General features: G+C 41.7%; 2 protein-coding genes and 6 non-coding genes across 10 annotated transcripts; 4 read left to right on the forward strand and 4 right to left on the reverse strand.

Moving 5' to 3' along the window:
• Nucleotides 1-45,685: 45,685 nt before the first annotated feature.
• On the reverse strand, nucleotides 45,686-151,835 carry ZBBX (zinc finger B-box domain containing). Of its 3 annotated transcripts, XM_029067858.2 has the most exons (21): nucleotides 151,740-151,835; nucleotides 140,560-140,626; nucleotides 137,184-137,309; nucleotides 136,818-136,931; nucleotides 135,013-135,103; nucleotides 124,235-124,283; nucleotides 121,996-122,105; nucleotides 114,418-114,513; nucleotides 99,159-99,314; nucleotides 95,614-95,794; nucleotides 93,920-94,040; nucleotides 87,437-87,531; nucleotides 86,993-87,093; nucleotides 82,033-82,112; nucleotides 78,935-79,104; nucleotides 75,387-75,703; nucleotides 73,350-73,512; nucleotides 61,487-61,603; nucleotides 53,382-53,639; nucleotides 47,780-47,918; nucleotides 45,686-45,947 (listed from the first exon to the last, which is right to left on the reverse strand). In XM_029067858.2, exons 3-21 carry the CDS (start codon nucleotides 137,249-137,251, stop codon nucleotides 45,836-45,838), a joined length of 2,538 nt encoding a protein of 845 aa, XP_028923691.1. In that variant the 5' UTR covers nucleotides 137,252-137,309; nucleotides 140,560-140,626; nucleotides 151,740-151,835; the 3' UTR covers nucleotides 45,686-45,835. The 3 variants fall into 3 exon arrangements, with proteins under 3 accessions (XP_028923691.1, XP_039769208.1, XP_039769209.1); XM_039913274.1 differs by lacking the exon at nucleotides 140,560-140,626; XM_039913275.1 differs by lacking the exons at nucleotides 135,013-135,103; nucleotides 136,818-136,931; nucleotides 137,184-137,309; nucleotides 140,560-140,626; nucleotides 151,740-151,835 and adding an exon at nucleotides 126,618-126,704.
• On the forward strand, nucleotides 79,938-80,075 carry LOC114817262. Its single transcript, XR_003765115.1, has one exon. It is a non-coding gene; the product is annotated as a small nucleolar RNA SNORA7 (small nucleolar RNA).
• On the forward strand, nucleotides 121,164-121,301 carry LOC114816266. Its single transcript, XR_003764030.1, has one exon. It is a non-coding gene; the product is annotated as a small nucleolar RNA SNORA7 (small nucleolar RNA).
• Nucleotides 122,192-122,329, forward strand: LOC114815489. Its single transcript, XR_003763268.1, has one exon. It is a non-coding gene; the product is annotated as a small nucleolar RNA SNORA7 (small nucleolar RNA).
• Nucleotides 132,331-132,468, reverse strand: LOC114816272. The gene has a single exon (XR_003764037.1). It is a non-coding gene; the product is annotated as a small nucleolar RNA SNORA7 (small nucleolar RNA).
• A 17,435-nt stretch (nucleotides 151,836-169,270) lies between the features above and the next one.
• On the forward strand, nucleotides 169,271-169,406 carry LOC114816525. The gene has a single exon (XR_003764313.1). It is a non-coding gene; the product is annotated as a small nucleolar RNA SNORA7 (small nucleolar RNA).
• A 15,902-nt stretch (nucleotides 169,407-185,308) lies between these two features.
• Nucleotides 185,309-219,366, reverse strand: SERPINI2 (serpin family I member 2). Its single transcript, XM_029062898.2, has 9 exons — nucleotides 219,279-219,366; nucleotides 217,634-217,852; nucleotides 210,928-211,158; nucleotides 208,958-209,152; nucleotides 208,680-208,872; nucleotides 202,733-202,830; nucleotides 197,558-197,644; nucleotides 193,500-193,589; nucleotides 185,309-185,599 (listed from the first exon to the last, which is right to left on the reverse strand). Exons 1-9 carry the CDS (start codon nucleotides 219,364-219,366, stop codon nucleotides 185,523-185,525), a joined length of 1,278 nt encoding a protein of 425 aa, XP_028918731.1. The 3' UTR covers nucleotides 185,309-185,522.
• LOC114816110 lies at nucleotides 187,706-187,842 on the reverse strand. Its single transcript, XR_003763894.1, has one exon. It is a non-coding gene; the product is annotated as a small nucleolar RNA SNORA7 (small nucleolar RNA).
• Nucleotides 219,367-236,432: the final 17,066 nt, after the last annotated feature.

The raw sequence follows: 236,432 nt of genomic DNA on the forward strand, positions 1-236,432 counted from the left end.
CAGCTCTCCCCCACCGACCTAACCTTGCTACTCTCCCCCTATAACCCAGCACTTCACCCTTCCAAAACCAACCTACTCTCTCTACTTCAATATAGTTTTTCTCACTCTCGACCCCTTGTTCAGCTCCTCCTTCCTTCCTGGAACTCCTTTCCCCTTCATGTCTGACAGACCACAACACTTCCTACTTTTAAAACCCTACTAAAATCTTATCTACTCTGCAGACCTTTCCAGCTTAGCCTCTCATCTCCACCCCTTATTCTCCTATGCTTCTGTGACATCTTTGCAGTGGTGTCTCTGTCCACTAATCTTTCCAATACTCCACCACCAGGCCCTTAGCACTTAAGCCATATCCTTATATTCTGCAGTTTCTTCTACCTGTAGTATATTTTAATGCCTGTCTCATCCAAGAGGTTGCAAATTCTCTGTGGGCAGGGATGGTCCCTACCAATTGCGTTTCACTGTACTCACCCAGGTGTTTAGTAGAGTGCTTTACACACAGCAAATGCCTGATAAATAGCATTAAACATTTGACTGATTGATTCATTCCCCTGCTAGAATTTACCTTCTAACTGTTCTGCAATTTTCCATATGCTTTGAAGAGAGAGTAAGCACAAAATTTTGTTTCTGTGACAGGTTCAATCTGCAGCTTCCAGTTTGAATGTTAATTTTTCTAGTGCTACCACAACACAATCTTGTGGAACTGGGAGCTGAAGGGAGAGCGGACTGGGAAAAAAGCTCAAAGGTTTGGCCCATTTCCGGACTGTGTATTTATTTATTTCAGCAGATTGGCCAAGGGACGCAAAAATATCCCGATACCAAATAAATTGCTTCCCATAAAATGACTATATTTAAATGAATCAGTCAGAGTTAATAAATGCTGCATTCCCCCCTTCAAAATGTTAAGTTCATTATTTATTGTTGAAGTTGTAAAAGGCTCCTAAATTATTTGGCAGGTTTACTGCTGGAAAATGATATTAAAATGAAAATTCCAGCTATTTGTGGATTTTTTTCATTCATTCATTCATTAAATCATATTTATCAGGTGCTGACTGTGTGCAGAGCACTGTACTAAGTGCTTGGGAAAGTATAATACAATAATAAATCGTGACATTCTCTGCCCACAGTGAGCTCATAGTCTAGAGTGGGGAGGCAGACATCAATATAAATAAATAAAATTACAGATGTATACAAAAGTTCTGTGGGGCTGGTTCCGGTTCTCTATTGGAAAATATTCTTTCCGATTCACCTGTGGATTTACACATTTCAAAGTGTCATGGCTGTCTTAATAAGTGAGCCTACAGGGTAGGCTTTGATGAATCCTCTGTTTTTTTCTTAAGGCAGGTCCAAAAAAAAATTACTAGTGCTTTCAGTGAACATAGTAGTAATTGAGCACTGCTGTGTATTTACCATTTAACATGTCATTTGGGAATGGATGACAGATTATGGCAATAATAAGATATCCAGATCAAATCAAAGATCTATAAAGACGTAGCAATGGCTTATATTGAAGAATTCTAAGACTGGCACCTTTCACTTCTCCAGTACTTCCATCAACAAATGTCCAAGCCATACCTACAATGCCAACATCAGAGATAAGGACAGGAACACAACAGTGAAGTCCTAAACCTAGAGAAGCAGGGTTGCCTAGTGGAAAGAGCACAGGCCTTGGCGTCAAAGGACGTGGGTTCTAATCCTGACTCCTCCACTTGTCTACTGTGTGACCTTGGGCAAGTTGCTTAACTTTTCTGTGCCTCAGTTACCTCATCTGTAAAAGGGGATTAAAATGCTGAGCCAGATGTAGGGCAGGGACTATGTTCAACCCAATTATCTCCCCCAGTACTTAGGACAGTGCCTGGCACGACCTAAGATCTTAGCAAATACCACAATTATTATCGTTATTTGTAAATCCACCAACAATTATCACCAAGCTTCGTAGATCAGGGGAAATTAAAAGTTAGGTGCTAGGTGAATACATTAGCAGCTGCTATATGGAAAATTTGCATGGAGCCTAGAGAAGAACCATCTTTTAATGGCACAGTGAAGGGACCAATTTTTGCTTCTGGTGGGTTTCCCAAATTTCTAGTACCATACACTAAACCCAGAGGGTGCTCAGTAAATGTTGATGAGAATAATCATAAAACCTACCCCCTTATCCAAGTCCTACAGCTCTTGGACAGGATATTGTTACTCTTTATCAGCAACTAGGCAGAATATCTGGGAAGACACAAATATTTGTACTTTTCTGACTGGTTGGTAAAGATCAGCTGTTAGAACAGTGCTTGGCACATAGTAAGCGCTTAACAAATGCCATCATTATTATTGTTATTATTATTTGACCCCATTCCAGGAATAATCTATTCATCAACTCATTTAATAGTCATCAGCAAGTAAACTGGAGCCTTAATAACCATTACATTTTTACTGGCTACTACTTAGAATTACACAGGAAAAGATAACATATTATTGGAAATCCAGTGAGAAATAAAGGTTAAGAATTATATCTCTTGTCCAGATATCTGCACCCTCAGAAAGCTGTCAAAAGAAAATGCTGTCTCAGAAGCCAAAGTAATCCAGAGGCTAATCAGCTTAAACACATGACAAAAGTCTTTGACAACCCAAGTACTAATAATGTTAACTAATTTTGTAGCCTGCCAAGAAACCAGAAATCACTGCCAGAATAAAATAATGGTTCCTCTGTTTGGCTTTTAGATTTCATATTTTTTTCCCTGACACGGGAGGAGGCATATAAATTAATTTAGAGCTACCTTTGTGGATAACATAAGAATGATCCATCTTATGAGAGAATCCATAAAACTTTGCTGGCTTGTGTACCTAGAAAGTACTGCTGAAATAAAAATATGTGCATTTGGAAGTCTGTAGTTTTTTTCTAAACTGAAACCTTTTATTGCTCAAAATTTACTTATTTAAGGAATAACCTCTCCTTTCTGAGTGCTGAATTGGCTTTTTAAATGTAAAACTCATAAAGGCTTACCTTACCTATAGTTATCTCTTGTATCTTCTCCAATCACTTTATAGTATGATGCAGTTAGAGAACAAGAAGGAATTAAGAAGTCTATGAGTCATTACAGTGGTATAATTGTTTTCCTCTCTTGCTGCTTCAATGACAGACATCATCAGTTAAGTTTGACTGCTTCTTTTTTCTTTTCTGATAGTATTTGCAACGAGATCAAGACATCACAGTCCCTTCTCTGAATGGGATATTACGTTTCTGGGGCTTTGTGGGATGCTAGATGTGTTGTATTTTACATTTATATTCTGCTGGAGGTTGAGCTTTTACCTTTGTGACTTTTTAAAATACTATCTGCCTTCTCAAATTATTTAAAGTGTTAGGAGAAAATCCTGAAGGACTATTTCATAAGATGATACCAGAGCCTTTGGCCCTTTGATATTCACCTCACCTTCCACCCCACAGCACTTATATGCATATCTTTAAATTATGTATTATGATTTATTTACTTATATTGATGTTTGTCTCCCTCTAGACTGTACATTTCTTGGGAGGGATCAGTTGTATTGTATTCTCCCTAGCACTTAGTACTGTGCCCTGCATAAAGAAAGCACCCAATAATTACCATTGATGATAACGATAGATTCTAAGATCTTTGTGAGCCGGGAACAAGTCTACCCACTCTGTAATGTACTTTCCTAAATGCTTAGTACAGTGGTCTGCATACAGTAAGCACTCAAAAAAATACCACTTATTGATCAATTGAAGACATTCCCTTCTAAACTTTTCTTGGGTCAGGTTCATCTTGATGAATATTCATGTCTCTTGAACAAGATCACCCTTTTACTTTTTGTAGTTATTTACAGATAACTCCTATTTTTACAAACATGTTGACCTTTGTATGGCATCCGCAGTTTCAAATATTAATGAATACCAGAGATGGATTGATTGATTTTAGAGCATTTTAATTTTATCTCAGTATTGGGATTCATGGGCACCCATTAACTCTACTGTTCAGGAGAATCACTCTTTGCTAAGTTGATGTGAGCATGATATGATGTGAAACCCATGTGGGATAGAAACTGTATTCAGCCTAAGTTGTATATTCTTCACACATAAAAAGTGCTAACAAATACCATAATAATAGTAATAGCATGATCATCTTTTCTACCTGAGGGGAAAGATCTGCATCTTTTGATATATATCTCATATATACATATATATGTAAAGCAGCATGGCTCAGTGGAAAGCCCAGGCTTGGGAGTCAGAGGTCATGGGTTCAAATCTTGGCTCAGCCACTTGTCAGCTGTGTGACTTTGGGCAAGTCACTTAACTTCTCTGGGCCTCAATTACCCCATCTGTAAAATGAGGATTAAGATTATGAGCCCCCTGTGGGACAACCTGATCACCTTGTATCCTCCCCAGCGCTTAGAACAGTGCTTTGCACATAGTAAGCACTCAACAAATGCCAACATTATTATTATTACCATTATACATATCTAAATATGTACACATATATACATCTATTCATATATTCAATTATTATCCATACCCTATTAATATTAATGTCAGAACCTATTAAGCTCCTTGACTTAGAGGATGAATTGGATTAAATCAGCTTCCCCATAAATTGCCTGGGTTTGAAAAAGAATAGAATCTTAAGGATGTAAAATGTGCTCATTTCTGCCAAATGCATTTGAACTATTGAGAGGGCAACAGATACTGTATTTGTATCTTCAGAAAGCTGTCAAAAGAAAATGCTGTCTCAGAAGCCAAAGTAATCCAGAGGCTAATCACCTTGAACACATCACAAAAGTTTTAGACAACTCAAGTACTAGTAATATTAACTAATTCTAAAGTTGTTTTAAAGTTGGGCCTGGGAGAGGTAGATTTTGGAGTCTTTGGAGAGAAATAGTATTTGAAGCCTTGGGAGTGAATGAGTTCTCCAATAATAATTATGATGTCTCTTAAGCACTTATTATATGCTAAGCACTGTATTAATAGCTGGTGTGGTACAAGAAAAACAGGTTGGATTCATTCTCTCTGCCACATGGGGTTTTCAGTCTAAGGGGGAGGGAGAAGGTATTGGGGTCCCCATTTTACAGATGAGGAAACTGAGGCATAGAGAGACATTAAGTGACTTGTCCACGGTCACACAACAGGTAAAGGTGGGATTAGAACCCAGGACCCCCTGATTCATTTAATCATATTTATACAGATCTGTGTGCAAAGCACTGTAGGAAGCACTTGGGAGAGTACAATATAACAATAAACACATTCCCTGACTACAACAACCTTACAGTCTAGACGATAAGCTCAATGTCTAGATGACAAGTTTACATTCTAGTCCTGTGCTTTTATCACTAGATCAGGTTGCTATATGTATTTAATGTGACTAATATATAATTTTTTCAAAACATGTTTTTATCAAATACATTCTACATCTAGAACAACAAGGTGATAAACCCATCAATTTATTCTATCTTCAAAACATTCTCTCTGCAGCATCTTTAACTTTGCAAAGGCTTTTCCACTGGATTTGCAGACCATGTTTTCAATCATATATACAGATGCTTCTGCTTCTTGGATCCCAGCCTAACATGTCAGAGATGCATTTGTGGTGCTGTCCATAAACTACAGGATTTAGCCATCTTCATCTTGCCTCTTAGCTCGCGCTACATCGTTGATCTTTTTACCGTACCTTATTTCTTCATTTGCAATTTGTACTGGCTGTAGGGTTTTAATATAATTCCCTCAATTGATCAGGTGATAGAGTCATGCTGATATTCCAAACACTTGTTGGTCTCCTAAATTTTAATCTACCCGATGAAGGCAATGATGGGATTTCCCATTAGATCCAAGATCAAAACCTCAGCTCCAAGACTATAGGAACAAGAAAGTATATGAAAGAATGGATTAAAGTGATTTTTTTGTGTATGAAGTGCCACTTCCTAACCCTGCCAGTTATTTTGTATTCTCTGAAGGGCTTAGTACAGTGCTCTGCACAGAGTCAGCACTCAATAAATACAACTGACTGACTGACTGCCAGTCAAGTTACCTCTGAAGCTAGAAATGCAACAAGTGAGTAGTTGGGGAGAGGTGCAACAAGTTCAGAAGTGTACAATAAAGTTTTTCAATTAATCATTTGAAAATACTATCGAGTATTCATTTACTTTGGACAGGGGCTATGTACTTTAGTTAACACGTACATAACAAAGCGGGTAAGATACATACTTAAGTTCTCAGGATGCCGTGAAGGGTTATTTGGTTTGTAGATTCAGAAGTCCTAATGTGGCAGGGGGAAGGATTAAAACTGATGAAGTAGATGAGATCATTGACAATGAGTAGGTTGACATTAATGGAGTGAAGTGTTTGGGCTGGATTGCAGTAGGAAATCAGAGAAGTAAAATAGGAGGGAATGAAGTAATTGAGTGTTTTAAAGCCAATGGTAAGGAATTTCTGTTTGATGCAGAAGTGGATGGGTAGCCACTGGAGGTTCTTGAGGAGAGGGGAAACATGGACCTAACCTTTGTTTTTGAAGAATGATATAGGCAGCTTAGTGTGGAGAGGGGAGAGGCAGGGAAGTCAGCAAGGAGGCTGATGTAGTAAACAATGTGGGATAGGATAAATGCTTGGATTGACATGTAGCAGTTTGGACGGAGAGGAAATAGAGTAGGAAGATATAATCTCTTCCTTCAAGGAGCTTACTTACAGTCTAGTTGTGGGAACTCGAATAAAAAAAAAATCTTTTTCGCAGGGCATGCTCAGTGGAAAGATCACGGGCTGAGGAGTCAGAGGTCGTGGGTTCAAATCCTGGTTCTGCCACTTGTCAGCTGTGTGACCTTGGGCAAGTCATTTAATTTTTCTGGCCCTCAGGTACCGCATCTGTAAAATGGGGATTAAGACTGTGAGCCCCACGTGGGACAACTTGATCAGCTTATATCCTCCCCAGCGCTTAGAACTGTGCTTTGTGCATAGTAAGCGCTTAACAAATGCCATCATTATTATTATTACTCTCAACTATCAGGGATGCCCTAATTTCATTTAAAATGATTCCTGTTGATTTGCTTCTTTCCTTCTTGATTTACCATTAAGTGTTTTTGCCTTGTTCATTTCTTGGTGGATGTAGATACAGCTTTCTTCTTCTCGAATTGCTTAATATTTTTTAAAATGGTATTCATAAAGAGCTTACTATGTACCAGGTACTGTACTAAGTGCTGGGCTAGATACAAATTAATCAGGTTAGACACAGATCCTATCCCACTTAGGGCTCACAGTCTAAGTCCCCATTTTACAGATGTGGTACCTGAGGGCCAGAAAAATTAAATGACTTGCCCAAGGTCACAGCACACAACTGGTGGAGCCAGGATTATTCATTCAATAGTATTTATTGAGCGCTTACTATGTGCAGAGCACTGTACTAAGCGCTTGGGATGAACAAGTCGGCAACAGATAGAGACAGTCCCTGCCGTTTGACGGGCTTACAGTCTAATCGGGGGAGACGGACAGACAAGAACAATGGCACTAAACAGCGTCAAGGGGAAGAACATCTCGTAAAAACAATGGCAACTAAATAGAATCAAGGCGATGTACAATTCATTAACAAAATAAATAGGGTAACGAAAATATATACAGTTGAGCGGACAAGTACAGTGCTGTGGGGATGGGAAGGGAGAGGTGGAGGAGCAGAGGGAAAAGGGGAAAATGAGGCTTTAGCTGCGGAGACGTAAAGGGGGGATGGCAGAGGGAGTAGAGGGGGAAGAGGAGCTCAGTCTGGGAACGCCTCTTAGATTAGAGGATTAGAACCCAGGCCCCTGCTCTATCCACCAGGACACACTGCTTCTGTATTTACAAGAATGGTCCCTTCTAAGTAATATATATTAAGCTTTCATTTTGCTTTAGAGAAAGTTATATTTCTATTAGGTCGTGCAACTGAAGGTGTAGCAGGAATAGTAGAATGTTGGCATTTATTATGTGCCTCTGGGTGTAACGCAGTGGGATATAAAACTCAGCGTGGCTTAGTGGAAAGACCCCGGGCTTGGGAGTCAGAGGTCATGGGTTCTAATCCCGGCTCTGCCGCTTGTCAGCTGTGTGACCTTGGGCAAGGCACTTCACTTCCCTGTGCCTCAATTACCTCGTCTGTAAAATGGGGATGAAGACTGTGAGCCCTACGTGGGACAACCTGCTGGCCCTGTATCTCCCCCAATGCTTAGAACAGTGTTTGGCACATAATAAGCACTTAACAAACACCAATATTATTATTATATGACACATATTTCCTACCTACAAGGAGCTTACATTCAAACAGGCTAATTCTGTTTTTTCCTTTCTAATCTTGCAGAATCAATTGCAAATATAATAATGTTGGTATTTGTTAAGCACTTATGATGTGCAGAGCACTGTTCTAAGCGCTGGGGTAGATACAGGGGAATGAGGTTGTCCCACGTGAGGCTCCCAGTCTTCATCCTCATTTTACAGATGAGGGAACTGAGGCACAGAGAAGTTAAGTGACTTGCCCACAGTCACACAGCTGACAAGGGGCAGAGTCGGGATTCAAACCCATGACCTCTGACCCCAAGCCCGGGCTCTTTCCACTGAGCCACACTGCTTCTCTGTCATTATCAAAGAGGAGTCTTCTTAGATTCTTATTAGTGTTTTGCAATGAATCTGTTGAATAGCAACACTAATATATGTCTGAGAACAACTCTGTTGACACTGTATTTCTTTGCTTGACACATCTGCATATGTTTTTACAATATGGACTGTTGAACATAGTGATTTCATTATGCAGTTGCAGATTATCGCCCCTAGGAGAGTTACATATAATGAATTGATTTGAGTTTCGCTCAGCAAATTGGAAAAAGAGTTGAATTTCAACAAGACAAACATTCTTACAGTTGATAAACAAGAGGGACACTGAGATTTCAAATTCTCATCTATTCATGTTAAGGATTTGGTCCATAGTTGAGAGTCCTAAAAAGAATCTGGCCTCTACTTTACAAATGTATTCATTCGTGGTAGCTCCTGAGGCTGATTAAAGACTCTTGGCTTTTAGGCATTCAATCAGTTCTCTCCCTCCTACCTTTCCTCACTGATCTCTTCCTAGAACCCAACCCACATACTTGGCTCCTCAAAAGCCATCCTACTCTCTGCTCCTCAGCCTTGTCTATCTCGCTGCCAACCCCTTACTCACATCATGGAATTTCCCTCTCCATAACCGACAGACCACCACACTTTCCATCTTCAAAGCCTCCCTGAAGAGGTCATGCCCAGTCAATCCTTTATTTCCCTTACTCGCCCTGTCTTCTGCATCATCTATGCACTTGGATCTATACTAGTAAGCTAATATTCACCCCAACCTCAACCCTACAGCATATATGTACATGGTCTTAACTCCTTGATTTCCCTTATCAGAAATGTATTTTAATATCTGTCTCATCCTCTAGACTGTAAACTCCTTGTGGGCAGGAATCTTGTCTACTAACTCTATTGTATTGTACTTCCCCAAGCATTGAATACAGTCTTCTGCACATGCGAAGTACCTAGTAAATTTTGTTGATTGATTTGGAATGCCTAGTGGTGACTTTGTGCATTAGGATGAGTTATGAAGATTCTCAATTTCTGTACTAATTCAAGCATTTATCCTCTCCTGTCCATCTTGATCATTGTATCGACCTCCTTGCTGACCTCCCCGCCTTTCCCCACTCCAGCCTATATTTCACTCTGTTGCCCAGTTCATTTTTCTACAAAAACCTTCAGTCCGTGTTTTCCCACTACTCAAGAACTTCCAGTGGTTGCCAAATCCAATTCCACGTCAAACAGAAACTCCTTAGCATCAGGTTTAAAAAAATCAATCAACTTGCCCCCTCCTACATAACCTCAATGCTCTCCTAAAAAAAAAAATTTGGTACTTATAAGTGCTTACTATGTGCCAAGCACTGCTTTAAGTGCTGGAGTAGATACAAGTTAATCAGGTGGGTTGCAGTCCCTGTTCCCCATGGGGCTCACACTCTTAATCCCTATTTTATAGACAAGGGAACTGAGGCCCAGAGAAGTTAAGTGAGTTGCCCAAGGTCACACAGCAGAGATGTGGCAGATTAAGGATTAGAACCCAGGTCCTTCGACTCTCAGGCCCATGCTTTATCCACTAAGTCATGCTGCTTCCTTAGCCATGTGATTTCTCCTACTATAACCCAGCCCACACACTTTGTTTCCTTAATGGCAATCTACTCCTTGTACCTTGATCTCATCTATATAATAATGATGTTGAGATTTGTTAAGTGCTCACTCTGTGCAGAGCACTGTTCTAAGTGTTGGAGTAGATACAGGATGATCAAGTTGTCTCACATGAGGCTCACAGTCTTAATTCCCATTTTACAGATGAGGGAACTGAGGCATAGAGAAGTTAAGTGACTTGCCCACAGTCACACAGCTGACAAGTGGCAGAGCGGGATTTGAACCCATAACCTCTGACTCCCAAGCCCGTGCTCTTTCCACTGAGCCACACTACTTCTCCACTGACCTCTTGCCCACATCCTACCTCTTGCCAGGAATGCCCTCCCACTTTATATCCAACAGACGATGTCTCTCTCCACCTTTAAAGCCTTATTGAAGGCACACCTCCTCCAAGATGCCTTTTCAGACTAAGCCCCTCCTTTCCTCTTCTCCCACTCCCTCTGCATTACATTTCCACTTGGAAGCAGCATGGCTCAATGGAAAGAGCACGGGCTTGGGAGTCAGAGGTACTGGGTTCTAATTCTGACTCCACCACATGTCAGCTGTGTGACTTTGGGCAAGTCATTTAATTCTCTGTTCCTCAGTTTGCTTATCCATAAAATGAGGATGAAAATTGCTAGCCCCTCCTGGGACAAACTGAACACCTTGTATTTCCCCCAGCCCTTAGAACAGTGCTTCACATATAGTAAGTGCTCAACAAATGCCATCATTATTATTATTATTATTGGCTCCCTTTATTAACTTCTCCCTCAGCCCCACAGCACTTATGTAGATCTCCATATTTGATTCAGTTATATTAATATCTGTCTCCCAACTAGGCCATAAGCTCGCAGTGAGCAAGGAATGTATCTATTACCTCTGTTATACTGTACTCTTCTGAGCTCAGTATAGTATTCTGAACACAGTAAGAACTCAGTACATACAACTCAATCACGGGCACATAGTGTGGTGTGGTGTGGGAAGGGTGACATTTTGATTCTGGGAGCAGCTGTGGCAGCTCTGAAGGGAACAGTGCTCCTCACCTCTTCTACCTCTGTGCTTCTGTCCTTTTCCTCATGGTGTTGACCACAACTTCAAGTCCAAAAGGGAAGGGGTTGTGACGGTGACATGTGCATCTGCAGCAATAGCTTTTGCTGTGATTGAAGTTAAAAAAATGGAAAAAAAGACTGGATCATGAGAATGGGATAGAAACTTAGGAGACAAGGAAGAGACAGTGATACGCAGTGCTGAAAAGCTTCAGAGAATCGGGGAGGGCGTGACATGAGAAGAAGAGCTCAGGGCAGGAAATGATGTACCACCAGAGGATGCATGTAATGTTGGGGCAGATTGCTATGCCTGCTGAGGTACGTCAGCCAATAGTGCAGGATGCATCTTTGGGGGCTTCTGGGATTGACTCTGCAATCACTCTACAGATGTTTTGAGTCACTGTGAAATTTAAAACACATTCCATTCATCCCGATTCTGTTTATTGTCTTCTCTCTCTTTTCATCTTTTAGAATTCAGCAATTACGCTTCATTCTAGTACATGTTTTGATATTTTTCTAGTTCTCTTTAATTTCCACTATGAGTTCATCTTGCTACTGAATTCTTCACAGTCTGAAAAAAATCATGTGACTAGTAATACTGGCTCAGTGGAAAGAGCACGGGCTTTGGAGTCAGGGCTCATGAGTTCGAATCCCAGCTCTGCCACTTGTCGGCTGTGTGACTGTGGGCAAGTCACAACTTCTCTGTGCCTCAGTTCCCTCATCTGTAAAATGGGGATTAAGACTGTGAGCCCCACGTGGGACAACCTGATTCCTCTATGTCTATCCCAGCGCTTAGAACAGTGCTCGGCACATAGTAAGCGCTTAACAAATACCAACATTATTAATAGTATTCATTAGGTGCTTATTGAGCACAAAGCAGTGCACTAAATGTTGGGAAAGTATACAGTGGTGGGAATCAAATGCTGCTTTTGGCCCTCAAGGGGTTTGCACTCTGTATTATTTAGATCTTTTTTTTTTTGGCTATCTTGAGTCTCCCTCTCATTATCATTTGTAAGGTTTTCACACTGTCCCTTTGTTTCTTGCTTGGGATTATTTTTGCTTTTACCTCATTTTTTGATAAGTTGATTTGTGTAAGTTATGTGTAGAATTATTCAGGTGTATGCTGATGGATATTATTATTGTTGTTATAATTATTATATTGATGTGTTTATTAAGTATTTTGTACTATTCACTGTTCTAAGTACTGGAGTAGAAATGGGATAACCGGTCCTTGTCCCACATGGGTATCACAGTCTAAGTTATAGAGACAACTGGTATTGAATCCCTATTCTACAGATGAGGAAGCTATGGAAGTGAGAAGTTAAGTGACTTGCCCAGGATCACACAGCAAGCAAGTGGAGGAGTCAGGATTAGAACCCAGGTCCTCTGACTCCCAGGCCTGTGCTCGTTCCACTAGAACTTGATGCTTCAATCTTCATTTTCAGTTCATATACTTAAGCTAACTCCTCAAGCAATTTCTTATTTTTTGCCTGACTTCTATGTGTCTCAAGAACATAGCTCTCAGCATACAGTAGTTCCTAAATGACTGTCTCAAAAATATTTAATGACATTTGTAACCTGTTGATTTGGAAGAGAACCTCAATGACTGTTTCAGAAACTTTTGATAATATGCACAGGAAATTGTTAGAAGCATATTCTGCCTTTTTGCATCCTCAAGCAAGGTATCATGAAATTGACTGAACAACAATGAACTCTCCATAACCATAACACAGCCAATAATTATTTCAGTAACCCCCAAAGACCCAACCACCCACAATGGTAACCAATTTTCAGGATTCTTATCTCATGGAATTCTCTTTCTACTAGGTCATGCTACTTCTCACTGTGTTCTTTACACTGAACCAATAGCAGGGCTATGTGTGGTTATCGGAATCAGTGCCCACTGCCCAAAGCACATATCTCTAACTTCAAAGAAATGGTATCAGAGATTTATAAAAGAGGCAACCCATTCTACCTCATAACAAATCCACCTCTTACTTCCTGGCTCCGCCATTCTCTTCCTTACCAAGGAAAGTAGTACATTCACATTATATCTACTGAGAAACAAGCTATTTAGATTTCATTTCTCATATCCTGTTAACTTTAATCTTTCTTTCTTCAAAATGCAGGAGTCTACAACAAGTGCACCTGATGATAGAATTTTCGATTGTGGGTGTACACGTATATTTTGTAAATTATTGTCTTTATCCAATTTATTTTGATCAGACTAAAAAGACAGGTATTTCTCAGGCTGATGCAAATATCCTCTACTGTTTTCATGGATTTTATTAATTTTCATATTTTTACATACTTTTGGTACAGTATTCAGTTGCCCACTGAGAGGAGCAAGGACAGGACTCTTTTGTCTCCGCCTACCCCATCTCTTGCTCCTAATGACCTTGCCAATTATTTAATCTATAAAATTGAAACCCTCAGGCATGATTTCCCTAAAATCTCCCCTACACCCCTCCAGGCCCACCCTCCTCCGATCCCCTCTTCAACTCTTCCATCCTTTCCACCAATATCAAATCTCCCATCTCCTTTCAAATTTTACCTGCACCTCCAACTCCACCTTTTTGCATGTTATCAAAGTTTTCTCCCTTCCTTCTTCCATCCCTGATCATCATATCTGTTGCCGACTTGTTCATCCCAAGCGCTTAGTACAGTGCTCTGCACATAGTAAGCACTCAATAAATACTATTGAATGAATATACAACAATTCACTCTCCAATAGCTCCTTCACTACTGGTGATTTCCTATTGCAACACAACTCTGCTTGTCTAACAGAAAATTATTCTCTATTCCTTGATCTCATCTATCTTGCCACTGTTCATTGTCCAAATCTTCCCTCAGGCATGGAACCTCTGGCCCTCTCCCTTCATAGCTGATAATCCACAAATCTCCCTACCTTGAAAGCCTTACTAAAATTCTATCTCCTCCAAGAGGCTTTCTTTCACTAAGCCCTTTATTTCCCTTATCCACCCACTGCTCTGTGTCGCCTATGCACTTGGTTGCCTACCCCTTGTCTGTCCGTCTCCCCCGATTAGACTGTAAGCCCGTCAAATGGCAGGGACTGTCTCTATCTGTTGCCGACTTGTTCATTCCAAGCGCTGTGGGCGAGTCACTTAACTTCTCTGTGCCTCAGTTCCCTCATCTGTAAAATGGGGATGAAGACTGTGAGCCCCACGTGGGACAACCTGATTCCCCTGTGTCTACCCCAGCGCTTAGAACAGTGCTCTGCACATAGTAAGCGCTTAACAAATACCAACATTATTATTATTAGTACAGTGCTCTGCACATAGTAAGCGCTCAATAAATACTATTGAATACCCCTTAAGCACTGTGATATTCACCTCAATACCACAGTATTGATGAAAATATTACTCCTTGCCACCATTTCCACTATCTGTAATCTACTTAGTGTGTGCCCTTCCCTTGTAGACTAAAAGCTCTTTGTGGGCAGGGATGACATCTACCAACTCTGTTGTATTGTACTTTTCCAAGGACTTAGTACAGTGCTTAATAAATACCTTTGATTGTTTGATTGCTTTCTAACACAACTAACCTTAAAAAAACCCATCTTAGACTCTACAGCACCCCCAAATTATCATCTCATCTCCTTACTACTATTCCTGTCCAAACTCCTCAAATGAGCTGTTTACTCTCCTCCATACCTACCTGACCCACTGCAATCTACTTTCTGCCCTCTTCCCTCCATCGAATTGATACTCTATAAGGTTCCCAGTGGATTCCTTCTTGCCAAATCCAACAGACTCTACTCCATCTTCATTCTTCTGTATCCCTTAGTGACCTTCCACAGCTTTAAATAATAGATTTACTGATTCATTTCCTGCAGCCCTGTGGATGCACAAGCTAACCTTAGCTTCAGTGACACTGTCCTCTCCTGGTTCAGCTCCTATCTTTCTAGCTGCTTTTTCTCAGTCTCTTTTACAGGTTGCTCCTCTGTCTCCCATCCCCTTACTGTGGGTGTCACTCAAGGCTCCATTCTGGTCCATCTACACTCAGTCATTCCCACGGTTTCAATTACCACCTCTACATGGACGATTCTCAGTGCTACCTTTTCAGCCCTGACCTTGCTCCTTCTCTGCAGTTTCACATTTCCACCTGCCTTCAGGGACCGCTCTACTTGGATGGCCCACAGACACCTCAAACTAAACATGGCCTAAGCGGAACTCCTCATCTTCCCACACAAAACCTTTCTCCCCTTGTCTTTCCCATCACTTTGGACAGCACCCCATCTCCCATAATAATAGTAGTGTCATTTGGTAAGCTTTTACTATGTGCCAAGCACCGCATTAAGCACTAGGGTGGATACAAGCAAATCGGGTTGGACATAGTCCTTGCCCCACATGGGGCTCACAGTCTTAATCCCCTTTTTGTACAGATGAGGTAATAGAGGCACAGAGAAGTTAAGTGACTTGCACAAAGTCACACAGCAGACAAGTAGTGGAGCCAGGCATAGAACCCAGATCTTTGTGACTCCCAGGCCAATTCTGTATCCTCTAGACTGTGCTTTTTCTCCCAAATCCTTAACCTTGAGATTACCCAAGACCCAACTCTCTCATTCAACACACACATTCAAACTCTCATGAAATCCTGTGGTATCTTATCCCCATTTTTGTAGATGCAGAAACTAAAGCACAGAGAAGTTAAGGGACTCATTGAAGATCACACAGCAGGCAAATGGTGGAAGGAGGGATTAGAACCAGTTCTCCTCACCATATCCCACCTGTGTCATCCTCTTTGCTGACCTACTGGGTTCCAGCCTCTCCCTAGTCATACATTCATTCATTCAATCATATTCATTCCCACTTCAATCACACTTAATTCTGCTCTCCAGATCATTTTTCTAAAAAAAAAAATTACTGCAAACGTCTTCTGACTCCACAAATACCTTCAGCAGTTGTCCAACCACCACCACATTAATCAGAAATTCCTTACCATCAGCTCTTATCCACTCAATCAGGCCTCCGCCTGCCTACCTTACCTCACTGATTCCCTATTATAACCCAGCCCACACTATTCACTCCTCCCTTGCCAACCTATTCACTCTACCTGGATCTTATCTCTCTTAATAATGTTGATATTTGTTAAGCGCTTACTATGTGCAGAGCACCGCTCTAAGTGCTGGGGTAGATACAGGGTCATCAGGTTGTCCCACGTGAGGCTCACAGTTAATCCCCATTTTACAGATTAGGTAACTGAGGCACAGAGAAGTGAAGTGACTTGCCCACAGTCACACAGCTGACAAGTGGCAGAGCCGGGAGTCGATCCCATGACCTCTGACTCTGAAGCCCCGGCTCTTTCCACTGAGCCACGCTGCCACCAACCCCTTGCTCACATCCTCCCTTCTTCCTGAAACTCCCTTCCCCTTCATCTGTAACAGAGTACAACTCTCTGCATCTTCAAGGCTCTACTAATATCACTTCTCCTCCAAGAAGCCTTCCCTGACTAACTTCTCATCCCTCACCTATTTTCCTTCCCTTCTGTGGCACCTAGGCACTTATTTATATAGTCTTAAGCACTTTGATATTCACCCACAACACCCTTAGCACTTTATGTACATAACCTTATACTCTGCTATTTCCTCTATTTATATTTTAATGTTTGTATCCTCATTAGATTGTAAATTCCTTATGGGTAGTGATTGAATTGCATTATACCTTCCCAGTGCTTACTACAGTACACTGCACCCAGTAGGTGCTCAAAAAATACCAATGACTGATGATTGATTGTCAGCCCTCATGCCCTATGACTACATATTCCCTCCACTTCTTCCAGGTTGATCCATGGATTATGGATGCACTATTAGCAGAGCCCAGCAGTGAGATTAGAGCCCTCCAAATTAGAGCTCTCCAAGGTGGGTGCTGTGGGTAAGGCAGCTTGGCCTGGGGAAGAAGATGGAAAAATGGGGTGAGAAGTTGAAAACTCTTCTGCTGCAAAATCTTAATTCAAAATCAATAATAGAAACCGTACTTGGACTTGTCCATCTCCATGTCCTCCAAAGACCCAGTGTGATGGTCTGGCCTCCATGTTATTGAGGCCATGAAAAAGGATCATGTTTGGCCCAAATACTGTTGAGTCACATCTGGCCTTTACAAAAGGCACAGGGGAGATCCTGAAGTAAGATCCTACTGGCTGTTGCCTGAAAGGGGATTTCTTGCATTACTGCCTCAAAAACATGACCTGGGGCCTGGGAGGCATTTAAAGCCCTCCTGGGTGTAAGCTCTTTATGGTCAGGGAACATGTCTCTCAACTTTGTTACACTGTGCTTTCCTAAGCGCTTAGTTCAGTGCCCTGCACACAGTAAGCACTCAATAAATCGTGGCTTAGTGGAAAGAGCATGGGCTTGGGAGTCAGAGATCGTGGGTTCTAATCCCGGCTCTGTCATTTCTTTGCTGTGTGACTTGGGGCAAGTCGCTTAACTTCTCTGTGCCTCATCTGCAAAATGGGGATTAAGACTGTGAGCTCCACGTGGAACAACCTGATTACCTCCCATCTACCCCAGTGCTTAGAACAGTGCTTGGCACAGAGTAAGCGCTTAACAAATACCATCATTATTATCATAATAATTAATAAGTACCATTGATTGATTGGATTGATTGATAATTAGATAATCCTCACCACTGGCTTTAAAGCACTCAATCACCTTGTCCCACCTACCTCACCTCTACAACCCAGCCCACATACTTTGCTCCTCTAATGCTAATCTTCTCACTGTGCCTCCATCTCTTCTAACTCACTGCCAATCCCTCGGCCACATCCTGCCTCTGGCCCGGAACTCTGTCCCCCTTCATATCCGATGGACAATTACTCTCCCCCACTTCAAAGCCTTATAGAAGGCACATTTCCTCCAACAGACTTTCCCTAAGCCCCCTTTTCCTCTTTCACTCCCTTCTTCATTACGCTGATTTGTTGTATTTATTCATCCCCCTCCCAGCCCCACAGCATTTATGTACATATCCATAATTTATTTACTTATATGAACATCTGTCTCCCCCTCTAGGCTGTAAGCTTCTTGTGGGCAGGGAATGTGTCTATTTATCATTATATTGAACTCTCCCAAGAGCTTAGTACAGTGCTCTGTACAGGTAAGCATTTAATAAATACATCATTATTTCATTTCCTACCTCCCTGGGTCCTTGTTTGAGACTTCACAGTCTAGTTGGACTTTCCAGAACTTGTTTTACTCTGTACTTAGACACTGAGCACCTCTTCACATCCATCTCAACACTGAAGTAGATAGGCGGGATTCTGTGGAGGACTGTGATTGTTTAATAGGTTTTAAATCATGATATTCGCAGAGGGAAAATCACCACTCTGTTTGTCAGCTTCATTAAAATTGTAATGCTGAACAACTTCTAGGTGACACTAACTTAATATTCCAAGTGTTCACTGGGCAAAATGATTTTGAATTTCAAAACAGACCCATCTCATTCAGCATATGAAATTTCAGTTGGTGATGCTTATCTAAGGCAGTTAGGAGAATTTTAATTTGCTTTTGAGAAATCAAATGGCATAAAAGACACAAGGTTGTTTTTTGAAGTCTTGCAACATCTGACAAAAACACGCTTTCAGAGTATCACATTGAATAATATGCACTCATGACTGTTACCATAGTTTTTGATCAAGTAACCAATTTAGTTCTCCAAATTATCAACCTTGATTTAGAATAGTCACATTGATCTATTTGTTGTTTTGTTTTTAATGGTACTTGTTAAGTGCTGATTTTGTGCCAGGTACTGTATTAAACACTGGGGTAGGTCTTGACTGTGAACCCGTTGTTGGGTAGGGTTTGTCTCTATTTGTTGCCGAATTGTACTATCCCAAGGGTTTAGTACATTGCTCTGCACACAGTAAGTGCTCACTAAATACGATTGAATAAATGAAAACTAGACAGTCAGGTTGAACCTAGTCCCTGCCTCATTTGGGCATTTCAGAAAAGGTGTTCTTGAATTAACTTGAACTTTAGCAAAGTGAAAAAATGAAATAATTTTATAATTTTAAATCCTCAAAACATATTCAGATGAATTTCTTGATCTCATTTTCTTATGTTTATTCCCAAAGAACAAAACTAAATATTTCTTGGTGTTTTTTCCTTCATTTGTGAAACAAAAAGACTATGATAATTAGCAAAGATATCTGTAGTAATTGATTGCTAAAGACCATCCTATAAAACTGCCTTAGTACTACAAATGTCAGTATTCACCAGGGCATTTCATCTCTTTTAATCAGCGCAATTTCTATTTTTTTTTTTAGAATATACTCATAAGCCTAATTAAAATCTGTCTTCCTGCATTGAGACTCTCAGTGAAATCAGAAGGAGTTCAGTATGCAAAAGGACACAGTCTGTAGTTTATAAACATACATATATATTTGTTACGGAATGTTCGAAAGAAATTGTCTAGACAGAAACCAATTTAAGAGCAAGCCCACTAATTGGATTACTGAAACTAGCCAGAAAAATAGAGGTTTCCAGAAAAATCTCAGCATTATAGAAAAACCATTTTTCCATTTTGGTTTTTTGCCAGTTTCAAAATGGTAAAGGAGGTCTTCCAACACTTCAGGTATCAAATAGTGAGCAGAGAGAAATAGCCCACCAGAGAAACAGAAGAACTTCAGGGATGATTTTGGCCATTCTGACAGTCACTCAAGCTATCTCTGCACTTAGAAAAATTGTTGGGCAAAACTCGAAGTTGCTAGAATAGTTAAAAATGTACTCTTCAGGACTCCCTCCTTTAGGGAAAAGCTATTGATTTATGGTATGTATTAAATGCTTACTTTGTGTCCAGCTCTATACTAAATGTTGAGGTAGCCACAAGAAAAACAGATTGGTCACAGCCACTGTCCCATATGCAGCTCACAGTCTTAGCAGGAGGAAGTAGGACCTAATCTCTATTTTACAGATGAGGAAACCGAGTCACAAAGAATTAAGCAACTTGGCTAAGGTCAGTCGCACAGCAAACAAGTGGTGGAGCTGGGATTAAAACACCAATCCTCTGACTCCCAGGCCTGTGCTTTTTCAACTTTGCATGAAAACCAGGAATTTACTTGGTAGCCTACCAGGAACAAAGTCAGTCATAGAGAATTTTGGGGAATGAAGTGGAATGGCTAAATCAGGGAGAAATGGCTAATTTGAGGGGGTTGGACCTGAACAGTCCTTGGGACAAGATGTCAGAAAAGCAGTGTGGCCTAGTGGAAACCACCACTCACCTGCTGTGTGACCTATGTCATGTGCCATTACTTATCTGTGCCTTAGTTTCCTCATATTCAAAAGGGGGAATAAGATATCTGGTCTTCCTCGCCGTTGGACTGAAAGTCACATACATTCCACTTTAACCACATTGCTAAAATCCACACTTTCCTCTCCATCCAAACTGCTACTACACTGATCCAAGTACTTACCCTAGCCTGTCTTGATTACCATATCTGCCTCCTCATTGATCTCCCATACTCCTCTATCTCCCCAATTAAGTCCCTACTTCACTCTTCCGTCTGGATCGTTTTTCCAAAAAAAATTAGTCCATGTCTCACCACTCCCCAAGAACCTCATGTTCTTGGACTGTCCACCTCCACTTCCAACAGAAATGGCTCACCATCAGATATATCACCATCAGGGGTTGCCTGTCCCCCCTTCCATCTCACTGAACTCCTAGTACATGGTAGCCCACACAATTCACTCCTCTAGGTGCCAACTTGCTCTCTGTTGCACTGATCTCATCTATTTCTCTGCCGACCCTTTCCCAGGTCTTCCTTCAGGCCTGGAATTCTCTCCCTGTCCATGAACGCCAGACCACAACTATGCCCACCTTCCAAGCCTTATTAAGATCACACTTCTTCCAGGAGATCTTCCCGTTAAGTCCTCTTTTCCCCAACTCCTTCTCCCTTCTGCATTTTGCACAGGCATATGGATCTGTATCATCTAGGCACCTGATGATATTCACCCCTTTGTACACATCTGTAAGCTCATTATATATACTAATGTCTGTCTCCCCTCCTGACTGTTAGCTTCATGTGGGCAAAAAATGTGCCTACCAAATCTGTTATTTTTGCACTCTCCCAAGTGCAGTGCTCTGCACACAGGAGGAGCTCAATAAATACCATTGATTAATTGATGAATTAATTATTGGGAAATGAAGCACACTCATAGTAAGCAGAAAAATTGATCATATTCTTTTACAAGAAATTTTAAGCATTTTTCTAAGGTAAATATCTTTATTTAAAACAGGAATGAAAAGATCATTCTCTTTTCTTCTTCTTCTTCTTCGTCAAATGGCATCGAGTCATTTCCTACCCATAGTGACTCCATGTACCACACCCCCCAGCCCCGCTCATCATTATTAAATACAGAAGGTAAAGGAAACATATAGGATGAGTCAAACATAATAGTTCTATAGTTTCAGATTTGATTCTGTATATTATAAATTATTTATTCATATAAATGTCTGTCCCTCTAGACTGTAAGCTCATTATGGGAAAGGGAATGCTAATTCTGTTGTATTTTCCCAAGAGCTTAGTAGAGTGTTCTGCACATAGTAAATGCTCAATAAATATGATTGATTGATTGAAGTCTGTGAAATATATAGAATCCTAAATTGGAAAAGGAATCTGAATGTCTAACTGATCAAATTAAGATTGCTTTAAATCTTTTGGCATTCACTAGCCCATTCCTTGGCTTTCAAGAAAGATCATATTCATACAGATAAGAATCTTTGCTATTTTTAAAGACCTCCTACAATCCACATCCTCCCACCTCTACTGTCAGGAAATTCTCGCTTCTAATTAACCAAATTCCTCCTGATGCAGTTAAAACATTTTGCCTTATGTTCTGTCCTCAGTGGAAATGCAGAGCAGCTGCTCATCATTATCTTAGCTCACTATTTATATAACCCTAATGATATTAGACTCTATTTTTAGCTTTAATACTACAATTGAATTTGATACCCTGCCCTTTCTCTCTCCTTTTTTTTGTTACCCACTTTCCAAATCCACGACATTTTCAATTATTACAGTTTATACCGAACTCTTCATATGCCCTCCCAAATCATCCCTTTCACCTAACTTGCCCATCATTCATTCATTCACTCATTCAATCATATTTATTGAGCACTCACTGTGTGCAGAACACTGTAATCAGCACTTGGGAGAGTACAGTACAACAATAAAGAGACACATTCCCTTCCCATAATGATGTCTGGGGAGGCAGACATCAATACAAATAAAAAAATTATAGATATGTACATAAGTGTTGTGGGGCTGGGGGAAGAGAAGAACAAAGGGAGCAAGTCAGGGAATGCAGAAGGGAATGGGAGAAGAGGAAAGGAGGGGCTTTGTCTGGGATTACCTCCTAGAGGAGATGCACCCTCAATAAGGCTTTGAAGCGGGGGGAGAGTAATTGTCTGTCAGATTTAAGGAGAGACAGTCTATATGCAGTCTACTGTCATGTCTTGCTGTTTTTTTCTTTCACAATATTTCCAGGATCCACAAATTCTTCTTTACCCAAATGGCTACCAAACCGGTTCCAGAACTTGTCCTATCCCAGTTTGACATAGTGCATCAGCTTCCTCAGTGGTCTTCTTGCCTCCAGCTTCTCACCTCTTCAATCCACATTTCACAGAACCCAGGCTTAGGAGTCAGCAGATCAAGCGTTCTAATCACGGCTCCCCCAAATGTCTGCTGTGTGACCTTGGGCAAATCATCTCACTTCTCTGGGCCTCAGTTACCCCATCTGTAAAATGGGGATTAATGACTGTGATTCCCACATGGGACCACCTGATTACCTTGTATCTATCCCAGGGCTTAGAACAGTGCTTGGCACATGGTAAGCATTTAACAAATACTATCATTATTATTATTAAAATATCATTCTGCAAATCTCCCCTCTCCTCTAAAATAGTGATTACCCACTCCTCTACAGCAAGCGGAAACTCCTGACTATTGTATTTAAGACACACAGTCAGCTCTTCCTCCTAATTATTGAATCCCTTCACCCACTACATCCTAGCTTGTCCTCAATCCTCTAGAATTAACCTCCTCACTGTGCCTTCTTCTCATTCATTCATTCAATCCTATTTACTGATCACTTACTGTGTTCAGAGCACTGTACTAAGTGCTTGAGAGAGTACCATATAACAATAAGCAGACACATTCCCTGCCCACCAAAGAGCTTGTGGTCCAGTCTCTCCTCTTACTTGAGAAGCAGCGTGGCTCAGTGGAAAGAGCATGGGCTTTGGAGTCAGAGGTCATGAGTTCGAATCCCAGCTCTGCCACTTGTCAGCTATGTGACTGTGGGCAAGTCACTTAACTTCTCTGTGCCTCAGTTACCTCATCTGTAAAATGGGGATTAAGATTGTGAGCCCCATGTGGGACAACCTGATTCCCCTGTGTCTACCCCAGCGCTTAGAACAGTGCTCTGCACATAGTAAGCGCTTAACAAATACCAACGTTAACAAATACCAACGTTACTGACTCTTCTCTCTTCTTCAGATTCTTCCCTTGGCCTGGAACTCCTTCTCCCTCTAAACCCATCAGATCACAACTCTCCTCAACTTCAAAGACCTTCTGAAATCACACCTCTTAAAGAGGTCCATCCCAGTCGATATATTTTCCCCTGAGATCATGTCCCCCCCGTAACCACTATAGAATGTCCATGTGCAAATTCTGCACCTGTATACTCACAACCACCTATAGCAATGCTGCAAATATCAACTAACATCAATTACTGCTTCAACACTAACTCACACACTTGTTCTTACTTCTATAATAATAATGATGCAGCTTGGCTTATTGGAAAGAGCATGGGCTTGGGAGTCAGAGGTCATGAGTTCTAATCCTGCCTCTGCTACTTGTCAGCTGTGTGAATTTGGGCAAGTCACTTAACATCTCAGTTCCTCAATTACCTAATCTGTAAAATGGGAATTAATACTGTGAGTCCCACGTGGGACAACCTGATGACCTTGTATCCACCCAAGTGCTTAGAACAATGTTTGGCACATAGTAAGCTCTTAAAAATACCATTATTATTATTATTATTAATAATGATGATAAAAGTATTTATAAGGTGTTTTCTATGTGACAGTGGTGAGCCAAAGAATGGGACAGATACAAGGTAATCAGATTGGATGCATATCTTTCCCACATGAGGACCACCGTCTAAGTGGAATGCAGAGCAGGTATCCCTATCTTACATATTAGCTAATCAGTCAGTCAATCAATCGGTGGTATTTATTGAACACTTACTTTGTCCAAGTGCTTAGTACGGTGCTCTGAACACAGTAAGTGCTCAATAAAAATGATTGAAGGAATGAATGCAGAGCACTGTACTAAATACTTGGGAGAGTAGAGTACAAAAGAGTTAGTAGACACATTCCATGCCTATAATGAGGTTACAGTCCAGTGGGGGAGACAGACAGTGATATAAATACAGATGATGAAACTGAATCAGATACAGGCCACCAAGCAAGCCTCGACTGGGAGTATAACTGAGGTCTCCTAATAGACCCACCACAGAATTTCCACTAAACCACACTGCCATTCTGTAAATTATTTAATGTCTTTCTTTTCCCCTATTGATGATCACCCTCTTGAGGGCAGGATCATTGCTAATAACAGGATCATTGCTAATAACTCTATCATACTCTCCCAAATGCTTAATAGAGTAGTGAGGGCCTGCTGGATCTCTGTAACATGGTAGACATTCCACAGGCATTATTGATTAATTAATGCTTCAGAGCATGTTTGCAGGCTGGCTTCCTAGCTAAGATCTAGTCAGTTCTCCTAGAACATATGTATACACTCTGTTTTTCAAATACAATGTCATGGCAAAATTGGGGAATGTCTTAATGGATTACAAAGTAACACCATTTCAGAAAAAAAAAATGTGTTCATATGTGCAGTGCAGACATGGTTTGAGTATCATAAAGCAAGTTAATTATATTTTTTTAACATTGGGTTTGTCAAGAACATAGCCTCAAAGTTATAAGAGGAGAGTAGCCTAGTAAAATAATTGGGGGCTTGGGAAGCAGAGGACCTGGGTTCCAATCACAGCCCTTCTAATTACCTGATGTATGACCTTGGACAAGTCACTTAACTTCTCCATGCCTTGGATTCCTTATATGTAAAATGGATATCAATAACTCTTCTCCCTCCTCTTTAGAATGTGAGTCCAAATGGAGCAGGGACTGTGTCCAGCCTGATTAACTTGTATCTACCCCAGAGCTTAGAATAGATAATAGGTTGACAGATAATAGGTGCTTAACCAATATTATGATAACAGTAATAATAATATTGACAATACTATGATGTGAAGAGAAATGAAAATAAAATATTGGAAAAATATTTTCAAATAGTCAAAAGACAGCTTCTTTCTCACTGAGACAATTAAGTTGACTGCCATTTTTCCCCTTGATTGAAATATCACCAATTGTTCCTACGTAAAGGACATTTTAAACTCTAAGGGAGAAAAAATTGTAATCTCCTGCTGGCATGCTTTATTAGTCAATGAATCTTGGCTTTGAAGACAACTTTTTTGTGCTACCAAATAGTAGACACTTTTTATTTTTCCCATCTTGATATGAGGTATCAAACCTTTAGAACATTTTTCTCTGAGGCATTTGATTTGTCAAGTGAGATGAAAAATGTGACAAGGGCAGTGGGAGTACTGAGAAATCCATAATCAAACCCCATCAATGGTTGAAGGTTTGGCAGGAACAAATACAATACTAACAATCTGTTCTCCCAAACCATTTCTGCTCTGATCTTGGGGCTTGTCTACTCACTGCCCTTGTAAACATTACCTTCTGTAGCAACTGGGGAATAGGATTCCAAGTAACATTTTTTTAATAGTATTTATTGAGCTCTTACTATGTGCAGAGCACTGTACTAAATGCTTGGAATGTACAAATCGGCAAGAGATAGAGACAGTCCCTGCCCTTTGACGGGCTTACAGTCTAATCGGGGGAGACAGGCAGACAAGAACAATGGTAATAAAAAGAGTCAAGGGGAAGAACATCTCATAAAAACAATGGCAAATAAATAGAATCAGGGTGATGTACATCTCATTAAACAAAATAAATAGGGTGATGAAGATATTTACAGTTGAGCGGACGAGTACAGTGCTGAGGGGATGGGACGGGAGAGGGGGAGGAGCAGAGGGAAAGAGGAGAGAAGAGGGCTTAGTTGCGGAGAGGGGAAGGGGGGGGGTAGAGGGAGCAGAGGGAAAAAGGGGGGAGCTCAGTCTGGGAAGGCCTCTTGGAGGTGAGCTTTAAGTAGGGATTTGAAGAAGGGAAGAGAATTAGATTGTCGGAGGTGAGGAGGGAGGGCATTCCAGGACTACGGGAGGACGTGGCCCAGGGGTCGATGGTGGCGGGATAGGTGAGACCGAGGGACGGTGAGGAGGTGGGCGGCAGAGGAGCGGAGCATGCGGGGTGGGCAGTATAAAGAGAGAAGGGAGAAGAGGTAGGAGGGGGCAAGGTGATGGAGAGCCTTGAAGCCTAGAGTGAGAAGTTTTTGTTTTGTGCGGAGGTTGATAGGCAACCACTGGAGGTTTTTAAGAAGGGGAGTGTCATGCCCAGAGAATTTCTGCAGGAAACATTTGGAAAATCAGCTTTGTCATACATCTCTAATTAACATGTGGGTAACTCTAAATAGACAAAATGAATTCCAAATGGAAAAAGCCTGACACAGACTAGCAGTGGTACAATACGTTTAAACGTATTACAATTCAGGGGGATGTGCAATGTAAGATCATTTTGAAGTCGAACACAAGATTTTCCAGAACTTGATTTATTACTATTCATGTAATATGGAAAGTGACTCACGGTTTGACTCTTGCACACTGAACCACACACAATTCACACTCTATTATGGCAGGACTTCATTAGCATAAACATAGAATTACATCAATAAAACTGGAAGATATACTTAGAGGGTGCAGAGACCAAACTCTTTTTAGTCTCCCAGGTCTTTTGTGGATCATACCTTCCCTGCCACATCCAGACTATCACCATAGCAATATCCCGCTCCTCCACTTGTGTGCTGTGTGACCTTGGGCAAGTCACTTCACTTCTCTGTGCCTTAGTTACCTCATCTATAAAATGGGGATTGAGATTGTGAGCCCCACAGGGGACAGGGATTGTGTCCAACCCACTTTGCTTGTATTCACCCCAGTGTTTTTTACAGTGCCTGACACATAGAAAAGTGCTCATCAAATACAATAATAATAATAATATTGATGTATGCCTAAATTAATTAAAAAATAAATATGCCCTATCCCCTGTCACTGTCCTGGCCACACCAAATCCATCCCAGCTCTTGTTGATCCAGTTCCCCAAATCCATGGAATAATAACAACAATGATGATAATTGTGGTATTTGTTAAGTGGTTAATTTGCATTACCTACTGTACTAAGCACTGTAGATAAAATATAATCAGGTTAGACACTGTCCCTTACCCACATGGGGATCACAGTCAAAGTAGGAGGGAGAACAGATATGTAATCCCCATTTTACCCCAGAGGAAACTGTGGATCAGAGAAGTTAAGTGACTTGCCATGGGTCACACAGCTGACAAATGGCAGAGCTGGGATTAGAAGCCACATCTTCTAACTCCCACCCAGGCTGGTGCTCTCTTTACTAGGCCATGTTGCAGGTCCCTTCCCCATGTGTGGCCCACAGTCCAAGGCAGAAGGGAAAGGACTACAGACATCCCTTTTCCTGCCTCTCGGATCTTGTCTGTGGCTTCTCACTAAAGACGATTGCAACAGCTAGAAACTAGCAAATCCAACCCTCCAACATGGTAATGAGGAGAAAAACTAGGTAGGAAAGAGTCAGCTACTGGAGAGCCTGGCAGTAATAGTTAAGAGATCAGGGAGAAACAGATCTTTTTCTTCTTCTTTCACCCCTTCCCACTATAAACCAAAGTTGGAGAGACAAGAGGAAAGAGAGAGACCAGGGGAAGGAGATATTGCAAGGTAAATTGAGTGATACATTTATGGGATGGGATTTGGTGGGGAAGTTGCTCAGTGTTTTAAATTGCTTTGAATTCAGATTGTAAACTCCAGGGCAAGGATCATGCCTGCCAATTCTATTTTATTCTCCCAAGTCCTTAGTACACCTCCGCATCAAAGAGAAACTCCTTACTATTGGCTTTAGAGAATCGGCGTGATTTAGTGGAAAGAGCACAGACTTTGGAGTCAGAGGTAGTGATTTCTAATCCCAGCTCTGCCACTTGTCAGCTGTGTGACTTTGGACAAATCACTTAACTTCTCTGTGCCTCAGTAACCTCATCTGTAAAATGGGGATTAAGACTGTGAACCCCATGTGAGACAACCTGATTACCTGGTGTCTCCCCCAGTGCTTAGAACAGTGCTTGATACATAGTAAGCACTTAACAAATGCCATCATTATTACTTAAAGCACCCAATCACCTTCCCCCCTCCTACCTTAACTCACTGCTTTCCTACTGTAACCCAGCCCTGACAATTCACTCCTCTAATACCAACCTACTTCACTGAAAAAGAGGCCAGAAATAGTGGTGGTAAACCTGGAAAGGTGATGGTAAAACCAAGATTAAAAAGGATTAAAAAGTTGTCCATGTATCAGAGGAGCTGAAATAGCAAGGAAGAGTAGGATAAAGTTGATTCTATTTAGTTGCCATTGTTTTTACGAGATGTTCTTCCCCTTGACTCTATTTATTGCCATTGTTCTTGTCTGTCTCCCCGGATTAGACTGTAAGCCCATCAAATGGCAGGGACTGTCTCTATCTGTTGCTGACTTGTTCATTCCAAGCGCTTAGTACACTTCTCTGCACATAGTAAGCTCTCAATAAATACTATTGAATACTACTGAATAAAGTAGAGATCATTAGATTTGCCAAAGTGGAAATCATTGGTGACCTCAGAAACTGCAATCTCAGTGGAATGAAAGGTGTGAAACCAAATTGGAGTGGGTCAAGAAAAAGGCTGGCAAATATCAGCAAATGCATTCAATTCTTTTGAGAAGTTTGAACAGAAAGTGAGCAAGGAAATGAGGCAGTTGATCAATGGTACTTACTGAGCATTTTTTCTGGACAGAGTACTGGATTTAGCACTTGGGAGAGTAGAGTTGGAGATAATAATAATAATAATTGAACTTGGAAATCGCTCACTGTGTACCAAGCACTGTTCTAAGCACTGGGATACATATAAGTTCATTCATTCATTCAATAGTATTTATTGAGCGCTTACTATGTGCAGAGCATTGTACTAAGCACTTGGAATGTACAAATTGGTAACAGAGACAGTCCCTGCCCTTTGATGGGCTTACAGTCTAATTGGGGGAGACGGACAGACAACAACAATAGCAATAAATAGAATCAAGATAGCAATAAATAGAATCAAGGCAATAAGTAGAATCAAGAAACAAGAATCAGGATTAAGTTAATCATATTGGACACAGTCCCTATTCCTCAGGGGCCCACACTTTTAATTCTCATTTTACAGATCAGGTAACTGAGACTCAGAGAAACTAAGTGACTTGCCCAAGGACACACAGCAGACAAGTGGTGGAACCGGCACTAGAATTCAGGTCCTTCTGACTCCCAGGCCCCTGCTCTATCCAAGCCATGCTGCTAGATTTCTGCCCTCAGTAGCTGGAACCTGCTCTGTGGGGTTGACAGAATGTTTATCTAGTACGGGGGAAACTTGAGTGATACTGTGTGCAGAGCACTATACTAAGTGCTTGGAAAGTGCAATTCCACAACAAATAGAGACAATTCCTACACAACGGGCTCACGGGGGAGACAGACAACAAAACAAAACAAAGAAAAGGAAAGACATCAATAACATCAATATAAATAAATGGGATTATAAATGGGGAGGAGAGAAGGGGCAGAGGGAAAGAGAGGGAAGGCCTCCTGGAAGAGGTGAGCTCTCACTAGGGCTTTGAAGGGGGAAAGTGTGCTAGGATGGCGGAGGTGAGAAAGGAAAGCATTCTAGGCCAGAGGTAGGTCAATGGGGGGACAGGCGAGAATGAGTCACAATGAGGAGATTAGCGGCAGAGGAGCAGAGTGTGCATAAAGACCGGTGGAGGGAGGCAAAAGGAAAAAAGCCATTAGAGAGTGTGTGTAGTTAAAGTTTATTGTTAGGAGGAAAGAAGCAGTGTTTTTAGAAGGTGAAAAGGAATGGGGTCAGGGGTACAAAAAGAGGGGGTGGTAAATTTTGAAAGCATTTGGAAATCACTTGAATGACAAATGGGAAGGATTTTAATTGGTCACAGTGAACAGAAATCAGGAGTGTATTAGATGAATATTTCTTTCTTTCCTTGATGTTTAAGAGGTCTTTTCTTCATATTCTCTTTCTCTATGAGCCATATTCTTTATTATGGGTAACCAGGTAACCGGCTGCGTGAGCAAATTCTTTCTGAAAACTTGCTGCTGTAAATATGTAGCAGCATTTTGGGTTGTTTAATATCACCATTGTTTTCTTTCAAAATAACTCAGTAAATGGATCTAATAAATATAATCAAACCTCAGTCCATGAAATCCTACTTGAAAATCCAAAGCATTTAGAATTTCAGAAGCTGAAGACGCTTAATGAAATTAGTAAGCCTCTGCTAGCAATCCTTTTCTGAAGCACTATTGAAATTCAAAGCAAGCCGCGGAGAATGCTCAGAATTAAATCTTAAAAAAATAAAGACACCAAACAGATTCCATCCATTCAAAATTTCGGTTCAAATCAAGCCTTAATGGTCATGTTTTGAAGCTCAGAAAATAGAGGTTCATAATGGAAATGCTGACAGGCCTTTAACTGTCACAGAAATAAAAAAATCAATGCAATGAAGAATTGTTTTCACTTGAATATTTAATATCTTTCTCACCATTTCTGTTTGGAATAAACCATGTCATTATCATTATGCTCCAGATGATCAATTCTTTCTTTGCCGGCTTAGATGATCTTAAAGATATTCAAATTTCACAGCTACTTTGGAAAAAGCATAAGATGGACAGTCAGGAGAACACCACTCTGTGTTCTTGGGCAAGTCACCTGACTAACCCTTCTGGACCTCCAATTTCTCTTCTGTAAAGTGGAGACAGATCATGGCCATGAGGTTGATTAGAGATTTAACTCCAAGCACACGCAAAAAGTTCTCTCTGTTTTTCTTCCTTGATCTGTGGACTTAGAGTTGCAGATCTGTCTGCCATTCTCCTTTCTGCATTCTTTCCAATCCAATCTTTGAATGAAATATTGTTAGCAAGTACTTTTGAGTATGACTGCTCTTCAACAGATTTAAACAGGGTGCTGAATGAATAACCAATCAACCAATAGTATTCATTGAACACTCACTCTGTGCAGAACACTACTAAGTGCTGCAAGAGTACAATAGAGAAAGTTGATACAATCCCCCTTTTCAAGGTGTTAACAGTCTAGTGAAAAGACAAGAGGGCTTTGGGGTTTTTGCTATTTATTCAGTACAGTTCAGCATTAATCAAATTGCATCTAAATTACAAAATCCTTGTAAACAGGGATTGTGCCTATTCAGCCTATTTTTTTGTTGGAGGTGTGGGGGTTGTTCTTTGTTTGTTTGTTTTGGTATTTAAGTGCTTACTTTGTGCCAGGCACTGTATTAAGTGCTAGAGTAGTTGCAAAATAATCAGGTTGGACATTATCCATGGCCCATATGGGCTCACAGTTTAAATCCCCATTTTAATAATAATAATAATAATGTTGGTATTTGTTAAGCGCTTACTATGTGCAGAGCACTGTTCTAAGCGCTGGGGTAGACACAGGGGAATCAGGTTGTCCCACGTGGGGCTCACAGTCTTTATCCCCATTTTACAGTTGAGGGAACTGAGGCACCGAGAAGTTAAGTGACTCGCCCACAGTCACACAGCTGATAAGTGGCAGAGCTGGGATTTGAACTCCTGACCTCTGACTCCAAAGCCCATGCTCTTTCCACTGAGCCACACTGCTTCTCTACAGATGAGGGTAGTGAGGCACATAGTAGCTAAATGACTTGCCCAAGGTCACACAGCAGACAAGTGGCAGAGGCGGAATAAGAACCCAGGTCCTTCTGACTCCCAGACCCAGGCTCTATCCAATAGGCAATACTGCTTCTCCCAAGCACTTAGTTCAGGGTTCTGGAAATAGTATGAGGCCAATAAATACCATTGATTGATTGAATTACTGAGCATAAATCACAGGAGAGGCAGCCTGAATTAGTGGAAATAGGACAGTGGGTCTGTAAGTCGGTAGATAAGGGTTTTTGCCCCAGCTTTTCCTTTGGTTCTCTGGGAGACCAAGTGTTTAATGTCTCTATCTGTTGCCGAATTGTACATTCCAAGTGCTTAGTACAGTGCTCTGCACATAGTAAGCGCTCAATAAATACGAATGAATGAATGAATGAATGAATGAATGAATGAATGAATGAATGAATGAATGAATGAACCTCTTGTTTCTTCAGGTCCCTCAACTGTAAAATCGGTCATGAGCCCCATGTGGGACAGATGTTGGCTAATCTAATGATCTTGTATCTTTCCCAGGATCCCACTTGATCCACTTAGCAGGTGTGTGACCCTGAGCAAGTCACTTAACTTCTTGGTGCTTCAGTGACCTCATCTGCAAAATGGGGATTAAAACTGTGAGCCCCACGTGGGACAATCTGATAACTTTTTATATACCCCGGTGCTTAAAACAGTGCTTGGCACATAGTTGCAGGGAAGCAGGGTGGCTTAGTGGAAAGAGCACGGGCTTGGGAGTCAGAGGTCATAGGTTCTAATCCGAACTCTGCCACTTGTCAGCTGTGTGACCTTGGACAAGTCACTGAACTTCTCTTGCCTCAGTTATCTCATCTGTAAAAGGGGGATGAAGGCTGTGAGCCCTACATGGGACAATCTGATTACCTTGTTTCTACCCCAGCGCTTAGAACAGTGCTCGGCACATAGTAAGCGCTTAACAAATACCAACATTATTAGTAGTAGTAGTAAGTGCTTAACAAATATCATAATTCTTCTAATCATTCTTATTTAAGACACATAAAATGCTCAGTAAAAAGCCCTTATGTATTTCAGCCAGTGAGGGTCAGTCTCGAAAATCTCCTGAGACTCAATGAATCAACTAATGGTATTCATTGAATGCTTATATTTTATACAGAGCATTGTACTAAGAGCTTGTGATAGCACAATAGAATTGGAAGACATGGGTTTCTGGTCTATTACAGAATTTCCAGTCTGGGGCCCCTACTAAAAATCAAGGTCCTGAAAGGTGAGATGAGGGCCTTGCAGAAAGAGAGGTACGACAACTTAATTGGCTTTTGTGCTAAGTGACAACAGTAGAAACTTGAGGAGTAGTCATAGTAACAGTTGTAATTATTGGGTACCTAATGGGTGAAATGAACTCTGCCCAGGACTTGGAAAGTACAATAGAAGCTACTGCTTTTTGTTTCCACTTTCTAGGCAGCACACTGTCACTACTACCAGGGCCCAGGTGAGCCACTGAAATATTACTCTCCTTGCAGGTGGAGAACATGTCTGCTAACCCTGTTGTATTGTACTTTCCCAATGGCTTATTAGAGTGCTCTGCAATCAACCAGTCACTGATATTTATTGAGTGCTTCCTGAAAGCAGATCACTATACTAAGTGCTTGGGAGAATAGAAGTACTTAACAGAGAGCACTGACTGATTGAGTGGTTTCTCACTTTACCATTTGTTCTACCTTCTCAACTGACCAATAGCCAAAAGTACATTATTTTTATTATTTTATCAATAAGAATCAGCATGGCTTAGTGGAAAGAGCATGGGCTTGGAAGTCAGAGGATGTGGGTTCTAATCCCGGCTCCACCACTTGTCTACTGTGTGACCTAGGGCAAGCCACTGCACTTCTCTGTGCCTCAGTTGCCTCATCTGTAAAATGGAGATTGAGACTATGAGCCCCACGTGGGACAACCTGATTACCTTGTATCTACACCAGTGCTTAGAACAGTGCTTTGCACATAGTAAGCAATTAACAAATACCATCATTACTATTATCATTTTCTGACTCTGAGAATTAGAGTAAAATTGATCATGTAACATCCAAGCATCCATAGGAAGAGATGTTGTCAGGGAGGTAAGGGCTCTGATTTAGGGAGCAGCATTTTTTGATTTTCTTGTGGGCTTTTTGTTGTTTTTAATGTTATTTGCTATGCCCTTACTAGGTGATGATAATGATGATGATGATGATGGTATTTGTTAAGCACTTACTATGTGCTAAACACTGTTCTAAGAGCTGGGGTAGATACATATTCATCAGGTGGTGCCTCATGGGGCTCACAGTCTCAATCCCCATTTTACAGATGAGGTAATTGAGGCACAGAGAAGTGAAGTGACTTGCCCAAAGTCATACAGCTGACAAATGGTGGAGCTGGGATTAGAACTCATGACTTCTGACTCCCAAGCCTGGCCTTTTCCAGTAAGTCTCCCTGAGCCAGGCACTGTACTAAGCACTGGGTGTAAATACAAGATAATTGGGTTCGAGACAGTCCCTGGCTCACATAGTGACTTGCCCACATAGTTCTCACATTCTTAATCCCATTTTGCAGATGAGGTAACTGAGGCACAGAAAGTTAAGAGACTTGCCCAGGATCACATAGCAGAAATGTGGCAGAGTTGGGATTAGAAGCCAGGGCCTCTGACTCCCAGGTCTGATTTCCAAGTGTTCCCTTCTTTCAATCTTAAAATTCAAGACCTCCACAACCTCATGTGGGGCCTGAAGAATTGGCAGGATATCCCTGACTCCCCCAGTTTCTTCAGCCTTACTTGCAACATCCTGGGTCCATCCCTTCCACAGATGCAATCCTCTTCCAGCAGTAGGTATGTCACACCATGGAAGTTAATTGTTGGCTATTGATCATTCTTGTTCAACTCTCCTCTTTGGAAGATGAAAAAAATATCTCAGCAATAGATGCAAAGGAAGTGGCTGGATATTTCAGTGCCTCAAGCACCTTCACTTTATCATACTAACTCAAGTTGATATGTTTGGCAGAAATAGCAACAGGAGGAAAGACAGCTGGTGGAAAGCAAATATTAGCAGATCCAAACAAATCATAATGGCCAATGTTTTATTCCTGTTTCAATTCTACCTTGTTTTCCAAATATGTGTCTGAATTAACTAAGCATTATTTGAAAGTACACCCCAATTAAGCATTACTATAACATTTTCATACTCTTCTGGGTTAAGAAAGATATATGCAGGAAAGATTCAAAAATATATTTTTGAAAGAGCCCCCTCCCTTAATTATAGACTGCCTGACAGGGTAAGGGACGTGAGGAGGAAATGTTAAATGAGATTGGGAAGCTGTAGGAATAGAGTCAATAGCTAAAGTGGGAGATTTCAATTAGCCTCACATAGATTGAAGGAATCTAGGGCAAGAAGTGAAGGGGAGGTTTTGGAATAGGGTAATTGTTTTCTGGACAATTCCCCGAACTCAACAGGAGAGATAAAATACCAGATTTACATTGGAGTAATGGGAAGAACTAGTGCAGGAGATATACATAGGAGAGTTAGAATGTTATAGTAATCAACACACCATTGCATTTAGTATTCTTCCTTGGAGTAAGAAGGCCAAGAGAGATTCTCCCCAACTCCTACCTAAGCACAAACATATTGAATATTGATCTTAACTCCTTGAGATCACTATATTTGAGTTCCAGCTAATATCTATTCCTCCAATAAAAACAAATAAATAAACTAGGAACTCAAACAAGAGTACCAACTAAATTCAGGAACTCAAACATATTAGGGAGGCAGGAAGACCTAGTGGAAAGAGAATGGGATAAGAAACCAGGACACCCAGATTCTAGTTCATTCAATCATATTTATTGAGAGCTTACTGTGTGCAGAGCACTGTACTAAATACTTGAGCTAGTTCCAGCTCAGTATCTGGTCTGCTTTGTGACCTTGATTAAGTCACTTAATTTCTCTGTGCATCAGTTTTCTGGCCATTAAAATTGTGTGAAAATGTGTCTGCTTGTATGCAAATAAATGCATGTACTAAAGTATATGCAAGTGAATGATAATGTGACAAGTATGTGAATGACTAATAATAATTGTGGTGTTTAAGTGCTTATTATGTGCCAGGCACTGTACTAAGTGTGCTATCCAGTCCCTTTCCCACATAGAGCTCTCTGTCCTAATCCCCATTTTACAGATGAGGGAACTGAGGCACAGAGAAGTTAAGTGACTTGCTCAAGTTCACACAATAGACAAGTGGCAGAGCCAGGAATTTAACCCAGGTCCTTCTGATTCCTGGGCCCGTGCTCTGTTGATTATACCATGTTCCTCCTCAATAAATGCTTATAAATAAATGCTGGTTATGTCCATGTCTCTATCAGTAAATCAAGAGATAGTATTTATTGAACACCTATTATATGCAAAGTACCATATTGAATCCTTGGAAGAGTACAATAGAATTACAAGACAAGATCCTTCCATGACAGATAGGTGCATTTTACACTATGACACGTTAATTTGGTGAAATCCTTCAAGGTGATCTGATTAACCAACAGTTTATAGCAGATCCTGATTACTTTTCTTCATAGTTTAAATTACAGAGTCACCAGATCTTGCAACCAGGGGGAAATGCCAAGGAAGTGGAAGGCAGGACTTACCCTCCAGAGCTGATGCTACAGCAGGGACAGGGGAGAGGGTGCCTTTCTAGTGACGTGTGTGAATTGTGGGAGGAGGGAGTGAACCTGGGTTGGGGGGAGGGGCTGGTGGGGTTGTTCACTGCAATGAGATCTCTTGCCTGGAGCAGACCCTCACAGCAGGGGTAGAGGAGACTCCATCTCTGGCCTGTGGCCTACCCTGGAGCTGACCTCTGTCTGGACCTCTACAGCCTTCCCACAGAGGGGAAGAGCAGGGTGAAATCAATCAATCAAACTAATTGATTAATATCTCATCTTCATTTGTTAATAAAAGTTGAAATAATGTGCAAGAAATGAATAGGTGGGAATTAACAATGAGTTCATGATCTGTTGCATTTCAAAAGGTTAACATTATTTCTCTTAAAATTTACACAAATAATTTAAACGAGTTATTAACTGAAACTTAAAACTTGTGAATAAGGTCATATTTTTGTAGGTGATCTTATACACTTATGTGCCACTCATCTGCTTCCCTGTTTTTGTTGTTTCATTTTGGCCTCCATTTATTCTTGCTCTAGCCACTGTTACTTTTCCATTTGTGGCCATCTGGCTTCCTCATTAGATTGAAAGCTCCTGGAGGGCTGGGACAAGGCCTATTACCTCTACTGTACATTGTCAAGAACCACCTAGTACAGCTCTCTGAACACAGAAATGATGATGATGCTATCTATGATGGTGATAATGGTGGAGGTTTTCAGAGAGAACCATGGATGAGACTGGCTTCTGAGACTTCAGGACAGAGAACTTCAAGAAGTAACTGACTCTAGTGCCAGGAGATCGGCCGATTCCAGGGGTCTTCGTCCTCTCCCACCCCCAATCACGTTCTTGCTGCAGTAAGGAGTGCAACGATCATTCAGGTGGGCAGGGGTGCAACATGTACAAAGTGCACACTGAGGGTTTTTAAATGCAGGATGCATCATGGCCAAAGTGATCATAATGATAATGATAATGATAATGGCATTTGTTAAGTGCTTACTATGTGCCAAACACTGTTCTAAGTGTGGGGATAGATACAGGGTAATCAGATTGTCCCATGTGGGGCTCAGAGTTTTCATCCTCATTTTCCAGATTTGATAACTGAGGCACAGAGAAGTTAGTGGCTTGCCCAAGGTCACACAGCAGAGAGGTGGAAGAGCTGCGGTTAGAACCCACATCCTCTGACTCCCAAGCCCCTGCTCTTTCCACAGAGCCATTCTGCTTCCACAGTGCCAATGCTAAACCATAGAAGCACTAAGACACCACAGACGGTTCACTTGATAGCCACCATGGTCTTTGCCATCCATATGAACCAGCTATTCAGCAGGAGAGATCCCTGCTGAATCTGTCCATCTCTTGTAATGACCAAGTTACTCACTGATCACCTTCTCATTGGTGGTGTAACCCCAGCAGGCAGAACTGAGACGGGAACCCGGGTCTCTCAATGTCCTGAATGACACTCTTTCCACATACAGCAGAGCTACTGCCCACAGTTGGCACTCAATAAATCATGATGGTGATTTCTAGGATATGAAGATGATTTCCACTTGGTGAGCAATTCAGTGGTGTTACAGTCAATCTACTTAAAATGTAAACACAATGGTTATTTTCTTTTTTTTCCTTCACTATGGAATACATTTGCCTGGAAAGAGAAGAATTTTCATTTCCACAGAGTTCATCTACTCCTGCTGGTTATTCCCCAGCTAAAGCCATAATCCTGTTTGCCACATCATAATCATTTACATAGCAAACAATCAGGATGTTACTAACAAAGAATCATGACTTCAGGTGGGGGATAAGCAGTAGGAGCAAATGAACTCAATGGAAATGAAGATGGTTTAAATGCAAATCAGACTAGTAATGAATGTGATTAGTAGAAATATAGCAAAACAGAATGTCAAACACGGTCATTTCTTTCACATAAATGACATATTTAAACCCTTCAAAGACTTATGTAAACTCTAATGCTTTTTGATTCATCCCCAAACTCTAAATGATCTTGTAAATGGTTTCTACAGTTCATTCAATAGTATTTATTGAGCACTTACTATGTGCAGAGCACTGTACTAAGCGCTTGGGATGAACAAGTTGGCAACAGATAGAGACAGTCCCTGCTGTTTGACGGACTTACAGTCTAATCGGGGGAGATGGACAGACAAGAACAATGGCAATAAATAGAGTCAAGGGGAAAAACATCTCGTAAAAACAATGGCAACTAAATAGAATCAAGGTGATGTACAATTCATTAACAAAATAAATAGGGCAATGGAAAATATACAGTTGAGCGGACGAGTACAGTGCTGTGGGGAAGGGAAAGGAGAGGTGGAGGAGCAGAGGGAAAAGGGGAAAAAGAGGGTTTAGCTGCAGAGAGGTAAAGCGGGGGTGGCAGAGGGAGTAGAGGGAGAAGAGGAGCTCAGTCTGGGAAGGCCTCTTGGAGGAGGTGAGTTTTAAGTAGGGTTTTGAAGAGGGGAAGAGAATCAGTTTGGCGGAGGTGAGGAGGGCGTTCCAGGACCACGGGAGGACATGGCCCACGGGTCGACGGCGGGATAGGCGAGACCGAGGGACGGTGAGGAGGTGGGCGGCGGAGGAGCAGAGCGTGCGGGGTGGGTGGTAGAAAGAGAGAATAGAGGAGAGGTAGGAAGGGGCAAGATGATGGAGAGCCTTGAAGCCTAGAGTGAGGAGTTTTTGTTTGGAGCGGAGGTTGATAGGCAACCACTGGAGTTGTTTAAGAAGGGGAGTGACATGCCCAGATCGTTTCTGCAGGAAGATGAGCCGGGCAGCGGAGTGAAGAATAGACTGGAGCGGGGCGAGAGAGGAGGAAGGGAGGTCAGAGAGAAGGCTGACACAGTAGTCTAGCCGGGATATAACGAGAGCCTGTAGCAGTAAGGTAGCTGTTTGGGTGGAGAGGAAAGGGCGGATCTTGGCGATATTGTTGTTGTTGTTGTTGGCGATACAGTTGTTCAGGAAGGTGAAACGGGGTGAAGTAGAAAGGAGCGTGGGCAGAGCTTTCTGGACTCCTGTAGTCAGAGGTCTGTTGAGCACAGCTCCCCTGAAGCGAAAGGCTTTAAAATGAAAGAACCCCTATAAAATCTTGCAGACAAAGGCTCTAACCCTATTCAATTTATATTTCCCTGTCAAAAAGTCATCAGAGGGATATTTCTGAATATCTGAAATACATGAAATGTAGGGACTATATCTAAAGTAAAAGGCGAAACCCCCTTCACATCCATGATGTGTTCTCAAAATCAAGGATGGAGTTTGAATGGCTATTCCATGGGGCATATTTTCCCTTAAAATTACATTGAATTAGATGGGTTCCATTCCAGAACCAGCCCCAATAAGACAACCAGGGCTTACAGGTAAATGTGAATTACAGTGTCAATCTCTCTATTATGCTATTATGCCTGCCTACTTGTTTTGTTTTGTTGCTTGTCTCCCCCTCTATCCATTAGGCAAATTGTTTCTATTGCATTATCTAGTCTTTTTCCTCTCTGACTACACTCCAATTTTCACAGACATGTTCTTTGTTCTCATCTCTGTGGTAGCCAACTTCTTGCTCACACTTTCCCTTCTGCATAGAAAGCCCTCCCAGACTCTGAGCCTGTCTTCCAGACTCTGAGCACATTGTTGGATAAGGATTGTCTCTATCTGTTGCTGAATTGTTCTTTCCAAGCATTTAGTATAGTTCTGTGCACACAGGAAGCGCTCAATAATTACAATTTAATGAATGAATCTCTCCCCTATGGCCCTTTCCCATCACTTAATCTCCTCCTCTGGGACACTGTCCTGTCATGAACATGTAGTAGAGATGGGATTCTGGAGAGGTGGGAGGCTGGAAACCTAGCAAGGAGGCTAGTTTTGGAAAAGAGATGGCTATGTCCAAGGCATGGACATACAGATTATCCAGACACTCAATTCCCTGGAGGTTTGGTCCCAAACCATCTTTGGAAATTATAATTCTACTCAATAAGCATATGTCACTTTATGTAGTGCTCTGTGCCTATTAAATTCTTTTATTTCCAAACCCTTTTCTCTTACTCTCTTAATAAGTGGCATATCACCATTCATCTTTTCAAGTTAAGAAAAGTAATATAATTTGACAATCTGTGACACTAGAGAATCTAAAAAGTATGTTAAAAACCTTTTTTGCCTTTCACTAAATCCCCTTTAATGTTGCTGATTTGACAGCTGACCCAAACATTTTACAAATAATGGCTATATAAAGTGCACACACAAGGATAGTATTTCTTTATAAAACCCAGCTTCCTTCTTAGCAGCCTTCCTGCTCTCCTGTACCCCAAACCAACCCCCTGCCCCCTCCCAGTCCCCCCACCCCATATCCCAATACAGATCTACCTCACAATACTGCAAAGTTTTGTTTCTTGAAAATATGGCTATATTATGGATGACAATGGAATGGTGTTTTTACCATAGGTTTACAGACTGTAAATTGCGATCCATTCCAAACACTCCAAAAATATAAGAAAATCTTGTGTGTAGTGATAGCATTAGTAATAGTAGAGCACTCTACTAAGCACCAGGAAGGAGTATAGTAGTGAGAACTCATTCAGTCATATTTACTGAGCATTTACTGTGTGCAGAGCACTGTACTAAGTGCTTGGGAAGAGAAGCAGCGTGGCTCAGTGGCAAGAGCCTGGGCTTGGGAGTCAGAGGTCATGGGTACGAATCCCGGCTCCGCCATTTGTCAGCTGGGTGACTGTGGGTAAATCACTTCACTTCTCTGTGCCTCATTTTCCTCATCTGTAAAATGGGGATCAACTGTGAGCCTCATGTGGGACAACCTGATTACCCTGTATCTCCCCCAGCACTTAGAAGAGTGCTTGGCACATAGTAAATGCTTAACAAATACCAACATTATCATTATTATTATTATTGGGAGAGTACAATACAACAAGATATGCTCCTTGCTCCTCAAAAGGTTCAGGTATATTTTCACATTAAGCATCTCTAAATGATTTGCTAATCATTGCTAAAGTATTTCACGACATAACACAACAACACAAAATAATGGAACAGTTGTGAGTCTTTGCTTGCAATTGGAAAAGTAAAAGGTTGATCTGCTGAAGGGGCTAGTGATTTTTAACCTTTCAGATTTTTAGTATTTTGTTCAACAAAGAGTGAACAACAGCCTTCTTTATGTCTTCATAAAGTACCTTGTAGTGAAACAAAACCTCTGAATCCCTTTTCCATCTCTCCTCTCTCTCCGTATCTCCTCTCTCTCAAATACTTTTATAGAATTCATCTGCTTCCATTAAAATTGACACCAAACACCTTAATCCCAAATTCTTAGCTGGTGATGGAGAGACAATAAATTCATCTGTTTTAACCTTTTGTAATGAATCAATCAATGATATTGATCGAGTGCCTACTGGGTGCAAGGCACTGTATTCTGGAAATTACACTACAACAAAGTTGGTCAATGTAATCCCCGCCCACAAACAGCTTACAGTCTACAAATGGAGACGTGCATTAGGGATAGGGGAAATCGAGTATTAGAGTGTGCTCTGCCACACTCAATAAATACGATTGAATGAAATATGATTGAATTTAAATGAGCATTGTGACCCTGTGAGTAGCAAAGTGCTTAAGGGGTAGAAAGCCACATTCATAGTCGATAGTAAGCGGAGATAGGAGAAAATAAGGGCTTAGTTTAGGAAGGCCTCTTTAAAGAGATGTGATTTTAGGAGGGTTTTGAAGGTAGGGAGAGCAGTGGACTGTTGGATATGAAGTGAGAGGTAGATCCAGGCTCAAGGGAGAATGTGGACGAGGAGACGGTGGAGAGACGGACGAGATCGAGATACAGAGAGTAGGTCGGTGTTAGAGGAGTGAAGTGTGTGGGTGGGGTATGCAGTAAAAGATCAGGAAGGTCAAGTAGCAGGGAGAGAGCTTGATTGAGTGCCTAAAAGCCGACAGAAAGGAGTTTCTCTTTGATGCATAGGTGGATAGGCAACCATTTGGAGGTTTTTGAGGAGTGGGGAGATATGGGTTGAAAGATTTTTCAGAAATACTACTCAGGCAGCAGAGGGAAGTATGAACAGGAGAGGGGAGAGTCGGGACACAGGGAGGTCAGTGAGAAGGCTGATTCAGTAGTGGAGGCGGGAAATGATGAATGCTTGAATCACACTGTAGTAATTGTTTAGAGAGGAAAGGGTGGGTCCTAGAGATGTTGTGAAGGTAGAAAAGGCAAAGTTTCATTACAGGTTGGAAGGGTGGGTTGGATAAGAGAGGTAAGTCAAGGATAAGACCAAAGTTACAGACTTATGAGACAGTTCTATTTTAGACATGTTCAGTTGGAGGTCTCAGGTGGGACATCCAAGTAGAGATGTAATGAATGCAGGAAGAAATCAATCAATCATACAATTAATTGAGCACTTTACTATGTCACACTGCATTTCTGAGGTGTTAAGCAAACAATATTGACTATATTCCTTGGTTATTCATTCAATTGTATTTATTGAGCGCTTACTATATGAAGAGCACTGGACTAAGCACTTGGAATGTACAATTCGGCAAGAGATAGAGTCAATCCCTGTCCAATGATGGGCTCACAGTCTAAACGGGGGAGACAGCAAAGCAAAACAGAACAAAACAAAAACAACATCATCAAGATAAATAGAATCAAGGGGATGTACAACTCCTTATTATTTTTAGGGTAATAAATAATATATACAAATGAGCACAGTGCTGAGGGAAGGGGAAAGGGGAAGAAGGAGGAGCAGAGGGCGGGCAGGAGGGGAGGGGAAGCAGAGGGAAAGGGGAGCTCAGTCTGGGAAGGCTTCTTGGAGGAGGTGAGCTCTCAGTATGGCTTTGAAGAGGGGAAGAGAGTTAGTTTGGTGGACGTGAGGAGGGAGGACATTCCAGGACAGTGGTAGGATGTGGGCCAGGGGTCGACAGCAGGATAGCCGTGAATGGGGGACGATGAGGAGGTTAGCGGTAGAGGAGCAGAGTGTATTGGGTGGGCAGTAGAAAGAGAGAAGGGAGGTGAGGTAGGAGGGGGCAAAGGGATGGAAAGCTTTGAAGCCAAGAGTGAGGAGTTTTTGTTTCGTGTGGAGGTTGATAGTCAACCACTGAAGGTTTTTGAGGAGGGCAGTGACATGCCCAGAGCATTTCTGTAGGAAGATGATCCAGGCAGTGGAATGAAGACTAGACTGGAGTGGGGAGAGACAGGAGGAAAGGAGATCAGAGACAAGGCTGACACAATAATCCAGCCGGGATACTATGATAGCTTGTACCAGCATGATAGCCGTCTGGACGGAGAGGAAAGGGCGTATCTTGGCAATATTGTAAAGGTGAGACCGGCAGGTGATGGTGATGGATTGGATGTGTGGGGTGAATGAGAGAGCTGAGTCAAAGACGACACCGAGGTTGGGGGCCTGTGAGATGGGAAGGATGGTCATACCATCCATAGGGACAGGGAAGTCAGGGAGAGGACAGGGTTTGGGAAGGAAGATAAGGACCTCAGTCTTAGACATGTTGAGTTTTAGGTGGCAGGCAGACATCCAGGTGGAGATGTTCTGGAGGCAGCAGGAGACACAAGCCTGGAGGGAGGAGGAGAGAACAGGGGAGGAGATATAGATTTGGGTATCCTCTGCATAGGGATGATAGTTGAAGCCATGGGAGTGAATGAGTTCGCCAAGGGAGTGAGTATAGATGGAGAACAAGAGGGTCAAGAACTGACCCTTGAGGAACACCTACAGTTAGTGGATGGGAGCGGGAGGAGGAGCCCACGAAGGAGACCAAGAATGAACAGTCAGAAATATAAGAAGAAAACCAGGAGAGGACGGAGTTCATGAAGCCAAGGTGAGATAAAGTGTGGAGGAGAAGGGGATGGTCGACAGTGTCAAAGGCAACTGAGAGGTTGAGGAGGATTAGGATAGAGTAGGAGCCATTGGATTTGGCAAGAAGAAGGTCATGGGTGACCTTTGAGAGAGCAGTCTCGGTAGAGTGGAGGGGAGGGAAGTCAGATTGGAAGGGGTCCACGAGAGAGTTGGAGTTGAGGAATTCAAGGCAGTGAATGTAGACGACTCCTTCTAGGAGTTTGGAAAGGAAGGGTAGGAGGGAGATAAGATGATAGCTGGAAGGGTAAGTGGGGTCAAGGAAGGTTTTTTTTTTAGGATGGGGGAGACATGGGCATGTTTGAAGGCAGAGGGGAAGAAGGTATTGGAGAGTGAGTGGTTGAACATAGAAGTTAAGGAGGGGAGGAGGGAAAGGGTGCTAGTTTTTATAAGGTGAGCAGGAATGTTGGTATTTGGTAAGCGTTTACTATGTGCAGAGCACTGTTCTAAGCGCTGAGGTAGACACAAGGGAATCAGGTTGTCCCACGTGGGGCTCACAAGGAATGGGGTCCGAAGCACAGATTGAGGGGGTGGCACTTGCGAGGAAGGAGGAGATCTCCTCTGAGGATATTGCAGGGAAGGATGGGAAAATAGAGGAGAGGGTTGGGAGCTTGGGGGATGGAGAAGGGGGAGGGGTGACTTTGGGGATGTCATTATGGAGTGGCTAGAATATGGGATAAGTTATCAAGCCATTACAATTGCGTCTTTAGGTTGTATATATCTTGGGGTGGCTATAACCCAGGCTTTCTGTGAATGAAGCAGAAGGTGATTTCTTTGCCAAGCACATTATCAACATGGGAATCTCCAAATTAATATTCCTATTATGGGAAAAAATGGCAGCACAAGCTATTTCAAAGACAGGGCCACCAGCTTCCCAAATTTCCTTCTCTTACTGATATGTTTTGACAAACCAATTCCACATTTGGGATAAAAATATTTTAGAAATAATATTTTCACTAATCTTTATTATTAAGAAACCCTGGAAATAGCATAGACATTATGCATTGAAATTCTGAAGGCAATTAGCCACTCAACGGCCATTTAAGTCTGTACAAATAGACAAAAATCAAACATTTATAACTACTTTCCTCGTAGTCAGTGGAGTCCCATGACTTGTTGCTTATCCTCTAGTAATTCTTCATCATCATCTTTGTCGCTTTCCGGAGATGACAGCAAGGTAGGAGACTCATTTTTTTCTCCAAGGTAACTGGAATTTATCAGTAATACATAAGGAAGAGTAGGTGTTATGTTAGGTATCTTGTGGGTGGGGAACATATCTTGTGTTTCTGTTGTACATCCCAAGATCTTAATACATTGGCTTTCTCAATCAAGCCCTTTCCCTGGTCTGGGAATCCATTTCTCTTCAAATCCAACAGTTTGTCTCTGTTCCTAATACCAAACCATTTCTGAAATCACCTCTCCTCCAGGATGTCCAATTAAATTATTTTCTTCCCAGGTCTTACGCCCCAAACTACCCCTTTGGCACTTCGGCACTGTTTTTGTAAGGAACACAATGGAAGGAACTTCTTGAAAGGAACTCTATGATCTCTTAGTTCTTATTTCAGGAAACTTCTCAGTGCTTCTGTGGCCCTTGAAGATGGTAGAAGCAGGAGATTTTACTAGGGAGGGCTGGGGTCAGAGAAGTGATTTCTGATTTGAAGTTAGAGCTTGTGAGGTCCTTGAGAGCAGGGATCATGTCATTATTATCATTATTATTATTATTGTTATTATGGTATTTGTTAAACACTATGTGTAAAGCATTGAGATATATACAAATTAATCAGGTTGGACACAGTCTCTTTCCCACATAGGTCTCTGCAATGCATCTGGGAGATGATCCATTCAACAGTGTAGTATTGATTGGAGTGGGGTGAGGTAGGAGGAGACCAGTGAGGAAGATGGGTGTGGAATACGACTGGAGTTGTCCAGTCAGGAACAACCATATTATGCAGACACTCAATTTCCTAGAAGCAGCATGGTCTAGTGAATAGAGCATGGGCCTGAGAGTCAGAAGGACCTGGGTTCTAGTCTCAACTCTACCACTTGTCTGCTGTGTGACTGTGGGTGAGTTGCTTAACTTCTCTTCTGTCTGAGTTATCTGGAAAATGGGACTTAAAACTATGAGCCCCATGAGGGACAGGGACTGGGTCCAACCCAATTTGCCTGTGGTCATTTATTCATTCATTCAGTGGTATTTATTGAGCACTTACTGTGAGAAAGCACTATATTAAGCATTTGGGAGAGTACAGTATAGCAGTGAACAGACACATTCTCTCTGCTCACAACAAGCAGCGTGCAGCGTGGCTCAGTGGAAAGAGTACGGGCTTGGGAGTCAGAGGTCATGAGTTCGAATCCCGGCTCTGCCACTCGTCAGCTGTGTGACTGTGGGCGAGTCACTTCACTTCTCTGTGCCTCAGTTCCCTCATCTGTAAAATGGGGATTAACTGTGAGCCTCACGTGGGACGACCCGATGACCCTGTATCTCCCCCAGCGCTTAGAACAGTGTTCGGCACATAGTAAGCGCTTAACAAATACCAACATTATTAACAAGCTTACAGCCACACCAGGACTTAGTGCAGTGACTGGCACATAGTAAGCGCTCAACAAATGCCACTATTGTTGTCGTTGTTGTTGGGGAGGATGATCCCAAGTCATCTATAAAAATTATACTTTGAGTCAATAACCATACAAGCCACTCTAGTCAATGCAATACTCTGCCAACTAACTTCTTTTATTCCAAACATTTTTCTCTTACTCTCTTTTAATGTGGCATATCTCGATTCATCTTTTCAAGTTGAGAGATAGAGCCAATGACATTAGATAACCTCAAGAAATATGTTAAGAACTTTCTTTGCCTTTTACTAAATCCCCTCTAATGCTGTAGGTCAGACAGCCGACCCAAACATTTTACAAATAATGGCTCTATAAAGTGCATGCGTGAGGAAAGTATTTCTTTATAAAGCCCAGGCAAATAGGTGAGTATGTCAAAAATTTCACTATGCACCCTTTTTTAAACATAATCAGCGGGTTTTAACTTACCTCGGAGTGTCAACTCTACAGGGGTCTTTTATTCCTGACGTTATATGGACATCTGTAACAGTCTTACTCATCTTCTCTAACTGGATGTTGAAGGCTGATATCTCTTCGTAGGGTAAGCTGTAAAGTTCTCCCAGGGGATCTGAAATATTTAATTTTAGACTCTGTCACTGGTGATCAATGAACACACACATATGTAGCTGAGAATTCCCAAAGGGTAGCAACCGGCCTCCAGAATGTCAATAGAGAAGACCTTTGAAATATCAGGGATGGTGTAGTGCTGGGATTTCATTGCATAGGAAGTCACTAGCTCCCTTCAACTCAATTATAGTGTGAGACTCTACTGTTCAAGATCTATTTTCTATTATTAAGAGGGGCTCCTCCAGAGTATGAAGAGAATAAAGGCTGCCCACCCCTCCCTCCCAGATACCCCCACACTCCAAAGGTGCCAAGCAGGAGGACAGACCATTTGGGCACACAGCAGCAGATCACAATTTCCAAACAATCAACACTCTTTGCAGTTCAGAGTTGCTCAAAAGTGCACAGCTGTTGGATGCAAAGCTGCTGAAACTATGCAGTCAGTCAGTCAGTCAATCGTACTTACTCAGTGCATACTGTGTGCAGGACACTGTTCTAAGTGCTTGGTAGAGTACAATAGAACAGACACATTTCCTGCCCAAAGCAAGCTTACAGTCTAGTAGTACATGGCATCCCCTCAATAAAATCCAACCAGTTCTGCTCTCCCCAGTCATACCCTCTGTTCTATGCTATATAATTTCCTCTCCTTTAACTTTAAACTCTTTGATAAATAATTCTCTCCAAAAACCTATTTGAGGGCAGTTACAGAACATTATTCCCCACATTCTTCATAAATGGAAAATTCTCAGAGGTGCAACTAAACTATTTCATTTTTATGGATAACTGCTGCAAATTAAATTTAATACAAATTTTATAAACTAAAATCAAAGCACATATGAAAGTATGAAGGGTCAAGTTATTGCAAATAATGAGTATGGTGACAATAATAATAATAGTGATGATGATAATTCTTAATCATAATGTGCCAGTTGATTTGCCAAATCTATTACATCCTAAGGTCTTGGGGGCAGTTACTGTACCTACCAACTCTATTATATTGTACTCTCCCAAGTACTTAGCACAGTGCTCTGCACACATTAAGCACTCAATCCATAACTGATTGATTGATTGATTGCTAGGGTAGATAGAATGCAATCATGTCACATACAGTCCCAGATCCTGTGTCAGTAATTTATTTATAATAACATCTGTCTCCCTCTCTAAACTGCAAGTTCACTGTGGGCAGGGACTGTCTCTGTTATATTGTTATAGTGTACTCCCAAGCACATAGTATGGATCTGAAAGCTGGACAGTGAAAAAAACAGGATAGAAAGAACATCAATTATTTTGAAATGCGGTGTTGGAGAAGACTTTCGTGAATAGAATGGGCTGCCCAAAAAAACAAAACAAAAATGGATTTTGGAGCAAATTAAACCAAAGTGGTTCTTGGAAGGCCAAATGACTCGACTTAGATTAGCATATTTTGGACACATAATCAGGAGGACCAATTCTCTGGAGAAGACACTAATGCTAGAAGTCTAGGGAAAACATGGAAGAGGCGGATGGATAGAGACCATAACAACAATAATGGAAGAACCATTAGAAAGGTTACAGATTATGGCAGAGGCAGGACATTCTGAAGAAAGTATATCCATGGAGTCGCTATGAATCAGAGATGACTCGACAGAACTTAATAATAATAAAGCATGTGGTACAGTGTTCTACACACAGTAAGCCCTCAATAAATATGGTTGATTGACTGACCTACATGTAGCTCACAGTCTGAGGAAGAGAGAGGGACAACAGATATTTAATACCATTTTATGTATGAGGAAACTGACACATAACAGGTGACTTTGATTATTGATTGACTGACTTAACGTCACACAGCAGGAAAGTGGTGTATCTGGGCTTAGATCCCATGTCAGTCAGTCAATTGTATTTACTGAGTGCTTGCTGTGTGCAGAGCACTATACTAATCATTGGTGAGAGTTCAAAACAAGGACACATTCCCTGCCAACAACGAATTTACATTCTAGAGGACTTTATCCTGACAGTCTCCAGTCCTGTGCTCTCTCCCCTAGGCCGTACTGCTTCTCTAGTTCAACTACGATTCCCATAAGTAGGTTCGCAATTGTGGTGCCTCACTAGTGACTGTGTGTGATCCTGTGAACAACAACAAGGAAGAGACTGGTGAAGGCATTGATGGGCTCTAGTTGAGGTAGATGGTTGCAGGCCTTTGGGGTCGGTGCATGGAGGGAGGCAAAGCTTTCTCTCCCTTCTACCCAGTAACGGTCCTGAACCAACGGGATTGCCAAGGAGAGCTCCAGCTGCGACACCTAAGCCAGATAAGAGGTGCTCATTTTGAATCGTGAGGGGGTATGCAGACAAAGGACAACCTGGAGGCAGCACAGAGGCACCTTGAGATGCAGAGAGAAGCAAGCTTTGGAGCAGCAGAAGCATCAGAAGGCAGCAGTACTTGGAAGCAGAAAGAAGCATCGGCAGAACGGGCTCCTTTGACCACAGACTGGTATTGGACCCTTGATGGAGTGGAGTGAGTTCGTGTGTATATGTGTCACTCCCTTGCATGCTGGTAAAACTAAGTAAAATACTCTCCACAATAATCTTGGTGATCAGAGGTGTGGTTTGACTTCTATTTTGGATCACTGAGGCTTCCCCGGTCCATGAAGGTCCTGGTTGATGCGAACCAGGGCCTCAAGATAAAAATTTCCTGAGTCCTAAGGATATCAATATGAGCTGTTTGGAAATTAGATACTGCACCCAATGGATTGCAATCATCAGGGTAAAAAGGGGACAAAGAAAAAAGCCTTCAGAGGCCAAACTTGGGCTTACAGGTCGGGTTGAATGGTACATTTGATTATTACATGGCTTACCGCCAACCCAATCAGTCAGCGGCACTGCAGGAAGCTCATTCTGAATGCACGTTCGGGTTTGAGTACATTATGGGATGCTTTTCTGTATTGCTGTGTAGCACCGTGAAGGAAAACGTGAAGATATCATATTTCTTTTGTAAAAAGCATAGAGAAATAAAATGGCTTGTGAAGTTTAGTCACAATATGTCACTGCTGGAGCAAGGAAAATATCTCAAGAATACTGTCCTAGAATTCGTGTCAGAGAATCATGAATCTGGAAGGGACTCTAAAATGTCTAAAATGTCTCCTGATCTGGGTCTCTGTCTCAACACTCAAAAGACACATGGCTGTCCACTGCAAACTCTAATTCAGTGTTCGAGCCCTGCTGCACTGACTGGGGTCAAATTATTTTTAAATCCCATTTCATCAGAGAAAACTGTCATTTTACTGCTTATTTGCTCAGCCATTTATCTATATGTGGAAGCTTTTAGATGCTTTAATGCACTGCAGGGGTTGAACAATTATAATAATTTTTCACTGGCTTCCAGCAGACCCTTCTCAATTGTAAAGAAGAATCCCCTCAGGAAAAACAGATCTTTTACAATGAAATTAATCAAAAATGTGAATTCTTTAAATTATATTACTGCCTAGATTTTACATGATAAAACGAGCTGTTCTGAAATGAACCTCATCTCTGTGAATCATGACCATTGAAAACAGTTTGCAAATTGTGTTAACATGTCTCTAGGCATACTGACATAACATGTCATTAACAAAATTAACATTGCTTTCACATTTGCATTTTTCAAAGGGCTGTTCACACAGCCAGTTAGGACTGCCAATTTACTGCAATCCTAGAAGTGTACTAGGGGAAAATGAAATACGATCCTCATTTGGAATGGCTCTTTGTTTGGCCCTGGCTACCTCACCCCTGATCTCATTCTTTCATCAATGCCACCCAGAAGCTGCATTCACCACTGACACAGATGCCTGAGAAAAATGACTTTGGTCCAGGTAAACTGAGAAATATGTTCCAGGAAGGACTATGAAGAATTCCTTCCCACTCCCCAGCATTCGGGCTGCTCCTTTGTGGTCTAGTGGAAAGACGGTGCTTTGAGAGTCAGAGGACCCAAGTTCTAACCTTGGGTATCCCACTGGCCTTGGTGTGCCCTTGAGCAAAGTCACTTGACTCCTCTGGCCCTCAGTTTCCTTATCTGTAAAATGGGGATTCAGTAGCTCTTCTTCCTTGTATTTAGACTGGGGCAGAGACTGTGTTCAATCTGATTGACTTGTAACCACCCCAGTGGATAATATAATGCTTGAAAGAACTTAACAAATACCATAATTACTATCATCAGCTCTTGGGTTCGATTGTTTCACACAAACTCCAAGAGGAAAAGATAAATATGGCCATCAGTCTGTTGCTTCTAGCTGTGGCCAAAGTGAAACTTGTTCAGCTCTACTAGTGGTACGGTATAGTGGATAAAAACAGGCCTAGGAATCAGAAGGTCCCGGGTTCTAATCCAGACTCTGCCACTTGTCTACTGTGGGTCCTTGGGCAAGTCACTTTGCTTCTCTGGGCCTCAGTTACCTCATCTATAAAATGGCGACTGTGAGGCCCAAGTGGGACAGGGACTGTGTCCAACCCAACTGACTTGCATCCACCCCAGTACAGTGCCTGGCACATAGTAAGCACTTAATAATACCACAATTATTATTATTGTTGTTATTATAGAACACAGACTTGTCACTAGTTCACTTCTTTTTGCATATTTGCATACTTTATCCACTCCTCCTCAGCTTGAGAACTCTTCACTTCTCCCAAGGTAACGTTTGTTCTGTGCTTTGTTCTCAATGCTCCTGTACCTAAGCAATAGCTCATGTCCTTTCTGCTGCCTGTAACTACGTTTTTTCCTTCAAATCCACCAGAGCACATCTCTCCCCATCTTCAAAATCTGCCTGAAATCACTTCTCCATCAGGAAGCTTATCTCAAATTAATCTCCACCAGCATAGGTTTGCCACACACATACACACATATATATTGTCATCTAAAATACTGGTTAATAAATACTATTGAAAGAATTAGTGGTATTTGATGTCCAAGCCCTAGTTTCCAAATTTTTCAAATGGAAATAACTGCACCCCTCCAACTCACGGGCATATTTTGAGGACAAAACGAGACACCCAAAATACTATTTTATGACAATAACAGTGCCAAGTTAATTTAAGCTATTATTTTAACAGATCTGATCATCTGATCCTTTTCATCACTAAAACTATGAAAGCTAAACGTGGCTTGCAGAAAGAAAAATATTCCAACAATTTGCTGAAGTGGGATTTTCACAGAGTTCTTGAACAAGAGAACCTTTAAAACGTTAAGGACTGTAAATTCAATTTGGCAAGACTAAGTGGTGGCACTGAAGAGGAAATTTTGGCCCATTTAGTGGCTCTGCGATCCATTCAATACCACTGGCTTGCTGAAATTCTGGCTTCCAATGGATGATGCTCCCGGATCCTGGCTTGTTTGTTGAGAGCCAGAGTCTGGCATGGTCAAGCTGTGGTTGGATTATACCCGAGGATCAGGAAATGCAGTCACTGTAAACCTTGAAGAATTCAACCACTTCCTACCAATATTAAAATCAATGGAAATTACCTGCAAGGTTTTTCAACACACCAAGCTCTTTTTCTAAACTATCTAATGTTTGTTGATCAGTGGCATTTTCTAAGAGAGGATCGTTTTGATCAGTTAAATCAATGGATTCGATTTCTGAAATTTCAGAAGCGGCTCTGGACAATGGCTGGGCAGAAACACTCCGTGGTTCTGGATGAAAAGATTTGAAGTGGTCACGGTTCCTTTGAGGAGTTTTGACAGGAGGAAGATTTGTGGATGTGGGTCTTCGGGAAGGAGGTCCTAAGATAGAAGTGAAAGAAAATCAGCATTCTTTATTCTAAACACATTTGAATGTAGACCCGTATTTGCATGTTGCACTGGTAAGCAATAAACAGGAATGACATTTGTGAAGTAAATTTTCATTTCATCTGTTTTCTCTCAATCTACCACCTGAACTTCAATTGGTCACATTGCCCTCATCCAACTGGTTTGAAAAAAAATCATTATAAATTTTATTTTCCAAACATTTCTACTCAGTTTATGTATTCATACCATAGTATTATTTACTTAGGATTCTATACATATATCCTTCAGAGTTCAAAAATGATACCGCTGACAGTGAAATTTTAACCACATAGGCAAACATGACTATTAAAACCAATGTATGACCAACATACATTTTTAAGTGAAGCAAAACTATTACAGCATAAAATTAGCCCTTTCCAGGGAATTGTTCTAGTATATTTTTTTTCCAGAGAATTGTAAATGTAGCTTGTAGACTTTTTGTATGTAATGAAAGCATATAATTATTATGAACATTATTAGGCACCTTTGATCTCCACAGATAGAATTATCTTTGAATGAAATACATTTGTTAACATTTAATTTTTAAATAGGAAGGCTGTTATTGTAAGGTATGAGTGATATGCCGAGGAACACAATGTAATTTAATTGAAATGGGCATAAAAACATGAAATTCAAAATGGGACCCAAAAAGAACTTTATGGGATCTTTATGGGATTTGTTTGTTTGTTTACTAAAACATGCCTTCAGCATGGGTGGTGTTCTGGAAGTAATTTTAGAAATGGTAAGAAACTTCCAAAAATGACTTCCGAAAAACACTCTAGAGGACCATTTCCAACTCAGATTTCAGGTGCTGATATTCAAAATGATCTTCATGGACAAAAATATTGGGGCATCAAAAGAAAAAAAAAGAAATTGAAGACTTGTGATTAACTCTGTTGTGTAGATAATAAATGCCTGTATAGCCTCAAAGGGCCTATTAGAGAACCATAACTTGTAAGCTAGGCTTTGCCTACAACATTAAAATTATACTCTAAGGTTTCTAGGAAGATTCAGTGTATTTCTTAATATTGATATTCTGTAAGGAACTAGATTTTTGGCTCATCCAGGGCAGAAATCATGTCTATTTGCTGTATCACACTCTCCCATATCTTTAGTCCAGGGTTCTGCACACAGTAAGAGCACAACAAATTCCATTGGTTGACTGTTTTTGGTCATTTGTACATAATTTTGAGCTTGTTGGCATTGTGTAAAATTTAAACTCTGTTTCCCAGAATAGAGAAAACACCATCCATGCCCCTCAGAGCTTTTACCAGCTCTTGCTTTAGAAGCAGAGTGGCTTAGTGGAAAGAGCATGGGCTTGGGAGTCAGAGGATGTGGGTTCTAATCCCTACTCTGCCATTCATCTGCTGTGTGACATTGGGCAAGCCACTTAACTTCTCTGTGCCTTAGTTACCTCATCTATAAAATGGGGATGAAGAATGTGAGCCCCATATGGGACAAACTGATTACCCTGTATATACCCCAGTGCTTAGAAAAATGCTTAGCACATAGTAAGCACTTAATAAATACCATTATCATTATTATTATTACCAGGTTTTGAAAGGCTCTGTGGATCCTTGCTTTCATGAAAGGAAATCACATTCATCATTCATGTGTTTCAAATCAAAATTGAGCATGTTCCCATGCACTGAAAAGTAGCATCCTAACCATCGGGACAACTGAACATCGAGCTCCAGGAGGAGAGAGAAATCTGCAAATAGTTTCCTGGCAACATCACAGCAGCTGTATTGGAATAAAACTGCTCAGTTACAAGAAACAATGCAAGCGCTGAATGGGCACTTCACAGACCAGTTGCAGTGCTTCGCCTAGCCTAGAATGTCTTCTGTCCTCACATTTGCCAAAAAATGTATGTGTCCCTTTCCAAAGACCCCATAAAAAGTGTCATACACTGGCCTGGTAGTCAGAGAACCTGGGTCCTCATTCCATCATGAAGCTTGCGGAAGTCACTTAACTTCTCTGTCCTTTAATTCCTCATCTATAAAATGGAAATTCAATGTCTGTTCTCCCTCCCGCTTAGACTTTGAGCACCATATGGAATGTGATTATCTTGTATCTACCCCAATGCTTAGGACAGTGCTTGGCACATAGCACTTAACAAATACCACAATGATTATTATTTTGCCATCTAGGTCATTGCTATAAATATGATTGATTACTATCAAAACTGCCTTGTTCTGACCCTGACATTCTTCTTTCACTCCTGCTTTACTGAAATTGCAAGGGGCAGAGATGGGGTAATCAGGAGATAGTTACTATAAAATATGAAAGCAAGGGGTAGTATTGGAAGGCCAGGGTAGCGGGGGAGTTCAGGGTACTGGGATGGAATTCCACCCTGGGGAGGACTGGTAAGGGAGTAAAATATAAGATGGAGATGATACTGCTGAACTCCATCGTAACTGACTTTATAGTTGATGATGATGACGGCATTTGTATGCTTACTATGTGCCAAGCACTGATCTAAGTGTAGCTCAGTCACCCAATCTATCAGCTCATCCCCTTCCCCACATAATGTCTGGTGCTGCACCGCGGTTGGTAAAACTGCCTGAGTGGCTCTCTCTGTATGCATCGCACAGAGCATTCTTTCTTTTTATGTCGCGCCCACCTCTACATGGGTATCACATATTGTCTCCATCTTCCTCACACTGGGGTAGAGATTTGCTACTTTCATCAAAGTCCTTATATCAATCAACCAAGCAGGCAATGGTATTGGTTGAGCGCTTACTGTGTGCAGAGCACTGTACTCGGCACTTAGGAGAGCGCAATACAGCAGAGTTTGTAGACATGTTCCCTGACCCCAGGGAGTTTACAGTTTAGCGGGGGGGGGCCTTCGGTCTTTTTCACTCAGTCGTCTTCTGTAGGAGTTCACCAAGCTCTTGCACCATTAAGCCCAGATAGAACTCTGTAGTTGACAGAAGGCCCTTTTATGAGTCACCCAGTCGGATAGGAAAAAACAGAGTTCAGCCTGAGAACCCATTAGCTGGCAAGTAATTTCTACCAGCCACAGTTTCCTAGGTTATCTGGATGTAGGACTGAGAACCCCCCCTCCTCCCAAACAATCATGCCATCAGATCATTCTCCTGACTGGTAAAATGTTGAAGAAATATGGCCTCCTGGAAAGAGCATAGGTTTAGGAGTCAGAGGACCTGGGTTTTAATTCCAGCTCTGTGATCACTTAATTTCTCTGTGCCTCAGTTTTCTCATCTGTATAATGAAGATTCATTATCTATTCATTCATTCAATTGTATTTATTGAGTGCTTACTGTGTGCAGGACACTGTACTAAGCTCTTGGGAGAGTACAATATAACCTCTACTTATCCAACTAAAGGCAATAAAATTAATTTGCCTTTATGTTTTCATTTCAGCAACTTTAGCAATATATGAAATAGGAATGACATAGGGCAGATCGTAAGGAAATATTTTATTTAAATACTATTTTCTATCCTATTATACCACAGGTGCCAACTCACACTTGTCAGGAATTCCCAAGTATACTGCTTTAGTTCTCCCTCCTACTTGCATTGTGAGCCTCATGAGAAACGGAGATAACATTAGATCTGTTTATCTTGTAGCTCCCCCAATGTCTAGTATAGTGCTTGACACAGAATAAGTGCTTAAAAAATACCACCAGTCAGAGGACCTGGGTTTTAATCATAACTTCACACACACTATTGTGTGACCTTGGGCAAGTCACTTAACTTCCCTGTTCCTCAGTTCCCTCATTTACAAAATGGGGATTCAGTATCTGTGCTCCTTTCTACTTGTTGGAATGTGACCTGATTATCTTGTATCCACCCAAATGCTTAGTAATAATAATATTAACAATGATTATAACAATAACTGTGGTATTTGTTAAGCTCTATGTGCCAAGAACTGTATTAAGTGCTGGGATAGTACAATGAATAGTATGTAGTAAGCACTTAATACTGCAGCGTGGCTCAGTGAAAAGAGCCCGGGTTTAGGAGTTAGAGGTCGTAGGTTCTAATCCCATCTCTGCCACCTGTCACCCATGTGACTTTGGGCAAGTCACTTCACTTCTCCAGGCCTCAGTTCCCTCATCTGTAAAATGGGGATTAAGACTGTGAGCCTCACATGAGACAAACTGATTACCTTGTATCTCCCCCAGCGCTTAGAACAGTGCTCTGCACATAGTAAGCACTTAAATACCATAATTATTATTATTATTACAATTATTATTATAAGTTTGTCTTCAGAGACAGGATAATTACACTGGATGAATATATCCACATGTACCAGCTGTGTATTTCCAAGCACAGTTTCACCTTCAGTTTGAGGGAGAAACTGAGCTAACAGTAATTATCCATCCCACCTAGATTTCTGTCTGACAATGGTAAAGGATGCTTGGAGAATCTGAGTGATGCTTTCTTGTTTATCCAAATGTTTATGAGTGAACGATCCCCTCTACTAGCAACCCATCATGGTTTGCTTGTCAAAGAAAGTAACCAAACTTCTCAGTCTGATATTTTTGATCCACACAACTTCCTGTAGTAAGGACCACGTACATGGACCACTCTCTAGGTGAAGAAGTGTGTTTGGTGATAAAACCTTCAAACCTAAGTGGTTTCCCCTTCATCCTGTTATATTGGAATTCAGAAAACAACCCATACTGATTTAGCCAGTCTACTCATGGTTTTGTTGATTTTGTATACTAGGGTTGGGTTATGTTTTCTTTTCCTGTACCCTTCCAGACTGAAGAGAATTTATCTGTTTTCAAGCACACTTTATCTAAAACCATCACTCATCTGGGATGAAACGTATCTTACAAACTGCAGCATATTTTTTAAAGTTCATATTCCTCACTGGAGAAGTATTCCTTGATGATGGAGCCTCTGTCAAAAACAATGTACAAATCTCAGCCCTGAGAATTCAGGACTGAGATAGATACATACCCTTTGGGCATTTGGCATTCACCTCACAGTACCTCTATACCCATCTATAAATGATTTACTTACATTAATATCTGTTTCTCCCACTAAACTGTAAGCTAGTTGTGGGCAGGGAACATTTCTGTCAAGTCTGTTGTATTATATGTTCCCAAATGCTTAGTACAGTGCTCTGCACACAGTAATCACTCAGTGAATATCAATGGTTGACTGATTGAATGATTGAGCAACTGTGCCTGTGTGTATGGCTGGTGGTTTGCGCAGTACCATTCATGCTCTCGTTTTTTTCAGATGTGAAGATTTTTTCCAATTTTAAACCTTGTAAACCTGAATTTTCTTTTCTGCCACTCTGAATTCATGCACTACTAGAAAAGGAATTTGCCTGTTTATTGTTTTATTGTTATCGCTTAGTACAGTGCTCTGCACCCAGTAAGTACTCAGGAAATGCTACTGACTGTCTTCTGTACAACTGAAGTTTTAGAAACGATCTATCCTACAATTGAAGTGGTAAAAAGCAGCACACTAGTCTTGTTGGTCCATTCTTGGCAATGCCAAGTGTGGGAAATTCTTTTGCACCTTATGTATTCAATCATGTGCATAAGTCATGATATTACTAAAGGAAGACATCAGAGTCTGCACATAGCTGTTCAAAAGGTGCAGACTGTAGGGCAGGGGACTCCTGTAAAGGAGGACACACAAGAACCCACAGAATGTGAAGCAGCGTGGCTTAGTGGAAAGAGCACGGGCTTGGGAGTCAGAGGTCATGGGTTCTAATCCTGGCTCTGCCACCTGTCAGCTGTGTGACTTTGGGGAGGTCACTTCACTTCTCTGTGCCTCAGTTACCTCACCTGGAAAATGGGGATTAATGCTGTGAGCCCCACGTGGGACAACCTGATTACCTTGAATCTATGCCAGTGCTTAGAATAGTGCTTGGCACATAGTAAGCACTTAACAAATGTCATCATCATTATTATTATTAGAATGTTGTCATGCATCCATAGTCTGCACTCAGTGTAACATTTTTGGAAAATGGCACAGAAATGGCACACTTATTTAACTGTGCTAATCTTCTCCATGTGAATAGAGGGGATTAATGTGAAAAGCAATATTATTCAGACCACTGACAAAGTCCAGATGGGACAATCGATCAGTCACTGGCATTTACTAAGTGCTTACTGTGTGCAAAACACTTAACTAAACACTTGAGAGGGTACAAATCAAGAAAGCTCACTGACATGAGTCCTGCCATCAAGGAGTTCAGAATCTAGCAGGGGAGAAATCGAAGACTTTAGGACCCCAAGGAAGGTGACTGGGTTCAGACTTTCATTCTTTCATTCATTCATTCAATCATATTTATTGAGCACTTTCTTTGTACAAAGCACTATATTAAGCACATGGGAGAGTACAATATAACAATAAAGGCACAGACGTTTCTACAGTAACTCTGGCTGCTCTTCTGTCCTGGATTTAGGGCAGAAAATCCCTGGCCATGTCACAGCGGGCATGACTTTCATAATAGCCACAAGTGGCAAAAATGTTATTAAGACTCTGTAAAGAATTCTCAGTTCCTGTAATCTGGGCTTCTCCAGACAGAGCCTCTCCAGGGCCTAGCCCTCTGCATGGATGGTGAGTCAGCAAGGCCTAGTGGAAAGAGCACATGTCTGTAAGTCAGAACCTAGGTTCTAATTCTGCCTCTCCCAGCTGCCTGTGTGTTACCCTAGGTAAGTCACTTAACTTCTCTGTGCCTCAGTTTTCCTTCAAGAAGTGAGAATTCAATGCCAGTTTTCCCTCCTACTTCGAGTGTGAGCCCCATGTGGGATGAGGATTGTGTCTGTCCTGATTAACTTGGGTATACCCCAGTGCCTGACAAATATAATATTACAACTAATAATAATAATAATAAAGATACTATTGATTCAGAATAGTGGTGACAAAAGGTGGATGAATCAAAATGGCACCAGATCTTGCAGATAACTAACACAACCATGCAGCCAGGAACAGTTTTTATGTGCTCATAACGCAGAAGGGATTGCCTTGTTGGCTTCACAAGTGGACAAGGACAAAAAACACCTCACTGATGTAGCTACAAATATATATTGTATGAATTGGTGCCTGTGCGAGCACAAAAACCTATGATACTCTGAGATGCAAGACACTGAAATTCCCTTAAAAATAATTCTATCTAACCAGGCCTAAGCTCTGGAGAGGATCTGTCATGCGGCCCAGAGAACGGGAACTGAGAGTTCTTTATAGAGCTTAATGACATTTTTCCCGTTATAGCTGCTATAAAAGTGCTACCTACCATGACATCACTGGGGGCTTTCAGGCCTAAATTCAGGACAAAAGAGCCCCACGAGTCACTTTGAACACCAGTCAACTTCCACTGGGTCTTAAAGCCTTCTATTTCTCCCATTCTTCAACTGTAGGGCTTGGAGGCACTCTATTCATTATTCCCCAAGTCCCTGCATCCCTGTAGCTACCAGCACTCTACAGAATTTGCTGCCTCTTGATCCTGAAGGAAAGGGACATACTGATAGATGGCAGAGCTTATTGCTATTCCAACAACAATTCTACAACTTCTAAAGAGGGCAGCGAGTTAATCTCTGCTCTACAAAAGCCCATATTGCCTAATCCACTGCTATGCCCCAGTGAGCACTCAATAAATGTTAACTGATTACGATAATGACCTTTCTCTTTCTTCAAAGAGAACTTAAAGAAGGACAGAATCAGAGATAATAAGGTAAGGGAATATCCAAATCTAACTCTAAAATGCCCAATGGATAAACACTCAACAATTTTTTTCAGCAGGTGAGGGGTTTTAATGCTAATTTAATTTTAAATGGAAATATATGGTATTGAAATAGTATGAATATTCTTACCCATTTTGGGTTGTATTCTCCTTGAAGGTTCACTTGGGGCACTTAACAGAACACTCTGCACCACTGACTCATCAGCAAATTCACTTAAGCTGCTGCCAGATATCCACTGCCCATTACCTGAAATACAAATGGTAAGAGAATGTGATGTATGGTAAGAGAATGTGATGTATAATTGCATCTAAATAAGATTTATAATAAATTTTCACTGCTATGCAGAAGATAAACTACTGAGGTTTTCCTCTTTTATTTAGCTGTATACAAAAGATTAGAAGGAGATAAATTCAATGAACAATGTCCCATGAAACATAAACTATCATAAGGACATAATGGAAAAAAAATTGATGCATATAGACTATAAGTTTGCAGGTGGCACTGATCTTGTATACCACACTCTATTGTATTGCACTCTCCCAAGCATGGCTTAATGGATAGAGCACAGGCCTAGGAGTCAGAAGGACCTGGGTTCTAATCTTGCCTCCATCACATGCCCGCTGTGTGACCTTGGGCAAGTCACTTCTCTGGGCCTCAGTTACCTCATCTGTAAACTGCAGATTAATAGTGAGAGACCCATGTGGGACATGGACTGAATCCAACCTTATTAACTTGAATCTACCCCAGTGTTTGGCACATAATAAGCGCTTAACAATTAGCATAATTATCATCATTATTGTTAAGCTCACTGCGTACAATAAGCTCTCAATAAATACCATTGCTGACTGATAGCTAAACTAAATTGTGAAAGAAAACACGTAATTGCTATGGCCAACCTGACACATATCATGGTACTCTGTCCAATCTGATGAACATGAACCCATTCTACTGCTCAGTTAAGTGTTTGGCACAGAGTAAGTACTTAAAAAATATGGCCCCAAGATTGAAAACTCACTGTGGGCAGGGAACATGTCTACTTAACACAGTGCTCTGCACACAGTAAGCACTCAATAAATACAACTGACTAATTGAAATACCATCATTGTAGGTCATATGCTTCATCAGAGCGTAATTAATGAACTTGTAACAGACTTTCTTCATTACCATCATTCATTTTCTGTTTTCTGGTGCCTACAATGTGGAAAACATTGTACTATGTTCCCTAAGAACTAGTCAGTTAACACAGAAAACATGGTCTCCATCTTCAAGGAGTTTACAACTAGATGAGAGTGACAAGCAGGCAAATGTTACAACACAATGAAAACAAGGTCAGAGATATAACTGATTAAAAATGAAATGAAGAACAAATATCCCCACATGACCTGACCATGCCTGAGCTTAGAACAGTGCTCAGTGCTTAGAACAGTGCTTGGCACACAGTAGGTGCTTAACAAATACCATTATTATGATTACTATGGGATGGCATAACCAGAAAGTGAGAAATGAGTCAAAAATAACCCTAGGGGAGATGGCATCCTAGGAAGGTTTCAAAATGGGGAATGATGAAGTTTGGCCAATTTGAAAGGACAGTAACTTCCTCATAGGGGGAAAGGTATAAATGAAGTAGGGATAATTGTGGAGGGAATATAGGCAAGAGAATGAATATGGGAGGTGAAATATAGAGGAGAAAATGGCACTTTGCAAGGCCTAGCCGCTCCCTCAAAACTGGAGCCCAGAAGGCTCATGGTCCAGAAGGTACCTCAACAGAGAGACTTTCTGCTTGGAAGGCACACCGCCCAGTATGCTCATTGCCTAAGCTCATTGTATGCTCATTGTATGAGCTCACTGAATTGCTCATTGCATGACCACATATCATCTGGAAGGTACATTGCCCAGAAAGTCCTCCATAGCCACCATGCTCCCTTAATTCTGCTTTTTTCCACCCTGGCTGGATGAGGATGAAGTTGAAATATGTGATCCAGTCACTCCCCCATACTGCCACCAAAAATCTAACGCCTGGAAGATGCGACTCACCTACTCAGCTACTCTAGATTGTGAGCTCTTTATAATAATGATAATGTTGGTATTTGTTAAGCACTTACTATGTGCTGAGTACTGTTCTAAGCACTGGGGTAGATACAGGGTAATGCGGTTGTCCCACGTGGGGCTCACAGTCTTCATCCCCATTTTACAGATGAGGTCACTGAGGCACGGAGAAGTTAAGTGGCTTGCCCAAAGTCACACAGCTGACAGGTAGCAGAGCCGGGATTAGACCCCATGATCCCTGACTCCTAAGCCTGTGCCCCTTCCACTGAGCCACGATGCTTCTCAATGGGCAGCAATGTGTCTATTTGTTGTAATATTGTACTCTCCCAAGCACTTAATACAGTGCTTTGCACACATTAAACGCTCAATAATTACAACTGAAGGAATGATTGAAGTTACCTCTACACTGGGGCCCACTGTCTTCTCTCCACTGTGCCTGGCTGGGCTCGAAGTGACAACATAAAGCCTTCTGCAAGTCTAAAAACATCAGGGTCCATGTGATTGAGGCAGATGCTGTTGTAATTCTTGTTCTCCAAACAGCATTGGCTGTTTGGGTCAAGAGGAGCATGAAACTGCTCCTTAAGACATCGTATTCTGTAGTACCAGTTGTCTATTTTTTTTTCTTTTTAGTGACACCTGTTAAGCACTTATTTTGAGCTAGATAATATACTAAGCACTAGAGTAAGTACACTATAATCAGATTGGACATAATCCCCATCCCATCATGGGGCCCACAGTCTAAGTTCTCCAGTGATGTATATGTATTTGCAACATATTAAAAAAAAAACCACAGGTGATGAAATTTACCTTCAAGTGCATGTATAGCTAAAAAGGTTAATGAGGGACCCACTCCCATAATACATTTTGCACATAAAAAGTCTGTTCCATGTTGTGTTATCAAGCTTAATGTTTTCAGTGTCTGCTCTATGTTTGGAAAGTGCTCAACAAATACCACTGACCGACTGATCGGCGCTGTTTTCTTTTTACCCCTTGCCACTCCATTATTGGTCTTTAGTATAATGCAATACACGCAGTACATCCTCAATAAATACTACCGAAAATAAACCAGAAACAAAGAGAAAGGAGTCTAGTCTAACACCCTGGCTATGAGTCTTCAGGACAGGGTTGAAGATGATGATGATGATGGTATTTGTTAAGCACATACTATGTGCCAAGCACTGTTCTAAGCACTGGGGTAGATTCAAGGTTATCAAGTTGTCCCACGTGGGACTCACAGTCTTAATCTCCAATTTTCCAGATGAGGTAACTGAGGCACAGAGAAGTGAAGTGACTCGCCCAAAGTGACAGCTGACAAGCAGCAGAGCCAGAATTAGGACCCACAAACTCTGACTCCCAAGCCTGTGCTCTTTCCACCGAGTCACTCTGCTTCTCATGGCACAGGTGGGATCAATCAATGGCATTTATTGAGTGCTTACTGAGGGCAGAGCACTATAATGTTTGGGAAAGTACAACACAACAAAGTTGGTAGATATGTCACCCGCCCACATGGAGCTAACAGTCTAGAGGAGAACACACACACATAGTGACATTCACAATAGTGATGGGAAAGGCAGGGGGAGGACAGGGTGTGGGTGGGAAGATAAGTTCTGTTTTGGACAAGATAGTATTAATTATCCACCACACAGTCTAGTCATGCTTCCAAAGTAATATCTACATTAAGAAAGCATTTCTAACAATAATGTCTTCAATTAAAATAAAAAAAGTTTCCCTTTTATCTTTCCACTTGGTTTCATGGTGAGCTTGGAAATAAAACAAGGGAACACACTGGGTACCTGGTGTTCTCTTAGTGCTTAAATGATTCTTTAACAAATTGGGCATGTCTGCGTGAGCATCTGTATTGCTGCTTGGTGCCATAATTTATGGGCTGAATTGTGACTACCAACTGTGTCTGCTGTGATTTGATCGGGTGACAGAATTGCACAGTGAGCATGGTTGAAACTTACTGTTCCAACAATATCTTCTCTGAGCAAAGATAACTGAGTTATCCTCTGGTAAAGAGATGGGAAGATTAATAATAATAATGGTGGTTTTTGTTTAGCGTTTACTATGGCCAGGCAGCGTATTAAGCACTGGGGTGGATACAAGGAAATCGGGTTGGACACAGTCCCTGTCCTGCATGGGCCTCTCAGTCTGAATCCCCATTTTACAGATGAGGCAACTGAGGCACAGAGAAGTGAAGTAGCTTGCCCAAGGCCACACAGCAGACAAGTGGTGGAGCTGGGATTAGAACCCGTGCCCTTTTGATTCCCAGGTCGGTGCTCTATCCACTATGTCAAAGTGTGTCATTGACAGAATAGTTTTTGTTTACTTGTAGACCGTGCCCATGGAAATACAGTAGAACACCTTTTCCGACTCCTTGCAATTTAGAGTAAGCTCTGCTTCCACCAATGGTTGAGCAGGGCAAGGCAGTATGCATCGCCATCGAGATTTGCACTTGTCATTTGTAGAGCAGTGGTGAATCTGTAGTGACTCACCCAAACTCTCTCGCCCTACCTCCCTGGACCCAGAGTCAGAAGCTGTGAGGCAGTGGGCAGGGGCAATGAGGGCAACCTGTGCCAAAGAAGACACGATCTGAGTCAATCGGAGTCATCGTTGTGCTCTCACCCACAATGTGTTTCCTCACTCATACTTCGCACCTCTAACGCTAACTTTCCTACTGTACCTCTATCTCATCCATCTCACTGCTGATCTCTCACCCATCTCCTGACTTTGGACTGGAACACCCTCACTCCTCGTATCTGACAGATTATTCTCGCCCCCTTCATAGCCTTATTGAAGGCCCATCTCCTCCAAGAGGCCTTCCCTGACTAAGCCCTCTTTTCCTTTTCTGACACTTTTGCATCGCCCCGACTTGCTCCCTTTATTCATCCCCCCCCACTTCCAGCCCGACAGCGTTTATGTCCATATCTATTTATTTAGTTATATTAATGTCTGTCTCCCTGTCTAGACTGTAAGATCATTGTGGGCAGGAATTGTGTCTGTTACATTACTATATTGTATTCTTCCAGGTGCTTAGCATGGTGCTCTGCACACTGTAAATACGACTGAGTGACTGGCCGATGCGACCTTTAAAGTAGTTTGGTAAGTGTCAGGGGACAGGGAGGGAGTTGGGGGTCTTTTCAATTGCTTTGCAGAAAAGCAGGCAAGAAGCAGAAACAAGGGATGAAAAATTAACAAAACAACAGTAATAAAAATATGCCTTTATCCTTCCATAGAGATAGACAGGATTGGACTCTGAAAATAGGCCGCCAGAGGCAGGTGGAGGTGGACATTTCAGAGAATGGCACAGTACTATCAAACAGTTCCTTCTACCTACGGGCCTGAACCCAGCAACCATTTAACAGCAAACCAATGAGCCGATGCAGATAGACTTCCCCGAGACAATATGCATCCAGCATCCTCATTTGTGAGCTTCATCCGTCTCCTTCTTCAGGGTGCGCAGCCTTGCCTGGCCTGAGATGACCAATCAGTCAATCAATGAAATGAATTGAGTGCTGTGTGCAGGGTACTGTAATAATAATAAAAATAATAATAATAATGGCATTTGTTAAGCGCTTACTATGTGCCAAGCACTGTTCCAAGCACTGGGAGGGATACAAGGTAATCAGGTTGGCCCACATGGGGCACAGAGTCTTAATCCCCATTTTGCAGATAAGGTAACTGAGGAACAGAGAAGTTAAGTGACTTGCCCAAGGTCATACAGCTGATAAGTGGTGGAGTAGGGATTAGAACCCATGACCTCTGACTCTCAAGCTCGGGCTCTTTCCACTGAGCCACGCTGCTTCTCTGTACTAAGCACTTGGGAGAGACCAATACTCTCCCAATTCCCTCAGTGCCCCTTCTCCCACCCTCTGCTCTACCCCCTCCCTGCCCCACAGCACTAGTGTATATATATACATATTTATTATTCTATTTATTTTATTAATGATGTGTATAAATCTAGAATTCTATATATTTATTTTGATTCTACTGATGCCTGACTACTTGTTTTGTTTTGTTGTCTCTCTTCCCATTTCACAACTGTGAGCACGTTGTTGGATAGGGATTGACTCTATCTATTGCCGAATTGTACTTTCCAAGTGCTTAGTAGAGTGCTGTGCAGGCAGTAAGCGCTCAATAAATATGATTGAATGAATGAATGAATGAATACAAAACAGTCATATCGATCCCACCCTCAAGGAGTTTACAGACTCCTAAGGGGGATGGGTATTAAAATGAACTCAGATAAGAGAAGCAGCAGAACATAAGGATCTGAACTTAGGTTCTTGGGCTGGGGTGATTTCCAAAGTCAGAGATCCAAGTACACAGTTGAAGCAGAAGGGTGCTGTAAAATGGGGATGAAGACTGTGAGCTCCATGTGGGACATGGACTGTGTCCAGCCTGATTTGCTTTTATCCACCACAACAACTTAGTACAGTGTCTGGCAGATAGTTAGCACTTAACAAGTACTATTATCGTTATGATTATTATCATTATTATACAATTCCTAGATGACAACTGTTCTTGTCATAAAGTGCCCGAAGAAGAGGCACAGTTATAAGACCATCATAGTGGGGAAAAAATAAAATAGTTGAGAATGACATAGTCTCCTGCACATGAACCAGAAATTATGGAGGAGGGAAAGCATGCACCTCCAGAACTTCCCACCCACCTTTCCAGGCTATGCCAGTGGATGGACATGGAAGTCAAAGAATAAAAATAGCAAAACATGGAGAGAGGTGGCTTACCTGTGTGGCCTCCCAAGTCTAGGAGATCATTGCAATGTATTTCCCTGATAACTTGGATGCTCTCCCCTATTTAATCACTCTGCCCTGCCCTTGCCATTCCACTCATTTCCAGGCCTAGTCCTTAGAGATTTCCAAACGAGACAGTCAGGATCCTCATAAAAACCCTAGCCGAGAGATTCAAAAGCAGTTCCTGTTGTCCTTAGAAGCTTCACCTCAGCAGGCTTGAGAACCACACTGTGTTTAACCTTTCCTCCTGGACCTGTTGTTCTGCTTCGGTTTAACTATCCCTGTTCTCTCCTTCCACAGTGATCTCTGATTTCTGGATCCCTCCAGGCCATCAGGTTGCACTTGAACTCTTTACCCATCCTTCCCTCTTTCGAAGTACGAGTCAAACTTTCCAGTTCTGCCCTGAGAACTCAGCTCCATCCCTCTGCAGTCCCTCTGTGAATATCACCCCACTAAACCACAGCCTCGGATCATTTCACTCAACTGAGTGTGCTCTCTCCAATATTCCCCACCATCCTTTCTGTCCATAGCCCCCTCATATCCCTTGTTCTCCCTACTAAATTAAGTAAAGGTTAGTGGCCTTTAGTGGGATCACTAGCAGCCCCTCAGTTATACAACCCCTGTTCCTCCCTCCCACCCCATCCCTCACCCCCAACGATCTAGCCACTTACTTCATTATGAAAATTAACACTATCAGGTCTGAGGTCCCCAAGGTCACCCCTCCCCCTTCTCCATCTCCCCCGCTCCCAACCTTCTCCCCTACTTTCCCATCCTTACCTGCAGTATGCTCAGAGGAGATCTCCTCCCTCCTCACAAGTGCCAACCCCTCCACCTGTGCTTTGGACCCCATTCCCGCTCACCTTATGAAAACTATCGCCCCTGCCCTTCTCCCCTCCTTAACCTCTATCTTTAACCACTCACTCTCCAATGGCTTCTTCCCCTCTGACTTCAAACATGCCCATGTCTCCCCCATCCTAAAAAAGCCCCTCTCTCAACCCCACTTCCCCTTCCATTTATCATCCCATCTCCCTCCTACCCTTCCTTTCATCTACACTTGCTGCCTTGAATTCCTCAACTCCAACTCTCTCCTGGACCCCCTCCAATCTGGCTTCCATCCTCTCCACCCCACTGAGACTGCCTCTCAAAGGTCACCCATGACCTCCTTCTTGCCAAATCCAATGACTCCTACCCTATCCTAATTCTCCGCGACCTCTCGGCTGCCTTTGACACTGTCAGGCATCCCCTTCTCCTCCACAATTTATATCACCTTGGCTTCACGGACTCTGTCTTCTCCTGGTTCTCCTCTTGTCTTTCTAGCCGTTCATTCTCAGTCTCCTTTGCGGGCTCCTCCTCCCCCTCCCATCCACTAACTGTAGGGGTTCCTCAAGAGTCAGTTCTTGGCCCTCTTCTATTCTCCATCTGCACTCACTCCCTTGGTGAACTCATTTGCTCCCATGGCTTCAACTATCATCTCTATGCAGAGGACACCCAAATCTATATCTCCTCCCCTGTTCTCTCCTCCTCCCTCCAGGCTCATATCTCCTCCTTCCTCCAGGACATCTCCATCTGGATGTCTGCCCACCACCTAGAATTCAACATGTCTAAAACTGAGCTCCCTATCTTCCCTCCCAAACCCTGTCCTCTCCCTGACTTCCATCTCTGTGGACGGCATGACCATCCTTCCTGTCTGACAGGCCCCCAACTTTGGTGTCGTCCTTGACTCAGCTCTCTCATTCACCCCACACATCCAATCTGTCACCAATACCTGCCAGTTTCACCTTCACAATATCGTCAAGATCCGCCCTTTACCCTCCATCCAAACAGCTATTGTGTTGGTACAAGCTCTCATAATATTCCAACTGGATTATTGTGTCAGCCTCCTCTCTGATCTCCCTTCCCTCTGTCTCTCCCCACTCCAGTCTATTCTTCATTCCGCCACCTGGATCATCTTCCTACAGATACACTCTGGGCATGTCACTCCCCTTCTCCAAAACCTCCAGTGGTTGCCCATCAACATGTGCATGAAACAAAAACTCCACACTCTTGGCTTCAAAGCTCTCCATCCCCTTGCCCCCTCCTACCTCACCTCCCTTCTCTCTTTCTACTGCCCACCCCATACACTCCGCTCCTCTGCCACTCACTTCCTCACTGTCCCCCGTTTACGCCTATCCTGTCATTGACCACTGGCCCACTTCCTACTGCTGTCCTGGAATGCCCTCCCTCCTCACATCCACCAAACTAACTCTCTTCCCCTCTTCAAAGCCCTACTGAGAGCTCACCTCCTCCAGGATGCCTTCCCAGACTGATCCTCCCTTTCCTTCTGCTCTCCCTCCCCTCCCCAAACCCTCTGCTCTTCCCCCTTCCCCTCAGCACTGTGTTCATTTGTATACATTATTTATTACCCTATTTATTTTGTTAATGAGGTGTATATCTCCTTGATTCTATTTATCTTGGTGATGTCTTGTTTTTGCTTTGTTCTGTTTTGCTCTGCTGTCTGTCTCCCCCATTTAGACTGCGAGCCTGTCATTGGGCAGGGATTGTCTCTATCTGTTGCCCAACTGTACATTCCAAGTGCTTAGTACAGTGCTCTGCATGTAGTAAGTGCTCAATAAGTACTAGTAAATGAATGCATACAACCCCACCTGACCCCCAGTCTTTCATGTCAGTCAATGTATTTACCGAGCAGAGCACTATACTGAGCACTTGAGAGAGTACAATAAAAACAGAGACATTGCCTGCCCATGACAAGCTTACAGGCTAGTCATGCTCAGAGTTAGCTGCTCTAGCCCACTATGAGCTGTTCCTTTTGCACAAACGCATTGTCAGTATATGTATTCCCTGCTAACAGTCAGGCTGGTAGGGGACGCTCGTTGTAAGCCCTTGTGTTTGAAGAGCTCTGGTTCCTTGGGGTTGCTAGGCAACCAATTATACAGATTGTGGCCCAACATGGGAATGGACTGGAGATGAGGATTCTAGTCTTGGGCCCTGACAGCCACTATCAAGCATGGCAGAAAGGGGTCACATATTAGAGGAGCAGAGCATGGGCCTGGGACTCATTAGGACCTGGGTTTTAATCCCAGCTCCTCCACAAGTCTATTGTGTGGCCTTGAACAAGTCATTTCACTTCTCTGGGCCCCGATTACCTCATCTGTAAAATGGGGATTAAGAGTGTAAGCCCCGTGTGGGACAGGGACTATGTCTAAACTGATTAACTTGCATCTACCCCAGTGCTTAGAACAGAGCTTGGCTCAACAGATCTCCAGCCTTCACCTTCACTTCTAAAACAGCCCATTTGGGCAGCCATCTTCATTGTGGGCAAGTGAAAAAGAAGTCTTCCTAGACATAGTTTAAAAAAAAATCAAAACATTACCAGACAGGCCTTCTCACTACTTCCTCTGCCGGCTCACCACCTTGACTGTGGACCTCAACCTTAACCATTATCATCTGCTTCATCAAAGCATCGGTGCCGGGAGTTGAAATCATGCCCTCATAGGGCAAAGGTAGTGGAGGCTCATGGTCTCCTGAGCCTCAGGGGTTGGGGTAAGAGGGCAGCAAACTCAGCATGAACTACCCGGCTCCCATCAGATCCTTTACACTTCAAATCTCTCATTCCTGACTATCTCCACTTCAGTTCACTTCTTGACATCCCCACCTTTTCACATGACCAGTTGTGGTCCATCCATTTCATTCTTTGAGCACTACCAATGTGCACAACACTGCATATGCACGTGGAAGAGTACAATACAGTAGTAGTAATAGCATTTCTTAGATGCTTACTGATTGCAGGCCACTCTACTAAGTGCTGTGAAAGAATACAGGCAGGTGGTAGACACAAAAACTTTCCCTTGGGGGTAGACATCACTGCTGCTTTCAGTGACCCATAGTGACATCATGGACACATCTCTCCCAGAATGCCCCCCCTTCTTCTGCAATCATTCTCGTAGTGTATTGGGCAGGAAACATGCCTACTAACTCTGCTGTAGTGTACTCTCCCAAGCATTTAATATATGGGTCTGCACCCAGGAAGCCCTCGAAATTACCAGTGACTGATAATTGCATCACAACTCCATAATGAATTGTTTCACCACTTTTTTCCCCATCTTCAAGGCCTTTCTGATATCATATCTCTTCCTCCAGGAAGTTTTCCACAATTAATACCTCATCTCCCCATTCCCGGAACTGCTACTTCCACTCCACTTAAATAGTAATAATAATTCTGGTATTCATTAAGTGCTTACTATGTGCCAGACACTGTACTAAACGCTGGGGTGGATACAAGCCAATTGGTTGGATATAGTCCCTGTCCCATATAGCGCACGCAGTCTCAATCTTCATTTTACAGATGAGGTAGATGAGGCACAAAGAAATGAAGTGACTTGCCCAAGGCCATGCAGCAGACAAGTGGCCGCAGAAAATCGGGATTAGAACCCATGACCTTCTGACTCCCAGGTTCGTGCTCTATCGACTACGTCACCCTTTCCACACCCATAACATTTCTACATATCTTTATTCTACTCCCTTAAGTTCTTAATAGAGTGTACAGCAAGTGCTCAATAAATACCATGAATTGATTGATTGACTGGTCTTCATATTCTACTGCTTCCATTTACCTGTAATTTATTTTAGTGTCTTCTCTCCCACTGTAAACCGTTGAGGACAATGGTTTATGTCTACTAACTATTGTACTCCCTCAAATATTTAGTAGAGTGCCCTACACAGAGCAAGTGCTCATTAAATTCTATTAATTTATTTAGATATTTTTTAAAATGTCATCACTCACTCATCCAGGATGAGTTAAAAATTTATAATAATAATAATATTAATAATGGTATTTGCTAAGCGCTTACTATATGCCAAGCACTGTTCCAAGCATTGGGGTAGATACAGGGTAATGAGATTGTCCCACACGGGGCTCACAGTCTTAATCCCCATTTTACAGATGAAGTAACTGAGGCACAGAGAGGTTAAGTGACAGGCCCAAAGTCATACAGCTGACAAGCGGAGGGGCTGGGATTAGAACCCACTACCTCTGGCTCCCAAGGCCGTGCGCTATCCACTAAGCCATGCTGCTTCTCAATTTATGTCAGGCAAGTAGGCAAAATGTTGATTCCTTCCTTTTTCTACCTGAAAAGTGGGAACAAGAATGGCCTCTATGAAATGTATCCTTTTATGATTTTTTTTAAAAATAATACCTGTAAATGTAATTGTAGTGTTGGGAGAGCAGCATTCTGAACCACCTGAAAGAAATGGGCTGGTTCTTCCTTTCACAGAGGTTGCACCAGCAAGAAAGAATCTTTCGAGTCCTTGATACTGGTCAGATACAGGTTTTCTTCTAAGGGCTATTTCTTGTAATACCTAAAAAGTGAAATGTACAACATGGGTAAAGACTGTTCATTGTTATGGTCCTGAAGAAACACTTTCTACCGTATTCTGTGAAAAGGTCTAGTTCATTCAGTCATTCAATTACATTTATTGAGTGCTTACTGCATGCTTACTGCGTGCAGTTCTAAGTGGCCAGGCAGGGAATTATCCATTTAGCCAAACAAAATAAATACTTTTATTTTCTTAATGGCATTAGTTAAACACTTAGTATGTGCCAAGAACTGTACTAAGTGCTGGAATAGATACAAGGCAATCAGGTTAGACACAGTTCCTGTCTCACTTGGAGTGCACACAGTGAGAGATCTTCCTTTCACTTCTCACTTTTTCTTCTTTGGTTGTCTTCCTTTTGCTTCTCTCTTAATCCCGGCATTAATTAGGGGGCCAGATTGAGGCTGGGGAATTTGAAGCATCTCAACTGATCTACCGCAGATGTAGCTACCAATAGCTTGAATGACAGCATGGCCCTATACATCCAAATAACTCTGAAATAAAACTCCTGTCTGTCTTACTCATTATTCATTCATTAATTCATTTAATCTTATTTATTGAGCACTTACTATATGCCGAGCACTGTACTACGCTCTTGGAATGTACAATTCGGCAACAGATAGAGACAATCCCTGCCCAACAACAGGCTCACAGTCTAAACGGGGGAGACAGACAACAAAACAAAACAAGTAGTCTGGTGTCAATATCATCAAGATAACTAGAATCATAGATCTATACACATCATTAACAAAATAAATAGAGGAATAAATAATATATACAAATATGCACACCTGCTTTGGGGAGGGGAAGGGGAAAGAGCAAAGGAAGAGAGTAGGGGGAATGGAGAAGGGAGGTGGGAAGCCTCCTGGAGGAGGTGAGCTCTCAGTAGGGCTTTGAAGAGGGGAAGAGAGTTAGTTTGGCAGAGGTGAGGAGGGAGGGCATTCCCAGGACAGTGGTAGGATGTGGGCCAGGGGTTAACGGTGGGACAAGTGCGAATGAGGGACCATTAGATTACAAAATCCTTGAGGGCAGGGGTCACGTTTACTATATTGTATTGTACTCTCCCAAGAGTGCTCAGCATACAGTAAGTGCTCAAGAAAAAAAGATTGATTGATTTGTTGAATGCCGACAGATTGCAGGCGTACTAGTATGCCTAATATTATGTACTAGTTTCAGAGATACTAACAGCACAAAGGAATATATTTTTATAGTATTTGTTAAGTGTTTACTAGGGATCAGGTGCTGGGATAGATACAAAATAACTGGAGATTGGAGAGAGTCCCTGTCCTCCTTGTACTGTTGAGGAAACTGGAAAAGAGAAGTTGAGGGATTTGCCCAATGTCACAGAAAAGCAATTTGCAAAGTCAGGAGTAGAATACAGGTCCTCTGACTCCCTGGTTCTTGCTCTTTCCAATAGGCCAAGCTGCTTTATCTTTTTTTTGAGTAAATTTATTAGAAATCTAATAGTGCAGATCCATATCAATATAGTTCTAATAAGAAGCAATTCATGCATCATAGTTTTTAAGTTATGAAACTGAATTTCATCAATTTGGGACAATTTATCTATCTAGATATGTGAGAAAATAACATATAGAAAGAGATAGTGATCTACATTTGCAGTTTTCCTGAAATACCATATAATTACAAAGAAATATTTTAGCCATCATTTAATTTCAGGTCATATATTCAATATCATTTGTACCAGCATTTCTAATTGAGTCCCTAAGCTGGTAGTGAATATCATTATTGCGTATTCTGTTGTAATTGTGTACTCACAAATATTAACAATAAATTTCTTTAATATAATTTTTAAGAGAACTGAGCCTTTCCAAAAATAATTAAGCATACTATAACGTTACCTTTGATGGCTTTGAAAGTTCTGGAATTTCTACATTAGCACTGTCTTTCAAATTGCTAAATTTCAGGTATTCTTCAGTATTTTGGTAAGTTCTTGATCTAGAGGAAGAAGGATCAAAATCTGTATTAAACAGATATGAGGTTCTCTCAGGTGTCAGGCTTGAACCCAGAAATGCATCATGTTCAACTTTATTGCTTTTCTTCTGTCTTAAATATCTGTCAGAAGGATTGCTGGGCACCATTTCTTCTGTGTTGGTGGAGAGGACATCAGCATTTGCTCGTTTTTGCAATTCATCTGGGAAAGTTTTTGCTGCAGATACTACAAATGGGAAATGAAAATGGGAAAAATGATATACTCTAAATTGCACCACATTCCTGGCAATACATAAAATACTAATTAAAATTCCATAAAAAAGCTGATTTGCATCAAATAATTCTACATGTATTTCCAGCAATCATGTAATTTTCACCCAAGTAACAGGAAGCTCCAGGAAGAATAAATATTTACACTATTCTGCCAATTATCAATTACCAGTGCTAACAGAGAGAGGCAGAACCTGGATAAATGAAAACATGATTTCACTTTAGCGACTGGTTTCAACCTCTTCTCCCAATCTACCTTCACATGAGCTATTAATGAGCAGAAAAATTCAAACCCACTGCATTTGGCTTTATCTCCCTTCCTCAACTGCCCTCCAATGGAAAAGTAGTCAAGAGCCAGGTAATTGAATTTACAAGAAAAAATAACTTGGATAAATTTGCAAAATTCAGACTTAGAGATATATAAGCACTGGCTGCATATTAATTTAATAGACCACTGAATTATCCCTGTATTTAAATATTGCCTTCTAAAAAAAAGAAAAATCTATAAAACCCTTCATATAGGGTTGCCCATCTTTGAAAATAGTATACAATCCATTAGCTAATATGGATATGATCAATTGTGACTATGATTAGAAAAACATTTTGCCATAACAGATTTTTCTGGAAGTAAAAGATGCTATGACTAAACAATTCTGATGGCAGAGTTCAGAAGAGTATTCTTTTTTTAACAAATTACCTCATCTAAAGCATGTTCACACTGAGTAGTGTTCTGGATCATTGAAGAATGGAGTATATAGACCTCCTCATTATATAACCAGTGCTTTGTTTTTGATTTAAGCAGTGGGTAAAATTTTTGTAAGAGAAAAGAGACTGCCAAAGGTATATCTCATAACAATATCTCAGGGTGATATTTTCCTGTAAAAAAAACTTGCCTAAGCTACTAAGATTTATAAATCCTACATAGGTCATGCTGCCCTCTATGTACTAGTACACAAGACTTGTAATCTTGCATTAAAGTCCAGTTGCCAAGAAAAGAATATGGTATCAGAAAGAAGCTTCAATAGGAGAACTGCCCCTAAATGCCCCTAAAAATTAAAAAAATGCCCCTAAAGTTAGGTGAAGATCCAGCCTAAATGACGTCATTGACTCTTTCAGTCAGTGGTATTTATTGAATCTTCACTGTGCGCAGAGGACTGGACTAAGTGCTTAGGAGAGTACAACAGAGCAGGCAGTGTAGCCCATTGTCTACTAGACTGTGAGACCATTACTGGGCAGGGATTGTTTCAGTTTCTGAATTTTGCTTTCTAAGCACTTAGTATAGTGCTCTGCACACAGCATCATAAATATGATGGATATGGTGAAGGTGGACATTAAAATAAATTTGGATACGAACATAAGTGCTGTGGGCTGAGGGTGGGTGAATATCAAGTGCTTTAAAGGTACAAAATCAAGTGTCTAGGTGAAACAGAAGAGAGACAAAGTAGGGAAAGTCAGGAAAAGCCTCTGGAGTAGATTTTAGAAAGGCTTTGAAGGTGGCAAGAGTGGTGGACTGTCAGTTTCTTAATGGTACTTGCTAAGTGATTACCCTGTGTCAAGCACTGTTCTAAGCACTTGGGTGGATACAATTTATGAGGCTGGACACAGTCCCTGTCCCACGTGAGGTTCACAGTCTAAGTTGGAGGGAGGAGGATTTAATTCCCATTTTACAGATGAGATATCTGAAGCACCAGAAGTTGTGTTTTGCCCAAGGTCACTCATCATGGAAGTGGCAGAGCCAGGATTAGAATCCAGGTTTTCTGAATCCCAAGACCATACTCTTTCTACTAACTAGGCCATGCTAATTCTCATGAAGGAGAAGGGAGTTCCAGAAGGGAGGGAGGATGTGGGGAATGGGTCAAAAGCGAGATAGACAAGATCAAGGAACGGGAGTAGGTTGAAGTTCGAGGAGCATGGTGCTTAACTTAGATTGTAGTAGATAAAGTAGGAGGGGAAGAGTTCACTGAGTGCTTTAAAGCTGATGTTTAATGCGGAGGTGGACAGGCCACCACTGGAGGTTGTTGAGTACTGGGGAGATGTGGACTGAATGCTTTTAAGGAAAAATGATCTGGCCATCAGAGTGAAGGGGCGGAATGGGGAGAGACATGAGGCAGACAGGTCAACGACAAGGCTGATGAGATAATGTTGAAAATTTATGAAAGTCACGTGTTTTGAAATGGAAAATATTGTGAAGAAATCTAATCAGGGATGTCAGGACTAAGTTGTCTTTAATTTGTCCTGCTTGAGATAGTTCACGTTATTAACTGTGAAGTCTCTCACCCTTGTCTGCTGTGTGAGCTTGGCAAGTCACTTCACTTCTCTGTGCCTGTTACCTCATCTGTAAAATGGGGATTATGATTGTGAGACCCATGTGGGATAGCATGGCTTAGTGGAGGCTGGGCTTGAGAGTCAGAGATCATGGCTTCTAATCCTGGCTCTGCCACTTATCAGCTGTGTGACTTTGAGCAAGTCGCTTAACTTCTCTGTTCCTCATTCACTGCATCTGTAAAATGGGGATTAAGACTGTGAGCCCCACATAGGACAACCTGATTATCTTGTATCTACCCCAGTGCTTAGAACAGTGATTGGCACATAGTAAGCACTTAACAAATACCATCATTATTCTTCTAGACTGTGAACCCATTGTTGGGTAGGGATTGTTTCTATTTGTTGCTGAATTGTATTTTCCAAGTGCTTAGTATAATGCTCTGCATACAGTAAGCACTCAATAAATACAATTGAATGAATGACAGGAACAGTGTCCAACTCAATGTTTTGTAACAACCTAGTGTGTAGTACAATGCTTTACACACAGTAAGTGCCTAACAAATACCGCTACTATTATTATTATTATTATTATTTTAGTATTATTAGTATTCTATAACACCAGTGACTCTGACTAGTAGATGCAATAAGATATAAACAATCTTATCAAATGTTCTCATATACAGAGTATGATGACTTTTACAAAGCAAATATTGCCTTATCTGATGAAAATTGTTGTCAGAAAATTGAACATCCTAAATTTTCCTTCCTATTTCTTATATCCTCTAGATGTGATTGATTTTCCAAATGAATGATTACAGTTTTAAAGCGAATTGTTTACTCCTGGAAACCTTCATAGAAATTCCTGAAAATATGTGTTGTATTTTCATGAGTCGGTGTTGATGGAGAATGAAATAAAATTTACCTTTATGAATCTCTTTACATGGCAGCGGATCTGTGCCACTACAAAGGGTGAAGGGGTCAGTTTTTTCTTTAATTAAAGCAGAATACAAACAGTCTACACTTAGATGTGTTGAAAGCCATAGGGGTGCTCCGAAATGAAATCCATTCTTCTGATACTCAGGCACTCTCCAACTTCAAAGTTCAGTATCATAAAAGTGGATTTGAAAGAAATAAAAAAGTAAGGGTGAAATCTCTGGGTTAGAAACACAATTATGTATTTTGCTAGTACTGATGTTGCAGAGCGGTGGGAACTGCATGCAGAGGTATAGGGTGCTATACAGTCTTTTTGTTTCAATAACTTTTTAAAACTCTTCTGAAAAAAAAAGATCCAACTAAATTCAAAAGTAGGCTCAATCATTGATCAAACTGATTCTCCCCCTTGTATAGGAGGAAAAGAGGGTGGACAGTGTCTCTGCTGATTTACAACGAATACAAATGGGAAAATATATTTCTTCCCTTGTATATTTCCCTTGCACCCCAGCCCAAAGGGTTTTCTGGGAGGCTGCTAAACTTCAGCGAGGCTTAATGGAAAGAGCATGGGCTTGGGAGTCAGAGGTCATGGGTTCGAATTCCAACTCTGCCACTTGTTAGTGGTATGACTGTGGGTAAGTCACAACTTCTCTGTATCTCAGTTACCTCATCTGTAAAATGGGGATGAAGACTGTGAGTCTCACGTGGGACAACCTGATTATCCTGTATCTACCCCAGCACTTAGAACAGTGCTCTGCACATAGTAAGTGCTTAACAAATACCATTATTATTATTATTATTATTCCACGGCAATCTTGCCTCTAACATGGACTCTACCCTAATGTGCCCCTGCAATTCTCTAACGGGGCTCTTAGGGGCTAGACATGGTACTGGTAGTCATCGTCATGAGAGTAACAATAATATTAAGAGGAAAAGGAGTAATAATACCAATAATAATGGTAGTGGTAATAAATAGTAAGAGCAGTACTCATAGTCCCCTCTCAGGGTCACACCTGGAGAGTTCCCAGTCCTCTACCAGTCTTGATTATGGGAGGGAGAGTCAAGCAGAGGCCTAACCATTCCATTCCTAGCTTGGCCAGTGGCTAGCAAGTGGAAGGCCATCTGCCCCAAGTCAAAACTCACCAGTGCTGGGGAGCAGCACTATGGGAGAGAATCGAGGGAGGAGACTCAGGTTACTGTGCATAAGGAGATGATGGTGAACCACTTCCATATTTTTACCAAAATTCTAAGGATACAGTGCCAGAGCGACTGCAGTTGGAGGTGGGGCTTTCTGGGAGAGATGTGTCCGCGGCGTCGCTGTGGGTCAGAGATGACTCTATGATGTAAGGCAAGATAGGTACTTGTTGTAGTAGGAGAAAGAGGAGTGTGGTCAAATGGAAAGTGCGTGGGCCTAAGAATCTGAGGACCTGGGTTCTAATCCCACCTCCGCTGCCTGTCTGCTGTGAGACCTTGGGCAAATCATCTCGTTGGGAGCAGGGAATGTGTCAGTTTATTGTTGCATTGTACTCTCCAAGCACTTAATACAGTGCTCTGCACACAGTGAGGGCTCAATAAATGTGACTGGATGAATGAACTTAACTTTTCTGTGACTCAGTTCCCTCATCTGTAAAATGGGGATTAAATCTTACTCCTTCCTCCTTTGACTGTGAGTCCTGTTTGGGGGTTTCTTGTATCTACCCCAGGGCTTAGTACAGTGTTTGGCACATAGTAAGTGCCTAACAAGTATAATAATAATAATAATAGGAATCATAATAAATAATCCCAGCTCTGCCACTTGTCTGCTCTATGTTCTTGAGAAAATTACTTAACTTCTCTTGACCTCCATTTTTTTCAACACCTATTCTCTGCCTTACTGTGTGTCTCATTTGGTAAAGGGAAGTAGTCTGTGAAGCAGTGAGATGTAGTGGAAAGAGCATGGAGCCTGGGAGTCAGAGGACCTGAGCTCTAATGCTGGCTCTAATACTTGCATGCTGTGTGACCTTGGGAAAGTCACTTAACCTCTCTATAACTCAGAGTACAGATCCTGCATCTCCATTTTACAGATGAGGAAAATGAGGAGTAGAATAGTTAAATGACTTGCCCAAGATCACACAGAGGACAAATGATGGAACTGGGATTAGAACCCAGGCCCTTGAACTCCCAGGCCTGTGCTCTTTCCATCCAGCAATCCACTGACAACTCTGATCTTGAGCCTTTTTATCAAATTTTTTCTTACACTCCTCATCCTTCAAACTATCAATTTAGAAGCAGTGTAGCCTGTTGGAAAGACATCGGGCCTGGGAGTCAGAGGACTTTTGTTCTATTCTCATCTCTGCCATTTCTCTGCTGTGTGACCTTGGGGAAATCACTTAATGTCTCTGTGTCTCAGTTATTTTATCTGTAAAATAGGGATTAAGACAGAAGGGGCAGGAACTGTGCCCAACCCAAATTGCCTATATCTACCCCGGTGTGTAGTACAGTGCCTGGCACATAGTAAAAGACTAACAAATACCATTTTAAAAAAGGTATTGGTATGTATTAAGCACTTACTGTGCACACAGTACTATACTATAGAGTTGATAGACATAATTCCTGTCCTCAAGGAGTTTACAATCTGATTTAGCCTCCTCCCTCCCCTCGTTCTATCCTTTCTGTAGGACCAATCTTCCAGGACCAATATGTACCCTCCATAATGAGATATCACTATAAAACAAACTTAACATGAGTTTATAATAAGAAGAACAATAATAATAATTGTGGCATTTAAGCGCTTATTATGCACCAGGACCTGTACTAAGGCTACAGTGCATACTGACAAATTGGGTTGGACACAGTCTCTGCCCCACCTGTGGCTCACAATCTTAATCCCCATTTTACAGATGAGAAAACTGAGGCTCAGAGACATTAAGTGACTTGCCCAAGGTCACCCAGTAGACAAGTGGCAGAGATGAGATTAGAACAAAAGTCCTCTGACTCCCAGGCCCATGTTCTATATACTACACAAAGAAAGAGAAAAATTTTGTCAGCACTGATTTCTTGAAAAACAGCTGGCTAAATTCATCCTTGCAATTTAAGAGATTTGCTACTTACCTGCATTGGCTGTTGGACTCGGCTATTTCAACTCTGTAAGGCACGAAACTCTCCTCGCCTTTGAGTTCCTCTTCATAAGTCTCATTAATATGAAGACATATAATGTTAATACACTCAAAGTTCTTATTAGACAGAAGGCAATAAACCCAGGGAAGTATCTAAGGCCCACTATGTTTTGAACATGTAAACCAGTGTTTATTTTAAGGAAGCAGCACGGTCTATAGGGAAGAGTACGGATCAGTTGATTTGGGTTCTAATCCCAGTTCCACCAACTGTCTGCTGTCTAACCTTGGACAAGTCACTTAACTGCTCTGTGCCTCAGTTTCCTCATCTGTAAAATGGGGACTTAATTCTCCCTCCTAGTTAGACTATGAGCCCCATGTGGGACAGGTTGTGTCTGACCTGCTGAACTTGTATAAATGGTGGTATTTGTTAAGCGCTTACTATGTGCAAAGCACTGTTCTAAGCGCTGGGGGATACAAGGTGATCAGGTTGTCCCACGTGAGGCTCACAGTTTTAATCCCCATTTTACAGATGAGGAAACTGAGGCACAGAGAAGTTAAGTGACTTGTCCAAAGTCACACAGCTGACAAGTGGCAGAGCCAGGATTCTAACCCATGAACTCTGACTCCCAAGCCCAGGCTCTTTCCACTGTGCCACTCTGCTTAGAACAATGCTTGACACATAGTAAGCACTTAATAAATATTATAACTGTATGTTATTATTATGACGGGGAGTGTGGAGAAATACAGTACCATCACGTTTGAGGAACTTCCCTTTGGGAATGAGAACGTAGCTCCAAGACCTTTACAGGGCCACTCCTTATTCCTGTCACGTGTGGGGCTCCAGAAAACTAACCCATGTGGTTGGAAGTCTCTTAGCTGCCCCTGGCTAGAACCTACCCCGCTCAATTTTCCTACTTTCCTACTGAGAGCTCACCTCCTCCAAGAGGCCTTCCCAGACTAAGCCCCCCTTTCTCTCTGCTCCCTCTCCCCTCCCCTTTCCCCCCACCCTGTGCTCCTCCTCCTTCCCCCTTCCCTTCCCTCAGCACTGTGCTCATTTGTATATATTATTTATTACCCTATTCATTTTGTTAATGAGGTGTACATCCCCTTGTTTCTATTTATCTTGATGATGTTGTCTTGCCTTTGTTTTGTATTGTTTTGCTCTGCTGTCTGTCTCCCCCATTTAGACTGTGAGCCCTTCACTGGGCAGGGATTGTCTCTATCTGTTGCTGAATTGTACATTCCAAGTACTTAGTACAGTGCTCTGCACATAATAAGCGCTCAACAAATAGTATTGAATGAAGTAATGAACTTTCAGACCATCTAGCAGTAGCAGCCCCTGGAGAAGTGGCCAAAGTCAAGTGAGAGAAATAAAGGATTTATTAGAGTAGGAATCAAAGGGTAAACAGAGTCTAGGAAGAGTAAACTGTGATTGAGGAAGAGAAGTCATTAGGAAGACCAGTGCCTGACTAGGGAAGCCCAGATTCCCAAATACAACACTAAAGCTTAAAATAAAAATGTCCACCCACCTTGACACCAAAACCTGCGCCTGCATACTGACCATAACCATTGTAACTGCTGAACCCACAAAAAAGTCTGACCATTTATAGTTTTAGTGGGAGGAAGAAAGAAGAGAAGGAAGATTTTACAGAAAATAAGCTGTCTTTCCCAAAGTAATTTCAAAAGAAAAATGTGCATATTCCAGACATTTTTGTACAAGGTGCTGAGGCACTGAAGCCTCCCTCAAGGGTCAGGGTTCAGGTTTAATTTCACTTTTATACCCTTTCCCAGCACTTAGTATAGTGCTCTGCACAAAGTAAGTGCTTAAGTAAGTAAGTGCAAAGTAAGTGCTGGGCATGTCACTCCCCTTCTTAAACAACTCCAGTGGTTGCCTATCAACCTCCGCTCCAAACAAAAACTCCTCACTCTAGGCTTCAAGGCTCTCCATCACCTTGCCCCTTCCTACCTCTCCTCCCTTCTCTCTTTCTACCGCCCACCCCGCACGCTCCGCTCCTCTGCCGCCCACCTCCTCACCGTCCCTCGGTCTCGTCTATCCCGCCGTCGACCCCTGGGCCACGTCCTCCCGCAGTCCTGGAACACCCTCCCTCCTCACGTCTGCCAAACTGATTCTCTTCCCCTCTTCAAAACCCTACTTAAAACTCACCTCCTCCAAGAGCCCTTCCCAGATTGAGCTCCTCTTCTCCCTCTACTCCCTCTACCGCCCCCCTTCACCTCTCCGTAGCTTAACCCTCTTTTCCCCCAATTTCCCTCTGCTCCTCCCCCTCTCCCTTTCCATCCCCTCAGCACTGTACTCGTCCGCTCAACTGTATATATTTTCATTACCTTATTTATTTTGTTAATGAAATGTACATCGCCTTGATTCTATTTAGCTGCCTTTGTTTTTACGAGATGTTCTTCCCCTCGACTCTATTTATTGCCATTGTTCTTGTCTGTCTGTCTCCCCCGATTAGACTGTAAACCCATCAAACGGCAGAGACTGTCTCCATCTGTTGCCGACTTGTTCATTCCAAGCGCTTAGTACAGTGCTCTGCACATAGTAAGTGCTCAATAAATACTATTGAATGAATGAATGAAATAATAAATTCAAAGTGGCATGGCTTAGTAAATAGAGCACAGGCCGGGGAGACAGAAAGATCTGGGATCTAATCCTGGTTCCTGTGTGACTTGGACAAATCACTTCACTTCCTTGTGCCCCAGTTACCTCATCTGTAAAATGGGGATTAAGGCAGCGAGCACAAAGTGTGATATGGACTGTGTCCAATCTGATTGGCTTTTATCTACTCCTGTATTTATTTCAGTCCCTGGCACATAGTAAGTGTGTGAAAAATACCACCCAAACAAAAGAAACAAAGCAAATCAAAAAACATAAGTTCAATACCTTGTTCTCTCTCTTACTGAGACTGTGAGCCCCATCTTATATTTACTACTCCAGTAATTAGTGCAGTGCTTGACTCATAATAAGTATGTTGCTTATTACATGCAAATACCACAGTCGCTATTATTGGCTCAAAAATCAGCAAGCCAATATTCCAAAATTTTAGAGAATGATTTTCTTGGTTCAGGAAATCTGATTCTGGCAACTATGGAATGGATATGATGAATTTAGAAGGCAATTCTAGCCACGGGCTGCCCTCTGAGGAGGTTGGGGGAGGGTAGATTTAGACTGCAGGGGCCTCGGAAACAAATTTGTGGAGTAGATGTGAATTGGCTAGGCTCTGAGTCAGTCAGATTCAATAATCTCACAGTCCTAATCCACACCAGACTGGTCTAAATACCCAGATCTGACCCGGGGATGATGGGTAAACGTTCCTCAAACCCAGCAGCATTTGACCCTTAGGTTTTTAATTATTATGCTTTCTAAACATGCTTTTTTATCTTATTAGACATCTTATTCTCCCCCTTTCAAAGCTTTATTGAAGGCACATCTTCTCCAGGAGGCCTTCCCTGACTAAGCCTTCCTTTCCTCTTTTTCTGCTCCTGTTTACATCACTGAGTTGCTCCCTTTATTCACCCCCCTGCCCACAACTTCCCAGCCATATACTACTGATTTGCATATCTGTAATTTCCTCCTCTCTCGCCCCGCTCCGGTCTATTCTTCACTCCGCTGCCCGGCTCATCTTCCTGCAGAAACGATCTGGGCCTGTCACTCCCCTTCTTAAACAACTCCAGTGGTTGCCTATCGACCTCCGCTCCAAACAAAAACTCCTCACTCTAGGCTTCAAGGCTCTCCATCACCTTGCCCCTTCCTACCTCTCCTCCCTTCTCTCTTTCTACCGCCCACCCCGCACGCTCCGCTCCTCTGCCGCCCACCTCCTCGCCGTCCCTCGGTCTCGCCTATCCCGCCCGTCGACCCCTGGGTCACGTCCTCCCGCGGTCCCGGAACGCCCTCCCTCCTCACCTCCGCCAAACTGATTCTCTTTCCCTCTTCAAAACCTTACTTAAAAATCACCTCCTCCAAGAGGCGTTCCCAGACTGAGCTCCTCTTCCCCCTCTACTCCCTCTGCCATCCCCCCTTTACCTCTCCGCAGCTAAAGCCTCATTTTCCCCTTTTCCCTCTGCTCCTCCACCTCTCCCTTCCCATCCCCACAGCACTGTATCCGTCCGCTCAACTGTATATATTTTCGTTACCCTATTTATTTTGTTAATGAATTGTACATCGCCTTGATTCTATTTAGTTGCCATTGTTTTTACGAGATGTTCTTCCCCTTGACTCTGTTTATTGCCATTGTTCTTGTCTGTCCGTCTCCCCCGATTAGACTGTAAGCCCATCAAACGGCAGGGACTGTCTCTATCTGTTGCCGACTTGTTCATCCCAAGTGCTTAGTACAGTGCTCTGCACATAGTAAGCGCTCAATAAATACTATTGAATGAATAATTTATTTATTTTTGTATTTTTGTCTATGTCGCCCTCTAGATTGCGAACTAGGGAATATGTTCATTGTTATACTGCACTCTCCCAAGCACTTAGTACTGTGTTCTGCAGATCAAGAGCGCTCGAGAAATACAACTGACTGATAGTAATCATTTCATCTATAACGGAAATGACTTGCACAATGATATACACAGCGGAAGCACTGAAAGTGGTTAAAAAGTTACACATCCAAATAACTATGAAAACTCTTAACTTTGATTAAATGAATCCTTACCTAAGGAAAACCACTAGGTGTGAAAAATGGGAAGCCAAATAAGTACCTTAGTAGTAAGATCACCCTTTGCTTTTGAAAAATATCTGGAATACGCACAACCTTTTTTTTTTTTTTGCAAACTATAATGTTTAAGTCAATTAATTTGAATCTTTGTAATTTAGTGTTTTGAAAATATTAATTTTTGAAATTTATGCTTTATATATATGTGTGTACATATATATTATATAAATAGCTTTGGATAAACTATGATTTATAACTAAGTAATAATATTATTGATTGTGCACTTACATCATTTACTTCCACTATGTTTACACACGATTCTTCAAGTCTTTCTATATCAGTGTCTTCTCTTAAGGAGTTAGCAGTTTGATGAAATTGCATCTCTTCAGCTAGGAATTAAGATTAAAATATAGCCTAATTCTTCAAAGAACATGTTTTACCTCTTATTGTACTTTCTTCAAGAATAATACCAATCAACTGACAGGGTTCTCTTCTCATTTTAAAATGTAAAAACTATTAGTTTTTACAGTTGTGCAGTCTATTATTTTACACAAATTGGAATAAAAATTCAAACATACAATTATTTTAACTATCATCAGGTTTTCAATTATTCTCATAGAAACCTATTCCTGGAAAGATAAAAAGTGATCATCCAAAGGAATACAAAGGTTACTGGGAGAAACCTGAAATGAATTGATTCTGTTTGAATGAACTAATCAAAATCCAACTAACCTTTAATATTGTCTTTCCCATTTAGAATACAATCGGGTTCCTCGGGTGATGTTTGCGGTTGTCTGAATTTATTCGGGACATTTACTGGTGGACTACTATGTAGCAAAATGAAGAACGTATTAGATTCGGAGAATCAATACTATTCATAGTATACCATAATTCCATATAAAATCCTTAAAGCTCACCTATAATTTTGACTCGTGTTGTGAAACAAGTAGTGAGTCAACAGCAATTACACATAATGGCCATCACTGCACAGGAACAATCATTTTACTGTTAAGAATTCCATTTTTACTCAAATTTGCACAGACAAATGCGACCTTTAAGACCCAAGACATTGAAAGGCCTGCACTGGAGTAGTAGCAAAGGGATTTGCTGAGTGGCCACATAGTTTCGTCCATTTTACGAAGTGCTAGGAAAAGTATACAGAAGCCCAAGACAAATTCTCTTCCTAGAAAGAGCTATCAACACAAGATGAGAAATGGCATGGCTTAGTGGACAGAGTTAAGGCCTGGGAGTCAGGAGGTCATGGTTTTAATCACAGCTCCACTGCTTGACTGCTCTGTGACCTAAGGCAAGTCATTTCACTTCTCTGTGCCTCTGTTACCTCATCTGTAAAATGAGGATTGAGACTGTGAGCCCCACGAGAGACAGGGACTGTGTCCAACCCGATTTGCTTGTATCTTCCCCAGCAGTTAGTACAGTATTCATTCATTCAATAGTATTTATTCAGCACTTACTATGTGCAGAGCACTGTACTAATAAGCGCTTGGAATGTACAATTCGGCAACAGATAGAGACAATCCCTGCCCATTGACGGGCTTACAGTCTAATCGGGGGAGACAGACAAAAACAAGACAACTTAATCACAATAAATAGAAAAAGGGGATGTACACCTCATTAACAAAATAAATGGGGTAATAAAATAAATAGGGTAATAAAAATATAAAAATATGGAACGCTTCACAAATTTGGATGTCATCCTTGCTCAGGGCAGTACCTGACGTATGGTAAATGCTTAACAAATACCATTGTTATTATTATTAATAAACATGTTTACAAGCAATGGAATCAGAATAAATGAATGAAATGTTCTAATATGGAAACAAACCAAATTTTTTGGAACCGTTTCAGTTCCACGGTAAGCACAGTACCAAACCTTTGGGAGGGTACAATGGCATTAATAGACAGGATCTCCACCCCTGAAGAGCTTATAATGCCTCATGGGTCATATTGTCAGGCTTATCCAGAGAATATTATCAAGAATATCAAGAGAAGCAGCGTGGCTCAGTGGAAAGAGTCTGGGCTTTGGAGTCAGAGGTCATGGGTTCAAATCCCGGCTCGGCCACTTGTCAGCTGTGTGACTTTGGGCAAGTCACTTAACTTCTCTGTGCCTCAGTTACCTCATCTGTAAAATGGGGATTAAGACTGTGAGCCCCACGTGGGACAACCTGATTCCCCTGTGTCTAACCCAGCGCTTAGAACAGTGCTCGGCACATAGTAAGCGCTTAACAAATACCAACATTATTATTATTATTATTAAGAATGGCCCTGTTCTTCTGCACTAAGATCATCCTTCTAGACTTTCAACCCACTGTTGGGTAGGGATTGTCTCTATTTGTTGTCAAATTGTACTTTCCAAGGGCTTAGTACAGTGTTCTGCATACAGTAAGTGCTCAATAAATACAATTGGATGAATGAATGAATAAATCTTAGGTGGCTTACGGACAGTGGAGTAGGAGTGGTGGAGGGAGAAAGCCGTAGCTCGTGGTTACCCCGCTAGCAAAGGAGAAAATTGGGGGAGTTTGTTTTGTTTTAATGATATTTCTCAAGCACATACTGTGTCATGCATTATTCTAAGGTCTGGGGTAGGAACAAGTCATTCAGGCCATAAAGAGCCTCTGTTCCACATGGAGCTCAAAGTCAAATAGGAGGGAGAACATTATTGAATCCCCATTTTTCAGAAGTGAAAATTGAGGCACAGAAAGGTTAAGTGACTTTTCCAAGGTCACACAGCAGGCAAGGGGCAGAGTCGGAATTTGAACCTGGGTCCTATGGATCTCAGGCCTGTGCGGACTGGGAGTCAGAAGGTTATGGATTCTAATCCCAGCTCAGCCACTTGTCTATGTGATCTTGGGCAAGTCATTTTACTTCTCTGTATCTCAGTTGCCTTATCTGTAAAATGGGGATTGAGACTGTGAGCCCCACGTGGGAAAGGGATTGTGTCCAACCTGATTTACTTGTATCCATCCCAGAGCTCAGTACAGTGCCTGGCATCTTATAAGTGCTTAACAAATACCACAACTATTATTATTATTGTTTTTAATCCACTATGTCACAATGTTTCCCTGGATTTTGATGGGATTACCAGACACAGTGACTCTCTTACATGGAGCTCACAGTCTAATTGGAAAAGAGAACAGGTACTGAATTCCCTGTGAACACATGAGAAAATTGAGACAGAGAAAAGCTAAATGATTTCCCCATGTGACACAGCAGGCAACTGACAGGAATCATGATTAAAACCCAGGCAGGTCCCTTGACTCTTAGGCCCTGGTTCTATCCACTGGGCCAAGGCTTCTAAAAACTGAGAAGTAAATGCAAGTCAATTGAGTGCCACAGCGGAGAAGAAATTATTTACATATTTTGCTATAGTATTATATTATATTTGTATTTACTAATTTAACTAATACTCCAAGGTCTCAATGAAATGATGTGAATGCATGTTGAATGAGTGTCTTGCGGGCAGGAACCAAGTCTTCCACTTTCAGAAAATGTCTGCCATTTTCTTTTTACCACCTTAAGCACTTATAGGGCATGACATATCAAAGTCAGTCAATAAATATTTTTGATGCTGATTATCATGTAGAAAGAACATGTTGGGAATCTTAAAACATTTCTTCTCTTAAAGAAGCAGCATGACCTAGTGAATAGAATGGGCGTCTGGATAGAATGGGCATCTGGGAGTCAGAAGGATCTGAGATCTAATCCTGGCTCCTCCACTTGTCTGCTGGGTAACCTTGAGCTCTTCTCTGGTCTTCCCATCTGTAAAATGGGAATTAAGACCGTGAACCCCATGTGGGCCACTTACTCTGTCCAACCTGAGTAGCTTATATCTACCCAGCTCTTAGTACAGTGCCTGGTAAATAGTAAGAGTTTAACAACTACCATAAAGAAAAGAAGAAAAAAGGTATACAGAACTGGAAGAGATATAAAACCGCTCTAGACTGAAAGTTCGTGGTGGGCAGGGACTGTGTCTGTTATATTGTTGCATTGTACTCACCCAACCGCTTAGTATGGTCTTCTGTGCACGGGAAGTGCACAGTAAATACAATCAGTTGATTAAATCCTTGCCAACATCTCCAAGTAAGAACTACAGTAATAGTACTAGAAATAGTAGAAATCCTACAAATTTCTACTAGTTGCAATAGTAAAGGAATTGATCGAGCATTTACTTAATATAATGCACCATACTCCATGCTTGGGAAATTGAACAGAAGCATGAGACATGATCGCTGCCCATAACGAGTAAACTCTGTAACTGGGATGACACAAGCAACAGAATCAGAATAAATCAAAACTGTATCCTGAGGATGGGCATAAATTTATATGTAAATACAGGAGACGGCAAACATTCCCGTTGCTTGGGGTGGGGGAAATGTCCAAGGATGCAGTCTACAAGAGGAAAAATAAAAATCTGCCTCCATATGATGATGATGACAGTGTTTGTTAAGCACTTAACAAATACCATCATTATTATTATAATTATTATTACTGTCCTAAGCGCGAGGGTAGATGCAAGGTTATCAGGTTGTTCCACTTGGGACTCACAGTCTTAATCCCCATTTTACAGATATGGTAACTGAGGCAGAAAGAATTGAAGTGACTTGTCCAAAGTCACACATTTGGCAAGGGGCGGAGCCGTGATTACAACCCACGACCTCTGACTCCCAAGCCCTGGCCCTTGCCACTAAGCCATACTGCTTCTCTAATCAAAACATAATAATTCTTGAAGTCATTAGTGCCAAAAAGTATCACTGGCAAATCCCCTTTATGTTTCCTAACTAAAAAGCCATCTTTATGATAAATGTTGGGTCTTAAACTCAGCAACCGTCTGTTAGGTTTCTGCATGTAAATAAAGACTTGCAGTAAATAAAGTAAATAAAGTCAATTGACAGAAGTTATAGTTTTCTGACCTAAATTCCTGTAGGAAAAAAATGAAATAGTAAAATGCTAGGAGATTAAATTATAACCATGAAAACTAAATGTTAAGTAAAATTGATTTTAAGAAAGGCAATTTTTAGGGTGAACTTTTATTATTTTTCTTTAGTATAATAATAATAGTGATATTTGCTCAGTGCTTACTATGTGTCAAGCACTGTTCTAAGCACTGGGATGGATACAGGGTAATCAGTCTGTCCCACGTGGGGCTCACAGTCTTAATCGCCATTTTACGATGAGGGAATTGAGGCAAAGAGAAGTCAAGTGACTTGCCCTAAGTCATACAGCTGATAAGTGGGGTAGCCAGCATTAGAACCCATGGCCTCTGACTCTGAAGTCTGTGCTTTTTCCACTAAGCCATGCTGCGTCTCTGAAAATCAGACATCACAAATACAATAGATTTTAAAATTTAGGCCTTTTCTTATAAATGGGGCAATTTTATGGCTCTACACAAGTTTTTTAGTTCTGTACTAAATGAAACACCGATAATGCTCCGACTCATTCCACATGCAAACTGAGCCAGGACATCTTGCCTTTTCAGGGACAGGGACACTAAGTGTTATGGAGATGATCGTCAGTCCACTTTGCAGATTTTAGCGATGTTGTGGTGGTTGAACCAATGGGATCTGGTGATATGTGTGTTGAAGAGAGAGATGAGTTGAGGATAAGGCTAAAGTTCTGGGCTTGAGAGATAGGGACTATATAGGGCTTTCACGCTGTAAACACTCAGTAAATACAAGTGAATGAATGAATGAATGAATGAATGAATGAATGAATGAATCCTATATGGGGCTCACAGTCTAAGTGGGAAGGAGAGCAGACACTGAATCCTCTTCGAACAGAGGAGGAAACTGAGATATAGAGAAGTTAAATGATTTTCCTGATGTGTCAGAGCAGGTAATTGTCAGAGTCATGATTAAAAACGAGGCAGGTCCTGTGACTCCTCAGCCCTAGTTCTTTCCACTAAGCCAAAGCTGCTTCGCAAAACTGTGACAAGGAAATAAAAGCCAGCTAAGTGCCACGATGGTGAAGATAATATTTACATATTCTGCTATAGTATAAAAATTGACTAATTCAACTAATACTCCATAGCCTTAATGCAACGAAGTACTTACATGCCTAATGAGTGGTGTTGTCTACAGTGATGGGAAAGTCATGGGGAGGACAGGGGTTTGGGAGGGAGCATAAGGATTTTCGTTTGGAAACCTTCAAAACCAGAAATGTACTGAATTTTCTACAACCCCATCAAATAAAAAAAATGTCAGATCAAAAATATATCTGGTAGCATTTCAAAATTATGAAATCTGACATTTTCATTAAAATGAAAATACAATTAAAACCCTGGGCCGAATAGTGAAATTGCTTGAAGATTTTCCTACTAGGATGTGTCCATGTTTTTCTATGTATTTTCTTAGGTGAAAACATCAAGCAAAGACAGAGAAGCAACATGGCCTACCAGAAAGAGTCCTAGCCTGGTAATCAGAGGTCCAGGCTCTAATCCCCACTCTGCCACTTACCTATTGGGTGACCTTGGACATGTCGCTTCTCTGTGCCTCAGTCCCTCATCTGCAAAATGGGAATTCAGTGTTCTCCCTCCTATTTAGACTATGAACACCAGGTGGGACTTGATTATCTTGTATCTAACCTAGGGTTTAGTACATTGCTTGACACATATTAAATGCTTAACAATTATTATTATTCAGGTTTCCCGAAAACTTGACTAAATTGCAGCAACTATAATTACAGCAACTGTGGCTAAATGCTAATAAATTTATGAATGATCGTGACAACTTTTTAGTGTTAAAGTCTTCAAAATTGATGATAAAACATAGAACTTCACTTTTTCCATTTCAATTTCTAATACAATTTTAAAACTAAAATATAGAATAAATAATTAAATCTTAATATTGTGGCGACAATAGGGTATTGATTTTTTTTAAAAAACCTAAGTGTATAAACCCTCAGTAGGAAGAGAAATTCAAACTACTAGTGTCCACTAAGTCCTATAACATAGTAGCCCCTTCATTTTTCATATCAGAGTTATTTCTTTGAAGAAAAAAATTAGTGACTCATCCTATTCACAAACAAAATTAGAATTCTCATCAGAAAAATGAGTCTAATAGAATTGGAAGTATGATGTCATCTTGATTGAAAATTAGAATTCATTCATTATGAATCACATAGCAATCATTCCAAAAAGTCACTTCACAAAAGTGCAAAAAATCAATTTTTCAGTAACACATTTCGATATCCAGTAAATACCTTCTGTACTTCTTAAGCCATAATTTTTCCATGTAGGACAAACTGTTTCCTTGAAACTCAATTTCAAGTGGTTCTCTCAAAATTTTAAGATTTGTTTGTACCTCACATGCAGCCTTTGGATCTACAAAATAAAATAAAAATTGTATCCATCAGAATGTTTTTATTAATCACCAAACCTTCTAAATAGATGTAAATTGCCCAGGCCTACTCCTCAGAATCACAGAACTGTGTACTTGGCTGAACTCTCAGTTTGATACATAGGTTTGAACTATAAGGATCTTAGAGGATTCATATTGGATGAATATTTAATTGTAGGTTTTGAATCCAAATGAAAACTGAATTAACCAATTAACCAGGTTCAAACACTTCTGATTACAATATGCTATTTTCTTCAATTATCCCTTCAATTCATTTTTGACAATTTTCAAGGCTCACTCCTTCTAACAAATCAATTACTGTAAAGCAGAGAAAACAAACAGCAGCATATTGACCTGCCGATCCAAGGATTCTAAAGGGTCACATTATTAGATGCCCAAAGAGGAAATTCTCTACAACGTCACCCAGGAAAGATATCTGATTGCCTGATTACACATTTCCTTCCTATATTTACTTACTTTCACATTTTTGAAACGTTTGGGTTGATCAATTACCCACTAATGCATGGACTGGTCATCTATAGAAATGAAAAATGGGTTTAGATTCTCACATTACGTGTTCTCACACTGATCACTGCATAAATCACGACTTTTTCAGAAATATGTCTTCTGGGATCTCAGATGTATGCTCCTTTTACTCTAAAAGATTATTCTGAATCGTGAGGAAAAGCACTTTTTCAAAAAAACTGAAGGTATACATGGCATGAGATTCATCTTTTAATTGGCCATAGTGGTAATTGTAAGCAGAGGGAAATGGAGGTAGTCAAACTGACATCTCTTCTCCCCTTGAATCTTCGAGGACTATAACCCATCTCCCCAGGACCATAAGTAAGGAAGGGCCCCAAGTTGTTCCCTCCTGGAAGACAGACTATGTCAGCCACACTAGAGAATCCTTAAAGTAGTTTTGGTCACTGGTGTTGTCATTCAATTTGCTGCATTCCAAACCTTGTCATAGAGAAAACTGGTAAATCCTGTAGACTGTAAGTTACTTTGATAATATTAATAATAGTAATAATAATGGTATTTGTTAAGTGCTTACTATGTGCCAGACATTTTACTAAGCTCTGGCATGGTTACAAGCAAATTGGGTTGGAAAGAGTCCTTCTCCCATGTAAGGCTCACGGTCTTGCTCCTCATTTTAGAGATGAGGTAACTGAGGCCCAGAGATGTTAAGGATCATGTCTACCAATGCCATTGGAATGTACTTTGTCAAATGCTTAATACAGTTCTCAGCACACCAAAGGTGCTCGATAAATACAGCCGATTGACTGATAGACAAATAATGGCAACACCCAAGTAGCACAACACCAGATTCCGGTCCAGCATTGCTTGGGAGGAATATATTCAATCCTCCCAATCTGGGGTGAAGAATCTTCTCCCTCTACTTCACTGAGCCTAAAAGTCCCATGCTTCACCTTCCTGGAAGACCATAGAGCTCAATAATGATGGTAATAATGTGAGCATTTCATATTAGCTGAAAGTGATGTTAAGCAAAATAACTCCAGGTTTCTTTTAAATGTTAACAAAATAAAAATATACCTGCTTTAGCCTCTTGAGAGTAATTTTTCTCCCTCTCCTTCTGTCCATAATTTCCAGTTCTCCAGTGAGTTAAAATTTCCTGGAAAGACTTGGCAGATTCATCTTCATCAAATGAACCCTGAAGCAATAATCCTCCTTTCTGATTAGCAAACTCAGTCCTGCCTAGTGCCGGAGTATCTATCTAAATAAATATGAAACCAAATATTTAAAAATGCGTATATTACTTCTCAAACGGTGCTTGCTCTAAATTTTGGAATCCTTTTATATAGATTTTTTACGATAAAGCAATATAATCTATTTAGGAATATAAACTCCTGAACTCTGATTCAAATTGAGACTTAAATTCTAGCAGCTAATCCTCTGGGAAAGAACACGGATTTAGAAGTTAGAGAACATGAGTTCTAATCCCAGCTCCACCACTTTTCGGTTGTGTGAATTTGGGTAAATTGATTAACTTTTCTGTGTGTCAGTTTCCTCATCCTCTAGACTGTAAGCTCACTGTGAGTAGGGAATTGTCTATTTATTGTTCTAGTGTACTCTCCCAAGTGCTTAGTAATAATAATAATAATAACATTGGTATTTGTTAAGCGCTTACTATGTGCAGAGCACTGTTCTAAGCACTGAGGGAGATACAGGGTAATCAGGTTGTCCCACGTGAGGCTCACAGTATTCATCTCCATTTTACAGATGAGGTAACTGAGGCACAGAGAAGTTAAGTGACTTGCCCACAGTCACACAGCTGACAAGTGGCTGAGGCAGGATACGAACCCATGACCTCGGACTCCCAAGCCCATGCTCTTTCCACTAAGCCACGCTGCTTCTCTACCGTGCTCTACCCACAGAAAGTGCTCAATAAATACGATTGAATGAATGAATGAAATGAAATGGGATTAAATACTCCTTACTACTTAGGACTTCCATGTGAGAGAGGAATTGCATCAGACCTAATCAATTTGCAGCTATATCAGCACTTAGTAAAGTGCTTGGCATTCACCTAATTCCACAATTATTATTATGAATCACAACTCATTTTCTATCTACATATAACAGTGAAGAGCATCCTAAGAATGTTATCTATGTAATTCAGTTACTAGTATTCCAGGTATATTAACTAATTCTATTGTACCTTTTCTAGAGTTTCGTACAGTGCATTGAAAGAAGAAGAAAGAAGAAGAAGGAAGAAGAAGGGAGAAGGAAAAAGGAAGAAGAAAGAAGAAGAAAGAAGAAAGAAGAAGAAGAAAGAAGGAAGAAGAAAGAAGAAGAATTGTGGTGTTTGTACTAAGCACTGGGGGGATACAAGCAAATCAAAGTGGACACAGTCTCGGTCCCACATGGGACTCACGGTCTCAATCCCCATTTTCCAGATGAGATAACTGACTCTCAGACAAGTGACTTGTCCAAGGCCAAACAGCAGACAAGTGACAGAGATGGGTTTAGAACCCATGGCCTTCTGACTCCCAGTCCTGTGCTATCCACTACAAAATGCTACTTTGTTCTCCAGGGGCACCTGCAGATAAAAAAGTCAATTGCTGAAGGTTTCTGGGAGGAGGCGAGAGATCAGAATGGGGACAAAAGTCATCTGCACTGCTGGAGCTGTTCTAGCTGAGTTGACTGCTGTCCACCTTTAAGATGTTTAGATTGAAGCAGTATGGCCTAATCAAAAGAACATGGGCCTGGGAGTCAGAGGACATGAGTTCTAATCCCAGCTCTGCCACTTGCTTACTGTGTGACCCTGGGCAAATTACTTAACTTCTCTGAGCCTCAGTTTCCTCATCTGCAAAATGGGGTTTCAATACTCATTCTCCCTCCTACTTAGACTATGAGCTCCCTGTGGTATTGGATTATCTTGTATCTACCCCAGTGTTTAGTAAATGCTTGGCACATAGTAAGTGCTTAACAAATATCATGCTTACTATTATTGTTGTTATTATTATTATTAGGATGGTACCTTGGGAGACAAGTGAGTTTATACATTTCAACTTCTGGGAAACTCATTCATTAAACTGTATTTATTGGGTGCTTACTGTGTGTAGAGCACTGTACTAAGCACTTGGGAAAATACAGTACAACAATGAAGGGTTGTACTGTACTCTGACCACAACGAGCTCACAGTCTAGACTCGGGGAGACAGACATCAATACAAATAAATAAAATTGCAGATATGCATATAATTGATTCGGGGCTGGGAAGGAAGAAAGAGCAAAAGGATAAATAAAATTACAGATGTATACAAGAGTGCTGTGTGGTGGGGAGGGGGGAAGAGCAAAGGGAGCAAGTCAGAGTGATGCAGAAGGGAGTGGGAGATGAGGAAAAGTGGGGCTTAGTCTGGGAAGGCCTCTTGGCGGAGACGGGCCTTCAATAAAACTTTGAAGTGGGGGAGAATAGTTGTCTGTCTGATATGAGGAGGCAGGGCATTTCAGGCCAGAGGTAAGAGGTTAGAGAAGCAGCGTGGCTCAGTGGAAAGAGCACGGGCCCTGGAATCAGGACTCATAAGTTCGAATCCCAGCTCTGCCACTTGTCGGCTGTGTGACTGTGGGCAAGTCACTTAACTTCTCTGTGCCTCAGTTCCCTCATCTGTAAAATGGGGATTAAGACTGTGAGCCCCACGTGGGACAACCTGCTTCCCCTATGTCTACCCAGCGCTTAGAACAGTGCTCGGCACATAGTAAGCGCTTAACAAATACCAACATTATTAGGTAAGACGTGGGCTAGGGTTCGGAGGCAAGACAGGTGAGCTTGAGGCAGATTGAGAAGGTTAGCACTAGAGGGGCAAAGTATAATGGCTGGGTTGTAGAAGGGGAAAAGCGAGGTGAGGTAAGAGGGGGCAAGGTGATGGACTGCTTTAAAGCCAATGGTGAGGAGTTTTTCTTTGATACAGATGTGGATGGGCAACCACTGGAATTTTTTGAGGAGTGGGGTGACATGTCCAGGATGCTTTTTGTAGAAAACCCATTAAGCACTTAACCATATAACTAATTTACAAAATAATAATAATAACAGATTATTATCATTATTATTGCATTTGTTAAGTACTTACTATGTGCCAGGCAATGTCTTAAGTGCTGGGTTAGATACAAGCAAAATGGGTTGGACAGAGTCCATGTCCCACACAGGGCTCACAATATTAATCCCCATTTTACGATGAGGGAACTGAGGTACAGAAAAGCAAATGACTTGCCCAAGGTCAAGTCCTCACAGCAGTCATGAAGCAGATCCAAGATTAGAACCCAGGTCCCATGCCTGTGTTCTATCCACCTCACTCTGGTGGAGGCATGAATCATTTATGCAGTATGTATATTGATATTTGGCCAGATAATATAGATAGGTTACATCCTAAATAACTACTGTGATTCTATTAAGCAGATAGCACTAAAATTACTTTTTTAATGGAAAAATAATTTTTGATAATGCATTACTGTCAGAAAAATCCCTATAGTATTTGAGTGTAATAACCACATAAGTAATCACTCGGAATTAGATAAGTATAAATTTTAGTTCAGTGCTCCTTTATATTAAAGAGACCTTATTTGTATTTCTCACTTTACCTGAGAGCTGTTTGTTTGCAAAAGAGTTTGTGATGGCAACTGAGTATTACTAATATCTTTCCTCAGATCATGCTTCACCTTAGATGCATCAGAATTAACATCCTTCAGGAACTGATGTTCAACATCCAATTTACTGAATGGCACATGAGATTTTGTCTACAAATAAAATGGAGGAAAAATGGACAGCCATTATAAGCATATGATTACTGAACCATCTCTCAAAGTATCTTACTGTCTACAATTTATGAGAACACAAGAATCCATTTAGTATACAGAAACATTTTAGTTAATGAAATAGATATCACACAGTAATCAGAAAAGGCATTACCAGAGCTAGAAATAAAATAGGAGGAAAGGGATCGGTTTGACAAAAAAAAGGGTATTCTGGATGAAAATAACATTTTAAACATTATAAACTAACAAAAATAAGTCTTCAGAGAGAGCGAAATAGTGTGTACAAGGGAATATCTAGTAAAAAATAAAATTAAACTAATGGTACTTGTTAAATGCATAGTATGTGCCAACCACTCTTCTAAGCACTCCAACCTGGTTAACTTGTATCTACCCCAGTGCTTAGAAGAGTGCTTGGCACATAAAGAGTAGTGGAGCTGGGTTTAGAATCCAGGTCCTTCTGACTACCAGGCCAGGGCTCTATTCCCTAAGCCATGCTGCATGTCAGTGGAAATCAAAGGCTAAAAGAATCAGAGGAGTGCTATATTTCTTATGACCTCAGGAGTCAGATTCGTGTATTTCTTTTTTAAGGTAATGTAAGAATGAAAGACATCTTCTGAAAAAGAGTTCAGCCGGCACAGCTGGCAACATTTGGTCCTGAAAGAACAGCGGCTTGCAGTTCACAATCCTCTCTCCACGTTCACACCCCTTACCCTCTACCATTGCTTAGGGTCTACAGACTCAGCCCAGCCTAGACAGATCTCGCCACGTGGAAGAAACTAAAACTTCAATTAAAAAATGCCCTGGGGACTCCTTCATAATAAAGTTGACCATTCTTCATGGATAGGGAAAAATAATAATAATGAAAATAATAATATTTAGCACATACTATATGCCAAACAGTGTTAAACGCTGAGATTGATTAAAAAAAAATCAGAGTGGCCACAGTCCTTGCCAAACATGGGGGTCATAGTCTGACAGAGGGGAAAACAGTTATTTAATTCCCATTTTACAGATGAGGAAAATTGAGGTCCAAAGAAATTAAGTGATTTACCCAACATCACAGAACAAGCAAGGGGATTTCTCATTCCCCAGGGCAAGGTGCTTCACATTAGACCATGTTGCTCCTTTTCAGTCGTGAATTAATCTTTAATTATTGTATTCATCTATTGTAGTTGTAATTATAGTAATTTAGAATAAAGTGTCTGTCCTTTGCATAAAAAGGGTTGTTACTCCAACAGGGGAGATAAGCATAAGAATATTTACAACTCAAATGGTCAAAATGAATATATGGAGGATATATATAGGTATATGCATACCTATAAATCTGTAAATATGAGTGTATATATGTCACCATTGCCAAAGACACACACTTCCTCAAAACAGCAATAAAGAGCAAAACTCCCTGTCCATGACAAGCTCAAAGTCTGGAGCAGGGGCAGACAGACATCAAAACAAATAAATAAAATTATAGATATGTACATAAGTGCTTTGAGGATGGGAGGGGGGAAGAACAAAGGGAGCAAATCGGGGCAATGCAGAACCGAGTGGGAGACGAGGAAAAGTATGGCTTAGTCTGGGAGAGCCTCTTGGAGGAGATGTGCCTTCAATAAGTCCTTGAAGAGAGGGAGAGTGACTGTCAGATTAGAGGAGGGAGGACTTTGTACGCAAGAGTCAGGATGTGGGCCAGGGGTCGGCAGCAAGACAGGAGAGATGGAGGCACAGTGAGAAGGTTAGCACTAGAGGGGCAAAGTATGCAGGGTGGGATGTAGAAGGAGAGAAGTGACGTGAGGTAAAAGAGGCAAAGTGATGGAGTGTTTTAAAGCCAATGGAGAGGAGTTTTTGTTTGATATGGAGGTGGATGGGCAGTGGAGTTTTTTGAGGAGCAGGGTGACTTGTCCAGCATGTTTTTGTAGAAAAACGATCCAGGCAGCAGAGTAAAATATGGATGGGGTGGGGAGAGACAGGAGGCTGGGAGGTCAGCAGGAAGGCTGATGCAGTAATCCAGGAGAGATACTATGAGTAACTGTATTAACATAGTAGCAGTATGGATGGAGAGGAAAGGGCAGATTTTAGTGATTTTGTGAAGGTGGGACCAACAGGATTTGGTGACAGATTTAATTTGTGGGCTAAATGAGAAAGAGGAGTCAAGGATAACACCATGGTTACGGGTTTGTGAGAGAAGAAGGATGGTGGCACCATCTAAAGTGATGGGAAAGTCAGGGGAAGGACAGGGTTTGGGTGGGAAGATAAGGAGCTCTATTTTGGACATGTCAAGTGAGAAGGATATCTGAGTAGAGATGTCCTGAAGGCAGGAGGGGAAAATTAAAGACCCATGCAGAACAGGAACTGTGTGCCATCTGATTATTTTGTATCTTGAATCTAATCTAGTGTTTACCATACAGCTCTAATAATAATAATATTATGTTTTTATTACATGTTTACCATGTGCCAAGAACTGAATTAAATGCTGGGGCAGATACAGTGCAATCAGATCAGACACTAGGTTCACATTCTAAAAGGGAGGGTGACAGGTAATTAGTCTCCATTTTACAGATTAGGGTACTGAGGCATAGAGAAATTAAGTGACTTGTTCAAGGGGCTAGGATTAAAACCCAGGTCTTCTGACTCCCAGAGGAGCAGGTGGTTGTAGTGGATAGAGCACAGATCTGGGAAACTGAAGACCTGGGTCTTTATCCCAGCTCCACTCTTTATCAATCAATCAATAATATCAATCAACAATATTGTAACTGTGAGACAGGAAAGAGGTGGTGCTATCTACAGTGATGGGAAAATCATGTGACCTTGCGCAAGTCATTTAAATTCTCTGCTTCAGTTCCCTCCTCTATAAAATGGGGATTCTAATACCTGTAATCCTTCCTACCTAGACTGCAACCTCCAAGTGTGACAGGCACTGTTTCTTGCCTGATTAACCTCTATCCACAGCAGATCTTAGAAGAGGGTTTGACACATAATATGCACTTATTAAATACCACAATTATCACTATTGCTAAAAGAAGGCTGTGCTAAGCACTTGGTTAGATACAAGACACATTATAGCAGGCGTCCTTCATTTTCTGGGTCCTACCCTGAAACATCATTCATCATTTACAGCCTAGTAAATTTGCTATGGTGCCAAATGGGAGAAAACCTTTCCAGCAAATTCTTTGTTTTTTGACATAAGAAAGATAAAGTGGGGTGGAATAATTATGTTAGGCACGAAAACATTCCTGAAAGAAAACATTTAAGAATCATACCTTCAAGGTCCAGATCTAGGTTTATGGATTCATCTATCATTTTTCTTATTTTCATCTATTTAACTAAATTAAATAAGATATGCTATGGAGATTTTTCCAGTTATGACCTTTTGTAAATAATAATAATAATAATTATGGCATTTGTTAAGCATTTACTATGTGCCAGACACTGTATTAAGCACTGGTGTGGATTCAAGCAAATGACACAGGACACAGCCCTTGTCCCACAAAGGACTCACAGACTTAATCTTCATTTTACAGATGAAACAACTGGGGCAGAGAGAAATGAAGTGATTTGCCCAAGGCCATACAGCAGACAAGTGGCATAACCAGGATTAGAACCCATGACCTTCTGACTCCCAGCCGTGCTCTATCGATTCAAAACAGTCTGATTTTAGACCAAGGCAGGGAACACTGAATTGTTTCTGACTAAATTCATAAGTTATCTATGAATTAATGAAAAATAAGTTCTAAGAATACACATTACTCTTGGTTTCTGAACTTTCAGTATCTGCCTGAAATTTTCACCACAATGAGTACTTTAAAGAACTATACTCATTTATGTGGTCTCTAATTTAAAAGTAAATGAAAATGAAATGAATATCATAATTTTTCTTTCTCCTACCTATACCTGTACACTGCAAATCTGATAGTGATTCAACACCATAATTTCTTGCTTTGAGATATTTTTCTCAGATCTCAGCAAACAATGAATACTACACTCTTTTCAAGAGTTGTAAAGCATTACTGGTTTAGCAAATCTTGAATTAAAGCCTACATGGTTCCCTTGAGGGGGACAAAGAGAAAGAACTAAAGTTAATCAGCAGAGAAGTAAGGAAAAGAACAAACAAAAAAGTTAGACCTACTTATCAGGTACATTTAAGGAAGAAATTAAAGAAGAATTATCTGCTCTTTTCATAACTATATACACTTTTCCCACAACCTCAAGATCTTGCAGATGTAATTAATGTAAGTTTTGAACTACAGAATTCAAGCCCTGGTATTTGAACTGATGTGCATGAAAATTGTAAATTTTTCTTTCCCTACAAAAGAGTAATCAGAAATAGTATTTATGGGATGCTTACTCTGAACAGGGCATTGCCCTAAACATTTAAAGTACCATACAATTGATAGACAAAATACCTGCCCTCTAGGGATAAGCAGTATATTCATTTATTCTTTCAACCATATTTATTGAGCCATCACTGTGCACAGACCACTATACTAAGGACTTGGGAGAGTACAATATAACAATAAACAGACACATTCCCTGCCCAAAGTGAGCTTACAGTCTAGAGAGGGAGACAGACATTAATATACATAAATAAATTACAGTTATGTATCTAAGTGCTGTGGGGCTGGAAGGAGGGTTAATAAATGGAGAAAGTCAGGGCAAAGCATAAGGGAGTGGGAGAAGAGGAAAGGAGGGTTTAGTCAAGGAAGGCCTCTTGGAGGAGATGTGTCTTCAATAAGGCTTTGAAGATGGTGAGTTTAATTGTCTCTCACATTTGAGGAGGGAGGGTGTTCCAAACCAGAGGCAGGATATGGGTGAGGGGTCAGCAGTGAGATGGATGAGATCGAGGTACAGTGAGTAGGTTGGCATTAGAGGAGCAAAGTGTGTGGGCTGGGTTGTAGTAGGAGAATAGAGAGACGAGGTAGGAAGGGGCAAGGTGATGGACTGTTTTAAAATCAATGGTGGGGGTTTGGTTTGTTTTGTTTTTAATGCAGAGGTGGATGGGCAGCCACTTGAGTTTCTTGAGGAGTGATGAATCGTGTCTTGAACATTTTTGTAGAAAAATGATCCGGGCAGTTTAGCAAAGTATGGACTGAAGTGGGGAAGCTGGGAAGTCAACAAGGAGGGTGATTGGATTAATGTTGTAGCACTTTGGATGGAGAGGAAAGTGTGGATTTTAGAGATGTAGCTGGGGAGTCAGACCCTAAAATAAATTACAAGTTGCAGGCAGAAACAGAGTTTAAAGACGAGTTATCGGAGGGGGAGAGGTTTGAAATCAAGTGGTGAAGGCCTCAAGGAGGAGCTTTGATTTTACAAGAGCTTCAATTCATTCCATCATATTTATTGAGCACTTACTGTGTGCAGAGTACTGAACTAAGTGCTTAGAAAGTACAATTTGGCCACAAATAGAGACAATCCCTACCTAACAATGGGCTCACAGTCTAGGAGGGCATTCTATGCAGAAGGGAAAGTGTGAGCAAGAAGTTGGCTACCACAGAGATGAGAACAAAGAACATGTTCATGAAAATTGGGGTGTAAACAGAGAGGAATAAGACTAAATAATGCAATAGAAGCAGTTTGCTTAATGGATAGAGCACTGCCTGGAAGTCAGAAGGATTTGGGTTCTAATCCCCTCTCTGCCTCTTGCCTGCTGGGTATCCTTGGGCAAGTCACTTAACTTTTCTTTGCCTCAGTCACCTCAACTGTAAAGTGGTGATTAAGACTGTGGGATGTGGATTGTGTCCAACCTTATTATCTGGTACCTACCTCAGTGCTTAGAATAGTGCCTGGCACATAGTAAAGACTTAACAAATGCCAGTAAAAAATATAAATAGATACTAGCAAGGGACCTGACTCAGTGCCATGAAGCCAATAATCACGGGATCAGCATGATGCAGTGAGGAATGGACAAACTACTGGGGCATTTTGAGGAATGTACCTTATTTTGAGGAATTTGACCATATTATTTAAATTTACCTTTAAAACCATTTTATAACCACATAAAACCATACACACATTTGGGAAGTGTTATTTCTACTGGCCAGAAAGCCAATAAAATTATCTTAATTAGTCCTCAAATAATAAAAGTCAAAAGAGTAACAGAAGCATACAGTGGGACCTCACTCACACATAGAGTAGGGAGAGTCAAGAAAAAAAACTGACTACATTTTGACTGAGGCAACATAATATCAAAGTTCTCTTTCATACTTAAATTGGACAGCCAGTTATAGGTTTCTTGGGTGTCTTATGTCTTCTGCCTCAATCAATCGTATTTATTGATACAATTACAACATAATAACACAACAGACACAGTCCCTTCCCACAATGAGCTAACAGTCTAGAGGGGCTTCAACTACCCTCTATTTATTGTGGTGATTTTATATCAATATGCAGACTGATATAAATGGATGATGGCTATGTAAAAAGGGCTGTGGGGCAGGGTGACAGAAGGGAGTGGGAAAAGAGGAAATGAAGTCTTAGTTGGGGAAGGCCCCTTATTCATTCAAACATTTATTAATAATGATAGCATTTGTTAGCACTTAATTGAGCACTTATTGTGTGCAAAGCACTGTACTAAGCACTTGGGAGAGTTCAACAAGACACTGACTCATTCCTCCCCAAAACATACTCACAGTCTAGAAGGGGAGATAAATTTCAGATATATATATACACATAGATATATAATAATAATAATTGTGGTATTGGTTAAGCACTATGTGCCAAGCACTGGGGTAGATTCAGTGTAATCAGGTTTTCCCATGTCGGGTTCACAGTCTTAATCCCCATGTTACAGATGAGGTAATTGAGGACCAGAGAAGTTAAGTGATCTGCCCAAAGTCACACAGCTGACAAGTGGCAGAGGCGGTGCTGTGGGATGGGAGGAAGATTGAATGAAGGAGCAAGTAAGAGTGGTGCCGCAGTGGGTGGGAGATTAGGGGAGGAGGGCCTTGTCAGGGAAGGCTTCTTTCACGAGAAGTGCCTTCAATAAGGCTTTGAAGGTGGGGAGAGTAATTGTCTTTTGAATATGAAATGGGAGCATGTTACAGGGCAGAGGCAGGAAGTGGGCAGGAGGTGGGCAATGAGACACACAAGATCGAGATAGAGTGACTAGATTGTCATTAGAGGAGCCAATTTGTACTTTCCAAGTGCTTTTGTACTTTCCAAGGGCTTAGTACAGTAATCTGCACACAGTAAGCACTCAATAAATGCAAATGAATGCATATATGAATTAATTTCTCTCTGATAAGGAGGTGGATGGGCAACCACTGGCAGTTCTTGAGGACTGGGGAAACATGGCCTAAACGTTTTTGTGGCCTGAACGTTTTTGTAAAAAAATGATCTGGGCAGCAGAGTGAAGTATGGTCTGGAATGTGGAGAAACAGGAGGGAGGAAGGTCAGCAAGAAGGCTGATACAGTAAATAAGGCAGGATAGGGTAAGTTTTTGGATTTACATGGTAGCAGTTTGGAGGGCGAGGAAATGACAGATTTTATTGAAGATGTTGAAGGTTGAACCGACAGGACTTGAATTGAATATGTGGGTCGAATGAGAGAGAGGCGACAAAGACAAGGTCAAGGTTATAGGCTTGTGAGATTTGAAGGATGGTGGTGCTTTCTACCATGATGGGAAAGTCATGGGGATGACAGGATTTGTGTTGGAAGGTAAGGAGTTCTTTTTTGGACATGTTAAGTTTGAGGTGACAGCAGGACATCCAAGTCGAGATGTCTTGAAGGCCAGAGGAAATACGAGACTGCAGTGAGGGAGGGAGATCAGGGCTGGAGACATGGATTTGGGAAGAATCTGCTTAGGGGTGGTATTTGAAGCCCCTCTAGACTGTTAGCTCATTGTGGGAAGGGAATTTGTCTGTTGTGTTATGTTGTACTCTCCCAAGTACTTAATAAAGTGCTTGATAAGTGTTCAATAAATATGATTGATTGTTGGATTTTCTATGAATGTGTTAGACCGTGCATTTATCCCTGCGTTGGTTCTAATGGCAAAAGTCTTTCTATTGCAGTCTCAGAGCAGCAAATCTAAATTCCTCCCTGCAACCAGCTTTCCTACTTCCCCCTGATGCCTAAAAATCTCTTCAGACCTCCAACCAACACCTTGTTTAAAACTGTTGGCAAATTTAGGGCAGTGGCTAACACCAGCCCAATTATGTTTTCTGAGCTCCTGCAAGCAGATCATCAACTTTCTCTGGCTATCACAAAGCTCCTTCTTCCATATTTTTCTCTGGCCTTGGTGGCAGTGATTTTGTCGACTGAGGTAATTTCTTCTCTGATAATAGTAATGATAAGAATAATTATGCTTGTTAAGTGTTTACTCAATGAAACCACGGTGTTTACTCAAAGAAACCAGTGAAACCATGGGATAGAGAAACTACAATCAGATCAGAGACAAGCCCTGCCTCTCAGGGGTGACAGTCTAATGGGGAGGTAGAAGAGACTCTAAATCCGCATTTTACAGCTTAAGAAACTGAGACACGGAACAGTCAAGTAAGACACCAGGCAAGTGGCGGAATCAGTTTTAGAACCAAAGTCTTGTGACTTCCAGGTTAATACTATGTCCACTAGGCCATGCTGCTTCTTCACATCCAGCAAAGCACTTCATTTTGAGTGGACTAGGTGAAGGGAATACCCTGTGCTGAAACAGGCTGAGGGTGTTTTTCTAATGCTATTTGTAAAGCCCTTTTTGTGTGTCAAGCATTATAAAAACCGCTGGGATAGATACAAGCTAATCAGTTTGGATACAGTCCATGCCCCAAGTAGAGTTCAATGTCTGAACTTAATCCCCATTTTACAGCTGAGGTAACTGATGCACAAAGAAGTAAATGGAATGCGCAAGGTCACACAGGCGGTATGTGGTAGAGCTGGGATTTCCCAGTTTTTCCACTGAAATGAGTGTCAAACTTGCTGCACTAATAATAAACCTACCTGTAAGACCATAAGGCGGGTACCTTTACTCTTACTAAAACCGTGTGACCAATCAATCATTCATTTATCCCGGCTCTGCCTCTTGTCAGCTGTGTGACTGTGGGCAAGTTACTTAACTTCTCTATGCCTCAGTTCCCTTATCTGTAAAATGGGGATTAAGACTGTGAGCCTCACATGGGACAATCTGATTATCCTGTATCTAGCCCAGCACTTAGAACAGTGCTCTGCACATAGTAAGCGCTTAACAAATACCAACATTATTATTATTTATATTCATTGGGGGGCGTTACAATGTCCAGAGCACTATACTAAGCACTTGGGGGAGCACAACAGAGTTGATAGTCACATTCCTTGTCCAAAACAAGCTTATAGCTTAATGACCTAAAGGAAAGAGCATGAATCTGATAGACAAGAGACCTGTGTTCTAATTTTTTTGTTTGGGCTCTTTTTTTAATGGTATTTATTAGGCATGTACTATGTGCCAGGCACTGGGGTAGATATAAGATAATCAGGCTGGTCACAGTCCCAGGCACACCTAGGACTGTGTTAATTCCATTTAACAAATGTGGTATCTGAGACTCAGAGAAGTTCACTGATTTGCTCAAGGTCACAGAGCAGACAAGTGGTGGAGCAAGAAGTAGAACCCAGGTCCTCTGACTCCCAGGCCTATGCTCTTTCCACTAGGCAACACTGCTTCTACAGAGAAGCAATGTGGCTTAGTGGAAAAAGCACAGGCTTGGGAGTCAGAGGCCGTGGATTCTAATCCTGGCTCCACCACTTGTCAGCTGTGTGACTGTGGGCAAGTCATTTCACTTCTCAGTGCCTCAGTTACCCCATCTGTAAAATGAGGATGAAGACTGTGAGCCCCACGTGGGACAACCTGATTACCCTGTATCTACCCCAGCGCTTAGAACAGTGCTCTGACATAGTAAGCGCTTAACAAATACCAATGTTATTATTATTATCCCCGGTGCTTAGAACTGTGCTTGGCACAAAGTAAGTGCTTAACAAATATCAGCATTATTATTATTCTAGCCCCCATTTTACACCAGTTTGCTTTTGAAAAAAATATACCTTTTTTCTGCCACACCAAAGTAGAATCAGCATGGCCTAGTGGAAAGAGCAGGATCTGGGAGTAAGAGGACCTGGATTCTAATCCCAGGTTTGCCAATTGTTTGCTTTGTATATTTGGGCAAGTCTATTAACTTCTCTGTGCCTCAGTTCTCCCGTTCTCCTTCCTACTTAGACTGTGAGCTATATGTAAGGCAGGGATTATGTCCAACCTAATTAACTTGTATCTACCCCAGTGTTTAGACCAGTGTTTGACACAAAGTGCTTAAATATGATAAAAAACATAGATTACCCATGTGATTGTCCACATGCTGAAATTCTTTCAAAATCTAACTGAAACAGTCTTGAGAACACATTATGGGTCTCGCAATATGATGAAGACCGAAAGTGATTTACTATCAACATTTCCACAGCACCCAACATTCTTCAAAATGCTATTTTCACTCAGAAACTGTCCTAAATTCTCACCTGTACTTTATCCATAGAATGATATTATCTTTTGAATTACACCCTGCAAGAATTTATCACTGTGACAATCCACCATGAATCAAAGCAAAGAACTTTGGGATTTTTTAGCTTTTCTGGATAGATGACACCTTTCAAGAAATAAGGTTCAGGGATTAGAAGATTCAGTTTAGTCCAAGAAGCAATATGCTCTCTGATGATGTCACAGGGCTTCCAAACTCAAATTTTTAGTATCATACAAAACCCAAAGTTAACAAAACTATTTTCAGAAGTGCATTGATAGATCTCCTCTGCTGGAAAATGAGCCTTTAAGCAAGAAGAGCTACTGGCTAAACTCCACATTGTTTTCCAAATTCAATTTTCTTCAAGGGTGATCTCTCTCTCTCCATTTTCCAGCTTCAAGAGGTAGGGAAGAAAATAATCTGAATCACAAGGTCCCTTAAAAAAATTCAACTATGCAGGAAAATATATTCTTCAGCTTCTAGCTCGTAAACTAACTGAGCAGCAAAAGCAAATAATGCATTTGCTGAAATCTCCTTTTCTAATTTTTGCCTTTACCTGGCATATTTTTCCAAGTTTATTGCTCTCAGCTCAGCACTATTTTTCCCAAGTGTAATTCCCTAAAGCATTTTTCCTTTTTTGCACCCTAGCTGCTTTCTTAACATTTTCCAAAGGCCCCCAGTGCATTTTTAAATCTCATTTCCCATAGACTCATTTATTCCATGAGAACCCTTAAGGATTATTAACAATTGTGTCAGCACATCAGATCTCTATTCCAGTATTTCAAAGGATATTCTGGTCTATTTACAGATGCTACTTCCTGAAGTCTTTATTCCTTCTAAACTCAAAAAAGACTCCATTTTACTGATCAAGGAGTTTGCAATCTAAAGGGGGAGGCAGGTGGAACTTATTTGCAGTGAGTGGCAGCTGGAGGAAAACCAAAGGTACAGCTCACAACAGTAAAATTTTCAAAAGATAAATAGAGGTTAAACAGGCAGATAAATGAGTGCCTATGTGCTAAGAATGACTGCATATGCATAAATAGATATATACATAAATGAGCGATGGGTTGACAGGATTTGTGATGGCAAAAAATTAATCAAGAAATGCTTTCTGGAGGAACGGAGATTTATTCAGCACCTAAAATACAGTGTTGACCACAGGGGCAAATGAATTACTATCTGAAGTCTGCCCACATGGAATTATCCACACAGCTTTGGTCAGTTCTTGATTATCCATGTTAAAAGGAAGAATAAAGGAGAAAAGAAGGTGGAAGGAGTTGGGAGAATCATTATTAGGTCTAGAGTTTCAACTTCTCCCATGAATCTTTCTCTAACCACAGTGTTTGAGCCAAGGCAAAGCTGACCGATTCAAGATGGAGTTTATTTTATTTTCTCAGCCATCTTTGGAGGGATTTCAAATGAGTTCCTTGAGTCAGTCAATCGTATTTGCTGAGCACTTACTGTGAGCAGGACAGACTACTAAACTCTTGAGAGAGTACAGCATAACAATATAACAGTCACATTCCCTGTCCACGGTGAGCTTACAGTTTACAGCGGGAGACAGACATTAATATGATTAATTGAAATCGCAAATGTGTAGCTAAGTGCTATGTGGCTGGGAGCGGGGATGAATAAAGGGAGCAAGTCAGGACTGTGAGCCCATTGTAGGCCAGTCTCCACTGACTGCCTCTATGTCCAGGTATTCTTCCCATCACTGAGTGCAGTGCTTTGAACATCAACAATGCGTAATTAACTAATAAGTCCTATTTCTATAACCCAAGGAAAGAATTAGCTGCTTTTAGTGATGGCTCTAATGTGCCTAAGGGAAAAAAAAAAGGTTTGACAACCCACAGTTGGATATTATAAAATTGATGGCATAAAAAATCCAATCCAAATATCCAGGTTTGCATTCCATTCAGAGAAAATTCAAAGGATGAATAATAATAATAACAATAATGTTGGTATTTGTTAAGCACTTACTATGTGCCGAGCACTGTTCTAAGCCCTGGGGTAGATACAAGGTAATCAGGTTGTCCCACATGGGGGTCACAGTCTTAATCCCCATTTTACAGATGAAGTAATTGAGACACAAAGTGAAATGACTTACCCAAAGTCACACAGCTGACAGGTGGCAGAGCTGGGATTAGAACCCATGACCTCTGACAACTAGGGTCGGGCTCTTTCCACTGAGCCATGCTGCAAGATGTGTTTCTTCAAAATAGAAAAGCTATGACTATTATAAAATGTATGGAAAAATCGTGTCATGATACAAAGCTGTTCACATAAATATGAAGGTGTTTTAAAACCCACGCACGTTTTTTACTGGTCAAATTCTACATGGATTAATTCTATAAAATAAAACTTTCAATACTAGAGAAAAACAAAAATATGAAACATTATTTTTTCTTTGGTGTGTGAAGGCTTAATACTAACAGTGCTATATTAAACTATTTTAAATGTGTTCTTGAATTGCACTAAAATAATAGAGACTTCTAGTTCTTCAATTTTAAAGTCTCCTACTTTTACTGATAAAGACGTGTGATAACGCTTATGTATTTATCATATATGCATGATATAGCCATCATCGGAATAATCATAGGGATTTAGGAAATTCAATTATGGAAGTTGCATTGCTCTAGTGGAAAGAGCATGGGTCTGGGAATTAGAGAACCTGAGTTCAAATCCAACCTCTGCCACTTGACTGCTGTGTGACCTTAAGCAAATCACTTGAATTCTCTGTGCCTCAGGTTCCTCATCTGTAAATAGGGATTCATTATTTCTTCTTCCTCCTAATTAGACCATGAGGCCCATGTGGGACCTGATTATCATGTCTCTCTCCCCCAATTAGACTGTAAGCCCGAAGGGACTGTCTCTATCTGTTACCAATTTGTACATTCCAAGCGCTTAGTACAATGCTCTGCACATAGTAAACACTCAATAAATACTATTGAATAATGTATCCACTCCAGCATTTAATGCAGTTTGACACATAGTAAGTACTCAAAAAATACCACAAACATCATCATTCATCCTGTGCTTCTGCCCCCGTCTGCTTCATAATCAGACTCTCACCCCAGTGACCAGAGAAATTGCTTATTCTCTGGTGCCTTGATGGACCTGGGTCCTGAGCCTCTCAATATCCTGGTTTCCAATTTCAGGATGCTCTAGATCTTTTTTTCCCTCTCTTGCTCCTGCCCTCAGCTTTCCTGTGCTAATATACACCCACGAGCCATCTTCAAGTGAATCAGAGCAACTGGAGATGGACTATGGGGGTACATGCTGGAAGGTGGGGGTTGGGGAAGGAGGGGGTTTCACTGGCATAAGAAGCACTTGTTTGGGTTACAAAAGTGTCCAGCCCCCCTCATTTAACAGGGCATAATACAATGCTTTAATAGGAAGTGTTCTTTTTCCACCCAACAAGGCACTACATCCCCTTTGACATCTGCAGTTATAACGATGCAATCTATGCCAGCCCGGCATCCCTCATCATCTATCAGCTTTAATATGAGTTTACTATGTGTAGAGCACTGTACTAAGTGCTTGGGAGTGTACAATATAACCCTTATGGTAAAATCCCCAGAGAGCTCTGAAGGGTCTGGGATGCCACAGAACACAGGCTTGGGAGTCAGAGGTCATGGGTTCTAATCCTGACTCTGCCACTTGTCTGCTGTGTGACCTTGGGCAAGTCACTTCACTGCTCTGTGCCTCAGTTACCGCTTCTGGAAATTGGGGATTAAGACTGTGAGCCCCACATGGGACAACCTGATTACCTTATATCTACACCATGGCTTAGAATTGTGCTGGGCACATAGTAAGCACCTAACTAATACAATCATCATCACCTCGGCATTTAAACCATGAAGACAGTTGACCAGGAGCAGAAATAAACCTTTCCTTCCATCTTGGAGGATTTCACCTGATTAATGTGTCCTAGCATGGAATGAGCCAATCTGTCACTGAATTAACAAGGCAGAGACTATTTATATTCTATATTTTTGCTTGGCCCCGAGCATACGATGCCATTGGTTCTTAAGGTCTTAAGTTTAATGGAAAGGGATTTAGCCTTATCCTGACATCTGATCACATGGTAATGAAAGGAAAACAACCTCCTGGGAGGTGTGGGCAGGGGTCATGGTAAAGAGAAAGGAGAAGGAAAGGGCAGAGGAGAAAATAGGTGGACAGAAAATGTAGAGGTTTGGAAATTGATTAATAATGAAATAAACTAGAAAAAAATGTAAATAGTAATGACAGGATACTGGAAATCTTACATTTAAAAATAAGTAAACATTCACCTGTAACACATACAGGTCTGCAACATAAGCAATTTTGTGTGTGTTAAGTCTCCAAAGTAAATCAGCTGACCTATATAAGTATTCTGGAACACTTTAATAATTTTCTTAGGGAACCAAAGAACAACATAACTATATTTCTGGTGAAATGCTCTCAAAAATAGACAATAGTAATAAAGGTTATTGACATAAATTAATGTGAAACATCCTGGTTTCCATATAATTAAACATATAGTTGAAATTGTTTATACTGAGACGTTGAATAAAAAAGCTTTATATATATATATATATATATATATATATATATATGTGTATAAAAGATTTTTTTAAAAAGTGTACCTGCAAAAGAGTTGTTCTATGGAACTTTAATGCCCCCTTCTGATGAATTTTGGCAAAGCAGCTCACACAGTAATCTTCCCCACATTCTAAACAGACCTTGAAAAAATAATTACATTAAAATGGAATATGATACAGCTCTGTGATTCCTCATAACTTACCTAATTTTTCCATTTTCTAATAGTACTCTCAAAGCACAACTATAGTAAACTAGATGTTGGAAAATTACAATGAGAATTTATTTTCAGTTCTTAGCTGTGTCTCAGAAAAGTCCAGAACATTTTGCTCTTGTACATGAATCTGGAGCTCTTCATTGCACAATTCATGCCATAGAAAACACAAAAATCTAAAGAGGCCTCGGATGTTCAGATAGGAAAAAATTGCTTCCTACTTCTTTATACAATAAATCACTCTACAAATTAGCATAACCATCTTTTATCCATTCAGAAAGAATCTCTGCCTATATATAAATTCAGGCATGAAAGAATGGATTTTTAGGATGGGTCTCATATTATTGGTCAAAGCATTAAAAATCATATCCTAGATAAAGTTAATCTCACACTTTCATTAGTGATCTTAACTGCAAAGTGAACCGTACTTGGACGGATTGTTATTGGAAGTTGTAATATGAGCAGAATTAGTACACCATCAGTCCTGCTTTTGGGCCAGCGGAAAGGGAACCATTTTGACAAACAGGAGTTCTGGGTTCTAGTCCCACTTCAGCCTCCTGGCCCGTGCAATCAGTGGTGAAGGCTTCAGACCAAAGAAACAGCAGGGTGCTCTGTGAGGTGGAAAGATCCAGCAGAAAACCTGAAGCCATCAGGCTAATAATAATAATAGTTGTGGTATGTGTTAAGTGATTACTGTGTGCCGGGCATTGGACTAAATGTTGGGTGGATACAAGCAAATTGAGTTGAACACAGTCCCTGTCATATATGGGGCTCAAAGGCTCAATCCCCAATTTACAAATGAGGTAGCCAAGGCCCAGGGAAGGGAAATGACTTGCCCAAGGTCACGCAGCAGACAAGTGGCAGGGCCGGGATTAGAACCCATGACCTTCTGACTTCCAAGCCCGTGCTATATCCACTATGCCATGCTGCTTTCCTGTGATTAGGGAACTTACCTACCAACTCTGTTGTGTTGTACTCTCCCAGGTGCTTACTACAGTGCTCTGCACATAGTAAGTGCTCAATAAACATTATTTTTTGATTATTTCAGTAATCATCAATTGTTTTCATTAAGTTTCTTCTGGGTCACAGGTCCTAATCCCAGCTCCACCATTTGTCTGTTGTGTGACTTTGAACAAGTCACTTCACTTCTCTGGGCCTCAGGTATCTCATCTTGTAAAATGGGGATTCAGACTGTGAACCCCAAGTGGGACAGGGACTGGATCTAACCTGATTACCTTATAGCTACCCCAGTGTTTAGAACAGTGCTTGGCACAGAGTAAGTGCTTAACAAGTTCCATAATAATGATAATTATCATTATTATTATCATTAAGGAGTTTACAGCCCAGAGGGGGAGGCCAACAAAATAAATTACAAATATGAACATATTTGCAGGGGTGCTGAGGGTGGAGTGAATATCAAGTGCTTAAAGGGTACAAATACATGTGCAAGAATGATGCAGAAGGAAAAGAGAGTGGGAAAATGAGGGTTCAGTTGGGGAAGTCTTTTTGGAGGATATGTGATTTTAATAAGGTTTTCGAGGTGGGTAAAGTGGTGGTCTACCAGATATGAAGGGTAAGGGAGTTCTAGGCCAGAGTAAGGATGTGGGCAAGGAGGTGGCGGTGAGATAAATGAAACACATTCAGTGAGTAGGTTGACAGTAGAGGAACAAAGTGTACATGCTGGATTACGGTAGGAAATCCGTGAGGTCATATAAAAGGAGGGAAAGTAATCAAGTGCTTTAAAGCCAATTTTAAGTAGTTTCTATTTGGATAGCCAATTCATTAGGATTTCAGTATTGTTCTGATTGGAATTAGGTATCTTAATATACGTTTGGGTGCCCATGTTTAAAAAAATGTTAATCTTGAAGCTACATCTTCACAGATGAGTCAGTGGCTTAAGTTAAAATAAAATGTAAAACCAAAATTTAATAAACTGCTCATGCATTTTCTCCTTACTCATTCTTTTAACGCAAAGAACCACATGCTCTGCACATAATGAATGTTCAGTAAATACCACTGATTGACGTATAAAAACGTTTAAAAAATGTAAGAGTTGGACTGACAAAAGACAGACAGCACTTGTATAATAACAATAATAATGGTATTCATTAAGCACTTACTCTAACGACTGCTGGGGTAGATCCAAAATAATTTGAGGTGTGTCATTTGAAAGGAAGTAATGTCCCTCTTCACTTCCCCTCATATTATATAGTCGAAAGATGAGCCTCTCCTAGCTGTAAGCCACACTTACCAGGAGCGTAGAAAAAAGTCACTGTGACGGCAGATAGGGCCTAATGAGAATGTATTTGGGAAACTCTGGAGGGGGAATTTTGCAGTTCCAGCCCAAGAACGCCTCTGACTACATGTAGTCCAGGCTACGTGGCTTCCAGCTACAGGCTCTACTAGACTGTAAACTCCTTGTAAACAAGGAACATGCCTACTAATTCTGTTGTATTAACTTCTCCCAAATGCTTACTTAATACAGTGCTCTGCACACTATAAATGATCAATAAATACCATTGCCTGATTAATTAAGAGGTGCTTCTAAGCAAGCAGATAATTGGTATTCATTATATCATAAATTCTTTATATGTCTGTCCCCCCCCTTTAGACTGTAAGCTCATTGTCGGCAGATAATGTGTCTATCAACTCTACTGTACTGAAGTGTCCCAGTTCCCAAGTGGTTAATACAGTGCTCTATGGAGAGTAAGCACTTAATAAAGGCCATTGTTGATGATAAAGTTTTGTAGGCTAAGGGTCTCAGCCAGATGAAGATTTGAACAATTTTTTCCAAAACTTCCGTAATTCATCTAATAGTAATTATGGTATTTGTAAAGCACTTACTATGTGCCAAGCACTATTCTAAGCACTAGGGTAGATACAAGGTAATCAGGTTGGACACAGTCTGTGTCCCACATGGGGTTCAGTCTTAATCCCTGTCAGATGAAGTAACAGACACAGAGAAGTGAAGTCACTTGCCCAGGGTCACACAGCAGCTGAGTGGAGGATACTGGATTAGAACCCACATCCTCTGACTCCCAAGCCTGTGCTCTTACCATGAAGCCATTCTGCTTCATCTGTGGAACATAATTTCCACAGAGGAGGAGGGAGAGGCCAGTAGGTAGCAGAAGGAAGGAATGAGGAAGAGAGGGAGTCTCCCATATGGTTCATCTTACGTTCAGTTTATCACTGAGAGTAAAATGATATGAGGGCATGACTGAGCTTATTATTCCAACTGAGAATTGACTGGCATGGAGTCAGAGCTGTTCTGAGATTCTTCTCATAAATATTAGTTCATTTGTTCTTCATTTTTTGCTAATTGAAAGCTATTTCTCACATTGCCATCAGTGTATCTGCAGCTGTGCTGAATTCTGGCAACATTTAGGAAAGCTGCACTTCACTTCCTTCAGCTCATCATTGTGTGGATATTGCAGGCCCTGAAGCAATAGCCCTGCTGTTGGTTCACTGTAAACAATTCAGCTCTGGGAATTAAGAGACCAAGGGCCTAGTTCTGGCTCTACTTGCAAGGGTTATAACATCAGAGATGAAGACTTCTGACCAAAGAACCACGTAGGACATTCCTCCAGGTGGACGGTACCAGAAGGAATCCTGACAAACAGCTGAGAAGCAGCATGGCTTAGCGGAAAGAGCACAGGCTTGGGAGTCAGAGGTCATGGGTTCTAATTCCCGCTCTGTCGCCTGTCAGCTGTGTGACTTTGTCCAGTCACTTCATAGAGACTTAGAACCATTGTTTAGAACAGTGCTTGACACATAGTAAGTGCTTAGCAGATACCATCATTATTCTTATTATGGATAAAAATCGGAAGGCAGTCATTTCCTCAGTTGCCTTGTGCTATGGCCCAGAATTGGCCCTTTGCTGCACTCACTTAAGTCAGTCGATCAGTTGTGTTTGAGTGCTTTCTGTGTGCAGACCACTGTACTAAGCACTTGGGCAAGTCACTTGACTTCTGTGCCTCAGTTGTGTCATTTGTAAAATGGGGGTTAGGACTGTGAGCCCCCTGTGGGCCATGGTCTGTGCCCAACTGTGATTTGGTTGTATCCACCCCTGCACTTAGTACAGTGTCTGGGACATAGTAAGCACTTAAATACCAGAATTATCATTATTATAATGTAACAGTAAATGGACACATTCCCTGCATACAATTAGTTTACAGACTAGAGGGGCAGACAGATATAGTGGTCTTTCATGTGAATGACTTGTGTATATATCAATCAATCAATAGTATTTATTGAGTGCTCAAAGCATTCAGAGTCCTATATTAAATACTTGGGAGAATACAATGCAACAGAGCTGGTAGACACATTCCCTTCCCACAATGAATTTACAGCCTAGATGGAGAGATGGACATTAATATAAATATAATAATGATAATAATAGTATTTGTTGAGCACTTATTCTGTAATAATAATAATAATGATGGCATTTGTTAAGTGCTTACTATGTACCAAGCACTGTTCTAAGCACTGGGGGGGAATACAAGGTAATCAGGTTGTCCCCCATGGAGCTCACAGTCTTCATCCCCATTTTCCAGGTGAGGTAACTGAGGCACAGAGAAGTTAAATGACTTGCCCAAAGTCACACAGCTGACAAGTGGTAGAGCTGGGATCAGAACCCATGACCTCTGACTCCCAAGCCCTTGCTCTTTCCACTGAGCCGTGCTGCTTCTCATATGTCTCTAGTACTGTTCTAAGCCTTAGGGTAATACAAGGTTATCAGGTTGAACACAGTCCCTATCCCACATTTGGCTCATAGTCGACATAGGAGGGATTAGGATTTAATTGCCATTTTTCAGATTTGGAAACTGAAGCACAGAGAAGTTAAGTGACTCTCCCAAGGTCACACATCTGACAAGTGGCAGAGCCGCAATTAGAACCCAGGTCCTCTGACTCTCAGGACTGTGCTCTTTCCTCCAGACCACAAGGCTTCGGTCCTGTGGGTCTGAAGGTGGGGCGAATATCAGACACCCAAACTATTTGCTCATTGTAGTCAGAGCCCGCGGAAGCCAGCCTGACAGGGACAAAGGTATGTGAGAAATGGTGCACGAACCACCAACTCTGTCATCAATTCCTTCACACAGGTCCTTGGCCCTGAGGTTCGGGCACTGTTGTCACTGGAAGACTGCAACCTCATCGTCACCACGCTTATATATCCTTTTCATTCTCTTGCAAAACTAACAATGCCGGCAGGGTGTTTGGCCAGTTCAGGTAGTAAATGGGTGTGGCTTAGTGGAAAGAGCCAGGCTTGGGAGTCAAAGTACATGGGTTCTAATCCCAGTTCTGCCATTTGTCAGCTGTGTGACTTTGGGCAAGTCACTTAACTTCTCTGTGCCTCAGTTCCCTCATCTGTAAAATGGGCATTAAGACTGTGAGCCCCACGTGGGACAACCTGATTACGTCGTATCCCCCCCCAGCACCTAGAAGAGTGCTTTGCACATAGTAAGCACTTAACAAATACCATTGTCATTATTATTATTATTAATATACAGAGGAAGCTGACTGAGGAGTCCAAGGGTCTCCCTCTCTCCATGTCTGGCCAGGTCTGGAAGCAGCTTGGCGTAGTGGATAGAGCCCGGAACTGGGAGTCAGATGGTCATTGGTTCTAATCCCCACTCTGCCAATTGTCTGCTGTGTGAACTTAAGCAAGTCATTTCACTTCTCTGGGCCTCAGTTACCTCATCTGGAAAATGGGGATTGAGTCTGTGAGCCCTGTGTGGGACAAGGATTGTGTCCATCCTGATTTGCTCGTACCCACCCAGCTTTTAGTACAGTGCCTGGCATATAATAAGTGCTTAATAAATACCATAATTATTATTATTGCCAGGTCAGAACAGGAGACATACAGAGAAGGGAAACAAGGGGCTGAGCTGTCTGGTTGGTCACCTCTCCACATGACAACTATTAGCAGGAGAGAAAAAAATATTTCGCCACTCATTCTATGTTCCCCTATTTGTCCCTTATCCACTCCAATTAGGGACAGCAAAATGTGATATTTGAATACAGTGAGAGCCAGGTGCCATTAATAGCAGCTGCCACACTAAAACAACCTCTCAACTCATTTCTTCATAAGGAGCTGGGATGCAGGAAGGGCCCAAGGTTTGAACATTTATTCTCTCTTACCACCAGGGGTTAAGATATGGTCCAGTGACAACAATAATAATAATAATAGCTATGGTATTTTGTAAGTGTTTACTGTGTGCCAAGCACTGTTCTAAGCCCTGGAAGAAACACAAGGTAATCAGGTTATCCCATGTGGGGTTCACACTCTTAATCCCCATTCTACAGATGAGGGAACTGTGGCACAGAGAAGTTAAGCACTTGCCTAAGGTCACACAGCAGACAAGTGGTGGAGCCAGGATTAGAACCCATGTCCTCTGACTCCCAAGCCCATGCTTTTGCCACTCCATCACGCTGCTTCTCTAAATGGAGACTATGGCAGATGGCAGAGTAGTGAATTACCAAATTATACAGTTCAACCCCTATTCAAAATATTATCTGTAATCAATATGCTATGTGGTAAACAAACTCAATGATTATTTTTTGTATTGTACCATTCCCAATCCCCTCTCAGGGTCGCAGCTGGAGAATTTCCAGTAGTCTACTACTCTCAACCACAGGAGGGAGAGTCAAGCAGAATCATATCCATTCCATTTCTAGCTTGGGCAGTGGCTAGTGAGTGGAAGGCAATCTGCTACAAGTCAAAACACACCCATGCTGGGCAGCAATGGCATGGAAGTGAGTCGAGGCCAGAGACTCAAGCTTACTGTGCGGAAGGAAGCAATGTTAAACCACTTCCATATTTTTACCAAGAAAACTCTATAGATCCACTATCAGAACGACTGCAGATGGAGGTGGAGTGTTCTGGGAGAGAAGTGTCCATGGTGTCGCTATGGGTCGGAGGTGACTTGACAGCATAAGACAAGACTATTCCCAAGTGTTTAGTACAGTACTCTGCACACAGTAAGTGCTCAATAAATACGATTGAATGAAACCAACTCCAACAGAGTTAAAAAAAAAAAGCACCCTCAAAATATACCTTTAAGCATACTTACTTGGTACATTCTAAAATCCAAATATTTTAAATTGCAATAATGATTTTCCAAAAACTTGTGAAGCAACTTGACCTAGTGGATAGAGCACAGGCCTGGGTTTACCTGTGTTCCAATTCTGCTTTGACACTTCTTTGCTGTGTGAACCTTGCTTGACAAGTCACTTTACTTCTCTGTCCCTCAGTTACCTCATCTATAAAATGAGGATTAATACTGTGAGCCCCATGTGAGACATGGACTGTGTTCAGTCTATCCTGTATCTACCCCAGCACTTAGTGGAGTGCATGGCATGAAGCAAGCGCTTAACAAATACCATTAGGGGGGAAAAAACAAAAAAAACTTGCCAGTTGGGCTGTTTTAATCTCGCATTGTCCACATGCTTTTCCTCTTGTTTTGGATTTTTCAAGGACACTGTCACTTGCCATTTTGTAGTCATATGATTCTTTCTCTGTTTCTGGAAAAACACAGGGAAGAACAAATCAACAAATGAAAAATAAGATGATTTTCCTTATACATAAAATAAGCAAATCGCAAATATAGCCTCTCTCAGGGTCACACCTGGAGAGTTTCCAGTATTCTACCAGTCTCGACTATGGGAGGGGGAGTCAAGCAGAGGCCTGTCCATTCCATTCCTAGCTTGGGCAGTGACTAGCAAGTGGAAGACAATCTGCTATAATTCAAAACTCACCTGTTCTGGGCAGCAGCAGCAGCATGGGGGGAGAGTCAAGGGTAGAGACAGTGGTAAACCACTTCCAGATTTTTACCAAGAAAACTCTATGGATACACTACCAGAACAATTGCAGATGGAGGTAGGGCATTCTGGGAGGGATGTGTCCATGGTGTTGCTATGGATCAGAGATGATTTGACAACATAAGACAAGACAAATTCTATATATAGAGAGACAGAGACAGAGAGACAGAGACAGAAGTGTGCCTAGTGGCCTGCGAATCAGGAGGACCTGGGTTCTCATTCTGACTCCCTGACTTGTCTGATGTGACCTTGGGCAATTTACTTAACTTCTCTGTGCCTCAGTGATCTCAACTGGGGATGAAGGCAGTGAGCTCCACATGTGCCTGGACTGTATCCAGCCAGATTGCCTTGTATATTATACTAGTACTTAGTACAATGCCTGACACACAGTAAATGCTTAAATACCACAATTATCATTATATATTGCTTCTTCATTCTCTAGAACTACTTATAATTTTATGTTGCATTCAGTAGTCAGGGAAGATGCCAGAGTCCAAAAAAAAGCATTTCACTCCTAGCCATATTTGTCTAGAAAGAAGCAGAGCTGAACTCCCCCCGGCACCTTGATTGAGAGATTGTCATCTCCATTCTAAACAGTTTCTTAGGGGTCTCCCAAGAAGACCACCAAGATGTTGGCTGTGGTTCAACAGGGTGGCCCCTGATACCCCATTTGAGAGTCATCCTGTGCATTCTCCTGGACTAAGAGCAAATGGTTCTAGAACATCTGGCTACTGTCATGTTCCAAGTTCAGAGGTATAGGAGACTGAGATCAGAGACTGAAAGCAAAATGCCTATATTGAAGTTTACAATTACAATAGACTAGATTAGACTGTGAGCCCGTCATTGGGCGGGGATTGTCTCTATCTGTTGCCGAATTGTACATTCCAAGCGCTTAGTACAGTGCTCTGCACATAGGAAGCACTCAATAAATACTATTGAATACAGTAATGCATATAAATATCATTGACCAATTGAAGCTGATGCCTCCCCATTAAGACAGCTGACCTGAGGAGCAATGATGGGCAATAACCAACAATATAAAGGACACACTTGTTGGGCCCCTGTCAGGCACAATTGTCTCTAGTATGTCACCTGCCAATCCCTAAAGCAATATTCAGATAAGATTCAGACTGAGTGTAGGCTCAAAGTTCTAATTTTAAAAAATCAAAAATCCTTTATTTCTTCCCAATAGCCAAGAAAGAAAAACTGTTCTTAACCAACCACCTCACCAGATAATCACTTTGTCTTAAATGTTTCTATACTTGTTTTTATGGTATTTGTCAAGTGCTTCCTATATGCTGGGGTATATACAAAATAATCAGGCTGAACTCAATGCATGTTTCATGGTGGGGCTCAACAGTCTTAATCCCCTAGGATTTGAACCCTGCTCCTCTGACTCCCAGGCCTGTGTACTTTTCACTGGACCATACTACTTCTCTACCTTTCTCACCAATAGCATTTTAGTCATTCAAAATGAATGTGTCCACCACTCAAAGCATAATTTTGAAAAACTGTTCACTCAGGAAAATTCATTCAATAGTATTTATTGAGCACTCACTCTGTGCAGAGCACTGCACTAAGCACTTGGAATGAACAAGTCGGCAACAGATAGCGACAGTCCCTGCCGTTTGACGGGCTTACAGTCTAATCGGGGGAGACAGACAGACAAGAACAATGGCAATAAATAGAGTCAAGGGGAAGAACATCTCGTAAAAACAATGGCAACTAAATAGAATCAAGAAAATAGAATCAGGAAAATGCAAAGCTGATGAGAAAACTGCTTTCTGTGGATTTTGTTTTCATTATTCTATCCAAGTAACAAAAAGTCTTACCTTGACTAGTCTCTTTCAGTGCTTTTAATTTTACTTTCCCTGAAGAAATCTGTATAAGTGAAACATACAAAAATGCACTCTAATGAGAATTATGGAAATGCTGAGATTTGGGTGCACCTTGAATGAAAGTGCAACTTTTTAAAAAGTATATTTCTAATGGAAGAATGGGCAGAATGATCAAAATTCCTAAATCAATCAACATTTTACACTGAGAAATAATAATTATGGTATTTGTTAAGCAGCATGGCTCCGTGGAAAGAGAACAAGCTTGGGAGTCAGAGGACATGGGTTCTAATTCTGTCTCCTAACTTGTCAGCTGTGTGACTTTGGGCAAGTCACTTTAACTTCTCTGTGCTTCAGTTACCTCATCTGGAATAATGGGCATCAAGACTGTAAGCCCCATGTGGGACAATCGGATTGCCTTGTATCCCCCTAGCACTGAGAACACTTCTTGGCACACAGTAAGTGCTTAATGAATGCCATCATCATTATTATTAAATACTCACTATGTGCCTGGCACTGTACTAAGCGCTGGTGTAGATACAAGCAAATTGGATTGGACACAGTCCCTGTCGCATATGGGGCTCACGGTCTCAATCCCCATATTACAGATGAGGTAATTTAGGCACAGAGAAGTGAAGTGATTTGCCCAAGGTCATGCAGAAAGACAAGTAGCAGAGCTGGGTTTAGAAACCAGGTCCTTCTGACTTCCAGTCTCATAATCCCATAATGGCTTGTGACATCACAATTGGATTAAAAATATCATTCGTTCTTTGTTCTTTAAGTAGGTTCTAGCTTTGAAATTAATTAATCAAATGCATCACAGCCATTAAACCCAGTTACTTGCTCTCATTTATATAAAAAGCACAGGTTTCTTTTGGAAGAGTGGCAAATCTAGAAAATTCACCCCATTCATTCAATCATATTTATTGAGCACTTACTGTGTGCAGAGCCCTGTACTAAGCACCTGGAATATACAGTATGGCAACAGATAGAGACAATCCCTGCCCAACAATGGGTTCACAGTCTAAAAGGGAGGGACAGCAAAACAAAACAAGTAGACAGGCATCAATACCATCAAAATAGATAAATAGAATCATAGACATATACATATCATTAATAAAATAGAATAATGAATATTTACAAATATACACAAGTGCTATGGGGTGGGGAAGGGAATAGAGCAGAGGGAGGGAGTAGGTGTGATGGGGAGGGGAGAAGGAACAGAGGAAAAGGGGGGCTCAGTCTGGGAAGGCCTCCTGGAGGAGGTAAGCTCTAGTAGGGCTTTGAAGAGGGAAAGAGACTCAGTTTGGGGGATATGAGGAGGGAGGGCATTCCAGGACAGTGGTAGGACAGGGGTCGATGGCAGGACAGGTGAGAACGAGGCACAGTGAGGAGATTAGCGGCAGCAGAGTGTATGGGGTGGGCTATAGAAGGAGAGAAGGGAGGTGAGGTAGGAGGGGGCAAGGTGATGGAGAGCTTTGAAGCCAATAGTGAGGTATTTTAGCTTCTATTGATAATCTCCATCTACTTCTGGAGATGCAGACCTTCCAGCTTTCCTATTTGAGTTATTCTTAGACAACATCTACAAAATAATGCAGCATTTTTAAATGAAGTGCCAAACTTTCCAAGCCCTAAGATGTCAAGTGTTAATGGAATACATTTTGAGAAGTAGAATTTTACAGAGACTGTACTTTTCAAACTACACAAATGTGCTTTGCTTTTGCTAAAATTAACATTTTACAATTGGTAAAGAATAATGAGAGTACCCTATAAACTCACTTAGTGCCTAACTACCTATTTGCAGGTTCAGTTGCCCACAACAATTTCAGGGGCTTGTAGATCTATTCACTACAGCTTGTTTTGAAATTTTACCCTTCGTTGGCTTCACTAAAGGCAGCAGTTTTGCTTTGTTCATTTCTGTCATTCATATTTAGAGTGCTTACTGTGTGCACAGCACTGTAGTAAGTGCTTGAGAGAGTAATACAATGATAAACAGTCACATTCCCTGCCCACAACGAGCTCAGGCTTGGTATTTAGAGACTATGTAACTACTATGTTGCTGCTGCTTAAACCAGACTTTCAAATGAAGAACAAAAAGAACTAAGAAATTTCTCTAAAAAAATCCCTCGTGCATTATGATTTAATTTAAATTGGTTAGTTAAAGGGGATAGTAGTTATTGATACATCTTCATTAAGAGCAATTTCCCCCTACTCCCTAAAATGCTTCAAATTACAGAAATAGCATAATACAAAGTCAAATAACTGTCAATCCTAATGTATTTCTTTTGACAAATGCAATTCACATTTAGCTTGAATTTCATCCCTGTCTGCATTTCTGTGCATTTCTTTAAATGGTATTTCTTAAGCCTATAGCACTTACTATGTGGCAGGAACTGTATAAAACGTTGGGGTAATACAGTCCATTCATAAGAGGCTCACAGTCTGTGAGCCTCTTTTATTTATATAGTTTCTGTTGAATTTTGGACAAGAATCCCTAAGGAGTTAAAAAAAAAATACATAGGGTAATCAGGGATGAAACTAAACAGGTTACCTTACTATTAACTTTCTGTTTATTGTCATCTCTAGCTGGGAATTTCAGGTCAAAAATGATATATTGTTAGCCATATATGCAGGACAATATAATTTGAATCTGGTTTTAGGAATTGTTTTTTCTAATTCCTGGAATGAAAATAATAAAAGCCTACTTACATTTTGAAAAACATATGAGTTGTGATAGCTAACCCAAACACCACCAAGCACTATCTCCAAGCCACACTACTAGTAGAGACACTGAAAGAGCCAATATAGAAAGCTGCATAGCTGTCACTTCTCACCAGGTGGATTTCAGGGATCCCAAGTAACTGTCAACCTGAACTGGTTGATAATCCTGGTATCATGGAGAAGGCAGGCAGGAGATAGTGCTGGAGTTGCCCTAGTTTCTAGCAGAACCTTTTAAAGTTCTGACACTGCCAGGATTATTTCTATGTTACTCAAGCCTACAACCACAGGCATTGTCTGTGTCCCTGGGAGCCACCTATCAGTAAATGAATCAATTAGTCATTTTCATTGAGTACTTACTCTGAGCTCTGAATTAAGTGCTTTGGAGAGTACAATATTACAGAATTGGCAGAGAAGTTTGTTTTTTTTTAATTGGTATTTGTTAAGCGCTTACTATGTGCCGAGCACTGTTCTAAGCACTGGGGTAGACACAGGGGAATCAGGTTGTCTCACTTGGGGCTCACAATCTTAATCCCCATTTTACAGAAGAGGTAATTGAGGCACCGAGAAGTTAAGTGACTTGCCCAAAGTCACATAGCTGACAAGTGGCCGAGCCAGGATTCAAACTCATGACCTCTGACTCCAAAGCCCGTGCTCTTTCCACTGAGCCACGCTGCTTCTCTGGTATAGTCCCAGAAGTTGGAAGATATATTCCCAGATGGAAGTTACCATCCCACAAGGTGTTCACAGGCCAGAGGGGGGAGACAGACATTGAAATAAATTACAGATATGCACATACGGAGGGGCTGAGGGTGGGGTGAATAAAGGGTAAAACAGAAGATCAAGGGAACAGGGGAAGTGAGGGCTTAGGGAAGGCGTTTTGGAGGAGATGGGATTTTAATAAGGCTATGAAGAAGGGAGAGTGATGATATGTCAGATATAACGGGGGAGGGAGTTCCAGACAAGGGGTCAGCAGCAAGATAGATAAGATCGAGGTACAGCAAATAGGTTTGTGTTAGCAGAAAATCAGTGAGGTGAGATAGGAGCTGGCAAGGTGATTAAGTGCTAAAGGTCTGTTAGAGTCATGCCACTAACCATCCACTGGGGAGGACAAAGAGGCTCCATCAGCACTGAAATAGTTAAAAACAAAGAGGGACAGAGTGAGCCAAAGACATGAAAACAGCCAAGTCATTTCTCTGATAAAACAACCTAAATAAGGAGACATACCTTGCCAAAAATCACTAAATTGGGAAGCATACCTAGCCAAAATCAGGAAATTCACCTAGACAGGTGAAGCAATGTTGACTAGTCAAAAGAGTATGGACCTGGGAAGCAGAGAAACTGGGTTCTAATCCCAGCCCTTACTATTTATCTGCTATGTGACCAAAGGCAAGTCACTTAATTTCTCTGAGTCTCATTTATCTCATTTGTAGAATAGGGATTAAGACTGTAAGCCCCTTGTGGAATTTAGCGCATATCTACCACAGTGATTAGTACAGTGACTGGCACAGAGTAAGCACTTAACAAATACCATGAAAAAAAATAACTGATTGAGGTCAGTCTCATGGAAGAAGGCAGGTTGTCCCAGTACCAGTGCAAGGCAGTGGGCATCAATAATGCTCAGACCGCAGAGACTCTCTGTCACTATTCCCCAGTTCATGCTAACCAGGACCTTCCTGGACTGGAGGAGCCTCAGTGACATGTAATAGAGTTCAACCACACCTCTGTTCTCCAAGGTTACTGTGGAAAGTGGTTTTACTTAATTTTACCAGCATTCAAGGGAGTGCCAAATACACACACTCCACCAAGGGTCCAATACCAGCCTGTGATCAAAGGAACCCATTCTGCCAATGTTTTTTCTTTCTGCTTCCAAGTGCTTCTGCCTTCTCCTGCTCTCAGGGTGCTTGCTTCTTCCCCTCTGTGTACCTCCATACTACTTCCACATCCCCCCTCCCCTCCCCCTTCCTTTGTGTGCCCTTTTCTTCCCTCAAAGCAACCACCTTTTATCTGCTTTAAGCATTGCAGCTGTGGCTCTATGAGGCAGTCATTGATGGGTGAGGTCCATTACCGGGTAGAATAGGGAGAGAAGGCCACGCCTCCCTTCATGCTCTGTCCCCACAGGTCTGCAATCACCTGTCTCAGATAGAGCCCATTAGTGCCTTTGCAAAGACTCTTCCTTGTTGTTGGCAGAATCACAAACAGTTACTGGTAAATCAGCTTACTGTGGGCTCCCCACACTCTTTATCTTAACCTCACAATGACTTGGAAGTGCAACACAATTCACCACCCCTAAGTTTCCTCATTGCTTCCTCTGGTGCCCTTGCTACTCAGTGAGAGCTTGGGGTGTAAGGACATACTCACCTGAGTACTTTTGCTCCATCTACACTTTTGTGCCAACTTTTATGAGGTAGTAAAAATACAATAAGTTTACAAGGTGGGGCTAGTGAACGATAGGAGGAAAAGTCTTTTCTGTATGTAATAGACTTGACTGTCTTTATCCTTCAGCCTGCATATTCAGCCAGTCACTAAATCTTGATTCTTTCTCCACAACATCTCCTAAATTTGCTCATTCCTTTCCATTTAAACAGCTACCACACTAGTCCATCATTATGTACTGTATATTGTTAAATATTGTTATTGTTGTTATATTGTTTATATACTAATATATATTAGCTCTCTCATTCACCCTACACAACCAATCTCTCACCAACACCTGCCGGTCTCACCTTCACAATATCGCCAAGATCCAGCCTTTCCTCCATCCAAATGGCAATGGTGCTGCTACGAGCTCTCAGTGAAAAGAGCACGGGCTTGGGAGTCAGAAGTCATGAGTTCGAATCCCAACTCTGCCACTTGTCAGCTGGGTGACTGTGGGCAAGTCACTTAACTTCTCTGTGCCTCAGTTACCTCATCTGTAAAATGGGGATTAACTGTGAGCCTCACGTGGGACAACCTGATTACCCTGTATCTACCCCAGCGCTTAGAACAGTGCTCTGCACATAGTAAGCGCTTAACAAAAACAAATACCAACATTATAATATCCCGACTGGATTATTGTGTCAGCCTCCTCTAGGATCTCCCTTCCTCTTGTCTCTCCCCGCTCCAGTCTATTCTTTGTTCCGCTGCTCGGATCATCTTCCCACAGAAACGCTCTGGGCCTGTCACTCCTCTTCTCAAAAACCTCCAGTGGTTGCCTTTCAACCTTCGCATGAAACAAAAACTTTTCACTCTGGGCTTCAAGGCTCTCCACCTCCTTGCCCCCTCCTACCTCTCCTCTCTTCCCTTCTCTCTTTCTACTGCCCACCCCGCACGATCCGCTCCTCTGCCACTCACCTCCTCACCGTCCCCTGTACTTGCCTATCCCACCATCGACCCCTGGCCCACGTCCTTCCGGTGTCCTGGAATGCCCTTCCTCCTCCACCTCTGCCAAACTAACTCTCTTCCCCTCTTCAAAGCCCTACTGAGAGCTCACCTCCTCCAAGAGGCCTTCCCAGACTGAGCCCCCCTTTCCCTCTGCTCTCTCTACCCTCCCCTCCCCTCCAACCTCTGCTCCTCCCTCTTCCCCTCCCCTCCGCACTTTGCTCATTTGTATGTATTATTTATTACCCTATTTATTTTGTTAATGACGTGTACATCCCCTTGATTCTATTTATCTTGATGATGTTGTCTTGTTTTTGTTTTGTTCCGTTTTGCTTTGCTGTCTGTCTCCCCAGTTTATACTGTGAGCCCGTCGATGGGCAGAGATTCATTCATTCATTCAATAGTATTTATTGAGCGCTTACTATGTGCAGAGCACTGTACTAAGCGCTTGGAATGAACAAGTCGGCAACAGATAGAGACAGTCTCTGCCCTTTGACGGGCTTACAGTCTAATCGGGAGAGACAGACAGACAAGAACAATGGCAATAGAGTCAGGGGGAAGAACATCTCTTAAAAACAATGGCAACTCTATCTGTTGCTGAATTGTACATTTCAAGTGCTTAGTACAGTGCTCTGCACATAGTAAGTGCTGAATAAATACTATAGAATGAATGAATTAATGAATAATATCGTTATATTAGTACAGAGCTCTGCACACAATAACACTCAATAAGATTGACTGACTGCCTGGTGTAAGTGCCTGTCATATTCTGTCTTTACTACTGCATGAGTCTCCTCGCTGTTTTACCTGTTTCCTGTCTTTCCCTACTCCAGGCACATATTTCACTCTGCTGGCTGGATCATTTTTCAAAACGACTTCTGTGTAAGCTTCCCCACTCAAGTATAGCCAGTGGTTGCCCATCCATCAACACATCAAGCTGTGGATCATCAAGCAATGGGCCCCCACCCCACCTGCAGCAGTGGTTCTCTTGCTCCACACTAAGTCCACCTCACTCCTCATCATCTGCTGAGGTGAGATGAAGCTGGACAAGCAGTGTAGTCTAATGGTTAGCTCAATGGCCTTTGAATCAGAAGAACCTGGCTTCTAATCCTGTTTCTGCCACTTGTCTGCTGTGTGACCTTGGGCAAGTCATTTCACTTCTCCATACCTAAGTTATTTCATCTTTAAATTGAGGATTAAAACTGTGAGCCCCATGTGGAACAATGACTTTGTCTAACCAGATTACCCCAGCACTTAACAAACACCATAGAAAACAAAATGGAAAAAACCCCACCAGTTTTCAGGAAGTCAATCCCCTTATCTATGTTTGCTCCTCTTCTACTATCAACCTTCATAATTTGCTCCTCTATGAACTATTCCTCCGTCTTGCCTCATCGACCCTCATACTCTGGTCACACCCTCTCTCTTTCCTAGAATTTCCTCCTACTACATATCCAACAGACCAGCACTCCCCCAACCTTCAAAGCTGTACTGAAATAACATCTCCTCCAGAAAACCTTCCTAGACTGAGCTAGTTGTAGGCAGGGAATGTATCTGTTTATAATTACATTGTACTGAGTGCTTTAATTGACATATTCAAAATCCAATCAGATACAAATTTTACATGCTTCGCTCTAACTAAATCTTCCTCAGGGTCATGAGAAATCATCAGTTCTTAATACTGACAAGTCCAATTTAATTAAAACTGCCTATAAAAGGTGAAAGAGATATTAACAATCTAATAGTTTATGCTGTGATACTGTGAATTAAAGCATAATTAGCCTACTGGCACTATGAATAACACACTGCTTTGCACACAGGTGTTGTCTTATGCTGTTGAGTTGTGTCTGACCCATAGTGACGCCACGGACACATCTCTCCCAGAATTTCCCACCTCCATCTGTAAATGTTCTGGTAGCGTATCCATAGAGTTTTCTTGGTAAAAACACGCAGTAAACGAGTCTCTGCCCTCGACTCTCTCCCATGCTGCTGCTGCCCAGCAAAGGGGAGCTTTGATTTGTAGCAGATTACCCACCACACATTAGCCACTGTCCAAGCTAGGAATGGAATGGGTAGGCCTCTGCTTGACTCTCCCTCCTGTAGTCATGACTGGTAGAATACTGTAAACTCTCCAGATGCAACCCTGAGAGGTCAATATATCTGATTGAATGAATGAATGATTACGTAATCCCCCAACCCTAGTTTCCCCTCTACTGCATCACCCACACAGTTGGTGCCTTTAGGTTCATATCCTTACATTCAGTTGCTCCCCTTTCCCTTAGCTTATTTTAATGTCTGTCTCCCGCATTGGACTGTAAGCTCCTTGAAGGCAGGGATTTTGTCTATGAATTCTATTGAACTGTACTCTCCCCATGCTTAGTACAAAAGATCTGCACAAAGTGAGAGCTCAATAAATTCTACTGATTCAGTGATTGATCCTTGGATACCAAAAGTACTTATAATGATTGTGTCAAATCCTAAGGCACAGGATATTTGTAGATATCATCTCAACCCCACTACACGTAATTAAAACTTTTTCAAAATGATTTTTAAGGAAATAAACAAAATGTTTTAACAGATCAAAGTCTAATCCCGAAGTCATAGAGCAGAGGGACCTGATCAAAGGGACGTCTGGGATTGTTCTTTTCCCTTTATTAGAAAACTCACTGAGCACTGATAAACAGGGCTGAAATATTTCTCAAGACAGAATGATGACCAGCAATAAATACTTTAGTCAAAAATACAAGGGAAAAGAACACAGAAAAAAAACAGATAAAACCAACAATAACTATGGTATTTATTAAGTGCTTACTATGTGCTAGGCACTCTACTAAATACTGGGTTAGATACAAGCAAATCAGGTTGGACACAGTCCCTGTCCTACACACGGGCTCCCAGTCACCATCTCCATTTTACAGTTGAGGTGAGGCACAGAGAAGTGAAGTGACTTGCCCAAGGTCATACAGTGGACAAGTGGCGGATCTGGGATTAGAACCCGCAACCTTCTGACTCCCAGGCCCATGCTCTATCCACTAGCCTATGCTGCTTCTCTAAAGAATTATGCCCAATGTGAGGCTCAAATTTAGGACCCTGAGATTAAGTCTCATACTCTATCGACAGAGTTAGCCGGGGACCTCAGAGCTAGCCGTAGACCCAAATTAGTTTAAACAAAGGATTAAACTGAATACCAGGAAAAGAGGATACAAAACAAGAAAGGCAAGCCCCTTATTACTTTATTAGCCTTTCCCAGTAGTACTGACAAGGAAATATAGGGACTCCTTACCACAGATTTAAGCTAGATTCCAGAGTAGGTACACCACTACTGGAATATTTTTGCTATGAAAAGTTTCAGGAACAGGGAAAACTGTGATTTAAAGCCAAAAATCCCAATTAAAGTAGATTAGGCTTCTGGCACTGGGGCAGCCTCATGGCTGTCGTAGTCATGAAGTCTGTGAGCAGTTATTGGGCAGGCATTATCTCTATCTGTTGCCAAATTATACACTCCAAGTGCTTAGTACAGTGCTCTGCAAATAGTAAGTGCTCAGTGAATACTTTTGAATGAATATGAGGTCTGTGGGGCCTGCTTTCAGGAAGCCTGAGACAAACAGCAATTGGCTCTTTGTCCCGTAAAAACCAAAGATGAGGTCTTTGGGACTATTTTCCCACATGAAGTGATTGAGCGAAGGGAGAAACTGACCCTTTAAAGACAGAAATTGAACCTGGGTCAGGATAGGAGCAAAGTTGGAGGGCAGCCCTACCAGTCGGGGGAACAAGAGAGCATTGAGAAGGGAACTACTGACTTGTACGGCTCCCTATAAAAATTTAGGTCCAACACAGAGATGGCAACTACCTTCATGCCTAAAGTGAAGACAAAGTTCTCCCTGAAAGCTCCAGTGGTTGCTGGGGAATTTAGGTAATCAGTTCCTTGGGTGTTGGAGATGTGGTTTTCTCCATTCCTTTCCTATGCTTCCCTTATCAACTTCTAACAGGATTTAGGATTGGGTGGTTTGGAATATGGCGTAGTGGGAAAAGCACGGGCTTGGAAATCAGAGGAGCTGGGTTCTAATCCCAGTTCTGCCACTTGCTTGCTGCACGACGTTGGGCAAATCACTTATCTTCTCTGTGCCTCAGTTTCCTCACCTGTAAACTGGAGATTCAATAGCCATTCTCCCTTCTATTAGACTGTGAGCCCCAAGTGGGAAAGGGACTCTGAAGGACCTGATTAACTTGTACCCATTTACCCCAGTGTTTAAAATGCTTGTACATAGTAGGTTCTTAACAAATACCATTAAGTATTATTAGTATTACTACAAAACTTTCACCAACAGCTGACTTCAACAGGAAATAACAATGTAAATAAAAGTTGGTGGTAATCACATATACACAAGCTCTGTCCTTAGTTAATCAATTTTAATTGACATATTCAAAATCCAATAATATACAAATTTTACATGATTCACTCTAACTGAATCTTCCTGAAGATCATGAGAAATCATCAGTTCTTAATTGATTGACAAATCCAATTTAATTAAAACTGCTTATAAAAGGTGAAAGCTATTAACAATGTAATAATTTATGCAATGATACTGTGAACTAAAGCATATTAGCCTATTGGGACTATGAATAACATTTACTAAAGCAAATTATAAATCTTTTTGCTTGGCACATATCCTAAAAATCAAGTGACATTTTCTTACCTTAACAAAATTTTCTTTATTTTGCAACTGTCTCTGCGATTGATATCCTGATTGAATTGCCTGTCCAGATTTCCAGTGATATCCACTTGACCTTTTACATGCAAATAGCAACAGTTACAGAATGTATTTCTCTTGCTCGTAAAATCACACACACACACATACAAACACACTCATATATGTGTGTATATATACACATACCTTATTCCCTTGTTTTAGGAAGTGGAAATCTAATGTGATAGAAAGGAATGAAGTCTATGATGGGGTGGGATGTAGGGAGAAGGCTCTGAGGAGAGGGGAAGAGGCCAGGAAGGAGAAGAAAGAGTACCTTCTTCTTCACTGCTTCATCTCTGGTCTTTTCTGGGCAAAGAACCAATCGCTCTTTGCCTCAGGCTTACCGAAAGCAGGCCCCACAGACCTCGTTGATGTCGTCACTGTGAGAGCCATGAGGCTGACTCAACTCCAGATGCCACAGCCTCCGCTAGTGCCACAAAACTCCATCCCACACCCAGTGCCAACTTGCAACATCCTGGACCTCAGAGTTGTGCTGCTAGGATACCAACCCCACTGCCAATCAGCTCAGTATCACCCAAGAAAACTCCAGCCCCAGATGGCTGTTGGAAAGAGGTGGAGCCAACATTTTGTTTAATCTTCTGTTCATTTTTCAAATCCATGAATGGGACTGGCTAGTTGTGCTACTATTCCTGCCCCCCAAATGTTGATGCCAAGCTCCTGGAGTCCGCAGCCCTCATAAAGTGATGTATGCCCTTAGCGCCACAATGCTTCTTAAAATACAGCCCCTCAAGATTGGTTATTGTTATGAAGAAATTAAAAAAAGATATGCATCAAGTACATTTAGCTGGTGAAAGTTAAACTATCTTCAGTAAACTTTGGGAGGTTACTTTGCATTTCATAAGGTTAAAACAGCAGGATTCTCAAGTGTAAATCTCATGGAAATCTCATGGATTATTATCTAAAATCATTCAAAAAAGTTGGAAAAAAATCCTAATTCCTTGCCCATCTTCCCTAATGGTCCGGTTTTTAACATTCAAACCAGGTAATGTGACAGCTTAAAGGTAACGTAATGTAGAAACAAACTAAACAGTCCCCAGGGAGAGATGGGGAAAAACAATTCAATAAAAATTCAACTTAGGCCCCTTGTTTTACACCGAGAAGAATGGAGAAGACTGCAGATAGAAAACCATGACATCCTGAACAGAGAGACAAAGCCATAGGAGCTAAGAGATATCGGGGAGCCATTTACTTTGATTCACTGACTTTCAATTCAGGCATTTCTGGGAGACACGTTTGGTGGTTCTACCTTCTTTATAACAATATATTTACATCAGAGGATGCCTTTTAATATATGTGTAATGTTTACTGCATCTTAGAACAGAAAAACTTCCATCTAAGAAATACTGACCAAATGAAGAATCCAAACCATTATATTGCTACTTCACTGTCCGTCAAAAGCTGGTAAGGACAGAGGGAAAAACAGGAAAAAAATAAAGCGGAGAAAAAAATAGTTCATGCGATGGACTACAAATAATCTAATGGGTTTTTTTAAATACCTGGATAAGCTAGTAAACACTGTGAGCTCAAGTAAAAAATATCCAGGTCAACTCTGCAAGAATAAAATGCGTAGTGCCAAGGTAAAACCCCTAAAGTGAGGTGGATGAGTCTGTGTCAGACTTCACTATCCAACCTTATGTTACTTAATGTGCAAACCCTTCAAACCAACGCATGTTAGTGAGAAAGATGTTTTACTGTTACAGTGTAATAATTTATTCTCAAGAAATTTCCCCTACTCTCTTTCTTCTTTTTCCCTACTCATGCTTGCTTGAAGTTGCTGTAGTTTTTTCTCCATCTCCACATTTTCCAGTTCTAACTTTACTTTCTCTACTTGCAGCTCACGCGTATTTCTGAAAAGTGAAAATGGTTTCAAAAGTTAGAGTTGCTGAATGTAGTAAAAAGCATATTTTCAATGTACGATGTCATTTTTTCCCCAACTCACAAGTGAGCGTACAGTCTTTCTTTCAATATTAGTTTCTTCCATTTACAATTTAGACAAAAATAGGGGTGGGTAATTGCAGTTTATATATATTGGGTATTGGGTATATATATTCACAAGATTAATGGAAAACTAATTCAGAATATCACTTTTAAAGACTTACTTGGCTTTTAATTTTACAGAGTTTCCAGTTTTTCCCTTTGGGAGAACTATAAAATCATTGGTGTTCATGACTTGTGTTGTAATTCAGCCTCCCAAATATTACTACTTGTGATATCTGAAAAATAACCTGTATGAATACAAGAACTGTGTTAAAATTAAAGCAATACATGAAAATATAAAATAAAAACTATAAATGATCAATAGGGAAAAAATAGACAACAAAACCTTCACAAATACATGGTATAACTCAAGCATTATAAAATGCTATGTTCTATGCCAAATATAACATGAAAATTGGAGTTCACAGTTGACTTCCACAACATTTGCTTATTGTGGGCAGGGATCATATCTACCCACTCTGTTTTACTGTAGTCTCCCAAAATCCTAGTACAGTGCTCTGCACACAGTAAGTGCTCAATAAATACCATCCATGATGATGATGATACAGTCTAAAGAAAAAGAAAGAGAAAGAGACAGGTTTTGTTTTCATCTTCAGTGTCAATAAATTTCACAGATGTTTCCCACTGAAAATGTCAAATGTCCTGGCTTTATATCTTCCATATTTTAATTTGAGCCTGATAATGATTGTGGTATTTGCTAAGGGCTTACTAAATGCCAAGCAATGTCCTAAGAGCTGAGGTAGATATAGGATAATCGAATCTGACACAGTCCCTATCCCACATGGGGTTAAGAGTGGGTTTATTTTATATGTGTTAATTACTACACTAATAAAAGCATCACTATGAATTTTTACTTTTACTCTTACTATTGTACTCTCCCAAGCACTTAATATAATACTCTGCACAAATTAAAGTGCTCAAAAGACATGATTGATTGACTAATTGATTGATGCTTTGGTGACTCAGTTCCTTCATCTGTAGCAAGACCTAGTGGCAACAACATAGTAATAATAATAATAATAATGTTGGTATTTGTTAAGCGCTTACTATGTGCAGACCACTCTTCTAAGCGCTGGGGTACATACCGGGTAATCAGGTTGTCCCACATGAGGCTCATAGTTAATCCCCATTTTACAGATGAGGTAACTGAGGCACAGAGAAGTGAAGTGACTTGCCCACAGTCACACAGCTGACAAGTGGCAGAGCTGGGATTAGAATCCATGACCTCTGACTCCCAAGCCCGGGCTCTGGCTTAGGAGTCAGAAGATGTGAGTTCTCATCCCGGCTCCACCACTTGTCTGCTGTGTGAACTTGGGCAAGTCATTTAACTTTCCTGTGCCTCAGTTACCTCATCTGTAAAATGGGGATTAAGACTGTGAGCCCCACGTGGGACAACCTTATTCCCTTGTGTCTACCCCAGCGCTTAGAACACAGTGCTCTGCACATAGCGCTTAACAAATACCATTATTATGGACTGTTTCCAACCTGATTAGCTTGCACCTGGTACATAGTAAGTGCTTAACAAATACCACAATTATTATTATTATTATTATTATTAAAATGGGGATTAGGACTGTGAGCCTTAGGTGGGACAGTGACTTTATTCAATTTGATTCTCTTATATATACCCCACTGCATAATATAATGCTTGGCACACAGTATGTAGTATACTATAGTATACATAGCTCCTCTGACTCTGAGGCTCATGCTCTATCCACTAGACCATACTGCTATAACTTTTAATTAGCATTTATTCTCTTCTCCCTAATGCTGTCATTGTGAAATGGGGTGTCTATATTATTCAGATCAAGGAATCATTTATCTATTTCTGAGAAGACTGACATCAACTCAGATCTTACTGTATAAAATATTCATCCTGCACTAAATTAAAGGCTTGAAAAAGCCTACTTTAACACAATTACAATTTGGAAGTAATTAATGTGGCCTGCAATCAATTAATGTTATTGATTCAGGTCTTATTCTGGGAAGGACGCTGTAGTAAGCACTCAAGAGAGGACAATCGAGTATTTGGCCAGGGACTCTGACTACAGGATGTTGTCCAGTGGGTGACTAAAACATTAAAGATTAAAGGAAACTCCCTTATGGCACCAGGGGCATGATCTACGCTGCACATATTTAAAAAAATGGTACTAAATATCTTCTCAGAGTTGCACCTGGAGAGTTTCCAGTATTCTACCAGTCTCGACTACAGAAAGAGTCAAGCAAAGGCATTCCCATTCCATTCCTAGCTTGGGCAGTGGCTAGCGAGTGGAAGGTAATCGGCTTTAAGTTAAAACTACCCTGTGCTGGGCAGTAGTGTCATGGGAGGCAGTCTAGGGCAGAGACTCAGGTTGACTGTGTGGAAGGAGGCAAGGGTAAACCACTTCTGTATTTTTACCAAAAAACCTCTATGGATACACTATTGCAAGGATTGCAGATGGAGTTGGGAAATTCTGGGAGAGATGTGTCCAGGACGTCACTATGGGTCGGAGATGACTCGACAGCATAAGACAAGACAATTTATTAAGTTGCTTACTAGCTTCCAGGTACTTGATTAAGCACTGGGGTAAATACAAGCTAACCAGGTTGGACACAGTCCACATCCTACATGGGGCTCACAGTCTTAATCCCCATATCTTCATTACCCTATTTATTTTGTTAATGAGATGTACATCACCCTGATTCTATTTATTTGCTATTGTTTTAATGAGATGTTCTTCCCCTTGATTCTATTTATTGCCATCGTTCTTGTCTGTCTGTCTCCCCCATTAGACTGTAAACCCATCAAAGGGCAGGGACTGTCTCTATCTGTTACTGATTTGTACATTAATAATAATAATGTTGGTATTTGTTAAGCGCTTACTATGTGCCGAGCACTGTTCTAAGCGCTGGGGTAGACATAGGGGAATCAGGTTGTCCCACGTGGGGCTCACAGTCTTAATCCCCATTTTACAGATGAGGGAACTGAGGCACAGAGAAGTTAAGTGACTTGCCCACAGTCACCCAGCCGACAAGTGGCAGAGCTGGGATTTCGAACTCATGAGCCCTGACTCCAAAGCCCATGCTCTTTCCACTGAGCCACGCTCCTTCTCCATTAATGTGTACTAAGCACATTCCAAGTGCTTAGCACAGTGCTCTGAACATAGTAAGTGCTCAATAAATACTATTGAATTAATGAAATTCTACAGATGAGGGAACTGAGGCACAGAGAAGTTAAGTGACTTACTCAAGGTCACACAGCAGACAAATAGAGGATCAAGGATTAGAACTCAGGTTCTTCTGAGTTCCAGGCCCTAGCCACACATATTTCAGAAAAACTGAGCTATCAGGGCTGATCTGCACTAACAATATCTTAACAACTGTTTCTGAAGGAAAGAGGAAAAAATTAAATGCTGTCATATAAGCAGCACCAGATTTACAAGCATTATGTTATGTGCAATTTAATAAAAAAATTATTTTATTCAACTGGCATCTCACTTCAGTCCAAGTAGCAAAGTTTCTTCTCAATTAGGTGTTTTATCAGGCCATCTCACATCACACAATTCTGAAAATTAAGAAGACAGGGAGACTGTATTGACTAGTCATGCCACTTTGACCATTTTCCTTAATTAGGCCCATAAAAGAGAATGGTTCACCTTCTTGAGGAAGCAATGATATTGCCAAGGTGGTGACTTGAATAATCATTATTTTGAACACATACTGGAGCTTTCTAATTATTCTTGCCTTACTAATCACTTCAGACAGTATTGATTACAGTCTGTAGACAAGCTCTTTATATGTTAGGCTAGGGTACATCATCAAATACTTAGGAGTTTTTGTAATTAGGTATCTGATACCCACGGCCATTTACCTATCCATAGGATTAGACCTGATGGATCCCAATTAAGTACAGTTTTACTGCTATCAGGTCAGGAATATGAAATTGTTCATAAAGAAACGAATTGATCAATTGAAGATATTTATTGAGCACTTATTGTGGGCAGAGCACTATACTAGACACTTGGGAGAGTACAATTCAATAGAATTAGTTGATAGACACCATCCCTACCCAAAAAGGAACTTATAGTCTCCAAGAGGAGTTTAGCACATAGAAGACTGCAAACCAGCCCAGGACTATTCACTTGGACATCCAGGTATCAGGATGACATCATCCAACTCAACTACATCCTCACCTGTTTTAATCCTTCCCTCTCTTCAACCCAGCATCATTATTTCTCCATCCTTACTGACTGCCATTCCCATTGTCCTCACCACTTGTTTTAGATGTTTAACTCCCTCCTTAAACTCCCTATCCCCCAGCTCCCTCATCTCTTGCCCCTGATGACTTGGCCGTGTACTTTATTGATGCAGTTGAAACCATAAGATGTGATCACCTTCCCTGATCCTCTCCAGTCCCTCACTTTTCCTCCCCTTCTTCAACTCTCCCATCTTTCCTAGAAGTATCACAAGAGGATATTATCACAAGTGACTATCTCAAACCTCCTCTCAAAATCTACCCCCACCATCCGTACCTTGGACCTCATCCTTTCATACCTTAACAAAATGCTTGCCCCCTAACTTCTTCTCTCACAGACTGTCATCTTCATCTGTGGCCTCCAATGGCTTCTTCCCCACTGCTTCCAAACAAACTAATGTATCCCCTGTCCTAAAAAAAAATTCTCCCTTGACCCCACAGTTCCCTCTTGTTATAACCCCAACACCTTTCTACCATTCCTCTCCAAACTCAATCAGTCATATTTGAGTGCTTACTGTGTGTAGAGCACTGTACTAACTCTTGGGAGAGTACAATATAAGAGACTTTGTAGATACTTTTCCTGCCCACAACATCCATGAGAGAGTTGTCTACACCCGCTGCTCCAACTTTCTCTCCTCCACTTTTCTCCTTGACGTGCTCCAATCTGGCTTCTGGCCCTTTCACTCCAAGAAAACTTCACTCTCAAAAGGTAACCGATGATCTCTTTCTTGCCAAATCCAAGGCCTCTACTTCACCCTAATCCTCCTCTATCACTCGGCTTCCTTCAACATTTTGGATCATTCCCTTCTCCTATAAACATTATCTAACCTTAGCTTCACAGACTGTCCACTCCTGGTTTTTTCTATCTGGCCACTCACTCCCAGTCCTTTTCTCAGGCTCCTCTTCTGCCTTCCACCCTCTACTGATGGGAGTCCTTCAGGGTGTTCTGGATCTCCTTCTATTCTCCCTCTACACCACCTCTCTTGGAGAACTCATTCACTCCCATAGGTTCAGCTACTATCTCTATAACAAATGATGCTCAAATCTACATCTCCAGCCCTGATCTTTCTCCTTCTCTGTAGTCATTTATTTCCTCCTGCTTCGGGATAGCTCTACTTAGATATCCTGTTGACATTTCAAACTTAACATGTCCAAAACAGAACTCCCCACCAACCCACACAAATGTGTGCCCCCCCATCCCTGACTTTCCTAGCACTTTATACAGTTCCACTATCTTTCCTGAATTACAAACCCATAATCTTTTCACTAACCTCAACTCATCTCCCTCATTCAACCCATATAAGCAATCTGTCACCAAATGATGTTGGTTAAACGTTTACAACATTACTAAAGTCCATGCTTTCCTCTCCATTCAAACTGTTACTATGCTAATCCATCCATCTCATTCTATCGCCTCACCTACTGCATCAGCCTCCTTGCTGACCTCACTACCTCCTGTTTCTCCCCAATCCTGCCCATACTTCACTCTACTACCCGGGTCTTTTTTCTTAAAAAAAAAGCTCAGTCCATATTTCCTCAGTCCTCAAGAACCTCCAGTGTTAGCCCATCCACCTCCACAGCAAAGAGAAACTCCTTACCATTGGTTTTAAAGTACTCAATCATCTTGCCTCACTGATTTCCTACTACAACCCAGCACACTCACTCACTTTGCTCCCCTAAAGCAAAGCAATCTACTCACTGTACCTCAATCTCATCTTTCTCTCCATCAACCCCTTGTTTGGATCCTGCCTCTGACCTGGAATTCTCTTCTCCTTCAAATACAGCGGATCATCTCTCCCTATCTTCAAAGTCTTATTAAAATCACATCTCCACCAAGAGGACTTCCCCAAATCAGCCCTGTTTTCTCCTACTCCCTCTCCCTTTTGTGTCAACCTTCCACTTGGATTTGTACCCTTTTAGCACATGATAGTCACCCCATCCTCAGCCCCACAGCACTTGTGTATGTATCATACTGTGTTTTCATGTCATCCCTTTCTTTTTTTTTTATGGCATCTAAGTGCTTACTATGAGCCGGGCACTGTGCAAAGTGCTGGGGTATATCTGAGCTAATCAGTCCATGTCACACAATCTTAATTCCCATTTAACAGATGAAGTAACTGAGGCACAGAGAAGTGAAGTGACTTGTCTGAGGTTCCACAATGGACAGAAGGTGGAGTCAGGATTAAAACCTAGGTCCTTCAGGCTCCCAGACCCATGCTCTATCCACTAGGGTGCCCTGCTTCTCTACTGCTAGACTATAAACTCCTTGTGGACAGAGAACATGTCTACAACTTCTATTACACTGTACTCTCCCAAGCACCTAGTATAATGTTATGCACATTAAGTAAGGTCTCAAATACTATTGATTTACTGATATTTGGAAAAGTTCTAAAATTAACAGGACTGAACTGCATGTTTACTTAAATTACATACATGACATGGATGTAGTAGTATTTGAATATAAAGGACTCTAGTAAAAATAGAGGGAAAAATGAAATTAAGAATTTAATCATTCCCAAATGATTGTAAACTGCATTAATAACTGTGGTATTTGTTAAGCTCTTACTTTGTGCTAGGCACTGTACTAAGCGCTGAGTTGGATACAAGCAAATCAGGTAGAACACAGTCCCTGTCCCACATGGGGTGCACAATCTTAGTTCCCATTTTACTGAGAAGTGAAGTGACTTGCCCAAGGTCACATAGCAGACAAGAGGCAGAGACAGAATTAGAACCCAGGTCCTGCTGACTCCCAGGCCTGTGCTATATCCACTAGGCCAGTGCTTCTCTAATAGTTAAGGTATTTCATTCAATTCAATAGTATTTATTGAGCGCTTACTATGTGCAGAGCACTGTACTAAGCGCTTGGGATGAACAAGTTGGCAACAGATAGAGACAGTCCCTGCCGTTTGACGGGCTTACAGTCTAATCGGGGGAGACGGACAGACAAGAACAATGGCACTAAACAGCGTCAAGGGGAAGAACATCTCGTAAAAACAATGGCAACTAAATAGAATCAAGGCGATGTACAATTCATTAACAAAATAAATAGGGTAACGAAAATATATACAGTTGAGCGGACGGGTACAGTGCTGTGGGGATGGGAAGGGAGAGGTGGAGGAGCAGAGGGAAAAGGGGAAAATGAGGCTTTAGCTGCGGAGAGGTAAAGGGGGGATGGCAGAGGGAGTAGAGGGGGAAGAGGAGCTCAGTCTGGGAAGGCCTCTTGGAGGAGGTGATTTTTAAGTAAGGTTTTGAAGAGGGAAAGAGAATCAGTTTGGCGGAGGTGAGGAGGGAGGGCGTTCCAGGACCGCGGGAGGACGTGACCCAGGGGTCGACGGCGGGATAGGCGAGACCGAGGGACGGCGAGGAGGTGGGCGGCAGAGGAGCGGAGCGTGCGGGGTGGGCGGTAGAAAGAGAGAAGGGAGGAGAGGTAGGAAGGGGCAAGGTGATGGAGAGCCTTGAAGCCTAGAGTGAGGAGTTTTTGTTTGGAGCGGAGGTCGATAGGCAACCACTGGAGTTGTTTAAGAAGGGGAGTGACATGCCCAGATCGTTTCTGCAGGAAGATGAGCCGGGCGGCGGAGTGAAGAATAGACCGGAGCGGGGCGAGAGAGGAGGAAGGGAGGTCAGAGAGAAGGCTGACACAGTAGTCTAGCCGGGATATAACGAGAGCCCGTAATAGTAAGGTAGCCGTTTGGGTGGAGAGGAAAGGGCGGATCTTGGCGATATTGTAGAGGTGAAACCGGCAGGTCTTGGTAACGGATAGGATGTGTGGGGTGAACGAGAGGGACGAGTCAAGGATGACACCGAGATTGCGGGCCTGCGGGACGGGAAGGATGGTCGTGCCATCCACGGTGATGGAGAAGTCTGGGAGCGGACCGGGCTTGGGAGGGAAGATGAGGAGCTCAGTCTCGCTCATGTTGAGTTTTAGGTGGCGGGCCGACATCCAGGTGGAGACGTCCCGGAGGCAGGAGGAGATGCGAGCCTGAAGGGAGGGGGAGAGGACAGGGGCGGAGATGTAGATCTGCGTGTCATCTGCGTAGAGATGGTAGTCAAAGCCGTGAGAGCGGATGAGTTCACCGAGGGAGTGAGTGTAAATGGAGAACAGAAGAGGGCCAAGAACTGACCCTTGAGGAACTCCAACAGTTAAAGGATGGGAGGGGGAGGAGGCTCCAGCGTAGGAGACCGAGAATGATCGGCCAGAGAGGTAAGAGGAGAACCAGGAGAGGACAGAGTCCGTGAAGCCAAGGTGAGATAAGGTATGGAGGAGGAGGGGATGGTCGACAGTGTCAAAGGCAGCAGAGAGGTCAAGGAGGATCAGAATGGAGTAGGAGCCATTGGATTTGGCAAGAAGGAGGTCATGGGTGACCTTAGAGAGAGCAGTCTCGGTAGAGTGGAGGGGACGGAAGCCAGATTGGAGGGGGTCTAGGAGAGAATGGGAGCACTTTATTTGTTAAGCACTTACTATATGCCAGACACTGTTCTAAGCACTGGGGTAGATACAAGGATTAGAACCCCCATCTTCTGACTCCCAAGTCTGTGGTCTTGCCACTAGACCATGCTGCCATACTGTATTATGTTCTAAGATTAAGAATAAAGGTTACAATTTACACTTCTGTAGTTTCCATCAGGAATTTAATTCAGTATTCTATAAACAAATATCATTTACAGTACAACTGATTAATCATATGTGAATACATTTTGCTGAACTTCAACAATCATCATTCAATGTTTTCCTTATGCTTAATGTTCTTTAGTTAAGGCTCCAGAAAGTATTATTTCCCCTAGTAGAAAGAGCAGGGTCTGGAAGATTCTTCTGGGATATCATGGGTCAGTTATTTAATCTAATTAAGGCTTCAGTTTTCCCATGCATGAAATGAAAATTAGATAGATTTTGAACCTGAGTGGGACAGGGCCTGTTGTCCAAACTGACATCCTTGTATCCAGTCTAGTGCTTAGTATATAGTAAGCCTTTAATGAATGCCACAATTAATTTACACATGCTCATTTTCTTCATATTAATTGCTATTTATTGAGTGCCTTCAGAGTGTGAAGCAGGGAATTTATGCTTGGGGAGTATAACAGAAGCAAGATACAATCACTGTCCTCTAGGAGTTTATAGTGTAATGGAAGAGGCAGACTTAAAAAGGTTTATACGTAATGGGAGCTGGGGGAATAATAAGCTTATAAAAGGAAGCAACAGTATAAACTAGCTGAATCAATAATTGAACACACAAGTGAATATGCCAATAAAAGCATGATATGTGCATAATTATAAGGAGAGGAATGAAATTATGAGTACTAAAGATAGTGTGGCTTGACAAGGCAGAGTTTCTCTTAGGGAAATCGAGATTCGGGAAGGCTTTGAATTTGGAAAGACCTCTGATCTGGAAAATTTTGCCTTGGGGAGGAAGATCCAAGCTGGGTTCCAAGGGTGCTTAATAAATGAATCAAATTCACAGAGGGAATATAATATTCCAGGGTGCTATTTGAAGTGGCATTAACTCTAATATGCCACTTAAAGCCATGTTAGAAAGGATAACTTCAGAGCATTAAAAATATCTGAAGCTCATTTTTTACTCTTAGTGCAAATCTCTGAGATTATTCATACATGAATTTGGGCTGCTAATAGTTGAAAAAGGCTATTAATATTTTTATGGCATCTATTAAATTCTTAGACTATGTACCAGACCCTGTACTTCACATTGAGGTAGACACAAGCTAATCAGGTTAGACATAATCCTTGTCCCACATGGGGCTCAGAGTCTTAATCCCCATTAGCAGTGTGGCTCAGTGGAAAGAATCCGGGCTTGGGAGTCAGAGATCATGGGTTCGAATACCAGCTCTGCCACTTGACAGCTGTGTGACTGTGGGCAAGTCACTTAACTTCTCAATGCCTCAGTTACCTCATCTGTAAAATGGGGATTAACTGTGAGCCTCACGTGGGACAACCTGATGACCCTGTATATACCCCAGTGCTTAGAACTGCGCACTGCACACAGTAAGTGCTTAACAAATACCAACATTATTATTACACAGATGGGGCAACTGTGACAAAGAGAACTTAATTGACTTGCCCAAGGTCACATGGAGGACAAGTGGCTGAACAAGGATTAGAACCCAGGTTCTTCTGACTCCTAGGCCCTTGCTCTTTCCACTAGGCTATGCTGTTCCTCAAAAACTGTAAACATAAGGTATATTCTGATACCGCAAAAACAAATATTTACTGCATCCCCAATTAGTAACAATAGTAAGGTACAATATGGCACATTTTCTATACACACTTCACAGTTATTTCCTAAGCACTTATTACATCTCATTTATCCATATTGACACACTTATGAAAAAGTATTATGCTTCCCAATTTATAGCAAAGAAACTAACTGATAAAAGTTACGTAAAGTTAAAAGTTAAAACCTTCTGCACCATCCAATCAGAAAACCAGATTTTAGAACCTGGCTTCCTGTCCAATTGTGTATTATTTCCATTGGTGATAAGCCAGAATTGGCTTATAAATATTTTTTACCTATAATCTTCTTGGATCCCACTGCCAAAGCCAGGTATCGTTCCATCTACCTTTGGCCAGTCCTGACTAAACTCCTCAAATAGCTTGTATACCCTGACTGCCTCTATTTCATCACATCCAATTTTCTTCTCGACTCCCTCTCCCTTCCGAGTCACCTATATATTTGGATGTGTACCCTTTAAGCACCCGATATCAATCAATTCCATTTATTGAGCACTTACTAGGTGCAGAGCACTGTACTAAGCACTTGGGAGAGTGCAATACAATAGAATGCTGCCTGCCTATAACAAACACAGTCTAGAGGGGACACAGGCATTAATATGAATAAATAATTTATAATATACAATTTAAATATTTGTACATAAATGGCGGGTTTGGGACTGAGGCAGATATCAAATCTCAAAGGTTCATAGACAACACAGAATGGAGAGGTAGCCAGGGAAAAGAGGGTTTAGTCAGAGAAGGCATCTTGGAGGAGATGTGACATATCAAAGGCCCACCCTCAGCCCCACAACATTTACGAATATATCCACCATAATTCATTTTTAGTGACTGCCTCCCACTCTAGATTGTAAGCTCATTGTGGGTCGGGATCATGTCTACCCACTCTGCTGTATTATTCTCTCCCAAGCATTTAGCACAATGCTCTACACACAGTAAATGCTCAATAAATACAATTGATTGACTGGACAATTAGGTTTTGGCCCTCTCTATCCCAGTGACTATCCTAAGGCCACCATTCATTCATTCAATAGTATTTATTGAGCGCTTACTATGTGCAGAGTACTGTACTAAGCGCTTGGAATGTATAAGTCAGCAACAGATAGAGACAGTCCCTGCCCTTTGACAGGCTTACAGTCTAATCGGGGGAGACAGGCAGACAAGAACAACGGCAATAAATAGAGTCAAGGGGAAGAACATCTCATAAAAACAGTGGCAAATAAATAGAATCAGGGTAATGTACATCTCATTAAACAAAATAAACAAAATGAATAGGGTAATAAAGATATATACATTTGAGCAGACAAGTACAGTGCTGAGGGGATGGGATGGGAGAGGAGAAGGAGGAGAGGGAAAGGGGGGAGAAGAGGGTTTAGCTGCGGAGAGGTGAAGGGGGGTAGAGGGAGCAGAGGGAGAAAGGGGGGAGCTCAGTCTGGGAAGGCTTCTTGGAGGAGGTGAGCTTTAAGTAGGGATTTGAAGAGGGGAAGAGAATTAGACTGTCGGAGGTGAGGAGGGAGGGCATTCCAGGACCGCGGGAGGACATGGCCCAGGGGTCGACGGCGGGATAGGCGAGACCGAGAGACGGTGAGGAAGTGGGCGGCAGAAGAGCGGAGCGTGCGGGGTGGGCAGTAGAAAGAGAGAAGGGAGGAGAGGTAGGAAGAGGCTAGGTGATGGAGAGCCTTGAAGCCTAGAGTGAGGAGTTTTTGTTTTGAGCGGAGGTCGATAGGCAACCACTGGAGTGTTAAAATGACTGACTGACTGAATGAATGAATGAATGAATGTCAATTAGGTTGGACCCAGTCCCTGTCCCACATAGGGCTCACGGTCTAAATAATTTAGAGATGCAGCATGACTCAGGGAATAGAGCACAGGTTTAGGAGTCAGAGGTCACGGGTTCTAATCCCATCTCCGCCACCTGTCAGCTGTGTGACTTGGGGCAAGTCACTTAACTTCTCTGTGTGCCTTAGTTACCTAATTTGCAAAATGGGGATTAAGACTGTGAGCCCCATGTGGGACAACCTTAATCCCTTGTATCTACCCCAGCGCTCAGAACAGTGCTCGGCACATAGTAAGTGCTTAACAAATACCCACATCATCATCACCATCTTTAAGTCACTTGCCCAACCAAAATCACCAGCAGACAAGTGGAGGTGCAATCCAAACTGCCAAAATGCTGGTCCAGGCGCTCATCCTATTGCAACTCAACTCATCTGCCTTTTAACTCACTCCCTGACGATGGTCTCAACTCCCAAGTCTATACTTTACTCTGTTGTCTGCAATACTGTTTCTACGACACAGATGTGCACATATTTTCTCACTCCTTGGAAGGTAGCCTATTCCTTTCAGTGTCTAACATGAATTCCTGACCATCAGGCCATACAGCTCTCAGTAAACTTTCTCGCCCTACTAATCTTCCCTATTATCCTACTAGTTGCAGTTGGCATGCTTTGCTCCTTTAAAGCCCATCTGCCACCTGTGATTTAATTGCATCCCTCAGCACCCACCTCTTGTTTTCCTGGAACTTCCCATTATTCACACCAGACCCATCACCGCTCTCTCCAACTTCAAAGTCTTTCAAAAATCCATCTCCTACAGGAGACCTTTCCTGATTAAAATCTTATCTCCCCTCCTACTGTCACTTTGGCATTTGAGCATCAACTAACCTTAGGGTATTTTTTCAGTAGTGGTCACATGATCAGAAACCCTTATTTGCGGGGTGTGCAAACTGTTTATTGATAGCAACAGTGATATATATAGCCTGGTAGCTATTCCAAAATTTGTATCATCTTTAGTAGTAATGAATAAGTATTAAAAGTTTAAATGCTCAATAAATATAATTACAAAAGTGAACAGCTACAAAACTCAGTTGCAATTACCTTCAGCTTCAGCTACAGTAATAAATTTATTCCTGTTTTGGCACTCAGTACAAAATGGTAGCTTTAGGCAGTTAGCTAGGTCTCTCTGGCCTAGGGAATCATAAGTACTAGTTACTTAGGTAAAAAAATTACTAAACTTCACAAGCAGGCTGCATTTTGCACCGTACTAAGCACTGGAGTAGACTTGAGGCAGTTAGTCCCTGTTCCACATGGGGATCACAGTCTAAATAGGAAGAAGGAACATTTAATCCCCATACCACAAATATGGTAACAGGCACAGAGAAATCAAGTAACTTGGCCGAGGTCACACAGCACACAAGTGGCAGAGTCAATATTAGTACCCAAGTCCTGACTCCCAGGCCTGTGCTCTTTTCAACTAGGTGCTCCTCATGCCATTTAATCATGAAAACCCAAGGTACAAAACTCCCTAACTACAAAGCCGCTTACATTTCCATAGTTTCAGGCAGATGGGAGCCTCGGTGGGGATGTTCCGTTTACTGTTGCAGAGTATTGATATCAATGCAATCACTATGAGCTGTTTGTCTTCCAGGCTGGGGTTTTGGGCTCCCTCCAGTCTGAGCTCAGTCTCCTCTTCCCATCTCTGACAACTCTGGCCGCTGGGAGCCCGTTTCATTAATTAATTAATTAATTAATTAATAATAATAATAATGTTGGTATTTGTTAAGCGCTTACTCTGTGCAGAACACTGTTCTAAGCGCTGGGGTAGATACAGGTAATCAGGTTGTCCCACGTGAGACTCACAGTTGATCCCCATTTTACAGATGAGGGAACTGAGGCACAGAGAAGTTGTGATTTGCCCACAGTCACACAGCTGACAAGTGGCAGAGCTGGGATTTGAACCCATGACCTCTAACTCCCAAGCCCGAGCTCTTTCCACTGAGCCACGCTGCTTCATTCATTCATTCATTCATTCATTCATTCATTCCATCATACTTATTGAGCGCTTACTGTGTTCAGAACACTGTACTAAGCGCTTGGAAGGTACAATTCAGCAACAAATCCCTGAGACAATCCCTGCCCTACCACGAGCTCACAGTCTAGAAGTGGGGAGACAGATAGCAAAGCAAGTAGACAGGCATCAATAGCATCAAAATAAATAAATGGAATTATAGATATATTCATACCATTAATAAAATAAATAGAAGAATAAATATGTACTTTATATATACAAAAGTGCTATGGGGCAGGCTAGGTTATCGGCTGTTCCTCGCCCGGCCGGCTGGCTAACACGGTCCAGGCAGCCTTCCCCTGCACCCCAGTAAATCTCACCCCCCTTTCGACTTACCGATACCCCTCTGACTTCGTTGGGTACGAGAGTTCACCTCGGCCCTCCTTCCCCTTCTCTCTGGCGGTTGCCAGGCGACGCGGGGCGCCCATGGCAACCGTCAGCGGTTGCCAGGCAATGCGCGGGCGCCCATAGCAACCAGGCTGTGTACGGCTTATACGACGCTACCGGCCTGGGGGGGGGGGGGGGGGGGGACACCTCTAATTCATTTCCAGCTTCTCGCAGAGCCCGAGGACGAATAGTCCACTGTAAGAAAAAGGGGGAAGAAGAAGAAGAAACCCCAAATAACATGACAAACCGTTAGGAGAAGAACTATTTTTTCATCCATTCATTCATCGGGAGTAATGATTGAGCGCTTAGTCAGTCAGTCAGTCCTCTTTACTGAGCGCTTACTGTGTGCAGAGCCACTAGGGACTTGGGTGGTACAGTCATAATAATAATCATTATCATGGTATTTGTTAAGCACTTACTATGTGCCAGGCACTGTGCTACTCTACTAGTCCGATCAGGGAAGAAGCCCAAAGTGAAAGTTCGCAGACTCAAGCTATTCACTGTATGTATTCCCTGGGAATAGAGGAAAAAATATAATCATAACTGGTACCACAAGGGTATGGAAAATGTATTTATTCATATTGTCTGTCTCTTCCCCTCCAGACTGTAAACCCGTGGGCAGGGAATGTGTCTCTTTATTGTTGTATTGTACTCTCCCAAGCTCGGCCCACAGTGAGCACTCAATAAATACAATTGAATGAATGAATGAAAATGATAGATAAATAAATAAACAAATAAATAAATAAATGCAATACTTGAACCCGTATAAACACAAACGCACCCAGCTTGGTGAAAGTTATAAGTGGCCTAGTGGAGTGGAAACAGTGCAGACCTGGTAGTCAGAGACACTGGGTTAATAATAATGATGATGATGATGATGGCATTTGTTAAGCACTACCTATGTGCAAAGCACTGTTCTAAGTGCTGGGGGGATACAAGATGATCAGGTTGTCCAACATGGGGGTCACAGTCTTAATCCCCATTTTACAGATGAGGTAACTGAGGCACAAAGAAGTTAAGTGACTTGTCCCAAGTCACACAGCTGACAAGTGGCAGAGCTGGGATTAAAATCCACGAACTCTGACTCCCAAGCCTTTGCTCTTTCCACTGAACCATGCTGTTTGCTCTGCCACTGGCCCACTGTGTGACCTTGGATAAATTACTTAAATTCCCTGTGCCTCAGTTCCTAATCAATAATTTAGGGATTCAATACCCATTCTCCCTCCTGCTTAAATCTGTGAGCCCCATGTAGGTTGGAAACTGTATCCAACCTGATTGACCTGTCTCCACTCTTAAGCTTAGTACAGTGTTTGGTACATACAAAGCACTTAACAAATGCCACCATTAATTATTTGGGAAATGAATGGGTGTGTTTTCAGGAAGATTCTGAAGATAGGGAATGATAGTTTCTGGCTGATCCTTCTACCAATTTGTCACATTCCTTCTATCATTCCCCATCCCTACATTGATCCATGGGGACTTCAATATCATTTATTCATTTATTCAATCAATCATATTTATTAAGCACTTACTGTGTTCAGAGCATTATACTAAGCACTTGGGAAAGTACAATGCAACAAGAGTGACATTCTCGCTCACAAAAAGCTCACAGTCTACAGGGAGGAGGCATACATAAATACAAATAAATAAAATTACAGACATATGCATAAGTGCAGTGGGTCTGGTTGGGGGTAGAGGGCGAGAGCAAAGGTATTAAGTCAGAACCACACAGAAGGGAGTGGGAGATGAGGAAAAGTGTGTCTCACTCTGGGAAGGCCTCTTGAAGGAGATGTGCCTTCAATAAGGCTTGGAAGCGGGGAGAGTAATTATCTGTAGGATTTGAGATGGGAGGGAGTTCCAGGCCAGAGGTAGGACAGGTCTCCTTTTCAGGCTCCTCCTCCTCCTCTCATCCCCTAACTGTAGGGGGTCCCTCAAGGTTCAGTTCTTGGTCCCCTTCTGTTCTCCATCTATACTCACTCCCTTGGAGAACTCATTTGCTCCCATGGCTTCAACTAAACCCTGTCCTCTCCCTAACTTCACTTCTCTATGCCTCAGTTTTCTCATTTGTAAAATGAGGAGTAAGAGTAATAATAATGTTGGTATTTGCTAAGAGCTTACTATGTGCAGACCACTGTTCTAAGCACTGGGGTAGATATAGGGTAATCAGGTTGTCCCAGGTGAGCCTCAGAGTCTTCATCCCCATTTTACAGATGAGGTAACTGAGGCACAGAGAAGTGAAGTGACTTGCCCACAGTCACACAGCTGACAAGTGGCAGAGCCGGGATTTGACCCCACGATCTCTGACTCCCAAGCCCGGGCTTTTTCCACTGAGCCACACTTTATGAGCTCCATATGGGACAGAGACTTTGTCCAACCTTATTAACTTGTATCTCCCCCATTTCTTAAAACAGTACGTGACATACAGTAAGCTCTGAACAAGTACCATAATTATTATTATTATTTGAGAATTATTATTATTGGAGAATTATTATTGCAGGGAGTTATACGGGTTGACAGCAGCTACTTCTCTGATGGCATTTCACTGCATCTTGGCACAGTGAAGCAGGGAGGGAGGAATGGGGTATATTTTAGATACCTTCTTTCCCTTTCTCCTCCCTGCCCCAAAACCTTAGAGGCATTAGGGGTGAGCCTTTATAGCCATAGGTTGTAATTTGAGTTAAAATTTCCAGAGAGACTCAAGGTAACTTCACATCTGGGGAGATGACAAAGATTCTGTATGTTTTCATTCATTCGTCAGTTGTATTTATTGAGCATTTACTGTGTGCAGAGCAGTCTACTAAGTGCTTGTTTTTTATAAGCTTTGTGCTCTAGAGTATAAGCCATTATGGGCAGGGAACATGTCCACTAATTCTGTTGTAATGCACTCTCCCAAGTGCTTAGTACAGTGCTCTGCACAGAGTAAGTGCTCAATAAACATCATTGATTGATTGATTGAGTGAGTGGGCAGACACGTTCCCTACCCACAAGGAGCTTACAGGGTAGAATGCAGGAAAGGTCACATGGTTCTCTCACTTTTCAAAGTGAAGTCCTAGATGCAAATGATAACTAAAAATAATGATGCCTAAAAATGGGGAGTATTTTATTTAAAATAGCAAGCAATCTCATTGCCACCAATTGTGCTATTTATAAATCATCCACTGTATAAATCAATTCTTTCTTGGTCATCATTTACATTAGTATTCCTGCATACATTACAAGTCAACCTTAACATTGCCTTTGAACGAGTAACAAATATAGGTGAAATACACTCCAAATGTTTATTCCTGATTCTTAATTCATTAGCTTCATGTTCAGCTGTGCCAATATTGTTATCGATGTAGATTAAGGGAACAGCTAATCTGGCACTTTAGAGAGAAAAGGTCATTCATTTCTGATCCTTGCCAAGTTTTAATAAGAATATCTCACTGTCTTCCTGAGATTTATGCACTGTTAGCTGCACTTCATTTGGAAAATTTGCATTTCTCCCTTATATATTCAAGCTGGGAGTCACAAAAGAAGAGTTATGATGCCTGCTTGTCTGGAACCTGTCTGCTTTTTCTGCATCAACTTGACTCCTGCAGAGTTTTGGTCTCCCAAACTTCCATTTTTTCCCCCAGGTTTGTGGAAGCACTCCATTTTAAAAATGCCAGCTTCATTTTCTGTTTCATAAGTCCCTGAGATAAAGAGGTCTACCAGCCTCCAAACCCCACTCTATCCAGGACAGATGGTAGAAGATGTCCAGGAAAAGGGACCCCCACAAACTCTTCAGACTATTTGTTTCAGAGTTTATCAACCTGATGTTCAAGATGACCTCTCTCAGAAGTTTGTTGTTGTTGTCTTTTGTTGTCGCGTCTGACCAGAAGTGACACCACGGACACATCTCTCCCAGAATACTCCACCTCCATCTGCAATCTCTCTGGTTGTGTATCCATAGAGTTTTCTTGGTAAAACTATGGAATTGGTTTACCATCGCCTCCTTCTGTGCAGTAAACTTGTGTCTCTGCTCTCAACTCTCTCCCACGCCACTGCTGTCTAGGTAGAAAGCATGAAATCTCATATCTAGTCCTATGTCTTGCTATGCCCAATGAGATGTCGATCCTTCAATCAAACAATAATATTACTGAGTGTTTACTGTATTCAGAGCTCAGGTATATGCAGCAGGTGGGAGCAGGGCCCTGAGAGCTGTGGTAGAGAAGCCATCTCAGCTCTCTGGAGCAGAGCAGTGTAGTACAGAGTCAAGCAATCAGCCAGTCAATCGTATTTATGGAGAGCTTACTGTGTGCTGACCACTGTACTAAGCACTTGGGAAAGTACAATGCAACACTAAACAGACTCTTTCCCTGCCCACGATGAGTTTATAATCTAGAGCGGGGAGAGCAGAACACTGGCAAGCTCTTGGGAAAGTACAATATAAAATAGTAGTAATAATAATGTTGGTATTTGTTATTATTATTAAGTGCTTACTGTGTGCAGAGCACTGTTCTAAACACTGAGGTAGATGCAAGGTAATCAGGTTGTCCCACATGAGGCTCACAGTTAGACATAATCCTTGCCCTCAAGGAACTTACCCTCTCTGATTAAGCCTTCTTTACCCCTACTCCAAATCCCATCTGCATCACATAATAATAATAATGATAATAATGTTGGTATTTGTTAAGTGCTTACTATGTGCAAAGCACTGTTCTAAACACTGGAGTAGATACAGGGTCATCAGGCTGTTCCACGTGAGGCTCACAGTTAATTCTCATTTTACAAATGAGGGAACTGCAGCCTAGAGAAGTTAAGTGACTTGCCCACAGTCACACAGCTGACAAGTAGCAGAGCCAGGATTCTAACCCATGACCTCTGACTCTCAAGCCCAGGCTCCTTCCACTGAGTCACGCTGCTTCTATGTACTTGAATGTGTGTCTTGTAAGCACTTGATATTCACTCCACTCTCAGCCCCACAGGACTTACATCCATATCTGAAATGTACTTATTCATTTATATTGATGTCTGTATCCCCCTCTAGATTTCATCCATTTATTCAATAATATTTATTGAGCATTTACTGTATGCAGATCACTGTACTAAGCACGTAGGAAAGTACAGTATAACAATAAACAGACACATCCCTGCCCACAACAAGCTTATAGTCTGGGGGTTGGGGGGAGATAGACATTAATATAAATAAATCACAGATCTGTACATAAGTGTTGTGGGGCTGGCAGGAATAAAGGGAGCAGGTCAGAGCGATGCAGAAGGGAGTGGGAGAAGAGGAAAGAAGGGCTTAGTCAAGAAAGGCCTCTTGGAGGAGGTGTGCCTTCAATAAGGCTTTAAAGTGGGGGACAGTAATTGAGAACGCTTTTACCATCACTGTTATAATATTCTTTACCATGTGTTTAGTATAGCATCCTGACCACTGAAAGCATTCAATAAATAGCACCGAAAGATTGATTGATTGATTGATAGTATGACGAATATATGTGTGAGACATCGCTGATGAGTTTATTATGACGAGATAGTGGGAGTAATTGTGCAAATCATGTGGGAGATGGTGAGGTTTCAGGAGACTGGTGAATATGGAGGGGGTCAAGATTTGGGGATGGCAGGGAAAATAAGAGAAGGTGGGATGGCAGGGAGAATAAGAACATAATACCCATTTTACAGATAAGGAAACTGAGGCAAAGAGAAGCATCATAGACTAGAGCAAAGAGCATGGGATTGGGAGTGGAAGGACCTGGGTTCTAATACCAGCTCTTCCACTTACCCGCTGGGTGACCTTGGGCAAGTCACTTAACCAGTTTGGGACTCAGTTTCCTGACTAAGTACCTTCCTTTCCCTTAGACTGTGAGCCCCATGTGGAACCATGACTGTGTCTGACCTGATTATCTTGCATCTCTCCAGTGCTTAGTGTAGTATGGTGCTTTATTGTTATTATTATTATTATTATTGTTATTATTATCTAGTGATTGGTCTGGCAAATGTGTTAAAAACCCAGAATAGACTGTTTTAATGGAAAAGTCTAGGTTTTCCATTGGAACTGCACGTAGAGAATTGAAGTAACTGATTAGAATTAACTCACACACCATGAGATACAAGGAAACATATAGTAAACAAATTGATGTAAAGGCATCAGTATTGACAGAAAAAAAAGCATATAAGCTAAATACTCTGGAGAGGAAGCAGTCCAGGTGTGCCATTCCATCATAAGCAAAACAGCAATGCCTAGGGGCTAGAGCATGGGCCTGGGAGTCAGAAGGACCTGGGCTCTAATTCTGATTCTGCCATCTCTCTATTGTATGACCTCATGCAAGTCACTTAATTCATCTGTGCCCCAGTTACCTCTTCTGAAAAATGGTGATTAAGACTGTAATCCCCATGTGGGATAGCGACTCCATCTAGCCTGATTTGCTTGTATCCATCCCAGAATTTAGTACAGTGCATTTGATTAAAATTGTAGCAACTGTCCTAACAGTCAAAAAATTGGGAAACTGAGCTTCTGGGCCCCCCTGCTCCTGTGAGCCAGCAAGGTGTAGTCCGCATATGGTGACCATGTCCCACCAGTCATCCCTAATATCACATGTGTGTGCTATTTATTCTATTTTATGTATTAATTACCTACTTTTGCTTTCATCGCATGTAGCAATACTGTGACTTTTTATATAATAATTAATCAATCAATCAATGGTATTTATTGAGTGCTTATTATATTAGAACACTGTAGTTAGCCTATGGGAGAGTAGAATACAAGAGAATTACCTGACACATTTCTTGCCCATGATGAGGTTTCATGTAGACTCTTGTTTTTAATGTACGGATGATTGTTTATCACTCATTCATTCATTCAGTAGTATTTATTGAGCGCTTACTATGTGCAGAGCACTGTACTAAGCGCTTGGAATGTACAAATCGGCAACAGATAGAGACAGTCCCTGCCCTTTGACAGGCTTACAGTCTAATCGGGGGAGACAGACAGACAAGAACAATGGCAATAAATAGAGTCAAGGGGAAGAACATCTCATTAAAACAATAGCAAATAAATAGCCTCCTCGCAGGAATGTCGAGAAGGCAAAATGATTGAAGTGAAACACTTTTTTCTTTTTTCTGAGAAGCTGTCACCCGTCGCCGGGGACAGGTTCTTTCAGAATCAGCGCGGCGAGAGAGAGAGAGGCTGGGGATGGAAAAACCTGAGTTTTGTATAGAATTTATTTCGCGGGGCGGATTGAATTTAATTAATTATTTAGACACGACAATCGGCCTTCCCTTTTGGGGGAAACATGGTGTTAAAGCTTCCCCTTTGGGAGGAATATGGTGTTAGAGCTTCCCTAACGTGAGGAATACACTGTTATGTTACTTGCGTGTGGGCGGACACCAGGGCCTGCCCAGGCAGAGCTCGTTAATGGTTTACTCACAACGTGGTGAGGCGGCTAGTTCCCGCCCTGTGCGCACCCACTTAGGCACTAAACCCATTTACACATTAAAACCCACTTGTACGTTAAACCCACTTCTGGTGGTAAGTTCTCGTATGCACTTCTTACACGTGGTGAGGTGGCTAACTCTCACCATGTGCGCACCCACTTGGGAGGAATCCACTTAAGCGTTCAATCTACTTATGCGCCGAACCCACTTATGCCTTAGACTTACTTATGCGTTACACTCACGTGTGCGTTAAACTCACTTGCACGTTACACTCACTTATACGCTACCCACTTATGCACTAAACTCACATGTGCATTATCCTCACTTATACATTGCCCGCTTATGCACTAAGCTCACATATGCGTCACACTCATACATTACCCACTTATGCATTTAACCCAGTTATGTGTTACACTCATACATTACCCACTTATGCATTTACCCATTTATGCGCTACACTCACCCGTCCCGCGAACCCTGTCTCTGTGTGTTGTTCCTGGTGGCAGGACGGCGTCTGGTGCTCGGGGCAGGGAAAGACACATTTGTAGGGTGCTCACGGGCAGAGACCGTATCTTTTTCTTCGTTTGCATGTCCCTCAGATGCCTACTTCAGTGCTCAGACAATGCTGCATCCCAGTTGAAAAATGGGGTAAATTTCTCAACTATACTAATCTGGCTTACTACTATATTAAGGAAAGTGCATCTTTTTGAGCAAAAACTTTGTAATAACAAACATCAAACACATCACACCAAGGGACTAGCTTTTTGGGTGCACATGGATATTTCGGCTACAGACACGGCTAGATGAATTCCTCCATCAGTGGTGTCTTTGGAGATGAGGGATAACTATATTGTGTGTGTAGTTGAACTTCACATTCAAAGACTATATACAATTATCTGTACATTCAGTTCTCTGTACTCAATAGGTGTTCAATAATACTGATGTTGAAAATAATGATGAGGATGAGGATGAATGTGATAATGATGATGGTCAGCAGAAGGAGAACAGGGTTCTAATCCTGGTTCTGCCACTTGTCAACTGTGTGACTTTGGGTAAGTCACTTAACTTCTCTGTGCCTCACTTACCTCATCTGTAAAATGGGGATTAAGACTCTGAGCCCCACATGGGACAAACTGATTACCTTGTACCTACTCTAGTGCTTAGAACAGTGCTTGGCACATAGTAAGCACTTAACAAATGTCATCATTATTATAGCCAGTGGCTCTTAGAAACCCCTGGAGTCCTGACAGTATGGGGACTCCAGGTAATGTGTTTCCAGTGTTCTGTTTTTTCTTTTCTCAGACTGGTCCCACTGTCCACACTATGGGAGAGATTGTCCCCACATGATATTTGAAAGGAAATAGCTCCATGCTATACTACCAGAATGAAGCTGCATCTTCTCTCTTCCACTGCATGCAATCTCCCTCTCCCCTCATATATATATTTTTTTTGTTTGCAGAATGGCTCTGAGCAAAGATTTCAACCCTGCTCCTTGCTTGATATTAATTCAGTATAAACCTTAATTCCTTAATTCCTTTACATCTGACTTTTTCTCTTCAAGAACAGTGATTGAGCAATTGTCTTTAGGGCCCCAGTTGTGAATGATGTGAATCAAACACATTTATTTCACCTTGTGTACCAAACAGTATTTTTAATGTCACTTTTCATTAGTTTTCTCAACTTTATATCTTACTTATTGGTTCTTTCAAAAATTTTTATGCTTTAGAAAAAATTTCACATTAATTTGCTGGGGTTTCTAAATTACTTTGAGAACTAAAACAATAGTGTTCCCTGGTGTTAATAAAGCTCCTTTCTCCGTAGAGTTGAAAATACTTTAAAGCCATTATATTTAATTGATTTTTCATAATCCCAGAGTAAAAGGTATGAAGGAAGTATTATTGCTCTCCTTTTGTATTTAAGGAAACTGATATAGAGAGGGGTTAAATGACTTGCCGAAGGTCAGACTGTGAGCCCGTCTTTGGGCAGGGATTGTCTCTATCTGTTGCCTAATTGTACATTCCAAGCGCTTAGTACAGTGCTCTGCATATAGTAAGCGCTCAATAAATACTACTGAATGAATAAATCGGAGCCTGAACTGGGAGTAAAACTGAGTTATTTCACCTCCCTCCACATTGAATTAGATAGCAACCGCTCACAAGGCAGCTTGCCTCTCACCAAAGACCCTGTGCAAAAGGTCATCATCATCATCATAACCAAATGATCTCTTGGGTTTTAACGCTCTGTTGCTAAAGAATATGTAATAGAAATGAGTTTGTTATTAAATCATTAAATGCTATTTCAGAAAGAACCGAGCACCTCCACAAAACTGAACTTCAACAAATATCCATTAGATGGAGTTGTGCTCTCAGTTAATGTTTCAAAAGCCACTGCAGCCGTACCAGTTTTTCTAAGTCCCTTAAGCAAGATTTGTTGTGCTTATACTTTTGAAAATGATTTTATTCCCTCTGAAAACCATCTAAAGTTTGGAGAATTATGCGTGATTCTGCAGGTGCATCAGCTATAATGCTTTCACTGAGACATTTTAATGTCCTTATTTTCTGAAATACCACAGATGCAAAAAAATGAATTGAAGACATGAGAGATGACCCAGGAATGGTGTTGTATGCTGCCCAAGGGGTTGCCAGAGTTCACTGGTCTTGTAGTGACCTTTTGGGTTGGCCAGCGGTCAAGAGTTAAGCATTTGTTAAGTGCTTACTGTTCTAAGCGCTCCTTGGTAGTGTACAACCAGATTCCTCTGAGAATGTAACCTTCTTGTAGGCAGATTAGCAAATTGGCATTTGGTATCTAATTTAATGTCACAGGAGGTGAAATAACTGAGTTTTACTCCCAGTTCAGGCTTTGATTTACTTTGTATGACCTTCGGCAAGTCATTTAACTCCTCTCTGTATAAGTTTCCTTAAATATAAAATGTCTTTCCACTCTGTGATATTGTACTCTCCCAAACTCTTATTATAGTGCTTGGCACAGAATAAGCACCAAATGAATACAGCTGATTTTTTTTGTTTTGTTTTAATGGTATTTGTTAAGCACTTATTATGTGCCAGGCACTCAACTAAGCACTGAGATAGAAAAAAGCTAATCAGGTTGGACAAAGTCCATGGCCCACAAGGGGCTCACAGACTTAATTCCCATTTCACAGATGAAGTAAATGATGGACAGAATAGTTAAGTTACTTGCCCAAAGTCACACAGCAAACAAGTGGTGAATCTAGGATTAGAGAAACTGACTGATTGAAGTGCTATATGGAAAGAAAAAAGAAACCTTCATTAATAAGTAGCCCAATCTCAGAGATACTGAAGAAATCTACCATTCATTAATTGTCGTATTTATTGAGCACTTACTGTGTGCAGAGCACTGCCCTAAGCAATTGGAAAGTAAAATTTGGAAACAGAGAAAATCCCTACCCAACAGTGGGCTCACAGTCTAGAAGCGGGAGACAGACAACAAAACAAAACAAGTAGACAGGCATCACTGAGATCTAAATAGATAAATAGAACCATAGATAAATGCACATCATTAATAAAATAGAGCACTAATATGCACAAATATATACAAGTGCTGTGGGGAGGGGAAAGGGGTAGAAGAGAGGGAGGGAGTAGGTATGATGGGGAGGGGAGGAGGAGGAGCAGAGGGAAAGGGAGGGCTCAATCCCGGCTTGCCACTGGTCAGCTGTGTGACCTTGGGTAAGTCGCTCTTTCTCTCTGCACCTCAGCTCCCTCATCTGAAAAATGGGGACAGAGACTGTGAGCCCCACATGGGACAACCCCATTTCCCTGCCTCCCCCCAGAGCCCATTAGATTGATGCTGCCAGGCTAATCTTGGATTTACAAATATGTAAGTACAGATCCAATATGTTCAGTTTCCAAGGAGATGATTAGTTATTCATGCCATAGTGTCATCAGATTCCCCTTCCCCCTAAATCCCACTTCCCCTTATTCTCAGAGACCAGCAGCAGCTCCTATGAGCAGGTGTGTTGTGTAGCAGAGATCTAGAGTTCACTGATTCATTCATTCATTCAGTGGTATTTATTGAGCACTTACTCTGTGCACTGTACTAAGCGCTTGATGAAGACACTTCTGGAATAAGAAGAATGAATACCCATCAGAGTAAAGCAACAACTGACCGTGGGCTTCAGTTCCTCAAGAAAGTGTACTGAGTAGAGAGAAAACAGTTAATTAATGCATTTGAAAATGGTCCACCTTGGAGAGATCACATTTTAAAATACATTTCGAAAACAGTGAAGATATTCATCTTCCCTCACACGCATGTATAAATTGACCTCAAACCTTGGTAGAATTAGGATGAATCATTAATAGACTTTAGTTCATTTTGGCAGAGGACTATTCTCCATCTCCGCAGCAAATATAAACTCATTAAAATCATCTTGAAAGCATGCAATCAGCTCTCCCTCTCCTTCCCTCTCTCTCTGATTTCCTACTACAACCCAGGAAACAATCTTCACTCCTCTAATGGCAGCCTACTCACTATAACTCGATCTTATCTACCTGGCTCCTGTCCCTCTTACTGTGCCCTGTCTCGGGCCTGGAACTCCATCCCCCTTGATGTATCACAGACCACCACTCTCCCCACCTTCATCTCCTCCCAGGGGCCTTCCCCAACTAAATTCTCATTTCCCCTTAATCCCTCTCCCTTCTGCATCACCTAAGCATTTAGATTTGAACATCTGTGTACTTTAAATAATTAATATTCACTGACTCTCAGCCCCACAGTGCTTATTAACATCTGTAATTTATTTGAATGTCTGTCTCTCCCTCTGTAAGCCCCTGTGGACAGGGAACATGTCTAAAATCTCTGTTGTATTGTGCTACCCCAAACACGTAGTTTTGGGCTCTGCACACGTAAGCAGTCGATCAATCAAACAATCAATGACATTTACTGAGCACTTACTGTGTTCAGAGCACTGTACTAAGCAACTCAGAGAGTACAACAGCATTAGTGGACACATTCCCTGCCCCAGTGTTTGCAACTTTTTCCCTGCTTCTCTTGTCACAACCAAATCTCAGAATATCCTAAAAAGGCTGACCTGCCAATTTTTTTAAGTAGACATCTTGCCTTGTGCATACAGTACATATTTGCCAGCTCTTGTCATTAATCTCTAAGGCTCTGAGTAGAGGGAGAACTAATAGCTTTGGTTTAAATTTGATATGGTTCAGTCTAGACCTGTACATATTTTAAAGTAGATAGCTTGTCTTCTGCATACAGTATGTATATGACATCTCTTTTCATTCATCTCACAGACTCTGAGGGGAGAGAGAACCTTCATTTTCGGTTTAAATTTGGTATGGCATTTCCTGATTTAGCATTCAAAGAGGTGTATCCCACTATATGCACAGAAACACAGTCTCAGGCTTGGGTCATCAGTGAGGTAGAGCTGGGCTACCATGGCAGTCAACACCCAGACCCCACCTGCACTCCTTCCATCCCCCAAGGCATTAAGAATACCAATCCAAAGAGTGAAGCAATAGCAACAACTACCACAACTTTGTGTGGACTCTGTTAACAACACTTTGCTTTGACTCTGTTTAGCAATGGTTAGATGCCAATCAAGAGCTGAGAACCATCATAATAGGGAATAGGATCTAGTCCAGACAAAACAACCCCTCCTTTCTTCCCTCCCCACCCCAATTCTGATAGTTTAAAAGAATAATTGCCAAAGGTTTCAGAAGGTTTCAAAGGTTTACAACTGGACTAAATTAATCAGTCAATCCAACCATGGTATTTATTGAGCACTAACTGTGTGCAGAGCACTTTACTAGGCCCTTGGGAGAGTACAATATACAGAGCTGACAGACATGATCCCTGTCAGCAAAAACCTTACATTGATTCATTCATTCAATAGTATTTACTAAGTTTTTACTGTGTGCAGAGCAATCTACTCAGCTCATGGAAAAGAACAATAGAACAAAAGAACAGTGACATTCCCTGCCAATAACAAGCTCACAGCTTGGGAAAGTACAATACAACAGTAAACAGTGACATCCCCTGCCCACAACGAGCTCACAGTCCAGAAGGTAGAAGACAGACAACAAGACAAATAAATAAAGTTACAACTATATACATAAGTGCTGTGGAACTGGAAGAGTGGGGAAGAACAAAAGGAGCAAGTTGGGATGACACAGAAGGGAGTGGGAGATGAGGAAAAGTGGAGCTTAGTCTTAAGAGAGGAAAACAGACACTGAAATGATTACACATAGGGGAGATGGCAGGGTATGAGGAAGTGTGTATAAGTATCATAGGGCTGAAGGTGGGGTTAATGTCAAATTCATAAAGAATGCAGATCCAAACTCATGGGTGATGCAGAAGGGAGAGTGGTTAGGGAAAATTTAGGACTTAGGAAAGATATCTTGGTGTTGTCAGGATGACTTTGAAGGAGGAAAGAGTAGGGATCACTTGAATATGAAAAGGTAGGGTGTTCCAGGACAGAGGGAGAACATGGGCAAGAGGTTGGTGAGATAGATGGCATTGAGGTACAGTGAATAAGTCAGCATCAAAGGAGCAAAGTATGTGGTCTGAGTTGTAGTCAGAGATCAGCAAAGTGAAGTAGGATGGGCAGAGCTGATTGAATGTCTTAAAAATGATGGGAAGCAGTCTCTGATGCAGAGGTGGCTAGGCAGCATTTGTGGTAGGAATGAGGTGATATGGACTGAACATATCTTTAGAAAAATGATTCAGACAGCAGGGTCAAGTATGGACAAGAGTGGAGAGATACAGGAAGCAGGGAGGTTAGCAAGGAAGCTGATAGAGTAGTCAAGAAGGGATATGGTAAGTGCTTATATCAGCATGGTAGCAGTTTGGGAGGGGAGGAAAGAACAGACTGTAGAAATGTTGTGAATGTAGAACTGACAGGATTTGGTAAACAATTTAAATTGTGGGTTGAATGAGAGAGTTGAGCCTAGGATATAGGCTTGTGAGACAGGGGAGATGATGGTGGTGACTACAGAGTTAGAAAATACTGGAGAGGACAGGGTTTAGATGGGAAGATGAGGAGTTCTGTTTTGGACAGGTTATTTTTCAGGTGTTGATGGGACATACAAGTGGAGGTGTCTCGGAATCAGGGTGAAATCAAAACTACAGAGAAGGAGAGAGATCAGGGTTGGAGAAGGAGATTTGTGATTCAACTTTTTAGAGGTGGTAGAGGTGAAAGCCATGGGTGCAAATGACTTCTCCCAGGGAGTGGGTGTAGATGAAAAATAGAAGGAGCTGTGCAAACCTTCCACCGTTAGAGATGGTAAGCAGAGAAAGAACCTACTATTAGAGATTGAGAAGCAACAGCCCGGAAGGTAGAAGAAGTAGGAGAAGACACTGTCAATCAGTCAATCGATCAATGGTATTTATCGAGCACTTACTATGTGCAGAGCACTGTACTAAGTACGATACACGGGAATTAGCAGACACATTCCTTGACCATAACGAGATTCAAGGAGAGAGGTCACCCAATAGCCAAGCACCGATAACAAAAGCAAAACTCTGAGACGGACCAGACAATCTCTCCAAAGACAGGGATCGTGTCTACCAACTGTACTGTACCCTTCTAAGCATTTAGTACAGTTCCTCCACTCAGTAAGTGATCAATGAATATAATTAATCAATCTATTGATAAATTGTTCTGAAGTGAATCCTAGAATTCAAAATCTGGAAAAGACCAGGTGAGGTACTTTTTCAAACTCTGCTTAAATCTGACAATTACTCTCCCCTACTTTAAAGCCTTATTGAAGGCACATCTCTTCCAAGAGGCCTTCCCTGACTAAGCCCTACTTTCCTCTCCTCCCACTCCCTTCTGCATTGGCCTGACTTGTTCCCGTGGTGCTTCCCCCCTCCCAGTCCAACAGCACTTATGTACATATCAGCCATTTATGTATTTATATTGATATCTGTCTCTCCCACTGTAGACTGTAAATTCACGGTGGGCAGGGATTGTCTCTCTTTATCGACAGATTGTACTTTCCAAGCCCTTAGTACAATGCTCTGCACACAGTAAGCGCTCAATAAATGACTGAATGAGTGAATGAGTGAATGTGGGTGAAAGATTAAAGGCAGCTGGGGAGAATTTTTAAATTCATTCATTTTGTAAAAGGACCAAAAAGAAGATCTCTTTATTCAATCTCACCTGGACCCTTTTCAAAAAGGACTACATCAAAGTTCACCTAGGCAACTGAATCCTCATTCCCTTAACATTAATGTATTCACCCTACCCTAACCCCCACAGAGCACTTATGTATATATTTTCGAATTGTTTTACTTTCCCCTCCCTGTAATGTATTTCAGTGTCTGTGTTCCCAGATAGATTATAAAATTCTTGTGTCAGGAATTGTGTCTTCACACTCCATTGTCCTCTCCAGGCACTTAGAATCAATCCAATCAATCAGTGGTATTTACCGAAAGCTTATTGTGGGCAAAGCACTGTTCTAACTGCTTGGAAGAATACAATACAGTAGATTAGATAGACACATCCCTGCTCACAAGTATACTACATACTAATGGAGAAGCTTAGAATAATTCTCTGTATTGTAATAAAACCTCAGAAAATAATATTGATTAATCAACTCCTCCCATAAAAAATATTCCCTTATTCTTCTTGATCAAAAATTGCACCCTAAATTTACAAATTTAGGCTGTTTCTTTAACTTATTTCTAATGATATTTTTATAAGGTGAAAACTGTTGAATCCCTTGCATCTTTAGCCAGTCACAAAGAAAGGTGGAATCTTTTGTGAGCTAGCCGAAGTGCTAAAGCAAGACATTTCCTTAGTCCCAGGAGAAATGTTCTTAGCACATAAATAAAGGAAAAGGCAAAAACATTTGCGCTGTAAGAAAAGCATATAATGATAAAAGTTGTATGCTTAAGAAAAAAAATCTTTTTCGGAAGAGCTTTGGCTGGAAATGGCTGCAGCTATCAAAAAGAAAAAAAAATGTGTTGCTGAATCAGCTGTTGGCAAAAGAAACCTTCAACTTCCCACGAAGCAGGACACTTCCTAAATAATCGTTAGAAAAATATATGGAGCTATTTGCTTTTTCTCCCAGTTTCGACTTAATGTTACTGATATATTTTAGAAAAAAACGAACTCGCTTGCACAAAATGACTGTTATTTCGACTAAAATGAAAGAGGGCTTGACACATTCGGGCCCAAGAGCAGCAGTACCAGCAGCAGAAGAAGCCGTAGGAATAGGAGTAAAAGTAATAGCGGTTCTAGAAGAAGAAGCAAAAGCTGTAACAGCCCAATAGTAGTAATAGGAATCGTAGTATTATCCTTGATTCCTCTCTCTTATTCATCCCACAGAGTCAATCCATCACTAAATCCTGTGGGTTCAATTTAAACGACATCACTAAAATCCACCCTTTCTTCTCCATGCAACTGCTACCAAGTTAATCCAAGCACTCACTCTATCCCTCCCTGATAACTGTATCAGCCTCCCTGCTGACCTCCCTGCCTCTGGGGTCTCTCCACTCCAGTCCATACTTCACTCTGCTGCCCACATCATTTTTCTACAAAACTGTTCAGTCCATGTTCTCCACCCCTCAAAAACCTCCAGCTGTTGCCCATCCACCTCTGCATCTGACAAAAACTCCTCACCATTAGCTTTAAAGCATTCCACTATCTTGCCCACTCCTACCTCACCTCACTGTTCTTCTATTACATCCCAGACTGCACACTTGGCTTCTCTTGTGATAACCTTCTCAGTGTATCTCGATCTCGTCTATCTCACTGCTGACTTCTCACCCTCCTCCTGCCTTTGGCCTAGAACACTTTTCCTCCTCATATCTGACAATTACTATCTCTCCCTTCAAAGCCTTAATGAAGACACATCTCCAAGAGGTGTACTCTGGCTGTGCCCTCCTTTACTCTTCTCCCATTCTCTTCTCTGTATCATCCTAACTTGCTCCCTTTATTCATCCTATGCCATGATCCCACAACACACATGTTCATATCTGTAATTTGTTCATTTATATGAATGTCTTCTCCTCCTCTAGACTATAAGCTTATTATGGGCAGGGAAATGTCTTTTTATTATGCTAATGTACTTTGCCAAGCACTTAGTCCCCTCTCAGAGTCCACATGGAGAGTTTCCAGGACTCTACCAGTCTCGGCAAAGGGAGGGAGAGTCAAGCAGAAACCGTACATTCCATTCCTAGCTTGAGCAGTGGCTAGCGAGTGGAAGGCAATCTGCTACAAGTCAAAACTCACTTGTGCTGGGCAGCAGCGGCATGGGAGAGAGTTGAGGGTGGAGACTCAGGTTTATTGAGCAGAAGGAGGCAGTGGTAAACCTCTTCTGAATTTTTACCAAGAAAGCTCTATGGGTATACTACCAGAACAATTGCAGATGGAGGTGGGACGTTCTGGGAGAGATGTGTCTATGGCGTCGCTATGGGTTGGAGACAACTCGCTGGAATAAGACAAGCACTCAGAACAGTGCTCTGCACATAGTAAGCACTCAGTAAATATGGTCGACTGATTGACTAGAAATAGTAGCAGCAGCAGCAGTATTAGCAAGTATCCATCACCCATGGATGCAATGCACTGTACTTCAAGTGACTGAGAAGTACGAAGAAGCAACATGTTTCCTGGCCAGAAGAAGCTTCTCCTCTAGTGATATGAACAAAGAGAGTAACTGTGTAATGGCCAAAAAAGTAAATGCTCATGACTCCCCTATCTTAAAAAACCCCTCCACTGACCCCATGCCTCCCTCCAATTACTGCCCATCTCCTTCCCACCATTCCTCACCAACTCCTTGAGGAGGTTGCCTATACCCGCCGTCTCCACTTCCTCTCCTTCAATTCTCTCCTTGATGCCCTCCAGACTGGCATCTCCTTCACTCCACAGAAACCACCCTCTCAAAGGTCACAAGTGACCTCTTTCTTCCTGAATCCTACTACTCCATCCTAATCTTCCTCGACCTCTAAAATGCCTTCAATACTGTTGAATACCCCCTTCTAGAAACATTATCCAACCTCAGCTTCACTGACTATGTTCTCTCCTGGTTCTCCTGCTATCTCTTTGGCCACTCATTCTCAGCCTCTTTCACGGTCTTCTACTTTGCCTCCCACCACCTAACTTTGGGAGTGCCTCAAGGTTCAGTTCTGGTCCCCCTTCTATTCTCCATCTACACCTACTCCCTTGGAGAAGTCATTCACTCACATGGCTTCAACTACCACCTCTATGTGGATGATTGCCAAATCTACATCTCCAGTAGTCTCTCCTTCCCTGGAGTCTCACATTTCCTATTGCCTTCAAGACATCTCCACTTGGATGTCCCACCGTCATCTCAAACTTCGTATGTAGAAAAGAGAAACGCCCTAACTTCCTGCCAAAACTCTGTCCTCATTGTGTCTTTCCCATCAGTGTAGTCAGCACCACCATACTTCCTATCTCACAAGCCTATAACCTTGGCATTATCCTTGACTCTTCTCTCTCATTCAGCCCACATATTCAACCTATGACTCAATCCTGTCAGTTCAACCTTCAAAATGTCACTTAATTCTGACCTATCCTCTCCATCCAGACTGGTACCATATTCATCCAAGAACTTATCTTACCCCACCTTGATTACCGTATCATTCTCCTTGCTGACCTCCCTGCCTCCTGACTTTCCTGACTCCAGTCCATACTTCACTCTGCTGACCACACCATTTTTCAGTTCCAGTTTTCCCATTCCTCAAGAACCTATAGTGGCTGCCCATCTATTTCTGCATCCAACAGACAGTCCTTACCACTGGCTTTAAAGCAGTTGATCACCTTGGCCCCTCCTACCTCACCTCATTATTCTCTCATTACAACCCACTCTGTGCACTTTTTTCCTTTAATGCCAACCTACTCGCTGTACCTCGGACTCGTCTGTCTTGACGCCGACCTCTCTCCCACGACAAGCCTCTGTTCTGGAAAGCCCCTCCTCTTCATATCTGATAGACAATCACCCTCCCCAACTTCAAAGTCTTATTGAAGGCAAATTTCCTCCAAGAGGTCTTACCTGATTAAGCCTTCATTTTCTTTTCTCCTACTCCTTTCTGCATCACCCTGATTTGCTCCCTTTATTAACCATCCCCTAAAGCCAGACAGCACTTATATAGACATCCGTAACTTATTCATTTGTATTAATGACTGTCTCTCCTGTTAGATTGTAAACTTGTTATGGGCAGGAAATGTTTCTGTTATATTGTTACATTGTATTGTCCCAAGTGTTTAGTACAGTGTTCTGCACACAGGGCATGCTCAATAAATACAGTTGATAGATTGATTAACAAAGGGCAATGTGGTCTAGTGGAAAAAGCATGAGCCTGGAAGTCAGGAGACCTAGATACAAATTCCTGCTCTGGCACTTTCATTCATTCAATAGTATTTATTGAGCGCTTACTATGTGCAGAGCACTGTACTAAGGGCTTGGAATGTACAATTTGGCAACAGATAGAGACAATCCCTGCCCACTGAAGGGCTTACAGTCTAATCGGTGGAGACAGACAGACAAAAACAATAGCAATAAATAGAATCAAGGGCTTTGAAGAGGGGAAGAGAGTTAGTTTGGCGGAGGTGAGGAGGGAGGGCATTCCAGAACAGCGGGAGGACGCGGGCCAGGGGTTGACGGCGGGATAGGTGAAAACGGGGGACGGTGAGGAGGTGAGTGGCAGAGGAGCGGACCCTACGGGGTAGGCAGTAGAAAGAGAGAAGGGAGGAGAGGCAGGAGGGGGCAAGGTGATGGAGAGCCTTGAAGCCTAGAGTGAGAAGTTTTTGTTTCGTGTGGAGGTTGATAGGCAACCACTGGAGGATTTTAAGGAGGGGGGTGACATGACCAGAGTGTTTCTGCGGGAAGATGATCCGGGCAGCAGAATGAAGAATAGACTGGAGCGAGGAGAGACAGGAGGGAGATCAGAGAGAAGGCTGACACAATAATCCAGCCGGGATATTATGAGATCCTGATAATGTCATACTTGCTGTGTGACATTGGGCAGGTCACTTAACTTATCTGTGCATCAAGTTCCTTTATCTTTAAAATGGGGATTAAGATGTGAACCCCATGTGGGACATGGGGACAGGGACTGTGATCAACCTGATTATCGTATATTTAACCCAGGGCTTAAAACAGTGCTTGACACATAGTACTTACCGTAAAATACCATAAAAAGTAATAAAAATAAATAATTGAATGTATAATTGAACAAGTATACTTACATAAATATTTACTTAGAGATGGCTAGTGAATTCATACCACTCAAAAAAACTAAACCTAAGTAAAGCTGATGAGAGATTTGTTTTGGCTAACACCAACCTGAACTCACAGGAAAACCAGCAGAATTCTAGAATAATGCCAATTTTCATCTTGGAGTTTCATTTTCTAGTTATTCAAAGTAGCACTACTGAAAAATGTATGAGCTTCAATTCCCGTTCAGTAACACATCTGCTTGCTTGAGCAGGATAAAAGATAATGAATCTTTGCATTAGGAAATTGATTTGTGTAGTCTCAAGTTTCTCATTTAATTTACATTTCAGAAATGAATATATGAGTCAGGATATCTTATTGTTTTTTCACTGTCCTACTAGGACTGAAATCAGTTGGCTTGAATGCATTTGAAAAATGTAAATTTACCTTATCTCAAAATGTCAGGTATCTTTTTCCAGTCTACAACTTGAACATTAAGCATAAAACTCAGGAGGGCTAGATATGAAGCTGCTAGCATACATTTCCTATGTAACAGTTCTGCTTCTTAATATACAGCCCTTTTAAGAGTTTTGAGAAGTATCTCCAGATACACTGATATTTTAGTTTTTTAAAAATTCCCAGAATTGGTGCAGTCAACTTTTTCCTATTTCACAGTTAATTAAGATTAGTGTCAAAGAATCTAATCCAAGCGCTCACTTGTGATCAAAGACATACCCTCAGGGAGATTGTTTTCTCCAACACTGAAAGCAAGGGTGTGACGGGTCATTTTGGATCATCACCAGTGGAATTTATTTAGTGCTTATTATGTGCAGAATACTGTACTAAGCTCTTAGGAAAATACAATACGGTAGAGTTGGTAGACTGACAACATTCCCCACTGACAATGAGTTTCCAGTTTAGATCCCACCTATGAATTCTTTTCCAGCTCTCAGTACAGTATGCTGCCACAGTAAGCATTTAATAAATGCAATTAATAATAATAATAATAATGTTGATATTTGTTAAGTTCTTTCTATGTGCCAAGCACTGTTCTAAGCGCTGGGATAGACACAAGGTAATCAGGGGTTGTCCCATGTGGGGCTCACAGTCTTCATCCCCATTTTACAGATGAGGTAACTGAGGCACAGAGAAGTTAAGTGACTTGTCCAAGATCACACAGCTGACAAGCGGCAGAGCCAAGATTAGAACCCATGACCTCTGACTCCCAAGCCTGGGCTTTTACTACTACTATTACCAACAATCAATCAGTGTTGTATATTGAACACTTAGTGTGTGCAGAGCACTGTACTAAATGCTGGGGAGAGTGCAACATAACATTGTTAATAGATATGTTCCCTTCTCAAAAGAGTCTAGAGAACGGTCAAGAGCTGCAGTAACCAGAAAGTAGGAGTATTTGAGGAGGTGAGTGAGGCATGGAAAGTAGATGTTAGGTTTGAGGGGCTGGGATTGAGTGGTAACGCTGACCAAAAGTCATTCAGGGCAGGAGATGGAGGTGGGTGTCCTCTACAGCCCTGGCTGCAGACTGACACGACAGTGGTGCTGAAATGAGACTCAGTCAGTAGTATTTATTGAGTGCTTATAGATGGCTTACCTCACCTCCCTTCTGTCCTTCTACATCCTAGTCTGTAGTCTCTGCTTCTCTGATGTTAACCCTCTCACTGTACCTCTATCTCTCCTGTCTCACAGCCAACCACTGGCCCACATCCTACTTCCGGCCCTCACTCCTCACATCTGCCAAACAATCACTCTTCTCCCCCTTCAAAGCAGTACTGAAGACACACCTTCTCCAAGAGGCCTTCCCAGACCAAATTCCCTTTTCCTCAGCTCTCCGTCCCTTCCACGTCACCTCAACTCACTCCCTTTGCTCTTTTCCCTCTTCCGCCTATCAGTTCTTACATATATATATATATATATATAATTCTATTTATCTATACTGATGCCTGTTTATTTGTTTTGATGTCTGTCTCCCCTCCCCAGACTGTAAGCCTGGTGTGGGCAGGGATTGTCTTTCTTTATTGCTGTATTTTACTTTCCAAGCGCTTACTACAGTGCTCTGCACACAGTAAATGCTCCATAAATATAACAGAATTGAATGAATATGATATATAATGAAACAGAAGTGTATGAGCTGCCCAGCAACTGAAGAGCTACTGGTGGTCTGCGACCCACAGTTTGATCAAACCTGGCCTAAAGATGAAACTCCCGTGGTGCTGACTGGAACCCGCTCAGGTTTGTTCTGAGTCACGTGAGCTGCATCTGTGCATCCGGAGAAGCAACGTGGCCTAGTGGATAGTGTATGGGCCTGGGAGTCAGAAGGACCTGGGTTCTAATATTGGCTCTACCACATGGGCAAGGCACTTCATTTCTCTGAACCTCAGTTATGTCATCTGTAAAATGGGGATTGAGACTGTCAGCCCCACATGGGCCAGGGACTGTGTCCAATTTGATTTGCTTGTATTTATTCCAGAGCTTAGTACAGTGCCTGACACATAGTAAGTGCTTAACAAATACCATTATTATTATTATTTATCCATTCCAATCTCGGGTCGTTCCCTGGTCACAGGAGCCCATCAGACTCAGCAGTCAGCATGGCAGAGTGGATAAAGCATGGGCCTGGGAGTCAGAAGGTCATGACTTCTTATCCCGGATCCACCACTTGTCTGCTGTGTGACCTTGGGCAAGTCACCTTACTTCTTTGTGCCTCAATTAGCTCATCTGTAAAATGGGGATTAAGACCGTGAGCCCTTGTGAGACAGGGACTGCGTCCACCCCGATTTGTTTGTATCTATCCCAGCACTGGCACACAATAAGCACTTAACAAATACCATAATTATTATTATTATTAGGTCAGTCCAGGATCTTCTTGGGAGATGATTTAGATTTTTCTCTCCCTGCCACTCTATGCTTCCCGGTACCCGGTACCCACACTTTTCTAAGTACACAGAGATCCCGGCTCTCCCTTCCACACCCCAACACCTTCCACTTGCTTTCCTTTTCACATCTACATATCTAGACATCCAGTTCCTACCCCATCAAATATCACTGTCATAATCATTACCCCCTCAATTCTCAAAGTCCCTTCCAGACCCTGAGGTCCCTGCTCATGAGTTGGTGTCCACCCCTGAATTATTGTTCCCTCCTATTTGGGTGGAAACAGTGAAACCTGACAGGGAGGAAGTTGGGGGCAGAATCAGTGAGAATTACGGGGATGAGAGTAGAAAGTTAATCTTTTTGAAAACCTTGCTCATCTGCCATCCTGGGCTTTCAGAATAGTGAGGTTGTTTACTTGCATAACTGGTCCAGGCTACAAACTGATAAAGAAAACAGCCATCTGAATAATAGAAGTCAGTTTTGTAATTATGAAGTGCCAGAGAGGCGGCTGTTACCGGTTGTAACCTGTGAGAAGTCTATCAGGGAAGGATGTAGTGGATAGACAGGTCCTTAATTGAAATGTTAGAAGGATGTGATCTGATTGTAAGTGCCAAAAAAATTCACAGGATCATGGGGTAGCTGAAGGCCCAGGAGCAGATAGAGTGAGACATGAAAAATTAGCAGTTCGGCCCCTAGACAGCAATATCGGAGGCATGATTTTCAGTCCAATCTTGGCTATTTCTAACATGATCCTATTTCCTGGAATTCATATTTGACACTGGGGCTTCCATGTGGTGGGGCCAGAAAGGAGGAATGATGGTGGGAAGGAAGGGCAAAAAGCCAGAGAAGATAGAAAGGGAGACCTGGAAATAGGGATTAACAGAAGTCCCACTTTTGGCCTCACGAGGTATGGTGTTTGGTATTTGTTAAGCACTTACTATGTGTCAGGCACTGTACTAAACTCTGGGGTGGATACAAGCAAATTAGGTTGGACACAGTCCCTGTCCCACATGGGGCTCACAGTCTCAAGCCCCATTTTTCTGATGAGGGAACTGAGACCCAGAGAAGTGAAGTTGATTCATTCATTCATTCATTCAATAGTATTTATTGAGTGCTTACTATGTGCAGAGTATTGTACTAAGTGCTTGGAATGTACAAATCGGCAATAGATAGAGATAGTCCCTGCCCATTGACGGGCTTACAGTCTAATCGGAGGAGACAGACAAAAACAGTAGCAATAAATAAAATCAAGGGGATGTACAGCTCATTAAAACAATAGCAATAAATAGAATCAAGGTGATGTACATCTCATTAACAAAATAAATAGGGTAATAAAAAATATATACAATTGAGCGGACAAGCACAGTGCTGAGGGGAGGGGAAGAGATGGGGGAGGAGCAAAGGGAAAGGGGGGGGAAAGGGGGCTTAGCTGAGGGGAAGTGAAGGAGGGGGTAGAGAGGCAGCAGAGGGAGCAGAGGGAAAAGGGGAAGCTCAGTTTGGGAAGGCCTCTTGGAGGAGGTGAGCGCTAAGTAGGGCTTTGAAAAGGGGAAGAAAATTAGTTTGGCGGAGGTGAGGAGGGAGGAGGGAAGTGACTTGCCAAGACCACCCAGCAGACAAGTGGAGAAGCTGGAATTAGAACCCATGACCTTTTGACTCCCAGGTCCATGCTCTGTCCAGTGAGCTATGCCACTCTGTGCTAGGTAGCCATGGCTAGGGGCTGGTATGGCTGGCCCTCAGGTGGCCTTTGATCTGTGCCATTTACCTTTGGAGCACACTTGTCAATTGTTATAAAAATCTGTTCACATAAGGTTCTCTGCATATGTATATGTATGTATGTACTTATATATGTGTGTATTTATAAATGAGGCATGTCTTTGTGTGCAAGCATGGAAGACTACTTATATCTGGCCAATGTAGGCCTTTGTGGGTATGTCTGAGTGATTAGTGTGTGTCTGTGTGAGTGTGTTAGGGATTGTCTGAAAGAGATTGGCTTAATTTTCTGGTTAAATGAAGCTGTTTAGATATGGTCTTGGGACAATTTTTCTTTCTAGCTATTCTGGCAAATATTCATAGCCTTTCTGATTTGGATAATTCAGGAAACATCAAAATAAATCAAAGCCTAAAACCCCCTTCTTGATTTTACTCAGATAATTGCAGGAAAACAGAACTGAATGTGCCCCAAACTTCCTGAATTTAGCAGACTAACTCCTAAATTGCACTACAGAAACTGGTTTAACATAAAACGCATTGATCGGTAATCACTTTTTCCATCCACTCAGACTACATCAAATAAATCAGGCTTCTGGACACAAAACCTGTTAAAACTAACAAAAAAGAACTAGTTTAACTGAAAAAAGAGAAGCAGCATGGCCTAGTGGAAAGAGAGCAGGCTTGGGAGTCACAGAGTCTGGATTCTAATGCCAGCTCAGTTAAGTGTTTGCTGTGACCTTGGGCAGGTCACTTAACTTCTCTGTGCTTCAGTTTGCTCACTTGTAAAATGAGGAGTAAATAGTGGTTCTCCCTAATACTTAGACTGTAAGTCCCAAGCAAGACGGGGACTGTGTCCACTCTAAGTAAATTGTATTCATTCATTCATTCATTCAATAGTATTTATTGAGCGCTTACTATGTGCAGAGCACTGTACTAAGCGCTTGGAATGAACAAGTCGGCAACAGATAGAGACAGTCCCTGCCGTTTGACGGGCTTACGGTCTAATCGGGGGAGATGGACAGACAAGAACAATGGCAATAAATAGAGTCAAGGGGAAGAACATCTCGTAAAAACAATGGCAACTAAATAGAATCAAGGCAATGTACAATTCATTAACAAAATAAATAGGGTAACGGAAATATATACAGTTGAGCGGACGAGTACAGTGCTGAGGGGATGGGAAGGGAGAGGGGGAGGAGCAGAGGGAAAGGGGGAAAAGAGGTTTTAGCTGCGGAGAGGTGAAGTGGGGTGGTAGAGGGAGTAGAGGGAGAAGAGAAGCTCAGTCTGGGAAGGCCTCTTGGAGGAGGTGAGTTTTAAGTAGGGTTTTGAAGAGGGGAAGAGAATCAGTTTGGCAGAGGTGAGGAGGGAGGGTGTTCCAGGACCGCGGGAGGACATGGCCCAGGGGTCGACGGCGGGATAGGCGAGACCGAGGGACGGTGAGGTTGTGGGTGGCAGAGGAGCGGAGCGTGCGGGGTGGGCGGTAGAAAGAGAGAAGGGAGGAGAGGTAGGAAGGGGCAAGGTGATGGAGAGCCTTGAAGCCTAGAGTTAGGAGTTTTTGTTTGGAGCGGAGGTTGATAGGCAACCACTGGAGTTGTTTAAGAAGGGGAGTGACACGCCCAGATCGTTTCTGCAGGAAGTTGAGCCGGGGAGCGGAGTGAAGAATAGACTGGAGCGGGGCGAGAGAGGAGGAAGGGAGGTCAGAGAGAAGGCTGACACAGTAGTCTAGACGGGATATAACGAGAGCCCGTAGCAGTAAGGTAGCCGTTTGGGTGGAGAGGAAAGGGCGGATCTTGGCGATATTGTAGAGGTGAAACCGGCAGGTCTTGGTAACGGATAGGATGTGAGGGGTGAACGAGAGAGACGAGTCAAGGATGACACCGAGATCGCGGGCCCGAGAGACGGGAAGGATGGTCGTGCCATCCACGGTGATAGAGAAGTCCGGGAGAGGACCGGGTTTGGGAGGGAAGATGAGGAGCTCAGTCTTGCTCATGTTGAGTTTTAGGTGGCGGGCCGACATCCAGGTGGAGACGTCCTGGAGGCGGGAGGAGATGCGAGCCTGAAGGGAGAGGGAGAGGACAGGGGCGGAGATGTAGATCTGCGTGTCATCTGCATAGAGATGGTAGTCAAAGCCGTGAGAGCAAATGAGTTCACTGAGGGAGTGAGTGTAAATGGAGAACAGAAGAGGGCCAAGAACTGACCCTTGAGGAACTCCAACAGTTAAAGGATGGGAGGGGGAGGAGGCGTCAACGAAGGAGACCGAGAATGACCGGCCAGAGAGGTAAGAGGAGAACTAGGAGAGGACGGAGTCCGTGAAGCCAAGGTGAGATAAGGTATGGAGGAGGAGGGGATGGTCGACAGTGTCAAAGGCAGCAGAGAGGTCAAGGAGGATCAGAATGGAGTAGGAGCCATTGGATTTGGCAAGAAGGAGGTCATGGGTTACCTTAGAGAGAGCAGTCTCGGTAGAGTGGAGGGGACGGAAGCCAGATTGGAGGGGGTCTAGGAGAGAATGGGAGTTAAGGAATTCTAAGCATCGATTGTAGATGACTCGCTGTACCTACCCCAGTGTTTAGAACAGTGGTTTACACACAACAAGCGCTCAACAAATATCATGAAAAAAGAAAAAAGTAACCTATTAAATATTAAATTACAATTTTTTGAGTGCCCTTTAAAACACTGACTAATGTTTAGAGTGTGTTTTTCTCACCCTAAGGAAACATAAAATGTCAATCTAGGTTAATTGGTAGCATGGCTGACATGACAGGTAAGACCCAGAGGCTCTTGAGATTTCTTTGACATTTCTCTATGTTACAGAAGAGTCTGGAAATATTCCTCTTCTGTGTCTGCTGCAGGGTTTACAAAGTCCCAGCCATAAAGGAGAGGGAAATGTATGCATAGCCGGGGCTTATGTCTGCTTTGGGGAAGACAGAAAAAAGACTGTCCAGGATCGAACAGTCTTCATCTGGCAAATGATCAGTTAGATTGTAGTCCGCCTCTGCCACCTACCTGCTGGGTTACCTTGAGTAAGTCCCTTAACCTCTCTGTACCTCAGTTTCTTCAGTTTCATCTTTAGGAGTTCAATAAATACCATTGATTGACAATAATTATGTAGTGTATTCATTCCTGCATTCATTCAGTCGTATTCATTAAGCACTTAACTGCGTGCAGAACACTGTACTAAGCACTTGGAAAGTACAATTCAGCAATGAAGAGAGACAATCCCTGCTCACAACGGGCTTACAGTGTGAGATCATAGCGTTTAGCAAAATCATTCTGCACCGCCACAGACACTGCTTTAACTTCTATCTGCCATTTAGCTTTATGCGCTTTCCACCATCAAAGGTTATGAATGATGCAATGCAAGCCATCAGAACAAAAGACATTTGTAATTAAAGAATAATGGATGGAAAAAACATCACTTGGGAAATGTTAAAAAGGACTATATACCAAGAATGATGAGATCGATACTGTTCAGCATGCCTGTCCATGAACATATATATTCACCACAAACTAGTACACAAATCAACATTGTGTTTGATGGTGTCCCCTGACACAAAGTCATCAGGTACAGGAGTAGCTGAATAAATGACTAAAGCCATTAGATTAAAAGATCCATGTCTTCTCCCTCCTTTAGGAGTCTCAAAATTCCCTGGGTTGTTTTCTGAGCACTATAGACACTTAATAAACTATGTTGACTTACTGACTGACTGATTGCCTATGTTGACTTACTGACTGACTGATTGCCCGGCTACTTGACTAGAAATTTTTCTCACCCCATTTGCATGATAAAGACAGACCTTGCTGCCATTTGCAGAGCCTCTCCTTATTTGCAGTGTGACCTCATTTACTTGTGGGTTGCATGACATTTTGTGATAATCGCTGTAATTCGAGTTGCTTTTTATCTGTTTTGTTTCCCCATAGTCCACAGCTGTGTCATCTTGCTTCAAGTTGTGCTTCAGTACGTCATGATATCATTTTCTCTGCCTGCCTTCCTTCCCATCAGTTCATTTCAAGTCCACATTCAGCAGCTGTTTTAGCATCCTGTTAGTATCTGCTCTCCACAAATGTGTCCTATCCAGCAAAGCAGAGAGAGGCAGTAAGTGTGACTGCTTGAAACTCCTTAAGGTTGTTGATACTATTTTGCCATTTAAGTAATAAGTGTGCTGTATTAGGCGGCACTCCCCCTTTTATCCATCTACTCTCTTCACTCTCCATATTCTAGTTCTTCTTTCTCTTTATCTAACCTACTAAATTTCCACTTTTGGAGTCTCTCCCTGTACCTACTGCTGCTTGTTTATGCTCTTCTCCCCTGCCCAGAACTCCCTCCCACTTAAAGTCAGACAGTTAACAGCTCTCATCATCTTCCAAACCCTTCTTAAATCAACCAATCAATCAATGGTATTTATAGAACACTTACTGTGTGCAGACCTCTGTACTAAGCGCTTAGGAGAGTACAATCCAACAGAGCTAGAAGACATATTGCCCACTCACAGCAAGCTCACATCTCCTTCAAAATGCTCTCCCGGATTAACTTCTAAACTTCCCAAATTGGATCTTTTCCCTCAACTGTTATTTCACCACTTTTGCACTGATAGATCCATAGTCATCCAGAACATTTATGTACACAACTTGCCTACCTTCCAAAAAATTAATGATTACTTAGTACTCACTAGCACATTTTTATCAGTTAAACAGTGAATGTCAGAGTTCATGAATACTGACAGGCACAAATATTTATTATTATTAATAATAATAATAATGTTGGTATTTAAGTGCTTACTATGTGCCAAGCACCGCTTTAAGTGCTGGGGTAGATGCAAGGTAATCAGGTTGTCCCTCATAGAGCTCACAGTCTTCATCTCCATTTTACAAATGAGGTAACTGAGGCACAGAGAAGTTAAGTAACTTGCCCAAGGTCACATAGCTGAAAAGAGGCAGAATCAGGATTAGAACAGATTCCTGTTAGGATTTGCAAATACTGCATTGTGTACCTCATGACATAGATGAAACACAGGGCTGGGTGTCATAGGGTCACAAATTCTAATTCTAATTCCACTTGTCTGTTGCATGACCTTGGGCAAGTCACTTCACTTCTCTGTGCCCCAGTTATCTGATTTGTAAATTAGCATCTGTAGAGAAGCAGCGTGGCTCAGTGGAAAGAGCCCGGGCTTGGGAGTCAGAGGTCATGGGTTCAAATCCCAGCTCTGCCACTTGTCAGCTGTGTGACTGTGGACAAGTAACTTCACTTCTCTGTGCCTCAGTGACCTCATCTGTAAAATGGGGATTAACTGTAAGCCTCAAGTGGGACAACCTGATGACCCTGTATCTACCCCAGTGCTTAGAACAGTGCTCTGCACATAATAGCTTAACAAATACCAACATTATTAAATTGGGAACAGAGACTGTGAGCCCTAAGTGGGAAAGGGACTGCATGGAACCACATTTGCTTATATCCACCCCAGCACTTAGAACAGAGCCTGGTAAATAGTAAGCACTTAACAAATACCAAACACCAAATTCCCTTTTGCTTCTTCTTTCTCTCTGTGTATTTTTGTGTCTATATCCCTTATGAGATCACAAGCCCTCTCAGAGCATGCATTTCTCCTTACTCCATTGTGCCCTTCCAAGTGCTCTGTACAATGTTCTGCTGTCAATCAGTACTACTGAGGAACGATTGATTAAACAAAGATGACGCCAATAATCACATTTCTCTATGGGTGAGAGTGTGGCTCATAAGGTTTATATGGAACAGGCATCCCCCTCACGCCAAGCATGTCCAAAGATCATCTCCTGTTGTACTAGTGTGCATGCCATTTGTATGTGGTCTGAACTATCCACAATTCAGTGGATGTCTAAATCCACAAGACTCCAATCTCTCTGTCTGCTGTTTCCTCCCAAGGATGCACTTTTCTCATCCTTTTGGGGCTGGGCCAGCTCTCAGCTCAGCAAACCTATACCCACTGCCTGCCTCTAGTATCTGTAATTCATTTATTTATATCAATGTCTGACTCTCCCTCTAAACTCTAAGCTCGTTATGGGCAGGGAATGGGTCTGCTTATTGTTATATTGTACTCTCCCAAGTGCGTAGTACAGTGCTCTGCACACAGTAAGCCCTCAATAAATACGATTGAATGAATGAATGCTGGTGGCACACCTGCTTGTGAAATTCCCACTTCTCTTCCCGAGAAGGCCACAGCCTCCAAAACAAAACTACTGAGTCTCCACTCATCACCAAGTACTGAGGCCAAGTACTATTACTCCTATTCCCATCCTGTCCACGTTCCTTTCCAGGCCAACCTATCCCCAGTTCAGCAACCTTCAATTTAATAATCAATCAATTGATGAAGGTTATTCTTTAAGCACTTAGTGTGTGCAGAGTACTGTTCTAAAGAATTGGCAGAAACATTAGTTGCCCACAGTGAGCTTATGTGCTAATCAAAAATAAAGTCAAGGCTTTAGTACAGTGCCAAGCACATAATAACACATACTATTAAAAATTCAGCCCTTTAATTTATCAACGGAGAGCTAACAGATAACTAAAGGTAAATAAACAGTCAAGGATGATAAATCCCATCAGTCCTACTACAGTTACTAAGTTTGGCTAAGGATCAAATTAAGCAGGTTGTTTCTATCTTTCATCTACCCACTACTTGCTCACAAGAAATGCAGATTCTCAATCCTTCACCTTGATAGGCTTCCCCCCAAAGCCTCAGGATAAAGTTGTGGCTTCCTCTACCCTTCACTTTCTGCATATTCTAATAGAATAAACAAGTATGAAGTGGAAAGCACGTTCTGAGAGGAGAGACCATCGAATAAGCATAGATATGCTATAAAACCTGTCTTCCCTTTTAAGGCATATTTACATTCTTGTTTTCAATCAGATGAAGGGTAAATTTGAAAGTAGTTGCCTTTCTAATGTGAATAAACTGGAAACTCTCCATTTGAATAAACACACAAGATGTTATTCTCAGGTGTCTAATTGACTGACTCTGTTGCTCAAGGTTGATTTTTGATCTTACCTGATGTGATTTTTTTTATTTGCCAAGGTGCTACTTCAGGGAGAGTCAAACTAGGCGCTTTTTAAAAAAAGAAATCCCTGAGGAGTTGTTTTTTCCTAATTGTAATCATTTATTTTCTGTGGAATTAACCAAGAGTGGACAGGCACTATTTGTAATCAGGTTTAAAACAAGGCACCTCAGTTTGTAACCCTGCTTTTCACTTACATGAACCATTATCAGTATCTAGGAATTTTTATTTTCTCAGCTGTTCTTCAGGCAGCAGTTGGGTAAGGAGAATGACCTCGGGAAGCCTGGTAAAAAAGTCAGAAATGAAATCAAGCGGACAAGTTGGAGTCAAGGTTTCTGAGACCAAATGTTTCTGTAGAGGAAATTTTTTTTTTGGTATTAGACATTTGTTTGCCCTGTGATGATTCATGTTAAAACACTTGTTTCCAACTGAAAAAACCTTGCACAAAATACATTTGTTTCAGGAGAACCTGGGAAAAATTCCTAGATCTGGACTTCTGTCATGAAATATGGTCAGCTTGTGATTATCCCGTTGTCACCTAAACCCCAAGAAGTACATTCCCAGTTATATTCTTCCGACCTTCACGTCAGAGCATTCAGCTGGACCAGGAGGTCAAAGAGAACAGGGGAATAGATAGAGAAGCAGCGTGGCTCAGTGGAAAGAGCACGGGCTTTGGAGTCAGGGCTCATGAGTTCGAATCCCAGCTCTGCCACTTGTCGGCTGTGTGACTGTGGGCGAGTCACTTAACTTCTCTGTGCCTCAGTTCCCTCATCTGTAAAATGGGGATTAAGACTGTGAGCCCCACGTGGGACAACCTGATTCCCCTATGTCTACCCCAGCGCTTAGAACAGTGCTCGGCACATAGTAAGCGCTTAACAAATACCAACATTATTATTATTATTATTAGATCAGGGTAATAGAGGGGAAGAGTGAAAGAGAGGAGAGGAGGAAACAAAGAGATCAGGAGAGTAGAGGAAAGCAGGAGAGTAGGGGACAGTAATCAGGCCCTTGACTGACAAGGACACAGAGACATTGGGGGATTCTGGGAAAATATAAAAGTGACATTTGGGGCCCTGATAGAACAGGCAGTAATTTAAAAGTAGCTAAAAGGCTGATGAACTAGACTCTTGAATATAGAAAATGTGAAGAATTCAGGGCTTGAAAACATACACAAAAACAAAGTCCAAATGAAGGCTATTATTCAATTTCTTTGGCAGGCAACTGAAAACAAAGATAATTCGATATCTAGTCTAGGCACATACAAATCTACTCATTTTTATAACAAAATTTCAAAAAACACTCACTTTGTTATTTTCAAGGCTGGTCACAATACACACTGAACCATTTATCCAAAGATTATCATCCACAGAAAGAAGAAAAAGCAAATACATATCCAATCTCACTTTTACATTAATACTAATTCCTTAACTTTCCAATTTTGAAAAAAATGAGAATGTTAATATAAAATGATTTTACAATATTTGGTCCATCATTAATTTTCCAAGAATGCCTTTTTCCTTTGAGTCAGTGGCTTCATTTACAGTGAATTTATATCTCTTCCCTTTATCTTTTGAACTTCAGGATCTGCCATCCTTCCCATAAACAAAATTGATTCTAGCAAAAGAAAGTGAAAATTGTTTTGTAAATACAGAATGATTTGGAGTGAATTCTGTAAAACTTCGTGGTAATAATTAGGGTATTGCACAAGAATGTATACAAATAAATCAAGTCAGCTGGCATTCTTTTTTAATGTTCAAGATTAATTTCCTTCCCTCTTTTTAACTAACATTATTCTGCTATATCAATAAGAATCATAGCACAGTTCATTTTAGTTTATTACTTAGGATTTTCAAGGCATTTATAAACATGAGCTAAATCAATCTCATTCTCCCGTTGTTTTGAAAATGTATTTCTCCTGTTATAGTACACATAAGCATACATTAAAATTCAGAAATCCGAGTCGATATTTTACTCCAAATACAAATAAATGAAATTGTTTTAGAGATATAATCATATGGCTATCAAATGGCTTGAGTTTAAATTATAAAGTCCAGTGTGTAATGTTAGAGGTAGAAAACATGAACTCTACTGGTTAGAAATGAATAAATACTTAGTATAGCGTCTCAGCCCTTAGGATGGTGCCTAGCACATAGTAAGTGCTTAACAAATACTATTCTTATTAAAACATTTTCATATCACCAACATTCTCAGACCTTCATTGGAGTCAGAGAAAACAGTGCAAAAAAGCAAACACAAACTTTTAATCATTTCTGTACTTGGTAGCTAACAAGGAGCTTAAAGGACCAAATCCAAATGCAAGTGTAACACAGAAGGGAGCAGGAGAAGAGAAAATGAGGACTTAGTAAGGGAAGGCCTCTTGGAGGAAATGTACCTTCAAGAAGGCTTTGAAGATGGGGAGAGTGATTGTCCGTCAGACATGAAGAGGGAGGATGTTCCAAACAAAAGGCAGGATATGAGCAATAGGTTGGTGACAAGAGAGACAAGATCCATTTACAGTGTGTAAGTTGGCATTAAAGGAACAAAGTGTGTGGGCTGGGTTGTAGTGGGAGAGCAGTAGGAGGGAGCAAGGTGATTGAGTGCTTTAAAGCCAATGGAAAGGAGTTTTTGTTTGAGCCGGAGGTGGATGGGCAACCACTGGAGGTTCTTGAAGGGTAGGGAAACAGGGACTGAATGTTTCTGTAGAAAAATGATCCGGACAGCAGAGTGAAGTATAAACTGAAGTGGGGAGAGACAGAAGGCAGGGAAGTCAGCAAAGAGGCTGATACAGTAATCAAAGAAGGATAAGCTAAGTGCTTGTATTAACAAGATAGTTATTTGGATGGAGAGGAAAGGGTGGATTTTAGCAATACTTTAAAGGTTCAACTGACAGGATTTAGTGACAGATTGAATATGTGGATTGAATGAGAGTGATGCATCAAGGATAATGCCAAGCTTACAGGCTTGTGAGACAGGAAGAGTGGTGGTGCTGTCTCAGTAATGGGAAAGTCAGGAGGAGGACAGGGTTTGGATGGGAGGACAAGGAGTTCTTTTTTGGACATATTAAGTTTGAGGTGTCGACAAGACAAGTAGTGATGTCCTGACAGCAGGAGGAAATGAAAGTGATGAGTGTTGCTTTGATGGTGGTGGTTTGATCGCAGCCTAGGACTTAATTGTTTATGATGCCTCCTTGTCCCCTCATGTTAAGAATTATTCATTTGGACATTGATGGAACTGGTAGAAGTCACACGTTGCATCTGTTAAGATCTCACAGCATAAAAAAGTTGAATGCGAATATTGTTTCTTATCCATTCAGTTTGGTCTGAATCTGGATGGTGTATGTTGCTCTGTCCCTCTGTCTGTGCACCAAGAGACATACTAGTGTCTCGATTCATTCATTCATTCAATCGCATTTACTGAGCTCTTACTTGAGCTTGGGAAAGTAAAATACAGTAATAAAGAGTGGTAATCCCTGCCCACAACAAGCTTACAGTCAAGAGGGTCTTATGCCATCGAGCTGTTTCTGACCCAGAGCTACCCAATAGACACATCTCTCCCAGAACGCCTGGCTCTTTATCTGCAATCGTTCTGGTAGTGGATCCATAAAGTTTTCTTGGTAAAAATCTGGAAGTGGCATACCAACGCTGCCTTCCGTGCAGTAAACTCGACTCTCCACCCTTGACTCTCTCCCATGTTGCAGCTGCCCAGCATGGGTGAGTTTTGACTTGTAGTAGATTGCCTTCCACTCACCAGCCACTGCACAAGTAGGAATGGAATGGGTAGACCTCTGCTTGACTCTCCCTCCTGTAGCTAAGACTGGTAGAGTACTGGAAACTCTCCAGGTGCCACCCTGAGAGGGGAGTCTAAAGGGTAAGTAGATTCAATATTCTACCTCTTTGCATCACGAGACAATGAGCTGTTTTGGTAGCAAAATTCAGTACCAACATTCAGTCCTGTGTCAACAGAGAAGATCCTCTGTTGGTGATAATTTTCATATTCATCTTTCTTTTTATGGTGTTTGGTAACCACTTATGTTGTGCCAATCACTGTACTAAGCACTGGGGAGGAAACAAGGTAATGAGGTTGGACAGAGGTTGTCCCATATGGAGCTCATAGTCTAAATAAGAGAGAGTAAGATTTAAACCCTTTTTACAAATGAGGAAGCTGAGGCAGAGAGAAGTTAAGTGAATTGCCCAAGGTCCCACAGCAGCCAAGTGGCGGAGCTGGGATTTTAACCCAGGTCCTCTGGCTGTTTCCTAGGCTATGCTTGTCCTTTTAACATCTGCAAACTGTTAGCTTGTTGTGGGTAGGGAAGCGGCATGGTTTAATGAAAAGAGCACAGGCTTGGGAGTCAGAGGTCCATGGGTTCTAATCCCCGCTCTGCCACTTGTCTATTGTGTGACCTTGGGCAAGTTATTTCATGTCTCTGGGCCTCATTTGCTTCATCTGTAAAATGAGGATTGAGACTTGGAGTCCCACATGGTACAAGTTGCTTACCTTGTATTTACCCCAGCACTTCAAACAGCAGTGCTAGGCACATAGTAAGCGCTTAACAAATACCATCATTATTATTGCTTTTATTTACCAACTCAGTTATATTATATTCTCCCTCGTACTTAGTATATTGCTCTGCAGACAAAAAGTGCTCACCATATACCATTCATTGATTGCCTAAAGATGGAATCTAAAAGAATTGACAAAAACACTTCAGAGATAACAATCACAATAATGATGGTATTTGTGGAGCACTTACTATGTGCCAAGTACTGTTCTAAGCACTGGGGTAGACATAAGGTGATCAGGTTGCCCCATGTGGGGCTCACAGTCTTAATCCCCATTTTACATAGGAGATAACTGAGGCACAGAGAAGTTAAGTGACTTGCCCAAAATCACACAGCTGACAAGTGATGGAGACAGGATTAGAACCCACAACCTCTGACTCTCAAGCCTGTGCTCTTTCCACTAAGCCACCCTGCTTACACAGATTCCCACCACTGCTTGTTTGTCATATGTTAATGTTTTTTGCTTAATAATAATGATGGCATTTATTAAACATTTTCTAAATGCTAAGTACTGAGGTAGGCAATGGGGGTAGTTTGTAGTTAATCAAATTGAACACCGTCCCTGTCTCACTTGGGGGCTCAGAGTCTAAGAGGGAGGAAAAGGCACTGAGGAAGCCAAAGCAGAGAAATTAAGAGACTTTTTCAAGGTCATATTACAGGGCAGAGATTCAGCAAGGTCTAGATCCTGGGTCTACCAGACCTGCCCAAATCCTTGAAGCTTCTTTTAGTACTTGTGATTTATCACAAAACCTTGAACTAGAGGTGCTTTAGACATGTGGCTCTTTCTAGGAATCAGTCACAGTTTCAGCATCTTCAACTGCAGTTGAAATGTTCTTTATGGAAGGGATTAAAATATCAAATTATTAAGAAAATAGTAATTTCTATTCCTTAAGTCACTGTGCTAGAACATTCAAGTTGAAAATGATGAATTATTTAATGCCCAATCATATGTTCCAACTCACTATATAATGAACACTACTATTAAACAAACCCCTGTATTTGACTGTATACCAGGCAAGATTGACCAGCAAGAAAGAAATGCTCTACTCAGGTTATATCTTGTTTCTCCACATATTCCATTTATCACCAGCTCCTGTCAGTTCTACCTTCACAAAATGACCAAAATCCAGCCCTTCCTCCCCATCCAAACTGCTTCCATGCTGATTCAAGCACTTATCCTATCCCACCTTAACTTCTGCATCTGCCTTCTCCCTGACATCTTGGCCTGCTATCTCTCACAACTCCAAACCATAGTATCAACTCAGCTGTATTCAACACTTCCAGCTGTTAGCATAGTTCTCTGCTCATCATAAACTCTCTATCAATACCATCGATAGATTGATCAATTGACTGATTGATTTGCACAGTAACATCACATTTTATGAAGACTAGAAAAGTCACTTGTTTGGACTCCCACAGTGAGTAAGTGACATTAGAAACAAGTGATTTCACTCAGCCCTAACCATATCTAAACACAAAGGAACCACCAGCTCATTCCTATTCACTATTTGAAATATGTGTTCATTGATTTAGAAGCAAAAAGGCTTCACTACACTAACTAATCCTTATCTCTGATAGAGGTCTTAAAAAACATTGAACATGGTGGGTGGTTTTAATGGTATGAGTGGAATATTGGTTTTATCTATGTTTGAACAAAATCATTCACCGAATGCTTGGAGCTGAGATATTTCATTTTATACATCATTATTCACGGTTTGTCACTGAGAGTCAACAAAGTCAATGCACATCTCAGCATGAAGAAAAAATCAAAATAGAATGTTATTTATTGTTCTGCAGGTTTGCCACAGTTCTAGTTTCACATGGTTGCATTATATTAGCTATGCTGTTTGGCAGCAAAAGTCATAAAAAGCATAACCTTAGAACAAGGATATTGCATCTGGGGAAAGCAATTTAAACATAGATGAAAACTGGGTAAGCTAATTACATTTATGTACCCCAAAACATGTCTTTACATCCTAAGCACATTAACAGGATATGATAAATGCTCTGTAAAAAGTTCAAAATATTTAGCTCCCTGGAATAATTTCTCTAATTTTTATGTGAGAAGACTAAAACAAAGTACAGCATGAGGTTTTCACGAGATAGCGACCATTTCTTCTCTCTACAAGGTTACTACAGGCCCAATTCCTCCAAGAGATCTTTCCAAACTAATACCTCCTTTTCCTCAGCTCCTCCTCCCCTTCACATAGCCCTGAGTCGCTCCCTTTGCTCTACCACCACCCCCCTCCCCTCCCCACCCCACAGCACTTGTGTATATATGTACATATCTAAAATTATATTTATTTATATTGATTCCTGTTTACTTGTTCTGATGTCTGTTGGCCCCCTTCTAGTTTGTAAGCCCTATGTGGGCAGGGATTGGATCTCTCTATATTGCTGAACTGTACTTTGCAAGTGCTTAGTACAGTCTTCTGCACACAGTAAAAGCTCAAGAAATATTATTGAATGAATGAGTGAATTGAATGAATGAATGTTCCTAGTAATGAGTTGAAACTCATCCCAAATATTATTTAAATGAAAACCTAGTTTGATGTTCTAATTTCATCTCTGCTCATAAAATAGAAGAGATCCCCATTAAGGCTTGATTGTGAGACATTTCTATAAATAAATCAATTTTTGTTCAGTTTAGTTTTTTTCCTAGAGTTTGCTATTAGTTTCAGAATACTAATGTCAGGCCAACTACTATGTAGGTCAGAAACCTAAACCTCCAAGGACTTGCTTTCATTCAATGATTAAGCACTAATTTTAAGAAATTGGAGTTCTATAAATGTTGAAAGCTGCATGACTTGTACATATTGCTGTACTTGGTACTCAAAGATGCCGCTAATGATGAAATTTGCCAACTTTTTCTTTTTGTTTGTGCTTACGTGATTCAAAACACCCAACCACCTTGTCGTGCCACCTCAGAAATAATCCCTTATGGGGCTGACACAGTAGACGTTTGCTGCACCTTTTGTCTGTTTCACTTTTGACTCCTTGTAATTTGAGTGACATAAACTAAAAACATTCATTCAGTTGTATTTATTACGCGACTACTGTGTGCAGAGCACTTTACTAAGCACTTGGAATGTACAATTTGGTGACAGAGACAATCCCTGCCCAACAATGGGCTCACAGTCTAAAAACATGAGAACCCTATTGACAGCGTGGCCTAGTGGATAAAGGGTGGGTCAGTAGGACCTGAGTTCTAATTTGAATTCCACCACTTGTCTGTTGTGTGACCTTGGGCAGGTCATTTTACTTCTCTGTGCCTCAGTTATCTCATCTGCAAAATGGGGATTAAGACTGTGAGCTCTTTGTGGTACAGGGACTTTGTCCAACCTGATTACCTTCTACCTACTACAGTGCTTAGTATGGTGCCTGGCACATAATAAGCACTTAACGAATACCACAGTTATTAAAATTCTAAAACTGAGGAGTTTGCAGAATGAAATTCCCCAGAAGGGACAATCAGGTGCTACTTCTACTTCCAAATCTGTTAATGTTTGCTGATGTAGAAGGCTTTTACAGTGAATCTGCTGATATCAACCTCATCCTCTTCAGCCCTAGAAATCCAAGCCAACTTCCTCTGCAATCATTTGTTCCAGGGGAAAACCTGACCCTACTGTGAAGGAAGGTTTCGGACTCCCTTATCAGGGAAGACGTATTGATTGACTGGGATCCAAAATCCAAAGCAGTTCCATCAGGGAATAAGGGAGGTACAAAAGTATACAAATTCTTTATTCTGTTAATGTAACTGTGATGTAACTCTTCAGTTGGGAATATTCCAAGGCAGGGTGAGAAGGATAGTTCTTGCAAGAGGATGCAAGTACCTTATTGAAGGCCCATCTCCAAGAGGCCTTCCCAGATTAAGCTCCACGTTTCCTCATTTCCCACTCCCTTCTTCATCTCCCTGACTTGATCCCTTTTCCCTCGCCGCCCAACCCTGCAGCCCCAGAGCACTTAATCTACGTATCTGTCATTTTATCTATTTGTATTGATGTCTCTCTGCCCCCCTCTAGACTGTAAGCTTGTGGGAAGGGAATGTCACTGTTTACAGTTGTATTGTACTTTCTCAAGTGCTTAGTACAGTGCTCAGAACACAGTAAGCACTCAATAAGTATGATTGAGTAGATTAATAAATGATGCTCGAAGAACTAAGGAATAAAAAGGCAAATGAACCAGCCATCAGAATTTGCCCCCGTAAAGTTCTCTAGTTTCTTACCCCAATACCTCAGCCTCCTCTGCACATTCAAGAATGGAGTGTGGTTAGAGAGCCCCTTACTATGTTGATTTTTATGGTTACTCTTAGCCCTTAGAGGGGCTCATTTCCCTTTTGAAACCTTGAATATGTGCACTGCATTTTAGGCACTGTAATAATGTTGAGGCAAAAAAAAATCTGAAACACAGGTGGTACCCGCAAATCTGAAGAAAGCTCATCTGTTTATATGGTATTTACTAAGCACTTACTATGTGCTGGGCACCATACTAAGCACTAGGGTAGATAATCACGTAGATACAACATAGGGATCACAGTCTTAATCACCACTTTACAGATGGGGTAACTGGGCTAGAGAGAAGGTAAGTGACTTGCCCAAGGTCACATGGCAGACAAGTGATGCAGCCCAATCTTCTGAATCCCAGGCCCATGTTCTTTCCACTAGGCCATAGTACATCTCATTTCAGGAGTGATCAGAATCTTGACTTCAAATTCTGCCTCTTTTGAAAAAGACTCTAAAAATACAACTTCAAAACAAAACAAAAAAACATTTCTACTATCTTATCAAGGAAAATGATTTTCAATGGATCAAAGTTTCACCAGGTTATTCAGATAAAACTTTGCTTTCTTCTAAGGCCACATCCTTCAGGACCAGAACAGGATGACTAACGTATGCAGCCATAAATCAGTGTACAATTAGGTAATCAAAGAATGATTAAAATTACTGTCCATTTACCTGTTGGATTATTTTTCATGATAAAGAGAAATGGATGATTAGCCACAAACTGGTTTCGAGCAAGACTCATGATTACAGGCACCTGCATACCTATAAAATGTAGTGCATATATAGGTGTTAGTTGAAAAGATTGGGGAAAGAGAATATTCAAAAAAGACTTGTTTATATACAGAGACAGTCACACCAAAGAATTAACACCCAAAACTGATTTCCACCTGGGCTATCAAAGAGTCAATCAGATTTCTTTATGGTAATCCAAATGGCCCCTTATTAATGATATTGGTATTTATTAAGCTCATGCTATTCTCCAAGCACTGTACTGAGCACTGGGGTTGATACAATATAATCAGGTTGGACACAGTATGTGTCTCACAAAGGTACTCACAGTCTAAGAGAACAGATATTTCATCTCTATTTTACAGATGAGAAAAGTGGGGCACAGAGAAGTTGTGACATGCCCAAGGACACACAGCAAGCAAGTGGAAGAACCAGGATTAGAACTCAGATTGCCTGATTTAGTATTCTATACTCTTTTCTTTAGGCCTGGTGACCTTAATATTATAAACAGAAAAATATCTGTTTATTTATATATATATTTACAACCATATATCATTAATAGATTTTAACATAAATATATACACCACCATGTGTAGATAATATATATCATATATATATCATTAATAAATACTAATATATTATATATCAAGAAATTATACAAGTTAAGAAAATCATAAATTACATATATAAGTACGTGCATATATATGCAACTTACGATTTTCTTAATTCTTGCACGATTTCTTGATACATAGTATAGATGTGGATATGTGTGTAGGTGTGTTTGTGTGTGCATGCATTTGTAAATTCATTCATTCATTCAATCGTATGTAATCTCTAAATTTAAGGACATGAAACGCAATGTGTAGTTCTTATCCTGGGATTAGAGTTAATGATTTACTGATTGCATAATTGAACTCTGTCAAAAACTCATTTCTTTATTGTTTCTTTTTAGCGCCTTCTAACATTTAATGAATAATGAAGGGAAAATAATTATTTTAGACTAATCAATGCAAATTCTACTTCGGATCAAATCATTAGTCCCTCAAATCCACCATGTGTCATTAATTTTGTACTAATTAATTATTAATTTAATGAATTTTATCCCTAAACTACTTTGTCTTCTGCTTGATTTACATATATAGTATTGCAAATGTATCAGAATTGTATCTCCATACAGTAATATCATTGATGACAGCAAACAGCCTCCTACAGATCTGTGGGATGCAGGAATAAGACTAAACAGCCAAGAATATCCAAGTGGCACTTTTTTAAATTTGTTTTAGACTCACCCAGCTAAATGATCAAGGGCTAGGTCAGAACCATGAGATTTGCACAGAGCTACATTTCATTTGGGTACATTTAGGTTTGGACTAAGAGATCATCCTGAACCAGTGACTTAATGTGTGTTCCCCATATGCAAAACTAACTCCAAGTGAATATTGGGAGATTTGTTAGTGACCTCATAGTGGAGGCGATGCGGCTTCTCCCCATCACTGGAGCACCTGTCCCACACTGAATCCATCAATCAGTCAATCAATAGTGAGTGCAGAGCACTGTACTAAGGTTTTAGAAAGGCACAATAAATTTGGTACAGATGCTTCCTTGCCTTCAAGGAGTTTGCACTCTAACATGAGTCAGTAAAATAAATTAGAGATAGGAGGAATTATTTGAATATAACGATATGTGCATAAGTGCTTGAGTGTGGTGGGGAGATAGACTGTAAGCTTCCCACCAGATTGTAAGATCCGTGTCGACAGCCTTGAGGGAAGGGATTGAGTCTACCAACTCTATCATATTATTCATGATCAGCTCCATGGGGACCCAGACTTACGAGAGCCGGTCAGCCAGTCAGGAGCATGCAGGGGTGTAGAGCGGAGGGATGAATGAAAGGATCAGGTCAGGATGACCCAGAAGGGAGTGGAATAAGAGGAAAGGAGGAAAGGAGGGTTTAGTTGTGGAAGGCCTCACCGGGATAGACCTGCACCTTCAATAAGGCTTTGAAGTGGGGGAGAGTAAGTGTCCGTCAGATATGAGGGGGGAGGGTGTTCCAGGCCAGAGGCAAGATGTGGGCGAGAGATCAGCAGCAAGATGGAGGAGAGTGAGGTTCAGTGAGAAGGTTGGCATTAGAGGGGCAAAGTGTGCGGCCTGGGTTGCCGTAGGAGAGTAACGAGGTGAGGTAGGAGGGAGCAAGGTGATTGAGTGCTTTAAAGCCAATGGTGAGGAGCTTTTGTTTGATGCAGAGGTGGATGGATGGTCAATCACTGGAGTTTCTTGTGGCATGGGGAAACATGGCCTGAACGTAAGTACGGGGTTCTGCACATAGTACATGTCAATAATAGCATTGATTGATTCACTGATTTTCCAAGTGCTTAGGTGGTACAGAAGTGCTGATGGGGTAGGGGGGTTGTTTTGGATACAGATGAGAAATTAAATCGGGGCAGGCCTCCCGGAGTAGATGCTGAATAGCCAATCTAAGAGTTTCAATATCACTGGTTGGGGCAGCCCACCCCAGGGTAAAGTCTAAGTTGATAAACCTTCACTATGTCACTGCCCCATCATCTGTGCTCCTGACCAGGAGCCAGGTGCAAGAAGTGTCATTTATGCCTCATTTTATAGCCTATCTTACACATCCTCTAGTCTCTATGCCCATTTTTCTCAGGGAACACGTCTACCACCTCTTTGCATTATACTCTCCCAAATGCTTAGTACTGTGCTCTGCACAATATATGGGAAAAAATATAGACTTAACTAATCCTATTACTTAAGCATTAACACATGTATCTATCCCCTTGGCCTTCTTCCTGTTATGCATTTCAAAGACTGCCACCTCCTCCACATTGTAAGGTCTTTGAGGGAAATGCAATTGTCTGCTTCCAAGCCCTTAGAAGAGTGCCCCGCCTGCAGTTGTAACTCAAGAAATAGTAGTTACTGATCAATTGAAGACAAATGATAATAATACCCTATTCGTAGGGCAATTATGAATGGACCAGCATTTATCAATTTTAAATCGGTCCTTTAAAGAATTATAGGCATAGCACAATATGTCTATAAGGTTAGGAATTCGGGCAGAATACTCAGACTTCATCAGAGTCACAGTCGCCTAAAGCCACTAAAAAGTTTAGCAGTGGGAGTCAGTAAACTTCCTCCCTCAGATTCAAACCCAGATTCATCCCACCTCTGTTACTGGCCTACCTCACTGGCCTTGTGCAAGTCATTTAACCTTTCTGGGCCCCTATTTCCTTATCTATAAAATGTGCATAAGATTTTCACGGCCCTCATGTGAGGCAGGGATTGAGTCCAAACTCAAAACCTTGTCGACCAATCAGTGCCTAGCACACAATAAGTGCTTAATATATGTCTTTGCAACTATAATTATCACAATCATCTTGAAATTCCAATTAGCTAATTTGGATTTTTATCAAAATTATTTCTCAGTTTTCATGTAGTAAATGGATAGGAGAACCTGATGATTCTTAGTGAATTATCTTTTTAATGCTAAAAGTAGTATTTGTTTGTAGTTTTTTTGTTGATTTCCAGAGTTTAAAACAAAAGGGATTATTTTCCTATCAGAGGATTCACCAGTTCAATAATCCTTTCTCTTCACTTTTTGGCCAAAGAAATTGGTTAAAAATGTGTATTACTAAACTGAATGTAGTGTCATGTAATATTTAAAATTTATTTTTCATCTGAATTGTCAAATTTAAAAATGGTTCTTTTACCTTGTGTTGTGTATTACAATGTGCCCTGAATGGAATATTAGAAATAACCTTTCAACTTATTACTTGGATTTTAATACTGGCCAAACCCAAATGCAGTAATAAAAGGTCCCTTAATTCCAATCTTTCCTCAGAGAAATCTGTGACTGCAGTTTCATTCCTCAGATTAAAAGTATCAAGTGAACTGCAAGTCACGTGCCTTTGGCTTTCATGTGAATACAAGTTGGCAGAGACAAATTAGGATAACAAAACATTTATTCTCTTGAGAAAATATTTATAACATACCACTTGATGCTGCAGCTTCACTGCCATCTTCATTTATCTCAAAGAAACTTTTCTGTGCAACTTTAGATACATACAGATCAGCGGAATCTAAAGGAAAAGTGAAATTAACATTTGTTTATCAAACAAACAAATTTTATCAAATTTTTATCAATTTGATTTCATTTTTAACTTTCAACTGAGTCAGTGGAAGAGTCCTTTTCAATTAAGAGTCAATATAATATCATGGAAAATCAATAACAGAAAGACTGTGAAACAGGAGATCTCAAAAAAAGACCATTCATGTAGTCAGTCAATCAGTCAATCATATTTATTGAGCACTTACTAAGCACTTGGGAGAGTACAATACAACAGAGTTGGTAGACACATTTCCTGCCCACATTGAGCTTACAGTCTAGATGGAGAGACATTAATATAAATGAATTACGTATACATAAGTGCTGTGGGACTGAGGGAGGAAGTGCAAAGGTGATGCAAAAGGGAGTGGGGGAAGAGAAAATGAGGGCCTAATCCGGGAAGGACTCTTGGGGGAGATATGTCTTCAATAAGGCTTTGAAGATTGGAAGAGTGATCCTCTGTCAGATATGAAATGGAAGGGTGTTCTAGGATAGAGGCAGGGTGTGGGCAAGAGGTTGAGGGTGAAATAAATGAGATCGAGGTACAGTGAGTAGACTGGTATTAGAGGAGAGAAGTGTGTGGGTTGGGTTGTGGTAGGAAGGCAGTGAGGTTAGGTAGAAGGGGGAAAGGTGATTGAGTGCTTTAAAGTTTTTGGGAAACAGAGTGGCCTATCGGAAAGAATATGGGCCTGGGAGTCAGAGGACTTGGGTTCTAATTATGGAACCACTGATCTGCTGTTTGATTTTGGGCTAGTCACTTAACTTCTCTGTACTTCAGTTTCCTCATTTGTAAATTGGGGATGAAGAATGTGAGCCCCCATGTGAGACAGGCACTGTGTCCAACCTGATTAGCCTTTAGCCACCTCAGAATTTAGTACAATGCCTGGCATGTTATAATAATAATGGTATTTGTTCAGCACTTACTATGTTCTAAGCACTGTTCTAAGCGCTAAAAAGAGAAACCATCATCCCTGGGTAGGATCAAACCACCAACCTTTCAGTTAACAGCCAAACACGCTAACAGATTGTGTCACAGAGACATCCTAAGAGCTTAATAAATACCACTATTATTATTATTGGTAAGAAGCCATATAGCACTGTATCTCATTAAATGATATCCACTACCTTAAATGGCATACTAAGAATGAAATATGGAAAAATATACTTTTCATACTTTTAAACTAGTCTAACCTCATGGCTGAGAGTTCAAAAAAAACTCAAACCAAAACTACTCTTTTTACTGTATCGAAATGTTCTCATTTTAAATGGAAATGACCTTATTTCTAAGAAAGACTTGAAAAATCTGAAAGAAAGGCTCATCAAATAATTCTTCATTAAAACCACTTTTAGATAGGTTGTAAAAGAATAGGAAATTTAGCAAGCAATTGACTTACAGCACATACTGAGTGGCTTAAAATTAGAGCAAATGTATTGACCAAATGCTACCTTATTAATCTAATAAAATATCATAGGCCAGATCCATTTTTTAAGTGGTGATTTTAAAAGTTATAAATGTTGGCAACCAAATAGGACAATTAATTTCAAACACCTTGACAGCCAGAAACCGTTAATTTCTGCAAAATTGCATAATCACTGTACCTCAATCTCATCTATCTTGCTGTCAACCCGTTGTCTCATTAAATCATATTTATTGAGCACTTACTGTACACAGAGCACTATACTAAGCACTTGGGCAAGTCAGGCCCTTGTCCTCTTTTTGGCCTGGAACTCCCTCCTCCGTCATATATAATACACCACCATTCTCCCAATTTAAAAGCTGTCTTAAAAATCACATCATCTCCAACAGACCTTCTCTAAGTCTGCATTTTCCTACTCTACTCATCCTCCCCTTAGCAATTCCCTATGCATTTGGGTCTGTACCCCTTAAGCTTTTGATATTCACCCACCCTCAGCACCCTATCTACATTGTTATATTGTACTCCCCCACACACTTAATACAGAGCTCTACCCACAGTAAAGTGCTTGATAAATACTATTGATTGATTAATTGAATTAGGCATTAAGGGCCAGTTATTTTAATTCTGTGAAAATTCCTAGCAATACTGTTTGAATATGAATTTACTTTGGAGGTATTTTATATTTCCCTTGAAGAAAATTATTTGAGGTAAGGAATGCAAATTATTGAACTCCCATAGCTCTGTGGTAGCTTTGGCAGGAAGACCTATACAATCTAGAACTGCCAAAAGTTTGGAACAGTCTAGGTCATGGGTTCAATGAATCAATTAGTGATGTTTATTGAAAACTCTGGCATGCAGAGCACTATACTAAGCACTTGGGAAAGTATAGTACAACAGAGTTGATAGACACATTCCCTGCCCAAAAGAAGCTTCCATCAAAAGGACCAGAGAAAGGTAGGGAAGTGTTCACATTTAGGGATCCTCTCAGGGTAGGGCAGGTTGAAGGGGCTTTCTGAGTCCTTCTCTTTGCCATTTCCTCCATAGCATTCATATGATCTCAGGAGTAGGGAGGTGGGCAAAAGGCTCTGGGTTCATTCTTGGCCCCATATTTTCCCCAAAAATATAAACCAATATAGGAGTATTTCCAAGCTGCCGCAAGTGTTTGGTGGCATTTGTCAGGTTATCCTGGCTCCTGGCTAATGTCAGTCTGCTTGGAAACATATGTCAGCAGAAAAGCCCATAGAAATGACAATTTGACATTTCAACATTCTGCCATTTAAACAAGCTTACCTAACTCTAAACCTTTTATTTATGTGAAATAGCAAACTCACTTGCATTGTTCTTAAATTTGAAATAACACAAACAGGCTGCCCGGAACTTGATGCCAACATGTCTATACATTATTAGACACAATTTTAAAGTAAAAATTGTATGTATGCATATATATAAGAATATATATATACATATAGATATAGATATTTTTGTATACATGCTTAATCTTATTTTCCATAAGTTCTTGCTTTCAAGTTAGATGAGCCTTTGTTGGAAATCTGGAACCAATGGCCAGAATGGAGCTGAATACGTCGATAAAGAATCACCTGTCTTTTTCACTCTGTGTAATATAAGGATGAAACTTTGATTTCAAGCTGCAGTTGCAGCAGTCTCTTTGGCCTAGTGCTGCTTGATTTACACTCGCATTTCTCTTGAAGCTTTGGCTGAAAATAAGCAGTCATAGCTCAGACAGTTATACATCCACTACTGTTGTTTCCCTCTAGGTTTCAGGCATACCACCATGAATGAGTTTTGACTTGTGTGTCTCACTGTGACCTTAGTCCATTTAGCCCATAACTGACCACAAATAATCTAGCTGCTCGGGCTGATGTCCATTCCCTGTGTTGTGCATCAGGGAGAAGCAAGTGGTCTAGTATATTGCGGTCTTCATTATGATGATCCCATTTAGTAATAAATATGGGTTTTAGGATATGTTACAGTTGTCTACACAGTAAGCTCACTGTGGGCAGGGAACATGTCTACCAAATGCATTATATTTCACTTTTCTAAGCCACAATGCTGCCAGGTTCTCAATGATTGGATTTTCTATTTCTCCTGCCTACCATGATGAATTTGGATAGTGTGATAGTAGGGAGGAGTAGGGAGCAGACTTCAGTGACAGATTTCACCTTTGCACTGAATGGTAGATGTCACTAGACTGGAAACTCCTACGGACGGGGGTCATGTTTACCAAGGTTATTGTACTGTGATCTCCCAAGAGCTCAGTACATTAGCCTGCACACAGAAAGTTTTCAGTGAATATCATTAACTCACTGCCTTTTCAGCCAATAATTTCCAATTGTCTCAGCAAGAATTTTCCACAGGGGCGTAAACTCGATGAGAGTGATGAAAATAATTGACCCCATGGAATACATTAGATGGTAAGCTCTTTATGTACAGGATTAATGTCTTCCAACATACAGTGCTCTACACATAGTAAACACTCAAAAAATACTATTTATTGACAGACTGATTGACTAGCTCTTCTGGGTTTTTGTCACCCGACCCACCCCTTAGAATCAGGGAAGGGCCAGATATGATGGCTCCATCTTTTCTCCCTGAAAGTAGACAGTGGCCCCCCATTGCTTCAGCAATTTCTGTTATGCTCCCTGGGTTCCAGGGCTGGGCCACAAGATTCTCTTGTACCTGACACCAAAGCCCCACTGAAGACAAGCAGAACTCTGGCTTCACCCCAAGTCCTCCCAGAAGCCTGGGGGTTGAGGTGGGGGGCTCTTGAGGGTTCTCTGAGACATATTATCTTCAGGCCACTCCCCCACTATATAATAAAAACAGTTATGGTATTTGTTAAGAGCTTATTATATGCCAGACACTGTACTAAACTCTGGGGTGGATACAAGTAAATCAGGTTAGACACAGTCCCTGTCCCAAGTAGGGCTCACAGTCTCAAATCCCCATTTCACAGATGAGGTAACTGAGGCTCAGAGAAGTTAACTGATTTGCCTAAAGTCACACAGCAGACAAGTGGTGGAGCAGTATTAGAACTCATGACCTTCTGACTCCCAGGCCCATGCAAGTGTCCAAATTAAGAGAAAACCTCACTAGTGACAACTGAGACTCTTTTGAGAGTATAAAGGATCCAGCTGAAGATAACTGGGTTTACTAATTATTGCTACTCCAAAGGCAATCAGACAGAATAGAAATTATGCATGTGTGCTCACTCTTCTCTGGGCATACTTTGTGACTCCAATTAGTTTTCACTTCAAAATCAAAGCAGCATGGCCTAGTAGGAAGAGCACAGGCCTGGGAGTCCATGGATCTGGGTTTTAATCTCAGTTCTGAGTTTCCCTGCTGTGTGGCCTTGGGTAGGTCACTTAACTTCTCTACATCTTAATTCCCTCATCTGCAAAATGGGGATTCAATACCTGCTCTCCCTCCTATTTAGACTGTGAGTCCCACATGATACCTGTTTACCTCAGTGTTTAGTACAGTGCTTGGAACATAGCACGTGCTTGACAAATGCTATTTCCAATGTTATTACTATTATATAATTCAGGATATTGCTAAGAGAAGAAATGAAATTAAAAATAGAGAAAGTGTCATAGTAGTAATATCAGAAGTATTAATCACATTACCTGTTATTCCAGAAAGGTCACAGCCACCACTAAACATCTCTGTTACATTCAGAGAGGAAAATGCTTCTTTGAAGTCTAATTTCTGCTCTATTTTAAACCTGGGAAAAGTATAAAAAAGTTATTTAGAATAGACTGTGTGACTAATACCTAATGAATAATCATGCTATCTGTTAAGCACTTACTATGTGCTCAGCACTGATCTAAGTGCCAGGGTAGATATAAGATAATCAGGTTGGACACAATCTTCGTCCCATATGGGACTCACAATCTAGGTAGTAGGGAGTAGGATTTGTCATTTTACAGATGAAGAAACTGAGGCACAGAGATGTTAACTGATTCGCCCAAGGTCACATAGCAGACTAGTGGCAGAGCTGGGATTAGAACCAATCAATCAGTACATTGGTTATATTTATTGAGCACTTACTCTGTGCAGAGCACTGTACTGAGTGCTTCAGAAAGTAGAACACGACAATATAACAGACACCTTCCCTAACAGTGAGTTTACAGTCTAGAGGGGGAGAGAGATATTAATTTAAATGAATAAATTACAGATAGGTAAATAAGTGCTGTGTGGCTGAGGGTGGCAGGTGAATAAAGGGAGCAAGTCAAGATACTGGTGGTATTTGTTAAGCGCTCACTATGTGCCAAGCACTGTTCTAAGCGCTGGGGGGGGATACAAGGTAATTGGGTTGTCCCCCATGGGGCTCACAATCTTAATCCCCATTTTACAGATGAGGAAACTGAGGCCCAGAGAAGTTAAGTGACTTGCCTAAAGTCCCACAGCTGACATGTAGCAGAGTCAGGATTAGAACCCATGACCTCTGACTTCCAAGCCCGTGCTCTTTCCATTGAGTCACGCTGCTTCTCGTAAAGTCAAGACAGTACAGAAGGTAGTGGGAGAAAAGGAAATGTGGGTTTAGTCAGGGAAGACCTCTTGAAGAAGTTACATCTTCAGTAAGGCTTTGAAGTGGGGGAGATTGAGTGGGGGAGAGAGGGTGTTCAAGGCCAGAGTCAGGACATGGACAGGAGGTTGATGGTGAGATAGGCAAGATCAAAGTACAGTGAGTAGGTTGGCATTAGGAGAGTGAAATGTGTGTGGTGGTTTATAGTAGGAGAGTAGTAAAGTGAGGTAGCAGAGGGCAAGGTGATTAAATGCTCTAAAGCCAATGGTAAGAAGTGTCTGCCAATGGTAAGAACTGTCTGTTCATGCAGAGATGGATGGGCAACTACTGGAGGTTCTTGAGAACTGGGCAGACAAGACTGAATGTTTTTGTAGAAAAATGATCCAGGCAGCAAGCTGTAGTATGGACTGGAGTGGGGAGACACAGGACGCAGGGAGGTGAGCAAGGAGGCTGATAAAATAATTGAGGCGGTATAGGATAAGTGCTTGGATTAACGTGGTAGCAGTTTGGATGAGAAGAATGAGAGGATTTTAGCAGTTGTGGAAGTTGACCTGACAGAATATAATGATAGTTTGAATATGTGGGCAGAATGAAAGAGAGGAGTGAAGGATAATGCCAAAATTATGGGCTTGTGAGACAGGAAGGATGGTGGTGCTGTCTACAGTGATTGAAAATCCAGGTCCTCTGAAAATCAGGTTCCAGGACCTCTGACTCCCAAGCCATTTCCACTAGGCAATCCTCCTTTTCCAATTGTTGAATTTCCATTTCAACACCACCCTCTCTACTGAACTCGAATCACTCATTCCCCTATCCCTTCATTAAGTTCTTACCACTAACCCACAGCCCTGGATCATCTTCACAGTCCGCTTCCTTCACTCTTGTGCATGACCCACAGAGAGCTGCTGGAGGAAATCTAGATATTGAGCCGACCTCGTCCACTTCAAGTTTATCTGGACATGCTTTAACTGGGCCCTCTCCTCTGCCTGGCAAAATTATTTCTCCATCCTTATTGACGCCCATGCTCATTGCCTCCACCAGCTGTTCCGGACATTTAGCTCCATCCTCAAACACCTGGTCCCTGCACATCCCCCATATTTTCCTCCTAAAGACCTGGCCACCTGTTTTATTGAGAAAATTGTAACTATCTCCCCTGTCCCTCTCCAGTCCCTCCCTTCTCCTGCCCCTTCTTCAACTCAACCATCTTTCCCAAAAGAATCTCAAGAGGCAGCCTGTCTTCTCTCAAACTGTACCCTATATACCTGTGCATCTGACACCATCCCTTCACATCATATCAAAACACTAGCCCCTTCCCTTTCTCCCTCCCTAGCCACCATCTACAGTTGTTCACTCTCCAATGTCTTCTCCTCTCTTATCAAACATGTCCATATCCCTCCACATCTTAAAAAAACCCTCCCTTGCCTCCCATGGCTCTCTCCAGTTATCACCCCATCTCTCTCCTAGTATTCCCCTCCAAACTCCTTGAGTGAGTTGTCTATACCTTCTGTCTCAAGCTCCTGTCTTCCAATTCTCTCCTTGACCCCTCCAATCTGGCTTCCAAAATTGCCCTCTCAAAAGGTCACAAGTGATCTCCTTCTTGCCAAACCCATTGGCCTCTACTCCATCCTAATCCTGCTCGACCTCACAGCTGCCTTCCATATTGTCGACTACCCTCTTCACCTGGAAACATTATCCAACTGTGTGCGACTTCACTGAAACTGTCCTCTCCTGTTCTCTTATGTCTCTCTGGATGTTCATTCTCAGTCTCTGTTGCAGGGTCCTTCTCTGTCTCCCATCCCCTAACTGGGAGTCCCTCAGGGATCCTCCCTTTCCTCTCCATCCAAATTTCTATCTTGCTGGTACAATTTCTCATAATATCCTGACTGGACTACTGCATCAGCCTCCTTTCTGATCTCTCATCCTCCTGTCTCTCCCCACTTTGGTCTATACTTCACTCCACTGTCCGGATTATCTTTCTGCAGAAACAATCTGGTCGTGTCAGTCCCTTCCTCAAAAATCTCCAGTGGTTGACTATCAACCTTCATATGAATCAAAAACTGCTCACTATTGGTTTCAAACCTCTCCATCACCTTGCCCCCTCCTACCTCACCTCCCTTCTCTCCTCCTACTGCCCAGCCCACACACTCTGCTCCTTGGCCACCACTAACCTCCTCACTGTGCCTCATTCTCACCTGTCCTGCCATCAATCCCTGGCCCATGTCCTACCACTGACCTGGAATGTCCTCCCTCCTCACATCCGCCAAACTAACTCTCTTCAAAGCCCTACTGAGAGCTCACCTCCTCCAGGAGGTCTTCCCAGACTCAGCCCTCCATTTCCCTCTGCTCCTCCTCCCCTCTCCATCACCCCTACTCCCTCCCTCTACCCCCTTCACCTCCCCACAGCGCTTGTATATGTTTGTACATATTTACTGCACTACGTATTTTATTAATGATGTGAATTTATCTATGGTTCTTTTTATCTGTTTTGATGGTACTATTGCCTGTCTACTTGTACCTGTCTACTTGTTTTGTTTTGGTGTCTGTCTCCCCCTTCTAGACTGTAAGCCTGTTGTTGGGTAGGGATTGTCTCTATCTGTTGCCAAACTGTACTTTCCAAGTGCTGAGTACAGTGCTCTGCACACAGTAAGTGCTCAATAAATACTATTGAATGACTGAATGAATGATCAGTTCTGTGTCTCCTTCTATTCTCCATCTTCACCCATTCCCAGGGCTTCAACTACTACCTCTATGTGAACTTTCCCAAATCCCCATCTCTAGCTCTTAACTCTCTCCTTCAGTGCAGTCTCACATTATTTCCTGCCTTCTAGACTATCTCTACTTAGATTTCCTGCCATCATGTCAAATTTAACTCATTAAAAACAGAACTCATTATCTTCCCACCCAAACCCTGTCCTCCTGCTCACTTCCCCATCACTTTGGACAGCACCACCATCCTTCCTGTCTCACAAACCCATAACCTTGGCATTATCCTTGATTCCTCTTTCTCATTCAGCCCATGTGTTCAATCTGTCATCAAATCTGTCAGTTCAACCTCCACAACATTGCTAAAATCCATCCTTTCCTCTCCATCCAAATTGCTGCCATTAATCCAAGCACTTACCCTGTCCCACCTTGATTACTTGTATCAGCCTCCTTGCTGATCTCCCAGCCTCCTGTCTCTCCCCACTACAGTCCAAATTTCACTTTGCTGCCCAGATCATTCTTCGTCCAAAATGTTCAGTCCAAGTTGCTTCACTCCTCAAGAACCACCACTTGCCCATCCACCTCTGCATCAAGCAGAAACTCTTTAGCAACAATTTTAAAAGCCTTCACCTTGCCCCTTCCAACCACAGCTTGCTACTCTCCTAACACAACTCAGCCTGAACACATTGCTCCTCTAATAATAATAACAATGTTGGTATTTGCTAAGTGCTTACTATATGTCAACCACTGTTCTAAGCACTGGGGTAGATACACGGTAATGAGGTTGACCCACGTAGGGCTCACAATCTTCATCCCCATTTTACAGATGACAAAATTGAGGCCTAGAGAAGTGAAGTGACTTGATCAAGGTCACACAGCTGACAAGCGGCAGAGCCGGGGTTAGAATACCAATCTACTCTCCCTTCCTCAATCTAGTCTACATCACTGCCAAACCCTTGCCCACATCTTGTCTCTGGAATGCCCTTTCTCTTCATATCTGACAGACAATTACACTCCCACTTTCAAAGCCTTACTGAAGGCACATCTCCTCCAAGAAATCTTCCAGTCCTCTTTTCCTCGTCTTCCACTCCCTTCTACTTCTGTGTCACCCTGACTTGTTCCCTTTATTTATCCCCTTTCCCAGCCTCACATCACTTATGTACATATCTACAATTTATTTATTCATATTACTGTCTACCTCCCCCTTTAGACTGGGAGCCCATTGTGGGAAGGGAATGTGCCTGCTCTATTGTTAAATTGTTAGAACAATGCTCTGCATGCAGTAAGTGCTCAATAAATACAATAGATTGATTGATGGATTCATTCATTCATTTGTTCTTAACACAGTTTGCTTTTGAAAAATAAATTACATTAAATTAGAATACTAATCCCTTGACTTGATTCAAAGGCAACAGATGAGGCTGTTGAAAGAGCGCAGGGCTGGGAGTCAGGAGTCTAGCGTTCAAATCACTACTCTGCCACTGGTCTGGTGTATATATGATCTTGAGATAGCCACTCAACCACTCCATGACTCAGTTTCCCGCACTGCAAAATGGAGATGAGATCGATTTTGATCCTTGAATTGAATAGTAACTGTGTTCAGTATCATAACCATGTATCTATCTCAGTGCTAGAGGAAAGGGAATAGGTCTGGGAATCAAAGGACCTGGGTTCTAATCTCATCTCTGCCATTTGCCTGATGTGTGACCTTGGACAAGACAATTCACCTCCCTTTGCCTCAGTTTCCTCACCTGTAAAATGGGGATTCAATACCTGTTCTCTTGTCTATTTAGACTGTAAGACCCCATGGGACAGGGACTGCATCTGACCTGATTAGCTTGTATATACTCCGCTCTTAAAACTTTGCTTGACATATAGTTAGTAAGTAACAAATATTATTATCATTATTGTTATTATTATTACTACTGCTTAATTTTAACCAGAAAGTAGTGGATTTATTATCTCAACGAGTGATAATACTTGGCAGAACTCTCTTTCCTAATTTCCTGACACACCCATTGACCTTGAACAAGACAATTAACTTTTCTTTACCTCAATTTTCCCACCTAATGAAGAAAAGTAACACCTAAGATAGAAAACATGGAAAGTTTAATTAATCAATTATATTCTCATATTCAGAAAAGACTACATTGCCTTAGCCTGGTGGCTCATACACATGTGACCCTTTCTCTGGGGAGGCATTAGTTTGTGAATACCCAGGATGTAGGGAATGCCAAATGCACTATCAATCATGTAGTTAGCTTTCAGTTTAATGTTTTGATTATCCATGAATAGAAAAAATGATTGAGAGTGAAAGAGAGTAATAACAGAAACTTGTTACTCACCTAGGAAGACTAATTTCCACCTCTTCCTCTTGAATTTTTGTGAGCCATTCTTTTACCAGCTCAGGAGTAATCAGTTTTTCTACTTCTTCAATGTCTGTGCCTTCCACAGGAAGTATGAGAATTAAACCAAATTCATCACTTTTGTAAGGTAATTCCAACACTTGATAGCTCACAGTGGATTCTGAAAAATGACCTAGGACCACAACAACAACAACAAAAAAATGAGTTGTGTTGGTCAATTCTAAGAAAGTTCACTAAATGCAAGAGCTCTAAATTACCAAATTTTGTCCTCAGTAGTAGGTTCATCATCGGTATCTTGACTATGGAACCATCTCTCTTAGTAAAGCTCATTAACCGAGTAGCCTCTATTTTGAATTTCTGTTTCCAATCTCCCTTGAAGTAAATAGCATTCACCAGAAGGAGCCTTGTTAGTGGACCAAATTCTTCAGGGGAAAACATGTTTTTCATTTTTCCTTTACAGAAAGAGATGAGAGAATATATATGAAATTGCTGGTCTACCTTGCCTTAGCCCAAATTGACTCCTGTATCAGCCTGTTCTCAGACCTTCATGCCTACAGTCTCTACCCTCTCCAGTCCATACTTCACTCTGGCCACAGTTTTGCACGTCTCCCAATCCCTCACAACCTCAGGAGGTCCCCATTCAGTTCCATGAAGGAAATGTTGTTTTCTGGATGCTATCTGGCTATTTGGTGATTATTCCAAGAGAGTCCATAGATGGCATTTGGCCATCCTCTCCAAATCAAGCAGAAACTCCTAAACATTGTCTTTAAGGCAAGCAAGCTGCCCTCACCCCCGTACTCATCAGTACTCCTCTCCCACTCCACCTCTGCTCACACTCTTTGTTTTTCTCAAACCACTCTACTCATGGCAGCTCATTTTCATCTCTTTTACTAACAGTGGTATTTGCTAAGTGCTTAGTATGTGCCAGGTACTGTACTAACTGCTGGGGGGATACAAGCAGTTCAGGTTGGATACAGTCCCTGTCCCACGTGGGGGCTCACAGTCTCAATTCCCAGTTTACAGATGAGGTAACTGAGGCCCAGAGATGTGAGTTCACTTGCCCAAGGTCACATAGCAGACAGTGGCAGGGCAGAGATTAGAACTCATGACCTCCTGAGTCCCAAACCCATACTCTATTCACTATGCCACCTTCCTTTCTGCCTGGAAACCCCTTCACCTCTGACAGACAACTACTTTCCCTAGCTTTAAAGCCCTACTACATTTCCTCCAAGATCAGTTTTCTGATTAAATCCTCATATCCTCATCATAAACTTGTTTCATACCCCGGCCTCTAAACGCCACTTCATCACTTTCCTGCCACTTACCACTCATATCTCTGAACCCCATAGCACTTATATCACAGTTTAATACTTGGTTGCATTTCTCTTACCTACAATTTATTTTATACTCTGTCTTACTTGCTAGATTGAAAGATTCCTGAGGGTAGGGATAGTGTCTACTCATTATCATTTCCTCCTAAACACATAGTGCTCAGCACAAATGTAACTGCTCAGTGCTTGTATTGTAACCTTATCAGTGCTTAATTTTTATCAATGAGACTGCCTAATTGCATTAATACCTTCTTGGGGGGTGGGGGGAATTAAAAAGTTTCCTCATCCACTTCTTTGAAAATATGTATATTAACTTTGTACAATATCTAGTTATAACCTGTTTTAAAGGTTATCAATGATGTGAAGAATTTAAATGAAAGTATGTCACTTTTTGCCAACATGTACTTTAACTAGAGATTAAGAGATTTTGAGTGACATGTTTACTGCAGGACTATCAGTATATGCAGTTGAACATTAACACATTTAACTACATGTATTAATGATTTGCAGTGAATGTGAGAAATAAGCCACTTGTTATTGACAGTGTATATAATTATTTACCTTTCTGAAAAAAAGTGACTTTTCCATATGCCATAAAACTTGTGCTCACATAGAAATGTCTTTGTACAGTTGCTTTTTTATACTGAAAAATATTAAAAAAACAGGTGCTGTTCAGAAAGGGATAATTATCTTTTTCAAACCACCTACGAGTTTTCTCAATTTTAAGACTTGGTACTAGAGTAATTTGCATAATATGAAGAAATGGAAAGACTGATCCTTGGTACAGAAGTCTACGCCCATACTTTAGTAAAAACCAAAACCAGCCACTCTACATTAGAACACATAAAATCACAATTACAAAGGTAAAATAATGATAGGAAAATGGAAAGGTTTACCATCTGTTTTGCTTTCTATCCAAGTATTTATTGCCTTTGCACAAGGCTTAGAATCTTGAAAATTCACCAGTTTAACAGCACTCTGAAAAATTTCCTTGTTGCTATGGAGATACTGTTCCTTCACAGAAAACCCTTCTTGAAGGTAAAGGGCATTGGCAAGATGAAATGTAAATTCTTTGTTTTTTTCTGAGATGCCTGAGAAAAATGACTTGAACATAAAAAATTCTTCTCCTTAAAAAAAAAATATACACTGACAAGTTGAACAATATAAAAACAACAGCTTTACAGACAAGACATCCAAGTTCTCTGATATATGTTGTAATTCCTTGTACCCTTAGGTATAACTTAAAATGAATTTTAAATTAGCATAAATATGTCGAGTTTGTTGTACTTATCACCTTATCGCATAAAATGTTTTTTTTCTTGCAGAAAGTATTTTGAATGGAGAAAAAAACTACTTGAAGATTTGAATTTTACTGTTCAAAAAAAAAAAGGAAAGGGAGCCTACCATGAGCAAACTGAATCATAGAAACATATTGTGGGGACCATAACATTATGGCATTCTGATGAGATGCCACAGCAATTCAAAGATGCCACAGTCCTGATCATGTTCAAAAAGATGAAACTCATTGCTCTCTATATCTGGTAAGAGCTTAGCTAGAGCAATTATGAATTAGCTACTGAAGAATACTGTCTGCCCTTTAAAGGTCATTAAGATTCTAAAATTATTTCAGTCCAGCATGGCTGGGGATAACCTATCTGATCCGTTCCCCATTATTAATGGAGCAAAGTAAGGATGAGTAGTGGACATGAGTAGTGGAATCCATTCTGTTGCATTTATTCTAAGCGGTCGTGCTATGGCTGTAAAAAGAGACCTCGATGCAGATGTCAGGATATGGTTCCATTCCCTCTAGGAATCTCTTCCAACACAACGGACTTCAAGAATCATCCAAAGTTGTAATGACTGACGATCACTGAAGAATTGCTATATGCATATGACTGAGTCTGAGAAGCACACACCCAAGAAGACTAGCAACAATTTGAAACCACTTGACTGAATTAGCCAAGCACATCAGGCTGACAATAAATGTCGAGACAACAGAAGCGATGTATTAGTCTGCACCAAGGAAATCATGCACACAATCAGAACTCTAAATGTGATTATTTTACCTAGGCCACACATGCAGACCAATGATGCACCATTAGTTTAGAACATAGAAAATCGAATCGAGATGGCCAACATATCTATTTGTATCTCCATTTGCTTCCAAGACACCTCTACCTGAGCAGCCTGCTAATACTTCAGAATCAATATGTCCAAAGCTGAACTTTTCATTTTTCCTCCTAAAAACTTTTCTTCCTCCAAACTTTCCCATCTCCATAGAGAACACTCTGTTATATTTATTATATTGCACTCTTCCAAGTGCTTAATACAGTGCTCTTCACACAGTAAATGCTCAGTAAATACGATTATGAGAAGCGGCAAAATGTGGTGGATAGAGCACATGCCTGGGAGTCAGGTCATGGGTTCTAATCCCCGCTCTGCTGCTTGTCTGCTGTGTCACTTCTCTGTGTTGTGTCACTTGTCACTTCTCTGTGCCTCAGTTACCTCATCTGTAAAATGGGGATTGAGACTGTAAGCCCCATGTGGAACTGGGACTACGTGCAACCCAATTTGCTTGTATCAACCCCAGCGCTTAGTACAGTGCCTGGCACATAGTAAGTTCTTAACAAATACCATAATTATTATTATTAATTATTATTATCCATTGACTGACTGAACTCCTGAAGTTGAAACCTGGAAGGGAGGTGGAGTAAGAGGGGACAAGGAAAGGGGGAGCTTTGAAGCCAATAGTGAGGACTTTTCACTTGATACAAAGATTGATAGGCAACCAATGGAGATTTTTGAGGAGGGGGGTGACATGCTTGGAACGTTTCTGCAGAAAGATAATATGGGCAGCAGAGTGAAGTATAGACTGAAGTGGGGAGAGTCAGGAGGTTGAGAGGTCAGAAAGGAGCTGATACAGTAATCCAGTTGGGATAGGATGAGTGACTGTACTAACATGATAGTGGTTTGGTTGGAGAGGAAAGAGTGGGCCTTGGCAATGTTGTGAAGGTGGGACTGGCAGGTTTTGGTGACAGATTCAATGTGCAGGATGAATGAGAGAGCAGAGTCAAGGATGACACTATGGTTGAGGGCTTGTGAGACAGGAAGGATGGTTGTGTCATCCACAGTGACAGGGAAGTCAGGGAGAGGACAGGGTTTGAGAGGGAAGATAAGGAGCTCAGTCTTGGACATGTTGAGTTTTAGGTGGTGGGAGGACATCCAAGTAGAGATATCCTGAAGGCAGGAGGAGATGTGAGCCTGGAGGGAGGGAAGGAGGGAGGGAGGGAGGGAGGGAGGGAGGGAGGGAGGGAGGGAGGGAGGGAGGGAGGGAAAGAGAGAGAACAGGGGAGAAGATGTAGGTTTGGGTGTCATCTGCATAGAGATGATAGTTGAAGCCATGGGAGTGAATGAGTTCACCAAGAAGTGAATGTAGATGAAGAAAAGAAGGGGACTGAGAACTGACTCTTGAGGTAACCCTACAGTTAGGATATGGGGGTGGGGAGAGGAGGATCCCACAAAGGAGACAGAATGAACGTCCAGAGAGATAAGAGGAGAATCAGGAGAGGACAGAGTCAGTGAAGCCAAGGTTGGATAATGTGCTGAGGAGGAGTGGTCCATACTGTCAAAGACTTTCTTACATATCTGTAGTTTATTAATTTATATTAATGTCTGCCTCCCCCTCTAGACTTCAAGCTCATTGTGGACAGAGAAGCAGCATGGCTTAGTGGAAAGAGCATGGACTTGAGAGTCAGAGAATATGGGTTCTAATCCTGGTTCCGCCACTTGTCTGCTGTGTCCTTGGGCAAGTCACTTAACTTCTCTGTGCCTCAGCTCCCTCATTTGTAAAATGGGGATGAAGACTGTGAGCCTCACATGGGACAAACTGATTACCTTTTATCTACCCCAGTGTTTAGAATAGTGTTTGGCACATAGTAAGGGCTTAACAAATGCCATCATTATTATATTATTAGGGAACGTGCTTATCAACTCTGTTATACTGCACATTCCCAAGAGGTTAGTACGGTTCTCTGCACACAGTAAGCACCCAATAAATGTGACTGATGGATTGATTTATCTATCTCCTTTTCATTCTAAATATCCAGATATTGTATACTTTTAGGTATTCAAAATGCTTTATTGCAGATTTCTAATGGGACGGATAGGGAAAATTCTATTTGGCTTGCTAATCCTGAGACAAAGATTTTTATTGATATTTTATTTTCAGACTGAAAAGTGCATTGCTAAGTAACTCTCCTCAACTTTCCTCTTTTGTCATTCCCTGATAGTGGATGAGTAACTCTAAGCAATTCTTAGAACACCAAGGGACTTTTTCCAACAGGCAGAAAACATGTGTGTAATTTATTTTATTGCCTTTGTCTCCCTCTAGACTGTAAACTCTTCTTGGACAGGAATCATGCCAACCAACTCTACCAACTAGAGAGCCAGTTTGGCCTAGTGGAGAAAGCACCAGCCTGAGATTCAGAGAACCTGGTGACTCATCACGGCTCTACCACTTGTCTCCTATGTGACCTTGGGCAAGTCACTTAACTTCTCCGGACCTCAGTTTCTTCATTTGTAAAATGGTGATTCAATACCTGTCCTCCCTCCTACTTCACTGTGAGCCCCATGTGTGATAGGGACTGTATCGGCCTGATTAACTAGTGGCTCAGTGGAAAGAGGACGGTCTTGGGAGTCAGAGATAGTGGGTTCTAATCCTGACTCCGCCACTTGTTAGCTGCATGACTTTGGGCAAGTCACTTAGCTTCTCTATGCCTCAGTTACCTTATCTGTAAAATGGAGATGAAGACTGTGAGCCCCATGTGGGACAACCTGATTATCTTGTATCCATCCTGGTCTTAGAACAGTGCTTGGCACATAGTAAGAGCTTAACAAATCCCATCATTATTTATTATTATCTACCCTAGCACTTAGAACAGCATTTGATAAATAGGAAGTGTTTAACAAATATCATAAAAACTTTAAAAACTCTTCCGTATTGTATTCTTCTAAATGCTTGGTATAGGACCCTGTTGTTAAGTGCTTGCTCTGGGCCAAACACTGTACTAAACTCTGGGGTATATAAAAGCTAATCAAATCAAACATATTCTCTGTCCTAGTGGCTCATAGGCTAAGTAGGAGGGAGAGCAGGTATTGAATCCCCATTTAGCAGAGGAGGATGCTGAGACTAGAGAAGTAAATCACTTGGCCAAAATCACATGGGACAAGTGACAAAACCAGGTTTAGAATCCAGGTCTTCTAACTCTCAGGCCCATACTTTTCCCACTGTTATTGCTAGTGGGATTTATGGATGGATGGATGGATGGATGGATGGATGGATGGATGGATGGATGGATTTCCTGGTCCTGCATTGATTTTGTTCACATCAGCAGCTAGGCAAGCTACAGACAAGAGGAAAGACACAAAAAGCCTTCAAGAACTTTATAGTCGGACTCATGATAATTGTAATACTTAACCGACACCTTAGACATGGACCCTTTCTTCCATTATCGCCTTGAAAAGGGGATAGGGTTGGATATTAATTGAGGTCAGAAGGCAGACTTTGAAACCGATTTTCTGACATTTCTAATTCAGCAGCTCCCATTTTTAAAGAAAAATGAAGTTGGCAATCATTTGAGAGAAAACGGATTTATGTCACGTATTTAGGGACCACTGACGTGTGACAAACTTCCAGCTGCCCTTTGAGAAATCATTGCTTTTCAAAAACAGTGAAACCTGTCACCAGCTGAAGCAAGGGGTTTAAATAAAAGTTTCAAATATGGTCTGTAGATTTGATTTCATTTGCAGTGCAGCGCCCTGCATTTTCACGGACCTCAGGAGCTGAAAATATTATGAACAATGAAAATCACTGTATTCAATTTTCTACTACTTGCTACTGAGAACTTTGCAACTCATATCTACTAGCAGTCACATTATTAACTCTAAAAATTAAGGACTTCCACACAAAGTAAAATGTTTGTCACAATGTGCAAAGTTTGAAATTAAAATAGGCAGTTTATGGGAGAATTATCGTTATAGAGTGTCTCAGTATTCACTGTTCTTTATTTCCTTATTAAGTTGACTTGGTGTGATATAAATATTTTCCTGGAAAGGTGGGTGTAATCCATTGGAGAGATGAGTAAACCTATTCATAGATTCTGTCTTACGAGAGGCTGGAAAGTCTCGAGGGCAGCATTGCCTAGTGGTAAGAACATTTCTTGAGCACTTCCTTTGTACTAAGCGTTGTACTAATTGCTTGGGACAGTAATCTATAGTTGGTAGATATGGTCCCTGCCCAAAAGGATTTTACAGTCTGGTGGAGGAGCTACACACAAATACACACAATATTTGGATACACACAAATCAGGTTGGATACAGTCCCTGCCTTGCAAGGGGCTCATAGTCTTAATTCCCATTTTACAGATGAGGTAACTGAGGCCCAGAGAAGTGAAGTGACTTGCCCAAGTCCACACAGCAGACAAGTGGCTAAGCTGGAATTAGAACCCACGACCTTCTGATTCCGAGGCCCGCGCTCTATCCACTAGGCCATGCTGTTTCGCTAAGACCGGGAGCAAGGAGACTGGTGCTCTTATTATTCATTCATTCATTCAATCATATTTATTGACTCCTCACTGTGTGCAGACCACTGTACTAAGCACTTGGAACTCTGTCACTTGCATGTCATGTGACCCTGGGCAAGTCACTGAACTTTACTGTTTCGTAATAACGGCATTCTATAATGAAAATAATGATAATTGTGGCATTTGTTAAGCGCTTACTATGTGTCAGGGACTGTACTACGCACTGGGGTGGATACAAGCAAATCAAGTTGGACACAGTCCCTGTCCCACATAGGGTTCACAGTCTTAATTCCCATTTTACAGATGAGGTAATTGAGGCACAGAGAAGTGAAATGACTTCTGATTGTCTTGTATTTGCCTCAGTTTAGTATAGTATTTTAACATAGCCCTTAATGAATACAATTATTTTAAAAATCTAGGAGCAAACATGAGTCCCCCAAATTAAACTTTAACCTCAATTGTTTAGGTATTAAGCATGAGAAACATTTCTCTTATTCTCCCTCTCCTTCATCTAACTTGTCTTCTTTTCCTGCTATATGGAAAGTCACTTGAAGTCAAGGATCATATCTTCTAAAGCTATTCAACTCTTCCAAGTGCTTAGTATGGAGCTCTGCACATGGAAGGGGATCAATAAATTCTATTAATTGATTTATTATTCCTTCTTCCGGATGCAGACACTTTTTGAAATTGAAATGCCAAGCTTTATTTGTGGTATTTATTCAGGAAAACTAATTGGCTGCAATATTAGCAATTTTAGCTTATAAAACCAATAAGTCAATTTTCTATCTTGGTGAAGGACAAGATATATGAATTATTTGAATAACCTTAAGGTAGTTTTTTTTAAAAAAACTCCTTCCCAGTGAAGAAACATTTTCTTTTCTAAGTATCCCACTCTATAAATATTCATTTTGTCTTTCTCTTTTCTGTATTGTATTCTGTTTTTCTTTCATGTCCTGCCTCTCTTACCTATTCTTTTGAATCATATATACCATAAATGATTATAGAATAAAGGAAATCTCACCTGTGGAATTCCCCTGAAGTTTTAGCATTTGTCTTATTTGAGATTTTAATTTTCCTTTTGCACCCAACTCAACCATCCCAAGAATCATACTTGCACCAAATGGGGAATATAGGATGTTCTCTTCACTGTGAGATGACCGAAGAGCATGATAAAGATCCACTGCAAATCTTGTAGTCCTACTGGCCAAAGGTATTGAGTTCTCACTCCAGGCTAAGGAGACTGCAAAAAGGATCGGCAGAAGGCTTGGAAACCAGGCCCCATGCATTGTATCACCTGTAGATATTGGAATCAAAATGACCCAGAATTCATTCTTGGTCTCCTTCGCGGGCTCCTCCTCCCCCTCCCATCCCCTAATTGTAGGGGTTCCTCAAGGGTCAGTTCTTGGTCCCCTTCTGTTCTCCATCTATACTCATTCCCCTGGTGAACTCATTTGCTCCCACACCTTCAACTATCATCTCTATGCAGATGACACCCAACTCTACATCTCCCTCCCCTTCTTTCCCCCTCCCTCCAGGCTCGTATCTCCTCCTGTCTTCAGTACATCTCCACCTGGATGTCCACCCTCCATCTAAAACTCAACATGTCCAAGATTGAGCTTCTTATCCTCCCTCCCAAAACCAGTCCTCTCCCTGACTTCCCTGTTACTGTGGATGACACAACCATCCTACCCGTCTCACAGGCCTGAAACCTTGGTGTCATCCTTGACTCTGCTCTCTCATTCACCCCACACATCCAATCTGTCACCAAAACCTGTCGGTCTCACCTTCACAACAATCACCAAGATCCACCCTTTCCTCTCCATCTAAACCACTACCTTGTTGGTACAATCTCTCTTAATATCCCGACTGGATTACTGAATCAGCATCCTTTCTGATCTCCCATCCTCCTGTATCTCCCCACTTCAGTCCACACTTCACTCTGCTGCACGGATTATCTTTCTACAGAAATGCTCTGGGCATGTCACTACCCTCCTCAAAAACCTCCAGTGATTACCTATCAACCTTCTCATGAAGCAAAAACTCCTCAAAAACTCTTCAAAGCTCTCCATCAATTTGCCCCCTCCTACCTCACTTCCATTCCCTCCTTCTACAGCCCACCTGGTACACTCCACTCCTCTACCGCTAACCTACTCACTGTGCCTCATTCCTGCCTTTTATGCCATTGACCCCTGGCCCACGTCCTACCCCTGGCCTGGAATGCCTTCCCTCCTCACATCCATATATTAACTCTCTTCCCCTCTTCAAAACCCTACTAAGGGCTCACCTCCTCCAGGAGGCCTTCCCAGACCGAGGCCCTCCCTTTCCCTCTGCCCCTCCTCCCCTCCCTTTGCTCTACCCCCTTCCCCTCCACACAGCACTTGTGTATATTCATATGTATTATTTATTACTCCATTTATTTTTATTAACGATGTGTATACATCTATGATTCTTTTCACCTATTTTGATGGTATTGATGCCTGTTTACTTGTTTCATTCTGCTGTCCATCTCTCCCTTTTAGACAGTGAGCCCGTTGTTGGGCAGGGATTGTCTCTGTTGACAAATTGCACATTCCAAGTGTTTAGTACAGTGCTCTGTATACAGTAAGCACTCAGTGAATACAATTGTAGGAATGAACAAGAGGAAGAACAAGATTAGAACTCAGTACCTCTCAGAGTTTTCATAGAGTTTTCTTGTAAAAATACAGTAGTGGTTTTCCACTGTTGCCTTCTAACGCAGTGAACTCGAGTCTCCATCGTCAACTCTCTCCCACGCTACTGCTGTCCAGCACAGGTGAGTTTTGACTTGTAGCAGATATTGCCTTCCCCTCGCTAGCCACTACCCAAGCTAGGAATGGAATGGACAGGCCTCCTCTTGACTCTCCTTCCTATAGCTGAGACTGGTAGAGGACTGGAAACTCTCCAGGTGCAACCCTGAGAGGGAGTGTTTGAAGTACCCAGGTTTTATTTCCATTCAAATATTAAAGAATCTGAAAGTTATTCCTTTCAACCATATTGTTTTGCTGGTTTTGTTGGTGTTGTTGATTTATTGCTTCTGCTAACTGTAAATTACTACTTTTATTGCTAATATTAATTTTTGTGTTTAATGCTAGATGCCAAAGCTGCATATTAAACCCAGTGATAGATACAAAATAGTCAGAGCATAAACCAGCCCTGTCCACCTGAGATTCACAATCTAAGAGAGAGAGAGAGAGAGAGTAGACATTTTCTCCCCATTTTCCAGTTGAGGAAATTGATTAAATGATTTGCCCAAAGTTGCACATCAGGTTTGTGACAGATCTGGGATTAGAGCAGAGGTCTTCTGACACTCTTTTTCTGACGTGCTTTTTCCACTAAGTCCCACTGCCTCCTAATACTATGTCTACTGTCATGATTAGAGAAACAACAAGGCTTAGTGGATAGAGCATGGGGCTGGGAGTCAGAAGGACCTGTGTCCTAATCCCACCACATGTCTGCTATGTGAGTTTGGGCAAATCACTTCACTTCTCTATGTCTCAGTTACCTCTTGTGTCAAATGGGGAAAAGAGTGTGAGCCCCATATGGGGCAGGGACAGTGTGCAACATAATTAAGTTCTTTCTATCCCAGTGCTTAGAACAGTGTTTGGTACATACTAAGTGCTTAACAAGTACCACTATCATTATGATTTCTTCCCTGTGTTTGCCTTTATGTTTCCCCTACTTTCCCTATAAGTCTTCTGTGGATGAGGCACTGTGTCTATTTTATTTTCCCCATGCTTAGAAAGCTTTGTACAAAGTCAGTTCTTAGAACATGTCTATCAACTCTGATATGTTGTATTGTGCCAAGCACTTAATACAGTACTCTGAATATAGTAAGCACTCAGTATATATGATTAATTGATTGAAAGTCATAAATGATCAAATTAATCATCTCAATGACACCCAGCACAAGGAATAGGCTCTTTAAGACCTATGGAAGTTGAGGGAGCCTCCCTGCTTTCTCCGCAGGAAGCTCTCAACCTATGTCTCCATCGCTGCTAATAAATGAGTTGGAAGGAAATTAATGGATGCATAAAGTTGTAGGCAGTAGTGTCTCATTGTTTCCCTTTCATTTCCAGATATTGATTCTTCTTTGCTCTGGGGGTCTTTTCCAGAAATGCATCCAATTAGTAGTCAAGTAAAATGACCAAGGAAGGAATACTGGAAACGATTCTATATAGGGAAAGCCCGAAGCCAGCACCAAGATAGTACTGGCAGTTTTTGGACTGTGAAAATACTGTCCTGGGTTGAAGGATCCAGAGGCTTGCCTTCAATATTACCCAAGAGAAACCTAATTTTTTTTTGTCACAATTTTCTGCAGAAGTGCAATTTTGCTTTTCTTCTTTGATCCCTTCTCTGTGCTGCTAACATGAATAGTTTCAGGATAATTTAAGAAGGAGAGAGCTTAGATGGATTTTAGATAGCACAATGGTGGAATAGGAGAAGGAAAGGCCACATACCAGGACCAGAGACATAAGCTGAAATCAATTATTCCCAAAGAACCAAATAGCATGTAAATCCAGCATCCTTCTTTTGATATTATATTATTTAAGAAACAAATGATTTAATAGCTAAAATGAATCTTTTCACCATTAGGAATTGAAATGATAATTTTCCATGTATTTATATTTGGAAAATATGTATTTTCTTCCCAAGAAATGAAAACTTTAACATAAATGTTAAAAGGTATGCACTTACCTATTCCCCTTAGGGCTGCTCTTAAAATTTTCCCCTGGAAAATAGGAACAGCTGGATTGGCTGGAATAGGTAAAGCCAGTCAGCATCATAAATCGTGAATGATTAATTTATCAAAACCCACAGCAGGTGGTCATTCAATTTGCTTTGAAAGACAAATATATGATAACTCTAACCTATTAACTTTGAAAAGTGGAAGAATCAGTAGAGGAAACTGAAATTCAATTCATAATATGCAATGAAATATTACCATCTTTCCATTTAACTTTGAAGATTTTATTTTTAGCAAAAAACAGAATGTGTGTGCTTCTGCAATTGTCTAGTACAGCATGACTCAGTGCAAAGAGCACGGGCTTGGGAGTCAGAGGTCATGGGTTCGAATCCCAGCTCTGCTGCTTGTCAACTTTGTGACTTTGGGCAAATTACTTCACTTCTCTGTGCCTCATTACCTCATCTGGAAAATGGGGATTAAGACTGTGAGACCCAAGTGAGACAACCGGATTCCCCTGTGTCTACCCCAGTGCTTAGAACAGTGCTCGGCACATAGTAAGTGCTTAACAAATGCCACCATTATTAGTACCTCTTCCTTTTTAATCACAAGTCTCAAAAATGTACAAAGGAATATTTTTATATGAAGGTTTGCCTAGTGGATAGAACATGGGCCTGGATGTTAAAAAAGTTAATTAATGGTTAACAGGACCTGTGTACTAATCCCAGCTCCACCACTTATCTGCTGTGGGGTCTTGGGCAATTCACTTAACATCTCTTGGCCTCAGTACCTTCATCTGTAAAATGGGGATTAAGACTGTGAGTCCCATGTGGAGGACTGGGTCCAACCTGATTTGCTTGTATCCACCCCAGCACTTATTTTAGTTCCTGGCACATAGTAAGTAATTGTCACGAACCCCTCCCCGGCTCCTACCAACCAGGACCTTCCTAGACCAAGGGAGCATCAGTGACATGTAGTAAAATCAAACCACATTTCTGGCCACCAAGATTACAGTGGAAAGTTTTTTACTTAGTTATTACCAACGTGCAAAGGAGTGACGTACACACACTGACTCACTCCACCAAGGGTCCAATACCCAATCTGTTAGTCAAGGGAGCCCATTCTGCCAATGCTTCTTCTTTCTGTTTCCAAGTGCTGTTGCCTTCTAGTGTTGCTCTCCTCCTGCTTCAGTGCTTGCTTCTGCTCCACGTGTTTCCCTCTGCTTCTCTGCACACCTCCTTGTAGGCCTTTTGCTTTCTGTGTCCCTTCTCGTAATTTAAAACAACTGCCTTTTATCTCCCTTAGGCATGGCAGATGTGGCCCTCCGTGGCAGTCATTGATTGATCCAGGTTCCTTATCGGGTATAAGAGGGAGAGAAGATCACACCTCCCTCCCTCCCTCCATGCTCCACCCCCACAAGCCCGCAATCACCTGTTCCAAGTAGAGCCCATCAGTGCCTTCACCAGCCTCTGCCTTCTTGTTTGCGGGATCACAAAGAGTCACTAATAAGACAGTTTGTTGTGGGCTCACCACAGTAATTAACAAATACCATTATTATTAAATATTTGATATTTAAGACTAATGCTGTGGTTATAATATAAAGGCTCAATATAGGCAAAAGTCTTTGTTGGGGGTCAACAAAAGATGAGCAGGCAGGATGGGCTGGGGCAACTGCTGGTTATAGCAAGGGAATAAGAGGAGATTACTTTGATGTTCAATTAACTGTGAACCAGAAGGAGAGTGGCTCAGTGGCAAGAGCATGGACTTGGGAATCAGAGGATATGAGTTCTAATCCTGGCTCTGCCACCTGTCTGCTGTGTGACCTTGGGCAAGCCACTTAATGTCACTGTGCCTCAGTTGCCTCATCTGTAAAATGGGGATTAAGACTGTGAGCCCAACGTGCAACAACCTGGTTACCTTGTATCTACCCCAGCATTTAGAACAGTGCTTAGCATATAATAAATGCTTAACAAATATCAAAATTATTATTATTTTTATTATTAACTGCAAGTTGATCCCATCATCTTCAAGACAATAGAGTCAAACAGAATTACCTCTGAACAATGGAGAACAGCAATTATGAAGGAGAAAGAGGAGGAAATGGTTTCCTTTTTACTGGATTGAGAGATTCGAAGATTATTCATTCATTCAATAGTATTTATTGAGCGCTTACTATGTGCAGAGCACTGTACTAAGAGCTTGGGATGAACAAGTTGGCAACAGATAGAGAGAGTCCCTGCCGTTTGACGGGCTTACAGTCTAATCGGGGGAGATGGACAGGCAAGAACAGTGGCAATAAATAGAGTCAAGATTACCCCAGGCCCACAAGTCATGTCAGGTTATCTTTTGGCGACCTTTGAAAGTCTGTGCAAAATCTACCAAGAGGAGGGAGGGAGAAATTATAGAATAAACCACCTCCAAGCTAATGCCATTTTGGCCAGAAACACTGCAATTTATCCAGAAATACCCTGGCTCATCCAGAAAGTGGGGTGAAATTGGGCAGGAGTGCATGATGTCGGAGGGGAATTTGGGGTACACTTCAGAGCATCCAACCCCACTCCTTGGGGCAAGAGGACCACTGGGCAAGGTGTAGATGGACCCCTTTCTTTGGATCCCTTGACATACTGGCTCATTCTGAGAGAAAATACGCTGGAATACTTGGGCAGCGGGACAAGGCCTTTGAGGTGGGGCTTGCTTACAGAGGTCCTGCTACACTCTTGATGGAAGTGGTTGTTGACAATAATAGCAAAACAACAGAACAAAAAAACTGAATTTAATTTAGTGACAGATTGTGTTTTTAAAATCCTTTACATTATTTTAAAGTAAGCTGAGTTGTTTTATGTGGCTTCAGTCAACTGATTAGCTAATGCTTAGGAAGGGAAGATGTTAGTCAAATATCAGTCAATCATATTTCTTGATAGCTCACTGTGTGCAGAGTACTGTACTAAGCACTTGGCTTAGGAGAGTACAAAATAATATAAAATACATTGTCTGCCCACAATGAGCTTTTAAAAATGGAAACCATTATAAACCTTGATAAAAATTTATTGTGCTATTTTTACAGAAAAATTTTAAAGCATTCACACACATATACTTATATTTGTCCTTAGGATTCCAAGATAATATTACTGATTCTTATGATAATAATAATTGTGGTATTTGTTAAGCACATACTATGCACCATGCACTATACTAAGTGCTGGGGTGGATATAAGCAAATCGGGTTGGACAAAGTCCCTGTCCCACATGGGGCTCACAGTCTCAATCCCCATTTTATAGATGAGATACTGAGGCACAGAGAAGTGAAGTGACTTGCCCAAGGTCACAGAGCAGACAAGTTGCACAGCTGGGATTTGAATCCATGACCTTCTGACTCCCAGGCCCGAGCTCTAGCCACTACGCCATGCTGCTCTTCAGATTCTTGACTGATCTACTTTCTGGGTCCTTCTTCCAACTCTACATTGTTATGCATCATAATTTGTGGTGTTGCTTCACTGTATCTTTAAAGTGTTTCTTTGGTCCACCCTTCTGCTTACCACAGAGTAGTTATTTGGGTATCCTGTTGTGATCTGTCTCTTCACTGATCCCACCCAGAAATGGTGTCATGTGACAAGTTGTGTTTCCACTGGTGTTCTAACAGAGTTCCAAGACTTCATTGGAGTGTCTTGTCATTTGATGTTAAATGTCGCACTTAAGTAAGAGATGTTGGTAGAACTGCTCTAGAGGGTGTGTTCGGGTCTCACAGATGAACACTACAATTTTCAGTATTAATTAATTATGGTATTTGTTAAGCACTTGCTATGTGTCAAGCACTATAATAAGTTCTGTGGTAGATACAAATTAATCCGTTAGACAGAATCTCTGTCCCACATAGGGCTCACTATCTAAATAGTAGAGAGAACAGGTATCTAATCTCCATTTTTAAAGATGAGAAAACTGAGGCACAGAGATATTAAGTGACTTGCTCATGATCACACAGCAGACAATTGGTGGAGGCAGGAATAGAACCTAGATCCTCTGACTCCCAAGACCAAGCTCTTTCCACTAATCCATACTGCTTCATTATAAATAGCTTGGTTTGTGTTTGTTTTTCATGCTTTATTACCTGGTTACTATGTGTCAGGCACTGTAGTAAGGGCTTGGGGTAGATACAAGATAATTAGGTTGGACACAGTCCATGTCCCACATGAGGCTCATAGTCTTAATCCCCATTTTACATCTGAGACAAGTGAGGCACAGAGCAGTTAAGTGACTTTCCCAAGTTTACACAGCAGACAAGTGGAATTAGAACCCAGGTCCTTCTGACTCCCGGGCTTGTTCTTGGTGACCCCGCTGGCCTCGGGGCCCATGCCTCAGTCCCCCCTCCATACAACGGGGACCCGACCATCTGGCCCTGCTCCTGCCCAGCTCTCGGGACGAGGCTCGGCGGAGAGGAGGCGTCCAACGGATGGGCCTCGCTCATCTGTCTTCTCGGCTCCGGGGGGCCGACCTTCTTCTTCTCCTCAACGGCTCCCCGAGGAACAATTCTATTATCATTATTATTATCATCATTAGCTGCTAACACTATTATCATTATCATTAGCTCCACACGTGTTAATACTATTAGTATTGTTTTTGTCAGTCTCTCTCCCCTGATTAGACTGTAAGCCCGTCACTGGGCAGGGACTGTCTCTATCTGTTGCCGATTTGTACATTCCAAGCGCTTAGTACAGTGCTCTGCACATAGTAAGAGCTCAATAAATACTATTGAATGAATGAATGTTCTGTGTTCTATGATATAAATTGGGATGAGCATTCATTTCCTCAGGAATTAAGAACCCACAAAACTTCCTTCTATTCTGCTAGTTTTCTTGAAAGGAAGTCTCTAATTTCATAGTCTTTCGTATCAAACCAATCCAGCTGTTTTCTTTCAAAAGTCCCCATAGTCAACAAAACTGCCTGATATAGCATATCCCTTAGAGATAGCCAGTTATTAAATCATGTTAGTAGAGGTAGATAGGTTCTCATTCATTCGCTAGGAGTTTAGCTTTCGTCCACCCGAGAAGTTTGGATGTCAATTTCCTTTATTGTTTGAAGATTTGGACTGCATCTGGAGTTGATCAGTCCAGCACTATGCCCTTCACATAGCTCACTGGAGAAGTAGCATGGACTACTGGATAGAGCATGGGCCCGGGAGTTAGCAGGTCATGGGTTCTAATAGCAGTTCTGCAACTTGTCTGTTGTGTGACCTTGAGCAAGCCACTTAACTTCCTGTACCTCAGTTACCTCATCTGTAAAATGGGGATTAAGATTGTGAGGCCTATGTGGGACAGGAACTTTGTCCAACCCAATTAATTTGTATCCACCCCAGCAATTGGTAAGGTGTCTGCTATGTAGTAAGTGCTTAACAAATACCACAGTTATTATTCAGTAGTATTTATTGAGAGCTTACTATGTGCCAAGCACTGTACTAAGCGCTTGGAATGTACAATTCAGCAGCAGATAGAGATAATCCCTGCCCAATGACAGGCTCACAGTCTGGGGAAGACAGATGGCAGAGCAAAACAGAACAAAACAAAAACAAGACAACATTATCACTATAAATAGAATTAAGGGGATGTATACCTTATTAACAAAATTAATAGGGTAAATAAATAATATACGCAAATGAGCACAGTGTTGAGGGAAGGGGAAGTGGGGAGGGGGAGGAGCAGAGGATAGGGTGGGGAGATAGGAACATTCTTCCCCCTCTCAGAGTCGCACCTGGAGAGTTTCCAGTACTCTACTTGTTTCGACTATGGGAGGGAGCATCAAGCAGAGGTCTACCCATCCTATTCCTAGCTTGGGCAGTCAAAGCTCCCTGTGCTGGGCATCAGCAGGTTGGGAGAGACTTGAGGGCAGAGGCTCAAGTTTACTGCACGGAAGAAGGCAACAATAAACTGCTTCCATATTTTTAGCAAGAAATCTCTATGGATATACTACAGGAACAACTGCAGATGGTGGTGTGGTGTTCCGGGAGAGATGTGTACATGGTGTCGCTAATGGGTCGGAGACAACTCGACAGCATAAGACAAGGAACATTCTTCAGAGCAAACTGTTAGATGATTATATAATTAGCAAGGTGCCACTGCTTAAATCTTGGATGCATCCAAATTGTCATTTTCTTATTTAGTAAAACAGAAAATTGTGTAAGTTATTTGGAGCCAAAGCTTGGCAGTGTAGCTTAGTGGAAAGAGCACAGGCTTAGGAGTGAGAGGATGTGGGTTCTAATACTGCCTCTGCCACTTGTCTTCTGTGTGACCTTGAGCAAGTCACTTAACTTCTCTGTGCCTCAGTTAGCTCATCTGTAGAATGGAGATTAAAAAAGGGTGAGCCCCACGTGGGACAACCTGATTACCCTGTATCTACCCCAGTGCTTAGAACAGTGCTTGGCACATAGTAAAAGCACTTAAATACTACAATAATAATAATAACATTCACCAAGTGGTAATTGGCCATTGCTACTTAATTTTCCAATCAATCATATTTATGGAGTACTTGCTGAATGTTGGAAGCACTATACTAAATGCTTATGAGAATACAATATAATCGAGTTGGTAGGCATGTTCCCTCCCCATAAGGAGCTTACAGTTTCCAATCTTATGTTGTCCAGTTATTTTTATCCTTGTATCATTCACAATGTCCACATATGCATTTTGAACATTCTTTTAAAATTGGTTCATCTGATATTGGTACTGTGTGTTGTGAGTGTCCAGATCCTTACAATGTTTTTTTCTCTTTTGCATTCTCATGGTGGGATTGTATGCATTTGTGTTTGTGGCATGACAAATTTGTTTAAGAGGTAAACAATGGGTCAATAGATGCCCTACTTCTGAGAAGATTAGGAAAATCCAAAACAAGCTATTTCCTGATTACAAAGCTTGGCTATGCCTGCTAGAGTTCACTGAGAAAAAGAAAAATCCTCTTTCAAAAGATGTGTATCCAGCACCAAATTATCTGACCTGACCTGTAAGTGGAAGTCTTCTTATGTTAAGGGCTACAGTGCCAATTAATAAATCAACCAACCAGTGGTATTTATTGGTACTTACTGATAAGTGCAATTCACTGTACTTAGCCCCAGAGGAGAGGACAGCAGAAGCAAGATGAATATTCCCTGTGGAGAAAATGCATATAATTCAGGGGGGAGGACGGGCAAAAAATATTTATAGCTGGAGAAGGAAGAAGAACAAGGAAATAAATACAAGTAGCATAAATATATCAAGATCTAATAGCCAAGTAAACAATTGTGTATACAGTTCCCACAACATCTATGTACATATCTTTACACTCTGCCATTTTTGCTACCTGTAATATATTTCCATGTTTCTCATTCTAGAATGAGAGCTTCTTGTGAGTCAGTCAATCATACTTATTGAGCGCTTACTATGCACAGAGCACTGTCCTAAGCTCTTGGGAGAATGCAATATAACAGTAATCAGACACGCTCCCTGACCACAGCGATCTTACAGTCTAGAGGGGGAGGAGACAGACATTAATATGAATTAATATATTTACAGATCTGTATAGAGAAGCAGCATGGCTCAGTGGAAAGTGCCCGGGCTTGGGAGTCAGAGGTCATGGGTTCGAATCCCAGCTCCGCCACTTGACAGCTGTGTAACTGTGGGCAAGGCATTTAACTTCTCTGTGCTTCAGTTACCTCATCTGTAAAATTGAGATTAGCTGTGAGCCTCACGAGGGACAACCTGATTACCCTGTATCTACCTCAGTGCTTAGAATAGTACTCTGCACATAGTAAGCGCTTAACAAATCCCAACATTATTATTATTATAGATAAATGTTGTAGGGCTGGGACAGGGAATGAATAAAGAGAGCTAGTCAGGGTGACAGAGAAGGGAGTGGAAGGAGAAGAAAGGAGGGCTTAGTCAGGGAAGGCCTCTTGGAAGAGATGTGCCTTCAATAAGGCTTTGAAGGTGGGGAGAGTAATTGTCTGTCGATATGAGGAAGCAAAAGCAGGACATGGGTGAGAGGTCGGTGGCGAGATAGACAGGATCGGAGTAACTTGGCATTAGAGGATTGAAGTGTAGTGAGCTGGGTTGTAGAAGGAGAGCAGTGAGGTGAGGACTGGGGAGCAAGGTGACAGAGTGCTTTAAAGCCAATGGTGAGGAGTTTCTATTTGAGGAGGAGGTGGATGTGCAACTTGGAGTTTGGGATTGTGACTTTTCCCCTGTAACTCTCCCTCTGCCTGTTGTGGGTGGGGAACATGTCTACCAATTCTGTTATATTGTACTCTCCTAAGTCCTAAGAACAATGTCTGCATGCAGTAAGTCCTCAGTAAATACAACTGATTGATCTATCGATGTTCCCAAGATGCCCTGTGTACTGCAGGCCGCCCGCAGGGGCTTAAGCCATAGCTGATCGTTCCCAGATCCTTCCGTCAGGCAACCACATGATGCCTCTATGTATCTCCACAACCCACCGCAGCTCCTCCTCCTCATCCGACCTCCAAGCAATTTCCCTGGGATCTTACCCTGACTCTCCTCACATCACTGAGAAATCATCATCCCAATCTGCCTTTCATCATCCCACAGAAACAGAAGAAAGCAGTCATAGCATGGCATTGTTTCCACAAAACCTCAAGAAGACTGTGGCGGTTGCTGTTATAACAGTCACTATGGCTGTGACTGGAATATGAACCTCTTGGAGCCTAAAATCTGCTCCTCTAGTCACGGCCTTGGAACCTCTGCTTTGGTTTTTGTGGTATGTTAATGTTTGTTTCACCTCCCCTTAGGTATCTGCCAAGAGTCAAGAAAACATCAAGAAAACAAAGACCGTGACAACTGGAAGTTTGAACACTTTCATAGTGGATGGAGAGAAGATTGAAATAGTTGACAGCTTTTCTCTCCTGGGATTGATAATAATAAAGGAACTAGTAGTCAAGGAATATGCCAAAGATTAACGTTAGGAATAATAATAATAATAATGTTGGTATTTGTTAAGCGCTTACTGTGTGCAGAGTACTGTTCTAAGCGCTGAGGTAGATATAGGGTAATCAGGTTGTCCCACATGAGGCTCACAGTCTTAATCCCCATTTTAAAGATGAGGGAACAGGCACAGAGAAGTTAAGTGACTTGCCCACGGTCACACAGCTGACAAATGGCAGATCTGGAATTCGAACCCATGACCTCAGACTCCCAAGCCCATGCTCTTTCCACTGAGCCATGAAGAGAATGGAAAAAGTCATGAAATGTCCTGAGGTAACAACTGCCACAAAACTACAGCATGTCAATTGTACAGTGTTTCCAGTAACAATGTATGGGTCTGAAAGCTGGACAGTGAAAAAACAGAATAGAAAGAACATTAATTCTTTAGAAATGGGGTGTCGGAGAAGATTTTTGAGAATACCATGGACTGCCCCAAAAACAAATAGATTTTCGAGCAAATTAAGCCACAGTGGTCTTTGGAATGCCATGTGCTGTGGGATTGAGAGCAAGGTTAAGACTGTAAAACCAAGCACTTAGTACAGTGCTCTGCACATAGTGAGCCCTCAATAATTACCATTTGTTGAATGATTGAATATCAAGCACTTAGATGGTGGGATGAATATTAAGTACTTATGGGATAGAGATCCGAGAGCATAGGTGATGCAGATCGAGTGTACTATTGAACAGAAGAGTGAATGGGAATGAAGGAAGGAGGAAGGGATAGGAATGGAAAGATATTGGGTGGTGACAGAGGAGAAATGGGTATGAGTTTGAATCCCGGTGACCACTCTGAATCTGTGGGAGGTTAAAGCCCTTGGGAGAGTCAAACCTAATCTAGAGTTTTGGGGACCAGCAAGTACTCTTGACTGCTCAGAAACCACTTCACAACAGTGATGTAATTGTGGTATTAAATTGTGATATCTGTCGTCTTACTATGTGCCTAGCACTTAGTATAGTGCTTGAAACATAGTAAGCAGTTAAAAAATAACACAATTGAATACTAAGTGCTAGGATAGATCCAAGTAATCAGGTTGGACACAGTCCCTGTCCCACATGTGGCTGACAATCTAAATAGGAGGGAGAAAAGGTATTTAATCTCCATTTTACAGATGAGGAAATGGAAGTACAGAAAAGTAAAGTGACTTGACCAAGTGGCAGAGACAGGATTAAAATTCAGGTTTTCTGATTCTCAAGCCTGTGGTCTTTTCACTAGGCCTCACTGTAGTGAGGGCACCAGTGAGATAGCAATATGAGACTGTCTCGGGAATGAATGCAGTGTGGCCTAGTGGAAAGAGCATGGGCCTGGAATGCCTGTTTACTTGTTTTGATGTGTATATATCTATAATTCTATTCATATTGCCACTATTGATGCCTGTTTACTTGTTTTGATATCTGTCTCCCCCCTTCTAGATTGTGACCCCATTATGGAAAAGAATTGTCTCTCTGTTGCTGAATTGTACTTTCCAAGTGCTTAGTTCAGTGCTCTGCACACAGTAATCCTCAATTAATATGATTGAATGAATGAGTTGTAGAAGATTGAACAGCTATGAAACCTGCTACATTCCATATTCTCTGTAGCACTTCCTCTAATCCAAACTGTGCCATTCCTTAAGGATTTTTTTTGAGAAAACATCATTAATCAAGTACTTAAAAGGAATGGTTTCATGGCTGTCCAAAAGCCCCTCTTAGAACCATTTTCCACATCTGAGGAAGATGTATTAGCACTTCAATTCCTCCGGTACTCTCAGGTGGAGTTGGGATTCTGATACTCATTTACAAGATTTTTCAAGCTGCTCTGAATCGACCTGTTATTCAGTTTCTGAAAAGACAGAAGCAGTGTTTTGCAAATCCCTGGTTTTCTGAGTGACCCTATTTTTATGGTACTTATTAAGTCTTTACTTTGTATCAGGCACTGTTCTAAGCACTGGGCTAGATACAAGGATAGACTTGGTCTCTATCCCGCATAGGTCTCACATTCTTAATCTCCATTTTACAGATTAAGTAATTGAGGTACAGAGGAGTTAAGTGACTTGCCCAAGGTCACACAGCAGACAAGTGGGAGAGCAGGGATTGGAATCAAGTTCCTTCTGACTCGGAGGCCCGTGTTTTATCCAACAGGCCATGCTGCTTCCCCTTTCAGACATACACTGCTCACTCTGTGGCTCAGTGGAAAGAGCCCGGGCTTTGGAGTCAGAGGTCATGAGTTCAAATCCCGGCTCTGCCACTTGCCAGCTGTGTGACTGTGGGCAAGTCGCTTCACTTCTCTGTGCCTCAGTTACCTCATCTGTAAAATGGGGATGAAGTCTGTGAGCCCCACGTGGGACAACCTCATTCCCCTGTATCTACCCCAGCGCTTAGAACAGTGCTCTGCACATAGTAAGCGCTTAACAACTACCATCATCATTAATTTCCATTTTCCATCATCAACCTCTTGCTCGTGCCTAGAATGCTCTTCCACTTCATATAATGATAATGGTATTTGTTAAGGGCTTACAATGTGCCAGGCACTGTTCTAAATGCTGGGTAGATACAAGGTAATCACACTGTCCCACAGTCTTAATCCCCATTTTACAGATGAGTTCACTGAGGCACAGAAAAGTTCATTCAATAGTATTTATTGAGCGCTTACTATGTGCAGAGCACTGTACTAAGTGCTTGGGATGAACAAGTCAGCAACAGATAGAGACAGTCCCTGCTGTTTGACGGGCTTACAGTCTAATCGGGGGAGATGGACAGACAAGAACAATGGCAATAAATAGAGTCGAGGGGAAGAACATCTCGTAAAAACAATGGCAACTAAATAGAATCAAGACGATGTACAATTCATTAACAAAATAAATAGGGTAATAGAAATATATACAGTTGAGCGGATGAGTACAGTGCTGTGGGGATGGGAAGGGAGAGGTGGAGGAGCAGAGGGAAAGGGGGAAAAAGAGGGTTTAGCTGCGGAGAGGTAAAGGGGGGGTGGCAGAGGGAGTAGAGGGAGAAGAGGAGCTCAGTCTGGGAAGGCCTCTTGGAGGAGGTGAGTTTTAAGTAGGGTTTTGAAGAGGGAAAGAGAATCAGTTTGGCGGAGGTGAGGAGGGAGGGCGTTCCGGGACCGCGGGAGGATGTGGCCCAGGGGTCGACGGCGGGATAGGCGAGACCGAGGGACGGTGAGGAGGTGGGCGGCAGAGGAGCGGAGCGTGTGGGGTGGGTGGTAGAAAGAGAGAAGGGAGGAGAGGTAGGAAGGGGCAAGGTGATGGAGAGCCTTGAAGCCTAGAGTGAGGAGTTTTTGTTTGGAGTGGAGGTTGATAGGCAACCACCGGAGTTGTTTAAGAAGGGGAGTGACATGCCCAGATCGTTACTGCAGGAAGATGAGCCGGGCAGCGGAGTGAAGAATAGACTGGAGCAGGGCGAGAGAGGAGGAAGGGAGGTCAGAGAGAAGGCTGACACAGTAGTCTAGCCGGGATATAACGAGAGCCTGTAACAGTTAGGTAGCCGTTTGGGTGGAGAGGAAAGGGCGGATCTTGGCGATATTGTACAGGTGAAACCGGCAGGTCTTGGTAATGGATAGGATGTGTGGGGTGAACAAGAGAGACAGTGATTCACCCAAAATCACACAGTTAAGTGGTGGAGCTGGGCTTAGAACCGATAACCTCTGACTCCCAATCCTGTGTTCTTTCCACTAAATCACACTGCTTCTCAATAATGATGGTATTTGTTAAGTGCTTACTCTGTGCCAGGCACTGTACTAAGCGCTGGGGTGGATACAAGCAAACTGGGTTGGATGCAGTCCCTTGTCCCACATGGGGCTCATAGTCTCAGTGTCCATTTTACAGAAGAGGTGACTGAGGCACAGAGAGTTAAGTGATTTGCCCAAGGTCACACAGCAGACAAGTGGCAGATCCTGGATTAGAACCCATGACCTTCTGACCCGCAAGACCATGTTCTATCCACTACTCCATCCTACTTCTCTACCCACTCTCCCCATCTAAAAACCCTCCTAATATCACATCTCCTCCAGGAAGCCTTCCCTAACACATCTCTCATCACCTCCCCCTCTTCTCTATCCCCTCTAGTTGGGTCCAAACCGCGTAAGTGTCGCAAGCCCCCGGCTTTACAACAACCAGGTCCTTCCTGGACCAGGGGAGCCTCAGTGACACACACTAGAAGTCAAACTGTACCTCTAATCACCAAGGTTACTGTGAAAATTTTTTTACTTAGTTTTCCCATCGTGCAAGGGAATGGCACATAAACACACTCACTCCACCAAGGGCCCAATACCAGTATGTGGTGCCTGTGGTCAAAGGAGCCCGTTCTGCCGATGTTTCTTCTTTCGGCTTCCAAGTGCTGCTCTCCTACTGTTGCAGATGCTTCCCTCTATGCCTCTTGCGAGAGAAGGAATGAGTCTAAGCAACCACCTTTTATCTGCCTTAGGCATAGCAACCGTGGCCCTACAGAGCAGTCATTGAGTGGTCCGGGCCCATTACTGGGTAGAACAGGGAGAAAAAGCCCCACCTCCCTCCATGCTCCACTCCCCAACAGGCCAGCAATCACCTGTCTCAGGTAGAGCCCATCAGTGGCTTCGCCAAGTCTTTTCCTTGTTCATTCATTCAATAGTATTTGCTGTTGTTTATGGGATCACAAACAGTCTCTAACAAGGCAGCTTGTTCTGGGGTCACCACACTAAGTACTTTGATATTCATCCCATCCCAATCCCATGACGCTTATGTACACATTTTTATACTCTGCTGTTTTATCTACCTGAAAGTTATTTTACTATGTGTCTCCCCAGCTAGATTGTAAACTCCTCGAGATCTCGAGTTGTGCCTACCAATTCAATTGGGTTCCTGCTAGTGCTTAATGCAGTACTCTAGACACAGTAAGTGCTCAGTTAATACCATCTGTTGATTGACTGATTGATCTCCTCCCAGAAAATTAGAGAAGCAGCTTGGCTTAGTGGGAAGAACATGGGCTTGGGATTCAGAGGGTTCTAATGAGTTCTAATTCCGGCTCCAGTACTTAGCTGGGTGATTTGGGCAAGTCACTGAACTTCTCTGTGCCTCAGTTACCTCATCTGTAAAATGGGGATGAGGACTGTGAGGCCCCACATGGGACAACCTGATTCCCTTGTATCTACCCCAGCGCTTAGACCAGTGCTTGGCATATAGTAAGTGCTTAACAAATACCATTATTATCATTATTATTATTAAAATTGGATTTTAAAGAAGCAGCATGGCCTAGTGGATTGAACACAGGCCTGGGAGTCAGAAGGACTTGGGTTCTAATCCCATCTCTGCCACTTGTCTTCTGTGTGACTTTGGGCAGGTCAGTTAAATTATCTGTGACTCAGTTACCTGTTAAATGGGGATTAAGACTATGAGCCCCATGTGGGAGAGGGACAGTGCCCAACTCAATTTGCTTGTATCCATCTCAGTGCTTAGTACAGCGCCTGGCCCATAGTAAGCACTTTACAAATACCACTAATATAATTGTTATTAGCTTCATGGTCCTATTGTGGGAAAGAATACATAGGTGGAAATTAGACAGGGTCGTCACTGTCTCTCAGAGGGCTCACAATCTAAAAATGAAAGGGGGAGATAGGATTATGTCAGGCACTGTATTGAGACTAGACTGTAAGCCCACTGTGGGCAGAGATTGTCTCTCTTTATTGCTGTATTGTAATTTCCAAGTGCTTAGTACAGTGCAATGCACACAGTAAGCGCTCAATAAGTACCATATGAATGAATAAATGAGCATTGGTGTAATCAGGTTGGACACAGTCTTAATCCCCATTTTATAGATGAAGTAACTGAGGCACAGACAACTTAAATGACTTGCCCAAGGTCACACAGCAGACAAGAGGCAGAGGTGGTATTGGAAACCAGGTCGCCCCAGGCATGTTTTCTTTCCATTAGGCCACTTAGCTCCTCATGTATGTACAGCAGCATGACTCAGTGGAAAGACCTCTGGCTTGGGAGTCAGAGGTTATGGGTTCGTATCCTGGCTCTGCCACTTGTCAGCTGTGTGACTGTGGGCAAGTCACTTCACTTCTCTGTGCCTCAGTTACCTCATCTGTAAAATGGGGATTAACTGTGAGCCTCACGTGGGACAACCTGATTACCCTGTATCTACCCCAGCACTTAGAACAGTGCTCTGCATATAGTAAGCACTTAACGAAT

Source organism: Ornithorhynchus anatinus, chromosome 1, assembly GCF_004115215.2.
Source record: "Ornithorhynchus anatinus isolate Pmale09 chromosome 1, mOrnAna1.pri.v4, whole genome shotgun sequence".
Lineage (NCBI taxonomy): Eukaryota > Metazoa > Chordata > Mammalia > Monotremata > Ornithorhynchidae > Ornithorhynchus > Ornithorhynchus anatinus.

What these genes read in the sequence shown, in the direction of transcription:
- ZBBX (XM_039913274.1), bottom strand. Translation starts at nt 137,251, where the DNA reads ATGAACACCAATGATTTTATAGTTCTCCCAAAGGGAAAAACTGGAAAC. An exon ending in GAGTCCAACAGCCAATGCAG is followed by an intron (nt 79,105 to 82,032) that starts GTAAGTAGCAAA and finishes TGAACTTTGAAG; the next exon opens with TTGGAGAGTGCCTGAGTATC. An exon ending in TGTAGAGTTGACACTCCGAG is followed by an intron (nt 45,948 to 47,779) that starts GTAAGTTAAAAC and finishes GATAAATTCCAG; the next exon opens with TTACCTTGGAGAAAAAAATG.
- SERPINI2 (XM_029062898.2), bottom strand. Translation starts at nt 219,366, where the DNA reads ATGGAGACTCGAGTTCACTGCGTTAGAAGGCAACAGTGGAAAACCACT. An exon ending in ACTTCAGGGGAATTCCACAG is followed by an intron (nt 211,159 to 217,633) that starts GTGAGATTTCCT and finishes TTTTTTTTTAAG; the next exon opens with GAGAAGAATTTTTTATGTTC. An exon ending in TGACCTTTCTGGAATAACAG is followed by an intron (nt 197,645 to 202,732) that starts GTAATGTGATTA and finishes CTTTTCCTTTAG; the next exon opens with ATTCCGCTGATCTGTATGTA.